Below are 256,064 nucleotides of genomic sequence, written 5' to 3' on the forward strand. Positions count from 1 at the left end.
GCTTAAAGATAACGAGCTAGCAGACTTGATTTAATCTTTATTTAAAAATACACATGGCTGCTGTCTTTTCTCCAGTTCAGCTAGGACGGGCTTCAATATCTCTATTAATTCTAATTACAATATGTGACAAAAATTAAGGGGGGAAAGCTTTATTTTTACAATGGTAAATACAGTTTAAATCGCAATTTGGGAAACAGATAAAGGGGTGTAGCAAGTGAGGCACAGACTCTCTTTGAGATGCGAAGAGACATTTAATACAAACTCAGGTTTGCATTTGAAACATCACGAACCTCTGTCCCTCATGTACCAATCCCGTATCAATCCCTGTCCCTGTTTATCAATCCCTGTCCCTGATGTACCAATCCCGTATCAATCCCTGTCCCTGATGTACCGATCCCGTATCAATCCCTGTCCCTGATGTCCCAATCCCGTATCAATCCCTCTGTCCCTGATGTACCGATCCCGTATCAATCCCTGTCCCTGATGTCCCAATCCCGTATCAATCCCTCTGTCCCTGATGTACCGATCCCATATCAATCCCTGTCCCTGATGTACCGATCCCGTATCAATCCCCCTGTCCCTGATGTACCAATCCCGTATCAATCCCTGTCCCTGATGTCCCAATCCCGTATCAATCCCTCTGTCCCTGATGTACCGATCCCGTATCAATCCCTGTCCCTGATGTACCAATCCCGTATCAATCCCTGTCCCTGATGTACCGATCCCGTATCAATCCCTCTGTCCCTGATGTACCGATCCCGTATCAATCCCTGTCCCTGATGTACCGATCCCGTATCAATCCCTGTCCCTGATGTACCAATCCCGTATCAATCCCTCTGTCCCTGATGGTTCACGTCCCACACAGTCCTTGCTGCTTGTGTTGTTCCACCAGCGCTTGTTCTCACGCTGTGACTCTTGCAGTTTCTCACAACTGATGTCACAACCCGGCCACATCTCCCCTTGTTCAACAACTGCAGCCACAGCAGCGTGTAACTGCACAGCCACTGCACCACTAAAGCTTTTGTCAACCATTCGTTGTGCACAAGAGAAGACACACGGCACACAATCAGTAAGTACCAGACTCCACACACAAACATTCTAAGCAGCGGGTTAAAGGGCCGTGTTTCGCAGTTTTTGTGGCACCCATAACTGTTACAGAATCGCTACTTAATATTCCCTGCACAGTGTTTAACACAGAATAATGAGCTCCCAGTCAACTAAGAATTCTGTTTCTCTGTTCTCCAGGTCAGGACCTATATTAATATATTTCTGAGCTGTCGGTTTAAGATGGTGTAAGAACTCAGTGGGAGACTCCTCACGATCCTGTTTAATCTCAGAAGGTTTTGGCGTATTTACAGCTTTAGGCACAGCGCGTCTAATCCCGTATGAAATGCACCGTCCATAGCAATGCAGCCTGTCCCCGATGTAAGGACATCAGGATGCCACCCTGGACCGACCGCGGGACAGTTCTGATCCCGTGTGCTCTGTGTACTCTACACCAATAGCTGCTCTTCAACAAACCTTTTACTGGTTTCAACTTCTGATTATCCTTTTTCAAAACAAATGGATCTGACGGGGATAAATACAATGCATATGTAACATTATGTATTGTGTAATACACATTATGTAATAAGCAATATGTGATTTAAAATATACATCTTATTATATATTACATGTAGTGCGGTACTATACTACACATCTCAAAGTATACCCACCTAGACCTGTGCAGCATGTTAACATTATTTACAGTGGCCACCATTAATTACAATATTCAATCAGATTCCCCTGGTTGCTGTTCCCCAGCGAGTCAAACGATCCTTTTCCAGTGTCACAAAATACAACCGGGGGGAATTTCTTCCAAATCCCTCCTGTCGATTGTACCACCACCTGTTTCACAATCACAGTAACAGACAATTGGAGAACCGTAAGTACTGGACTATAAAATCACCCAAGACACAAGTAACAACAACAACAGATCACTGAAGACACAATCCTACAATCGCTAAGGCAAAAACAGCAAAATCACTAAAGGTACCTTTACCAAATTACTGTTCCCTCGTGTTTTCTTTTATTTATAGTTTTCTCATTTTCCTCTTTAATTTTTTATTTCTTTTGAAGTTCCCCGGTTTACCCAAACGCGCAGACGCGAACGCGCAGACCCCACGCGCCGTGTCGCCCACGTCTCGCGCAGGCAGCGTGCCAGCCCAACCAGACAGTGAAAGCGCCTCATCTCACTGATGGGGCTTCACCCGCGTCCGAGCTGGTCCCAGGATCCGTGGTCCCTTCCGGGAACTCCCCGGTGCCGGCACAAGGTCCCAGAGACCCTGGGGACCACGGCAGGTCAGGCAGATCATCCCATCCTTGTCGCCAGAACATGATACCGGAAAGTCGGCAAACAGACTCGCTATCACTGTTTTGAAAGTGTTAAACAGCAGGCACTTCTATTACAGCGCACTGGGCACTCGGGGGATCGCTCCTCTAATCCAGCGTGCGTTCCGCTTTCCTCTGGTTTTACATATCGTGGAACTCCTCAAACAGTGAACATGTCAACCAACGTCACAGACGTCTCGTGCCCTTTCACCAGCGTGCAGCAGCAACGAGAAATCCGGAATGAGCGCGTACAGAAACACGTACGTATTTACCCCATTCAGAACAACGCGTCACCCCAGCTGGCCGTACTTCACTGGCAGCAATCCCTCCTGCATTCACACCCTCTGTGCACGGCACGGGTGCCGACTGCTGGCAGTCAGGGCAGGACATAAGAACGCTCCTGGCCTGATCCACTGTAATTTGAAATTGTCGTTTTAACGCCTTTGCACTCTGGTGAAAGGATTCATGTGATCATTTAGCTTGCTGCAAGGCTTCAGGCACAGTGAGCAGCACAGCTTGTGCATCGGCCCTCCTATTGCCTTCCGCAAGAGGTCCTGGAAGGGCCGTGCGAGAGCGGGTGTGCATTGCATAAAAACCATGATGTCTGTGATTGATTAGAAACCATAGCATTCTCAATTCAGCCATCGAAAGAGGATTGTCCTCTTCCTTAAGAAAAGAAGCTTCCAGGTGGTTAAGTACGCCAGCTGCATAATACGAGCCAGTTCCAACATTCAAAGGTTTGTCACAGAACACCTCACAGCGATCCCAACAGCTGTCAGCTCCAGAACTTGTTGGACCCTTGGTCTCTTTCTCTACCTTGTGTTTGCAGCACTGGGTATGTGAGTTCAGCCACGTCATTACAACTCACGTGAGCGACCAGAGCCATCAGTAATTACAGTCTTGTCGCTTACTGGTCGTTGCTGACAGCAGCGTTTGCTGCACAACGGTAAATTACCAGTTTCAGCCCACACTTTATGTTGAGGGTAATAAACTGATATGTTCCCTGCGTATGTTGCCAATGCAATCTGGAAATTCACATCCTCAGTTAATTACCATTGCGAATTCTCCTTTGTCGTAGGAATAAATACACCTTCAGGTCTATCCCATACATCGCATATAAACATTCTCTGCCTTTACTTATCGGTTTTGCATACATTTCTTTTATTATCCAAACTGTTTTCATTGGTGTGTGAGCTAGAAAAACCCATATGGCCACAGTCACCTTTCTCCCTCCTTGAGCTCTCCTGACCTGCGGTTCCACCACCGGTGTCTTCTTCCCTGATCCCTCCTGACCGGCAGGTGCGATCCAACCCTCTGTATCCATCACTCCGCCTCCTTCCTCGCTTTTCCTTTGCACGCTGCTCCACCTGAAGAGAAACACACAGAGGACTGAGCTACCCCAGCAGGGACAGATTATGATAGACAGAAGATGTGTTACTGGCAGTAACTTTGGTGGGAACACAAAATACATCGCTTATGTAATGTCTAACCTAGCTAATCAGCAAATGCTTGAGCGAGCTTCATAGCGAGTATAAACGCAAACCTGAGTTTGTAATTAATGTCTCTCACGGCACCTTACCGTGAGTCCACGCCAGACTCGCTACACTCTTCCTCGCAGGCTCACCGTCTTCCTCTGCTTCCTTTTTCCTTCGCACGCTGCTCCACCTGAAGAGAAACACACGAAGGACTGAGCTACAGCAGCCCATGGGCACTACAGTCAGACAGGGGACAAGTCTGGGGGCTGACACCCCCCCACACCCCACAGCGCGCCCACCTTGCCTTGGCACCAGCCCCTCGCACACGCCTTAGAGATGTCACAGCTCAGTACAAATGCCCACGGCCCTCACCTGCTCTTTGGTACTTGCTGGACCCCAATGTCACGGGTCAGAGATGTCACAGCTCAGTACAAATGCCCACGGTCCTCACCTGCTCTTTGGTACTTGCTGGACCCCAATGTCACGGGTTAGAGATGTCACAGCTCAGTACAAATGCCCACGGTCCTCACCTGCTCTTTGGTACTTGCTGGACCCCAATGTCACGGGTTAGAGATGTCACAGCTCAGTACAAATGCCCACGGTCCTCACCTGCTCTTTGGTACTTGCTGGACCCCAATGTCACAGGTTAGAGATGTCACAGCTCAGTACAAATGCCCACGGCCCTCACCTGCTCTTTGGTACTTGCTGGACCCCAATGTCACGGGTCAGAGATGTCACAGCTCAGTACAAACGCCCACGGTCCTCACCTGCTCTTTGGTACTTGCTGGACCCCAATGTCACGGGTTAGAGATGTCACAGCTCAGTACAAATGCCCACGGCCCTCACCTGCTCTTTGGTCCTTGCGGAGGTCACGTCGCTGTGCCCCAGGGCACTGGCCTGCACGGCCCTGCCCGGCAGCGGGAGCCTCTGGAGCTGCCGGCCGGTTCTCCAGCTTTAGGGTCACCCGCAGCAGCCCGCTCTCCTCAGCTCTGCACACCCAGCCAGTTGCGCCGCCCAGGCAAGGTCAGCTTCACCCTCTGCCCTACACCTCACCTGCAAACAGCCAACTCTTCAGCTGACAACCGCCCAAAACCACCCACAAACCCTCCAAATCTCAACCTTTCTCTTTCAGCTGCTGCCTCTGGTGCATCTCACAGACAAGCTCCAAAATCCCCTCATCCTGCAATAACACTCCAGCACTGATCGCCTGCGGGAACAACCGCCACAATACCATGCAAACACCAACCAGTTCTGGCACGGAAATATCACTTTCTCCTCCAGATTCCACCTACACCAACTGCTGACAAACACACGCTGTCCTCACCAAAGCCAAACGCTGCGACAACCAGCGACAACTCAAATCCGCGTGTGCGGCGCAAAATCGCAGGTGTGAGCTGACGCAGAGCTGGGCTTGACAGCTGCAGAGTGTGCACCCTGTGGCTCCACGTGGCCAGTCACTGCCATTCCGCCTTCTCCCTGGGAGAAGCGCATGAGCACAGGCTGCTTCAAGGCACCATGCGAACGGTTTGGGTCTCCGGGTCTCTGAGGGCGAGAGTAATAAATGTGATCTGTGTGTGGCGCAGGAGCTTCCCGTCCACTTGCTCCTCCATTCAGTCAGGTGCTGCAAGAGAGGGACAGAGAAAGAAACAGTCAGGACCGGATTAACAACCTCGTCATCCCTGTCCCCAAACCTGCAGGCGTCCTAGGAGGCCTGATCTAAGTTTGGCTCTTCTCCCTCTCTTTGCTGGAATCCTTCACTGCACAAATTTCCGTCATGAACACTCTTGAACCAATCTGATGTGTTCATAGTTCCCAGCCCAGCGTCCATTCCTCAAGGTACCTCAGCATTTCCCTTTGAAACCACACCTGAGTGCTGTCGGGGATTGGCTCAAGGAGCGTGGACATGAGTCCACCAAGCAGCTGTACGAGCAGAGCCCATTCTAGCTGACATAAGTAGGCCTTAGTTAGCTTGTCTATTAGGCCGTGGGAAAGGGGGGAACGGGAAAGTACTGACTAAGGCAGGGTCAGGATATCCTTGAAGAGATAAGAGTCAGAAGAATGCGGGATGCGCATAGCTAGCTAAACCCAAGTAGGTGGAGTAAGTAAATGTAACCTTTTAGTGCTTAGCCTATTAGATAGAGACAAGTATGCATAATTATGGTATTTGGTATAAATACACGCTATCTCGGGCAATAAAGTTGAATCATGCTTTATCACTCACAGAGTCGGCCTGCATGTTCCCCTCAGCCGCGTACTCGCAGGTGGCGCCCGAGCAGGGACTCTCGGAGGAGCGGCTGAGGCAGAGGGGCACCGGGAAGCAGCGACCGGGGGAACAGGAGCCACCCAACACTGCGTGCGTCGCCGTGTCGTCTCCGAGGACCCGAACTGAATTTAGGAGTTCGCCGTCTGCATGGGCTACAGGGCAAGGGCTGCAGGTGGTGCCAGGTTTACAAGGTACCAAGGACTATAGGGTAAGGCGCTTTTCTTTTGCCTAAGGGCAGGTATCAGGATATGGATAACGGAACTATGGATTTAAAAGTAGCCCTAAATTTATTGCAGTGCTTTTCAGAAAAGCGGGGAGTAGATTGTATCAAGCATTTAACGGGGTTAGTAACATTAGGTAAAGTTAAGGGTTGTTTTCGGAATCCGGATTCTCTTTTTGATGTTAGTGAATGGCGAAAACTAGAGGATGTGTTATGGGATACGGTTATAGATGATGATAAATCAGCGAAGAACCTCAAAAGACTATTAACTTGGTGCAGAGGCAATGGGTATCCTGCTGACCTGTCAGGAGTTTTTCAAATAGAGACTTGGAAAGAGATGGGAACTGTGTTGTGGAAGGCAATTAGTCACCGTGAAAAAGATATTCTTGGCATTGTGATCACCTGGGAACTGAAAACAGAACCGGACAACAGAACCGTGTGACAGATTAGATCAGCCAACAGCAAGTGAATCCGACAGTCGGCAATGTGGTGATGACAATCGTGACGGGAAAGGGGGTGCTCCTGGGGACTCAGGGTATAAAACTTAGAAGTTAAGGAAGCACTGGTGTTGAAATTAGCAGTGGAGAATGCTAAAGTTTGCTATCAACATGTTATTTGTGAGTTTTGCAGTGCATATTATGTGCTCCTGTTTATTGCCTCTCTGAAAGTCAAGCAGCTTGTCAGGAATGTGAGTTAATTGTTCCACTGGTGGTTGTTAGAATTGTTTCTTTCTGGTACAAGTGCACCGTAAAACTTTCTCTCCACTTTTCCCACTCACGCTGCAAGCAGCCCTGTCCTTTTCCGTGGGGTCAGAAATTACTGTTTTCAGTCGTGTTCATAAAAAATCGGTATTGGGAGGCGTTTCAAAACATGGGGAAGCACTTGGAAATATGAAGAAAAAAGATCTTGTAAAATATTGTAATTAATGGTGGCTGCTGTGTAAGTTAAATTATTGGGAAAAGTGTCCGGGGAACAGAATCTTGAAGTATAACACCTTGTTGCAATTAATGTCGTTTTTAGGGCGAGAAGAGTAAGACAAAATAAATCCTTACAAGAGATCATTAAATCATTTCGGACAGCTGAGAGAGAGTTAACTGATAACACGCAGGTCACAGTAAACTTGCCGAAGTCTGCACAATGTTTTCCTTATTAACCTGTTTTCTTTGTGGGTATCTGTTTAAGCGTGTTGCAATTTTGGTAGGTCTTTGTTATATGGTGCAGTAAGTTCACAGGCTGTTAAATCATGAGAATGGGTTGACTCAAAAGGTGCGTTTTGTGATAGTACAAAAGATCATGAGTAATTTAGTTCCTTACTGCGTGAACGTGATGTTAAGATTTTATGTGTAGTAGCTGTTATATTTTTTATTTATTTTTTTCCTAGCGTACTAGCTTTATTCCAATATCCAGACTTGCGCAACTCTGTGACAGGCTGTCTGTCACCTCGGTGCACTAAATTCGGCCTTTTTGTACGCACATCAAGTGAAGAATACTGGTTTCAGAGTAAGAGCTGTAGCGCCCCAGATGAGACACCGACAGGCGCCCTGCCCGGTGCAGCTCGCTGCGGGGATGCCCACGGCCCAGCCGCACTGACCCAGCCGTACCCCCGCCCGGCCGGGCAGCGAGCGGCCCGGAGGTGCAATGCAAAACATGCAGACACTGTCTTAAATTGGTGTAAGTGTGATCCATCTGCTTATTTGAACTGGTACATGGTTTTCACATCTGAGCTCAGTATTTTAGTTTGCATATTCATATTTGGTACCAAAAGAATCTTGTTTGGGGAGATAATTACAAAATGGGAACCGGTTCCACTGCTAAAATTCCACCTTGCTCCCCCTTAGGATGCATCCTTACACATTAGAGTAATCACTTATATTGTTAGAAAAGCATCTAAATTGCTAAAATACTATGATAGATGTGAACTTGGGGTATTGTATGAAGTTATGAAGTTGTATTTAAAGGTTGCTGGAATGTGAACTGATTTGGATCTAGGAAAACAGAATAGTGGATTTATGTTTATTATACTGGTTTATACTGGTTTTTGACATCTCTAAATTGTAAAAGGTAAATGGAGCTAAGGAATGTAACTATTTCTGAGCTACTTGAAATTGCATATAAAGTGTAGTTGGAATGAAATGGGAAAACAAAAGAGCAAAACATCCCAGGCCTGTGTGCAGCTCATTGTAACTGAGGAGTGTCCCAGAGCCTCCCACTTCACACCAGCCCGTGTGCCAGCTGCGTGACCCTGGTCGTGTCTGCACTGCACAGAAAGGAGAAACAACTGGGAAAACCTGCCTGCCCGCTCTTAAAGCGGTGACAGGGGGTCTCTCCCCCCGCAGCGGTGTGACACTGAACGGAGCCGTCCGAGGGCGAAGTTTAAAGGCATCCTGAGCAGACCTGTAGTTTAGTGAAACTGCACAATTAAACCAAAAATTTGTTAATAGACTTATTCTGTGGTAACTAGTTGTAAGAGACTTCTTAGTAAATTCACCATGCTAGTTTTTGAGGCCATGGGAGAGAACGAAAGAAAGGCCGTTTTTTGAGACCAAGAGAATGCCAAATTTGGAACAAAGTTTTAATACATGAATTCTTGTATTTGCCACAAAGTCCTATACCTCTCTTGAGTCAGGATTTGTTAAGTAAATTGAAGCTCAAATAACGTTTTCTGAGAATTCTGTTTAGCTGCATGTCCCACAAGAAGCTGCTGGGATGGCGCAGATCTGCTTGTGCAAGTGAGAAATCTCCAAGGAAATTTTGAACGCTGTGTTTCCACCAGTATTAACAGCCAATGTTTCGATAAAGCAAATACTACACTGATAGATCTGAAACAGGACCTCGATCTGGTAAGGGAAAACAATATCCAATGAATATGACAGCCAAAATGGAGTTGGAAACTTTGAGGAATGAATTTATGGCAACATTACAGGCTGACTGCATTCGACCGGACTTGCAGGTTTGTCTATGAAACAACCTGTGGCTATTGTGGGACAGTATGACGAGAATGCTAACAGACTGATATACCAATTGTCACTATAATCAAGAAAATGCAGGGAATTAATTTAAGTCTTAATAGGCCATGATCCTTTTGTCATATATGTACCATTTGTGAAATTTAATTCTGATATATTTGTTTTTCCTTATTTGTAATCTATGTCTCTGTAAATTGCACTAGCTGGTTTTCTTAACAGCACAGCTTTCGGCACGCATAAATGTAAATTGCTGCAGAACCTGCAAGTCTTTCACATCAGGCCATAGGCCATACTTGTCTTTGGTCTGATCCTACACACTTGCACAGCTCTTGTCGGTGGTTCTGGGCAGCCTCATGAAGCTGTAGTGGTTTGGTGTGGAGATACCAATTGGCATCATTCTGTAAAAATTATTGAAGGTTCACCCAATTAGCAGAACTTGGCACAGCTTTACATTACTTAGAGCCTTTTAAGGAGGAACCTCTAAATTTGATTTGTGATTCTGAGTACGTAGTCAAGGTCCAACGCACGTATCTGATTCTGAACTGTGTTTTTGTTTTGGTTTGGTTTGTGGTGGTTTTTTTTAAACAAAAAGGGGGGAGAAGTAGGGGAAACACCACAAAACCAATTGTCAAAAGCATTGTATGTGATGAAATACTTTGTAAGTGTGACCCAAAACCATGCTAAATCAGAAAGAACCTACATTAGTTATGGCCAAATCACTAGTCAATGGCCACATCCATTGATAAGCTGGGGGCGAGGCTCTGCTTGTGTCCTTACAGATCAAGGGCCGCAATGGTTGCCGGCACGGAAGGTGAAACCTGTGTGATCTTCCTGACAATGATTGCTGCAGCTGCTGCGGTTTGGATGCCTGTACAGACAAGACTGACATGTGGAGTACTTTAGCCAACGCGACTGACCATCTATATGCCTCACTACGATGTCTCTGGACAAAACGTTCCACACGTGCTTGGTTGGTGTCTCCCTTGATGACTACAGCAGCATCACACGACTGTTTCGAATAGTGGTCGATGCAGAGGCATTGCAACGAACTGTAATAACACCAACATGGCACTTTGGATTAATTGCCTCCCAGAAGCAGATATTGAGGCACAGGAACTGGGATTGCTGGCATCTGTGCCCATGGATGCTTGTATCCAGCCGGTTTGTGAACAGTGTCAGAACAGTATACAAGAACATGAACGGATAAACTGCAAAATGTTAATGGTGCCCTTGGTGACTATAGAAATGAAACTCAATGGTGTAATGCCTCACAGAAAATCCAAGGGGTGTCATTGATAATGTGGGAACAGCGACCCCAAAACCTCCTGTATGGTGTATCCTTGATCTGTGAAGATAGAGCCTGACCCGGAATTCCTTCTAATGCTGTTGGAGGACTGTGTATTTTGGGACTATTAACGCCCGATGCATCTATGTTAATAGATCACAGAAGAACAAGACGAGAAAAACACTTTTTGTGTGTATATGAGTCAAAATGTGATGATAATGTAGATTTTTAAGGATCAGAGTAAAGGGTTTTAGGATCTCTTGTATCTAGTGTTGGCACAACTAAAGCTTTAAATACTTTAGAAAAATTAGGATGCTGGCTAGTTAAGCAAACAAACAGAACTTCTAAGGCTTTAAGTGAACTTTTGTGAGATGTAGATTCTGTAAGACATGCTACACTGCAGAATACAGTCGCAGGAGACTTTTGTTATTAGCCCATGGCCATGGATGTGAGGAATTTGACGGAATGTGCTGTATGGATTTACAGGATAAGTCGAGATCCATCCACGAGGAGATTAAACAACTTACGGACCATTCACAGAAGATCAGAGAGGATGTGGGCCTCTTTGGCTTAGAGGGCCTCACAAACCGGTTTGGACTAGGAGGACGGGTAAAAGGGCTTTTGCAGAGTGCTCTGGCTCTCTTAATCATAGTAGTAGTTGTATTAATATGCTTGAGCTGTGCTATATCATGTATTAAGAAGATTTTAGAGCAGACACTTGGGCAGGCTCTGCTCGTAAAAAGAAAAGGGGGAAGATGTCGGGGATTGGCTCAAGGAGCACAGACATGAGTCCACCGAGCAGCTGTACGAGCAGAGCCCATTCTAGCTGACATAAGTAGGCCTTAGTTAGCTTGTCTATTAGGCCGTGGGAAAGGGGGGAACGGGAAAGTACTGACTAAGGCAGGGTCAGGATATCCTTGAAGAGATAAGAGTCAGAAGAATGCGGGATGCGCATAGCTAGCTAAACCCAAGTAGGTGGAGTAAGTAAATGTAACCTTTTAGTGCTTAGCCTATCAGATAGAGACAAGTATGCATAATTATGGTATTTGGTATAAATACACGCTATCTCGGGCAATAAAGTTGAATCATGCTTTAACACTCACACTGAGTCGGCCTGCATGTTCCCCTCAGCCGCGTACTCGCATAGTGCCAGCCCGTCCTGAGCTACCGCAGCATCGCCCACCGCAGCCTCCCCGACGCCATCTCCTCCCTGAGGCACCTCAGCCTTTCCCGCCAAAGCCTCCCCGATGTCACCCCTCCCTGAGGTCCCTCAGCCTTTCCCGCCAAAGCCTCCTCGATGTCACCCCCTCCCTGAGGTCCCTCAGCCTTTCCCGCCCAAGCTCCTTCCGCGCCGTCCCGCCCTCAGGCTCCTCCGCCGCTCCCCCCGTTCCCGGCCCCTCCCCGCGGCAGGGCCCCCCCCATCCCTGGCGCCCCCACGGCGGCCCCGGCCCCGCCCGCGCCGCTCTCGACCCGGCGCTGTCCCCTCCCGCTCGCTTTCCTCCCTCTGCCCTGTGGCACCGCGGGCTCCCCGCTCCGCCCCGCGGCCCCGCCCGAGCCCCGCGCAGCGCTCAGCCCGGGGCTCCCTTTCCTCACAGCCGCCCGCGTGTTTCCCCCTCGCCCCTTGCCCGGCCCGGGGCCGCGCTCTTGCGGCTGGCTGCCCCTCGCCTTCCTCCTGCCGAACCCAGCCCGTCCCTCCCCCTCCAGCCGGCCCCCTCAGCCGGGACCGGGGCGGCCCCGTCCAGTCTCCCCGCTGTCCGCCCGCCCCTCGCTCACCGCCGGCCCCGCCGCTCCTCGCGCGCTGCTCCCGCCGCCGCACCGGCGGCACGCGCTCCTCGGCCCGCGCGCTTCTGCAGCGTGGCCCCGCCCATCCCGCGCAGGAGCCAATCCCGTCCGCGCCCGCCACCGGGCCCCGCCCCCCCTCCCGGCCCGGAGCCGCCGGCGGCGCAGAGCGGCGCTGTCCGCCCGCAGCGCGGCCCCGGCCCCGGCGGGTCAGCGGCAGCGGGGCCGGGAGCGCTCGGGCTGCGCCCGCCCGGGACGGCCCGGGACCGAGGGCTCCGCCGCTGCAGCCCGTTTTGTGCCGTTTGCACCCCGGCTTACACGGCTGCAGCCTTCCTGCTGCTGCAGCTCACACATCTTTCTTCCTCCTAACCACACAGCAGGTCACACTCACAAACGTTCCGTGCTCGTTGGCATAAGAATATCTGCATAAGAAATTACACACATTACACAGATATACCACCGACCACAGCTTTCTGAGCTTTCAAGTTAAAGTTTCTGTAAATATCCATATTTAAATAAAACAGACAACAGCAGTAGAGATGCTACCTCTGTCGTCTTTGTTCAGAAAGAAGTGACAACACCAGAAAACACATTGGCAGCCGGTGCTTTGAACAGTGAAGGTGGGATGTACAAAAGTCTGATTAAACCAAACAGCCTGAGGTCTTTATCAAACTGCAGATCTGCCAGGAATGCTGAAATGCAATATTCCACAATGGAACAGCCACTTAATATCAAATATAATCTCAAAGTTCCAAACCAGTATATTAAAAAGCTACCACTAATTATTAGAAGGCCACTGCAAGATCTTATTGCTTTTTGAGTTAAATAATAATTTTTCAATAAACCAAAACCCAAACAGTTTCTGCAGTCTGTTGCTCATCCTCCCGTTCACTCACTAGCACTGCAGCGATCAGTTTTTATACAACGGGTCAACAAAGGCATTTAAAAAACCCCAAACAAAGCTTATTGAAGCCCACGCCCCCCCCCGCCCTCCCTGCCCCCCCTCACGCTGACCCCACGATCAGCACCTGGTGCGGGAGAGGAGCACAACTCGACAGACAGAACCAGAAACGCGACTGCGGGGAGAAGGAAACAGCAAAGTAGTTACAGCTTCCTTAACATCCCAAATCTGATGTCTTCCAAAACAAAGCACGTCATCCTCGCCATTTAAGAAGCAAAGCTGCTTTGTACGCGTCTGATCCTCACCCAGCTGAGCGGTTCTCAAGTCCGCTGAGCTCCACTGTGCAGCCGCCCCCGCGTCTGCGTCCCCTTGTCTGGAGTCCCCAGTCGCGGGACAGTGAGTGGGGTCGGGCTCCAGTGACAAAGAAAAACACAAAGAGTCAAATTGGAAAAGTAATTAAAACAGAAAACCTGAAAGCCAGTTTAATTTTAATAACTTATTTTTACACTGCTATATGCATATGAAGTACAGGGGTCACGAACTCTGTTACTACCACATATGTGCCTTATTACATAAGCACAAGAAACAAGGAAGTAGCATTCCTTCTATTTTTGATGTAATGATGAGCTAATCCATCTCCTGAGATGGCCTGCAGACCTGATTTAGTATCTACACCGTGTTGTACTGCAGATAAATACCTCAGGTCAGCATTAATCGAAGACAACGTGCAGAAGGAGCAATATGCAGGTACTGTTGTTCCTTGCTGCCGGGGATTCCCAAGCACACCTCAGCTCCCGGCAGAGCTCACACCCGTGCAGCCGCAGGGCTGCGGAATTCAGGAGCGTTCGGAGACTGGGGCAGTTCCCTTGCAGCGCAGCCTCCGTACCAACATCTCGCAACAACTGGTCGTTTTGTTTTCCTGGATATCCAGGGTTAGAAAACCAATGTTTCCACAGTGCTTCTCATCATCCTCGGTTAGGAAAGCCGTACCTTCCGTTACCTTTTCTAAGCACAAACGTTTCTGTTTTAATACACACCAAAGTGATTTGTGTCAAAGCCATAACAACATCTTTAGGCCATGACATTTGATGGAGGGCACACACTGAACCTATGGAATTATACGGAGAAAGCACAACCCTGACCTTTACAAGTGTTCAGATGCTTCTATGCCAAGGGTGTTTTTTGCAGGTTATATTCACCTTGTGTGAAAAAGTGACAATGCCCCACAAGCTTTGCTTTGGAGATACATCGCAGTGCACATCCGTTCCAGATGAGAACAGGTCTGTCATTAAAAAAGATTCTTACAAACACCAGCCCTGCCTGAAACCATTCAGATAAAAGCCGCGGGCCTATGTGGGCTGTACGTGTGTGTGCACGAGGAGCCAACGGGAAACCAGACACCCCAGGAGCCAGCCTGCAGCACTGGCCTTGGCAACTGCGAGCCTCTGGTCACTTCCCACGTGTTCTTCACCCCTTCCATGTCACAGAGAAGCTGTCAGGTACTCAGCAAGGAAACACGGACATCACTGGCACTGAGTTACTGCCATGACAGCCTCTGGCTTATTTTTATAGTTGCTCCACTGAAAAAAGTACAATTTGAGCCATTTTTCCTGCCTGAGGAGCCAGGCTTCGCGAGCAGGCGCAGGTCTGCCGAGCGGGCTGGAGCCCCGCTCGGGCACAGGAGCCGCTGAGGGGTCTCGAACTCGCGGAGCAGCTGCACGCACAGGGCGGCGCCTGCAGCTGCGGGGTCACAACGCCTCAACACGTCCCGGATAACGGCCCTGGAGGCCACTGCAAAGGGCAAGCCGAGAAAACCCAACACGTCCAAAACAACCAGCCAAAAAACAACCACAACACCAAAATCCCGCCGGCAGCGAGGCCTCCCCCGCAGGAGCCGCCCGGCCCGGCGCCGCGGCTGGAGTAGCCGCTGGAGCAGCCGCCGGTGCTGCCCCGTGCTGCGCGGCATCCGCAGCGGCCCCAGGGGCAGCGCGGCGCCCGCTCCGCTCCCCGCCCGCCCGGTGCGGAGCAGCCCCGGCGCGCGCCCGGCCCACCCGCCATGGCCGCCCCGCCCAGCGCCGGCCCCGCGCGCGGCTCCGCCCAACGGTCGCCCCGGCACCGCCCCCGAGACGCGGCCCCGCGCACGCGGAGTGCCAGCCCCGTGCCAGCCCCGCCCCGTGAGGGTTCGGACAGAAAGGCCGCGCGGGAGCGGCCGTGGCCGGGGCAGCGGAGCGGGGTGCGCAGCGCCGGTTTGCACGACGTGCAGTCACCGACCGCCGAGTGCGAATGGGCGCGCGCTGTGCTCTCCGAAACACGAGTGGAGCGTCTGAACGTGATCTGTCCCGCATTCATTCCGCCATACCCCGCGGCTGGTTTAGCAGGAGTTTCACACGTGTTTTCTCCCTGCTCAAGAATTTAGACACCAAAAGATCCCAATAAAAACAATAATGCTTGTTTACATCTAGAATGGTCTTAAATATACGTCCTATGCATGTTATAGAACACTGTAACCCTGCTTCGTATATTAACATGTAATACACGCCACTAAAACCGTTTCCATTAACTGACTAGACAAAGTTTCCTCTGGAATTTGACACGGGCACTAAACCCGCTCCAAACCAAGCCCAGCTCTGCCAGGCAGCCCCACGAGCGCGGGGCTTGGGCTCTGGTTTGAGCCGGTGCCGCGCTCCCCGCGCCGGGCTGCAGTACCGCGCTGCGGCCACCGGGCGGCAGCACCAGCGACGCCCGGCGGGCGGCGCACGGGGAGCACCGGGGCGCCACCGCGCATGCGCGGAGCCAGGGCTGACCGGGCGGGCGTGTGCGGGGGTGACCTGCACCGGGGCGACCACCCGGGAACACCCGCAGCAAACGAGTCACGCGGGACAACCCGCAACGGAGAATCCGCTCTGGAGAGCCACCCCACCCAGAGAACCCCCCTCGGCGGAACCTCCCGGTGGCCCGGTCGAGCTCTCCTGTGCGCTATTTGCGTAGCCGCGCCTCTGATTTGCATTTCTCCGCCCCATCCCCGCCCAAACCCCGGGGCGATTTGCGTGTTCGGCACGATACTTTGTTCTGTTTCTATTTCTATTATTTCTATTTCTATTTTTATATTACTTCTGTTTCGTTTTCCGGTTTTCTGTTTCTTTTTCCCGGCGGCCCGTTCGAGCACTGCTCTTCTGATTTGCATGTCCCCGCCCTCAGTGGCCGCACGGAGCACGTCCACAGAGCTCCACTGCGCATGCGCTACTTCCCAGCTGCAGTACCGAACCGTGGTCACCAGAGGGCAGCACAGAGCACGGCTGGGGCGCATCACTGCGCATGCGCGGATTCTGAGCTGCAGTACCGGATTCTTGCCACCCGGTGGCAGCGCCGCGCAGGGTTACAGAGCGACACCGCGCATGCGCGGCGCCCCGGTGCAGTACCGCAGTGCCGCCAGCAGGAGGCAGCAGCGAGCACCCGGCCGGGGGCACTTGGGTCGGTTTTCCAAACATTTCTGGTTTATTTATTTATTTATTTATTGCACGGCCCCCGCTGCAGACCCAGGTTCGGGGTGTTTAGGGTGTTCTTGTGCGATGGCAGCGGCTCCCACTCTGCGTGTGGGGCTCCACAGCAGAACGTCCCCATTCTGGGGAATCGGCCCCAAATCCACACCGGAAAAGGAGAAGGGGAAGAAGTAGCTTTTGAAAGTGTGTCTATATCCCTCTTTTCTTTCGGGAGACGGTGTTGCTGATGAGTGATTTCGGGCTCTGCCTCCCGCAGAACAATGTTTACTCGGTCACAGAAAAGTGACTGAACAACGTCCGGGGCAGGTTCACCCCGTTATTTATCTCCTCGGGGCAGGAGGAGACACGCCGGGCGGCCCCCCCGGCCCCCCCGCGGCGCTGGGGGCAGGGCGCTCCACAGGCGCAGCCGGGACTCGTGAACCAAACTCTCAGGCATCAGTGTTCCTATAAATCAATAACGTAATACAGCGGCAGAGCTGGGTCGGGCTGGTGTCTGCCCGGAGTCCCAGACAAGCGCCGAAATCCCCGGGGTTTTACACCTTTACGGGACATTCCCATTGTGATTCAGTTCAGTGGCAACAGCTGAGTCTGGGCTCTTGCTTCCCACTGGATCGTCTTCACTGCTCTCAGAGGGGCCCCTGCTCTGTTCAGCTGCAGACGCTGTTTACCGTCCACAGCCCGGAAGGTGCCGCTTTGACTGAGCGGATCCTTCTCTTCCCGGCGCAGTGCAGAACAGCCCCGTCTCGCTGATGTCCACGGTGTCTTCGTCCTGTTCTCCCCGGTCAATTCTGTTCTTCCCAGCAAAGTGCAAACCAGACCTTACCCCACAGATGTTCAATGTCAGCTGTAGCTGTTCTGGTAAATATGAGTAGAACTTTACAGCTTAAGATTTCAGCAAACTCAGCTTACATAGTAACATGAGCAGAGAACATGTCAAAAATCACACAACCTTCTAATTCTAGGTGATTAATTCTATTCAGTATGCTTTTCCTTAAACTACATGAGTGATATGCAACTTAAATTTGGCTCACGAGGTGACGTGTGAGCAGTGAAACCGTCGCCCCACAGCCAGTTACTCAGAGCTCGCGGCAGCTCCCCCAGGCCGTCACATTCGTGAACGAAGCGGCTGGCTCGCAGCCGAGTGGCACGCAGGGAAAGGTCTGCACGGGACCCCCGCGCCCCGCTGGTCGGGGTCCAGGTGCCGTTCTGCTTCCCTGGGGGTTTCTGAACAGGAAAGTTCTTGGCCTGGTGGCAGCTCAGGCCACTCCCTCCTGGCTCCTGCTTTTGGCCCCAAACCAGCTCCTTTAGTGCCCATTTCTGAGCCCCAAACCCGGCTTCCGAGCCTGCTCTCCAGTCCCAGAAATGCAGGATTTGACCTCTATTTCTGAGCCCCCAAACCAGCCATGCCACTCAATCTGTTCCTGAGCCCCAAAATCAGCTGCACAGGCCTGTTTTCAAGCCCCCGGAACAGAAAGCTTCGTCTCCATTTCTGCCCCCCCAAAACCTGACCCTGTTTTCAGCCCCTGTGTGCGATGCCGAGGGGCGGGGGGAGCTCAGCCCGCGACCCGCAGGGCCCCACGCGGCTTGGGGAGCGCTGGGGACCGTGGGGGCCCGGCCCGCCCTGCGGCAGCACCGGCACAGCGGGGCAGCGCCTCATCACCGCCGTTCAGGCTCCATTTCCGCGGCCCCGTGAGCCGCGCACCCACAGCCCCGGGCCGCAGGACCCCGCGGGGACCCGCCCGCAGCCCCTGCCCCCAGTGCAGCGCGGGTCCCGCCAAACCCCCCGCGGCAGCAGCCGGGGCTTCCCCGCCCGGGCGGGCACCGGGACCCGCCCGCCGCCGCGGGAGCCCCCGGGCCGCCGCTGCAGGGCCCAGCGAGGAGCAGCCGGGACGGGGTGAGGCCGCCCCTGCTCCCCGGGCCGGACAAGGGCTCGGCCCCCGAACCCCACAGCGGCGCCGGGACAGCGCTCGTCCCTGTGCCGCCTCCGCGCCCGCCGGCCGCTGGAGCGCAGCGCCCGGAACCCCCCGCGGAGGCTCCGCACGGCGGATCCCGCAGCGCGGCCGCGGCCCCACGGCCGCTCAGCTGCCCGGGGCGGCTCCCGCACGGCCGGGGCGGAACGAGGCTCCGCGGCCTCGCTGGTCCCGGCGCCCGGCCGCTGGTGTTAATGAAGTGATGGGGAACGGGAGAGAGGACTGGAAAGAGAAGAACGAGACAGAGGAGAGGAGATGGAGAGAGGGGAGATGGAGAGAGGGGAGGTGGATGGAGAGAGGGGAGATGATAGACGGAGAGAGGGGAGATAGACGGAGAGAGGGGAGATAGACGGAGAGAGGGGAGAGGTGGAGAAATCAAGAACTGGGACGAGGAGCTCTGCAGAGAGATGGAGCAAGAAAACGTAGGGTCAGGGAGCAGGACAGAGCGGGATGGGAGGAGAAGAACACGAAAGGAGGGATGAAGACGGTGACAGGGTGCAGGACACACAGACAGAAAAGACACAGAACAGGACAAACAGATGGAGAAACAAATAAAGGGTCAGATCTGTACAAAGAGACCAAGAAGGAAAAGTGTAAAAAGTGCAATGGGCTGGTGGACAGAGATGGAGGAAAAGGAAAAGGAAAAGGGGACAGGGAGCTGGACAGAGGAGGAGAGAAAGGGAGAAAGGAGAGGCAGCTGGACAGGGAGGTGTGGGCATGGACAAGCCACGAGGCAGCAGGAGAGAGAAACAAAGGCAGAAATGACAGGGACAGGGAGCAGGACAGAGGGACAGCGAGGGGAAACAGGAGCAGGAGACGTGGAGGAAGAAGCACTGGGGCAGAGGGAGAGAAAGAAAAGGTATGAGGAAGGGTGGGGATAAAGAGGGGAAAAGGAAGGACAAGGAGCAGGATCCAGATTGTCAGAGACAGGGAGCAAGACAAGGTGACACACAGACAAAGGGACAGGGAGCAAGAGAAGGTGACACACAGACAAAGGGACAGGGAGCAAGAGAAGGTGACACACAGACAAAGGGACAGGGAGCAAGACAAGGTGACACACAGACAAAGGGACAGGGAGCAAGACAAGGTGACACACAGACAAAGGGACAGGGAGCAAGAGAAGGTGACACACAGACAAAGGGGCAGGGCAGCAGGGCAAGGAAAAAGGCATAAAGGAGGCACAAAGAGCAGGTCTGATGTGCAGGGGAAAAGCCCCAGGACGGGCAGCGAGAGAGGCAGAGAGAGGGAAAAGGGCAGCGGGGCTGGAGGGAGGAGACACAGTGACAGGAGCTGGACAGACCGACAGAGAAACAAAACCAACGAGGGACCGGGACAGAGAAACAAGGGGAAAGACAAGGAGAAGGACAGAGAAACAGGAACGGGGTAGGCGGGGAGCAGGACCGAGAGAGCAGGACCGAGGAAGGGAAAAGAACGGGGGCAGAACGCAGGGACGGAAACAGGGACAGGGAGCGGGACAAACGGACGGGAGAGGAAAATATAGCCATGGGCTGCAGGACAGAGATGGAGGAATTACAAACACACAGACACAAGGAGCGCGACAGGATGACGGTGAGGGGAGAGAGGCACAGAGACAGCACCGGGGCAGACCAGAGCAAACCAGAGCAAACCAAACCAGAGCAAACCAAACCAAACCAAACCAAACCAAACCAAACCAAACCGGGGCTGGGCCGCTGGGGAGATACGGAGCAAGAAACCCCGAGGAAGAGGAAGAGGAAGAGGAAGAGGAAGAGGAAGAGGAAGAGGAAGAGGAAGAGGAAGAGGAGGGGGGATGGCCGGCTGGGGGAAACAGAAATGATGGGAGAGGGAATGGGACGGAGAGAGAAAGGGAAAATACAGTGAGAGGCAGCAGGACAGAGGGGCAGCAAGAGAGGAAGAAAACAGAGGGGACAGGAGTCTGCAGAGCTGGAGAAAAAGCAGCAGGGGCAGAGGAAAGAGAGCAAAGAGAGACAGGGAGCAGAGCAGAGAGAGAAAGGTAAGGGCAGTGGGAGGAGAGAGATGGAGAAAAAACAGGACTATGAACATGGGCAGGGAGCGAAACACAGGGATATGGAGAGAAACAACGGGATGGGAAGCGAGAGAGAACAACAGGAGAGAACAATGACAGAAACCGGGACAGCGAGAAGCACACGGCTGGGGAGGGAGAGGAACGAGGAGACCCGCAGAGAGATGGAGGACAAGAAAAGGGCCAGGGAGCAGCACAGGGGGCAGAGCGGAGAAGCACCAAGAAGCGGGCCCGCGGGGCTGTGGAGAAGCAGCGACGATGCGGGTGGGGGCGGTGCCCCCTCCCGGCAGCCCCGCCCCCTCCCGGCAGCCCCGCCCCCTCCCGGCAGCCCCGCCCCCCTGCTGCCCTGCGGAGCGGGGCCGCGCGACTCCTGCACCACCGCCCAGGGCCGGCGCCCAGCGCAGCCTCTTGGTGGCTACAACAGCAGCGACAACGACAAACGTGCTGCAAATGGCCGAGGCACCGACCTGGAAAGGATCCAGACCCCTCTGGCGGCTGGGATTGCCCACTTCATTTCAGTATAGAAATGGCTGAACGTGGAACCCAGGGCAGAAACGATTCACCCAAGAAAGATCTCACACGTGTCAGGTCCCATCAGCCCTCTACACGTTTGCCCCGTGTGTGCGCGTGGGCACAGGAGGGAACAGAGACCCAAACACGCAGCGACGTTACCAGGAGCAGAGAGGAGCCACCTGCACCTGCCTGTGCTTGGACACATAAGGTTAGTGCAAGACATACAAAGAAACAAAGTATTTATTGTTCAAAGCTTTTCTACGAACCACTCAGCATCACACAGTGAGAAACGGCAGAGGGAGGGGTTCTCTGCCCCTCTGCCCCCCCTGTTTGCTCGCTCACACAAACCCACAGCTGTGCTATTTTAATGGAGTTCCTTCCTTCAATGAGACTGGAAAAGGTGTTTATCATACAGGATCTGGAAGAACAGATACATCCTATTAAATAACAGAGCAGTTACAGAAAGGAGACCTCTTTTCTTCAGGAAAAAGACCTTTCTTTCCCCCCTTGTCTACCTGCATTGCCATAAGAGGGTTGTCAACACGAAAACAGGCCAAAAAAACCAACACCTGACTAGTGTTCTGGCAAAATTAGGAGCCCTAGGATATGCACCAATATGGATACATGCACAAATATTGGACTCAGCTGTCACAGGATAAATTCTAAACATGGTGTAAAAAACCACCAGCCGAAGCACTGTCTGCACTACAACAACCTGCACTACAACCAACCTGCGCAGTGCAACAACCGGACCCTGCGCACAGCAACCGAAACGCTGGGGCGCGTCTGGTTCTGCTCTGCCTGCCCGCGTCCCAGGCTGCAGGTACGGTGGGACGGGCTGTTCCACGTGCTCTGCACACACACAACATACGCCGACTCACGCGACCGTGCTGCTTCCAGCAGCGCTCTGCGCACCGTCCTGTGCTCGCACGGGCGCTCCTTACTTCATTTTCCTCTGCTGTGTTCTGCCCTCTGTTCCATAGTCAAACATTTGTTTTCCCCTTAACTTCTACGAAACACCTGAACCGAACCCCGACTCACGGCCAACACACAGAGCGTCAGTGTTTCGAACCTGCTGTGTCAACACCGCAGCTCCAAGGTTTATTTCCCTTTGTTGGTGCTCAGAATTCTGTTTTAACCCTTTCCTAGTTCGATGCTATGTTTGCTAACAATCTATATCATCATATATACATTAACTACTTTTATGCACAGAATGGGTCTTTTTGCAGGATGCACAGATTTGTATTGTACTATGGCGACAACTGAGGACCCAAACCATCTTCTTGTCACCGTTTATACACACAAAAAGACAACCAGCCTGAACTTGAACAACTTTATCACTCACAATCTGCCACAATTACACGCCTGTTCGGTACCGCTGCCTCTCGTCTTCGTACGCTCCAGCAGCATCTGGTCAGTTCCTGCCAGTGTTGTTCCACTGCTTCTCTTCAAAGGTGATTTACCTTTTCTGCGAACAAGCGAGCTCCCGACCGCGCTCTGGAACGCAGAACAGGATTCCTCTGTCTCTTCAGTAAAGCGCCTGAGCTGCTCCCGAGCACGGGAAAAGCACCGCAGTGCGCGCGGGAGCCTGCACGCGCACACGGGCGCCTCTGCTCCGCGTCGCCGCTCCCAGCGCTGACTCGCGTGTGCACAGACACGCCGTGCAGGACCGGAGCTCGACACGGCTCCACCGGCCAGTGACGCTGCTGAGAACGCCGGGCAGCAACAGCACAGCCGTTTCATTAATTTGCTCTGAAGGAGACTTTGAAACGCGCCCACCCAACTGGTTCCACAGAGACGTTCCACGAGCCGGCCGAAGCCCACGCTGTGGCACACACTGACAAACCCGTACACATCTGCCCCTTCGACGGGCAGGTGCTCACCAGCCGAATTCCCAGCAGACACCGTGCAGGTGTCCGTCCCAGCCCACGTCCTGCCCACACCCCCCCTTTCTTCTTCCTGGAGACTGAATGCACCCCTGAATGTAGCTGCTCTGTTTAGCACACACAGAAAAGTTTTACACACCGGACAGCATGCACACAACTGACACAGCAGCGGAATAAATACGGAAGCACGGCAGCAACGACCCCGCTGGCTCCCCTCAGAACGCTCGCGTGCAGCCCAGTTAGCGGAGTCCTAAACTAAATGAGCTTTCAAGTCGCTCACTGTCTGGCAGCCTCGCAGCCCCTCACTATACTCAGTCTAAGACTGCAGGATTTCACATTTTACCATAAAAAGAGTTTTTAACAGCAAGAAGTTCCAAATGAGGCCGTTCCTGGTGAAAGGTCTCAGAGAGAGGTGCAGCTTTGTCCTCACCGGCGGTTCTGCACGACAGCACTGCCATCGTGTGACCGCAATCAAAGCGGACACATTCGAGACATCTCCGAACACGCTGCACAGAGTAAGTCTGTGGCACTGTTAACGTGAGAGCACAGGCATTAAATGAAGGGGTGGAAGAGAAGGCTCTTCTGAGACTGGACGGCAGAAACTCTGAAGTTCAGTTAAGAAACCGGCAAAGACAGCGGAAGATGAAAGGACGATACTACAGCAAATGCACCGTTCAGAACGGCCTCCCTTCCACACCGCGTGGGAATTTGAGTCTCTTTGCGAGAACGTGAAAGACAGCAGATGAACAGGAGTAACCGAGGAGCGGGTTTTGAGTGCCGCATCACCTGCACAAAGAGTTGTAGTTTGGTAGCTGCGTTTTGGACTACAAATCATGATGGTCCATTACTTACAAACTAGTGTATGCACTACCAAAAGTGAGGGGGAACGGATTTAATGAAGATGTCCCTGCTTTCAAGTAAATATGGTATAAATTCCCATAGTCTGAATTTGTCATACATTTACAAAGATGATTTCCAAGGGATACGTTCTCTGTGCTATTTAAGGCTGATAGTGCTTTGTAACTCAACAGCATCCTATACACCCAGCGTGTACCATGTATGGGGGAACTACACAATTCATAGTAAGAGGCAGTTCGCCTCTGATCAAAATGTGAGACCGATCCGGGGACTCTGTTAACATCTTGGAGAAAAGAGAAAACTGCCGCACTATAACAAAATGAACAATTAGGGGGGTTCTTCTCAGTGCTGATCCCTACTGGCACACAGAGAAACATTGAAGAAATCTCATATTTTACATACACGCTTATTGTCAGCATGTGCCATGTTCAAGGCAGGTATCAGCAGAGCACCAGTAAGTTTCCCGGCTCACGCTCGGCTCTGCCAGCACCCCTGACGCTGAGGCCGCCCCAGGAGCTCTTACCGGGGACAGCTCTCTTCTCTCGGTCCAGCACACGGATCGCACCCATCTAGCGGCACCTGACTCATCTGCCTTTCAGTGCGGGGCAATGGAAAGAGGGAACAGCAGCGTCTGCAGAAGAGATGTCCTGACTTGACTTCTTCCTTCCCGAGGGGCTCTTCATTCCAGGAAGGGAAATCCCCTGGGTTGTTATTTCACACAGTGAGATGGCTTCCTGCGCTGCTGCAGCTGCAATAAAAACTCTGTTCAGGAATCCAAAGCATTCCACAGCCTTAAGAAAAACTCTCTTGCCTGTTTGCAGAGAAGTTACTATTTGAGACTCTCAGGTAACATCGGACGTGAACTGCGTTTATTTCTCTAAATCTGTTGTCTCCTACAACACCCATCTCAGCTGCCCCACCAATGCCACCCACGATTCTGTGCACAGCCCATTAGGATTTGCTGCGTGGTGTCTGAACTTTGCACTACAACTCAATGATGTGCGTCGATGAATGAACCTTCAATCTTCTTTAACACTGACACTTGTGTGGTGGTTTCCCTGGCCTGAAATGGTTTGAGACACCCCCCATTGGCAAGATTTTCAAGGGTCACTCTAAAGCTGGTGTTCTGACTGGTGTGTTGATGGTACATTCTCATCCAGCCAGGAAGCAGGTCCATGTGTAACAGTGAGCTAAGGAACACTGACGAGTCCACTGGTTTGGCGGTTGTGATGCCAGCGGGATCCTGTGAGCAGTACTTATGTGTTGCGCACTCCCAGAGACTGTTCCAGTTCCTGCCGGCGCTGCTGGATCTGAAAGGAAAGACAAACGGCGCAGTTCAGCAGATTCAGTTGTTCAGTGGCAGGAAGATTCATTTATAGCCAGCACTGTGGATAATTCCTTCGTACCTTGCAGTAAAAATATCTGCTCACAGCCTCTTGAGACCATGGCTCATGATAAAATTCAGCTCTGCGTTCTTCCTCTGGGTTTCCAACTACATCAGTCATCACCTGCGACAAGAATAAAAACTTCTTTCACTGTAGCTCCGTACCACACAGAAAACCATTCGGATTTACCTACAGTCAAAAGGTTTTAAAAAGTTCAGGATTGTTCTCTAGGCCCAAGGCAAAGGGCAATGAATGGCACGTGTGCTCAAGGTGTTTGCATACGAACTGTGAGCAGCTCCTCAGCTGTGCCAAGAACAACCCCGGACACCAGGAGCTGCCCGGGCCGAGCGCCCTGATCTCTGGCAGCGAGCAGCGTGGGCGGTTTAATTCCAGGAAGCCAATGGTACCTGGGGTGGGTTAGAAGGGGGTGGTCAGTAGGTCAGAGAGGTTCTCCTGCCCCTCTGCTCTGCCCTGGGGAGACCACACCTGGAATATTGTGTCCAGCTGTGGCCCCTCAGTTCCAGCAGGACAGGGAACTGCTGCAGAGAGTCCAGCGCAGCCACCAAGATGCTGGAGGGAGTGGAGCATCTCCCGTGTGAGGAAAGGCTGAGGGAGCTGGGGCTCTGGAGCTGGACAAGAGGAGACTGAGGGGGGACTCATTCCTGGGGATCAACATGGAAAGGGGCAGTGTCAGGAGGATGGAGCCAGGCTCTTCGGGTGACAACCAGTGACAGGACAAGGGGCAATGGGTGCAAACTGGAACACAGGAGGTTCCACTTAAATTTGAGAAGAAACTTCATCCCAGTGAGGGTGGCAGAGCCTGGCCCAGGCTGCCCAGGGGGTTGTGGAGTCTCCTTCTGTGCAGACATTCCAACCGCCTGGACACCTTCCTGTGTAACCTCATCTGGGTGTTCCTGCTCCATGGGGGATTGCACTGGATGAGCTTGCCAGGGCCCTTCAACCCCTCACACTCTGGGGTTCTGGGATTCTATGATACCATGTCATGGTTTAGACCCAACCAGCAAGTGAACATCTCAGAGCTACTCACTCACCACCCCGGTGGGATGGGGGAGGGAATCAGAAAAGTGAGAAACTCGCTGGCTGAAATAAAGACAGTTCAGTGAGAAAAGCAAAAGCCGTGCACACCAGCAGAGCAAAGCGCGGAGTTCATGCTCCACGTCCCACGGGCAGGCACGTGTTCAGCCGTCCCGGGACAGCAGGACTCCGTCACACGGGTGTTCAGCCGTCCCGGGACAGCAGGATCCGTCACGCGGGTGTTCAGCCGTCCCGGGACAGCAGGATCCGTCACACAACCAGCGACTTGGGCAGACAAATGCCGTGACTCCAGAAGTCTCCACTCGTTCTCCTTCCCCCCAACACGACTGAGTGTGACACCACAGGGTACGGAACAGCCCTCCGGCCGCTGGGGCCAGCCGCCTGGCTGTGCCCCCTCCAGCCTCCCGTGCACCTCGCACAGCCGGGGAGCTGAGAAGTCCTTGGCTGCTTAACAACAACTAAAACATCAGTGTGTTGTCAACATTTCTCTCATACTAAATCCAAAAGACAGCACCATACCAGGAAGAAAAATAACTACCCCAGCCAAAACCAGGTCACACTATCACTTCTGAGCTCACCTTAAGATCCCTACTTTGGGACCGGAGAAGGTCTTGGATGTATCCTTTGGGATCTTTGGAGAAACTCAGCATGAAATCACGTTGTATTTTTAACTGATTTATGGATTCAATTGTCTCATGAATCTGACAAAAACAAACAAAGCAGATGTTAGTTAATTCTTCCGTGCTCCGGTGACCCCGAGGTCAAACCCACAGCACCTCTGCTCTTGTGTAACGTACAAAGGTGACAACTCTGCGCCGCAGAGCTGCGCAGGACCCCGCGGCTTTTCCTTTCAGAGACGGAGTTAATCCTGCAATTACAGTCAAGTTTCACCTCTGCAACACAACCATGTACAGGATTTGTCTTCACTCACCGTGCTGATCTGCTGGATGGCACCTGGTAAACAATACTGAAGAGCTACCACGTCACTGGACAATGTAGCTATTTCCTGCCTATAATCACCCTTTCTGCCAAGTCTGGAGCTATATAAATCTGTCTTTAAACAGTGCCCAGTGCAAGAAAGCAGTTATTGCCCTGGTTAATCATCATCATATCTTCAATACTCTGCTGTGATCCTCAGAATTTCCAGTGATTGCCTGATCAAGTCCATGTTAAACAAATTCACGTAACACCCATGACTCGTAAACTTTTTCTTATAAGAAAGGCTGTTAAGTCACAATGGCTGCAAAACGAAGAGTGTGAACAATAAGAAATCAGAAGCTTGGAAGGTTTATAGAAAGTGAGTCATTATCTTCAGAAATATTAAGAAAGAAATGAGGTTTAACCAGCAGGGAGAATGGAGACTCCAAAGAGAAGTCAAGGTCCTACCATCATCCCGGATTCCAAAACCAAGTATGGTCAGTGGGAGGACACTTAATGAATCATTTGCACATACACATTTAGTAAAGCAAACTATTGCTACCCTGTTCCTCAAAAATTCTAGTTTGAGATTGGAAACCCATTATTTAGTATCACATATACATCTGTTTTGCCAAAGCAGCAGATGTGGCCAGGCACACGGGAGACAATAACCCTCGCCGGAGCTGGCTGTGCCACCAGGGCCGCGAGAACAGGCACAACTCCAGGTACGTGGACAGGGGGGAGCTGCTGCCGGCGCCGCCTTGTTCGGGAGACGATGCAGCCCTGCTGGCGAGAGATCTGCTGGCACGCACTGAGCTTCCAGCAGAGGACTCTGCGGCAGCGCCGCAATAAAGGGACAGATTACAACAATGCAGCAGGCAATGCCTGTTTACCCAGCGGTGATTTCAGCAGCGTCACTAGTCACAGCCCTCTGCTCTCATCACTGCTCTAAAAAGGGGATACGGACCTGGGAAAAGGTGAGCTGGACTAACCACAGTCCTGTGCAAGCTGCAAGCAAGCCTTTGTAGGCTGGGAACCAGCCAGCCAAGCAGCCGCCGTGCTCAAAAGGACCTTTCTCAAGAGCCATCAAACAAAAGATGCTGCAAGAGTTACCAGAATCCATAGGGTCGCCAGTGTCCAAACCCCTTTAAAGTCGCATGAAAAACAGAGTTTAACACATTAGTTTGTATTAGAGGCAAACAAACAGAAACTGGGCCGAACTGCATGTCACATGAATCCTAGCTGGCCCACTGTCAGGGATTGGCTCAAGGAGCACAGACATGAGTCCACCGAGCAGCTGTACGAGCAGAGCCCATTCTAGCTGACATAAGTAGGCCTTAGTTAGCTTGTCTATTAGGCCGTGGGAAAGGGGGAACGGAAGAGTACTGACTAAGGCAGGGTCAGGATATCCTTGAAGAGATAAGAGTCAGAAGAATGCGGGATGCGCATAGCTAGCTAAACCCAAGTAGGTGGAGTAAGTAAATGTAACCTTTTAGTGCTTAGCCTATTAGATAGAGACAAGTATGCATAATTATGGTATTTGGTATAAATGCACGCTATCTCGGGCAATAATGTTGAAGTATGCTTTATCACTCATATTGAGTCGGCTGCATTTCTTCCTCCGTCCGCTCGGGTCTGGAACTCTGATGGGACTTTTCTCCGCAGCCCACGATGTCACATCATCTTCCCTTGCTTGGAGAGGCCACCTCTGCTCACCCCTCAGCAAGACACGTCAGCCACTGAGCCCTGTGCCCCGCGCGGGGCGGCGTCCCAGGCGCGAGCCCCTCGAGCGCCCCGCAGAGCCCGCCGCTGCCCGAGGACGGGGCTGCGGCGTGAGCAGCGCGAGATCCTCCTCGGGAGCGCTGGAACGGGTCTGCCAGACTGCTCCAGGTGACTCTTCTGCCACGCATTTTCCACATTCACACCTGCTGCAGAGAGCTGCTCTGCAACCATGTGTGGAGTCATTACTGAGGGGGCTAATTATTGAAACTAATTACCAAGGATACACTTATTGAGAATGAAGTTATATCCACGTGTTCAGCACACAAGGCAGCTGCGTGGCGGGGAAATCCGCTCCCTGTGCTCCAGGCCCCCGGCCGGCACGCCCGGGCGGCAGCGCGTGGGGACGCCCCGTGTGCCGCCGGTGACGGGCCCGGGGAACGCGGCGGCGAGGAGACCGCGGCCACAGCCCGTGCAACCAGGCAGCTACGGAACCAGCTGGCAGAGCTGCTGCCGGGTTCAACAGATGAGGTTTAGCTGCTGTCAATCAAAAAGGATAGAAGTTCAATTCCATCCAAAATGGTAGTTACTGAGCCAGACATTTGTCCGGTGGATGAAATTTGCTCATTGTAATCTCATCAAAACACCAGAACACGCCTCCATCTCAAGAGATACCCAACTCCCGCGCCCTTTTGAGCCAGTGCAGTGAAGTTTTTACCTTAAAAACTGAAGCGAGAGTTTTGACACCAATCAATAACCAAGGTATGTATGACTAGAGTCACTCAAGCTCCACCTAAACATAGAAATTAGTATAAAATACCCTGACAATAGAGGAAGGTGTGGGAAGACACCGTCACTGAGAAGTCAAGGAAACAGCATCACAGGACTTCTGGGCCCAGTCAACAGGTTGAGCCTGGTATCACTTAGGCTGAGCCTATCTTCACCCAAAGGGATGCTCTTGGGTAAGATTTGCGCACCCAGTTATATCAAGTTTTCCCTGGACACTCAGACTTCAAGCTTGTTTTGTAATCACATTAATAGTGCTACATAGTCATGTTAGAATTTATACATATTGGGTACCAATACTTATTTCTTGCAGCTAACGTGTTTTTTATAACTAAAGTGTATTTTGCAAGTAAAGTGTGTTTTTTCAGACAGTGTATTGATCAACAGCATCTAAAGAAGAAGTACCTGTTGTACCATCTAAAAGAACTTTACCTCTTGCTTTAAAAAAACTCATTATTTGTGGATCTAGTCCTGAGAATTTCTCATTGAATGCACTCAGACATATATTATACTGTTCATGAATCTGGGCAAGTGTGTAAATTCAGTGGTCACAACTGCCCCGCACTATCAGTGAATCCAATTCTGTGAATCCAGTGTTATGGTGGAGCAGCTGTGGAGCACAATCAGACCCGTAGTGCTGACCTGAGGTTATCTGATGGAACTGGGCACAATCAGACCCGTAGTGCTGACCTGAGGTTATCTGATGGAACTGGGCACAATCAGACCCGTAGTGCTGACCTGAGGTTATCTGATGGAACTGGGCACAATCAGACCCGTAGTGCTGACCTGAGGTTATCTGATGGAACTGGGCACAATCAGACCCACAGTGCTGACCTGAGGTTATCTGATGGAACTGGGCACAATCAGACCCACAGTGCTGACCTGAGGTTATCTGATGGAACTGGGCACAATCAGACCCGTAGTGCTGACCTGAGGTTATCTGATGGAACTGGGCACAATCAGACCCGTAGTGCTGACCTGAGGTTATCTGATGGAACTGGGCACAATCAGACCCACAGTGCTGACCTGAGGTTATCTGATGGAACTGGGCACAATCAGATCCACAGTGCTGACCTGAGGTTATCTGATGGAACTGGGCACAATCAGACCCGTAGTGCTGACCTGAGGTTATCTGATGGAACTGGGCACCGCTCGGGGTTCAGCTCGGCCGCTCCCAGGGTCACAGAGCACACGCTGAGGACACGCTGGAATGCAAGGGAGCTTAACTGCCGCTAAACTAATCCTCTTCACACAACACCATGCATGCACAATACATCTGGATATTAGATTCTATTAGCTTTGCCTTACAGCAATTTAGCAAGAAACCATGACCTCTCAGTAAAAAGTTATAGTCGAGCAGTTCAGGTGATTCTGGAATGCCGGGGACTCATCATACTCCCTGTGAAACTGCTTCCATCACCTCGACAACCGCGCGAGGCCCTGGATCAAAACCTACGCAGAAGCAGCACTCACCCCTCTGTATTCCCACTGCACGTGGCCAGTTCACCTCTGAGCACACCTGACTGAGCGGTCCCTGTCTCACAACATGACTGTCCTCGACGTGTGACACCAAACCCACGTGCAGGCACACAGTGAGGATATATGCCATGTGATACTTTACTCCTGGGCTGGTACCTTGTTGTCCAATGCTGTAATCTCCTGTTGGTTAGCTGTTGAGAGAAGAAAACTACTCATCTGTCCCTTCAGTGGGTCTTCAACTTCTACATCTATGTCATAACAAGCCGTCTTCTTCTGATCGTTGGGGTCAACACTACAGGGAGTATAACAAAAGATCATGAGAGCTGCCAAAATGAACCAGAATAAATATCCATCCAGCCCAGAATACACTTTGATAAAGCATGTTGCAGGTGCTGTGGAAAGAGTTTAAGCACGGGGTACCTTTATATATTTGTATATCCTAGCATAGCCTCTCATCTTCCACTGGCCGGCATTCAGAGAATTTTGAGCTGGTGGTTTTGTCAACTTTAAGAGCTACTAACAGACACAGTGTTCATTAAATTGTCCAACATCTTCCGGAGACCCGTTATAACTCTGGTCTCCAAAGCAATGCCCAGCAGTAAATACCATTCTGGTGTGGTTTTTGCTTGACTGCATCTTTTTTGGCAAGTACAACTATACACTACCATTCTGGATGTGAGCACACAATGACATTTTATTTGGTTATCAGTTCCTTCTCTAATAATTCGTAGCACTGTTAATTGCTTTTTGCAGCTATGCAGCATTGTAACGATTCCCAGCTACTTCTCAGGAGGTAGCAGTGAACCTGGGCACCACCACTTGCTTTGCGAAGCTGCCTGCTTAATTCTTCAAAGAATACAGCCAGTCCCGCCTTCCTGTTACAGAAGCTCTTCCCAATGTACCACAGGTCTATTAACTCCATTCTCTACTACAGTTAGTACTGACTGGCTTCCAATATCCAGGACTGGTCCTGGTACATTTTTGGCACCACATTAACTATTTACCACCCTCTGGTACCGAAGGAGATTTCAGTAATAGGTAACACATTGTAGAACCATTTAGGTTGGAAAAGACCCTTAAGGTCATTGAGTCCAACTGTAAATGTAACACTGCCAAGTCCACCGCTAAACCACGTCCATAAGCACCATGTCTACACATGTTCTGAACCCCTCCAGGGCTGGTGACTCCAGCACTGCCCTGGGCAGCCTGTTCAATGCCCCACAGCCCTTGGGGGAAGAAATTGTTCCCACATCCAACCTCAACCTCCCCTGGTGCAACTTGAGGCCGTTTCTTTGTGTCCCTGTCTCCCCTCAGCTCCTGTTCTCCAGCTGAACCCCCAGGTCCCTCAGCCGCTCCATCACACTTGTGCTCCAGCCCCTCACCAGCTCCGTTCCCTTCTCTGCACTCGCTCCAGCACCTCAAGGCCTTTCCTGGTGTAGGGGCCCAGAGCTGCCCCGCGATCGGCGGTTTGGCCTCCCCAGGTCCCAGCACAGGGACGGTCACAGCCCTGGTCCCGCTGGCCATAGTGATTAATAGAGTCTCTGCAGTCTCAAGCTAAGCCAAAATAAATCTGGAAGTCTGGCACTGAATTGAAAGTAACTAATTTTTAGGTTCATAAAATCACAGAATAATGTACAGTTGAAGGGATTTCAGTTCCTTTTTTTCCCCTCGAAGTGGACTCAAACTCTTGTTCGTTTCCCCTTAGGAAAGAAACCTGAAGCACTTTCTCAATGGTATTCTAATAGGGATAAAAATGCTAAGAAGTTTTCCGTTCTCCTAGACAACTGGTGCCTCTCTACTGAAATTAATTCAGAATTATACAGACCAGAGTAACACAGAGAGCGACCACACAGCAAAGCCCAAGGTACTGACGTGGGAGTTACAAGAACTGCACCGCGGTCCCCGCTACTCCAGCTGCTCTGCACGTTGCGTTTGTGCCGCAGGCGCTGTGCGCACAGCGGCGCTGAGCTGACGACCCGCTTACCTGATGATGTGGTTTATCACGATGGGGTCTGGTGGCAGCAGCAGGTTAGTGAGTCTCTGAGGAATCTCAGAAAACTTTAGCCGTGGGCAGTCGAAGATCTGGAACACAAATCAACAGTTCAAAAGTCAAGTGATTTTGGAAGCCATTAATATAACCCCGGCTCCTTGCACAGAACAGAGTTTTGGTCACCTCTGTCCCCGCAAACTGTGGCTGTAGCTACAGCCCGGGCCGGCTGACGGATGTTTCCCGGCTGCGGCTGCGGGGCACGGGCCACGCGGGCGGGACTGCGGGGCAGCTGGGCGCTCCTGGCTCCCCAACAGCTCGCGGCAGCGCCCCACAAAGGAAACGCTCCTAATTATTAGTGTCAATCTTTTACCAGAGGAAATACAAAACCAGTTTGCTGCCTGTCCCCCCAGGCACGTCTCCTGCATTATCTTGTGCTGACGAAAACCACAAAAAGACACTTTTGGATTTGAAAACCATTCGCTTTTTTGTTTGTTTTGCTTTGGGGTTTTTCTTTCTTTCTTTTTTTTTTTTTTTTCCTTACATAAAGAAAAATAAGTCAGTATGGTTTTACTTATTTTGACCCAGAATGTAAACAGCCTCCTGAAAGGACCCCACTCCTCTCCAGCCAGCACCTCCTGGTTTCCTTCTCTTTTACCTTCTCTTTACTGTGGTTCAGAAGCTAAATACGTATTGAATTTAGAAAAAGAACCTTTCGAAAAGGATCAGAATCGGTAGTTTTTGGGACTGTCTGTGAGTAATTACGGTGTGTCACCACCAACCTCCAACACCCCTCACTCCGGGAGCTTTCAGAGTATAATTATTACAGCCCTTTTGTCCTACTGGGACGCTCTGAACAGATGAGCTTTTCCCTAAAGATGTTCAGTTAAACTGACTTTAAAAAAATGGGACCTACCTATATATTTGCCTAAGAACACGTCATTCTATGAAGGCAATTAGTACACACATTGAGCCTCCCACTGGTCAGAGAGGAGCTGCCTGCAGAGTCCTGTGTGTGACACGAGGACACGCTGCCTGCAGAGTCCTGTGTGTGACATGAGGACACGCTGTCCTGCAGAGTCCTGTGTGTGACACGAGGACACGCTGCCCTGCAGAGTCCTGTGTGTGACATGAGGACACGCTGCCTGCAGAGTCCTGTGTGTGACATGAGGACACGCTGCCTGCAGAGTCCTGTGTGTGACACGAGGACACGCTGCCTGCAGAGTCCTGTGTGTGACACGAGGACACGCTGCCTGCAGAGTCCTGTGTGTGACATGAGGACACGCTGCCTGCAGAGTCCTGTGTGTGACACGAGGACACGCTGCCCTGCAGAGTCCTGTGTGTGACATGAGGACACGCTGCCTGCAGAGTCCTGTGTGTGACATGAGGACACGCTGCCTGCAGAGTCCTGTGTGTGACACGAGGACACGCTGCCTGCAGAGTCCTGTGTGTGACACGAGGACACGCTGCCTGCAGAGTCCTGTGTGTGACATGAGGACACGCTGCCTGCAGAGTCCTGTCTGTGACACGAGGACACGCTGCCTGCAGCGCCGTGTCTGTGACATGAGGACACGCTGTCCTGCAGAGTCCTGTGTGTGACATGAGGACACACTGTCCTGCAGAGTCCTGTGTGTGACACGAGGACACGCTGTCCTGCAGAGTCCTGTGTGTGACACGAGGACACGCTGCCTGCAGCGCCGTGTCTGTGACATGAGGACACGCTGTCCTGCAGAGTCCTGTGTGTGACACGAGGACACGCTGCCTGCAGCGCCGTGTCTGTGACATGAGGACACGCTGTCCTGCAGAGTCCTGTGTGTGACATGAGGACACACTGTCCTGCAGAGTCCTGTGTGTGACATGAGGACACGCTGCCTGCAGAGTCCTGTGTGTGACACGAGGACACGCTGCCTGCAGAGTCCTGTGTGTGACATGAGGACACGCTGCCTGCAGAGTCCTGTCTGTGACATGAGGACACGCTGCCCTGCAGAGTCCTGTGTGTGACACGAGGACACGCTGCCTGCAGAGTCCTGTGTGTGACACGAGGACACGCTGCCTGCAGAGTCCTGTGTGTGACATGAGGACACGCTGCCCTGCAGAGTCCTGTGTGTGACACGAGGACACGCTGCCTGCAGAGTCCTGTCTGTGACATGAGGACACGCTGCCTGCAGAGTCCTGTGTGTGACATGAGGACACCCTGCCTGCAGAGTCCTGTGTGTGACATGAGGACACGCTGCCTGCAGAGTCCTGTGTGTGACATGAGGACACGCTGCCTGCAGAGTCCTGTGTGTGACACGAGGACACGCTGCCTGCAGAGTCCTGTGTGTGACACGAGGACACGCTGCCTGCAGAGTCCTGTGTGTGACATGAGGACACGCTGCCTGCAGAGTCCTGTGTGTGACATGAGGACACGCTGCCTGCAGAGTCCTGTGTGTGACACGAGGACACGCTGCCCTGCAGAGTCCTGTGTGTGACATGAGGACACGTTGCCTGCAGAGTCCTGTGTGTGACACGAGGACACGCTGCCCTGCAGAGTCCTGTGTGTGACACGAGGACACGCTGCCTGCAGAGTCCTGTGTGTGACACGAGGACACGCTGCCCTGCAGAGTCCTGTGTGTGACACGAGGACACGCTGCCTGCAGAGTCCTGTGTGTGACACGAGGACACGCTGCCTGCAGAGTCCTGTGTGTGACACGAGGACACGCTGCCTGCAGAGTCCTGTGTGTGACATGAGGACACGCTGCCTGCAGAGTCCTGTGTGTGACACGAGGACACGCTGCCTGCAGCGCCGTGTGTGTGACATGAGGACACGCTGTCCTGCAGAGTCCTGTGTGTGACATGAGGACACGCTGCCTGCAGAGTCCTGTGTGTGACATGAGGACACGCTGCCTGCAGAGTCCTGTGTGTGACATGAGGACACGCTGCCTGCAGAGTCCTGTGTGTGACACGAGGACACGCTGCCTGCAGAGTCCTGTGTGTGACATGAGGACACGCTGCCCTGCAGAGTCCTGTGTGTGACATGAGGACACGTTGCCTGCAGAGTCCTGTGTGTGACACGAGGACACGCTGCCCTGCAGAGTCCTGTGTGTGACACGAGGACACGCTGCCTGCAGAGTCCTGTGTGTGACACGAGGACACGCTGCCCTGCAGAGTCCTGTGTGTGACACGAGGACACGCTGCCTGCAGAGTCCTGTGTGTGACACGAGGACACGCTGCCTGCAGAGTCCTGTGTGTGACACGAGGACACGCTGCCTGCAGAGTCCTGTGTGTGACATGAGGACACGCTGCCTGCAGAGTCCTGTGTGTGACACGAGGACACGCTGCCTGCAGCGCCGTGTGTGTGACATGAGGACACGCTGTCCTGCAGAGTCCTGTGTGTGACATGAGGACACGCTGCCTGCAGAGTCCTGTGTGTGACATGAGGACACGCTGCCTGCAGAGTCCTGTGTGTGACATGAGGACACGCTGCCTGCAGCGCCGTGTCTGTGACATGAGGACACGCTGCCTGCAGAGTCCTGTGTGTGACACGAGGACACGCTGCCTGCAGAGTCCTGTGTGTGACACGAGGACACGCTGCCTGCAGAGTCCTGTGTGTGACACGAGGACACGCTGCCTGCAGAGTCCTGTGTGTGACATGAGGACACGCTGCCTGCAGAGTCCTGTGTGTGACATGAGGACACGCTGCCTGCAGAGTCCTGTGTGTGACATGAGGACACGCTGCCTGCAGCGCCGTGTCTGTGACATGAGGACACGCTGCCTGCAGCGCCGTGCGGGATTTGGAAAGCTGGCACGCCACGTGAGAAGACGGACACCCTTGCCCTGTCCCCGCTCGGGGGACGCTGGGGACCCTGCTGTGCTGCTCCGCTCTGCGCTCTCCAGCTACGGCTTCTCCTTTCCCAGGGGTTACAAACCCAAAACGACAGCCTACAGAAATACCGTCACACTGGAAGGCATTCCTCACCCAATTCATTTACCCTCCGTATGTCAATCCTAGAGTTCTAGGGTGAAAAACGGAAAACTCATCACAAAATGTTTCACTGGATTGAACGGGATTCATTGTCCTGAGTACCAACACCAGCTGTGAAAGCCAGATCAGCTGCTCAGGACAATTCTGCCGGAGACCCAAGGGAAATGGAAACACCCAAACACTCAGACCAATCCCCTTCATGGTTTAATCCTGTTCAAGCACTGCGTTGTTATGAAACCACTCCGGACCGCCCAGCTCCTGCGGGGAGCGGGGTTCGGTCTCCTGGAACAGGAACCTGCTCCTCTCAGCCCACTGCAATTACTTTGCATTTCTAACTGCACAACAGCTTTTTTCACTGGTTCGTCACTTTTGGAACCCACATACACTTTGAGCATTTGTCATGTCCTGTCGCAGAGCTCTGAAGTTTAACTGTGCTCAGTGCCTTCTGTTTGTTTTTGATTTGCTACCTGCCAGTTTCGGTTGATGGCCTCTGACTATTTAGCAAAATAAATGATAATCGCTCCAGTTCATCTTTTCCGTCCTGCAATGATTTCTCAGATCTCGCTCACATCCCCTTTCCATCTGGTCTCCAGGCTGGCACAAGGAAAACCGGCTAAAGAGGAACAGCGAATGGAAACCAAATCACCTCAGAAACACAGCAAACAGCTCTCTAATTCTGCCAGAAACTCTTATGTAGTTTTAAGATTGAATTTTCACTCTATATGAAAAAGACTTCATGCTGTAATTCTTAAAAAAACCCCAAACAATTACATGCCCATGACTACATAATACATTCCACTGCCCATGAATCTCAATTATTCTATATTTTCAAACGTGGGAAAACCCAGTGCTGCCTTTATTTCAAGCACTGGTCACTTCAAACAATGGAAGGGCAAATTAATAACAGAAAATCAAAGTTTAAGAAGAAAACCGGAACTCAACCTTCATTGCAACATTTCCGTCCAATGCTCATAAAGCACTGTGCATGTATTGTAAGTGCCAGTACCTTCCCAAACAGGGTTATGTCACAAACTACCTCCAGGTACTGCCAAAACAAATTCGGTAAGCCCGAAGCTACAGAAAACCAAAGCAAATTAGGATAGTGATAGCTCAGATCACATTGCCTTTACAAAATAAATAGAATAATATTTACGGAAAAGGTGGAGATGCCTTTACGCGGCATTCTTGTTTAACTCTAGAGGTCACTGTGGAAAACCTTTAGTGTTAACGTGCTACTTTCAAAACATCATGGGGATTGTTGAGGGTATTTTACAACATGGAGCAGACTTAGGGAAAAACAGCTTTTCTCATTCTATCTCCCATGTCTTCTGCCCTTCATGAACAGGGAAAGAGAAGGGAAGAGAACATGTCTACATATGCCTTGGCAATCAGAATCAGCAGATTATTCTACGTTTCTTAGTAGAGAATGATTCATTGGGTAAAAAAACAGTAAATCAGTACAGTGAAACAATTAAACAAAGTCGTCCATCCTGGACCGGCCACAACTCACGTGGCACTGAACCACTGGATGTGGTCTCTGACACCAGCACATACGAAGGCTGCTCAGTACATCGCTCGTAGTGACTGTCGAAAGCCATTCAGTACTGCAGATATCGAAAGTCAGTAACTTTCACTCACCCAAAATTCGCGAACGTATATCACAGTTCGCCTCCGAAGAGCTACCGCGTCCAAAAGGGAGTTACCTGCTGGAAGTACTTGTCGCAGTTGATGTATTCCTTGTCGTGGGAGTCCTGCAGCTTGTTCGTTTTGATGTACTGCCAGAGCGCCTGGATGATGGCGGATCGGGTCTGGGTGTGTATCCCCAGCAGCCGGGCTAATCGCGGGTCCAGTTTAAACTGCGGAGGCTGCAACAGAAAGAGGAGGAGATGGAGACGGCAACAGAGAGAAAAGCAGACACACAGGTGCGAAGTCTCCGCTCTGGTGCTCGGGGACTGTGCTCCTCGGAAGCGGCTCCTGCTCCTGGCAGAGACGGCAAATCACGGGTTGCTCGGCTGTGTAACGCTGCCGGTCTCTGCACGAACCACGCTGGGGTCTGAAGAGGAAGAGGGACACCCCCGTGTGCTGCCCACAGTCCGTCTGCTCACACGCTTCAGATAACAACAACGCGCATGCAGACTCGGGAAAGCGTTTTGCTTTTCAACACGGATGTATCGTTCGACTTTAGCAGTGTGACAAGGAAAAGGATGGTTGACTGCAGGCAGTGGTAATGAGGCCAGGATGAGGCCTCTGCTCTCGCTAGCAACTGCTCAGCTGCCTCACATCAGAAAAGTACCTTAGATCTGGTTTTCAGGCACGTTCCCACCATCCTGCTGCCTTCCAGAAAATTCACCCAACCACAACTGATCAATGGAATATATTTATTGTCCTGACCTTTGTGATACAACTCTTCAACTACCCTGTTCTGCATCCCTAGTAATACACATTCCTTAGATACCTCGGAATTTGGTGCCTCCTCAAGTGCGCACCCATAATCGAGTTTAATATTTGCCACAGCATTAGGCAAGGCTTACTCTGTTGGGTGCCACATCAGCCAAAGCCAGCTTTATAACAAGACTTAAGGATAACAGAACATCTGTTTTAAAGCATGAATTTATAACAATGGTGAGCACAACAAACATCATTATATTGTCTTAGCAATAAGAATCCTCACTGGTTATATCAGCATTTCAGTAAGCTCATACGCTCCCTAAAATAATACAATTTTCTCTCTGCTAACATAAAATGGAATATGTCTATCCTGGACAGACGCTATTTGCATGGAGGGGAAAGAGAACGGCACAGATTGAGTTCTTAAACAACCAAAATGTATCTGAGACTGAGCTGCACTGACGAGGGAGATCCCGTCTCCTCTCCGCAGTCCATTTCCATCCGTTTCCTTCAGACAACAATGTTTCTTTCAGGGATGGTTTCAGTCAGATTGGTGAGCTCCAGGACTGCAAATCTCCATCGCTTGTGCCATGAGAACAGAGACTGCGGCAGCGCATACCCGCAGCTGAAACCAGAGTGGGGTTTTGAAGCAACTTAGCCTTGCAACATCTTAAACCAGTGTGAAGCTGTGCCCAGGAACCTCTTCTATGTCGTATCCCAAGGCAGAATAACGTAATTTTGCCTATTGTTCAGGTTTGCGACCACCTGAGGAACCTGAACATACATAAAGCTATGACACGCAATGAGACGCAGCCCAGAGTCCCGAGGGAACTGGTTGGTGTGGCTGCCAAGCCACTGTCCCTGACACCCGGGAAGTCCTGGCAGCCCCTGGTGACTCACGTTGCCCCGGTAACCCCCGGCCCGTCAGCCTCGCCTCCGTGCCCGGGGAGATCACGGGACAGATCCTCCTGGACGCCGTGCTACGGACACGGAGGACAGGGCGCTGACTGCAGACAGCCAGCACAGCTTCACCCAGGGCAAGGCCTGCTTGAACAACCTAGGAACTGCGTCAGCAGACAACGGAAGGGCTACAGATGCTGTCTGTCTGGGCTTCCGTAAAGCCTTCGACATGGTCCCCCACAACATCTTGGACAGATATGGACGTGACGAGTGGACTGTTCAGTGGATGAGCAATTGGCTGGATGTTCACATCCAAGAGGGTAGTGGTCAATGGCACCATGTCAGGATGGACATCAGTGACACGTGGTATCCCTCAGAGTTCCGTACGGGGACCAGTACTGTTTAACATCTTCACCAGTGACAAAGACAGGGGGATCAAGTGCACCCTCACCGCGTTTGCAGGTGACACCAAGCTGAGTGGTGCAGTCCTGAGGGACGGGATGCCAACCAGAGCGACCTGGGCAGGCTGGAGCAGTGCGGCCATGTGGACCTCACGGGGTTCAACAAGGCCAAGTGCCGGGTCCTGCACCCCGGTCAGGGCAACCCCGGTACCGGTCCAGGCTGGGGATGGAGGGGCTGAGAGCAGCCCCAGGAGAAGGACTTGGGGTGCAGGGGTGACAGGTGGGACATGAGCCACCAGGTGTGCTGCAGCCCAGAAACCACCCGTGTCCTGGGCTGTGTCACCAGCAGGTTTGGGGGATCCTGCCCCTCTGCCCCGCTCTGTGAGACCCCCCTGCAGTGCTGCTCCAGCGCTGGGTCCCTGACAGGACACACATGGAGCTGCTGGAGAGGGGCCAGAGCAGCCCCAGGAATGACCCGAGGCTGGAACAGCTCTGCTGGGGACAGGGGAGAGAGCTGGGGGTGCAGCTGGAGAAGAGAAGCTCCGGGAGACCTGAGTGCGGCCTTTCTGTGCTTAAAAGGGGCCCATGAGAAAGATGGGACAGACTTTGAGCAGGGCCTGTTGTGACAGGACAAGGGTGATGGTTTAAACTAAAGGAGGGAGATTCAGGCCGGACATGAGGAAGGAATTGTTGCCCTGAGGGTGGTGAGAGCCTGGCCCAGGTACCCAGAGAGGTGGTGGATGAACCATCCCTGAGACATCCCAGGCCAGGCTGGACGGGCTCTGAGCACCCTGAGCTGGTGACGATGTCCCTGTCACGGCAGGGGGGCACTGGGGACTGGGAAGGTCCCTTCAACACAAACCAGCTGTGACTCTGTGATTGGGGTTTTTCTGTTTCCTGTGACTGGAGTGAGAGAACTGATGTGGCAGGAACTCTTGTTAGCTTTCAAATGGATCAGTTCCCTGACTTGTTTGTGCTCAATCCAGAAATACAACAGAACTAACAGTGACAAAAGACAGAAGCACGAATGCCTAACAAGGCCTAAGTGTAATAGCAAGTCTAACCCTTGCAGGGCAATGTTCTCTTATGCCAGATTAGGATGAGAAGGTGACTAAACAAACGAGGAAAGCTGTGTAGTTTGCTCTCAGAGGCTGCCACAGCTGCACAGGTAGTGCAGGTACCACTAGCAAGAGCCACTCCTTTGAATTTCTGTATGAAACCACACACGTAACTCACGTGCATCTTATCTGACTATTCTCTAAGAAGCCAGTAGTGGAGATGTATATTCTTTCTGCAGGTGGGTAGTGAAAATACTAATTATCATAGTGCCAAGAACAATATTCTGCTGGACTGTGATAGAAACTCACTTGATGCGCCCCTTCACGTTTCAAATAATCTGTCAGTTTGGTATCACTCTGACCTCAATGGATGAAGTGACATTCCGAGTCCAAGTACATTGGTTTCTGAGGTATGTGACAGGATGAACTCGTGTCCCAACAGCTGTGTTTCCCACGCCAGACGCAGAGCACTGACCTGGTAGTCCAACATGAGGAGCAACGTGCACCGCACGCTGACATCGCCAGGTCTTTTCACCTGGAAGCCGTCGGTCTCCTGGGTTGTGGGAGTTCTGTGCCACTGCCAGAGGCAAAACCGGGTATGGTGGTCAGCCGCTTCCTGACTGACGTCCGCCACGGTGCACCTCGAACAGTACACCGCGCGGAACAAGACAAGTACAAGCCTCATGAAGATTTTGCAATTAAACAAAACAAAACAAAACACAACCCCCCACCCCCAGTAATTTCTTGCTCTGCCCTTACAACTCAGCTTTCAACCTGTTCTGCTGTTGGTATGCTTTAATGATCTGGAAAAACGCACACATTTTTTCATTTCATGCACTCTGTTCTAAGATGTGCAGCGCACCACTACTATATTTATGGTTTTAGACCATACAGGTTTTGTCAGAAAACTTTCTTAAAAAGAATCGAATTTTGAAAACACTGAAAATAGCTTAAATGAGCAAATGAATGGAAGGTATCCTGAAGCAGGCGGGCAGCGGGCGCAGAGCTGTCTGCCAACGCCTCCTTACCTCCACGAGGTGGTTGTCAGGTCCATAAAGATCTTTGTCCAGTTCAATAACCAAACTCTTAAAAAAAGACGAAAACTTCCGTTTCTGCTTGCTGAGCTGTACGATCAGAACAGAAATCATTAGGCCTGCACACGTCAGCTTGTGTTCTCCGCTTCCTCCTCAGCCGCGCGCTTTCTCTGTTGTTAGTTCCCATACGGATCGCAAACGTGATCAATTACTTGAGCTCCCCCTCGGACAAACGCCTCTTCCCCCAGCAGGTGGGTTTGACGACGTGATCTCCGAGGGTCCCTTCAAGCCCAGACCATTCTGTGGTTCTAAGGCCGCTGTATACCTTCTATTTTAACAGCTTGGGTTTTTGATGAATGCCAATTTCTGTTTGATTTATCAGATGACAGCAAATTTCTCAGATTAATCACACACTAAGTGAAAGTATTTCCTTTAACATTCTGCCTTTCCATTTAATTATCCATATCCACTGATTATTACACAGCTCATACTGTCAATTAAACGCTGGGAGCTCTATAATCGTATAATCTGACTTTCCGTAGAATGCCGTACAGAGGATTTCAATGTCTTCTTTGTTAAACAGAGCATCTTTTAGAAATCACAGAATCACAGAACGGTCTGGGTTGGAAGGGACCCTCAACGACCACGCCGTCCCAAGCCCCGCCCAGGGCAGGGTCAGCCTCCACCAGACCGTGCTGCCCAGCGCCCGGCCGGCCCGGCCTCGGCGCCGCAGGGACGGCACCCGCAGCTTCTCCGGCAGCCGCTCCGGCGCCCCACCGCCCTCGTGGCGGAGCACTTCTTCCTTCCCCTAGCCTAAGCCCTCTTCCAGTTTAAAGGCATTACGCCTTTTCCCATCACTACATGCCCTTGTAAAAGTCTCTCTCCATCTTTCTCGTACGCCCCTTTAGGTACTGGAGGCTGCAATGGGGTCTCCCTGGAGCCTCCTCTTCCCCAGGCTGGACACCCCGGCTCTCTCAGCCCGTCTTCGGTTTAGAATTTGCCAATACTTGAGACACTATTTTGTTCCAACAAAGAATCTTTCTTTCTTAAAATATAGGCTCTAATTTCTAAAACGAATTTGTCTAACATCAGTGTCCGGACATCACACTTTGTCACGCTTCAGCAAGATGAGGATTCTGATTCATGTAGTTATCTCCAGACAGACAGACGCCTTGAAAGCTCTGCCCACTCCAGACACCCATGTTCTCCATCTGCTTATCGCACTTAGCTGGTGAAGCCTATTCAAATAGGTGACACCTCTATTGAGAAAGTCCAGCCTTCCCTGAGGAAAGTTAAATCCGTCACTGAGGTTTCTGAGGACTTCAGAGTAATGACATTTTTCTTCCACCCTTGCTCTGACCATCCATTCATCCTCTTGCCCTCCCTATGAATAAAAACTCACATCTGTATCGATGATCTGGATGAGGGGACCGAGTGCCCCGCAGTGAGTTTGCAGACAACACCCAGCAGGGCGGAGCGTTGACGTGCTGGAGGGCGGGAAGGCCGTACAGAGAGATCTGCCCGGCTGGATCGATGGCCGAGGCCAATCGTCTGAGGGTCACCAAGGCCACGGGCCGGGTCCCGCACGTGGGTCACAACAACCCCATGAACGCTGCAGCTGGGGAACAGCGGCTGGAAAAGGAGCTGGGGTGTTGGTGACAGCGGCTGAACATGAGCCAGAGGGTGCCCAGGTGGCCAAGAGGCCACAGCGTCCTGGCTGGTACCAGCACCGGTGTGGCCAGCGGGACCAGGGCTGTGACCGTCCCTGTGCTGGGACCTGGGGAGGCCAAACCGCAAATTCTGGGGGCAGTTTTGGGCCCCTACACCAGGAAAGGCCTTGAGGTGCTGGAGCGAGTGGAGAGAAGGGAACGGAGCTGGTGAGGGGCTGGAGCACAAGTGTGATGGAGCGGCTGAGGGACCTGGGGGTTCAGCTGGAGAACAGGAGCTGAGGGGAGACAGGGACACAAAGAAACAGCCTCAAGTTGCCCAGGGGAGGTTGAGGTTGATCTGGGAACAATTTCTTCCCCCAAGGGCTGTGGGGCATTGAACAGGCTGCCCAGGGCAGTGCTGGAGTCACCAGCGCTGGAGGGGTTCAGAACATGTGTAGACATGGTGCTTATGGACGTGGTTTAGCGGTGGACTTGGCAGTGTTACATTTACAGTTGGACTCAATGACCTTAAGGGTCTTTTCCAACGTAAATGACTCCATGATTCTATGAGCTACTCGCTTCTCCTTGTTATCCTGCTCCGCACAAGATGCAACGCCTGCTGTAGACCTGGTTTATCACACCTCCCGTGACCTGAACCTGGCCATATCTTTTAAGGGAATCATCTCAGGCCTGTTCTCTCCACCTCCTCCAGCCTGCCCTGTCCTTATGTCTGTGCCCCAGTTCCTGCTGTCCTTCCTGCCCCTCCACGACATGCCCATCGTGGCCTCGTCCGCCACTCTGGCTGGACACGGCACCTTCCCAGCAGCACCGAGCCAACGCTGCCGGTCAGGACGTCTTGTCTGAGCCGACGTCCCCAGTCAAGCCCACCACCCCCAGGACAACCCCTAGTCCTCGCCAGCCCCAGTGAAGCCCAGGTAAGTCATACGTCATCCAAAAGCTTCCCCTCCACTCGCAGCTCCCAGGAAGCAATGCTGCCATCAGAGTCGTCAGCATCGGACTTGGCGGGATTAAACGTGTTGGAGATGTAAAGTCTCAGTTTCCGCTTTTGCTGTTACACAAATAAAGAAAAGAAAAGAACAGATCCAGTTTAAGTCCAAGACCCAAGGAAGCCACGGGCAAGGTGACAGTTACACATTTATTAGAGAATCTGCATGTTTAGTACAGTTGTACCAGCTTATACTAGAATTTACGATTTGGTTATGTATAAGAAAATACACTGAAGACCTGAATCTGAAATTTCCTTTCAAAACTACCGGCTGTACCAATGCGCCAAGGTCCGCTCCGAGCGAGGAAAGGCAGGAGGCGGCAGGGCCAGGTCACGAGACCAAACGTCCTGTATTTCTGGATTAGCTGTTTGAGAAACCGCTGTGAGGAAAGCACGACGTGATGCCCTTCCTGAGCAGATCCCGGCCAGACTGCTAGGACTCAGCTGCAAACCTCCTGTGCAGGAACGTCTTTCATAGCTGCATCAGTTCAGATTTGTGAACGTCGGTCACAAGCACAACTAATTACACACCAGGCACATCTCTGCCCGTCTTCACCATCACACAGAGCCTCGTAACAGTGCTCCTGCACACACCCGAATATCTGCTCCGGAGGACCTGTGAGGGAATTCCCATTTCTAAATTCACAACTCTTCAAATTAACTTGCACATTATATGCACTGTTGCTAAATTTTATCCCCACCTAGATGATTTGAAAACCTGCATCCATATACATCAGCAGCTTTTCTTCTTTCATCGTGGATACTCTCCTGATATTCCAGGTTTATATCACCAACTCCATTCCCAAAGACACCTTCTCCACTCTCCCCTTTGCCCTGGAAACTCCTCTTCTCCTCCTATCTCCCCATACCACAAAGGAACCGAGTCTGTTTCCCCGAGGTCTGACATTTCGTCACTAAGATCACCCTCTGCAGTAACATCCTTACTCACATCTGAGTATTTCAGCTGCCCTCCTCTGTGCTGGCTTTCAGGCTCCAGCCTCCTGGACAGTCCTCCTACAACGCAGCAGGTGAGGACGCCTGACGGCGCCGCCGAACGCACAACACCCTCCCAGACACCGCGTTCTCCGCTGCAACCCCCCGCTGTTTCTCCCAGCCGCGCGCAAGCCGGACGCGGCTCCCCCGCGGCGCTCCTGGCGTGCGCCCCGCGCCCGCTGCTCCGGCACAGCCCGCGCGCCCGCTGCTCCGGCACAGCCCGCGCGCCCGCTGCTCCGGCACAGCCCGCGCGCCCGCTGCTTCGGCACAGCCCGTGCGCCCGCTGCTCCGGCACAGCCCGCGCCCGCTGCTCCGGCACAGCCCGCGCGCCCGCTGCTCCGGCACAGCCCGCGCGCCCGCTGCTCCGGCACAGCCCGCGCCCCGCTGCTCCGGCACAGCCCGTGCGCCCCGCTGCTCCGGCACAGCCCGTGCGCCCGCTGCTCCGGCACAGCCCGCGCCCGCTGCTCCGGCACAGCCCGCGCGCCCGCTGCTCCGGCACAGCCCGCGCGCCCGCTGCTCCGGCACAGCCCGCGCCCCGCTGCTCCGGCACAGCCCGCGTGCCCGCTGCTCCGGCACAGCCCGCGCGCCCGCTGCTCCGGCACAGCCCGCGCGCCCGCTGCTCCGGCACAGCCCGCGCGCCCCGCTGCTCCGGCACAGCCCGCGCCCCGCTGCTCCGGCACAGCCCGCGCGCCCGCTGCTCCGGCACAGCCCGCGCGCCCGCTGCTCCGGCACAGCCCGCGCGCCCGCTGCTCCGGCACAGCCCGCGCGCCCGCTGCTCCGGCACAGCCCGCGCGCCCGCTGCTCCGGCACAGCCCGCGCGCCCCGCTGCTCCGGCACAGCCCGCGCGCCCGCTGCTCCGGCACAGCCCGCGCGCCCCGCTGCTCCGGCACAGCCCGCGCGCCCCGCTGCTCCGGCACAGCCCGTGCGCCCCGCTGCTCCGGCACAGCCCGTGCGCCCCGCTGCTCCGGCACAGCCCGCATGCCGCTGCTCCGGCACAGCCTGCGCGCCCCGCTGCTCCGGCACAGCCTGCGCGCCCCGCTGCTCCGGCACAGCCCGCGTGCCCGCTGCTCCGGCACAGCCCGCGCGCCCGCTGCTCCGGCACAGCCCGCGCCCGCTGCTCCGGCACAGCCCGCGCCCGCTGCTCCGGCACAGCCCGTGCGCCCCGCTGCTCCGGCACAGCCCGCATGCCGCTGCTCCGGCACAGCCCGCGCCCCGCTGCTCCGGCACAGCCCGCGCCCGCTGCTCCGGCACAGCTCGCGTGCCCGCTGCTCCGGCACAGCCCGCGCCCGCTGCTCCGGCACAGCTCGCGTGCCCGCTGCTCCGGCACAGCCCGCGCCCGCTGCTCCGGCACAGCTCGCGTGCCCGCTGCTCCGGCACAGCCCGCGCCCCGCTGCTCCGGCACAGCTCGCGTGCCCGCTGCTCCGGCACAGCCCGCGCCCGCTGCTCCGGCACAGCCCGCTGCTTTGTTTCTCCCGCATCCCTCCCTCCAATTTAAACAGTTTTCTTCCACACAACAAATTTTCTTCCTCAAATTTAATCCATTCTTCACTGTAATGCCTATAAATCAGTCACTTCTTCCCCCACTGTCATTACAAAGGAACTTAGAATAATTATGAATAAAACTCCCTAAATAATGGCTCCCTCTGCAGTTATCTTTTGCCCTGCTTTCTACACAGCTCGATTTTAGATAAAAAACCATTTATCCCTTGCCTCGAACACGTCACAAACAGCACTGACAACCTGTAAGTACAGTGAGTGCTCGGCCCTCGGTCCCTGCTGCGCGGAGACGTTCTGTCCAGCAGGCAACACGCGGAGCCTGCACCCCGCGCCTGTCTGCGCGCTTTGGCCATAAAGGTACCGCAGATTTGCTACACTAGTAAGGCAATGATTATCTTCCCAATGTAACCACAGAGAGATCCTTGCTTCTGACTTACAAGAAATAGCCAGGAACTCCGTCAAACAGACCAACTGCACAGCAAGAGGACCCAACACCAAATGGGCTTTGAATCTATTAAAAATCTGTGTTAGAATATAAAGCAGAATAAGGGAACATAACAAAGAAAAAGTCACATTTTCTGGGTAAAATGGAGTAAATAAATCTAAACCAACAGCAGTCTAAAAAAACTGTGAGCAGGGCATTTGCCCGTGAACACAGCTGGAGCAGCCCAACGTGTCCCCTGGGCACAGACCCAGAGGCACTCCAGCCCGCACAACTGCCACCGGAAGCTGTTCCGACACGTCCACCTCCCGTCTGCTCCCTTATGGGCCGCTGCTCCATGCTTCCCTTCTTTCTGCTTCCCAGACCTCCCTCCACCACCTCCTCCTTACACGCGGTTCGTGTTCCAGCGCCATCGCTCCCGGTAAAAGGCACCGGGGAGCAGCTCTGCCCAGGGCACGCTGGCCAAGTGCAATGCCGAGCCAGACGATGGCACTCGAGCTTGCCCAGCGCACGCTTATCCCCCGCACTGGTAACACACTCTTTGAGCAGTGTTAACGAAAATACATTCAGACAACTCCAGCAAAACATCAGAACCGCAGCTCCACAAACGAACGTTCTCCTTGGACCAGAAGGCTCCTTCTCCTCTACCGTGACCTCCGCTGCCATCCCACCCGACCGAGAGACCCAAGAGCAGAGTCTGAATCCTCCTGCAGGGATCTACTCCAGCACCCACAGCTGTACTGCCGTCATAAGGATGTCCAGTCTTGAAGAAGTCAGCCCAGAGGTGACGCAGAGAGTCAAAACTGAGCTCAGGGAAGGACAAAACCAAAATGGCACTGGCTGGGTTTTACAGCCACCACACAGACCACGAAGTGTCCTTGTGTGAAGACACTCACCCAACCACTGCACTCAGTTCACACGAGCACCCCTGGGCTCCACGATAACGTCGGGTTCATTTCCAGAAGGCTCTGAGAGCAAGATCCTCCTCCTCCTCCAGCTGAGTGGCTCCACCTCACCCCAGCGGCACCGGCACAACAGCAGCCGCGTGCAGCTCGGGCACCTTGCATCCTAAATACAGCAGTGGACACGAAGCCATCGACCTTCAATAAATCTGCACATTTCTTAGCAACGCACATTATAGCACAGATCTAAAACCTATTCTCTCTGTATGGTAGCTTCTCAGAGAACAGGAGAGCAACCAACCAAACCTGTGCACTTGTGTTTTACTGGTAGGGTTCTCAGTAACTTGAGGAAAAACTAAAGAGGAAACTGACAGCTCCAGGGCAAGAAGAAAGCAGCACACTCCATCTCTTCAGACACACCGGGACTTGGCACCCACAAAGACAAAGCTCAACACAGGAACTGCACAGAGGCCCAATCAATGCTGTAAACCAAATAACCTCCTGTCCAAAAGATCAATAAACGCTTCATCTGCTTGTTCTCTTGTGTAAGATACACATCTTCAACAAGCATCTTTGACTTGTCTTCAGCAAAACGAACTTGAAATAGCAGTCATATTAAAAAGAAAGGCCTTCCCCTAAAAGCACTGTATTTCACTTACAACTTCTCCTTGAGGAAAAGAAAAGGAAGACAGAAGCGCGTGTGACAGAAGACGGGTCACGTCAGCGGCGACAGCAGCGCCGGGGCGGGAGCGCCCGTGTGGCTGCAGACGGGTCTGAGCAGCAGCTGCAGGAGCGCCGGGCAGCACAACTGCAGCTCCTGTTCTTCAGTGTCACCTTCACACACAGCAGTACGGCCCCGAGTGGCAGTAAACGGCTGGAATGCTGGAAATGCATCAAGTCCTTCAGAAAACTGACTCTGGTTTAGAGTGTCATATTTTTCTTTCAGTTTCTATTAGCATTAGATCCCTAAAAAGTCAAATCAGAAACGGAGCATCCGAAGAGACCGATCTGTGTGACACCCTCAGGACAACGTCCATGAACCTGAAGCTCAGGTGTCCCCCGGGGGACGCTCGGGCAGGACACGAAACCCCAGGAGCCGTGGCGGGGAGCGGCGCCCGGGGCTTCCGCCAAAGTCACCGAGCTGCGAGCGGACGGGCGGTGCCGGCCGGGCCAGGGAGCCAGGCTGCCGGTCGCGCACGGCACCGCGCTAACGGCTCTGTGCGCAGCCGAAGGACCACTTGCTGCGTCACCCGACGCTGCACAAAAGCCTCGTGCACAAAATCCGTTTGTCTTTGCACACACAGCAACTGTGTCACGGTCCCGCAAAAACCTTTTAGGAAGCAAAAAGAACAGTGGGAGATAAAGCAGCGTGGAGACTAGAAATCTGGAGACAAAAAGAACAATGACCAGCAGTAACAAGTATCCAAGTCTGACCATTCCAAGAGAATCAAATGAAACAGAGTGTCCATATCAGGACTGGAATACAGAGGTGTCGCTCAGCCGGGGCAGCAGCCACCAACATGTCAAAATCTGTAGATTAAACTAAATTAGTTGGGTAACTCACGACAACAGAAGATGGACAAGAACTTAAAATGGTCAAACCGAAGCAGGAAAATCAGTGATTTGGTAGAAGATGCAATTATCATGAAGACTGAAAAGAACTACCTAATATTTGCTGAGTTCAAATTTGCACCAACACATGAAAAACGCCTGTAGACAGTTCTATAAAAGCTTCAACAATAAAGAAAAAACCCTAAAAAATGCAGAACAGATGTTGCAGAGGAACGAAGCGGAGAACAGCGGCACAACAGTCTGCGCGTGAGCTGCAGCGGCTCTGGGCAGTCAGGAGCCGCACGCCGGCGCCGAGGACGGCGAGGGGCGCTGAGCAATTCCCGCCCTGCAGCGACCAGCGGGACCGAGACGCTACCGGTGAAAACAGAACGTCATAAAACCTGAAAGGCACATGTAAATATGGGCTGATCTGAAGAAGATCAGGTGTTGGCCTCTTCCTTATCCCACAATGCGAAAAAGGAAACCACATAGAATTATGTCACAAGACCATAAATTCAAACCTGATCGGTGGCAGCACAATGAACCGCAGTTTACCAGAGGACTGACTGTCACAGAACTCAGATTTAAAATCTGCAGTTTTTAAGCCAGAAGAGACTTTATCTTCCAGACCGATCTCCCGTGCAACACGTGCTCTAATCATTCATCAACAGCTCTTCTTAAAGGACGTCCAGTGTTGACTTAAAGACCCGACAACAAAAGATCTATTACATTTCTGACATCCTGCTCTAGTGGTCATAAATATGCACATTAATCAGTTTCAACTGATATATTTTTGAACTACCAGCTGTCGGACCAAAGCCAAAAGCTCTTTAAAAACAAGTAAAACAAAACCAGACAAACAAATGGAGAAGGGACTGGAGCAGCTGTATTAGGCACAGATCCCACAAATATCCAGTCAAATAAATTGTCCATTTTAAAACCCCTCTGCGTCTGAATACACACTGAACTCTGATTATTGGAATTTGTGTGGAACCGTTCCCTACAGCTGGAAGGGCTTCTGGCACCTTCCTATGAAAGATTCAGCATGGGAAGACACCGCGCAGAGGGGCTGTGGAGCGTCCACCGTGGGGACGTTCAAAGGCTGTCTGAGCGCGGTCCTGCGTGACCAGCGCCAGCTGGCCCTTCCTGAGCACGGTGACCTCCAGAGGTCCCTGCAGCATCAGCCCAGCTGCGGTCCTGTGCTGGTCCCTGTCAGTAAGGACACCGGCACACAGCAGCCTCCCCACTCCTGTTGCACGTGGGAGAGAGAGGGCGATCGTGCAAGACCAAACCACGTTCTCATCAAACGCTTGAGCGGGTTTGGGATGGGTTAAGATGCGCATGTGCTGGGCCTGTCTGTGTCCAGGCTGAGGAAGCCTGTGCCCGGCGGCTGGACCGAGCCGCAGGGGTGCCGTGGGTGAGGCCGCGGGCTCGCGGGACAGCGAGTGACCGTCCGGGCACCGAGCCGGCCAGGAACGTGGGAACGTGCTGGGCCGGGCCCACGGGACACCCGGTCCTCTCAACAACGCAATCACACGTGGAGAACCCCAGATCGGTGCAGACAGGACAGCCTGGGGACTCCTGGGGTTCAGGTGTCCAAAAGGAGGTGGACCCACCCAAGGCCCACTGATTCTGAGGGACCCTCAGAGACTGGGTGACTGAAGATCCATTTATGTGTTAAGGCCAAGACCAGCAAGAAAACCACAAGTCATGACCAACTCTCCCAATGTACAAGTGTTTCCTAATCAGGAGATATATCTGTTGCCAGGCTCTCTCTTCACACTAGACAAACTGTAAGCTATTTAGCGCTTTTTTATTTAAATTCTGTAAATGTTATGGCTGATGATTAAAGATAAGAAAATTCCTAATAATACTCACTCAATAAATTGTTTTGTTTAAATTGAATTGCCATAAATTCTGGTTTGTTTTCAACACATTTCTACTTCAAATGGCTGGTGCAGACATTCCACCTGGAGAGCTGTGACACACCTTATCAAACGCGCCGTGCTGCTCGATGGGTCTCACCTGCGAGTCCAGCTCGCAGGGCTGTATCCTGCAATGCTTTTCAGAACCCCTGAAATGCGATTTCAAAGATGAAATCTTTCTTTCCTCTCCTGGATTTGGAAGAATTTTGCTTCTCTGGCAATTCAAACCTCTTTCTAATTTCAAGCCTAATATTTGTACAGTCATCCTTTCCCCATTTGTTCTTGTGCCAGCATTGTCCTCCAGCTTAAATGTTGATCCTTTTCCTCCCCCTATCAAAAACGCAGCCACTCCCGGTCTCTCCCGGGTTTTTTTTGTGTTCAGACAGAAAAGCCAAGCGACACTGAATCTTCCTTTTGCTGGGTTGGTCCAGCAGCTCTTCTTCTGCATGATCATTATAGTTTGAACTGTTCATTTTGAGCATCAATGACACCATACTCCGGCTTTAACAATCCTATGAGATATCACCAGGGTCTGCTGCAGCAGCATGAGCTTTTCTGTTGCTACAAGGAATTCTAGTTACTGACCTATCCGAAGATCATTTATCTCAGCTGCATAATATTGTTATTATACAAAAATAACAAATCCCACCTTTAATGATGTTTCCAATCAATTTACAACCATTTTACAGCAGAAATTCCTCCAGCTAATCCCAGCCAGCACCGAGACCAACGTGACAACCACAGAGAAGGAAGCGTGCTGTCCCGGTGCCGCAGAGGGATCTGCACCAGCTGAAACGGGACAGGAATGTGCTTCAGCAATCCCCACCTCCTTCTCCATAACATCCTGTGAGGAATGATAAATGATAGCTATGGCATTTGTCGACTGGAGTGAGCGCAGGTTTGATTCCAGGAGCTCAGTAACAGTAGAGTTCAGAGCATGACAGAAAAATCTCAGTACATGGAAACGACGAGTCTCGTACAGCGACAGGTGTGCCAGGCACCCTGAGAAACAACCCAGTCCTGCCTGGGAGGGCAGGGGACCCGGCAGGACCCCAGGGATCAGAAACAACGGACATTCCGTTCTGCCAACAATCCCACAGCAACTGCTCGGTCAACTTAAAACCTGAAAGTGGGGAAGGAACCTCAGTTTACAAAACCAGGAGAGAGATGTGACTGTATTCAGATGCTACTACTCTCTTTTAACCTAAAAATGGAGCACCCGTGAGTATAGTTTAGTTTGAAAAACTGCAGCTACGCGGAGTTCCGGTGAACTCAGTGTCCCACCCCAGCTCCCCGTGAAACGTGACCGTCCTGGTGACAGCCCCTGGCCCGGGCGAGGCCGGGCTGCTCCCCGTGGCGACGGGGCCGGAGCGGGAGCCCTGCCTGTGGGACGGGTCACCAGACGCTCTCCTTCCAGCCACGCGAGCCACCGTGTGAGCCTCGGGATGAAAATCGCCTTAGGCTTAATATTATGCCTTCGTCCACAACTGACTAGTTATCTCAGGCTTAGACAACAGAGAGAAACAGGCACTTTTTAGAGCATGATTTATCTGTATTCTTTCAAGTATCTCCTTCTGTATGAGAAGAACTGTGCATTAAACTCCATTGCCTACACTGACCAAACCTCTCGACTATAAAGGGAGCCCAGGGTCACTGGCTTACCTATAAATAAATACAATGTAGGTGTCTATACTTAGCCAAATAAATCCCACTCCCAAAGTTCACCATAGCCCTAGCAGCGCAGAGTTTCAGTGATGCATTCTTCCTTAATGACATCTGCTCGTCTGGAGCTGAGCCACACGGCTCCTGTTTCCTCCAGGCTCTGTGTGTACCTCCAGCCACAGGTGGTCACACAGCCCCGTCCTCCTCACGGCCCCTCGATCCCGGTCCCACAGCCCCGTCCTCCTCACGGCCCCTCGATCCCGGTCCCACAGCCCCGTCCTCCTCACGGCCCCTCGATCCCGGTCCCACAGCCCCGTCCGCCTCACGGCCCCTCGATCCCGGTCACACAGCCCCGTCCTCCTCACGGCCCCTCGATCCCGGTCACACAGCCCCGTCCGCCTCACGGCCCCTCGATCCCGGTCACACAGCCCCGTGCGCCTCACGGCCCCTCGATCCCGGTCACACAGCCCCGTCCTCCTCACGGCCCCTCGATCCCGGTCACACAGCCCCGTCCTCCTCACGGCCCCTCGATCCCGGTCACACAGCCCCGTCCTCCTCACGGCCCCTCGATCCCGGTCACACAGCCCCGTCCTCCTCACGGCCCCTCGATCCCGGTCCCACAGCCCCGTCCTCCTCACGGCCCCTCGATCCCGGTCCCACAGCCCCGTCCTCCTCACGGCCCCTCGATCCCGGTCACACAGCCCCGTCCTCCTCACAGCCCCTCGATCCCGGTCCCACAGCCCCGTGCGCCTCACGGCCCCTCGATCCCGGTCACACAGCCCCGTCCTCCTCACGGCCCCTCGATCCCGGTCCCACAGCCCCGTGCGCCTCACGGCCCCTCGATCCCGGTCCCACAGCCCCGTCCTCCTCACGGCCCCTCGATCCCGGTCACACAGCCCCGTCCTCCTCACGGCCCCTCGATCCCGGTCCCACAGCCCCGTGCGCCTCACGGCCCCTCGATCCCGGTCCCACAGCCCCGTGCGCCTCACGGCCCCTCGATCCCGGTCACACAGCCCCGTCCTCCTCACGGCCCCTCGATCCCGGTCACACAGCCCCGTCCTCCTCACGGCCCCTCGATCCCGGTCCCACAGCCCCGTCCTCCTCACGGCCCCTCGAGGCTCCTGCGGGGATCCTGACAGAGCGCGCGGGGCTCCCACAGCCAGCCGAGGGCTCTCTCCACGCGTGGCAGCGAACGCCGCCCGCGGAGGAGCGATGCTGGGAGTCGAGACAGATCGGTCCGGGAGCGCAGAGGACACAGCGGCCCGGCAGGCAGAACGGGACCGGGCGGGGCCGGGGCCGGCGGCGCGACAGGCCGCTGGGCAGGCGGGCCGGGGCTGTCCCCTCCTCCCGGCGGACCGCGCTGGCGCCGGCCCGGCCCGCAGCACCGCGGCTGTGCACGGTCAGCGTGCCCGCGTACTTCATGCGCCGTCCTCAGTCGAAAGCGGTTAAAACATCTCCCCCTATGCTTCCTCCAGAATAATAACAGCCTGAGCAACACTAGACCATTATTAACTTGTGGTTTCTAGCTACAGCTCCATCACTGTGATCAGTATAACTGCAGCTACAACTGATAACTCTGAGCAGTCCTGCACATTCCCTACGTATTATCACATAACTCAGACAAAATCAACATTTTCCCACGATTACAATTTCGGTTTGGGAACCACTGCTTTAAGGATTTTAAAACTAAGAGAGTTTGATAAGAGATGGAAATGCAGAGAGAACTTTTATTGCTGTTACTAATACTCAGACTATAATAAAATGAAAATACTCCACATCAGAACAACCCAGATTTATCCAGGCTTAACTCTGTTGTGACAGGTCTTGGAAAAGCTGCTGCCTGGCCGTTCCTCAGACGCAACTAGCTGAGGAACGGGTGCTCCAGGTGTGTCTGCTGAGCCCCAGATGTACACCGAACGTTCTGCAGCGCGGCGCCCCCGGGTGCTCCCCAGCGCTGAGCTGGAGCCGCGGGGCTGTCACCTCCCTCGCCAGGGAGCTGGCCACGGAACCAACACGCTCCCGCAGGCACGGGAATGCCGGTCTAAGTCTGCAATTACGGTTAAACGTGGCCGGTTACTCCTTCTAACAGTCCAACCAGCTGTACACAACACTTTTTAACTGCAAGCTTGTGATTTAAATCATCCACACTTTGGCTTCTGATCTACAAAACAGGTATGTTAATGGAACTTAACATTTTCTATTTTTTTTCTGTTTCATATATACCGACTGGAAAAAACATCATAGGTAAAAGCCTTCCACATCTTACCAGGTACCTACAGCGACAAACAAAACGGAATCTCGATCGCAGTTCAGATGACACCCATTACTGCGGCACAAACGAGAGCGACAGCTGCGCTCCACGGGAGACACACAGCTGCAAAACTCCCCATACTACAGAATCCACCACATGAACGAGCACGAGCATTCGATACCGCCACAAGAACTTAAATACGACATGAAAAGAAACTCTTCACAATGAGAACGGCCACTCATCGGAACAGATTGCCTGTGAAACCTCCAGCCCTAGAGGCTTCCAGAACTCGACCAGAACTCGACAGCCCCGTGTGGAGCAGGAGACGGAACTAGCGACTTCCGCGGCTTCTTCCTACCAAAACCTTTCCATGACTCAGTCGAATAGACTCGGAAAACTTCGGAAAAGATAATTTCAGCAGGCTATTGTGAACAGTGAAGTTCTGGACTTAGTCCAATAGAAACTGCAGAAAATGTCCTCCATTATTTTCTTATAAGAATAATCCTTTTACAGACTATGTAAATGTGGACATTTCTGCAGGATCTTTAACAATTTTTCTGTAATTTTCCCATTACACGTTCTGTTATTCCACAAGTTTAGCTTTTGACTGAATTTAATACATCTCTTCAGCACATCCCTCTGGTGTCTTATTTTCTTCTTTTTAATCATCCTAATAGGAAGCTCCAAAACCAGTGTTTCTTCATCCAGAAACTATTATTGCCCTTCCTAAAGGCTTCCACAAGCTAGAGCTGTAATGTCAGGGCATTCTCTCCACCACATGCTGCTCCCCATCTGCTTATTCTTAGGAACTTTTTCTGACCCGTTTCAAAATACCTCTGTTAACAGGACCTTTACTGGAAGGATCATTCCACCATTTAACACAAGGATTATTTCCCCCCCAGCTCAACGCACAAACAGCCCATGACGTACCTTCATTGGCCTCTTCAGCGCCTCCTGAATATCCACACGCTTCCGCATGATGGTCTGGTCCAGCTTGCGTTCAAAGGCCAACAGGTCCATGTAGGCCTGGGACTCAGGAACCAGCTCCCGGATCTGAGGAGGAAACAAGAACGTCCCAGCACTGGGGACAAGGGACACCCTGGCACTGGGGACAAGGGACACCCCGGCACAGGGGACAGACAAGGGACACCCCGGCACTGGGGACAAGGGACACCCTGGCACTGGAGACAGACAAGGGACACCCCGGCACGGAAGACAAGGGACACCCTGGCACGGGAGACAAGGGACACGCCGGCACTGGAGACAGACAAGGGTCACCCCGGCACTGGAGACAGACAAGGGACACCCCAGCACTGGAGACAAGGGACACCCTGGCACGGGGGACAAGGGACATCCCGGCACTGGAGACGGACAAGGGACACCCTGGCACTGGGGACAAGGGACATCCCGGCACTGGAGACGGACAAGGGACACCCTGGCACTGGAGACAAGGGACACCCCGGCACTGGGGACAAGGGACACTCCGGCACTGGAGACGGACAATGGACACCCCAGCAATGGAGACAAGGGACACCCCGGCACTGGGGACAGACAAGGGACACCCCGGCACTGGAGACGGACAATGGACACCCCAGCAATGGAGACAAGGGACACCCTGGCACTGGGGACAGACAAGGGACACACCAGCACTGGAGACAAGGGACACCCTGGCACTGGAGACAGACAAGGGACACACCAGCACTGGAGACAAGGGACACCCTGGCACTGGAGACAGACAAGGGACACACCAGCACTGGAGACAAGGGACACCCTGGCACTGGAGACAGACAAGGGACACCCCAGCAATGGAGACAGACAAGGGACACACCAGCACTGGAGACAAGGGACACCCCAGCAATGGAGACAGACAAGGGACACACCAGCACTGGAGACAAGGGACACCCCAGCAATGGAGACAGACAAAGGACACACCAGCACTGGAGACAAGGGACACCCCGGCACGGGAGGGAAGAACCCGCCGCGCGCCAGCGCAGTGACACCGACCCTCCCCAGCCCCAGAGAGCGGCTCCCGACCGAGGGCAGGGCACGTGGTACGCGCGGGAGCGGGCGAGCGGGGCACGGAGCTGGCAGCTGGGCCCGCAGCCGGGCACCGCGCTCCTGTCTGTCAGTCCAGGCTCAGCTGTGAGCAGCCTGGGAGCCGCTGCTCTCGCAGCGCAAGAGCAAACTAAGAGTGCTGGGTCTCTTCAGACTAAAACTAAAGGGGGGGTGTTCATGTCATTTTTAAAGTGTTACCCACGGTAAGCAAAACCTGTCATTTAGGGAGTCAAGGTTTGTTGAAACAACTTCTCAGCTGAGGTGGAATTGACCTTCACATCAGACTTCAACGTGACCAGCTGTAAGGTGTCAACTTCTGATCTCATGTTCTAATATATTAGCTAAATTACATCAGTTCTATTGAGAAACACCCTTTTTATTTTCCCTTTTCCAGACAAGTTAGTAGGGGAGGTAACATGAAGTAGATTAGGAGGAAGGTCTAACAATCTGAGCTTGGAAATGGGCAAGTAAAGCCTTCTATGAAAAAGCTGGTTCTTGGAATAACTCATGCAGGCAAAATATAAAAGAAAGGAACTGTAAGTAATTACAGTAAATCTGCTGGACTGCCTTGTTTATTTCTACAATATCCACTCTAGCTTTCACCTGTATAACTAAAATATTTAATTATTATACTACTTCTTTTCTATAGGAATTAAAACTAGTTGGTATTCTTGTTTTGCTTTAGAACCACAAGTCTACAGTTTCCCTGTGGTGTAAGACACGCGCACCTGTGAGACCCCAGGCACAGCCCTGCCGCTGCGCCGTGCTGGGGCAGAACCGCTGCGGGGCTCGGCGCAAGGCGCCCTGTCCCAGGCCGCGCTGGCAGCACCGTACGGAGCAGCGGCGGCCCGGGCGCGTTCTGAACCTGCCGCCCGCCAGCGCCACTCGCCGCCTCCCTGCGCAGCTGGGGCCCTGGGGCGGGCGCTCCCTGCGGCCCTCTCCAAACTGCCGGTGCACAGGCTCTTGTCATCCTTCCCTCAATATTTTTATTTTCCAGGAACAATTCCTGCCTTCTGTATTTAGACTGATCAAACATCATAAAAAAAGTATCTTTAACCTTATTTGTTTTGACATGCTGGAACAGCTGCTGTATTCACAGCAGGACTGACACTTCGGAGAAGCAGAAACCACGGAGCCAAAATCTCCGTTCAGCTTCAGCTTGTGTTCTTTCCTGAAGTGTTAGCAGAAGAATAAAGGAATATGAACATTTTTAAGGGCGAAGCACGAAGAGCAAGCATTGCCCTGCAAACACCAATGAGCTTGGCAATGCTCTGCCCCACAGTGAATGCAAATCTTTGGACCCAACAAAATACCCCAATGCTTCTACCCCATCCTACACAGAAGATTCCTCAGTTCCTTCTACACAGAGGAAATTAATCATTTTGTACTGCAACTAATTAAAAATCCTGGACCCAGAACATAGTTGCAGTCTTTTAGCTCCAAGCTCAGGGCTCCTTGGCGGGTGACGGAGCAGGATGTGGCCCCCGAGACAAAGCACACACGCGGCTGTGGTACAAACTGTCCGGCTGGTGCGCACGGCACCGGACCCAGGGCCGGACGAAACTTCTAGCGAGTTTGTACAAACAGCAGTAACCTCCCATAAATATTTACATCCACACTTTACATCTCTTACCTCATGGAAGTGAAAGGGTATTTCCTATTCACTCCTATAATCACAGTGGACGTTAAACTTTGTAAGATGTTAAGAAAGCATAAACATTTTAAAAATAGCCAAAGATAACACTGTGTGTAAACCCTTGAACTGCAAATGGTGCAGGCTGGGAGAGTATTTGGGAGAAGAACTGTACCTGCCTGTGCTTTGTGCTCTTCTCTGGGCACGTGTTACGGTCACGGTGAAGACGGGACGCTGGGCTAGACCCAAGTGGGCTCAGACCGCTTCTGGCTGCTCCTGCGCTCTTCTGCGTTCTCACCCTACCACTGGAATAATCTTTTGGAGGCACGATAACGTTCCAACTTGATACTCTTTCCCAACTTCTCCTCAAGAGTGAAAGGAAAATTAAAGGGGAGCCCCAGCAATACCACATCATGATGAAGAATTTTATTTGTTTCTGGTACGTCTTAGCTCAAAACAATAAAGGTAGAACAGAATTTATTTTTCAGTTCTCTTCATAGGTAACGGAACGACAGTCACCGTGGTGTCCATGCGATAAGGACCCGTGCAGCCTGCCTAATTCTTTCCTCTTACATGGTGTGCCCTAAGAACTTGCAAGTCTCTTCTCTTCTGCAAAAGTTCTAACTATCAATGTGTAAAGAGTATTTCATGACTTGAATTCTCTGTTCAGGCCTTTATCTATCTCAGAAACCACAAAAAGTACCTAGCAGCAGCACGTCATCAACTGAGGTTTGAAAGCATGTATGTCAAACCTCATCTTAGAATCACACGGATAACTGGAACAGATTATTGCTAGCACTAGTAAGATAACGTCTTTCTAAAGGCTGGGGTTAACCTGCAGTGATCACAAGGTAATCCGGACCAGAAGGACCTTTGGAAGTCGTGCAGACCAATTGTTGCGCTAAACCAGTTCAGATCACACCAGGTCGCTCAGCACCTGGTCCCGTCGGGTTCTGAACACCTCCAGCCAAGGACGGACATCCCACGGCGTCACGTGGCAGCCTGTTCCAGTGTTCTGGTACCACCATGGTACCGTTACAAAATCAAAAACCCAAACGAGTTCCTGATACGGAGTCAATTGCCATGTTGCAGTGCGCTTGGGCTGCCTCCCACCCTGTTGTGCACCTCCGAGGGGAGTCTGGCCTTGCCCCTTCGTCACTGTCCCAACGGGACCTCCCTTTCCAGGTTCTCTTGGTGGGCCTGTGCTCCGGCCCTCGGACTCCGGTCCTGTGTGGGCCTCGCTCCACGATGCCACGTCTTTGTGCTCCTGTGCCCAGAGGCGCTTTCACAAGTGTGGTGTAGCAAGGAACACTCTCTTTCCTCGACTTCACGGCAACACCTGCACTAATACAGCCCATTTTGCAGCTGACCTTTGTCACGGCTGGCTTACCTCACAGACTTGTTCTCCGCTTGTTGTCCATGAGGATCCCCAGGTCTTCTTCTGCAAAAGTGCTTTCTACCCCATTGACATCCACCTGTACCACTGCACAGCGTCACTCTACCCCAGGAGCACACTTTGTATTTGCCTTTGTTGAACTTCACAACATTGAACTGCCGCCGTGTTCCTGCAGCTTGTCACGGTCCCTCTGAGCAGCCACGCGCCCCTGACTCTGACGTAGGGTCAGGGACCTGGGAGGCCTGGAGACAGGACTTAGCAGGAGAAACGGAGGCAAAGACAACCTGAGTGCCTCAGCCTTCTCCATGGCTTCTGACATGAGCGGCAGAACCAGACCCAGAAGACCCAGGTTGTCCTTACTCTTCCACTGCTGATCCACTTGCAGAAGGCTTCCTTGTTGCCCATCACATCCATTGCTAAGTTCAATTCCAATGGAGTTTTGACTTTCCTAATTCCACGCCTGCATGCTTGGGCACCACGGTGCTGCTCTGGCTGGACAGACCATCCCTCCACCCCCCTGTTCACACCTCCATGCTCTCCCGCTTTGTATTCGAGGCCAGGCAGGAATTCCCTGCTCAACCCTGCTGGCCTCCTGCAGGCGTGCTCAGCTTTCTGCACGCTGGTCTGATGGTTCCCCTTGTTTTGAAGAGGCTGTCCCTGAGTTCAGCCAGCCGCCCTGAGCCCCTTTGTCCTCCGGGGATCCTTCTGGGCACATCCCTGCACACGCCAAACCCTGCTCTCCTGAAGCCCAGGTCTTGCTTGCTTCTCTCGGGATGGCAAACTGCCATCTCACGGAGGCGGCAGCCAGGGCTGCTTCACCTTCACATCTTCAACCAGCTCTTCCTTCTCTGGGAGCGGCGGGTCCAGCAGAGCACCTCCCCTTGTTGGCTTGCTGGGCACCCGTGTCAAGAAGTGTCATCAGTGCACTCCGGGACTCTCCTGCAGCGCTTGTGCCAGGGCTCCTGCCCTCAGAGCAGACAGGGTGGTAAAGTCCCCCCAACACCGTGAGCGCCTGCAACCACGGCGCTTCCTCCAGATGTCCACGAAAGCCTTTGTCTGCCTGACCAGGCGGGTTGTTGTGGCAGACAGCCGCCACGCTGTCACCCGCACACCTTCGTTTAGTTTAAACTGAAGACAGGAAAACAAACAAACAAACAGACACAGAACAGCGTGCCTTCCAGACTGATGTCTCTTTCCAGGGGAAAGCTGGATATCACTAAAATTTCCAGGAAAAAATAATAAGTAGAATTTGATCAGTTTCAGGTAGGAAATAATGATTGAAGCTGCATTCTTCACCACCTCAGCAGGACAAACAAAGCAGTTTTAGCATTTACTTAAAAGAAAAATCATCAGACATCTATCAATAGAGGTTTGGCAACTTCCTTAGAATTAGGCCAGCCTATAATTTCCATCTTTGGGAGAGGTAACAAAAGCCTCTTGCTGTCCCAAGTCTGACAAGCTTGACTATATCCTGAGCCACACAGCCTACACATTTCAAAAATAGTGTTCAGAAGACAACATTTCTACATTATGAGTGACAACAACTGGAACCTGACTTACCCGCTACTGGGCAGTTTCCCTGATAAGAAGCTTTAGCCTATAGCTTATTGGCAAACGTTTACCGTTGAGGTGTCTATGGTGCTCAAAGGACAGCTGAGGGCTGGCGCTCGCCAGATGTCCCCTCTGTGCCGCCCGATGAGTCCCGGTCCCTAAGAGGCAATGTGTCCGGATTTCTGACTGCCTGCCAGAGCCGGCAACACCGTCCAGCAACGTGCAAAGCAACTGAAGACTGTGCCGTTCTGAACTGCACAGCACGTGCAGGGACCACTGAAAATGCAAGAGCCTGCAACAACACAAGCAACAGTTAAGCAAGGCTTTCACCAGCACAGACTGATGCGGGCAGATGGATTCAATACATACGCTACGCACTGTTTGTATGTGAATCTTTAATTACACAAAAAAAGTCATTCAGTCACATCTATGAATTAGGATTATGAGGAGTCCTGATGAGTTACTCTAAAAGTTCTAGCAAAAGCAATTCAGCAGCTCCTGTACGTTCATTGGCTGCGCAGCAACTCTGACCCAGCCAAACCTGAGACATATACAGTCCAAGGAAACGACTGGAGAGGTGACCACAAAGTAAATCAGCCCCTGCTCCAGCACTGCTCTATGGACACCCAGCCAGCCCCTGCTCCAGCACTGCTCTATGGACACCCAGCCAGCCCCTGCTCCAGCACTGCTCTATGGACACCCAGCCAGCCCCTGTTCCAGCACTGCTGTATGGACACCCAGCCAGCCCCTGCTCCAGCACTGCTCTATGGACACCCAGCCAGCCCCTGCTCCAGCACTGCTCTATGGACACCCAGCCAGCCCCTGCTCCAGCACTGCTCTATGGACACCCAGGCAGCCCCTGCTCCAGCACTGCTCTATGGACACCCAGCCAGCCCCTGCTCCAGCACTGCTCTATGGACACCCAGCCAGCCCCTGCTCCAGCACTGCTCTATGGACACCCAGCCAGCCCCTGCTCCAGCACCGCTCTATGGACACCCAGCCAGCCCCTGCTCCAGCACCGCTCTGTGAACACCCAGCCAGCCCCTGCAGCAGCACTGCTCTATGGACACCCAGCCAGCCCCTGCTCCAGCACTGCTCTATGGACACCCAGCCAGCCCCTGCTCCAGCACTGCTCTATGGACACCCAGCCAGCCCCTGCAGCAGCACTGCTCTATGGACACCCAGCCAGCCCCTGCTCCAGCACTGCTCTATGGACACCCAGCCAGCCCCTGCTCCAGCACTGCTGTATGGACACCGAGCCAGCCCCTGCTCCAGAACTGCTCTATGGACACCCAGCCAGCCCCTGCTCCAGCACCGCTCTATGGACACCCAGCCAGCCCCTGCTCCAGAACTGCTCTATGGACACCCAGCCAGCCCCTGCTCCAGAACTGCTCTATGGACACCCAGCCAGCCCCTGCTCCAGCACCGCTCTATGGACACCCAGCCAGCCCCTGCTCCAGCACTGCTGTAAGGACACCCAGCCAGCCCCTGCTCCAGAACTGCTCTATGGACACCCAGCCAGCCCCTGCTCCAGCACCGCTCTATGGAGACCCAGCCAGCCCCTGCTCCAGAACTGCTCTATGAACACCCAGCCAGCCCCTGCTCCAGCACTGCTGTATGGACACCCAGCCAGCCCCTGCTCCAGCACTGCTCTATGGACACCCAGCCAGCCCCTGCTCCAGCACTGCTCTATGGACACCCAGCCAGCCCCTGCTCCAGAACCGCTCTATGGACACCCAGCCAACCCCTGCTCCAGCACCGCTCTATGGACACCCAGCCAGCCCCTGCTCCAGCACTGCTCTATGGACACCCAGCCAGCCCCTGCTCCAGCACTGCTGTATGGACACCCAGCCAGCCCCTGCTCCAGCACTGCTCTATGGACACCCAGCCAGCCCCTGCTCCAGCACTGCTCTATGGACACCCAGCCAGCCCCTGGTCCAGCACTGCTCTATGGACACCCAGCCAGCCCCTGCTCCAGCATTGCTGTATGGACACCCAGCCAGCCCCTGCTCCAGCACTGCTCTATGGACACCCAGCCAGCCCCTGCTCCAGCACTGCTCTATGGACACCCAGCCAGCCCCTGCTCCAGCACTGCTCTATGGACACCCAGCCAGCGCCTGCTCCAGCACTGCTCTATGGACACCCAGCCAGCCCTTGCTCCAGCACTGCTCTATGGACACCCAGCCAGCCCCTGCTCCAGCCCCGCTCTATGGACACCCAGCCAGCCCCTGCTCCAGAACTGCTCTATGGACACCCAGCCAGCCCCTGCTCCAGCACTGCTCTATGGACACCCAGCCAGCCCCTGCTCCAGCACTGCTGTATGGACACCCAGCCAGCCCCTGCTCCAGCACTGCTGTATGGACACGCAGCCAACCCCTGCTCCAGCACTGCTGTATGGACACCCAGCCAGCCCCTGCTCCAGCACTGCTCTACGGACACCCAGCCAACCCCTGCTCCAGTACTGCTCTATGGACACCCAGGCAGCCCCTGCTCCAGCACCGCTCTATGGACACCCGGCCAGCCCCTGCTCCAGCACTGCTGCACAGATACCCAGCCAGCCCCTGCTCCAGCACTGCTCTATGGACACCCAGCCAGCCCCTGCTCCAGCACTGCTCTATGGACACCCAGCCAGCGCCTGCTCCAGCACTGGTCTATGGACACCAGGCCAGTCCCTGCTCCAGCACTGCTCTATGGACACCCAGCCAGCCCCTGCTCCAGCACTGCTCTATGGACACCCAGCCAGCCCCTGCTCCAGCACTGCTGTATAGACACCCAGCCAGCTCCTGCTCCAGCACTGCTGTATGGACACCCAGCCAGCCCCTGCTCCAGCACTGCTCTATGGACACCCAGCCAGTCCCTGCTCCAGCACTGCTCTATGGACACCCAGCCAGCCCCTGCTCCAGCACTGCTCTATGGACACCCAGCCAGCCCCTGCTCCAGAACTGCTCTATGGACACCCAGCCAGCCCCTGCTCCAGAACTGCTCTATGGACACCCAGCCAGCCCCTGCTCCAGCACTGCTGTATGGACACCCAGCCAGCCCCTGCTCCAGCACTGCTCTATGGACACCCAGCCAGCCCCTGCTCCAGCACTGCTCTATGGACACCCAGCCAGCCCCTGCTCCAGCACCGCTGTATGGACACCCAGCCGGCCCCTGCTCCAGCACTTCTGTATGGACACCCAGCCAGCCCTTGCTCCAGCACTGCTGCACAGACACCCAGCCAGCCCCTGCTCCAGCACTGCTCTATGGACACCCAGCCAGCCCCTGCTCCAGCACTGCTCTATGGACACCCTGCCAGCCCCTGCTCCAGCACTGCTCTATGGACACCCAGCCAGCCCCTGCTCCAGCACTGCTCTATGGACACCCAGCCAGCCCCTGCTCCAGCACCGCTCTATGGACACCCAGCCAGCCCCTGCTCCAGCAATGCTCTACAGACATCCAGCCAGCCCCTGCTCCAGCACTGCTCTATGGACACGAGGCCAGCCCCTGCTCCAGCACTACTCTATGGACACCCAGCCAGCCCCTGCTCCAGCACTGCTCTATGGACACCCAGCCAGCCCCTGCTCCAGCACTGCTCTATGGACACCCAGCCAGCCCCTGCTCCAGCACTGCTCTACGGACACCCAGCCAGCCCCTGCTCCAGCACCGCTCTACAGACATCCCGCCAGCCCCTGCTCCAGCACTGCTCTATGGACACCCAGCCAGCCCCTGCTGCAGCACTGCTGTATGGACACCCAGCCAGCCCCTGCTCCAGCACTGCTCTATGGACACGAGGCCAGCCCCTGCTGCAGCACTGCTCTATGGACACCCAGCCAGCCCCTGCTCCAGCACTGCTCTATGGACACCCAGCCAGCCCCTGCTCCAGCACTGCTCTATGGACACCCAGGCAGCCCCTGCTCCAGCACTGCTCTATGGACACCCAGCCAGCCCCTGCTCCACCACTGCTCTATGGACACCCAGCCAGCCCCTGCTCCAGCAATGCTCTATGGACACCCAGCTAGCCCCTGCTCCAGCACTGCTCTATGGACACCCAGCCAGCCCCTGCTCCAGCACTGCTGCACAGACACCCAGCCAGCCCCTGCTCCAGCACTGCTCTATGGACACCCAGCCAGCCCCTGCTCCAGCACTGCTCTATGGACACCCAGCCAGCCCCTGCTCCAGCACTGCTCTATGGACACCCAGCCAGCCCCTGCTCCAGCACTGCTCTATGGACACCCAGCCAGCCCCTGCTCCAGCACTGCTCTATGGACACCCAGCCAGCCCCTGCTCCAGCACTGCTGTATGGACACGCAGCCAACCCCTGCTCCAGCACTGCTCTATGGACACCCAGCCAGCCCCTGCTCCAGCACTGCTCTACGGACACCCAGCCAACCCCTGCTCCAGTACTGCTCTATGGACACCCAGGCAGCCCCTGCTCCAGCACTGCTCTATGGACACCCAGCCAGCGCCTGCTCCAGCACTGGTCTATGGACACCAGGCCAGTCCCTGCTCCAGCACTGCTCTATGGACACCCAGCCAGCGCCTGCTCCAGCACTGCTCTATGGACACCCAGCCAGCCCCTGCTCCAGCACTGCTGTATGGACACCCAGCCAGCTCCTGCTCCAGCACTGCTGTATGGACACCCAGCCAGCCCCTGCTCCAGCACTGCTCTATGGACACCCAGCCAGTCCCTGCTCCAGCACTGCTCTATGGACACCCAGCCAGCCCCTGCTCCAGCACTGCTGCACAGACACCCAGCCAGCCCCTGCTCCAGCACTGCTGCACAGACACCCAGCCAGCCCCTGCTCCAGAACTGCTCTATGGACACCCAGCCAGCCCCTGCTCCAGAACTGCTGTATGGACACCCAGCCAGCCCCTGCTCCAGCACTGCTCTATGGACACCCAGCCAGCCCCTGCTCCAGCACTGCTCTATGGACACCCAGCCAGCCCTTGCTCCAGCACTGCTGCACAGACACCCAGCCAGCCCCTGCTCCAGCACTGCTCTATGGACACCCAGCCAGCCCCTGCTCCAGCACTGCTCTATGGACACCCAGCCAGCCCCTGCTCCAGCACTGCTGTATGGACACCCAGCCAGCCCCTGCTCCAGCACTGCTCTATGGACACCCAGCCAGCCCCTGCTCCAGCACTGCTCTATGGACACCCAGCCAGCCCCTGCTCCAGCACTGCTCTATGGACACCCAGCCAGCCCCTGCTCCAGCACTGCTCTATGGACACCCAGCCAGCCCCTGCTCCAGCACTGCTCTATGGACACCCAGCCAGCCCCTGCTCCAGCACCGCTGTATGGACACCCAGCCAGCCCCTGCTCCAGCATTGCTGTATGGACACCCAGCCAGCCCCTGCTCCAGCACCGCTCTATGGACACGAGGCCAGCCCCTGCTCCAGCACTGCTCTATGGACACCCAGCCAGCCCCTGCTCCAGCACTGCTGTATGGACACCCAGCCAGCCCCTGCTCCAGCACTGCTGTATGGACACGCAGCCAACCCCTGCTCCAGCACTGCTCTATGGACACCCAGCCAGCCCCTGCTCCAGCACTGCTCTATGGACACCCAGCCAGCCCCTGCTCCAGCACTGCTGTATGGACACGCAGCCAGCCCCTGCTCCAGCACTGCTCTATGGACACCCAGCCAGCCCCTGCTCCAGCACTGCTCTATGGACACCCAGCCAGCCCCTGCTCCAGCACTGCTCTATGGACACCCAGCCAGCCCCTGCTCCAGCACTGCTCTATGGACACCCAGCCAGCCCCTGCTCCAGCACTGCTCTATGGACACCCAGCCAGCCCCTGCTCCAGCACTGCTCTACGGACACCCAGCCAACCCCTGCTCCAGTACTGCTCTATGGACACCCAGGCAGCCCCTGCTCCAGCACCGCTCTATGGACACCCGGCCAGCCCCTGCTCCAGCACTGCTGCACAGACACCCAGCCAGCCCCTGCTCCAGCACTGCTCTATGGACACCCAGCCAGCCCCTGCTCCAGCACCGCTCTATGGACACCCAGCCAGCGCCTGCTCCAGCACTGGTCTATGGACACCAGGCCAGTCCCTGCTCCAGCACTGCTCTATGGACACCCAGCCAGCGCCTGCTCCAGCACTGCTCTATGGACACCCAGCCAGCCCCTGCTCCAGCACTGCTCTATGGACACCCAGCCAGTCCCTGCTCCAGCACTGCTCTATGGACACCCAGCCAGCCCCTGCTCCAGCACTGCTGCACAGACACCCAGCCAGCCCCTGCTCCAGCACTGCTCTATGGACACCCAGCCAGCCCCTGCTCCAGCACTGCTCTATGGACACCCTGCCAGCCCCTGCTCCAGCACTGCTCTATGGACACCCAGCCAGCCCCTGCTCCAGCACTGCTCTATGGACACCCAGCCAGCCCCTGCTCCAGCACCGCTCTACAGACATCCCGCCAGCCCCTGCTCCAGCACTGCTCTATGGACACCCAGCCAGCCCCTGCTCCAGCACTGCTCTATGGACACCCAGCCAGCCCCTGCTCCAGCACTGCTCTATGGACACCCAGCCAGCCCCTGCTCCAGCACCGCTGTATGGACACCCAGCCAGCCCCTGCTCCAGAACTGCTCTATGGACACCCAGCCAGCCCCTGATCCAGAACTGCTCTATGGACACCCAGCCAGCCCCTGCTCCAGCACTGCTGTATGGACACCCAGCCAGCCCCTGCTCCAGCACTGCTCTATGGACACCCAGACAGCCCCTGCTCCAGCACTGCTCTATGGACACCCAGCCAGCCCCTGCTCCAGCACCGCTGTATGGACACCCAGCCAGCCCCTGCTCCAGCACTTCTGTATGGACACCCAGCCAGCCCCTGCTCCAGCACTGCTCTATGGACACCCAGCCAGCCCTTGCTCCAGCACTGCTGCACAGACACCCAGCCAGCCCCTGCTCCAGCACTGCTCTATGGACACCCAGCCAGCCCCTGCTCCAGCACTGCTCTATGGACACCCTGCCAGCCCCTGCTCCAGCACTGCTCTATGGACACCCAGCCAGCCCCTGCTCCAGCACTGCTCTATGGACACCCAGCCAGCCCCTGCTCCAGCACCGCTCTACAGACATCCCGCCAGCCCCTGCTCCAGCACTGCTCTATGGACACCCAGCCAGCCCCTGCTCCAGCACTGCTCTATGGACACCCAGCCAGCCCCTGCTCCAGCACTGCTCTATGGACACGAGGCCAGCCCCTGCTCCAGCACTGCTCTATGGACACCCAGCCAGCCCCTGCTCCAGCACTGCTCTATGGACACCCAGCCAGCCCCTGCTCCAGCACTGCTCTATGGACACCCAGCCAGCCCCTGCTCCAGCACTGCTCTATGGACACCCAGACAGCCCCTGCTCCAGCACCGCTGTATGGACACCCAGCCAGCCCTTGCTCCAGCACTGCTCTATGGACACCCAGCCAGCCCCTGCTCCAGCACTGCTCTATGGACACGAGGCCAGCCCCTGCTCCAGCACTGCTCTATGGACACCCAGCCAGCCCCTGCTCCAGCACTGCTCTATGGACACCCAGCCAGCCCCTGCTCCAGCACTGCTCTATGGACACCCAGCCAGCCCCTGCTCCAGCACTGCTCTATGGACACCCAGCCAGCCCCTGCTCCAGCACTGCTCTATGGACACCCAGCCAGCCCCTGCTCCAGCACTGCTCTATGGACACCCAGCCAGCCCCTGCTCCAGCACCGCTCTACAGACATCCCGCCAGCCCCTGCTCCAGCACTGCTCTATGGACACCCAGCCAGCCCCTGCTCCAGCATTGCTGTATGGACACCCAGCCAGCCCCTGCTCCAGCACTGCTCTATGGACACCCAGCCAGCCCCTGCTCCAGCACTGCTCTATGGACACCCAGGCAGCCCCTGCTCCAGCACTGCTCTATGGACACCCAGCCAGCCCCTGCTCCAGAACTGCTCTATGGACACCCAGCCAGTCCCTGCTCCAGCACTGCTCTATGGACACCCAGCCAGCCCCTGCTCCAGCACTGCTCTATGGACACGAGGCCAGCCCCTGCTCCAGCACTGCTCTATGGACACCCAGCCAGCCCCTGCTCCAGCACTGCTCTATGGACACCCAGCCAGCCCCTGCTCCAGCACTGCTCTATGGACACCCAGCCAGCCCCTGCTCCAGCACTGCTCTATGGACACCCAGCCAGCCCCTGCTCCAGCACTGCTCTATGGACACCCAGCCAGCCCCTGCTCCAGCACTGCTCTATGGACACCCAGCCAGCCCCTGCTCCAGCACCGCTCTACAGACATCCCGCCAGCCCCTGCTCCAGCACTGCTCTATGGACACCCAGCCAGCCCCTGCTCCAGCATTGCTGTATGGACACCCAGCCAGCCCCTGCTCCAGCACTGCTCTATGGACACCCAGCCAGCCCCTGCTCCAGCACTGCTCTATGGACACCCAGGCAGCCCCTGCTCCAGCACTGCTCTATGGACACCCAGCCAGCCCCTGCTCCAGAACTGCTCTATGGACACCCAGCCAGTCCCTGCTCCAGCACTGCTGTATGGACACCCAGCCAGCCCCTGCTCCAGCACTGCTCTATGGACACCCAGCCAGCCCCTGCTCCAGCACCGCTCTATGGACACCCAGCCAGCCCCTGCTCCAGCACTGCTCTATGGACACCCAGCCAGCCCTTGCTCCAGCACTGCTCTATGGACACCCAGCCAGCCCCTGCTCCAGCACTGCTGTGTGGACACCCAGCCAGCTCTTGCTCCAGCACCGCTCTATGGACACCCAGCCAGCCCCTGCTCCAGCACTGCTGTATGGACACCCAGCCAGCCCCTGCTCCAGCACTGCTCTATGGACACCCAGCCAGCCCCTGCTCCAGCACCGCTCTATGGACACCCAGCCAGCCCCTGCTCCAGCACTGCTCTATGGACACCCAGCCAGCCCCTGCTCCAGCACTGCTCTATGGACACCCAGCCAGCCCCTGCTCCAGCAATGCTCTACAGACATCCAGCCAGCCCCTGCTCCAGCACTGCTCTATGGACACGAGGCCAGCCCCTGCTCCAGCACTGCTCTATGGACACCCAGCCAGCCCCTGCTCCAGCACTGCTCTATGGACACCCAGCCAGCCCCTGCTCCAGCACTGCTCTATGGACACCCAGCCAGCCCCTGCTCCAGCACTGCTCTATGGACACCCAGCCAGCCCCTGCTCCAGCACTGCTCTATGGACACGAGGCCAGCCCCTGCTCCAGCACTGCTGTATGGACACCCAGCCAGCCCCTGCTCTAGCACTGCTCTATGGACACCCAGCCAGCCCCTGCTGCAGCACTGCTCTATGGACACCCAGCCAGCCCCTGCTCCAGCACTGCTGTATGGACACCCAGCCAGCCCCTGCTCCAGCACTGCTCTATGGACACGAGGCCAGCCCCTGCTCCAGCACTGCTCTATGGACACCCAGCCAGCCCCTGCTCCAGCACTGCTCTATGGACACCCAGGCAGCCCCTGCTCCAGCACTGCTCTATGGACACCCAGCCAGCCCCTGCTCCAGCACTGCTCTATGGACACCCAGCCAGCCCCTGCTCCAGCAATGCTCTATGGACACCCAGCCAGCCCCTGCTCCAGCACTGCTCTATGGACACCCAGCCAGCCCCTGCTCCAGCACTGCTGCACAGACACCCAGCCCGCCCCTGCTCCAGCACTGCTCTATGGACACCCAGCCCGCCCCTGCTCCAGCACTGCTCTATGGACACCCAGCCAGCCCCTGCTCCAGCACTGCTCTATGGACACCCAGCCAGCCCCTGCTCCAGCACTGCTCTATGGACACCCAGCCAGCCCCTGCTCCAGCACTGCTCTATGGACACCCAGCCAGCCCCTGCTCCAGCACTGCTCTATGGACACCCAGCCCGCCCCTGCTCCAGCACTGCTCTATGGACACCCAGCCAGCCCCTGCTCCAGCACCGCTGTATGGACACCCAGGCAGCCCCTGCTCCAGCATTGCTGTATGGACACCCAGCCAGCCCCTGCTCCAGCACTGCTCTATGGACACCCAGCCAGCCCCTGCTCCAGCACTGCTCTATGGACACCCAGCCAGCCCCTGCTCCAGCACTGCTCTATGGACACCCAGCCAGCCCCTGCTCCAGCACTGCTCTATGGACACCCAGCCAGCCCCTGCTCCAGCACTGCTCTATGGACACCCAGCCAGCCCCTGCTCCAGCACTGCTCTATGGACACCCAGCCAGCCCCTGCTCCAGCACTGCTGTATGGACACCCAGCCAGCCCCTGCTCCAGCACTGCTCTATGGACACCGAGCCAGCCCCTGCTCCAGCACTGCTCTATGGACACCCAGCCAGCCCCTGCTCCAGCACTGCTCTATGGACACCCAGCCAGCCCCTGCTCCAGCACTGCTCTATGGACACCCAGCCAGCCCCTGCTCCAGCAGTGCCACCCAGCCTGAGCAGCACAGGCTCCCTGCGCCAACTGCTTCACCACAACAACAACCACGCTGGGAACCCTCCGCCTTTTACACTATTAGATAAGACGTTTTTCAAGAGTAACATGTATTTAGTAGGTTCTCCTGTGCCCCCCAGTTTCCAGAAAACACAAGCTGAAGTCTGCAGGTAACAGATGCTAACTGGCTGGAAAAGGCTCCAGAAGCGGCTCTGGAAGGTGGAGCTTTCACCCCGTGTTTCACATGCATTCCACAGCCACCGGAGCAAATCCTCCCTTGGCAGGACACGGATGCACACAGCATCCTCCCTCCATGACCGGTGAAGCGTGAGGAGGTTCTGACACACGGACTGCAGCCTCGTGGAGACCCTGATCCCGACACAACGTTGTACCACCAGCTCCACCAGCTGCCACTGCTCCGACAGAAACGCCATTGCAGACAGAACTCCGGCAGTTTGTGGTGCCTTATCGTCCATCAGTTAAAATTACTGGCTGACAGCAAGAAAGATACCGAAAGGCAAGAAGACTTGGTGACAGCACTGTTCTGAAAGTATGTGTAAGCTTTTTACATACTTGAATAAGGCTCCGTCTATTAAGGAATCATCATGGATTTGATAAACAGAGGCTCAAGTCTGCTGCTGCCAAACAAGTTTGGTTACCTCTGTTCTGAGACCTCCTTATCTTATAAAGGCACCAGACAAAAAGAAAACAACAAAGGCAGCCTTGAAATGAACACATATTTAAAGCAACAGCCTTGCCATCCAGAATGTGCAATTGTCTCCAAAAACAGTTTCTGTGGGACAGACAGAGGCGAAAGCACAAGAAATGTAGTTTTCATTCTAAGAAAGTACAGATTCCAAGCAGAGCAGGAATGAGGGTTTAAGATAAACACCATGGAGGCTGCAAGTCATTCAAAGGTCTGGATTTAAGGGCAGCTTAGTCCTTTCAAGAGAGCAGCATGAGAGAACTAACGGCTCACCTGCGAGAGGCTCTGCTTTCACAACGTGGTAGGAATTACAAGAAAATAAGTGATAATACGGCATCAGGAGCGCCAAGGCGGGCTCCGCTCCTCGGGTGGCTGGCGCTGGGTGCCTGTGGGCGTCACGGAACAGAAGCCGGGGGCTGCCCGCACGGCCGGGTTTACACTAGCGGCAGACAGGAGACCTGGACACCCCTGTCAAAGAGGCCCTGAGCTCCGAGAAAGCGCCAGGAGCCAAAGAGCCCGGGACCAGGACGTGACGAGGGGGCGCGTTTTGAAGACGAAGGAAGCTCTGGGACTGAGCGGGTTTCGGGGAACTGTACTGAAGAGGGCACGAGAAAGGGAAAGTCTGAGAATAATGAAAGAGAAGGGGAGCAGAGAGAAATTCCCACGTTTAGAAAGCAAGCAGAAGATTTAAGCTCTGATGACCAAGGACAGGCAGACACCAAAAGCTAGACGTATCTCCAGAGATAAGAGAACTAACAACTCTCCGCACAGTACAGGCCCCTAAACTCTGTTGTTTACACGGGTTCCCTGCGGTCCCGCCAGGACACAACCAGCAGCAGCACAAGCGGCAGCGGCTGGGCCGCGGCGCCCCGCCAACAGCCCGTCTCTGGCAGGCACGGCTCTGGCCAGCCTCGCGCGCTGCCGCTGCCGCTGCCGCAGCCGCGGGGAGGCCGCGGCGGGCCCGGCGTGCGCCAGCGCGGGGCTGCGGCGCTGACCCTGGCCGGGCCGCGCTCCCGCCCAGCCCCCCCCGCCGGCCGGCTCAGCGCACTGTCACCCGCTGCCCACTTACTTTTTAATTAGATTTTTAAACAAAAAGTGAAACTATTTTCTAAAGCCCCTTTAATTACACTAAGATGCTGAACTGATTGTGAAGGGAATAGGAAATGAAAGCGACTCACCCTCTGAGGGAGAATTTTGTCAGCCATCTTCCTCCTCTTGGCACTGTACATTTTTTAAAGAAAAAAACACGTTACCATGGTGACAGATCTAGGAGTAACGAGGCCACCTGCTAAATTATCCTGACATCTCCACATGCTGGTGCACAGCTGTGCGTGCATCCGCAGAAGGGTCTCCCCCATGCCCAGGACCCAGGCCCTGCTCTCCGCAGCCCGAGAGCCAGTTTGCCAAGCACAACCCGGGCTGTCTGTTATGCATCTCGGAAAGAAGTGTGCAAGTCCTGTGGTCACGGCACCTTCCGTGGTGCAGGGCAGCACTCAATGCGAGCGCACGTGCCTCCTGTGTCCACAGACACAAGAAAGCACGTGGGAGGGCAGCGCGCACGCGTGAAGCGTGCACGACAGACCCGTGCACGTGCGAGCGGCCGAGCGCCCGTGAGCAGAACGGGACCTGTTCAAACGGACGACACGCATTCATCCACTCACGCCTCAAACTGAGTGCTGAGGAAAACACACACGTATGCGTACTCCATATGATGTACAAAAACACACAGACGTACACTCCCTTCCCTACGCACATACACTTGTTTCATTGTCACGTATTTGCATCACTGATATGCAAAAGCAAGCGTGCTTGCATTTCCATATTTGTTCATCTTTATGAACGCACATGTGGGAACGCACAGGTGTGCCTGTAGCGTATATACATAATGTGTTCATACCCCTACATAAGCACATTTATGTACCTATGCTTCTAAAAACATACTTGTTCTCCTGTACATACGCACCGATGTGTATGTGCCTAAGAACCGGTTCTGTCAGGAAGATTGCCAAACACGCTGTCTTCTGAATTCCTGCATTCTCAGAACCGTTTGTGCCCGCCAAACCCGCTACCTGGCTTTCGCTGACGGGGCCAAGAGGGAGCTCAGGCCCTCCCGGCACGTGCCGGTAACACGCCTGGCCCGACGCCGCAGCTTCCCGCACAAGCCGGGCCCGAGGAACTCTTTGCTGCGAAGGGCAAACCACACCCTTCCTCGGGGCAGAAAATCCATCCACACAGTCACAACCAGCGTCGTGGAACAATGTCCCTTTTTGAAGTGCAGGAATAACGGGACTGGAATGTTACACAGTGGGAACCTCCAACACCTTCCACAAACTTGCACTGAAATAGTTCACAGAACCTGGGAGTAATGCCTGGGCAAGCTCCACCATCCCGGGGGAAACGGGACATACACGCACCTGCAACAACCCCAAAGGCTTGCAATTAAAAAGCAAGTAACAAACAAACAAAAAGCACCAAAAAACTTGGGTCTCAACCAGTTCTCTAAGACTCTATTACAGAAGTGAGATTTTTGTCTCCACCAAACCTGCCAAGAAACAACAACATAAACCGTGGGACTCAATTACTCCCGGATTTGGACCCAAGGTGCCAAAACGCTTGCCTGAAAAAACAGAAAAAATGCAATGGGAAACGACAAGGAGGTGGAAACGAACGAGGAGAAAACACTCAGCACATCATGCAGAGGAGGGTGTGGGAGAAGAATCAGAGGAGCCCTCCTGAGCACCGGAGGCGCTGGCCGAGCTGCGCTGGCGGTGGCCGGGCTGCAGCGCTGAGGGGCTCTGGGAGGGGGGCGCTTCCTCCGGTGAGCTGCTGTCAGCTCCTAGAAACGACCCCTGCAAGCCAGGCAGCAGCAGTGTTCCAGCCGACATCTGCTCTGCGTGTCGGAAGGCCGGGGTTACTTTGAGCGGCGTCCAGAGCGCCTCCGGGTGCTGTGGAAGGGCACGGCCTCCAGGACACACATGCGTCTCTTGTGCACACATGCTGCACTCACACACACTCCTGCTGTATTCAATCTTATTCACTCACAGTGTATTAATATTCTCAGTCCTTTCCAGATGCATCCCAGACATAAGTGCCCCCAAGTTTGGCTTGCTGATCCAAGGCATTTAAGCTGAGCAGAGCAGGGTTCCTGGAGCACTGAGCTTAGGGACATGTTTTACCTACAACTAGACCCGATGACACCACCTGAACACCATCTGAATCTAGATACACACCTACAGCGATTGTGTAAAAGGCAGAACACCCAGATGAGTGCGCCCACATATCAACACCGCTGAGGTCCAATCGGTTGCAAAATTAGTGAACCATTATTTAATGAAGAATGATTCGGCACTGTCTGAAGTGGGCACGATTCAAAAAGAAAGTTCCTTTAGAAAAATCCCTCTGATTCTATTCAATTATTTCCTACCACACCTCTTCATTTTACCTCTAGGAAAGCCTGTGACAGTTGTGAGCTTCATGACCCTCCTGAGTGACCACGCTGTAAGTATTGACATGAACAACGAAAACATTTCTTCCACTTGTCTCATTCATAGATCATTTTGTTAGCTAGTCAGAAATCAGAGAGACTATATGGAACAGATAGCAAACAATACAATAATTGTGGTATGCTAGAAGGTAACTGTTGATTAACTTAAAAGGCTGAACATAATGGCCAGAATTATAGCCAGATAAGCCCACAAACTGCAAAACCAGACATGAGTAAAGGTCAGTTTGTTCCAGAGCATTCGCAAACAAAGAGTAAAACTTAATGTTTTTCCCGCTTTAAGAAACTAACAACATATAACTCTTCCATGCTGTCTCATTCCATTTTTAAGGTATTACCTGTCGCTAAAAAGACATTTTTTCTTCCTGAAACCGTGCTCCCGTGTTTCCTGTCTGCAGCACTCACCTCCTGGTGCGGTTCTGCGTCGCCTGCTGCTGCTGCTGCACCTGCTGCTGCACCTGCTGCTGCTGCACCTGCTGCGGGGCCGCGCGCTTCCTCGTGGGCTCCATCACGGCCTGGGGCAGCCCCGGCCGCACTGACGGGCTCCCGACGTACGGGGGGCCCGGGGGACCCATGGGAGCCCCTTGGTGGGGCATTCGGGCTCCTGATGGCATCCCAGGTCGCTAGGAAAGAAGCGGAACAGAAAGAAGAGTCAGTTTGGTCCCTGTTTCTTCAGCTGCAGATACATTAGTGCATAACCAGACAGCAACTGCGGCAAGTTCCCCCTTCTGACCATCCTGAGAAGCGCTAAGCACGGACACAGAGCACATGAACTCTGGACCGTATCTCCTGGACACCCCAACAGGCACTCGGTGATGGGCAGGAGGCAGGGATGAGAAGCACTGGCTGCAGGAAACCCCCCGTGGTGGGAAACACAGCAGACCGGCCTGGGGCACCACGTCCCACCTCCAGACCGGAGGACAGGGCCCGTGGCAGCGGAGCCGTCCACCCGCACAGCTCACACCTCTGGACCCGAGAACAGGGCTGTGGCAGCGGGACCGTCCACCCGCACAGCTCACACCTCCGGACCCGAGAACAGGGCTGTGGCAGCGGGACCGTCCACCCGCACAGCTCACACCTCCGGACCCGAGAACAGGGCTGTGGCAGCGGGACCGTCCACCCGCACAGCTCACACACCAGTCACAGCTACGGGACGCTCACAGCTCCAGCGACTCCGACTGTGCGTGGACCAGCGGGGAGACGAAGAGGCAAAACGAACCACGGGAACACTGACAGGGCATTTTCCGTCAAGAGCCCGCTCCTTCACCTACACCGGGAGCAGTGTAAGCTCATAAACGACACGAACCCCTCAGGAAATCGTCATGTCTCCGATCAAGCCCCTCAAGTTAAATAAAGGGATGTGGTAGTTCGCAAGCTGCCCCTGCAGACGTTCCGACGTCCTGACATTCGTGTTCACTTCAGCGTGCTCTGAGAAACCCTTTGGGTCAAACCACGAGCTCAATGCCACACAAGACACGCACTAAACTGAATTCTACATCCCAAAGTTTATAGTCATCAAGGAAAAAACACCAGTAAAATAACTACCACCCGTAAAATGCAATTTAAACCAGAGAAGAGACGAGTTCCGTTCTAAGAGTTAACAAGACGTTTGTTTTATGTCTACGTACATGTGAAAACACAGACAAATACACAACCTATAGGCATTTGAGCCAGTATGTGAATAAGAATAACCATACACAAGATTATTTTGAAAGTCAAGTCCCTCTGCAAAGTCTGTTAAGGAAACCAAGGTGCAGCAGCATCTATCATGGGTAAATAATTGGTTAAAGGACAGAAATGAGACAACAGCCGTTGGTTTAGAAAACAACGGAAGGCACCCAGAGTTTGCTGGGACGTGCTTTTCAGCACAGCCACGAGCAGCCTGGGACAAGAGACAAGGAGCGGGGAAGTGAAAAAGCTACCCAAGCTGGCAAAGGTGAAGGCCAGCTCCAAAGAACCGCAGAAGCGCTTCGTGAGACAGAACGGACACTTAAAAGGAACATGAACATGGATTTCAATACGGGTTGAAGGGAACTACATGGGGAAATCAAATCCAGCCATCAACAAAACGACGGGCTCGGAGCTGACCGCTGCCCTTCAGAAACAACATCCTGGAGCTCAAACAGTCACTTCAGGAAAGGACAAAAGTTCACTGCTTACTAGAGGTCAAAGAAAGCCATTAAACCTAATAAATGCCAAGGAGGGGAACCGAACACAGCTGTGCGCTGCCCACGGCTTGGCCCCGCGCTGAATGCCTGTGCAGCTCTGTTCTGCAGCTCAGTGCGGTGGAGCAGATCCCTAAAACCACAAAGAATGGCATGGAAATTGTTAAGATATGGAACTGCATCTGCATAAGTAAAAGTAAATACACGATGGTTTTCCATCTGGAAAGAGGTGACCCAAGGTAACCCAAGGGGGCATTTCTGGAGCTCTGCACGGTCCAGAGTGGCCTGGAGAGGGCAGCGGGGCACCGGCTGCTCCGTGCCCCTTCCAGACGATAAACCATGAGCCAGACCCACACACACAGACACACGAAGGGGTTTGCACACCGGGAGCTGTCAGCCTGAGCAAGCCCTCCCAAAGGGGTGCTAACGGCCCGGAAAACAGCTCCGCAGCGGTACAGTCGCGGCACGCGTACCCGGCGGCCTGCAGGGTGAGGTGTGTGCACCCACAGGGTGTGCGACAGTCCACGCGGGTGGGCAGAAAACGGGGTTTGCACCGTTAATGAACAGAATAACAATTTTAAACATGGTTTAGTTCATATTTATCTCATCCTTTTATAATTTCTAAATATATAATTATAATATATATTATAATAGTACATAATTCTAAATATAATTTGGACCTGCATCTCCGAATTAACCACCCGAGCCCACTGTAGCCCCCAAAGCCCCAGCTCGGTGCCCTCCCTGACCACACAGGTCTCAGACATTCCTTGTGCGCAAAGGAAACCTGAGGAAGAACGAACGGGAGTGGATGGGCAGCAAAGGCCCAGTGGCTGCACTTGGTAAGGACAGAGCAAGGCTGACGTAGCAGGGAGCCCAGCACGGGAGCCAAGCAGGAGAATTCAGCAAGTGTCCATGTAGAAACCGGCTGAGAGAACAGTCCTGAGCAGAGAACAGCAAACAGGCCGAACCGAGGCTCTGCCGGAGCTGGAAACCCCTTCCATAAACACGGAGCTCTGAGAGCTGCTGGAGCAGAGCAGCTGCCCACGCAGCCACCCCCACCCGGGCAGAGCCGGCACAAACGGCCCAGAAAATGCTCTCACTTGAGCCTGTGTTTGAGATCTCCGTGTCTGTCAGCCTGCACGCCGTGGCCTCCTTCCAGCAACGAGCAGGCCTGCTGTTCCCTGTCAGTCACTGGGGACATCTGACATTCCGGAGAGACAAGGTCCTGAGCGCGGCCATCTCGCGTCCGTGCCCCCGGGGACAGGCCGGACTGCGGCGCCGCCGCTCCGCTCCACAGAGGGCACCTCTGGAACAACGGCAGCAAGCCGGAGCTACTCGATTTAGATCTGACATCTTCCAACCTCCTTCAGTGCCCTTTGTTAAGCATCGAAACAGAGAAATACAGAGAAAGCACCAAACTGAGAAAAGGAGACATCTCCAGCAAAACCACATTCGATGCCGCCCCCGCCCCGCCCCAGCCCTTCCCTCCACCTCAGGCTCCTGCCGCCAGGATCGCCCGCCCACAGCACGGTGCTGAGCACGCTGTGCCCCGCTGCCAGCCCACCAGGCTCCCGGACACGCGGACGCTTTTGCCATCTCAGCTGTTACAGGAGAACACACAAGCAGCACTTTATCTAAATGCTTATTTTGCTCTCAAACACATGTACAAGAGAAGACAGAGACAGACAATACATTGAATTTCTCACAGCCTCGATACTAAAGAGCATTACAATACCATCAGATCTTCTGAGGGGGATCTTGGGGCCCACCTGCCTACAGATTCACATCCATCTCTCCCCTGTTCCTCAGGGGGCTGAACCTGCCCTGGACAAGTTCCACGTGTGCTGAAGGCCGCAGTCCAAGCCAGCACCGCCACACACCGTCCCGCGACACCGCCTGTCCCGGGCCACGCTGCTCCCCGGCTCTGTCCCCAACCGCTGACCACCCCGCTTTGCCCCCTCCATCCCATATTACACGGATTACTCCGCACTACTTCAAACACGTCACAGGCCAGAGGACAAACCCGGAGCGGGCTGCAGGCCCTGAGGAAGAGCACGGCGTGTGCCCAGCTCAGGGACCGCTCTCACGGCTCCGACATGAAGGAGCGGAGCTGCCCGCAGAGCAGCGGGACAAGGCCGGGCAGTGCACGGGGGCACACAGCAGCGTCTCCAGAGCTGTCACAGAGCAGGGGGACAAGGCCAGGCAGTGCACGGGGGCACACAGCAGCACCTCCAGAGCTGTCACAGAGCAGGGGGACAAGGCCGGGCAGTGCACGGGGGCACACAGCAGCACCTCCAGAGCTGTCACAGAGCAGGGGGACAAGGCCGGGCAGTGCACAGGGGCACACAGCAGCACCTCCAGAGCTGTCACAGAGCAGGGGGACAAGGCCGGGCAGTGCACAGGGGCACACAGCAGCATCTCCAGAGCTGTCACAGAGCAGGGGGACAAGGCCGGGCAGTGCACAGGGGCACACAGCAGCACCTCCAGAGCTGTCACAGAGCAGGGGGACAAGGCCGGGCAGTGCACGGGGGCACACAGCAGCACCTCCAGAGCTGTCACAGAGCAGGGGGACAAGGCCGGGCAGTGCACAGGGGCACACAGCAGCACCTCCAGAGCTGTCACAGAGCAGGGGGACAAGGCCGGGCAGTGCACATGGGCACACAGCAGCATCTCCAGAGCTGTCACAGAGCAGGGGGACAAGGCCGGGCAGTGCACAGGGGCACACAGCAGCATCTCCAGAGCTGTCACAGAGCAGGGGGACAAGGCCGGGCAGTGCAGGGGGGCACACAGCAGCACCTCCAGAGCTGTCACAGAGCAGGGGGACAAGGCCGGGCAGTGCAGGGGGGCACACAGCAGCACCTCCAGAGCTGTCACAGAGCAGGGGGACAAGGCCGGGCAGTGCACAGGGGCACACAGCAGCATCTCCAGAGCTGTCACAGAGCAGGGGGACAAGGCCGGGCAGTGCACAGGGGCACACAGCAGCATCTCCTGCATGCATCCCGGTCCCAGTGCTCCACTGGTGGCTGCGTTCCCGCACGCTGTCCATCGCCGCTCACCGTCCGTGTGGCGAGCGCTGCGCCTCCCGCACGCCGCCCGCGCCCCGCACCCCTGTCCCTGCTCCCAAACACGCACACCCGCCTTTCCACCTCTGCCCCGTCTGAACCTCCTCTGAACCACCTCTGTCCTCCTCCCCTTTGTCATTTCTTCATGCGAACTTCTCAGAAATGAAACAACATTGGACTGCTGCTTTTCTGTGTATTTCTACTGCAGAGGCTTTTCTCAAGGGACATCAACACCATAGCAGCCAAGTGCTAAAGCAGAAAAAAGAAGAGTTCCTGTCTGGACTCACCAGAGAGAGGAAAACAACCCAGAGAGCTGACAGGTAAAAGTAAAAGAAAGCGTCAAGAAAATAAAAACCAAAAATGCCCATAAGAGCCTTACAGAAAGGGACTGAGCAGGGAGTCACTGCAACGCAGCCCAGCAGCGAGCGGCACCCACGGCGTCCTGTTCTGAGGGACACAGCGTCCGTCTCGGCACCACTGGCACCCCCATGGCAACAGTGAGCAGCCACCAGCCCACGGACACAGGGACCCACGGGGATCGGGAACGCAGGGACCCGCGGGGTCTGAGAACACGGGAACCTGCGGGGATCGGGAACACAGGAACCCATGGGGTATGAGAACACAGGAACCCACGGGGATCGGGAACAACAGTTACCAAGAATACGAACAGCATGTTTTAAAACTGAAAACAGAGCTACCTTGGCTAGACAACATATCGTGTTAGTGCATTACAGCAGCTACCGATTTCTATAAGGCACCAACATAAGGCAGAGGAGACGCCAGATGCTGTCTGAGGGTAAGAACGTGCCACTGGAAGTACCTGGAACAGTTAAGAAATCGAGAGCAGACTGATATTGTCTGATGGCAACGGGTTTCTGACCGCACAAACAGTGTCCCACTGCATGTGCTGCTTCAAAATGGACTCCTAGAAGTACAAGAAAGCTGCAGACAGCTCCTCTGCTCTCGCTACAGACGTCACCTCATACGAGTTCATTTTCTAACGTCTATTAATCTTCTAGATTTAGTAAGCAGAAACATCAGCCTTGCAATTCTTCGTGCTCGTCTGCCATATTCACCTTCCTCCACTTCCCAAAAGCTCTCGCCCATTTTCATATAATGTCCATGACCATCCAAAAATCTTCAATTTAGAAAACATCCATTTCCTGAACTGGGAACTGTAACTTGAGACAAAGTGCAGTGATCACTTTTCTGTGTCATGCATGTCCATTCACGGCTCAGAAAATCAGACAAACCTCAAACGAGCACTTGGATGCACCCAAGGAAGATAAAAAATCTTTGGGGTTGAAACCACCAGACCCTATAGACTAAAACATAAATCTTTGGGACTGAAGCCACCAAACCCTATAGACTAAAACATAAATCTTTGGGACTGAAGCCACCAAACCCTATAGACTGCCTTTGAGCTCACAGACCCGATCACATCCACCGCTGAGCTCCAGCGCACGGAATGGAGTCGGTGTGAAGAACTCGGTGTCTGGGTGAAGCAGCGCCAGGTGCTGCCTTGTCCCTGTACGGCGCGTGTCCTGCCGCTCCGTCACTGCAGACACTGCGTTAAATTGTTCACTGTCACTCTTTTTGTATTCCTACAGTATTTCTTTTTTAGAAAACAGAAGAGCAACTCAAACATCTCACATCAGTTACATCTGTGCCACGATATTCATCTGCAAATCCGAATTTTCTCAACAGGCAACTCAAATTTGTTCAACAAGCCCACATTGCATAAAACCACGACAACTAAGGGCAAGGCACTGATCTCTGTTAAAGGCCTCTATAGAATTAGTATGATTTTCTTGCCTTAATTACCTGTGAACTTTTCTACACTTGTCAGCCTGCAATGAGTCCGGGGCTGGGAAAGGACAAACCTCGGGTCTCCGTGGGCAGCTCACGCAGCCCAACACCGTGCAGTGTTCCCCCCCAGGCTTCCGCAGGCACGGTCCCAGCCAAAGCCCTTCCCGTGGGGAGGTCCCGGTTCCTCCCGGCTGCCCCGAACCCGCTGGGCACAGCAGGGCCCGCGCGGCACACGGCGCCACCGGACCCGACACGGCCACGCCGCGGCAGCTGCAAACCTGCGCAGGAACGGGGACACGCTGCCCATCACGGTCCTGAGGCTCCTCTCCAGCCCTTCCAGTGCCGGCTGACCTGTGCTCTGACCAGACCGTGTGTAGAGCCGTGATCATATAAAAATTAGTAGGATACTTTTCATTAGCTCGCCTGTTCTAGTGGTGATCTCTGCAAACTGACGACTGTCTGGAAGAAACAGCCACCTTTATCCACTTACAACAGATCACTGTTCTATTTGGGGAGCATATATTTAGTTCTTCCCATTCTAATGAAACAAATATAATTTTTATATCCTACTGAAATGTGAGTCCTTGAGGTCATCCAGTCCTTGCTTGTCTCTAAGTAGTATCACGGGTATCTCCATTATCTTTGATAGGTGTTCACTTCTTCAACCAGTGCCTAAAGGCCTCTAGTGACAGAGATCTTACAACTCGCCTAATCAGCTCCCATCCTTACGTATTATAAATAATCTTTTAAAAAAAATTCTCTTCTAGATTAAGTCTTCACGGGCTTCCCACCACCACTGACCCCCGAGTTGTTCCTGCCTTGCTTGCTGGTCACGCAGGTGACCAAGATCAGGAAAACACTCCTGTAAGTATGCCCTGGATCTGCGGTCACTTCTGCGTTATCCTCTGCCCCATCTCCTGACCAGTTTAGCTGCTTCCCCAGCGGCGGCTGCTCACGGTACACCCAAACCTTCCTTAACACTTCATTTAAAACCCAGCGATGCATGAGGACATGCAAAACCTGCTTACGAAATCAACTGCTTACTCCCTTTTCCAAATCACCGATAAATCTGTTAGACACTCCACACGTATCTTTGGGGCATCACACCTGTCTTTCTGTCTGTTTTAACGCTGGCAACGAGTTATCTACCACTGCCTGACACACCCATCGCCACGATGGCACGCGCTGAGCCCGCCTTCCGCCGCGACAAACGCCGCCTCACAGAACAGCGTCTGTACCCACGCAGAATTCTCGGGATCCGAGACGCAGATAACTGGACAAAACGGCGACTAAGGACAAGCAAAGAAGCCACGTAAGTGATACGGAGGTTCGTATAAATTAGCAATCTCAATGTGTAACTAATATTAAGCTGTAGAGATTAGCAGGAACTATGAAAAAAACATATATTAGCAGAAAATAAATATGGATAAGGACTTATATTAACGGGAAGAGCTTCCTGAGCACAGCACAGAGGACAAAGAACAAGATCGCTATGGGAAAAAGAAAGTAATCTGAAGTGACAGCAAGTATATTGTAAATACAGATATGACTTGATGGTTGAGAAAGGGACACAGACCTTTATAGGTGTATCTTGTGTACAAAAGGCAGGAAGATTGGTTTTGGAAGGGAGATAAAGTGGGAATGGAAAGAGGACGCAGAAGCAGATTAAAGAGGTCAAAACAGCACAAGAAAACGAACCTCTCAGCAGCTTCTTGTGCGGGGACGACACCGGCAAGGTCGACGGCACGAGGCGCCGGAAAAGACGGAGCCACGAGAGGACAGATGTTGGACAAGAGCCGTGGCAACATCTGCACACGCGCCTGCCCGGAGACGGGGGGACCTGACGGGGTATGGGCGCAGGGGGAACGAGGGAACGAGGGAACTGTAACAGGCGTTTCAGGGCTCCAGCCCGCGGGGAGGCCGGTGACAGAGGACAGAAGAAACAGAAGATCACCAACGTGGTTTGGTCAACACAATCTACGGCAACAGCTGGACACTCGGAGGGAGGCGTCATAAAGACTGCCTGAAATGTACTGCTGGACAGTAGAAAACGCATCAATAAAGAGACAAATCAACACAAATGTGGTGATTAAAGCTATATTTATCCATAAAAGTGCCAGAAATAGAGCAGAGAGGAACACACACACACAAAAAAAGAAGAGAGGACAAAATAAAGGATGGAGCCTTTGGGGAAAAGATTTTCTCTCTTCCCACAAGAACAATGTGCAAGGCCCTGACGGAACAGAACAGCAGCAAAGAATCGTAAAAACAAACAACCGACAGAAATGTAACCCCTGTGAAAGAGCCGCTGACCACAGGTGTGACAACCCGTCAGGAACTCAGGCAGGAGGAGAATGAAGCGTCACACCTGAGATTTCTACCCATAACGAGGTGTCACCGTTCAGGGTGTCGGGACAAACAAGGCAGAACAAGGAGAACAAGCGCAGACCCAGGTGCGCAGGAGCACAGGGCGAAGCGACCTTAGCGCAGGAACGTGTGTTTCCAGAAAGATCAAGTGAACCCAAAAGGACCTGCCCCTAGGAACCCTGCGATTCATCCTGTTCACCCAGCGTTCACAGAGCAAAAACCATCTCTCTGTCTACTATTCACCTCTATTTACCTCTTCTTCTTCTAGGGAAGAGGGGAAAAGAGAAAAAAGAAAGGCGCATCCTGCCATAAGAAAATCGAATAATAAATAAGTAACTTGAAGAGGACACTTTTCCCTGAAATTAGAGCAGAATCAGACTCCAAGAAATGGAAATAAAACTCAATAGCTAGCAACACATAAACTCAAGGTAACGGCTGTGACGGCACATTCTTATTTGGTAGGATACAGGACCAGGGGTGTTAAAATGAAGTTATAACTCCTATTATCTCTTTTAAGCAACAGAAGACTGAGTACCCCAAGCTGCGCTTTGATCAAAATGAACCCCAGCCAAGGAAGAACCTGGGAGGGCAAGCAGAACTGCAGGAGATGGTCAGGAGGAGAGGCGAGGGCACCAGCCACGGCCACACCAGGACGAGAGCCGGGGAGCCCGGCGCCACCGGCACACGGCGGGAAGGCGGCCAGCGAGCGCACACGTTCCAGGTGAAGCGGATAGCCAGGTAAGATGCCACTAGCGGCAAAACTCCCAGGGCAGAAAAGACAGAGTTCTCCAGCATCCAAACAAGTAATGGAAATGAGCTCTGCTAAATGTATTCTGGTATAGATCAAAAATTCCCACGTTTCAGCAGCCAGCATGCTGCTTTCACGTGAAGGCCGTCTACATGGGGAAGAAGCACATCCACAGAACTGTTTTTGCCACTCCTCTTGATAGTAAAGGAAGACGACTGGTGCGCAAATGCCAACAGAAACCATGGGAAAGGCAAAAGCATCCCCTACATCCACCGCTCCCAACCCACCCATGGTTCTGCCCAGATACAGCCATCAGGAGCAAGTCACCCCAATACCCCCAGCCCCACACTGAACCCGTTACAGACCCGCGCATCGGCTCTCCCGTCACCCCAATAACCCACAGTCCCACACTGAACCTGTTACAGACCCGCACACTGGCTCTCCCGTCACCCCAATAACCCACAGTCCCACACTGAACCCGTTACAGACCCACGCACCGGCTCTCCCGTCACCCCAATAACCCACAGCCCCACACTGAACCCGTTACAGACCCGCGCACCGGCTCTCCCGTCACCCCAATAACCCACAGCCCCACACTGAACCCGTTACAGACCCGCGCACCGGCTCTCCCGTCACCCCAATAACCCACAGCCCCACACTGAACCCGTTACAGACCCGCGCACCGGCTCTCCCGTCACCCCGCGCCCGCAATCTCCAGCTCCTGCACTCTGCGCCACATCCCTGCTCGCCGCTTCAGAAATACAGAATGCCACCACAAGGTCCTTCGTCTTGTGAGTCCCACCATATCAGGATTTGCAGGACACACTATGGATCCTACACATCTGGAGAAAGATGGAACTATGGAGACAACTTAGGAGCTTCACAGATTTCTGTGATCTGTGCACAAAAGCCACCACCTGATGTCTTCAAAAAGGTGTCGCAGGAGGTGCCAGAATCCTCAAGAGAGAAAGCACTCAAGACTGTCAGTATCCAAATAATATCTGCATTCCTTGGCGCTCTTTAACAGTCTTATTTTTGTTAAATATGTATCAATACAATTAATCCAAATGTTATAAATGGTGACTGCTTCCAACCACTAGAGAGTCATTTAAAGAGCATCGTTTCCAATGCAGCAAAACAGGGTTGGCATTTCCCCTTAAATGGAGATCGAAGACCTGATTCTTAAACAAAAGCTGGAACATTTTTAAGGACCTGAAGGATGGCTTTAATGACGCATGGCACCCTGAAACTCTCCTGTGGGTGCGTGCCCATAGACTGCCACAGATCTGCAGAGCTAATCTCTTCAAGCCCCTGAAAGTCACCTGTTAAGTAGCCAGAGGATACACGAGAGCCAAGACTGGAGACAAGAACCAGAGGCAGCACCGCAGGCTTCATCAGGCTTTCATCAGAATTGTTTTCCAAAACACAAGTTTGATTACAGAACAAAGTGTCCTACAAGCCCATTTGGGTCAGATCCAGTGCAGATTCTGCACCGTGACCAGGCTCAAAAGCACGCTATTCACCATTCATGGAGAATCAAAGCAGAAATCACAGCACACACCCCCCAGACGCCAGCCTGTACCACCGAGGAACCGGCGCCTGCCCTGGGGGCTCCGCGGCCGCGCTGCCCGGCGAGGCAGAGCAGCGCCGGGGAGCACCGCAGAGCTCCCGCCCGGCGCGGAGCCGCCGCTCCACTCATCCCTCTATTCAGAGCCAGCCAGCTCACTAACTTTCCCGACTCACCACCCCATGGACCAGAAACTCAAAAAGTTTGCTTTTCGTAGCTTTGCGAGCCCCTCCTGTAACTTCATCTGTAGCCATCGGGGTCTGCTCAGCCTCTCTCACTCTCTCTCTTCCTCTTTCTTTCCCTTTTCTGCCTTTTTCTCCAACTCTCCCCTCTGAGTCCTGCTGGGCTCTCACACTTCTAATAGCGCGGAGTGGGGAGGGGGCCCCTTCAGGGCCTTGCTGACGGCCCACTCGCGCGAAGCCTCAGCTGCTGCATTCCTCCACTGATAAGCCAGAAATAGTTTGTGCTGCCGGGTTCTGTGTGTTTACTCTGCAGGGACAGAAAATCCAGCTTTTTAAACCTCTGTCCAAACAGCAGAGATAAGCAGGAGGCAAATTGAAAACACGTCTCAGCTTTTCCGTGGCAGCGCTGCAGCCTCTCCTCCTCTGCACCGGGATGGTAAATTCTGGGGCAGGGGGAAGGGGGAGGGGGCAACTTCAGCAGCAACACGCAACTCGGTGCCTCACAGAGCGTGTTTTCCCACTAGAAAATGCAGCAGGCGAGCAGTGAGAAACAATGGTTTTCCCTCGCTCCCACTGCTCCTCCCGCGCTGCGTTTCCAGGCCCTTTCCCCGGGGACCTGGCAGGCAGCACACAGAAACATTCGCTGGCAGCGTTTCCAGCCTGCGAGACTGAGAACTAACCCCTCTGGACAAGGGAGAAACAGCGGGAGGCAGCGAGCTGGGAACAGGGAGGGACAGCGCGGGAGCGCGGGAGCAAGGAGCGGGGCAGCATGGCGACCGCGCGGCGCCCGGCTCGCGCAGCGCCCGGCTCGCCTCCCCGCTCCCGGCGGCGGGACGCCTCGGTGCCACCGTGACGGATCCATTAGAGACCCCGGTGACTGACAGATGCAGACAAATTATAACACCGCAGCTGCCGTGAGACATCAGCCGCTCGCTGCTCATCACACAAAGCCCTGCGTGACAACACGTGCCAGCCCAGGACGCTGCTGGGAACACGGCGCCCACCTGCCACCCGGGGCAAGGGGCACACAGCAGCACCGTCCCCTCCGCCCGCAGCACGGCGGCCATTCCAGGAGCAGCGGCGCTGGCTGCTCCATCATGGCAGCCAGGCGGCGCGGCCTGGGGCACCGATTGCTCACCCGCGGCTCCCTGTGCGTCTGCCGCTGGCGAGGCTGACGTTTCCCAGTCTGCCTAACACCGCAAGAGATGAGAGGTTGCCAGGTTACGAGAGGGGTTTATTCTATTCCTCTGCTTGAAATTCTTGTCTAGGGGCTGTGAATTTTCTGGCAAACAGAAGAGAATCAGATCTGAAACAAATAAATAAATTTATGCCCTCAACCAGTAACAAAAACAAGCACAGGAGAGACACTGCATTAGGCAGCAGTAAAGAGCAAGCCGCAAAGATCACGCCGTCATTTGCACATGGGGATGAAGGCAGCAACCTCCACTGACATTCAGGATGACTCCAATCCAGGTGCTACTGTACAGCAACACCCCTGGGAATCACAGAAATTCAGAGGGTGGGCACTGTTACCAGTTCCCCCGCTGGTCCCTGGGAAGGAACAGCATGGCCACATTCAGCGCCTGAACTGCTCCAGCTTTTAGCTGAGCTGGCCTAAGGGCATGTGTAATCTGGAACCAAACTGCTACGTGCCTGGCGGGCTTGGTAGCGTTTGATTAACAGTTGGACTAGGTCTTAAGGGTCCTTTCCCACCTACATGATTCTATGATTTCACGTGTCAGCGTGCCCGGCCAGGTGGCACTGGGCCTCCCGTGCTTTTCCAGACCCCGCAGCAGGGAGAACGCCGGCTCCCATGTCGTGAGCCCTTTCCCGGGTTCCCGGCGAGACAACACGTTTTCTCTGGAACTGCACTATGGCTCCCGCCCCGGCCGCAGCAGCGCCAGCGGCCCCCGCGGTGGCGACCCCGACACCGGCGCTGCTCCCGCTCCTCGCGGCGAACCGCGCAACCACCTCCGCTCCAGGACACGCGCGAGGGAGCCGCTCGCGGGCAGCGGCTCCGGGCGAGCGGCCGGGCGGCCCCGGCCCGGGCGGCGGCGGCACCGGGCGCGGCTGCAGGCTGCGCGCGGCGCGCGGGCCCCCCTCGCGTCCCCCCGCGCTCCTCCGCCAGCACCATCGGCACCGAATGGCAACGGCGCGCCCGGCACGGGCAGGGCGTGCGCCAGCCGCGGGCCCGGCTGCGCCGCCGGCGGGCGGGGGCGGAGGGCCGGGCCGCTCGCCCCGGGCCGGGCCGGGCGAACCGAAGCGCGGCGGCCGCGCCGGGCCGGCCGCACGTCCCCGCGGGCCCGGGCGCGGCGGCGCGCATGCCCGGCGCGGCTCCGTGAAGGTCAGCCGTGGCCTAGCGGGGACGCGCGGGCGGGGACGGCCGGACGCGGGGAGGGAGCGGCCTTAACCCTTCCCGCGCCGGGCCCGGGCCCGGCCCCGCCCGCTGCGCGGGCCGAGCTGCGGGGCTCGGGGGGAGCCGGGGCCGCGGCGGGGCCGTTCCGGGGCTGCTCGGGCCGGGGCGGCTCCGCCCGCCTGCGCCCCGCGGGGACGGCGCTCGGTGCCGCGGCGCTGCCCGGGCTGGAGGCGCAAGACAAAGCGAATCGGGCGCTTCGCAGGCGTTTTGCGAGTGCCGTGACAAACTGGCTTGTCGGGGGCACCGAGGACGCGGCGAGCGGCCGCAGACCGGGCCCGGCCCGGGGCGGGCGGGACGCGCCTGGCCCGCGGCTCTTTGTCCGCAGCCGGGGCCGCAGCGCGCGTCGGGAGGCTGCGGGCTTCTCGGTTTTCTGAGCGGGTAAAGCAACGAGCTGCAGTTGCTCCCGTCTCCGTCACTAGCGGGCTTATCACGTTCTGGAGCAGGAGGATACGTTGAGTGTTACCGAATTTCAATTTAATACCATACGACATGTGTTGTATTCTATCTGGCTGCTCTTAACAGGCATTACATGAAGAGATTTCCTGAAAAGAACATCAAATTACAAGGTCAGCCACTTGAAAATTAAGGAATGGCAGACTCACTGTAGCCATACAGGGAGTCAAAGTCAAAAAAACCCAAAATCATGCAATAATAAAATTCATCTTATTTAGTATTATTGTAGTTCTTTACCATCATTAGAAATAGCTCTTTTGTTTTGAAAATGGAAAAGAAGGTGCAAGTGGATGGAGGTGACTTGCCCACATCCCCTGGTTGAGAATGAAACCCTTTTCCCGTGACTCTTCCACTCCCCGCAACACGGCCAAGGAAAAGCAGCGCACAATGCGCCTGCACAGGAGGGGAGGACGGTGCAGGAACGTCTTCTCCCAAGCCACGAGAGAAATAATATCGTTTTCTTTTGTTTCTTCTTCTATTTTCCATAAAGTTTAGGAGAAAAGCGTGTTAAGCTGCCTGGTTCAGCCCAGGTCCTGCCCAACAAGCATCGCGGCAGCTCCCGGCCGACCCAGGTCTGGGAGGTGCCGGTGCCACGGGACCCCAGCGGGTTCCTTCAGAGCTCGGGGCTGCGCAGACGCTGGGGCTCCTGGCGCCGCACGCGCACCCCGAGTCAGCTCGTGCTGTTCCTGCCCGGCTGAACAAGGACAGGCTGACACTTCCTCCTCGCCCAGGGACCGAGGCACCTTTTCTGTCCCCAGCCTGGGTGTTTTTCCAGCTTTTAAGATTCTTAAACTAGGATGGCCAGGTTAGAAAAGATGTGAACCAAGCTGTTGCTTCAGGAAAATATTTTTGCAGCTGCTTTCGTTCTTTGATCCGCAGGTGAGTAAAGACGTACATGGAGGTGCTATTTGCCTTCAAGAGCCCTGGTTTCCCTTACCAAGTTTTCACTGAAGTCAGCAGCGCTCTGCTCACAGAAACTTAAAATATCCTCCATGGTTTTGGAATTGATGGAATATGGGATTGAAAACATACTGAAAAATGGACAGAAAATATCCCGAGATTGAGGGTCTGCTTGTTGTAAAGAAATGACCACTTGTTCCTGCGTTCAGAATCATTCAATGTTCTCATTAACAATATGGACAAGGAACTAGAGAACGTGCCTATCAGACTTCCTAGCAAACAGGGTTTGGAGGGTTACAGGTCTGCTAGGAGAGAATTAAAATCCTGACAGGCTGCAGATGTGATTTGGAAAAACAAGACATCATTCAATCAGAAATAGGGTGAGATTCCACATCAAGATAGAGATCAACAACTACACAAATACAAGACGGAGAACGACTGGCTGAAGAGTACTTTTTTCCAGAAGAAACATTTGGGGCTATGACAGATGATGGAGTTACCGGTGCTGCGCTGGCACAGAACACGCAGAGCCGAGCGCTGCCCCGCGGCCCCTCCCCGTCCACGCTTTGTCACCCCGGGGCAGGCCCGGCTGGCGCGCCCTGGGGCTGCGGAGCTGCACTCTGCCAGCCTTGCTGAGGAGCCGCTCCGCAGCAACCCCTCTGTCCTACAAACCGTGAACGGCTCCGCCGCGCCGTCCCTTGCCGCGTGGGGCTCTGCGCTTCAGCCGAGGCGTGTGGGACACACAGCGTGGGTCAGGGACAACAGCGGGCGTGGCGGGGACTGCAAAGCCCCAAAAGAGAAAATAACACTGTCCAGCTGTCCAAGGGCGGCTGCAAATACAGGCCGCAAATACAGTCCCCACACATGGAGGACCAGAAATCATGGACTGAAACGTCTGCCAGGAAGATTTGCGTTGGGTATTACGGAAGAAAGTCGAGGTGTTCTGTACGGCAAGGGTGGGAACCTCCATCCCGAAGGTCTTCCAGGAGCGGGTCAGGCAAGCAGAGCGATGGATGCTGACCGGGCGGGACAAGGGACGGGCTGGTCCCCAGAGGCTCCTTTCCCTTCCTTCCCTATGGAAGCTGTATGGCATTTCAGAAGGCAAAGATAAGGCTTTCTTCAATCCAGAGAGTTTTCCCTGGCAGGTTTCACAGATCTTATGCAAACAAATTAAAAAGGTCCCTTATTTTTTTTTTTTGAAAAAATACCTATCCGATTGCTACAACAAAGCGAGAGTACGGAATCGCACACACAGATGGCTGCCAGTTGCATCTGAGACCTCCAAGTATCGCACCGCTTTTATACCGTGGCTTCTCTCTCCGTGACTTACGTATCCTCAGCTACCGTCTCGCATCACTGCTTTGTGGACATACCTTTTGAGGTCAGGCCTTTCCACTAACGGCTTTTAAAATCTATCTGCAATGAAGAAATACCATGGGCAACTTGTAGCAAGCATAAAGAAAACTTGAAACAAAGGCAAAAAAAGAATAAATGAAGGCAAGGAAAAGCATTTGTGTCTGTCTCCAGAGCTTCCAAACATTATTCTGCAGAAGCAGTAAAATCTACCGCCCCCCAGTCCGAAGAGCGTATGGTGATGCTGCCGGGTGATCAGAGCGATGGCGCTGGGGCGTGCTGGGTAAGGGGATGCACCTGCTGTTAGTGACGGACAGAACGCGGACGGGGACAGCTGGGTTAGCGAGTCCAGTCCTGTATGATCAACAGCAAACATGTCACGTGACCCTTCCAGACACAAATTTATTGCACAGCACTTCAAACTTTGGTGTTCCTGTGGGACAGCTGCTAAAACCAGAGTTCTTTGAATGACCGTCTTATTTTAGTACATGGGTCTCTTCCAACCAAAATGATTCTGTGATTCTATATCTTGCTGTTCCCATTTACTCTTTTACCAACATTGCCCTTAATGGTTTTTCTTTGTGTCTGATGTTTCTGCTTCGGAGCACTTATACATCGCAGTCATACCCGCACTCACTCCTTTGTCAGGTCAAACAATCAAAACCTGCTGCTCGGTCTCTTTAAAGCTGATTGCCCAGTTCTCATCGTTTCCTCGGCCCTTCCCGAGTCCGCCCCAGTCAACCGGCCCAGAACAGGGCAGACAGAACCCAGCCCCGGTCCCCCGGAGGCCACGTCCTGTGTGGCGCTGATCCTCCTCCCGCCGGCAGAAACCCCAACAGCCGCGCGTTTCTCCACGCCCGCACAGCGGCAGCGACAGCCCCACGTTCTGCGCGTGGGCGACGTCCGTCGCTCAGCCGCCGCCACCGCAGCAGCCGCGGCGTACGGGGCCGGTTCCCGCGACGCGTCACGCCCGCGCGCGGCGCCGTCCTCACAGGTCGCCCCCGTCCTGCTCGTGGGGGCTTCGGAACCTCCCAGTTCTTGCCACGTACCTCATCTCTTCTGCTTCAAATCTACTCACTACACTTGCTATTTTTGTGCCGTGGGCATTACTGAAAATACTAAATGACACAAATCTCATGGCAAATTGTGAGGAAACCGCAAAGTTCTTGTGTCGTCTTTGCTGAGCTCCTCACCTACCTCGCAATTCTTCTGCTACCTGAATTTTCAGACAGCATTGAATCAAAGGCGTCACTGACGTCTACATGAAGACGACACACGCTGTTTCCTTTAAGTAGAAAATCAGCTGAGGAAGACAACGGGTTAGCAAACTGACGCTGCTTTTTTATACCACCTGCACCCTCCTCATGCTCCGTTATCTTCTCCTTTAAAAATCATTCTTGAGCCTTGCCTGTACTCAGAATCAGACTAATACAACTGCCTGCAGTATTCCTGCCCCTTCGTATTATAGGAAAAGCAGCAAGATGTCCTGTTTCTTTATCAGGAAAAAAGAAAATAAGCCCTTTTTGATGAATAATGCTAGGGATTACATCCCGCTCTCACTGAAAATCACTTCAAAAGTATCTGTAGTTAAGCAGATCAACAATAAGTAAATACTAACCGAAAGACGTGCTAACAGGCAAAGCTGCATAAGAACCGAGACACAGCCTCAGAAAGCACCGGCGGCCGGGACGAAGCCCGTAACCAAGGAAGGAAACAGAGCGGTGTTGGCACGGCTGTGCAATGGACCCACCTCCCGTCCCACCGAACCGGGGCACAATCCGCGGCTGAATAAAGGCCCATCAGACTCGGAGCACTTGAACCGAGCAACCGGTAACGCCGGTGGTCACGAACCGGCACCGCCAGGCCGGCCCCAGCGCCCTCCAGGTTCCTTCGTTTTTATTTGGCAGCATAATCACAACAATTACAAACTAATTACCCTCCCAAAAGTCAAAGTTAATCGCAAACAGTATATAATCACAGCAAACATCATGATCTTGGAAAACGGCAGCCAACTGGGAAACGGCAAATGTAATTAAATGCAATGTAGTAAAACATAATTATATGCCTGAAATTCTTACCGTGAGCACGAGTTGTATGTAACTGCCAGGAAAATAAAAATTACTGAAAGGTTATAAACAAAGGTTGTAAACAAATGACAAAAATAAGTGGAAGGGAAGTGGCTACTAAGGACACCCAGCGCCACGGGCCCGCTGGTCCTGAGCCGCCACACCCAGCGCCACGGGCCCGCTGGTCCTGAGCCGCCACACCCAGCGCCACGGGCCCGCTGGTCCTGAGCCACCACACCCAGCGCCACGGGCCCGCTGGTCCTGAGCCGCCACACCCAGCACCACGGGCCCGCTGGTCCTGAGCCGCCACACCCAGCGCCACGGGCCCGCTGGTCCTGAGCCGCCACACCCAGCACCACGGGCCCACTGATCCTGAGCCGCCACACCCAGCGCCACGGGCCCGCTGGTCCTGAGCCGCCACACCCAGCACCACGGGCCCGCTGGTCCTGAGCCGCCCAGCCCGCGCTGCGCACACCCGGTGCTGCGCACACCCGGCACCGCGTCAGCCCACCCCCAGCACCGAAGCGCAGGAACAGCCGCCGGGGCTCACCGCCCTGGTCTCTCCTGCGAACGAGGATGCTTCATTCTGCAAGGAGGTTCCCTGGTGCTCAGCCATGCTGGTACGGGCACCTCTGATACGGACACACTGAATGTATCAATACGATGCCAAATAATGAGACATAAATCTCCTCTAAGGTTATAGAGAGAAAGGCTTTCTAAATTGTTCCTTATAAACCTAAATAAAGATATCAAGAAAATGATAAAGTTATTTCATTAAATTCCTTTAGTTAAGATCTTGGCTATTAACCTGGAGCAGGATTTTTGCCCATCTAAACAAGCATAAAACAAACTCTAAAAATTAGTGAGTTTATGTAATGGAAGGTCAGTCACTAATATTCCAACCATAAGAAATACAGGAAAGACATTCCAACACGCACAAAAAGCCTCGTCCTGTTTCTGCTCCTGAGAAAGGCTGTTTTGTCCGTAACATACCTGACTTTTCCTACTGCACGCGATCTCTGACAGCTCCTCACCTGGCTGCTTCTGCCTCAACAGCCACCCCCACCCGTCCTTACCTCCCCCTCTGACTGAGGCGCTTCTTCCTTTCTGCAGTCACACTGCACAGCTCCCCACTGCACTGCAGTCCCAGTGACACTGCAGCCACTGCACAGCTCCCCACTGCACTGCAGTCCCAGTGACACTGCAGCCACTGCACAGCTCCCCACTGCACTGCAGTCCCAGTGACACTGCAGCCACTGCACAGCTCCCCACTGCACTGCAGTCCCAGTGACACTGCAGCCACTGCACAGCTCCCCACTGCACTGCAGTCCCAGTGACACTGCAGCCACTGCACAGCTCCCCACTGCACTGCAGTCCCAGTGACACTGCAGCCACTGCACAGCTCCCCACTGCACTGCAGTCCCAGTGACACTGCAGCCACTGCACAGCTCCCCACTGCACTGCAGTCCCAGTGACACTGCAGCCACTGCACAGCTCCCCACTGCACTGCAGTCCCAGTGACACTGCAGCCACTGCAGAGCTCCCCACTGCACTGCAGTCCCAGTGACACTGCAGCCACTGCACAGCTCACCGCTGCACTGCAATCCCAGTGACACTGCAGCCACTGCAGAGCTCACCGCTGCACTGCAGTCCCAGTGACACTGCAGCCACTGCAGAGCTCCCCACTGCACTGCAGTCCCAGTGACACTGCAGCCACTGCACAGCTCCCCACTGCACTGCAGTCCCAGTGACACTGCAGCCACTGCACAGCTCCCCACTGCACTGCAGTCCCAGTGACACTGCTGCCACTGCAGAGCTCACCACTGCACTGCAGTCCCAGTGACACTGCAGCCACTGCAGAGCTCCCCACTGCACTGCAGTCCCAGTGACACTGCAGCCACTGCAGAGCTCCCCACTGACTGCAGTCCCAGTGACACTGCAGCCACTGCAGAGCTCCCCACTGCACTGCAGTCCCAGTGACACTGCAGCCACTGCAGAGCTCCCCACTGCACTGCAGTCCCAGTGACACTGCAGCCACTGCAGAGCTCCCCACTGCACTGCAGTCCCAGTGACACTGCAGCCACTGCAGAGCTCACCACTGCACTGCAGTCCCAGTGACACTGCAGCCACTGCACAGCTCACCACTGCACTGCAGTCCCAGTGACACTGCAGCCACTGCACAGCTCCCCACTGCACTGCAGTCCCAGTGACACTGCAGCCACTGCACAGCTCACCACTGCAATTCTGTCTGTTCTGAACTGGGCAAATACTTTTTTACTCTGATTAAATCCACTTGGAACGCTGCTGGCAAAATGCTCCGAAACTAAAATGCCAAATAGAGGGGTATGAAAATGCCCACCTGTTCTGCAGCCTCTGTCTAATCCATCTGCTGCTTTACCCACGTGAGGACACCCTTGCCCAGCATCAATCACGGCACTCAGCTGCAGGATGCCTCGTCTCTTCCACAGCGCTGCAAGGAGCCAACAAGCACAGTTCCTCACGAGAAATAATTTGATCAAGCATCAGTTACAGTTACCCCTCTCCTTGTTATGGCCTTACTTGAAGGTTTAGCATTGTTCTTCCCTATTCCCCCCTTCATACATTAACGGGGGGAACGGGGGTCACTCCACAGCCTGGGGGGAACGGGGGTCACTCCACAGCCTGGGGGGAACGGGGGTCACTCCACAGCCCGGGGGGAACGGGGGTCACTCTGCCGCCAAGGGGGAACAGGGGTCACTCTGCCGCCAGGGGGGAACAGGGGTCACTCTGCAGCCCGGGGGGAACGGGGGTCACTCTGCCGCCAGGGGGGAACGGGGGTCACTCTGCCACCAGGGGGGAACAGGGGTCACTCTGCAGCCTGGGGGGAACAGGGGTCACTCTGCCGCCAGGGGGGAACGGGGGTCACTCTGCAGCCTGGGGGGAACAGGGGTCACTCTGCCGCCAGGGGGGAAGGGGGGTCACTCTGCAGCCTGGGGGGAACAGGGGTCACTCTGCAGCCCGGGGGGAACAGGGGTCACTCTGCCGCCAGGGGGGAACGGGGGTCACTCTGCAGCCCGGGGGGAACGGGGGTCACTCTGCCGCCAGGGGGGAACAGGGGTCACTCTGCAGCCCGGGGGGAACGGGGGTCACTCTGCAGCCTGGGGGGAACAGGGGTCACTCTGCAGCCCGGGGGGAACGGGGGTCACTCTGCAGCCCGGGGGGAACGGGGGTCACTCTGCCGCCAAGGGGGAACGGGGGTCACTCTGCCGCCAGGGGGGAACGGGGGTCACTCTGCCGCCAAGGGGGAACGGGGGTCACTCTGCCGCCAAGGGGGAACGGGGGTCACTCTGCCGCCAGGGGGGAACGGGGGTCACTCCGCAGCCCGGGGGCAGCCGGGGACACGCAGCTCCACTGGGCATGAGCGCTGAACCGTCTGAGCGCGGGGGCAGGACCGGCAGGCGCACCAACAGGGGCACGTTGTGTGGGTTGGCTGCTACAGCCCACCTGCTGAGGAAGAACTGGACGAGACCTCAGACAGCAGGAAAACCCTCGTGTTCACAGGCTCTGGTCCTCACGGGAGACTTCAACCGCCCCAATATCTGCTGAAGGGATAACAGAGCAGGCGCCAGCAACCAAGAGGTTTCTGGGCACACTGAAGGTGAATTGCTAACACCGGTCAGACAAGGAGAGCTGCTCTGCTGGACCTGGCTCTTATGAACAAGGAGGAGCTGGTCAGGAGCGTGAAGGTCGGGGCAGCCTTGGCTGGAGCAGGACATAAAGGAGTTGAGGAACATGACGGGATGGAGCAGGGCTGAAAATGGGATCACAGCTCTGGACTTTGGAAGGGCAGACTCCAGCCTGCTCAGGATCTGCCTGCAAGAATTGTCATGGCCTTGGAAATAAGAGGTTCCAGGAGAGCTGGTTGGTTTTCAAAGATTGCCTCCTCCAAATCAAGACTGGTCCCTCCCAACAGGCAGGAAATGAAGCAAAGCAGCAGGAGGGCTGCAGGCACCAACAAAGAGCTCAGACGTCACAAGGACGCATAGCAGAGGCAGAATCTGGGACAGGTGATCCAGGAGGAACATAGAGACGCTGTTCAAGCACGCAGGGATGTGATTGGGATAACAGAAGCCCGCCTGGAGTTGGATCTGGCAAGGAACACGAAGGACAGACAAAAAGCCTTTTATGAGTATATGAGCCGCAAAACATGGGGAAATGTGGGGAAGCAGACTTGCTGAGAAAGAACATAGAAAAGGCTGAAGCACTGAATGGCGCCTTTGCCTCCTTCACCGGCAAGGCTGGGTGTTGGGAATCTCCTGAGCCCAGCAAAGAGGTCTGGAGCAAGGAAGACTTGCCCTTGGTGGAGGAAGAGAACGTTAAGGAACATTTAAACAAACTGGACACGCAGCAGTCTGTGGGACCCGACAGGATGCGCCCAAGGGTGCTACGGGAGCCAGTGCCACAGTGAGACACCTCTCCAGTGCCTCTGAAAACTCCAGAGACTGGGAGTTCTCGAGGACTGGAGGAAAGCAAACGTCACTTCTGTCTGCAACAGGAGGGAGGAGGAGGAACGGGGAAAAGCAGGTCATTCAGGGAGGGTAATGAAGCATCTCCTCCCGGAAACCACGGAGCACAAGAAGGTGACTGAGAGCAGTCAGCACGGATTTGTGCAGGAGAAGTTGTGGTCGTGCAGCAGGACAGGCCAGGGGACGACTGGCTGGGAATCCGCTTTGCAGAAAAAGACCAGAGGATTCCGGTGAGCGACCAACCGAGGATCTGCCAGCAGCGCTCCCTGGCAGCACAGAAAGCTCACAGCACCCTGAGCTGCAGTGGGCGGACACCACCAGCAGGTCAAGGGACATGACCCTCCTCCTCCTCCTCCACCGGTGAGACCACGTCTGGAGAGCTGCGTCCAGCCCGGGGCTCCCTGTACAAGACACACACAGACATACCGGAGACGGTGCAGGGACTGGAGCAGCCATCACCAAGGCAAGGCTGGGAGAGCCGGGACGTTTCCAGCACGGAGGAGGCTCAGGGGGTATCTTACCAATGTGTGTAAACACCCGATGGCAGGGGGTGAGGAAGACGGAGCCAGACTGTCCTCAGCGGCACCCAGGACAGTACCACAGGCAATACAGAAAAGTTCCTTCACACACAAGAAAAAAGCTTTTTTACTCAGAACCGCTTTTTTCCTTAGAACAGGCTGCCCGAAGAGCAACTTCACTCCGTCCCTGAAGATATCCCAAACGTCACTGGACCTGGTGCTCAGGCCGTTGCTCTGGCTGGCCCAGATTTGGAGGGGGAGGTTGGACCAGGGGAGCTCCAGGGGCCCCTTTCAACCTCGGCCATTCTGTGGCTTTATGATTCTACCCAGGAACCTGAGCATTACAGGTAACTCAAACACACGCCAAATCAACATGCAGCAGATTCATGTGCGGAACCACAGAACGGAGACTGACGGCAGAAACAAGGCAGTGGCAGAACAGCTGGAACCAGATGTGCAGAGCCAGCCGCTGTCTGTGCAAGCACGGAAAATCACGGAGTGCAGAGCTGCAAAGAATCCTCAACGCTGGCTAGTGACTGAGGACGGAACTCCTCGGACGGCACCACCAGTGTCCGATCCGCCTGCTCCAGGCAGGGCGCCGGGACAGCGGGAGCGGCGCGGGCCGGCTCTGCTCCAGGAGAGGCGCGGACCCGCAGCCGGCGCCGCGTGCGGCCCGGCCCGTCTCCATGGGAACAGCACATGCCTTTCCTGTTGCCGAGGAGACAGCAGCTTTTTGAACATTGTGCCCACAGCATTTCAGCATCTCTGAGATCATAAGGAGCTTTACACAGGCGTAATCACCCCCTACTCCATTTAAACACGTCAATCATTCTCTTATTTTTCAGAACCCGTTTTAAGCATTTTTATCTAACATGTCAGATAATTCCTAATATCTGGGTTTGATATCAACATTTAAAATGACATTGTCAACCTAACACCTCTGTATGCCTGTAAGTCTTTTCCTCTATTGTTCTGTGACTCTTCAGCTCTCACTGACCTAACTTGCAGTGAAAAGAATTCTCCGTGGGTTTCCGTGGTGTGGACCTGGACTTAGAAAACCCTGTTGGGCAAAGCCAGCGTCCATCTCTGCTCTGACTTCTCGCGCTCGCTTTAAAGAGCAGTCGTGTTTGTGAAACCGAGGGCTCTGTGCGCTGGAGGCCCCACACGGGGCACGGTGAAGGACGCGCACCCCGGTAACCCTCCTGGCCCGGCGGGTGCGGGACGGGCTCGGGTAGGAGCAGGTTCATCTGCAAGTGAACAGCTGCCTGGGACTGTGTCTCGCACAGAGCTCTGGCCGCGTGGCCACGGCTGCCTCTGGCGACTGAGAGCGGAGGAGACAGGGCCCGTTTGGCAACGTGGCGCAGGAGCCCCTCTGGCCGCCGGCTGGGAGAGGAAGGAGAACAGCCCCGTGTGTCGGGGTGACAACAGCCTGGGGAGGGAAGTTCACGGTGCAGATCAATGGGAGCAAGAGTGCCCTTGGGGAGGACGCAGGGACCCACTTCCAGTGCTGCACACAAACACACACAGGCTGGGAAACGTGAAGTCAGATAAGTTGTTCCAAGCACACATTTACATTTTTGTACTCAGAAACTCCGGGAGATGTCTGAAGAAAACGCTTACACAGACGCCGAGGCCAGAGGGCCTCTGACAACAAGGGCACGGTTTCCCTGCTGTGCCCCTGGCTCATTCCAGGAGAGCACCCAAGTACCATCATATTCCTCCCGTTTTCGTACTCGTCCTTACAGTTACCCTCAGCCACTGTCGAAGCTTTGTGTTATACCCATGATGTGAGCCAGGACAGCTCCTCCCACAGCACAACCAGTAATCCCTCACTCAGCAGATTCCTCACACCATTTAACTTACAAGCTATAAAGATGCTGAAAAGTCATGCAATCCTGATTAAAGAACGCAAGTGATCTAGGATCTGTGTCTTGACTTCTGCTCTTCCACGGTTTAATTACCCTCACTGTAAAACTATGCCTCACTTCATGTTGGAGTTTCATTATGTGGAGCTCCCATTTGTTTTCCACCCTACCCAGACCTCCCGGGGTCTGTGTAGCCACACAAACTAATGGCAGCAGCAGCAATAATTCCTAAATTAACACACAGCAAGAGGCAACGATCATCTGTGCTATGCATATCAGACTAGAAATCTGTGTCTTCATACGAAATGGCCTTGTGAACTATCTTCCCCGTTTAGATTCTTTAAAATTAAAGCAAAATCCCCGTCAGCCTCTCCTGAGTGAACAAAATACACATCCTTGTGGTTGCTCACTATGCGACAGTGTTAACTACAGCTTTAAACTTTGTATATGTCTCTTCTGAACACCTTTTCATATTCCATCAGCCTTCTCGAGGTACAGGTACTTTAAACGGAGCCGGTTACAGTAATATGCAGTAACGTCCCCAGAAGGGCATCGCTCTAGGACCTTGGGTTTTCCTTTACTACCGCAATCCCAAAGCCCATTGACAACTACTCTTTCTATACAAATTAATCTATGTTTGTTTCTCAATACATGATCCTTGTGTATTACACCACCAAAAATAAGGGTGTGTTAAAAGGAACCTACCATATAAATCAACTTACAAACAGTTGAAATTGGTCAATACGTAACGTTCCCCGCTACTCATCACTGCACTAATTGTCTCTGCCCACCCGCTTCCTCCTGCCCCCCGGGACGGGGATGGCGGTGACCCCAGTGCCAGCTCCGCTGCCCACCGGGGGGGTCGCCTGTCACGGGCCTGGGCGGCTCCAGGGACCGTCCTGGCCACCCCCGCCGCTGGGCTCCGCAGCTCCTCGGTGGCTGTACACGAGCAGCTTTTCCCCGCGGAGAGCTGCGAGCCCCAGGAAAGCACCCACGTCCGTGATGTCTAAGAAATCTCACCATTGCCACTGGTTTTATATGGAAAGACAAATAATACAGAAGCGGTAGTAAAATAATTGAAAGCTACGAGAATGTGCAAATCGTGGTGTCACTAGCTGCTACATACATACAACACTGTAAGTAAATGTTGGGCTTAACTATCTCTACTTCATCTGACTTGGATCTAAAAAAACCCCAAAAACTTACTATGAAGATCAAAGCTGATGCCAGAGCCGCGCTGCCTCTGAACGATGTGTCCACAGCCAAAATCAAGAAATACAACATGACTCTCAGCCCATTCCTGGGCACCCAAACATCTCTGCTCTCCAAGGGAAGATAATATTATTTACCTCCAGTGTGCAGAGCAGAGGTGAAGGGAGGGACGTCTTCTCCTGGCCAGCGGGACTGTGCTTATCACCGCGAACCCCCGGGCTCCTCACGCCACGTCTGCGCGATGTGAGCCGCGTTGTGCACGTCTGCACGTCTAATCACTGACCTGTCCCGATGAGGTGCAAAGTGAGGGAACGTTTTGTGGGGCAGCTGGTGTCAGGAGATGGTGGGGAAACGCCTTGAGAACAGAATCCAGCAGCAGAACCAAGCCCTGTGCTGCACGGTGTCAGGGACGAGGTGGAGCTGACCCGGGGGCACCTGCCCAGAAACACCGTGGGCAGCGAGTGGCCCCTCGTCCACGAGTGGGTCTGCCCAGGAACACCGCCGTGTGTCTGTCCAGGAACACCGCCGTGTGTCTGTCCAGAAACACCGCCGTGTGTCTGTCCAGGAACACCGCCGTGTGTCTGTCCAGGAACACCGCCGTGTGTCTGCCCAGGAACACCGCCGTGTGTCTGCCCAGGAACACCGCCGTGTGTCTGTCCAGAGACACCGCCGTGTGTCTGTCCAGAGACACCGCCGTGTGTCTGTCCAGAAACACCGCCGTGTGTCTGTCCAGGAACACCGCCGTGTGTCTGTCCAGGAACACCGCCGTGTGTCTGTCCAGGAACACCGCCGTGTGTCTGCCCAGGGACACCGCCGTGTGTCTGTCCAGGAACACCGCCGTGTGTCTGCCCAGGAACACCGCCGTGTGTCTGCCCAGGAACACCGCCGTGTGTCTGTCCAGAGACACCGCCGTGTGTCTGCCCAGGAACACCGCCGTGTGTCTGCCCAGGAACACCGCCGTGTGTCTGTCCAGAGACACCGCCGTGTGTCTGCCCAGGAACACCGCCGTGTGTCTGCCCAGGAACACCGCCGTGTGTCTGTCCAGGAACACCGCCGTGTGTCTGTCCAGGAACACCGCCGTGTGTCTGTCCAGGAACACCGCCGTGTGTCTGTCCAGGAACACCGCCGTGTGTCTGCCCAGGAACACCGCCGTGTGTCTGCCCAGGAACACCGCCGTGTGTCTGTCCAGAGACACCGCCGTGTGTCTGCCCAGGAACACCGCCGTGTGTCTGCCCAGGGACACCGCCGTGTGTCTGTCCAGAGACACCGCCGTGTGTCTGTCCAGGAACACCGCCGTGTGTCTGTCCAGGAACACCGCCGTGTGTCTGCCCAGGAACACCGCCGTGTGTCTGCCCAGAGACACCGCCGTGTGTCTGCCCAGAGACACCGCCGTGTGTCTGTCCAGAGACACCGCCGTGTGTCTGTCCAGAGACACCGCCGTGTGTCTGCCCAGGAACACCGCCGTGTGTCTGCCCAGGAACACCGCCGTGTGTCTGTCCAGAGACACCGCCGTGTGTCTGTCCAGAGACACCGCCGTGTGTCTGTCCAGAGACACCGCCGTGTGTCTGTCCAGAGACACCGCCGTGTGTCTGTCCAGGAACACCGCCGTGTGTCTGCCCAGGAACACCGCCGTGTGTCTGCCCAGGAACACCGCCGTGTGTCTGTCCAGAGACACCGCCGTGTGTCTGTCCAGAGACACCGCCGTGTGTCTGTCCAGGAACACCGCCGTGTGTCTGTCCAGAGACACCGCCGTGTGTCTGTCCAGGAACACCGCCGTGTGTCTGTCCAGAGACACCGCCGTGTGTCTGTCCAGAGACACCGCCGTGTGTCTGTCCAGGAACACCGCCGTGTGTCTGTCCAGGAACACCGCCGTGTGTCTGTCCAGAGACACCGCCGTGTGTCTGCCCAGGAACACCGCCGTGTGTCTGCCCAGGAACACCGCCGTGTGTCTGCCCAGGAACACCGCCGTGTGTCTGTCCAGGAACACCGCCGTGTGTCTGTCCAGAGACACCGCCGTGTGTCTGTCCAGGAACACCGCCGTGTGTCTGTCCAGGAACACCGCCGTGTGTGAGCAGACGTGTCCTGAGCGCGGGCAGCGAGCGGCCCCTCCCCCACCAGCGGGTGTGGGCCGGCGCAGCGCCCGCGTGTGCCCTGTGACTGCGCGCAGCAACAGGCCCTGCATGCACGTCCCAAAAATATGAACAATCGCCATGAAAACATGTGCACAGAAAATACTGAATAGTGAGCATTAAAAAACTCTGAATTTCAGTACTTGTGTTGAAGAAAATCAGAGCGATATGGGGGGGGCTCTTCATTTAAGAGCACTTCATTGGAAACTCAAAACCCATAATCTAAAACAATAACAACGTAATTAAAAGGACTGTCCTTTAGATGAGAGAGTAACAATGTAATAAATAAGGGGCAACAAACAGTACAAGTGATACTGACAATTTTTACATTGTGGTCTCTACATTAAGTTCTGTAACAGAATGTTACAGCCATTGATTCAAAACTCCACGATGATACAAAGTCAAAACCAAGACGCAAATACTTTAAAGTAATATTTCGGTAACAAAAATGTCCTCCTATGAATAATATATGTTTGATGCACTTTCAAGAGAGTTTACAAAATCGTTGACAATAAGCATTCTGTTAAGTGTCGACGAAGAGGTCAGAGGGGGTGCTCATCTTTATGTTGGTGATAAATAACGAGGTGCTTATTACTACAACCATTCTACACAAGAGCGCTCAAGTCAGACGCTTTACCGTTATTAGCTGGATACTGCCATGCAGCAGCTCTACGAGAAATAACTCGTGCGTTCCTTGGACTGCTGTTGTTACCTTCAGAAACCTCGAAACACTGAAGAAGAAAGAGGGGAAGCGAATGCGGTGTCAGATACTCAGTAGTGAACTGGGTGGCAGGACCGGTAATACACCAGTAAGCCCGACAGTCTAACGGTATTGCTGCCGTAGTGCTCAGGAAATATTAATTAACACTAATCAAATTGGGTTTATGGAAAACATATGAAAATATACCAACTTAGTTTGACAAGATATTTCCATAAGGCTATTAATAAAAAACTGTTCTTTGTTCATATAGCCCTCCATAAAGCACCGACCCCGTCAGTATGTTCGTTTGACCGAGGTGGGACCTGAGGCTCTAGCCCAGCACGACACCCGCTGACACGACACGCAGTGACACGGCACATGGTGACACCGAACGCCCGGTGACATGACACCCGGTGACACCGGACGCCCGGCAGACGTCACCTCGGCACAGGCAGGTGTGTGAAACATTGCTGAGCTGACCGCCCTGGGCAGTCAATGGAGAGAAACAGGCACCGTCAGGGACAGTTCAGGTGATTACAGTGGGATCTAATTAGCTGTTTGAACTACAGAGCGGTGAGTCAAACCCTCTGCTCACTGCAAAAGGAACTAGAACAACTAGTTCAGTTCTAGATGCCTACAGTCAAACAAATAAACATCTCCTTTATGCACTTGCAATCAATGTGGCAGAACTTACACCAAGAAATCACAGAATAGTATATCAAAAGTGCTTTGAATAGCGTAACTATCTTCACAAGTACTGAGATGCACAGTTGCAAAGTCACTGTGTTTATAAACTGCTACTCTTCAGTTAGGTGCTGTAATTAAGACACTGCCAAGCAAACTCCAGAGCAGTGGTTATGCCCAGAGCACCAGCTGACGAACGCTGTCCAGGTGTCCCCAGCTGGGACCAGGCCTGGCTGTCCTCATGTCCCCACAATTGCTTCCCAATCAGAGCAACAGAAATCCTGTGAGAGCAGAACACCGTTCGGGTCAGGAACCCGCCTTAACTCCGTTTGCAGGGCCCACAAGTCGCTACAGCAAAACCATGCAGGGAGAATCAAAGTGCCGCAAGAAGCAGCAAGAAGCAGCCGGGACAGAGTGAGAACTTCAATCAGCTTTATCGATACATTCCGGTTTTTTAGATGAGAAGCAAGAAAGGTGAAGAAAATTCACAATGACATTCACTTGTAAATAGCTGTTTGTAAGCATTTGAAATAAACTAGTCCAGAGTAATGTGGTGTAATCAGAAAAAGAATGAAGGCAAGATTGCCACACGTTGCTGGGTTTGGAGAACAGGAGATCAGGAACGCCCAGGGACATCTCAGGATGTCAACAGCCTGGGTGCTGGTCAGGTTCACAGAAACCCTGCACTGTGACTCGTGTCACACTGTGGAGCATCTGCTGTACCCGAGAGCACTGTGAATGAAACACTCAGCCCTCCACAAACACCAATACAGCACATACTTCAGCTATGCCAAAAGAGAACAAATCCTAAATAGTAACAGCTAAATGAAGAATCACCATCAGATAGGAACCTGTTGTCTGCTTAAGCTCATTTGTCAGTGATTCAGGAGAAAGTACGAAATAAAAATGAATACCAATTAAGATTGCATAAGTCACAAGGAGACAGGACAAGTCATTTATAATCTTACTCCAGTAGTATTGTGAACTTGGAACAAAAACTACATATAAATAGAAGTGTATTCAGAGAGCCTGGAGGAGCAGGCAGAGCACTTGGTGCACGGGATGTGTGCTCTTGGGAAGCAAGGAGCCGAAGGAGAGCGTCAGAAACGTGAAAGACACAACACAGGCGAGCTGCCCAGGCGAAGCGAGGGCTGAGGCGGGTGCGCGAGCCAGGACAGCCCGGCACGAGCGGCCGGGGGACCCCGCGGCACCGAGGTCAACCTGGCACCTGGAACAGAGCCGAAACACAGCGTAAGGGGCCCAACGGGGAAGGAAACAGCAACAGAAACCTTAGAAAAAATCCTACAAAACATGAAGATGGGGAGAAAAGCACAGTAACACCAGATAAGGAAAAGAGCTCAAGGAAGGATTTATAGGTGTACAGAAAGTGACGTAGGAGGCCCACAAAGAAGGTGCCAGGAAGTTACTGGGACAAGGAAGAAGTTAGGGTGAAGCAAGACAAAAGCCAACGTCTAGGACAGCACTGCCAGTGGCTCGGGAGAAGGAAAAACGGCTGCAGCACAGGGAGGTGAGAGACAAGATGTACGAGATGGGACCGACGCCATGTGATGAGGTGAGAGGACACACGGTCAGACCCTCCTGTGTCCCGTGTGAGAGGACACACGGTCAGACCCGCCTGTGTCCCGTGTGAGAGGTGCAGGAGCTGCTCCCCAAATCAACACACACCCCGGGGCAACAACCTCAGGAGCCACCATCCCCGCAGGGTCTGACAGACACGGGTAGAGGTGCACTTGGCATGCCAGGCTGGGGGTTGGACTCGAACTAAAAGATCTTTTCCAACCACAACTCTTTGAGTCTCTTCCACATCCACACGAGTGCTGCCACGCAGGCTGAGCGCTCAGAGCAGGAGGTGCTGAGCGCTCAGAGCAGGAGGTGCTGAGCGTTCAGAGCGGGAGGCGCCGAGCGTTCAGAGCGGGAGGCGCCGAGCGTTCAGAGCGGGAGGTGCCGAGCGTTCAGAGCGGGAGGCGCCGAGCGTTCAGAGCGGGAGGCGCCGAGCGTTCAGAGCAGGAGGCGCCGAGCGTTCAGAGCAGGAGGTGCCGAGCGTTCAGAGCAGGAGGTGCCGAGCGTTCAGAGCAGGAGGTACTGAGCGTTCAGAGCAGGAGGTGCTGAGCGCTCAGAGCAGGAGGTGCTGAGCGTTCAGAGCGGGAGGTGCTGAGCGTTCAGAGCGGGAGGCGCTGAGCACGCGTGGCCAAGCGCAGCGCAGCGGGACGCGGAAGGCACGTCCCTCGCACGGTGCTGCCCCAGGCCCAGCCGTGTCAGCACACAGCAGCTGCTGCCGCTTCTGGAGCGCTGCCCCCCCCCGTTCTGTTCACACCTGGAGAGCTGGGTAGAATCAGCAGAAACCCACAGGTGCTTGGAGGAACTAGGCTGGAAGTTCGTAAGTAAGAAGTGACCTGAAGCACTTACAGAGCAAATAGGCAAGTACTTCTAATATAACCATAAGATCATTACCCACCATAACTAGTGATACTTTTTCTGAGGGACTAAATGTCTTTTGTAAAGACAACGTATTATATTAATGCGTGTTCTAATTTGCGTAACACTACTTCTCTCCACAATTGCCAGTTATGGTACCGTGACAATAAAGAAAGTAAGGATGTCCGAAAGCCAGGTTCTCAGGTTGCGCCAGGCTCTCCCCACCAGCCATCACACGCAGCTCCATTTCTGAAGCCAAAAGGTTCCCCCAAACAAACTGAAACTACTCCCCACCATTTCCTCTTCCTGCTTTTTTCCCCCAAGAGGAGCAAGAGCAGCTGGCAGGGAAAAGAGGGCAAGCTGTCCTGGATGAGGAGAGCTCTCCATATCCACAGCTCTTTTCCCCAACACTTTTTGCACTCTCCGCACGGCTGCTGTTTTCGTTTCCTAATTCACATTTCATCTCAAAACAGCCCCTCCGGCATCTCTAAACGAGCCCAGCTCCAGAGCTCTGGTCGTTCACCAGAGTCCCTGCCCTTCCTGCGTCATCTGTTCTCTTCCTCGCTCCCAGGGCACCGTTTCCCAGCCCCGCGCCGCTCCGCTGCCTCCTGACTTCCTTCAACACGCGCTCCATGTCTTTACCGTACTGATGCAAACAGGTATTTAGCTCCCGGCTGTGCCAAGAGGCAGCGGTGCACAGAACAACCCTGAGCAGCGCAAACAGTGCAGGGGAGTCCAGACGGGACGTGCAGATCGGCCTCCACAGAGCCGGGGAAGCAGAGCAAAGCAAAGCCAAGAGCAGCCACCTGTGGCCGTGCCATCCAAACAGCCGGTAACCGGGCAGAGCAGCTTCAAGTGCAGACAGATCCTTCCTGAAGCATCTGAGAATCTCCCACTCTTTACACCTGGATTGAGCAGCAGATTTCAGAGGGTTCATTTTAATTTTCTAAATGGTGCTTTGTTTGGTACTCGCTAGGTTTGTTTTTCAAATTAAAGTGGAGGACTCTGCCACGAACACCACTCACCACACAGCGGCACAGCTGCTGTTGAGCTGCAAATCCAGCCGGGGGACGCTCCCACCCCCTATCGCACAGCCCTGCTGCTGGGACCACCCGGCACAGCCGCTTCTGCGTCCCTGCGAGGTACCGTCGTCCTCACGCAGCACGAGAGCAAACCCGCGCCGGCGCCTGCTCACGGGGAGCACGTCCCACGCCACGCGGAACGCCCGCCGCGTCGCCACGAGAAACGTAACTGGGCTTGGGAAGTTCTGCTGCCGTTTGGGGAAAACTGATTCTCAACAAAAGTTCTCCTGCCTTCGCTTTTATTCCCATCCGAAGCACACGCTATAAATAGAAACGAAGCATTTTCATATTCAGTTTTATATCAGTGCAAAAGACTGACATAGGCATGGGAAGCCTGTAGAGTTCAGAGGGCTGACACATGAAAAACAAAGTCAAAGATGGGGAATGGGGTTTCAGATAAACTGCTTAACCTCTGTGGCTTTTTTCCTTTAAAGTTGCTTAACAACAAGGACTGACATCTGCAGTGAAAGAAGCCATTATAGTTCACTTTGCTCAGACTGCTAACGAAGATTCTGGAAGAAATCACATTTCTGACACCGTCAGACCTCAGACCATGGCCCACTCAGCCAACACCTAGAGCCAGGTGCTCAAAGACAGACTATGACAAAAATAAATACATCTTGTTTGGTTTGTTGGCTGTTTTGGTTTATTTGGGTTTGGTATTGATGGGTTTGGTTTGGTCTTTTTTCTTTACAACTGTATCAGGTTTTCTAGTAAACACACTCCTATATTGAAAACTTTTTTACTATAAGGGTAGAGCATGATAACCACAGCGCGTCACTGTGAGAAACAGGACACGCTTGTTCCCCCGGTACGATCGCCCTGTTTCCAGCATCCCCGGCTCACCGACAGCCTGCGCCCGGACCACCGTGTCTGCTGGCCAGCGATGGACCCAAAGCCGTGTTTGAGCCACCTGAACCGCAGACACCCCTTCGAGTACAAAACGCTACAATCTGGTCTGGTGTGAGCTTAAAACAAACAATCCAACCACGCACACACACACACCAACAGCCCTTTGTGTTTGTTTTAAGGCTATTGCCTGATCCTTTCATCACGTGTCCATATGTTCTACCGATCTAAGTCCCCATGCTCTGTAAACAGCTGCTGCCTTTCCCCGTGGTGGCCGGCGCCCTCCAGCACGGTGACCGATGCTCTCCAGCACCGTCACCTCTGTCCACCACTTCTCCACAGAACCCCCGCGCACCTCCTGTGGTACAGATCTCTGCGCCTCTCACAGCCCCCAGCACCTTTTCTAGAACTGTTCTAGTTCTGCAGTCGCTGCATCCGAAGCGACACAGAACTGCGCTCGCGCTGCGGGACATTGCAACAACTCCCGTTTCGTTAATTCTCTTCCTGTAATATCTAACATTGACTTTTCCATTGTAATTGCCACTATCTTATAGGTGCTAAGATTCCCCTCCTGAGGCAAAAGAGATAATTTTGACAACAATGTGGCTACGTTAGTAGGATTGTTTCTCTACACATTTTACATATTAATTCACAAACCTTAAATTTATTCTGCCATATTATCACCCAGTTTTGAAGCACCCTTCCCCAATCTTAACAGACAGGTTTAGTTCTGCTACAATGAATAACATCACATTATTCCTGGAGGAGTCCAGCAGAGGGCTGCAAAGATAATCGGGGGTCTGGAGCACCTTTCTGATGAGGAAAGAGTGACAGAAACGGGTCTGTTCAGCCTGGAGGAGATGAGCCGGGACCTTATTGATGCTGATCAACATCTCAGGGGGGGTGTCAGAGGATGGACCAGACTCTGTTCAGTGGTGCCCAACGCCAGGGTGAGGGGCAGCGGGCACAGACTGGAACACAGGAGGCTCCATGTGAACACGAGGAGGAGCTTCTCTGCTGGGAGGTGCCAGAGCCTGGCCCAGGCTGCCCAGAGCGGGTGTGGAGTCTCCTGCTCTGAGACATTCAAACCCGCCTGGGATCCCACATGATCTGCTCTGTGACCCTGTGTGATCTGCTCTGTGACCCTGTGTGATCTGCTCTGTGACCCTGTGTGATCTGCTCTGTGACCCCGTGTGATCTGCTCTGTGACCCTGCATGATCTGCTCTGTGACCCCGTGTGATCTGCTCTGTGACCCCGTGTGATCTGCTCTGTGACCCTGCGTGATCTGCTCTGTGACCCTGTGTGATCTGCTCTGGCGACCCTGTGTGATCTGCTCTGTGACCCTGTGTGATCTGCTCTGTGACCCTGTGTGATCTGCTCTGGTGACCCTGCGTGATCTGCTCTGGTGACCCTGCGTGATCTGCTCTGGTGACCCTGTGTGATCTGCTCTGGTGACCCTGCGTGATCTGCCCTGTGACCCTGTGTGATCTGCCCTGTGACCCTGCGTGATCTGCTCTGGTGACCCTGCGTGATCTGCCCTGTGACCCTGCGTGATCTGCTCTGGTGACCCTGTGTGATCTGCTCTGGTGACCCTGCGTGATCTGCTCTGGTGACCCTGTGTGATCTGCTCTGTGACCCCGTGTGATCTGCTCTGGTGACCCTGCGTGATCTGCCCTGTGACCCTGTGTGATCTGCCCTGTGACCCTGCGTGATCTGCTCTGTGACCCTGCGTGATCTGCCCTGTGACCCTGTGTGATCTGCCCTGTGACCCTGTGTGATCTGCTCTGGTGACCCTGCGTGATCTGCCCTGTGACCCTGTGTGAGCAGGTGGGCTGGGGATCTACAGAGCTCCTGCAGCCCCAGCCAACCTGTGGTTCTGTATTATCAGCTAATTCTTTTTCTTCCTTACCTGCCTCGTCAGAAATTACTCACCGTACGCTGAACACCAACGGGTAACCAAAAGGGCACTCCTTCCGTTACAGAAACTGAACATTTGTCCACCGCGTTCACAGCTCCAACCCAGAGATTCCACTAGTTCAGGTTAGTCCCCTCCAAAGCCAGGCCTGTAGTTTCTTAACGGACCGTCAATTAGTGAAAGTGTATTTTGGTCTTTGTCCTCATTACCCCTCCACTAGCAGGTCTGTGTCTGTGCGGTTTTGAGCACTTCTCCCATTTACTTATTGTCCCTTTTGCACTGAAAACGTCCTCGCCTGCATGCGCTTCCTGAAGAAGAGGAGTACTCCCAGCTTCCACAAACCCTTACACCTGCTCATGAAGTTCACAGAGCACGTGCGGAGGAACAGGCCCAGGCACCAGTATGTGCTGGGGCCACTCAGCCGGGAAGCAGCTTGTCAGAAAGGACACGAGGGCCCTGGGGACAGCGGGCTGAACAGGAGCCATCGGTCCCTTTGCTGCGAAGGAGACGCACGGTACGCGGGGCTGCGCCAGGCAGAGCGTCGCCAGCAGGTGGAGAGGAGGCCCCTCTGCTCGGTACCCAGCACCGGCGCGGCTGCGGCACCGCGTCCAGCGCTGCGCCCGTCCGGCACGGCAGACACGGACGTTCTGGTCAGTGCCACGAAGGGCCTGGTGCATCCCTGCGGTGAGGAAGGGCTGAGGGAGCGGGGGCTGTTTGGCCCGGAGGAGACAAGGCTCAGAGGGGATGTTACTGATCTATATAAATACCCGAAGGCAGAGTGCAAAGCAGACGGAGCCAGGCGGTGCCCAGGGACGGGCCCGGGGCAGTGGGCACACGCTGGCACACGGGAGGTTCCCGGGAACGACAGACACGGTTTTCCCGCCAGGGTGACCGAGCTCTAGAACAGCCCGTGGCGTCTCCCACGCCGAGGCACTGCAGGGCTGTCGGGACACGGTCCTGGGCAGGCAGCTCTGCTCGAGCAGGGCAGCGGAACGAGACGAGCTCCAGAGCACCCTTCCCACCTCAGCCATTCTGGGATGCAGTGATTTCCTGCCCTTCCTTACTGCTTAGGAGGAATCGTCCCTATGGACTATATACTCCCCTTATTAGCTTTTACATTCCTCAGACACCTTGCTGAGAGCATTTTCAAAACACTCAAGTACAACACGCTGACAGGCCCACTTTTGTTCGCATGACCCATCAAAGAATCCTAATCCTGATAAAATGGGGACACAACTGGTAACAGAATAGGAACATAACAGCTGCGGCCGGTCTGCGCACACCCCTGGGCCCCGGGAGGGCTGGTGGTGGCGTTCTTGGCAGCACCACTGGCTCACTGCCCTCCAAAGACAGATCTGGACTACCAAGCACAAAAATGGCACCAGAATTAGGTACAAACCATGTACAGTTACCCCTGGGCTAGACATTTACACTCAGACAAGAACATCCAGAGCTGTAACGTCAAATGTTGGGAGAACAGTCAGAAACTTTGTAAGGAACCAAGTCCACAGCACTAAACCCAGGCTCCACCACCAGGATCCTCCCGTGCGGGGCGGCTTATTGCCAGCGTTAATCGCGTGGGATTTGAAAGACCATTCTAGAGAGATGATTTATTTCTGATTCTATTTATCTCTAATTACAAATAAGCACTATGAAATACCAATAATGTCCCCCGTTTGCTGGCACAAGTTAAACAGTAAATGCAGTTAAGAGTGAAGGTTCCTTTGCAGGGAGCGTTAGTGGCCAGACGAGACTCTCCAGCGTCACTCTGCACAACACAAACTCAGCTCGAATGAAGCAGAGTGCAGGACAGGACTAAGATGGACCCATCCACAGTGCGTGTTTAAAGGCAAAGAATGATCTAAGAACAAGAATGGAAAACACCCCCTAAAGCAGAACATCATGTCTTGAAAAGGGGAAAGTCTGAAAAGAAAGTAGGGACCACAGTGGGAGAACAACCCAAACTGAACTAATTACCTGTGCCACACTGTGGCAACGAGCCAAAGGAGCCCTTGGATTTGCGGGGAGGAGGAGGCAAGGACAGGCCATTTTCTCTGTATACTCCAGTCACCAGAGAAGCCCATGTTGGAACACGAATATAGTGCCAAGCACAATCCAGAAGTCTGAAATATGTCCTGGAAGCAGGTTTTGTCAGAGAAAAATGACTGGGTTTAATATGCAAAAATAATGAATTTATAAATTCTCAATGTTAGGCCTTGCGATTTCACCAGAATAAGACCAATTCCTCTCACACCATCAAAAGAACATTTCCAAATCAAAGGCCACGTGCTTATCAACAGTTCATACAACTTCCCACTTCAGTGCAATAGCTGTGCCTATACATTTGAAAATATAGGACTGGCAAAGCATATTTTCTTCTCTGCGATTTAGGATCTTGAAAGGACCTGGACTGTCTCTAAACAAATTATTTAAAAATTCATGAATGGGCAGAAAACGTGGCAGATTTCAGGGTGAGCGGCAGAAGCCACAGCGCTGGCTCGGGTCCTGAGCAGCCGGGCTGCTCCGGGAGGGACAGGGACGCCCCCGGGGAAACGCGGCTGTCGCTGCCAGGGGACAACCGGCGAACACAGGCACCCCGTGATCGTGAGAACACAAACCAGTAAAGGCCGCTGGACTGTCAAAGGCTATAAAGGAAAAGACAGGAGTTTGTTGTTCAAACACTGGAACTAATGAATAGCTTTTAAAGAAATGGAAGGAAGATCAAAACAGCTCAAAAATTCCTGGGATCCCTGTCCAGCGTTAAGGTGCCAGTGCTGTCCATATATCCAGGTACAAGAACGACCATATCCCTGTGACTTTCATGTTTACTCAGTGAACACCAGAAACATTTGACAAGGGCATCTCAGGCTGTGGATTCACGGAAATCAGACGCACATCACTTGGCGAGCCCCGAGCAACATTTCCCGGACAGGAGCTGCTGGCCACTGTCTACACCGCGAACGCGTTGCAGAGAACACGGCACCAGCTCTGTGAGCTGGGATGAAGCCCGTACAGGTTGTGCTCATTTGCTTGCTTCCGTGCGCTTAGGACACTGCTGTGCAAATGAAAAACCTAGATAGCTCCCATGGCATCACACCGGAACTCTTGATCGTTGACATTTTAGATTAAGAATCGCCACATTCCTGCAGGTGGTTGAAGTGAACACCTCGCCTTCCATCAGGAACCTAAAGGGGTCTAATACATCAGCTCCTCTGATTCCGGCGAGGGCTGTGGACTTTCTGCAGGAATATACGTTACCAGGTACATTCTGCCTTAATTTAACATCAATGGGTTCTTAACAAGTTCGTCAGCACAGAGAACACGGCGTGTGATAGTCACAGAAACGGCAAGAAATGGAGCGGGTATCAAACAGAAAAGGAGAGGATCCTTCCAGATGTCTCCTAGAAAGGGCCTTTTGCCACATCTGCTGCCTGGTGTTCAGCGGTTGTCTTGAACCCACCACCACCCATAAACACAAACTAAAACATAACAAACGCGTCTCCTGGTTAGGACGTTACTGTTCTCACGGGGTTTGCGTCCAGCCTGTCTCCCCAAGCACTGCAGCCGCCCTTTTGCCTGCGCTCTCCCTCTCCCGGCAGCTCCATCCACACCTCAGTTTCCTGTCACCGGGAACCCGAGCCAGAACAACTACCAGACTGTCTAAGAGACACCCGGACTCAGCAACAGCTGCCAACTGGACACAGGCACCCACGGCCTCTGGGAAAGCGTCCAAGCGAACGGTCCGACAATGGTCCCTCAGTCCCTGGACTCGGGATCCCAGAGAACACGCAGCTGAGCACAAAGGCAGAGCAGGGACAGAAACGTAACCACAGAAGAGTCAGTCCCAGAACACCGGAACAACTCCTTCCGATGGGGAGGACAGCGGAACGGCAGGCCCAAGAATGTGGTGGATTTTCTAACACTGTTTGCTCCAAACTGCTGACTCCATCACTGGATCACCGCAAAACTTACAAGGTATGGGGAAGAGCAAAAATGATTCCGCATGTGCCTCATTTCCCGTTCTCTGTCCACACGTCCATCACCACCCCGTTGCCCTGAAAACAAGACCTACCCTGAACACAAGCCCTAGCACGATTTTTCAGGATTTTTGAGGAAGCTTGAGAAATAAGCCCTACTCCAAAAACAAGCCCTAGTTACAGTTCATTAAAAAAGTGAATTTAAATAGCATACAGGCAGCTATACATGTAAAAAAGTAAATATCGTTGGGAGCAAAACTTAACACGAGAGCCTGTCCTGCTCTCAGGGAACAGCGTGGCCGGGGCAGGACGGCTCCCGGGTCACGCGCGGGACGACTGTCGAGCGGTGCTGACTGACCAGCCCCGGGCGGCACCGCGCGGCGAACCCGCGACCGCGCTGCGGCACCGAGCACGACGGCCGCGAAAGGGCCAAGCCGGAGACAGGAACAACCCCAGCGTGTCTTCAAACTTAAAAAAGTTATAACCTAGCCTATCTATTTCCAATGCAAAACAGAACGCATTGTTCTACCAGAGAGTTTACAGTGCCAGTTCAGTGATCTGTGCAGGTGAAAAGGCAGCGATCCGCTTGCGGGAGAAGCGAAGTCCCTCAGAGGCACACTGTGTACTGACCGCGAAAAGAGAGGGACTCGGGCACATATTACCAGGGGGAGCAACAAGGAGAACGGAGCCAGCGGCAGACTCAAGTACCTCATCATGGAGATGGTCACTGCGTATTCAACAACAGCAACCACTGGAGAAGTCCACCAGCCGGGAAGAGCCAACCATGCTAATTTAACCCTGCGAATCAATAACCATCTGACGAGAACTAATCACATTCACTTGTAGCTAATGGAGTGATGAATTATCACAAGGAATACCTGCTACTACTCCTGCTGGCCATTCTGCCCGCTCGCAGGCCTGCTCGTGCAGCTGCGTTCTCTAACGTTGCTGGCTCTGAGCCCGCCTGGCCCGCCCCAGCAGACACCGCCACAGCAGCTGGCGAGGACCCGCTCAGGCCAGCATCAGCAAGCAGGCAGTTCCGGACTTATTTCACAGAATAACACTTCTCGTCAGTCCAAAGGCAACATTTTCCAGTCCCAGTACAAGCCACAGACACGTTCTTCCCACCTAGAACAGGTCGCATTTCAAAGGGCTAGAACCTACCTGTACCGGCCTGGGCAGCTGGTGGACATCCGAGTCACATGCGTGCGGACCAGGGGGAGCAGGACACGTATCCAACAGGATGGGGCAGGGGACCAGGTATTATGTCATGATGAATTAGCAGCAGATAGTCTCGTTGACGTGAGGCAGGAACAGCTCTAGGACAGCAGGCCAAGGACGCATTTGGATCCAGCTCTGAAAAGAGAAAGTACAGCCTGAGTGCGAAGGAAGCAATACACAGTATAAATAAAACTTCCTAGAACAGCACCAGCCCACGTAACACTTCATAAGCAGCACAAATGCAAAGAGGGACGAGCAAGATGGAACTGACGCAGGCTTGGGGACCTCTCTCCAGAGAGCTGCACGCAGACGTGTCCGTGATACGCGGTGGTGCTCCTGCCCACCCCAACAGACCGTTCGGCTCTCGCGCTGGAGCCAGCTCGGGGAAAAGGAAGAAAACATGAAGAAAGCACATCTGCCTGTAACCCATCGGCATGTTGGGGCGTGCTCAGATGAGGACTAGAGGACGGCCAGCCTGGAAGCGACCCCCGCAATTTGCCTGGCCTAACCAAGAAGGAAGGGTGTTTTCCTACACGTTCTCAATTATACTTCTGCCATCAGACACCTCTGGCCACCCTTGGGACAGCGGGCCAGGTCAGGAACTTTCATCAAGTCAACTGGCTTTCATTCTTAAAAGATCAGATCCCCAGAGGATATCAGAACAGTGTTTCAGCAGGTGTTGTTAGCTGCCCCGGTAAGGGGGTGAGAATGTTGCAATGATCCCACAGATTTAGGATCTAGTCAGGCAGCTTCAGTGTCTTCACATTCGTGATCGTTCCCAGAGAAGACGAGCCAGGGTAAGAAGGAAAAGGGAGCTGCTCCTTGGGAGGCGCGAGCAGCTGCACCCGTGTATACAGCACTGCAGCTCCTGACTGCTCTCGAGTGCAGCTCCTGACAGCTCATCCACTGCAGCTCCTGACTGCTCATCCACTGCAGCTCCTGACAGCTCATCCACTGCAGCTCCTGACAGCCCATCCACTGCAGCTCCTGACAGCCCATCCACTGCAGCTCCTGACAGCTCTCCACTGCAGCTCCTGACAGCTCATCCACTGCAGCTCCTGACAGCTCATCCACTGCAGCTCCTGACAGCTCATCCACTGCAGCTCCTGACTGCTCTCCAGTGCAGCTCCTGACAGCTCATCCACTGCAGCTCCTGACTGCTCATCCACTGCAGCTCCTGACAGCTCATCCAGTGCACCTCCTGACAGCTCATCCACTGCAGCTCCTGACAGCTCATCCACTGCACCTCCTGACAGCCCATCCACTGCAGCTCCTGACAGCTCATCCACTGCAGCTCCTGACAGCTCATCCAGTGCAGCTCCTGACAGCTCATCCACTGCAGCTCCTGACAGCTCATCCACTGCAGCTCCTGACTGCTCTCCAGTGCAGCTCCTGACAGCTCTCCAGTGCAGCTCCTGACAGCTCTCCAGTGCAGCTCCTGACAGCTCTCCAGTGCAGCTCCTGACAGCTCTCCAGTGCAGCTCCTGACAGCTCTCCAGTGCAGCTCCTGACAGCTCATCCACTGCAGCTCCTGACAGCTCATCCACTGCAGCTCCTGACTGCTCATCCAGTGCAGCTCCTGACTGCTCATCCACTGCAGCTCCTGACTGCTCATCCACTGCAGCTCCTGACTGCTCATCCAGTGCAGCTCCTGACAGCTCATCCAGTGCAGCTCCTGACTGCTCTCCACTGCAGCTCCTGACTGCTCATCCACTGCAGCTCCTGACAGCTCATCCACTGCAGCTCCTGACTGCTCATACACTGCAGCTCCTGACTGCTCATCCACTGCAGCTCCTGACTGCTCTCCAGTGCAGCTCCTGACTGCTCATCCAGTGCAGCTCCTGACAGCTCATCCACTGCAGCTCCTGACAGCTCATCCACTGCAGCTCCTGACAGCTCATCCACTGCAGCTCCTGACAGCTCATACACTGCACCTCCTGACAGCTCATACACTGCAGCTCCTGACAGCTCATCCACTGCAGCTCCTGACAGCTCATCCACTGCAGCTCCTGACTGCTCATCCACTGCAGCTCCTGACAGCCCATCCACTGCAGCTCCTGACAGCTCATCCACTGCAGCTCCTGACAGCTCATCCACTGCAGCTCCTGACTGCTCTCCACTGCAGCTCCTGACAGCTCATCCAGTGCAGCTCCTGACAGCTCATCCACTGCAGCTCCTGACAGCTCATCCACTGCAGCTCCTGACAGCTCATCCAGTGCAGCTCCTGACAGCTCATCCACTGCAGCTCCTGACTGCTCATCCACTGCAGCTCCTGACAGCTCATCCACTGCAGCTCCTGACAGCTCATCCACTGCAGCTCCTGACTGCTCTCCACTGCAGCTCCTGACAGCTCATCCACTGCAGCTCCTGACAGCTCATCCAGTGCAGCTCCTGACTGCTCTCCACTGCAGCTCCTGACAGCTCATCCAGTGCAGCTCCTGACAGCTCATCCACTGCAGCTCCTGACAGCTCATCCAGTGCAGCTCCTGACAGCTCATCCACTGCACCTCCTGACAGCTCATCCACTGCAGCTCCTGACAGCTCATCCACTGCACCTCCTGACTGCTCTCCACTGCAGCTCCTGACAGCTCATCCAGTGCAGCTCCTGACAGCTCATCCACTGCACCTCCTGACAGCTCATCCACTGCAGCTCCTGACAGCTCATCCAGTGCAGCTCCTGACAGCTCATCCACTGCAGCTCCTGACTGCTCATCCACTGCAGCTCCTGACAGCTCATCCACTGCAGCTCCTGAGTGCTCTCCACTGCAGCTCCTGACAGCTCATCCACTGCAGCTCCTGACAGCTCATCCACTGCAGCTCCTGACTGCTCATCCACTGCAGCTCCTGACTGCTCATCCACTGCAGCTCCTGACTGCTCATCCAGTGCAGCTCCTGACAGCTCATCCACTGCAGCTCCTGACAGCTCATCCACTGCAGCTCCTGACAGCTCATCCACTGCAGCTCCTGACTGCTCATCCACTGCAGCTCCTGACAGCCCATCCACTGCAGCTCCTGACAGCTCATCCACTGCAGCTCCTGACAGCTCATCCACTGCAGCTCCTGACTGCTCTCCACTGCAGCTCCTGACAGCTCATCCAGTGCAGCTCCTGACAGCTCATCCACTGCAGCTCCTGACAGCTCATCCACTGCAGCTCCTGACAGCTCATCCAGTGCAGCTCCTGACAGCTCATCCACTGCAGCTCCTGACTGCTCATCCACTGCAGCTCCTGACAGCTCATCCACTGCAGCTCCTGACAGCTCATCCACTGCAGCTCCTGACTGCTCTCCACTGCAGCTCCTGACAGCTCATCCACTGCAGCTCCTGACAGCTCATCCACTGCAGCTCCTGACTGCTCTCCAGTGCAGCTCCTGACAGCTCATCCACTGCAGCTCCTGACAGCCCATCCACTGCAGCTCCTGACAGCTCATCCACTGCAGCTCCTGACAGCTCATCCACTGCAGCTCCTGACTGCTCTCCACTGCAGCTCCTGACAGCTCATCCACTGCAGCTCCTGACAGCTCATCCAGTGCAGCTCCTGACAGCTCATCCACTGCAGCTCCTGACAGCTCATCCAGTGCAGCTCCTGACAGCTCATCCACTGCACCTCCTGACAGCTCATCCACTGCAGCTCCTGACAGCTCATCCACTGCACCTCCTGACTGCTCTCCACTGCAGCTCCTGACAGCTCATCCAGTGCAGCTCCTGACAGCTCATCCACTGCACCTCCTGACAGCTCATCCACTGCAGCTCCTGACAGCTCATCCAGTGCAGCTCCTGACAGCTCATCCACTGCAGCTCCTGACTGCTCATCCACTGCAGCTCCTGAGTGCTCTCCACTGCAGCTCCTGACAGCTCTCCAGTGCAGCTCCTGACTGCTCTCCAGTGCAGCTCCTGACTGCTCTCCAGTGCAGCTGCCGAGGAGAAGCAGCATTACAGCAGAACAGATGTGAACACGCACAGCTCTCACAGGTGCCAGCTCACACCTGGGCAGGCAGTTAGAAGCAACTGCTCACAGAACGGACAGGCGAGAGGGAAACACGAGCACCACGGTGCCAGTTGAGGCAGTGCTGGTCAGCACCAGAGCAGACAACTCCATCAGAAGCAGGACAAGGATCTCGGTCCAGCAGGGTCAAAATAAGGTGAGAACCAAGAGCAGGAAGAAGATCACGCTGAATTGTGCTAAAACAGAGCTGAAGTCACGGGAGACAGAGCCGGAAGAGCAGTGGCTGAGGCAGAACACGGCAACGGAGGCAGCGCAGGTGCAGCTGGGCTGGGCCAGGAGAGCGCACGGGCGCAGACGGAACATCACTGCAGCACTGCGGAGGAGCCACCAAAGCTGGAAACGGGGACTCTCGCCCTGGCGCAGGGGCGAGGCCAGGCTGGGAGTTCCCTCCTCGCGGACAGAGGATTCTGCCAGGGAAGTGCCTGGTTTCTCACGGCGGTGACCCCACGGTGGCCAGTCAGCTATTGATTGCTCCCGAGGCAGCACAGAGGAACCAGTTCTTTTCAGAAGCTACAGGAATCCCCTGGCTGGGCAGCAGTACGAAACCGGACTGCAAGAAGGGCAGTGCTGACAGCGCCAGGCATGGACACTGCGCCAACACCCCTGATCATGCTGACCAGTGAGGGGCCTTGCTTCCTCCCCAGTCTCCTATTGAATTCTACCTGTCTTTCCCAGCTCCAGCTTGCACGCAGGGTCTCTCCGGCAGCCGCGCTGACAGAGGAGCAGCCCAGGAACAGGAGGGAGCAGCAATCTCCAGCAGCAAGCTCATGGTGCACAAGTGAGATGGTTTGCCCTGTGCGAAGTCAAGATCTTCTGGAAGGCCATACAGAACATCAGTCACCTACTGATACGGGTCGGTTTGTCCTGCAGGAGTATCCAGGACTACGTATCACCCTCTGAAAACAGTGCTGGGGAGCAGCTTAGAGGCAGCAAAATGAATTCTGTCTCTCAAAAGGTGTGACCTCCCGAATGAGGGTTGGTTGTTCCCAGAGCACTGGAGACGGCTGTCAGTGCCAGGACAGCACCGGGTGCGGGTTGTCTCCAGGGACAAAGCGTTAAGGAGATGACCCTCCTCTACAGAGGACCACGCCAGGGCAGGCTGGACAAGTCCCGCTGCCTCCCCCAGGAAAGCCGGTCGCTGCTGAGGGAAAGCGTCCCGCGGGCTGCAGCCCGCATTCGGGAGCGGTAATGAGAACGGGGCTTCCCCTCTCCGCCTGCCCCGCCCCGCCAGGTGGGTCCCTGCGCGCGGCAAAGCCACCGCAGTCGGGACGGGAACGCGAGGGCACGGCTGGGGCAGCCGGGGCCGGGCAGGCGGCTGCCCCGGAGCACCGCGGACCCGCGGGAAGCGCGGAGCGAGCGGCGCGCCCGCCGCCGGGCTGCCGCACCGGGCCCGCGGGAGCCGCGGGAGGGGGCACCGCCGGGCGGCGCGGGGGCCGCCGCCCGCCCCCTGCCAGGCTGCCGGTCCGGAGCGCCGCGCACGCAGCGCCGGTGCCGGGGGCGCCGCTGGCGGGGGCAGTGCCCGGGCGGGGCGTCCCGCAGCCAGCGCTCCCGCAGGTGCCCGGGGCGCAGCCACGGCCGGTGCCGCGGCGGGGCGGGCGGCGGACCCGTGCGAGGCTCACCGTCCCGTCCATGCTGCTCCCGCCGCTCTCCCGCTCGCACCGCGGCCGCCGGCCCGGCGCGCGGCGCGTGCGCACAGCGGCGCGGGGACCGTCCGCACAGCGCGGCCTGCGCGGGAGCGGCAGCGCGAGGCCGGACGCGCCGCCCGCAGCGCCGGGGACGCGGTCCCGGTGCGAGAGCGGCCGCTGCCGCAGCCCGGCCGCGCTCCGCCGCTGCTCCGGCGGCGGGAGGGCGGTGCAGCCGCGGTCCCTGTGCCGCGGCCCAGCCCTGCGGGGGCGGTGCGGCGCGGGGCTCCTCCCGTGGACGGGCGGGGGCAGCCCCTACACCTTTCCAGCCCCTCGGGCCGGCGCAGCCCCGCCGCCCGTGGTCCGCTCCCTCCCGGCCGCCGGCGGCGTCCACAGCAGCCGCGGGAAAGCCGGACAGGCTGCGGGTCCGCCGCTACAGACCGCTCCCGGCGGCACGGCCCACCGCCCCCGCCACCACTGAGCCCTCCACCCGCCGGCACAGACCCGCACCACCACAGCCCCTCACTCGCCAGAGCCCCCGCATCGCCACAGCCCCCGCACCGCCACAGCCCCTCACTCACCAGAGCCCCCGCACCGCCACAGCCCCTCACTCACCAGAGCCCCGCACCGCCGCACTCCCCGCCGCCAGAGCCCCTGTTACCGCCCCGGCTCCGCTGACCCGCGCGCACCGCGGCGCCGCCGCCCCCGGCCCGGTACCGGCAGAGCGCACGCCCAGGCCGCCGCGGGGCCGTAGCGACCGCCCGCGGACCCACCTGGAGCCGGGGCCGCCGCCGCAGCGGGGAGCGGGAGCGGGGCGGGTTCACCGAGACCCCGTGAGAATCCGCGGGGATGGGAACCCCGACAAACCGCGTGCGGGGAGTGAGCGGGGGGAGCTGTGGGGCACGTGGGATATTTCACACTCGAAACCGGCCTGTACTCTGAGTCGCTACCCTGTATTCGCACACTTGTTTTGCACACCCTTCTCTAAGGAGCTTGTAAGTCCCAGGAGGCTGAGGTTGGGTGGTGCGTTGTACTGTGCCATTGTAACGGGAAAGGAAAAGGAAAATGATTTTGTGAATATGCAGCGGGAGGTATGTACAAAGTACGTTTTTGAAGAGTAATTTGAAGAAGTATCAAAGAGAGTCCGACATAAATTGAAGCAGCACTGCAAACAATGAGGGATTAACAGGGGAGTTTTATAGGACAGGCACTGAAAGTGAATAATTTTGCGTGATGCTCTAAGGATCTGTGAGAAAGGGGTGGAAGGAAACAACTCAGTCTAAGAGGAGTATCGGAGGAGCAGAAGCCAAGCGATTCTGCCGACTCCAAGTGTTCAGAAACGCTCTAAATCTGAAAGCTGGAAAAAAGTCTTGTAAAGATTATGAGGTGGATCTGAGCAAGAATACTTTGCTTTTGCTGGGGCAATGTGCACCCCGTATCCTTCTCTGTGTCTGGTCATCCCGTCTGACCACCAGCAGCTCCAAATCCGGCCTGTGGAAGCCCAGCCTGGGCCACCCGCACGCGATGGGCTCGCGCTCCGGGGCGCCCGCGGCGGCTGAGACCTGCGCTGGAGTGAGGAAACAGAGCGTCGGGGCAGCGGCGCCGCGCTGGGGCCAGACAGACAACCGGGCAGACAGACAACCGGGCAGCTCAGGCCAGCGAGGGAGGGGAAACCACAGCAGTTATAGCCCAGTCTGGGACACTGATGGACACCACGAGCAGGCACAATACCTGAGTTCACAACATCTGTATTTATTTTATTTTATTTTATTTTATTTTTTTTAAGGATACCTTTAGCTGGGGACACAGTGGCAGGTCCTTCACAAGTGAGAAGATGGTGAGTCTACTTTAATCTGTTTCTTGAAGTTAAAAATGCAGCTGGGACAAGAGCCTCCTGTGGTTGTAACATACATGGTACATTTATTTCACCGGGATCAGCAAAGTCTGTTCCAACAGGGTAAGCTGCCTGTCTGGGACACCCAAGGGAGCACGTTACCTGAACCAAGGAAGAAAAACCTCCAAGGAGATGGAGCCCAAAGAGAGCGAAGTCGACACAGAAGTACAGGCAGCAGAGCAGGACAGGCAAAGAGCAGCTGGGGCACAACAGGCAGCCGGCCAGGGCGTGCGCTTTCTCTGTCTTGCGAGGTCAAAGACGACAGTCACGGTAATTTGTCTTCCTGGCCAATCCCTGACCCCGTCATAGTCTATTAATTCTGTATCATGATCCTCATGCAGTTTATAACGTGTGGCTGAACTAAAGTGTGTCCTTGAAAAAGATGCAGTCCTTTTTTGCAGATAATAACACAGAAACGGTGATACAGAGTCAAATCGTAAGTACCCTGACTCACTCACCCTGTTCCTGACAGCGCCAGCACTCGGCGCCCACAGAAGACCACGACAATAGCGAGACACACGGGCACGGGCCCCGGACGCTCCCCCGGTGATCTGTGGTTCAGAGCTGCTGTGACAGAGGCGTGGGCTTCGCGTGTCACAGCCTTTGATGGATTGCTCTTCTGCGACTTTCATCCACTATATATCCACAGTCGCGACATCTGAGGCCATGCAGGACCATTAATTCTGCCCACTTACACGTGGCAAGTAATTCCACACGGGCCTCCAATGATTTCTGTTACACACACCAAGTAACTGGTGACATACTGGAAAAGCTACCACTCCGTTTCACTAATCCCCTGCAGAACTAAAAGCATATGTGTGTTTTCAGTTGGAATTATTGTTGCAGTTTAAAGCTGTTAGTTTTGCTGTTGTTGTCCCTTACCCCTGGACAATCAAAAATGTCTCTGATATCCAGCCTTTCTCCTCAGTGAATGTACCTGCACTCCCATCAGATCACCTCGCAACCCTCTAACTGACCAGAGTCCACCACTCACAGCTGGTTTGTGTGGGAGGGACCTCCCCAGCCCCCAGTGCCCCCCCTGCCGTGACAGGGACATCGTCACCAGCTCAGGGTGCTCAGACCCCGTCCAGCCTGGCCTGGGATGTCTCAGGGATGGTTCATCCACCACCTCTGGGTACCTGGGCCAGGCTCTCACCACCCTCAGGGCAAAAGGCCCTTCCTTACACCAAGTCTGAATCTACGCTCTTTTAGTTTAAAACAACTAAACCCAGATTAAAGCCATTACCCGTTACCTTATTGCTACACAAGCTCTGTATCACTGTAAAATACTCCTTCCAACCTTCAGATAAATTCCGTGAACCTCTCACACGTTTTCTTTTCCCCTCTGTTCCCTGCAGGCCTTACACAACTGGCTGCGCCACCCGGGCCCCCTGCTGTCCCGCCGTCGACACGACCTGCTTCCCCTACACCGTCCACCTGTATAAAGCGCTTCTATCGTGTCTTAATCCTAAAATGTGAACTTTACAGCATGGGGATAGCTCTGTATTTTAGTGTCTAAAATAGCGGGTCCTGGGCAAATTAAGCTGCTTGTGCATTAATGCAGTCCGGACTCACCTTTTCTGTTTGCGTGGGGTTTTGTGGGTACTCCTCTTTGGGGAGCGATGTGCCCTCACTTCCCCAAGCACAGCAGTTTGCACTTGACGGCTTTAAGACAAAATCTGTTGGAATAGCCTTACTCTGCTTCACCCTCTTCTTCATTGTTATCCTTTGTTTATGATGGGGTCTCGCTGTACATATTTTTTACATAACCGCAGATTTTATTGGTGCAGATCTTACCTTTGTTTCCAAATCACCCATGAAGCGTCAAACGACCCTGGCTGGGAACTGTCCCCAGGACCCAAACGCCAGAGCTGGCTCCGGTTTGGCACCCAGTCCTTCACTCACACGATTCGCTCGCTGCTCTGTCAGTTTCTGTTCAATAGCTAAACCGCTCTATTAAATCAAAAGGATTTCCAGGGCTGTCTGATCATCTTTAACCCAGCATGTAACTTCAAAGGCTTAAGTCGTTTGCCTGGTCTCACTCACTGTGTAACTTGACTAGTACTAGTAATGCAGTAATGCCAAATACAGCGATTTTCTTATCGGTTAGCGTTTCTGGTTTCAGTCACTTATAGTCTCAGGTTAGGTATTTGTAAAGAGCAATTAACATTCTTCTTGTTTGATGTAACACTGAGTCACTTCGTTCAACACGATGTTTTTCTTTCCTCGTCACAGCATTTCCTTGTTGCGTTTTCAGTTTCCTGTCCCCAGGCCATTCCAGCTCGAGCGTAACTGTGCACACTGACCTGTGCGCCTGTAAGCCGCGAGTCGTTCCTTTCATCCAGCCCAACCTCACCCTGGGACGCAGAGTTACCATCAGTAAGCCAGAATCCTCGGCCATGGGCTCGGCCGTTTGCTGGCAGCATTTCCTGCCTTCCAGACAACAAAGGCAGCTTCCCGCTTCCCTCGGTGTTCTCCCCACACACCAGATACCTTTAGGAGTTTCGTGTTCTGCGTAGCTTCACATCACTGCTTCACGTGCATGACGGGGCGGTGACTCACCAAACAACAACCCATGTTTGTTTTGTGTACATAACAGCACATCAAATCTCACTATCCCATTTCCCATCATTCTCTTTCTTCTCTAATGAGGACTCACTGATAATTCCAGCTTGCCCTATGTCATTTCACAACCTTCTCTGCAGCAGATTGTTCTACATCGGATCTGCCCAAGCGCTACATCCCTTGCAGTTCCACCACCACAGAGGGAGCTTTCCTGACCGTCCACTTACGCGTCTTTATCGGCGTTTATTCTCTGGACCTGGCTGCGTCACGGACTGCTCACTGAGTTTTCCACAGCACCCCACGCCCACTGCCAGCCCTTGCACTTGTGTGATCTGGATCAATGATTCGGGGAATTCTGCTTGGGAATTACACCACATTAAAACCTGGTTTACAAACTCCGCATCCTCTCTGGCACCAGGAGGTTGTAGTTCACGCATCAGCCTCTTCTGTCTTCAAGACGACAAACTCCCCAACAGCCAGGCAAGCAGCAGCAGCTCCTGCATCGTCCTCTCTGCCACTGTGAGCCTGCCTGTGCAGCGGCTGTGCACAGAGGAGCCAGTGACCACAGCACGGGCGACACTGCACGGGGCGACCCCAGGGCACGGGGCGACCCCAGGGCACGGGGCGACCCCAGGGCACGGGGCGACCCCAGGGCACGGGGCGACCCCAGGGCACGGGCAACACTGCACAGGGCGACCCCAGGGCACGGGCAACACTGCACAGGGCGACACCGCACGGGGCGACCCCAGGGCATGGGGTGACACTGCACGACACTGCACGGGGCGACCCCAGGGCATGGGGTGACACTGCATGGGGCGACCCCAGGGCACGGGCGACACTGCACGGGGTGACACTGCACGGGGCGACCCCAGGGCACGGGCGACACTGCACGGGGCGACCCCAGGGCATGGGGTGACACTGCACGACACTGCACGGGGCGACCCCAGGGCATGGGGTGACACTGCACGGGGCGACCCCAGGGCATGGGGTGACACTGCACGGGGCGACCCCAGGGCATGGGGTGACACTGCACGGGGCAACCCGGGTGACACTCGGGCCCATGTTTCTGCACAAACCCTCTGCCAGCGCGGTGTCCCAGTCCTGCTGTGGTTCTGCCGCTGCTGTGGCTTCACCTTCATCTGAAAGTGAGGCAGGAAGTTCCATGAAACGTCCGTTCTGCCTGACGGCAGGAACAGTGAACAGAGCTGTTTTCCTGTGATCCTGTAACAGCTCCAATGGCCAAACGGGAGGCTCTGCTCCAGAGGGGTTCTGCGTGGCCTGCGCGTCAGCGGCCCATTCAACACTACGCCACCTGGGCTCCCTGCATCTCAGGGATGTAAGATGCGTCCCTTCTCTCTTTATAGTGTTAGCTCTAATAAATCGTACCCTAAACGACACCTTACACAGTCACAGTGTCTTTCCTGCTGGGATCACAGCAGATCAACACCTCCTCATATAAAACAACCACTCAGAACAAGAATTTCCTAGCCAGCTTCTCTTTTTCTCACTCTTTGAAGGTTTTCTTAGCAACAAACACGCATCCCAGCAAGACACCCAGCAGAGATTTGACCTCTTCCTATGTAAATATAGTCAAGACACCCATTTCAAAATAAAGACATCTGAGATTTCTATCCAATTTGAAGCAATGCTCCCAACCTAGAATACTTCTTTTGAAGCCTTTCTAATCTTCCAGCATCTCTTCTGCTGACACCAGACCTCACGAGTACAGCAGACACAATCTCTTTCCTCAAACAGCGCTCGTGCCGCGTTGGACGGGGTGAGTCACGCTCACCGCTAATCACGCTGAACCCCCAGGTCCACCTCGGGGCCCGGGACTTCCAAGGTACTGGCTGGGAAGATGCTGGGAGGCTGAAAGCTTTGCAATAAAAACACAGTGGGGCCCTGGTGGACAGGTTAAACGTGAGCCAGCGGCGGCCTGGGAGCGCTGGCACCGCCTGGGCTGCAGAGCAGCGCTGCAGCAGCGACCGGCCCCCCGTGCAGCACCGGGCTCACGGGGACAGACCGAGCCAGTCCAGCTGTGACAACGGCTCAGAAATCGCAGTGTCTGCCACAACAGGGGACGCTGAGAGCTGGGACGGGTCAGCTGGAGAACAGGCTCCGTGTGGCTCTTACCCAGGCACGTCAGTCACTGCTGTGTCAGAAGACAAACAGATGCTCCTCACTGGTGTCCAGTGACATAACAAGAGGCAATGGGTACAGACTGAAATGCAAGAAATTCCACTTAAACACGAGAAAGAGCTTTTTAACTGTAAACGTTAAAAAAAAAAAAGGCATGAATTGAAACACCCAGGGGGTGCAACAACAGCACAGAGAGCAGCGCAGCTGAGCTAACTCCGTTCCAGTACACAGCTCACACTCTGCACCGCAGAACCGCATGGCTTAAAGGTCAACTCTACAGCTTGTTTTACATCCCTTATCCCAGACGCTATGAAGTTTACAAGCAACCACGTGAATCTGCCTGGAAAGAAACCTTTATTTACTTAAAAAACAAACAAACCAGACCCGCGAACCCCACAGAAACAGCCTCTCTCCGCAGCCCAGCCCGGGCCTCGGCCGGGCCAGAAGGTTTTCTCCCCGTGACCTCACGCCCCGGCCCGTGGCAGCGCTGGGAAGGGGATGGAAAGTGCCAAGTGTTAAGGTGCTGAGAAGCTCCTGATGGTTCTGGTCTCTCAGGTGCTGTTGGCCTGTTCCTGCTCGAAGAGGGCCATGGCTAAATGCGAGCGGGACGCGAGCCCCTCCAGGTTGCTGAGCACGCAGCGGTGGTACAGCTCCTCGCTAAGCCGGGGGTTGCAGCTCCTCAGTGCGTATTTCTGCACTAACCCGGGCTCCACGGCCCTGAACAGATGCAGACCCGAGTAGTGCAGGAAGACATCGAACACCTCCATGCTCTCCAGCACCTCATCTCGGTCCAGGATATCAGCTGCTAGCTTGGTACGCGCCGTCATGTAGTCCGAGTTATAAAAGCAGGCCTCGGCAAAGGAATGTCTGTCGAAATGGCCGTCCCTCAGGAAGTCGGTGCCGGAGGAAGCCGTCTGCTCCCCGCGGTACACCAGCGCAGGGTTGAACTCCTGGAAATGCACTGGGAAGAACACCTGCCAGTTGCTGATGGTATTCATACGGCAGCGGTTCAGGAACTCCATGTTGATTTCTGTCCACACGCTGGCCAAGAAGAACAGTGTATCCACAGGGTGCTTCTTGGAGACTATATCCATGAGTTTCACTTGCGATGGCACCTCCGTTTTAACGCTAATCCAAGGGATTTTAACTTCTGCATAGCGTTTCTCCAGCTCTCCTACCATGGCTTTGACTCCAGCGAAAACATCCACCTGACTGACTCGCTGGGCGTCATAGGGATGGTAGATGAACAGCAAGGTCAGCAAGGCATTATCGTGTGTGTCCAGCGTGTTCATAGCAAACATATCCAGGAAGTTCCCCACAAAATCCAGCTCCTGCACTGTCAGGGGAAGCACCAGTTGCACCTGCGTGGCCTCTGTCACATATGGCATGGGAATAATTTCCACCTTACTTAGGGGCCGCACCAAGCTCACTCGTTTTGCCAGGACGTGACTGTGTCCCTTCTGGGTCACAGCCTCCAGCAGCAGGTCCAGCGTGTACTCCATGCCCCGCGTGGGGTCGAAACGCCGATAGCCGTTCAGCAGCTGCCGCTTGCTGAAGCGCAGCAGAGGCTGGTAGCGACTGTTAAGCTGCTCAAGTGCAGACTCAATGATTTCGCTGACATCTGCCTTGCTGGCTCCAGAGAGCTCGCACTTGGGGGAGCCGTCAGGGCAGGAGAAGAGGTGCTGCTCAGTGAAGTAGTCCCAGCTGATTACCTCAAAACGCGATTTTGGAAGGAATGGGGCATTAATGCCCACAGGCCACGTCAAGCCTGCCTCACCTGCAGGGGTCAATGCCGTCAGGTTCCTGATCTGCATCTGCGCAAGGAGAGAAGGCACACTGATCCCCAGCGCCTTCTCCAAGAGGTCCGGTCCTTCTCCCACCCCGCCTGCCTCACCACCCAGAACCGCATCACAGCGGCGGTTTTGGGTAACGCAGTGCCAGAAGTGCTGCTTCTGAGACACAGGACTATATCCTGCGTCTGGCCGAGAGTCACCTACTAACAGCAGCAATAGCCTTCCTTCACTCTGCTGAAGGAAAAGGAAACCTGCTTGGCCAAGGAGCTTTTGCGGACACCCCTCCCCACATACCTGGAGGTCCCGGATCTCCTGGTAGGTTCTGTCCAGCTGGATCCTGCTGAAGTGCTTGTGCAGCCGGTACATCAGGGTCACGTCAGAAACAGGGTGCACAGCAAGAGCTGCTTGGAACTCCTCCTCTTCTTCCTTCTCCGGCTCAGTATTTTTGGCCAGTTCGTAGGTGTGATAATGCTGGCCCTGAAGTGGACAAGAGCCAGAAAGACTGGTCACAGAGCAGCCTTCCCTCAGCCCAGACACATCTTTGCCCCTCCTTCCACGCTGCCTGTGGCCCCCACAGACAAAATATAAGAGTTGCCCCTCCAACCCTACTCCCTGTACCATGTGCCCACTCGCTTCTTGGTACCAGTGTGCCCTTCATCCGACCTGCAAAAGCCCGTGAATCAGCATCTGCCAGTAGGCTGAAAGTTAAATACTGCATGTGCTCTCTCCCCCAACATCTCCCCCATGCTGTCACACAGCCCTTTCTCCCTCTGTAACTCAGGGAGGCTTACGGAACAGCCCCTCTGGTATGCAGCAGGGAACTGGTAAGGACACAGGTTCAGTCAGGCTCCGCTAACACCAAACCCCGAGGCGGGAGCAGTACCTGGAGCTGGGAGACACACGTGATGCCAAGGAAGTCGATGATGCAACGTCCCAGCCACTCATCTGGCCGCACGCTGAGGATCTCGTTGCGGCAGCTGTCCAGGTGCGGGTGCAGCTTCAGCAGCAGGCTGCGCGAGATCAGGTACCCAAAGCCGCCGTGGCAATAGCGGGCCTGCTCGTCCCCCCCGATAAACTCCTCCGCCCGTCCCAGGTACACGTCTTGGTTAATACTGAGGTGCGTCACCAGAGCCTTGACCTGTTCAGCCTGGGCGTAGGTGTCATCCTGCATGATGTAGAACCAGTCATAGTCGGAGCCGAAGTGCTGATGGATGTAGCGCACGGTCTGGTACATGAGCCAGATGGGCCGCTCGTCGCCGTGCGCCACCAGCACCATGCCGTGGGGCACCTTGGCGCCGCGCAGCCCCGCGAAGTACAGCAGGCGCGGGAAGTGATGGGCCACGGTCTTGTTCACGGCCACTGCCAGCGTGTTCAGCGTGGCCTTGGAGGTCAGCACGGCCACAAACAGCCTCTCGTGGAACCCCAGCTCCGTCTGGATGTAGCGGGTTCTGTCGAGGAAAGACACGCGCACATGGCAGACAGCTGGACGACAAAAATCGAAGGATTATGGCAACGTGGGACAAGCCTTTTTCTGCTAGTCTACCAACGGTGAACAGTCAAGCCTAGAAGCAGAGCTTTAAGAAAAGACTCTTGAGCAAGAGTCGCATCTCGTAAAAACACTTCAAGGAACCTACAACCTCGCACCATTTGTGTGAGCTAGGAAACTGTGCTAGTGCAAGTAAACAAAAACACAGAGCCAACCACTTGCAAATTACATACAGTGTCATCACCTGCTCGAAGTTTTCCTAATGGAATGCTTAAAAGGTTTTGAGGAATAATTTAATACATAACTCAACAAGCTATAAAAGAACAAATATTCTCAGTCTTCCTGGACGTTTTTGTTGCCTTTTCTTCTTAAATCAACAGGTTAGACACTTCTCTCGCACCCCTTTAGGGCGGCACGTTCAGCCACTCCCCGCTGCCTCCTGCTGCCCCTACAAAGAACTTCAAACAGCACGTTCCACTTCAACCTGCTGGTCTCCTGTAAGGCTGAAACCCCAAACGCGCCGCGCGCGGTCGCTGCCCTCGAGGAACAGCCCTTACCTGAGCACCTTCTTGTACGGCTTGTTGGGGTCCCGGTAGTACGGGACGATCCTGGGCCTGAACTCCTCGGGCCCCGGGCCCGGCCCCGCCGCCTCGGGCCGCGCCCCGCCGGGAAGCGCCCCGGGCCGGGCCCCCGCGCACGGCTCCGCGCCGGGCCGGCCCCAGGCGGCGCGCAGGAGGCTGAGGCTGCAGCCCAGGGACAGGCCCAGCACCAGCGGCAGCACGGGCCGCAGCGCGGCCAGCAGCGCGGCCGCCCGCATGGCGGGACGGGCTCACGGGGCCGCTCCGCGGGACATCGCCAGCGCGGGGCCCTGCGGGGCGCTCAGAACGCGGAGGCTCAGCGGGCCCCTCAGCTGCGGACGGGCCGGCCCGGAGCTGCGAGCCCGGCGGAGGCCGCGGGTCCCGCCCGGCCGCGCTCCCGCCGCTGCCACCTCAGCCGCCGCATCGCGACCCCGGCGCTTCCGCTTCCCCTTCTGTCTCTGTGGTGCGCCGGCAGCCGCTCTGCCTGCTGGCGCCGGCGCCTCTATGGTACCGCGAGCCGCCGTCCCCCACGCCCTCACGTCTGCCCTCGCGGGAGCGGGGGGCGGGGCCTGGGGCCGGGCCTGACGCGGGCCGCGCGGTGCATGCCGGGACGCGCAGTGCTCGGGCGCTGGCGACGCGCGCTGGCCCAGCCGGCCTCGCGAGCGCGGACTCCGCTTCCCAGGGCCGCGCGGCCGCCCGGCGCGGGTGACGCTCCGCGCTGCGATTGGCCGCTGCGCCGGGGGGGCGGGGCGTGCGCACGCGGTAGCAGCTGTCCCGTTGCGACAGAAGGAAAGCGCGGAGCGGCCGGTGCGGGCGGAGCGGCCGGTGCGGGCGGCGCGGCCGGGCCCGGCGGGGCGGGGGACGAGGGGCGGCCGCGCGGGGTCGGGCAGCGCGGCGCGGGCAGCCCGGCGGGCGGGCGGGCAGCCCAGGGCCGGGCCCGGGCCCGGCAGCGCCGCGTGCTCTGGGCCGGGCGGTTCGCGGGGCCGCCGGGGCGGGGGACTGGGGCGGGGCGGCCCGTTGCGGGCCGGATCGGCGCGGCCTAACGGCGCCTGTCGCTTCTCCGCCGCAGCCCCAGCGCCGCGCCATGCCCTCGGACCTGGCTAAGAAGAAGGCGGCCAAGAAGAAGGAGGCGGCCAAGGCCCGGCAGCGCCCGCGCCGGGCCCCGGAGGAGAACGGCGATGCCGGACCCGAGCCGCAGGAGCCCCGGCCCCCGGAGGCCAACGGAACGGCCCTACCAGGTGAGAGCGGCCCCGCGAAATGCCGGTCCCGCTGCGCCAGCGGGTGGCTGACCGGCATCCGTGCCCCGGCAGAGCCCCCGGGGCCGTCCCGGCAGCCCTGTCCGTGAACGTCCCGCGGGCTGGACCCGCTCGGTGTCACCCGCGGCTCGGTGCACCGGGACGGCTGTTCCCCGCCAGCTGGAACACCTCGCGGGCAGCGCTGGCTCTGCGCTGGACCCGCTGCAGCGTTTGCCATCGCGGCCGCGGTCCTTAGAGCTGGCGGCGCACCCGGGGCGGCGTGTGCGGCTCTCCACAAAACGCGGGTGAGGGTTTCCCCACTTGGGGCTTGCACGGTGAAAACAGAGGGTGCTGGTGGGGTCCTTTTCCTCTCAAAGATACTGTTCCGATCTTCTGGCACTTCATACCCAGGCCCATTTGGTTTTTTGTTTTGTTTTGTATGTGTTGGTTTGGTTTGTTCTTTTGTTTGGATGTTTTGTTGCGTGTGTTCTTGGTTTTTTTCTTCCTGCTGCTGCAGAAGCCACTGCAATGTCGGAGTTCTTACTGTTGTTACCCTCTGTTTGGGTGTTTCTCTGGGACGTACCTTGTTTGCAGAAACGAAGAGCCTGCCTATCTTAATGACTGAGACTCTGTCAGCAAAGAGCTGCTGACCTCCCTAAAGGAAACAGGCAGGCTAAAGCTCACAGAGAGAGGGTTGATTTTTGGTCCTCGTTTCCGCCCGCCTGGTAACCCAGAGGCTGTTGAGCACACAAGCGTTTTCCAGGCTGCGCACAGTGCATTGTGTTAAGAGGCACTCGGTGCGTGGCACAGCCCGGGACCCTGCTCGTCCCCCGCCGCGCCCGGGAGCGCTGGTGCTGGTGCTGGTGCTGGTGCTGGTGCTGGTCTGGCGGCTTGCGGGGCGCGAACCGCGGTCCAGGGCTCCGGCCCCGCCGGCGCCCAGCGCGGGTCAGCCGGTCCCCGCGGGCGGCCCGCGCTCCGGGCGGGCCAATCGCCGTCCCCTCCCGTGGCTCATTTGCATGCTGCCTTGTTATTGGTGGATCCGGGGGAGCCGCGGCGGGGCCGGGGCGCTCGGCGTTCCCGCGCGCTCTCCCCGGACCGGCCGTGCTGGGCCCTAGCGCCGACTCGGCTGGAGCGGCACCGGGACCTCGGGCCGTGAGGGGCAGTGGCGGCGGCGGTGGGTTCAGAGGAGGCTGGCGGGCTGGTGCACACGTCAGAGGGCAGGTGATGTGGGTCGGGACCTGCGTATTTCTATCGGCAGTTCCCTGATAAATCGTTGCGTGTCCAGGATAAAACTGCCTTGCCACTCCGTTCACTGGTCTGACTGCTCGTTCGTGTAACTGGTCTGTTTGGGCTGCCTGTGCTTTTGAAGGGGCCTCTGTCACTGCAGGTGGTGCTTTTTGCTCCTTCTTGGCTAGGACGCATTGCCTTGGTGGCACTAGTGACTGTACCAGGAGCGCTGGGGGTGACAGGGGGGTGACATCCCCCAGGAGTCGTGGGGTGACAGGCAGTGTGACACCCTGCAGGAGTGCTGGGGGTGACAGGGGGGTGACATCCCCCAGGAGTCGTGGGGTGACAGGCAGTGTGACACCCTGCAGGAGTGCTGGGGATGACAGGCGGGGTGACATCCCCCAGGAGTTCTGGGGTGACAGGCAGTGTGACACCTTCCAGGAGTCGTGGGGTGACAGGCAGGGCGACACCCTCCAGGAGTGCTTGGGGGTGACAGGCGGGGTGACATCCCCCAGGAGTTCTGGGGGTGGCAGGGGGGGTGACACCCTCCAGGAGCGCTGGGAGTGACAGGTGGGGTAACATCCCCCAGGAGTGCTGGGGGTGACAGGGGGGTGACATCTCCCAGGAGCGCTGGGGGTGACAGGGGGGTGACATCTCCCAGGAGCGCTGGGGGTGACAGGGGGGTGACATCTCCCAGGAGCACTGGGGGTGACAGGGGGGTGACATCTCCCAGGAGCGCTGGGGTGACAGGGGGGTGACATCTCCCAGGAGCGCTGGGGTGACAGGGGGGTGACATCCCCCAGGAGCGCTGGGGTGACAGGGGGGTGACATCCCCCAGGAGCGCTGGGGTGACAGGGGGGTGACATCCCCCAGGAGTGCTGGGGGTGACAGGGGGGTGACATCTCCCAGGAGCACTGGGGGTGACAGGGGGGTGACATCTCCCAGGAGCACTGGGGGTGACAGGGGGGTGACATCTCCCAGGAGCACTGGGGGTGACAGGGGGGTGACATCTCCCAGGAGCACTGGGGGTGGCAGGGGGGTGACATCTCCCAGGAGCACTGGGGGTGACAGGGGGGTGACATCTCCCAGGAGCGCTGGGGTGACAGGGGGGTGACATCTCCCAGGAGCGCTGGGGTGGCAGGGGGGTGACATCTCCCAGGAGCACTGGGGGTGGCAGGGGGGTGACATCTCCCAGGAGCGCTGGGGTGACAGGGGGGTGACATCTCCCAGGAGCGCTGGGGTGGCAGGGGGGTGACACCCTCGCTGCCCTGAACGCGGACAGCCTGAGCGCCCGGGCCGTGCTCTGAGCTGCTGCGCGTTGCTGGGATCCTCAGTGCGCTCTTCCAGCGGCCGTGTCTCACCGAGAAGGGAAAGCTGGGCTGTAACTCGGGGCTGCAACAGCAGGTCAGCGTGGCGGGAAAGGTTCGCTTGTCCTGTAGGAGCAAGGGAAGAGGCCCGCATGTGTGTGGACGTGTTAGCTCCTCGGAAAGTTGTTAGTGTCTATTCCAATGCTGCTTCTTTCCTCCTCTCAGCTTTCCCTTCATTTATTTTGTAGCCAAGTTCTCCTTTGGCCAGCCCTTTCCTTAAGCTTGCAAGCAATACCTTAAGTTCTCTTCCCCAGTTCTTCCTGCGGTGTTAGTCCCATCATGCTGGGATAACGCAATAGCTGTTCTGGCTGCTCACTTAGTTCTAGTGGTCCGATTTTATTTAGACAGCAGGTGAAGTTCTTGTTAGAGCACGTATATCCATCTGCTAAGCTGAAAAGCTGAGTGTCATTGCGTCTGGGTTTCCTCAGCATTTCTGTAGGAATGGGGACATGGGAGCTGTTCCTGTGGTCCTGGGCCTGTTGGTACAGGGGCTCGCGGCTCCCTTGTGTTTGTAGATCGGTAACGCTCCTGGTCTGTCTTTGCGTACAGAGGTGGATGCTCTTACAAAGGAGCTGGAGGACTTTGAGTTAAAGAAAGCTGCTGCCCGAGCTGTGACAGGAGTGCTGGCCTCCCACCCCAACAGTACCGACGTGCACATCATTAACCTCTCGCTGACCTTCCACGGCCAGGAGCTGCTGAGCGACACCAAACTGGAGCTGAACTCCGGGCGGCGTTACGGCCTCATTGGGCTCAATGGCATCGGTAAGCGGTGGTGGCGTCTGGGACGCGGTGATTCGGTGTTGCCGAGGAGCTGGGCAGAGCGGGTGGTAAATGCTGCAGACTGGAGGCTGTTAGACTGACGCGGCAGCTCCCGTTCTCCCATCTCCTCACCGAGGAAGAGGAACTGCTAACATTGCTGCCAGAAGTATGAAGTTGCGTTCTGGCTTTGGACTGTGCATTTGAACTTGTTTCTGTGACGAGCTGGGTGAGATGTCTGGGATCTGAATCTGTCTGAGTCCTGTTTGCAGGATTTGTTTAGCAGCATCAATAAACCCAGTGCTGGTGCTATTGGTCAAAGAACTTGCACGGTATGGAGGAGCAGGGGGTGTGTGGTTTGTCCTGAAGGGGCAAACAGCTGTGCAGTCCCTGGAGAAGGTGATGCTCCACATGGAGAGGTGCAGAATGTGCGTGTAATTGAAGTAGAGTGAGTAAGAGCAACCAGCTGGTTTAACACTCAGGTTCTCTAGCGATGGGTGCGTTACTTTCCTTCTTGTTAGAAGTCTTTAAAGCCCGGGGTCCTGGTAGCAGAGGTCAGAGCTGGTTAGACAGCAGGAAGAAAACAGCAGAGTTCCCTGAATCCCGGCGAGGGCTGGACCGCGGTGGTTTCCAAGAGCTTCTTCGTGTCTCAGCGCCGTGCTCGGTGTGGTGCGGAGCTGGGGCGGCCTGGCGCGCTGCGGCCCTGCGCTCTGCCGCGCCGCCGGTTCTGGCCGCTGGGGCGCAGGTTCCCGAGGATTTTCTGGGGCTGGTGTCGAGGGTTTAGATTGCGGGGTGACAGTAAAACCCTGGCAGATGTATTGTTAACCCCCTCCCCCCCACTTCCCCCTTTTGCCCCTCCCTCTCCCCCCTTCCCACTCAGGACAGGCGATCCGGAGGGAAAGAAGGACAGAGAGAAGAGAGTTGGAAAAATTAACAATGTTTTACTAATGCTACTAATAAGAATAGAGAAAATAATACAAAACATACAAAACCAATCTTGAAAGTCTCAGCAACTGCAGAGCCAGCACCTGAAGTCCTGGACTGGACTCTGCAGCCAGCCGGAGCTGGATTCAGTCTCTCACTAGGCCTCAGTTCGCAGGGACGACTAGCAAGGTCCTCTCCTAATGTCACCATAAGCAGAAGGGACGAAAAAGGGAAAAAGGGAAGAGGACGAGATCCTCGTGATCTCCCACTTTTATAGGAAGTATCCACGTGAATGGGATGTTATACACAGTTGGTCAGTTTCTTGGTCACCAGTTCCTCATTGCCCCCCTCGCCAGATGTGAATCTGTCCTTATCAATAGGTTTGCATTCCATTGCTATGTTTACCAAAACATGTATCTGGTTCTCCAGGAAAATGCAGTTAATATGAAGCTTTAGCTGACAGGCAAATTCACTGAAAGAGAAACTTGTTTTTAACAAAACCGGGACAGCTGGAAAGGGAGGGGACCAAGGGGATCTGACTGCATGTCGTTTGTTTCTTTGTGATGTTGTATGTCACTGAATCTAGCCGTTAATTGTGGAGTGTCTGTGTGCACACAGGGAAATCCATGCTTCTGTCAGCTATTGGGAAACGAGAAGTTCCCATCCCAGAGCATATCGACATCTATCACCTGACCCGAGAGATGCCTCCCAGTGACAAGACCCCTCTCCAGTGTGTGATGGAGGTGGATACAGAGAGGGCCATGTTAGAACGAGAGGCGGAGCGTCTGGCTCACGAGGATGGTAAAGCCTGGAGTCCCTGCGCACAAGGGACATTTCCTCCGTTTCCCTTCCCGCCAAACAAAAGCTCTTATTTGGGTTTCTTGGCAGAGTTATTATGTGTTGTGGTACCTATTTCCCCCAGCTGCGCTGTACTAGTTGAAAAGTCCTGTGGGATTACACTTATTTGGATGAAATTATTCCACGCAGCTTTGGAAGAAGTGTCTCGGGCTTGGGGATGGAGGGTCTGAGTGGTGGTAAAGCAGATGGACCGTGAGCTTTCCCAGCTGTACAGATGTGCAGCCGAGAGCCTTCTGTTGGCACAACTGCTGACAGGCAGGCTCTCTTTCAGCGGAGTGCGAGAAACTCTTGGAGTTATACGAACGCCTGGAGGAGCTGGACGCTGACAAGGCAGAAGCGCGGGCCTCGCGTATCCTTCACGGCTTGGGTTTCACGCCGGCCATGCAGAGGAAGAAGCTGAAGGACTTCAGCGGAGGCTGGCGCATGAGGGTGGCCCTGGCTCGGTGAGCGGTGTGCTGCCTGCTCCGCGCCCTGCACAGCCACGCTCAGCCCGGCGGCTCGGAGCAGAGCTGAGGCGCTGTGCGCTTACCTGTCCCGTCATCTCCCTCTCCTTTCAGAGCGCTCTTCATTCGGCCGTTCATGCTGCTGCTAGATGAGCCCACCAACCACCTGGACTTGGATGCCTGTGTGTGGCTGGAGGAGGAGCTGAAAACGTAAGCGGGAAGGAGTTTGCTGCTTCTATGGGTTACGCTTTTCTGCAGGGGCATCTTGGCAGCACATGAGCAAGCACTACAGGAATAGCTGTCTGTGGTTCCTGTGGCTACATGACTATCCCAGTACCAGTGACACCTCATGCTCCTGCCGCGTGTGTCTGCAGAAGGGTTCTTGATGCAAGGGTGAGGAGTTCAAGACAGGCGCCCGTCTGTCCCTCACTGAAGAAACGAGGAACTGTGGTTAAAGCTGCTTCCTGAGAGCCGGGAGCAGCCCTGGCAGCGCGGGCGCTGGCACTGGCTGCTGCGCCAGCTGCGTGAACGTCCCAGGCCTGGCTTCCAGCTGCCCTTCCCCGACTGGGTCCTCTGCTTTCACACAACTAGGGTGTCTCCGGGTGTCGGTTTGGACTGATGACTGTTTTTCATAAACAAAGGCAAAATGTTAAGGCTTAAGGCAAAAAAGCTTAGGAATAGTAATGAAGCTTAGATTATCTGGGTTGCGCATTAAAAGGGCTGTATGATGAGAAGGGCTTTTCACTTGCAGAGGTTTTTCTGTCAGCATGTCTGTGGAACGTTTTGCATGCTTGCCTTAGAAGTCAGGTGTCTGGGAGAGTGATCTGAATCTCTCTTTGGGAGGGTTGAAGCGGTCGCTTCCCGGGTCTGGGGCGGAAGGCAGAGTGCCCGCCGCCGGTGCTGTGCGCCGAGGCGGCAGCGAGCGGGAAAGGTTGGAGCTTCTCAGCAGTGCGATGCCAGCGCACTCAGTTTCATCAGCAGCCCTGGTCTTCTCCCGCACGGGCAGCCAGCTCTTGGCTCTGTGAAGAGTGTCCTAACACAACGAAATGTTTGCAGTATCTGTTTACTGCCGCTGATTGGAGCTGCTTTAATCTGAATTTCCCTAAGCGTCTCCAAGGCTGTTATCTTTTTGTTCTTAATCTGATGGCAGGCAAGAGAGATCTGGTGCGTGTAAATCCTTTGGCACCATCAGGGCCAAGGAGTAAGAGTTCTTTTCCTAGCTTAGTCTCTGATAACTTTTGCGGTGCCACAGGTTCAAGCGGATCCTTGTGCTCATATCCCACTCCCAGGACTTCTTGAACGGTGTCTGCACCAACATAATTCACATGCACAACCGCAAACTGAAATACTACACGGTGAGTAAATGGTGCCCTGCACAGCAGGCTGAAAAACAGAGGAGCTGTTCTCTGCAGCACGGCTGACGTTGTCTGGTCTCTTTCTAGGGGAATTATGATCAGTATGTAAAGACTCGCTTGGAACTAGAAGAAAATCAAATGAAGCGATTCCACTGGGAGCAAGACCAGATTGCCCATATGAAGGTATCTGCCTAGCTGCATGAACGTCCTCCTGCCCGTGCACGTGGGCATCCCTGCGCCTCCCCGGCCTCGTTAGTCTGGCTTTTGGCTAGCTCTGTGTTCCGTTGCAGAATTACATTGCACGATTTGGCCACGGCAGCGCGAAGCTGGCCAGGCAAGCGCAGAGCAAGGAGAAGACCCTTCAAAAGATGATGGCGTCTGGCTTGACAGAGAGAGTTGTGAATGACAAGGTAGGATCAGACATGGGGTTGCATCTAGAGACCAGTGTTGGAAACAGGGGCTAGATAAGCAGAGTGGTCTTTGGCTGGCAGCAGCTTGGACCAAGGATAGGACACCCTTCCTGATGGCAAGGGTGGCGGTGCTGAGGACGGAGTGTTGCTCAGGAGTGGCAAGAAAAGGAGTCGTTCTCTAGGGGAGAGAAGGGGATTTGTCATATCAATACGGCTGTTTTGCAGACACAGAAATCAGGAATGGATGTCTGCTGAGGGTTGGAGAAGATGGGGGAGGGTGCTCAGAGCAACTCCTCCTCGTTTGAAGAGTATAAACCCACATTTGCTTCAAGGGGAAAGAAATAGCACTCATTAGCCAGCAGATGAACCTGCAAACATCTAATCAGGATAAATCTGTGGTTTATAAAAGTCGCAGTCTGGCGCCTTGGTCTGCAGATGATGTCTGTAGTGGACCGTGACTCTACCAGAATAACGGGGTGTCTTGCAATCCAGGGTGTCTAACCAGTGCATATTCTCTGTTAACAGACTTTGTCGTTCTATTTCCCGCCCTGTGGGAAAATCCCCCCTCCTGTCATCATGGTGCAGAATGTCAGCTTCAAATACACCAAGGACGGGGTGAGTGTGGGGTGCGCGCTGAGTCGTGTGGAGGTCTCTGGTATCGTGCCGTGTTCGTGAGCGCGAGGTGTTTGGCGAAGCTGTCCGATGGGGCTGCGGCACGTGACCAGCGTATCAAACTTCTTGGCAGCGTTGAGGCTGCTGAGGACGCAGCATTGCGGGTGCAGCATGGAGAGTCTGCACGGTAGTGGAAAGGCATAATTTGTGTCGTGATTTTTGTGGTTTGCAGCCATGGATCTATAATAACCTGGAGTTTGGGATTGACCTGGATACCCGTGTAGCTCTTGTTGGACCCAATGGAGCCGGAAAGTCAACGCTGCTGAAGCTGCTCACAGGAGAGGTAGGCTGCCCGCGCTGTCTGCCCTGCTCTGCACCTTTATTCATGGGGCAGTCTTCAACGAGGCTGCGCTTACTTGCCTGAGCACCCCAATCGGACCTTGGAAATGCTAAGGTCTTGCTGCAGGATAGGCCCTTTTCTCTCGTATTGTCTTCAGGCTCCTTCTCTGTGCCAGAGCGGAGATGGCTGGATTCTGTATCTCTGGCACAGAGCAAAAGGAGGGATTTCCTGCTGAAATGCTTTATGTTCCCTTTCCAGCTCCTGCCCACAGATGGGATGATCCGCAAGCACTCACACGTGAAGATCGGTAGATACCACCAGGTACTTTGTGCAGCAGCCGCTGGGGAGGTGAAATGCTGAGGAAAAGGGCTGTCAGGAGCGAGGAATCTCGCCCCTCTAGTTGTGCTTCTGAGGCCTCTCCCGCTGCTGCCCTCTGTGCCCGAGGATGGGGAAGGAGCGGAGCCGACGGCCGAACGGGCTCGGGCACATCCTCACCCCGAGAAGAGAAGAGAAGAGAAGAGAAGAGGCGTGCTGCGGCGCTGCCGCGCAGCTCTCGGCTTCCACGGCGAGGCGCTTGCCCTGCGCGGGCGGGTGGGCCAGGCTGCTGCGGAGCAGCGCTGCTGCTGGGCGGCGCTTCCTTCCGTAGCAGCCCAGCGCCGCCGCGGCGCGCGTTATCGGCTCTGGCGTTTGCTGCTCGGCTGGCGCCGGGGGCGCGAGGGGGGCGTTCTGGCCGTGCAGCGTGTGGCCTGCACAGCCTGAAGGTCACTTTCCTTCTCTGTCAGCACTTGCAAGAGCAGTTGGACTTAGACCTCTCACCCCTGGAGTACATGATGAAGTGCTACCCGGAGATCAAGGAGAAGGAGGAGATGAGAAAAATCATTGGCAGATACGGTCTGACGGGGAAGCAGCAGGTGAGTGTGAGCTGTTGAGCTTGCTGGAGCTGCTGGTTTTCCTGTTGCTCTCCTGACGTCTGGCAGCGTGGTGCAGTCTGCAGCGTGGCGCACCGCAGCATCAAAATGCCTTTTCCGTCTCTGCCTTTGAATTTGGAGAAAAAAACCTGATGGCTCATAGGAACTTCCTTTGCATTGCAGCAATATAAGGGTTGGAATGGATGACCAGACAAGTTGTGTCGTAGTGCTAGACTCAAGGACATTTCAATTGTAACCTGAACTAATTTGCTTATGTCTTATTTCTGAGACGAATACCAGGCAGAAATGCTAAACTCATTCTTAACTGGGAGTCAGATCCACTTGATTCAAATGAGAGGGTAGAATATATTCATCAGTGACTTGGATGAGGGAATAGAGTGACTGTCACCCAGTTTGCTGGTGACACCAAGCTGGGAGCAGTGGTGACACTGGAGGCTGTGCTGCCATCAGAGACCTGGACAGGCTGGAGAGCTGGGCAGGGAAATTTAATGAAATAGAACAAGGGAAGTGTAGAGTCTTGAATCTGGGCAGGAACAGCCCCAGGTTCCAGTGTAAGTTGGGGAATGACCTATTAGAGAGCAGTGTAGGGGAAAGGGAGCTGGGGGTCCTGGGGACAGCAGGGTGACCATGAGCCAGCACTGGGCCCTTGTGGCCAGGAAGCCAATGGGACCTGGGGTGGGTTAGAAGGGGGTGGTCAGTAGGTCAGAGAGGTTCTCCTGCCCCTCTGCTCTGCCCTGGGGAGACCACACCTGGAATATTGTGTCCAGCTGTGGCCCCTCAGTTCCAGCAGGACAGGGAACTGCTGGAGAGAGTCCAGCGCAGCCACCAAGATGCTGAAGGGAGTGGAGCATCTCCTGTGTGAGGAAAGGCTGAGGGAGCTGGGGCTCTGGAGCTGGACAAGAGGAGACTGAGGGGGGACTCATTCCTGGGGATCAATATGGAAAGGGGGAGTGTCAGGAGGATGGAGCCAGGCTCTTCTGGTGACAACCAGGGACAGGACAAGGGGCAATGGGTGCAAACTGGGACACAGGAGGTTCCACTTGAATATGAGAAGCAACTTGTTTGGGGTGAGGGTGTCAGAGCCTGGCCCAGGCTGCCCAGGGGGTTGTGGAGTCTCCTTCTGTGCAGACATTCCAACCCGCGGTGCTATAAATCTAAACTTGGCATGCTGCTGTATGTCAAATGTCACAGGTGTGACAGGAGTTGTCATCACTGCAGTTCAACATTGATTTTTACATTGTTCTTCCCCATTTGTCCTGCCAGAAGCTGAGAGTAGTTTTATGGCTGTGTCAGGACTCAATGAGCAGTGGTCAGACCGCGATTAACTGTCCTTTGGAACCTCTAGCACGCTGGGTCTTGCTGGGGACAGTCCTGCAGAAGCGGATTCTGTGGGTCTGCTGGTGAGAGCAGCTTAGTCTGGGTATGGCTGACCGGACTTTTCGTCCTGTGCCGTGGCTGCTGGAGGCAGTGCGGGTGTGACACGCTGTGGTGAGGGAGGCGGTCTGTCCCTGCAGAGCTGCAGATGTCTGTGTTTGCCAGGTGAGCCCCATCAGGAACCTCTCGGACGGGCAGAAGTGCCGCGTGTGCTTCGCCTGGCTGGCCTGGCAGAACCCTCACATGCTCTTCCTGGACGAGCCCACCAACCACCTGGACATAGAGACCATCGACGCGCTGGCAGATGCTATTAACGAATTCGAAGGAGGAATGATGCTCGTCAGCCATGACTTCAGACTCATCCAACAGGTAAGAAGGGAGGTGAGTTCTGTCAGAGCAGCTTCTGGCAGCTGAAGTAATCAAAACAGGGCGTTTTCAGCTGGCTGGCTCTTACGCATCCCAAAAAGATGTGAGTGAAAACATCACTGGACATGACTCTCTTGGCACACTAATGCAAAACAATTAGTGAGCTAGCCAAAGCCCTAGAAATGAAGAATAATCTAATGGAAACCATGACACTCTCTGGAGCTCTTCACTAGACTTTTTAAAAAGAATACGGGAGTAGTTCCAGCACAGTTTATCTGCACAAGTGAAGGAAACTGCACCATGTACACAGAAATGTCACGTGCTGATTTATCAGCTAGAGCTTTGTAAATTCAGGTATAATTCTGTTTTTCAGAGTGTTATATCCAAGTAGTTCATTTCAAGAACTACTGTTTGTTTCAATTCCCAGTTTAGCAGGAAAGGCTTTCCTTCTTAGTCCATGAACAAAAAAGGAAATGTTGACGGGCCAAGAACTTTTAGTTCTGAAATCTTGTATAAATAATGCAGAAAACATCAGGAAGATATTTCACTGCAGATACTTTTATTTGGTAGTTGACGTGTGAAACTTATTAAACTGTCTTCTTACCAGACTTCAGAGAGTAGAATCACAGAATCATTTTGGTTGGAAGAGCCCCTCAGGATCATGGAGTCCAACCATAACCCACCCCAGCACTGCCCCATGTCCTGAGAACCTCATGTCCGTCTGTCCAGCCCTCCAGCGCTGGTGACTCCAGCACTGCCCTGGGCAGCCTGTTCAATGCCCCACAGCCCTTGGGGGAAGAAATTGTTCCCACATCCAACCTCAACCTCCCCTGGGCAACTTGAGGCCGTTTCTTTGTGTCCCTGTCTCCCCTCAGCTCCTGTTCTCCAGCTGAACCCCCCAGGTCCCTCAGCCGCCCCATCACACTTGTGCTCCAGCCCCTCACCAGCTCCGTTCCCTTCTCTCCACTCGCTCCAGCACCTCAAGGCCTTTCCTGGTGTAGGGGCCCAAAACTGCCCCCAGAATTCGCGGTTTGGCCTCCCCAGGTCCCAGCACAGGGACGGTCACAGCCCTGGTCCCGCTGGCCACACCGGTGCTGGTACCAGCCAGGACGCTGTGGCCTCTTGGCCACCTGGGCACCCTCTGGCTCATGTTCAGCCGCTGGCACCAACACCCCAGCTCCTTTTCCAGCCGCTGTTCCCCAGCTGCAGCGTTCATGGGGTTGTTGTGACCCACGTGCGGGACCCGGCCCGTGGCCTTGGTGACCCTCAGACGATTGGCCTCGGCCATCGATCCAGCCGGGCAGATCTCTCTGTACGGCCTTCCCGCCCTCCAGCACGTCAACGCTCCGCCCTGCTGGGTGTTGTCTGCAAACTCACTGCGGGGCACTCGGTCCCCTCGTTGTGATCACTGATAGATTTTGGTTAATTTTGTAACTTTGGTGAAATGATAAAATGCTGCACTGTAAACCTCTCCTTGTGCGCTTGCTTTCAGGTTGCACAGGAGATCTGGGTCTGTGAGAAGCAGACAATCACCAAGTGGCAAGGCGACATCCTCGCCTACAAGGAGCATCTCAAGTCCAAGCTGGTGGATGAGGACCCGCAGCTCACCAAGAAGACCCACAACGTGTGAGCGCGGGAGCCGCGGGCGGGCGCTCTGCTCACTGAGACTGCTGCTACCCCGGCTGTGTCCTAGGATCGCTGCAACGCTGCTTCCCCGAGACTTGCCTTGCACCTCTGTCTCCGGACAGATCTCTCCTGATCTGCCTACGTTTGGGCAACCGTTTCCATACTTAGATGATGTCCCATCTGAGCCAGGCCTTGGAATCTGACGGTCTGGGGTCACGGCAGCGGCAGTGAGGGTGTCTGAGCTGCAGTGACACGGAAATGGAGACCCCAGCCCAGCTTCTCCCACCTCTTCCTCCCAATTTCTGCTTCAGTTTAGATACTTCACGTCAAACTCCTCTGGCCTTGGTTTGTTTTTAACTATTATTTAACAGTGTAATTAACAGATCTGCCTGAGAATCCATCAGTCAATAAAGAGGGAAGAACAGTCTGTGTTGTTTGTGAGCTGCAGCGTTATTGGGGCGCGGGGGGCAGGTCAGCTCGCGGAGCTCCGGGTGGGGACACGGCCCTTTCTCCTGGGAGGAGGGTCGGTCCTTCGGAGCCACCGACGCCGCGACCGGCACCGTGGGGAACGCGGTGAGGTCTGGGCTGGGTCGCAGAGCCGTGAGGGGGATCCTCGCCCCGGAAAGCCCCGGCAACCCGGAGCCAGCAGAGGGGAGCGACGCACTCGTGCAGATACGTGATACACAGATACAAAGCCAACAGGAGGCTGGACGTTAGAGACAGGACGCAGATCTGTAGAATACCAGCGTGTGTTCTCCGCCGCAGAATGGCTTAGCTGTGCGCTCTTCATTCACCTCGAATTGTGTGGGTCTAACAATGTGACTCTAATTTAGGACTTTTGGACTATGAACTAGTTACTTGCTCCTCACAGGTTTAACTAAACAAGACTAATCAACTAAAGATAGTTCAACTTTTTTTCCTTAACAAATTGTAAACAACTAAAGGGTACTAAAGGAAAAGGTAGCAAGTCAAACCAAAGAGCTTCTTATGATCACGAGTTATCATTTCAATCACTTGTGACACGTGAGAACGGCTGCACCGGTCGCGTGAAGGGTTCGTGTCGCCCGGTAACCGTTCCCGCAGCGCGGGTCCACGCGCAGGCTGAAGAGCACCACAGGCCCGTAGCGTTTTCCTCCCTGGAGCGCTTTCCCAGGTGCCGACTGCAGCTCTGACTTCTTGAGTATTTCCTTGTTCTGGTTCTTCCAAAGGGACTGTGCGTCGTACCGCTGCTGTGGCAGCACCACGTGTCTCCAGGACAAACGTCACGACGAGAGGGGCTCCCGGCACAGCGCAGAACGCGCGGATTTCCCGGTGGTTCATGATCTGAGAGGAAACAAAACCAAAAATACTGTATGGGGATATAGCGGAAGATTTGGCGAGCAGGTTCGTTAAATGGAAATACACTCAAGTGACTTGTACCTGTCTGTAGAAAAAGCACATACATCGCACTGATTGTTTTAGTGCCTTGTGTGCTTGATGAGTAGAACCTCTGCGTTAGAGAACAGAGGCCTGTGAGAAGCTGCAGGCACCCTGTCACTATGGCTGAGACTCCCGCTTTGCTGTGAGAGAGAGCGGGAGGCGGCGCCCGCCTGAAGCCGTGAAACACAGGCGAGCCCAGCGGCCGGCGACGTGCCAGCGGGGCTGAAGTGGCCAGCGCCGCGTCCCCGCCGGCGCCACCTCTGCCGGGAGCGCGGGTGCGGCCTCGGAGATCCCCGGGGGAGAGGGAGCTGAGAGAGAACTCGCTCTTTGCCACGCGCTCCCGGCCTCTGGCGCTTCTCGCGACGTGCCTGCGGATGTGCACACACATACCTTCTGAGAAAATAATGCAGTTTGGTATGAATGCTGGCCAAGTTAGTTCTGCGGAAACATCTCGATTGCATTGAGAAGTCACTTAAATGCATATCTCCTTGTGTAGCACTTAGAAGTTAACAGACGGACAGCGACGGAGTGAAGGGAGCCCACAGGTGAATAATTCCCGTGAAGGCTGGTTGGTGTCGCGGCAGTGCAGGTCTGCTCGTGCTGCTCTCGGCTGTAAGGCGCTGTTGCTGGGTCGGGAAGGGCTGCAGAACTGCAGAAGTGGCGAGGTCAGGAGTCAGCCTGGGGCTGGGGCCGGTCATCCTGCTCTTGAGAAAACGGGCAGCAGCTCCGACCACCACGTTTCAGATCTGTGAGCCCAGAGCCACGGCCGCAGCAACTGCAGGGTGTCACCTTACACGGAGCTCTTTGGGAATGGCGAGTCCTGAGAAGGGCACGGGGCTGCTGGGCTGGCGGCCAGGACGGGGAGCAGCGGCTGCGGGATCCCAGCGGCTGCAGCGCGGGAGAGCTGCGCCCTGGCTGCCGCAGGTCTCTGCCTTGGCACACAGGTACACGCTCAAAGCGAACAGCTGTAACTGCACTAGAGGTCACAGCTACTGGGCCACGCCTTGTAAAATGGAATATACACACGTGCTTTACCGCTCCGGCATTTCGGCCTCGATCGGAGCTGCTCTGCGGGGACGGCTCGTTCCAGTGCATGAAGCAGCCGCGGCAGGAGCGCGTCCGGCGGCGCTGGGGACAGACACAGCAGCCGGAGCCGGCAGCAGCAGCTCGGCTGTGGTCTGGGGCTGGTCTGGTCACACAGAAAGGAAAACTCTGTCAAGAGAACTTATGAGAGTTGCTCCTTAGTTGCTAAGGTGGTCGTTTCTGTGAAAGAAGTGGCCTAGAGCCTCAACACTGTTACTCATAGTAAAAGCGAGGCTGGATCTGACACAGCCACAGCCAGACGTGTCGATGTTACGCCAAGCGCAGGGCTGGGGATACCCGTCTGCATTGCGAGTCAGTCCACACACCGCAAAACCAGCGTGAGGATGAGTCGGGCCGTGCACACCGCTTCCCGAATGGGCAGCCTGGAGCACAGCGCGGGGTAAGTGCCCATCTGGGAGTTCAAAGTTGACTGCACTGCTGGGTGGAGGAGCCTCTGCCCTTGCTCCATCACTGCTCCCTGTGCTTAATGCTGAGTGACCCATCGCTGCTCTTTGCCATTCCAGCTCAACGCTGTCAGAAAACGAGCCGTGTGTCAGCGCGGCAGCGCCGCCGCTCTGCAGAACACGGGCCGACGGCTCCTTCACCGCGAGAGCCGCTCCGCGCCGCGCTGGCGGAGAAGGCCACCCGCTCCAGCGCCGTGGAGGCTCCCCAGCACAAAGCTCGCGGCTCTCGGGGGGTGGAATGTCCATCCGAGGGGAGCCCCGTGCTGTTCCTCATCAACACACGGCCTCACAGAACAGAAGCGGTTGTGTCACCTGTTCCTTACTCGTGATTTGAGTCGTCCACCGACACCTCTCGGCGCTGTTTGTGTCACGGAACGTGCCACTCCTGTTCCCAGGAAGATCCACTGCCCGTGTGTTCAATGCCCGAGCCCGTTCCCTTTCACCAGTGTGCTGACGTGACCGTTCCAGCCTGCCCCACCTGATCGCTGATGTTTCAGGTCTCAGGTGCCTTTCTGGGGTACTCAGACCCTGCTTGTCACCATGAGGTTTATGTGCAGTAGGGGTGGGTGGGCAGGTGCCTCCCCGTAAAGACAGGCCTGGAATAAACCCAGTTTGGTGAAATGCCGCTGGCTGTACAAGCACCGGCAGTGACGGGCGAGTGGGTCTGCTAACTCGGTCCTGGGAAGGTGTGATGTGCTGGGGATGTGCCAGGGTAACACGTGCCCCGCAGCAGGAGACTGTGCACGGCAGCGCAGACGCCAGCGTCCCCGGCCCAAAGGCACATGCCAGTATTACCATCTTCACAGGATCCCAGAACCCCAGAGTGTCAGGGGTTGGAGGGCCCTGGAAAGCTCACCCAGTGCAATCCCCCCATGGAGCAGGAACACCCAGATGAGGTTACACAGGAAGGTGTCCAGGCGGGTTGGAATGTCTGCACAGAAGGAGACTCCACAACCCCCTGGGCAGCCTGGGCCAGGCTCTGCCACCCTCACCCCAAACAAGTTGCTTCTCATATTCAAGTGGAACCTCCTGTGTTCCAGTTTGCACCCATTGCCCCTTGTCCTGTCACTGGTTGTCACCAGAAGAGCCTGGCTCCATCCTCCTGACACTGCCCCTTTCCATATTGATCCCCAGGAATGAGTCCCCCCTCAGTGTCCTCTTGTCCAGCTCCAGAGCCCCAGCTCCCTCAGCCTTTCCTCACACGGGAGATGCTCCACTCCCTCCAGCATCTTGGTGGCTGCGCTGGACTCTCTCCAGCAGTTCCCTGTCCTGCTGGAACTGAGGGGCCCCTGTTATGAAATATCGTTGTGGTGCCTGCTGAGGGAAAACCCTCCTTTTCTGTCAAAGGGACAGAAAACTTTCTCTGTTTTGTTCACTTCTCTACCATGTTGCTGCTCGTTTTTTTTCCTGGCTTAGCATAATTCCTGCACCATAATCACCATCACTAGTGTGATCGCTGGTTTCCAGGACAGACTGAACACACACTCAGGGTGTTGGCCACCCGTCCCGTCACCTCTCCTGTCCTTGGGGCCCTGTTGTGTGCAGCAAGCAGGACCCCCAGGAGCAGGTGAGCTGGGACAGTGGGGGGACACTGCCTGTTGGGACGTGTCCAATGCTCGGTCACCAGACCAATGCTCTCCCCGGTTACTGAGCCTCCCCGGGCCGCATTATCTCCTCCATAGCACAGACTGGTTCCGCCATTTGATTCTAGATATAACAGCTCAAGTGTGCTGGTTCCCTTCCTTCTAGCGAAGCAGGAGCCTTCCTGGGTGGGCCTGGGAACAGCTCTTCCCTGGCACTTCTGCCCCATGTGAACGAGATGCTGCTGCTCCTGCCCACCCCTTTGCTCATGTCACCCTCAGCTGTAACTGAATCAGTGACTCCAGGCTGCTCTTGGGCCAGCTGCCCCTCACTCAGCATGAAGTGGAATCACCTGCCACAGGTGTGTGTCCCGTCCTGGGGCCGCTGTCCTGCTATATAAGCAGCCCTGGCCCTGCCTGTGTGCTGTGCTGGGGCTGGCTCTGCAGGGGCTGGGATGAGTGTGGATGCTGGGAAGAAGCGTGGCTGTGGTCCTGTCCCTGCCGCTGGGGATGGGAAGCCTAAGAAGAAGCCCAAGAGAAAGGAAACCTACTCAATCTATATCTACAAAGTACTGAAGCAGGCGAGTAAACGTTTCTGTTCTGCTAGAAGCTGCATCATGTGTAGAGTTACTTCTGCCTATCGCATCTTAACCTTATAAAGGAAGGAAAACTGCTTTTCAGTGAGATAAAGAAGTGGGTGGGTACAGAGGGCTGAGAGTCAGAGGTGTCTGTGTGGGGAGCTTGGGGCAGGAGGGAAGAGGAGGATCTACATCAGAAATGGTTTCCTAGGTAGAACAAGCTCCAGTGTGTGATTCTGCCTAAACAGCTGCTCTTGGCCCTAAGACTTTCTGGAGATTGCAGAGAGATAACTGGGGCCCGTTCTCCCCCTGGGGTGGCTGGCATGTGAGATGGTGCTTGGTTCTCCTCTGGCAGGTGCATCCGGACATTGGCATCTCCTCGAAGGCCATGAGCATCATGAACTCCTTCATCAACGACATCTTTGAGCGGCTGGCGCTGGAGGCCTCGCACCTGGCCCAGTACAGCCAGCGCTCCACCATCACCAGCCGCGAGGTGCAGACGGCGGTGCGGCTGCTGCTGCCCGGCGAGCTGGCCAAGCACGCGGTGTCCGAGGGCACCAAGGCTGTCACCAAGTACACCAGCAGCAAGTGACCGCCCGGGCCCCAATAAAGTCCTACAGCAGCGCCCGCGCCCCGTCTGTCCTGGCGCCGCGGGGAGGGGGCGCGGTTGCCGTGGGAAAGGGCCGGGCCGGTGGGGGAGCGCTCCGCCGGCTCCGCGCCCGCTGCCCACGGGGCGGCCCCGCGGGGCTGCGCTTCGCCCCGGCGGGAGCTGCCGCCAGCCCCGCTCCGCTGGGACCGCTCCGCACGGCCCGCGACGCGGGGTGAGGGGACGGGCGCTCAGCTCCTGGGGCAGCCGCCGCCTCTACCGGGGCAGCCCCGCGGCGGGCGCCTGGGCCGGGCGGGGAGCGGGGGCCGGGCGGTGCGGGGCGGCTCCGCTCCGCTCCATCCTGCCCGTCCCTCCCGCTGCGGAGCGGCCGCCCCGGCTGCTGCTGCAGCGCAGGGAGAGAGCGGCCGGGCTCCCTCCCGCTCCCCTCCCGCCGGGCCCGGCTCCAGCGGCTCGGCCTGAGCAAGGGGCGGGAGGAGACAGCGCTCCGGCGCCGCGGAGCCGGCCGGGGGAGCGGTGTGTGAATTGCCGTCTGAGCTGGAGCGGGGAGGACGCCGGGGGTCCGGGGGAGCGGTGTAAGTGAATTGCTGTCTGAGCTGGAGCGGGGAGGACGCCGGGGGTCTGGAGGTGAGGGTGGGTGCTCTCCCCATGCTGCTGCGCGGAGTGCTGCCTGGGGCCTGGCCCACCCAGTGTGTTCTGGAGATCCAGAACAGGGTTGAGCACGAATCCGTTAGATTTATCATAGAGTGCTGGTCAAATTACCTTTCACGTGCTCGACTTTAGGAAAGTTACGGGGGAACCTCAGTGTGGGACGCACAGCTTGGCACCCAAATATTCTGCAGTTTTCCAGCACAGCCCTTTGCAGCTTGAATCTGCAGTTTTGCCCCTTTACAATGAATAAGGGTGACCCAGCCACTGGACTTGTGAGTTGGTTGCTGTTGAGGTCTTGTCCTTATCATAAATATGATGAGCAGATGGAAAACCTCTGTGTTTGTCACACTTCAAAGGAAGTAAACTGAAGTTTTCTGTCCAAGTAACTTCAAGAAGGTGAGGGGCACTGTAAGATGTTATGTGTTCTTAACACTTCTCAGATGTTCTTAGGTTAGGACCTGTTGATGAAGTGAGCTCAAAGCTGGACTGAAAGTCAAACCTGGTTCTTAGAAAGCTGCAGCGGGGTGTTGGAGGGTGGTGTGATGAAGATCTAGCGTAGGTGGTACGTGGAAAACACTTGGCTGCAAGCGTTAAGGGAAATTAAAAGCATCTGTCGATAGTAGAGATAATACAAGATTCCACATGGAAAGAACAGCAACAACAAAATCTTGGAATGATGAAGGACACAGTAAGTACAGAAATACAATCTGTTTCTAATAAACTTTTCTTCTGTTTGATTAAAAAATATTATTAAAACAAACAAAAAGCCACTTTGTTAGTTTATAGGTAAAAACCAAGACAAAACAAAATAAACCCTGTTAAGTAGCAGCTAACTGGGACAACTGCTTCAGCATCAGTACAGCTGTAACTCTTACCAGGGCTGGAGTTCTCTGGTCTGCCGGTGTTTATTACAATAAAAACCAAAAAAGAGGAAGTAAAGCAGCAGGACGTGGCCGCGGATGGGGAGGAAGCGTCTCACTGTGAGGAAGGACGGGAGGAGGACGGCTCGGTTAGCTGTGGGTCTGGGCAAGGTGAAGGAAACCTGCTCTGAGACCTGATAACAAACTAAGGGGTTGGAACGTCGGTAACTGAAGTGGTTTGTGTAGAGTATTCCTTATTTGACTAAATAACAGGTTTGACTGATAGTGCCACAGACTTGCCATTTGTAATTTTTAGAAAGATTCACTTTGGCTGTGATGAGCTCTATGTGTGGGCTATAGAGCACCCAGCAGGTTGATTTCTCTGGGCTGTTCAGCGCTCAGGAAGCTGTGAACAGGCCGCAGTGGGGACTGTGCTGTGCTGTGCGGTGCTGTGCGCCTGGAGAGGCAACACCCTGCTGGCGGCTGCAGAGAGTGCAGAATGGCTTCAGCCTTCACGTCAGGAGTTGTGAGGCAGGTTGGGCTGCAGCCAGCCGGGCTGTTTGGCAGGACCGGCGGCACGGCTGCACCAAACGCAACCAGGAGCGAAGGCTGCGGGGCATGCTTGTGGAGAGCTGGGGTCGCCCTGGGAAGGAGGGCGGGTTCTCCTGCAGGTCTCCAGGCTCCTCGTTTCAGGTTCCCGGTTGCTAAAAGCTGCTGCTGACTTTGGATGTCCCGCTGTTCTTCCCCAGGCGCTTCTCCCCTGTGCTCCGCACCGGCGCGGGTTAATCGGCGCTGGTTGCCAGTTTGTACCAGTTGGAGCAGAGACTGAATCCCCGTGTCCGTGTGGCACAGTTGGCAGCGGGTAGAGGGGTTTTCTTCCTTACGTTTATAAACTGTTTTCAATTATGGTTTTTCTGGTGGGTTGTGGGGTTTGTTTTTTTTTTTTTGGAGTTTCTGTTTCAGGTGCGGGAGGAAGAAACAGCTCAAAAGGAGCTGGACTGACAGGGGGAACAAAGGGAGTTTTTTTAGGACTGGTGGACCTCATCTCTTCTTTCTTCCAGTGGCTTTGAAGAGACACCTTTGTCCTGCGGGGCTGTAAACAGCTGGGACTGAGCGTCCCATGCTCTGGACCATCGAGCAGAGTCCGTCTGTCCCACGGAGCCTGTGCAGCCGGAGGCCCGAGCTCTGTGACGGCGGTGACAGCAGGTGTGACCCCGCGGGCGCTGGCGGCTCAGCCTGGCTGCCCGGGTGCAGGGCTGCTCCCGCCAGGGCTGCCCCCTCGGGTCTATGGTGGGGAGGAGGGAAGATGAGGGTGGTGTTCTGTGTGGACATGGGGCAAACATGCTTTGCCAGCTTCACATCGGGACTGGGTGCCTGATTCTGAGGTCTTGTGACAGCGCAGATTGGGGTGGGAGTGCTGCATGGAACCAGAGCTGTGGTAGGTCCCAGGTGACAGTATGTGGGGTGATCTGGACTCCACAAGGCTTGTGAGGTGACGTGGGGTCTCTGGAGCTATGGAGCTGTGACAGGGCCTTGTCTCTGGTCCGGCTCAGCCTGGGTCGGTGGGGTGGGCTGGACAAGACGTACGTGGTGCTCCTGGAGAAGCAGCGGAGGCAGCAGAGCTGGGGCTGAGTGTCACCCGCGGTGCCAGCCCTGCTGCTCCGGTGGGGGGAGGATGAGGTTGTACCGGGTGCTCTGTTTCCTTTGGACCGCAGGACACTGAATTCTGCTCTCTTCTTTGTAGTGCCTGCCTGCCAGCTGGACCTGGTCCTGAGCGCAGGTGTTGGAGCAGCAGCTCGCCCAACAGGGCTGTGCTTCCATTTGCTGTGGCCCTCGCAGCCGGCTGTGCCGTGGGGAGCGGCTGCAGCTGGTGCTGAGCAGCTGTGTCAGCACCGCCGGTGAGCCAGGTCCATCCGGAGACCTGGCTGGATGTGGAACATGGGAGAAAAGCCTGGGGGAGTCAGGCAAAGAGCGGGGCTGTGAGCAGGCTGCCGCTTGCCTCTCCCGGGCGAGCTGTCCACCTCCTGCCAGGTCTGTCCCATTGCTCCCTGGGCCGCAGTGCCTGCCTTCGCTCCCCCTTTCCAGCAGCGCCGCCGTGTCCCCAGTCCCGGGATACGCGGTGGTGCTGTTTGTGGATGGAGTGCTGGCCAAGAGCTTGGCCCTGCAGTTCTGCTCGTGCCCTGCAGGTGGTTCTCTCTGACTGCCTGATGTCGAGCGTGTTCGTGCTGTGTGCCGGAGCCGCGCAGCGCCAGCAGGCCGCCTGCGGACCCCGCTCCCTCCCCCGGCGGCAGCCGCTTCTCTGGGCAGGTGGCCCGTCCGCGCCGCAGAGGCGCTGGCCCGCGGTGCGGTGCGCGGCTGGCTCCTGAGGGCGTCTGGCGGAGCGTCCAGCTCTGGCTGAGCCCGAGAGCAGCAAGGCTCGAGTCTGCAGCGCAGCTTTTTGTGCATCCTGCCTCACGTCTGCCCCATCCCCACACAGTATTTTCCCCTCACTTTAGAGGCTGGAAGGATGAAGTTAGTCACTGGCCTCATCCCTCTTACCACCTCCCTGTGTCTGCCCACGGAGCTGCCCTGGTAGAGCTGCACAGGCGGTCACACGCAGTTGAACTTTCCTGCGCGCTGGTCTCGGGCTGTGTTTTGAGTGGGCTGCCCCACAGCCCAGCTTCCTCCAGCCCGGGCCCGGATCTGTGCCAGCGTGTGCCGCGCTGCTCCGGTGGCTCGGGCGGGATCTGAGTGGCGCCCCTGTGGGAGGAGGGGCAGAGCGTGCCAGCCGGCAGGGACTCACAAGACATGGGGCGCTGTGAGAATGACCCAAAAGGACTCGGGTCATAGTAAAAAGCCAGTCTGAACTCGGCCCATGCAGGCGCTCTTCCTAAGTGTCTTGGGACAGCTTTGGTCCGTGTGAGGCTTTTTCTAGGTCTGTGTCCTCGTGAGTCTCCCAGTGAGTTCTCAGTACTGCAGCACTGTCATGTTACGTGTCCCTCACCCCGTCTCTGTGTCCATAGACGTGTTCTTACCAAGTCATACATGCACATCGGCTAGAAGCAATCTCTTTTTTTATCTTTGTCTGCATCAGTCTGCTCTTCAGACCCCTCACAATGAACACTATAGTGTGACAAAGTGAAGTGTTCATAAAAAATACCAGTAGAGGCTGTGTTCTGTTTCCTTCTGAATTAAGGGGATGTGCTGTTTTCTCTCTCAGGGCAGGGGACCGTGTGCCAGAGCATCTCTGGTGTGCGAGTGGCGCAGGTTCGAGGGGAGGAGGCTTCTGGGAGGTGGTGCTGGCACCGCTGCGCAGCCCTGTGCGTGTCTGCGCCCCGGGCCGTGTCCCTCGGCAGCGGTGCTGCCAGGTGGCTGCCCTGGCGCATCGTTAGACACGGTTCCAAATAGTGTGGGCAGGAACGGTTCAGCACTCAGAGGTAAATGAGCTGCTGATGGATGGCTCTGGTGATGCCAAAGCTGTTAACATGTGAACCTCTGAAGTGCAGCCCAGGTTCCATCGAGGGACTCTCATCATCTGCGCTCGGCTGCTGCTGCGTGGGGCAGCGCTGCTCCGTCCCTGTTCTGGTTTGCTCCGGGTGGGCTCTGCTGTTGTCTCTGCGCAGTGGTAGCAATGGTAGCTCTGGGTGTGTAACTCACGGTGGACCGGAGTCCCTGCCTGCAGGACGGGACTGGTGATGATAAAGGCTGTGCAGACGCTCCCTGTGAGCACACACGTCGCGTCTGGGGCTCTGTTCTCGCTGACAGCTCTGTGATGGGACCGAGGAGCTGCTCTCCATCTCTGTTTTTGCCAGCAAGGACTGTTGCAAATAGTTTGTTTCCTTGTTTGTTCTCTCTTCATACTCTGTTCTGAGTCTGGAGTGTAGCCAAAAATAATGCTGTTCACTTAATCTCCCTCCTTGTGATTGTGTGGTAGGGGTGGGGGAGATATTCACAAGTTAATTGGGTGAAAAAGCACGTCTTATTTGATATCTGTAGTTTTCAGGGCCATATAACAATGGGGGTCAGAAGCCATCCTTGTTCCAGTGCCCTCTCCTTGTGTTACCCACTGCTAAACGTGTGGGGAGACTGAGAGACCTGCCTGGTAAGCTCCTCTCTGATCCCTGTGCCCAGAGGTGCAGCCGGGGAGCCCCGGTGACCGACTCGTGGTGTCACCAGTGCCGACGAGCTTGGGACAGGACGGAGTGCTTCCCTGGGGCCCGGGGACAGAATTGGGGTGGGGACAAAGTGTGTTCTCACCTGAGCGCTATGTGTTGGGCGGGGCTCGGGACAGTTACCCGGTGGTACCCTGTGTGGTCCCCGTCGGGAGGAGGATGCTTCCGTGTGGCCCCATGCAGGGCGTGGGCTGGAGAAGAGGATGACATGGGCAGAGTGGCCCCATGAGGAATGGCTGCTGCAGGCCACACGCCGTTTTCCCATTAGCGAGTGTTTAGTTCAGCGTTTTAAATAATTGTGTCCTCAGAATGATATTTAAAATCCATTTGGGAGGCAATGAGGCGGGAAAGTGCCTGTGCCATTGTGATGACGCTGCGCGGGCCGCGCCACACATGCATATTACAAACTCGTTACAGGCTCGTTTACACGCGCACTGCTACTCCCCACACAACCTCTTTCTGATGCTCCTAATGTTTCTTCCCCACCATGGTTGCTTCTGCGTGGTACTCAGGAGAAATGTACTCGATAAGGCAGGCCTGGTGTCACTGAGGAGCAGCGGGCATGGCCACAGCACTTGGGTGCTGCCCTTCGAATGGGATGTGTGGGGCGTGCTTGGCGATGGGACTGTCTCAGATGTCCCGTCCTTCACCTGAGCTCCATGCTCAGTGCAGGACTGTGCTCATTGCTGACCAGCCCGTGCACTTGTGTCATCGCAGGCTCCAGAGCCTGCAGCCCCGAGGCTTCCGGAGAAGAGCTGCGGCTCCTGCGCCGGGCTGACTGTGGAGCTGAGCACCAGCGCCTGCTCCTGAGTGTCCCCAGCAAGCTGCACGAGCTGGAGGACGAGGCGATGGAGCAGATGGAGCAGCTCAGCAGCGGTTCCCCAGGTGCTGGTTAGTGGCTGAAGGGCAGGGTGGCCTTGTTGCTGTCCCTCTGTCCCCAGCCCTTCTGCTGCATGGGCACCCACCACTGTCCTCCCAGCCTGTGCAGAACAGAGAACTGTGTGTACAAAGCTCCTGATACTGCTTCATCATCGTCCTGTTGGCCTTGGTGGTGCGAGCAGAGTTCCATGTTCTCCCCTTGTCCTCTCCCTCCTGATCATGCTCAGCCCCTTCTAGCCAGAGTCCCAGCTGTGGTTTTGCTTGGTGCCACCTGTGACCAGCTGTTGGTGGGCTGAGGATCAAGCCCCCAGGGGTACTTAATGGCACGCTGGGTTCTGATGTCTGTTCCCCTTGTAGTGACCTTGCTGCCTGCTTTCCTCAGCAGGAAATGGATGGCTCTAGCATCCTTGTCTCAGAAAAGACTGAGCAATACGAGGGCAAAAGCGAGCCTGGAGTAGGGGCAGAGTGTGAAACCAGGGGAGGAAGGGCAGGGTGTGAAACATGAGGCCCACCTGTGATTGTGGCGCAGATGTTCTCAGAGGTGAAGTTCTCCCCCGTCGCGCCCGAGGGCTGGCGAGCCGGGACGGCCGGCGAGCCTGGGAAATGCATGGGCTGGAATGGCTCAGGATGGGGGGTCGGGTCCCACAGCCTTACACCGAGGGGTGCTGTGTAATCTGGGCAAGGAGGCGCTTTGTGCTGAGCTGGGATGTGCTGCTGTCATCTGTGTTCCTGCCAGCGACCGATGGAGCATCCGTGATGTGCTGCCCAAGCCAGGGGGCTGCACGCTGCGGTGGGGAAGGGACTGGAGCTGCTGTAAATGCAACACAGGTCCAGGAAACAAACCGATTCTTAATCTCTGGAACTTTGCAGGACTTACATGTGTGTGTCTGTAGATGGTTTATGTGGCATGTTGCCCTGATTGTTCCCTCCCTCTGCACACACCTGTGAGTGTCACAGGATCACGGAATGTCAGGGGTTGGAAGGGCCCTGGAAAGCTCATCCAGTGCAATCCCCCCATGGAGCAGGAACACCCAGATGAGGTTACACAGGAGCAGCAAGGCTTCAGCTGAAACCTTGACCTTGCTTGCAGAGAAAAGGACTGTCTGTGGTGGGTTTCACAGAACCATAGAATAGTTTGTGTTGAAGGGACATCCCCAGCCCCCCTGCCATGACAGGGACATCGTCACCAGCTCAGGGTGCTCAGAGCCCGTCCAGCCTGGCCTGGGATGTCTCAGGGATGGTTCATCTACCACCTCTGGGTACCTGGGCCAGGCTCTCACCACCCTCAGGGCAACAATTCCTTCCTCGTGTCCGGCTGAATCTCCCTCCTTTAGTTTAAGACTATTACTCCTTGTCCTGTTTGTTTTGTTTAATTTCACAGGACGCTACGTTTCACCTTCTATACAAAGGCTTTGGGTATCTGCTCTCCACTTGCTGCTGCTTGTGGCTACAGCTGCAGTACAAGAGATGTGAGCACGCCTCGGGTTTCCAGTTGCTCGCTTATTAACACGTCTTGCTGTGGGTGGGGGGCAGTGCCAAATGCAGGCGTTTGGGTTTGCACATGCATAGTTGTTTGGCTTTCCAGCAGGCTTACCAGTGAAACACAACCAGGGTTTATTAATGCTTAAGGTAACAAATGAAGAGCTGGTAGTCCAAGACTTGAAAACAAAATGCACAGTATTGGCTCCAGTACCTTTCTATGTGTCATCAGGACCTTTTGAAGTTGGCAGGGTTTAATACAACATGTTAGTGAATATGACCAGCTAATAGCTGCGTAAAATTGTGTTTTTGTGGGTAGTCTCTGGCCTGGTAGGGCTATACACTACATCTTTAGGCTTGTAGTTCATACAGATGATGCTGCCAGTAACGAGGTACTCTCCCTAAATCTGTTTTTTGGGGGCAATGTATTTTATCTTGTACTTGCAAGTGTGTCCATTTACACGTGTTCCTTACCGTTGGGCTAAGGATTCCGTTTTCAATGCTTTCGCTCTGTCCCGTGTCATGGGTAGGTTCCCACCGTGCCTCTTCACGCCAGTCTGGGTCGCTGCTGTGTTCTGAAGCCTCGTGGGGAGGTAGATGGAGCGATGCCCTCAGCTGCGCTGGCCGCGCTGTGTCCGCGGCTGCCGCTGCCCGTGGGAGCGCGTGCCGGCCGGGGTGTCGCAGCGGCGGGTGGCGCCCGCGCCCGGGGGGCGGCCGCACGCTCCGGGCGCGCCTTCCCAGAGCAGCGGCTCGGCCTCTGAGCCCGCAGGCAGGACCGGACCCCTGGGCTCCTCCGACGCCTCTAGGCATGAGACGTGCCGACATCTCTCGTGCTCTGTTATACAAGAAACACGCTGTAACCTTTCTGATTCAACTCGTTCATCTTGGCCCCCCATAAGGCAAGTGTAAATGTAAAACAAACAGGTGATTTAGTAGGAGATAAAAGTAAATCTCTTGCAATGTTTAGAAGCGGACAGATTGCAGCACTGTTATTTTTTCTTTTCCTCAAGGATGTGCGTCTTTTTCCCTCTGGTCAACACTGAGTCGTGTGATTGCATGTGATCCCCTTCTGCTTTGAGGACCCTCTTCTTCCTCACAAACAGATCCAAAGAGTTTGAGAAAGGACTTGTTAAAGGCCTAAAATCGCTGGGGCTGGAAGACTTGGGGCTGCTGATCTGTCCGTCAGACAGGCCCTGTGCCCCGGCAGGGAGGTGTTCTGCAGCACCCGTGGGGAGCAGCCTGCCCGCTCCCACCCGGACTGTGCAGCCCGCGGTGCTGTGTGCAGTGACGGGGCTCAGTACGCTGGTGTTGAAGGTGAAACCCTGTGCCCGCGGCTGGACAAGTCCTGGCAGGTGACAGCGCTGAGGGGACAGATGGTCCCTGCTCCCTCCTGCGAGCTGCCAGAGCCAGCAGAGCCGCTCTGTGCGGCGGGGCCAGGGCAGGTGCCAGAGCTGCCGAACGCGAGGGAGGGCTCTGCTGCGAGGGGGCTGTGCTGCCTGTGTCTTGTGTGGATTTGGTGGTTGGTGTGTGGTGGGGTGATTTGGTGTGTGGTGGCGTTGGCCATGGGAATGGCAGCGAATCTCCAGGGTAGCTGGTGTAGAGGCAGAACTGCAGCCCCGCTCAGCCCAGGGTCTGTGAGACAGTGTGACAGCAGTGCCTGTCCCTGTGTCCCGGGTGATGCCTGGGGACATGGCCGTTCCTCCTGGGTGGCCGTGGGGGGTGTGGATAGTGCTGTGCATGAAGGACTAGGCTCGGATTCGGTGCCCGAGCCCAGGGCTGGGGAACATGGAGCCATCGGTTCCAGTGGCAGGAGCAGCGGGAGGTGGAAAGACCAACTGGGAGTTCTTCTTTTCCTCATCTCAAAGAGCGTCCAGCCTTCTCTATACTCCAGCAACACCCTGCCTCCCCCTCCCCCCCAAAAAAAGCCCCCGAACAACCCTCCTAACCCCAAAAAGCCTTTTAGTCCCGTACGTATTTAATATTAAGAAGTGACACAACTTGCCTGTTTTGCAGGACAGATGGTGCAGTCCAGGAGATAAGTCACGTGGGCCGACATGGTGGCTTCTGAACCTCTTTGTCCCGTGGGACAGTGTGCTCCAGGAGAAAGCCCACGGTGGGCGCAGCAGCTGCAGGTAGCGGTGTGCGGTCTGGGTGCACGGCCACCCCCGTTGCCCTCGGGCACTCTCGCAGGTCTGTGCCCAGTCACCCCTGTGACCCCAGACACTCCTGGCTACGGCACTGGGGAGGGAACACCAGCTGAAACTCCCACAGCAGCCGCTGAGTCCCCGTTGTTGCTGGCACGCACAGCCTCCCAGCTGGGAGGTTCTCATGCTGGCAGGGACACAGCAATTAACAGGTAAGTTACAGGAGAGCCATCCGAGGGTAAACGAAGCTTAGCAGGTCCCAAGCCTGTGCTGAGCTACCACAATGTTCTAGCTGGTGGGACCCACTCTGTGTCCTGCAGAGTGAGCTGTGGTCACTGCGGCAGGGGCTTCAGCGTCTTGCCCCTCCAGATGTGACCTGCTGGGGCGGAGGGGCCTGGCAGAGCTGGGCACACCCCTCAGAAGACTGAAGACGCTTGTCAGGTTCTTGAGGTTTGCACGGGAGACCGTCTTCCTCGTTGCCAGGAATCGTGGTTCACGCTGCGCAGTTGCTGTTCCAGGGCTCTGCCCACCTGTGCCGGGCACTGGCCCCACTGAACGTGCCCAGAGCAGCGTGGGCTTTGGATGTGCTGGTCCCCGTGGGGACACCTCTGTGCTCAGTCCCTTGTGGCTCTGACACCTCCTCTGGGGGCCTTTCCCTGCCCGCCCTCCCGCCATCGTCCCCGCCTCGCTCGGCCTTTCCCAGCGGGCGCGCAGAGCAGAGGCTCTGCAGAGCAAGCCAGCAAGGGCACAGAGGTGCTGCAGGGCTGCCTGCTGCCCGAATCGGTGCTGGTGCTTGCATCCAGCAGCTGAAAATAAGCTCTGGGAAGGAGGGGAGGTGAAGGGGAGCTGCCAAGCAGGACTATTTATACTTGGTGAGTCAGGTTGTGCTTGAATCCAGCCGGACGCTGGGCAGCTGGAACCCAGGCGCAACCTGCAGAGGACACAGCCTTGGATAGGAGACCCTTGCCTGCAGCAGCTCGTTTGCTGCGACGTTCAGGCTCGTGCTGCTTGTTCCCCGTGATGGACTGCAGCTTTCCCTTCAGCTCCACCACACAACGCTTGCTGCAGCTGGATGAGGAGCAGCTGGATCCGCAGAAGGACTCTCGGCGTCCAAGGTCCCAGTACCACCGCAGCGAGCACAACCTGTGCCCGGTTCGCCAGGGATGCCGGGACAGCCGCTTGGAGCCACTGGAGTGCCGGGACCTGCTGGTCCAGAACGCGCTGTTCACCGGGGACCTGGAGATGGTGCAGAAGTACTTCACCAGAAGCGCAGCCATCAACCTCATCATTGAGATCAGAGGTGACGAGCTGCACTGGATCAGCAGGAAACGTGGTGGGTATGCAGGGCTGGGACATGGCGCGGTGGGAAGTGCCCAGGATGGGGACCAGAGCAAGAGCGCAGACACCTGAGAACAGTGTTGAGAGGAATCCCCAGTGCTGGAGACAGGGTGGTGGGAGAAGCAGTTGGGGAGAAAGGCTTTTGGGTGAGGAAGGAGGATCCCAAGGCTGTAGAACGAATGGCAGCGGGCTTGTTGAAGGTGGCCAGAGGCAGATTGGCTGCGAAATGGTGAAAACAGGGAGCTTGGAAGGGGTGGTGCAGAGGAACACCATCAGGACTGTCCTGTTAGAGGCTGCTGGGATAGATATGAAGTACGTGTGAGGTGGAGGCAGTGCTTGAGTGAGGAAGTATCGGGTGGCATAAGGATGCTTTTCCTGCCTCGTGTCTTAAGTTGGGTCTGTCACTTCAGTTCGTTATAAACCGGAGGCTGTGACGTGCTTTGGGAACAACAGGGAGGACTTAGCGGAGCCCTTAGGGCAGAGGTCGTGTCCTGAGGAAGAGCCGTGGCTGTGCTTCAGCCTCATGTGCAGCTGCCTGGGGCCCAAGCCGCAGCTGCTCCGTATCTCCCTACTCCTGCCGCCATGGTGAGACCCAGAGCTGCTGCGATCCCTGCTCCAAACAGGGACCTTGAGAGCTGGGGGCGCTGATGTGGGAGGTTAACGGTGATCAGATGGGGGGGCACTGTGCTGCAGAACAAAAGCAGTTGCTGTTTTGCTTTCCTTCACGTGTGGGGTACGCGCCCCGTGAGCTCTTCTGTTCCGTGGGGTGGGCTGGGAGCCGACGTCTGGTCTGCCGAACAGCTGGTAGAAGCAAGCGTGTGCTGCGGGGCGGGAGGTGGGAGCTGGTCCGTGGGGTTTCCTCCCATCCCTGCACCTCGCTGTACCCGGCCCAGGTACAACCTGTGGCTACCGCACGTGCTCTTCTGCACTCTCTGGTCCTTGTTGCTGACCTTCTCATCAGTGTCATCTATGAGCGTTTCAGTAAGCGACACAGCTTACATGTGGTGAAGGGAGATGCGCTCAGCAACCTGGATGTGCCTTTGTCTGTGCTGCTGTCTGTCAGTCGTGTGGCGTGGACAGACTGCCGGAGTTTCAGATGGGGAGTATCAGACAGGGAGGGGCCATAACTGCCCCGCTCGTTCCTGCAGAGGTCGGTGACAAAGGCCCCCGTGCCAGCTGGAAGAGCCGTTGGTGAGGGCTGCTTTCCCGGGGGGCGGCTTCTTTTCGAGTGGCCTGGCACAAAGCTCTGGAGCACACCAATGAGCCTCGACCCTGACTGAGTGGTTTCGGGGATCCACACTTGTGAGAGACAAACGGGGTGGGCTTGCAGATGCAAGTGCTGCTGCTTGGGGGTGGTCAAGGTTGGTTACTGAGTTCCAAGGTCTTGAATTGTTACAGTCTACTTAGGAATAAAAGTACAAAAGGTACTACCCTTTGTGTAACTGAAAAATGTCAAGTGCACGTTTTGACTGTCTTGTGCTGGGCTGACAGGCACTCAACAGCAAGTCGGTCTGCTTGTGGAGATCTGTGTCCTGAAGAGAACAGGACAGCTGCCGTAAGACAACTTCACACAGAAATTGCTCTGATCAGAGTTTCCAGATGTGAAAAACCCAACCAAATGAGATCATTCATCAGCACAAACTGAAAATGTACTGTGAAATTTATCATATAAGGGTACAGAACAAAAACCAAACGCAAACTTTTGTGCTACCAGAGGCTCTGGTCTGTATCTCACTGTCCAGCAGAACAGCTGCTTAGAACTTCCCCAGCCAGCAGCCGCAACAGTGGATTCTAGTGACCTGGTCTTTCCCAAGTCCCCCCGTTGGTATTTCAGGAAGCCCAGAGGAGATGTAGGTTGGTGCCACTGACACTAACACGGCCTGTTGCCTGCCTGGTGACGCTGTTGTGGCTGGGGACCTCAGGCTCCCATGGGGTCCCTGCTTGTGTCCTTGGGGAAACAGAGGATGCTGTCAGGTGAGAGTCTGCCGGTGCTTCCCTCTCGCCGCCCTTTCAAGCACTCCATTTGCTAGACAAGGTGGTGAAGTCTGCATGGAGGACGCTGGACACCATCAGTGTAAAACTTGGTCATTTATTTTCATTACCGAGAAGAGTCAGGTTCCCTATCTTACACTCTTCTCTGGTCGCCCAGGCAGTTGTTGCTTGGTGGTCCATTGGGGTCACTTAACATGTTTTTAGCTGCATGATGTGCATAGTTCCACAACAAAATGAAACTAACTGCTCCTAGTCTGCCATGCGGTTTGATGCGTGTAGAACACGTGGTCTGAACAAGACGCACACAGTGCTGCTGAACTGTGAGCGAAGCGTGCTGTGCTGTGCTGTGAGCGGAGCCGGGGATGTGGGTTTGTACCGCGGGGGACGGGAAAGCGCCGCCCCCGTGAAAGGACGCGGGGAGGAACCCCGAGAGAGGGGCTGTTGGGGTGCAAAGGGGGGACTAAAGCCGTGCGGGAGCAACCTGCAAAGCGGCATTTCAACGAACAGCAGGAAGGAGTCTAAAGAATAATTACCTTTTGTGGTTTTACATAACTTATAATGCACTGTTTCCTATCCTAACACCTCCTTCTACCTGTCCTTTGGCTTTAAGCTTTGATTAAAAAGGACTTTCCCGTGCATTGTTTAAAAGGCCGTCTTGCAGCCAGGTCTCGGGTGGAGCTGCCGGACGGGGGAGCGGTGCCGGAGGTGTGCGGGGGTCCGGGCGCGCGGGCGCTGCTGGGCTGTGTCTGTATCAGCCTCTTGGCCCGGGCCGTTGGTCACAAGGTTTCCCAGAATAGAGCAGCTGAGACCTGAGCTGTGCCCAGCCCGGGCCAAGCGGCGATGTGACATGTCCCCGCTCCCTGCGGAGCGCTGGTGGGGCTGCTCCCGCGGGCTCGCAGCCTGGCCGGGGGGCAGCAGCAGGTCCTGGTTCCTGCGGCGGGTCTGGGTGCTGCATCATGGGCAGCATCACGGGCAGAGGAGCCGGGAGCCGGGGCCCCATCTGCACGCGGAAGGCAGACGGCCCTGCCCAGGTCTACTGGCAGGCCCTGCTGACGGGGGACCGGGCGGTTGTGGCCGAGATCCTCAGCGACACTCAGAACAACCTGGGTCCCAACGCTGTATTTGACACCAGTGACCTGGAAGAGTGGAAAAACTACCGCTTCAACATCCGCCGGCTGAGTATGTGGGGGCAGCGGGCGGGCAGCCGTGCGGGGCTCCGAGCCTTGTGCTGCCGGGCACGCCTGTCATTGGGATCAGGTCTTACGGTGCTGTTGGGTTACAGAGCACTGACGTGTGGGTGGGTTCCCCTGCCTGTGTCTGGGGTACCTGCCCCTTCTCGCAGGACTCGTGCAAGCGCTTGGGAACTGCTGGGGTTCCCCGCCAGGCAAACAGGACTCGAGCTCCAGGTCATGCTCCTCGGCCAGCTGGGCTCTGTGTGCCGGCTCTGCCTGCGTGCCGCCCGCGCCGCTGGTGCTCTGTGCCGCCCGCGCCGCTGGTGCTCGCTCTGTGCCGCCCACGCCGCTGGAGCTCTGTGCCGCCTGCGCTGGGCAGGGAACTGTCACAGCCCTGCAGTTCAGTTTGAACCTGGCCCTGGGAAACACAGTTGACCACACGCTGCTTCTGTGAGGAAGGGGTGAGAGGGATGTAGTGCTGAACGTGTCACCCAGTCTGGGATGTGGTTCCCCAGCCTAGAAGGGCAGCGAGAAGCACGATTTAAGGAATCCTTTTCCTGTAACAGCTGCAGGCTGTTTGCCAGCACGCTGCACCAGCTCAGCAATGGCTCCAGCTGGGTCAGCACCTTTGAGAGATGGCAGGTTTCAGCCCCTTGCTCTCTGCTAAATGTCCATCTCCACTGAGGCTTCCTCATCTGCCCCGTGCCCAGGCCTTGCCTGAGTCTCCTGTGTGCATGGCAGCCTGCTCCAGCACCTGCGTTTCGCTGCCAGGTTCTGTCTATTTGTGCTTCGTGCACAGTGCCCTTCCAGCCACTTGCTGCTCCCAGCCTGTGCCCCGGGCCCTTCGTCCTCTGCATCCTGTCGGCAGAGCCCTGCAGGGACGAGCCATGCGGCTGTGGGCAGCGTCTGCCCCGCGGCTCCTGCTCTCTGCGCCCCGGCTCAGCGCCCCGTGCAGCATCCCAGAGCTTCACTTTGACCGGCCCCCGCAGAGCAGGGCTGGCGGGGGGAGCCAGACCCCCGTGTGGAAACACACGTGTCTCGGGGGAGGTGTGCATCAGGAACCTGGGGGAAAAGGGCAGGTCTGGGCCCAGTGCTGGACGTGGCTCCCTGACCTCTCTGTCTCTGCAGGACTGTGGTCTCTGAGCTACGAGGAGGAGCTCACGGCGCCGCTGCACATCACAGCCAGCCGGGGCTACACGGACTGCCTGCGGCTGCTGCTGCTCCGCGGCGCCGCCGTCAACTTCGCCCCGGGGGGCAAGACCGCCCTGCACGAGGCCTGCGCGGCGGCCCGGGCAGACTGCGTGCGCCTGCTGCTCGGCTTCGGCGCCGACCCCGAGGCTGTCTCTGAGGACGGCTACAGGCCCCTGCACCTCTGCAAGAGCCCGGACTCCGTCCAGTGAGTTCTGCCCCGCAGCACAGCGGGTTCCCTCCCCTCCAGCCTCAGCCTCTGCTGAAGGGGCTCCTGCTCGTCCCCGGGGTGGGCTGGTGGCTGCAGCAATGGCTGCACTGGTGGCCTCGCTGCCTGTTCCTGGGCCAGGACGACCTCTGAGGTCCAACAAATGACTGCAGGCTCCAGGCTCAGCTCACGCTGAGCTTCGTGCTGCTGTCTTGCTGCCCACCAGCACTGCAGAGCCGATGGTTCGCACCGTGACGCTCAGGGCTGTGCAGACAGGCCCCCGGGGGGGTGTGGGAGCCATCTCTGGGTGTGACAACGCTTCAGTAAAGAGCTGTGGACAGTTCGCTGGAATCAGGATGACAGTGTCTCTGCTGACCAGTCAGCCTGACTTAAAACCACTGCTCCGGGCCACGAGGAGCAGGAGTTTTTGAACTCTTGGGAAAAGTGAAAGAGGTGGGACAGGACAGACATGGGGGGTGGGAAGCAGGCTAGGAGCTGGACAGGGGCCCTGTCGCTGTCATCCTGTCCCACACAGGTGTGCCCAGCAGCTGCTGCAGCACGGTGCCAGTGTCAACAGTCGGACAGAGGAGGAAGAGGACACAGCGCTGCACGTAGCAGCACGGCATGGCCTGACAGACCACGTCCAGCTGCTGCTGCGCCACGGGGCAGAGCTGGAGGCGAAGAACGAGGAGGGGCAGACGCCGCTGAACGCAGCCTGTGCCCAGCCCCATCAGCCCCAGGACACGGACCGCTACTACCGGGTCTGCCAGCTGCTGGTGGAGAGCGGGGCCAGCATCAACGCTGCAGACAGGGACCGCCAGCACCCGCTTCACCTGGCCTGCAAGAACGCCAACGCTCGAGTGGCAGAGCTGCTGCTGGCCCGGGGTGCAAACGTCAACATCATGAACTACAGCGGCAACACGGCGCTGCACAATATCCTGCAAGCGGCTGCCTACAAGCTGGAGCATCACCCGGAGCTCGTGGTGCGAACGCTTCTCAACTACGGTGCCGTCCGCATCTGGCCTGGCTCTCTGCTCAAGGTGCGGAGCTCCCCGCAGTGCTGGCGGCGTGCGGGGAGGGAAGGCTGCGAGCATCGGGACAAGACAGTGGGACCGGCTGGGTCAGCGCAGAGCGGGGCCGGCTGGGTCAGAGCAGAGCGGGGCCGGTTGGGTCAGAGCAGAGCGGGGCCGGTTGGGTCAGAGCAGAGCGGGGCCGGCTGGGTCGGCGCAGAGCGGGGCCGGCTGGGTCGGCGCAGAGCGGGGCCGGCTGGGTCGGCGCAGAGCGGGGCCGGTTGGGTCAGCGCAGAGCGGGGCCGGCTGGGTCAGCGCAGAGCGGGGCCGGCTGGGTCAGCGCAGAGCGGGGCCGGCTGGGTCGGCGCAGAGCGGGGCCGGCTGGGTCAGCGCAGAGCGGGGCCGGCTGGGTCAGCGCAGAGCGGGGCCGGCTGGGTCAGCGCAGAGCGGGGCCGGCTGGGTCAGCGCAGAGCGGGGCCGGCTGGGTCAGCGCAGAGCGGGGCCGGCTGGGTCAGCGCAGGGCTGGTCCACACCAGCCCGCTCACTGTCCTGCCCATCTCTTCCCGGGGGCTGTGGGAGGGGAACTGCCATTACCGGCAAGGGATTCCTTGAAGTGTTCTCCTGGGGTATGTTCTCCCGTAGGGCTCTCGTGCTTCTGTCCGCTAGGCTGGGTGGACAGTACTTATGCAGTTTCCATATCCCCTTGCCCCGGGAAGCGTTGGCCCGTTTCTTCTCAGGGGCTGTGTTTCCTCTTTGGGACATACCCTCCAGCTCTTGCTGTCTTTGCCAGACACTGGCAAATGAAGGGTTAATTTTCTGTCTTAATTCCTGAGCAGTGCAATAATTACCCAGCCCGGAGATCAGCAGATTGCTCTCCCCTTTGGGAAAATACAGGAAAATCAACAATTAACACTAATTAATCTCCTATTAACGCCAGATAATGAGGATCACTGGTACAGCCGGAATAGACTCTGACAGCTACTGCTGGCCTGGGCCGCGGGGATGGGAGCCGAGCGCCGGGGGATCTGCCCGTGGCGCTGGGACGGGTGGGAGGGCTCCAGAGGCCGTGCTGGTGTAAGGGGCACACGCCAGTGCCACACTTGCACCTGCGGGCTGTGGTGCACACCAGCGCTGTGTTGCACTGAGTACGTGTGGTGTCTTCCTGGGGCTCTGCGTAGCGGCTGCCACGGGGACCACACTTGTAAGGACAGCTGCTGCACACAGCACAGGCACAGGGGCTCTGCAGCCCCATGCCCAACAGGCTCGTGTGCTGAGACCCTTGTGCAGCCCTCACCAGAGCCGTGGCGTCCCTAGTGCTGCTCATGCAAAACGGGGGTTGGCACCTGTCCCAGAATGGCTTATGCTCCAACTAGAAACCATGAGGAAAGAAGCCTGGTGTGGAGCAGAGTGTGGGTTGCTCATGAGGTACTTGCAGCCCTGAGGCAGGTGAAGATCTGCACCCCAGCCGTGCAGTCCCTGAGGAGGGGCTGTGGGGACCCAGCTGCATGCTCAGCCGCCCTCTGTGCTGGAGTGATGCCCTGCCATTTCCCAGCATCAGGGGGTTTGACGTCCCGGGACAGCGCAAGGGAAGGACGTGAGCTCTGTGGCTTTACCAAGGCCGGTTTTGAGGATGCGCAGCCCTTGGGAAGCAAAGGTGGGGCTTGCAGGACCTCACCTGAGGTGTGTCCTCTCCCCACGCAGGTGCTGCGGTACTGCCACGCGTGCCCGCGGGCCGTCGAGGCCCTGATCAACAGCTACGCACACGTGCGCGTCTCCGAGGACTGGGCGGACGCGGTTCCTGCGGCGGTTGTGCAGGTGAGGGAACGCGCCGCAGCCGGAGCGGCTGCCGGGGCCCGGGGGGGCTGAGCGGGCTGGGGCCGGGCTGGGCGCAGGTTTGCAGGGCGCAGGGGTGGTGCTGCTGGGGGACAGGGAGGGTGCACCGTAGTGACCAAGGTAAAGGGATGTCTGGTTCTGCCTCTGCTCCCAGCGCGATATCAGCGTTATCTGCCTCTGGTCTTCTCTCCTCTCTCTGTAGAAATACCCGCGTTTCTACCAGTCACTTTTCTCTCTGGGGCAAAGACCTCGCTCCCTGCAGCACCTGGCTCGCCACACGCTCAGGACCTTCCTGGAGGGCCGGTTGCTCCTGGTCCTGTCTCAGCTGCACCTGCCAAGCGCCTTGCACCGTTTTCTGCTGCTCAACTTCGAGGATGTTCTCTACTAGGGATGCAGTTCGGTCCTGCTGTGCCTTTCTGTGCAGATGTTCCGTCCCTGCCTGCGCCTTCCTCACTAACCCTTCCCGTCACACATCTCCTGCCAGGCCACGTCAGCCCCGTGCCCAGCCTCCCTGTGTCCCTGTCCAGCCAGCTGTGTGCTCTGCCTTGTGCACATGTTTTGGAGCCTTCTCTTTACCCATACTAGTCAGGACTAACGCCAGAGTCACTAGGAAAAGCAAGATATATGGACTAGGGTATTTTGTGGCACATGGGGCAAATACACTGCACCGATCACAGATTTAGTTGTACAATATCAATCTCTGCATCCCAAATCTGCAAACTAATCTGAACCAGACAGCTCTGGTGCCCTCGCATCTGTTGGGATCCTGCGTTTAGTCAGGTTGTTTACAGTTTGTACCCAAAGGTGTTCAGAGTAAGCCCTAGTCTTTGTCTGTACAAACCAGAACGCAGCTCCCGGCTCGCCTGGAGGACTGTCCCGGCAGAGCTCGTCCCCGTGACGTGCCACACGTTGTAGCATATGCGCTCTCAGAGCTGTGCACCCGTTTGCTTCTCAGAGGACACAGGGAAGTGTGGTGGGTGCACCCGTCCCACACAGGGCCAGCGTCCGGGGTGCCTGGAGCTGCAGCTTGGGGCAGGGCAGCAGAGCGTGCCAGCGCTGGACTTGGGTGTGGGGGGAGGAGGCAGCGTGTCCCCGGGGTCCCGGCGGCAGCGGGGGCGCTCAGAGGGACAGACCATCCCCGGGCACCGCTCTTCATGGGCTGGATTTCACCTGTGCTCCCGCTGAAATCAAAAGGGCGATTTCATTGTGAATAAGGATACCACTGAGTAACCATTTCCAAGGAATGTGGGGCTAGCAGGAAAAGGGGAGTGTCTTTTACAGGCTGGAGGGAAGCAAACCAAACCCATCCACCAGAAAAGCTTTGGGGCACTCAAGCCCTTTTCCAGAGCAGAAACAGTCAGAAACTTTCAAACTAAGTACAGGCTGAGGACAAATGCTCGGAGCTTAGCTCAGTTGTGCTAATTGATTAGTAACTGATCTTTCTAATTCTGTTATTGTAAATGTTTTTAAAGGTTTTATGTTCCAGAGCACATTTTGGCAATATAACAAGCTACGCTGCTCTTTCTCGGGTTTCCGAAGGGCAGTATTTAATGCAGCACTGCATGCATTGCTGGGACGGGAGTTACGCCGGGCACCGGCTGTTGTTCCTGCTTCAACAGCCCCCGGGGTTTTTGGCAGAGCGGTGAGCAGGAGGCACCCTCACCCTCTGTCGCAGTAACACGACTCCGCTGCCACGTGTCAGTGCAGCTGCCCGAGTGACACTCAGGGATAGGAAACGTCCCACTTCTAGACAGACATTTCCATCCCCGGTGCAGCCACCAGCTCTCACTGAGCCTCCCTGTGCGGTCGAAGCGTTTGCTGTTCCCAGTCGCCCCTTCCTTGAACGGCACCAGCACCTCCTGCGGGCTGCCCGGCTCAAACATCTGCCCCGCTTCTGCCGGCTCTCTCTCGTTCCTCAGTCAGAGCGCGATGTGACACAGCGCGTGGACTAGGAAACCGCAGTGGAACTTATCGAAGGGCACAAGAACAAAGCAAGAGTAGCAAAGCCCTTTCCTGTGATGTCCATCCCCACCCCGGAGCTCTGCAAGTCGCACTTGAGACATTTTTGAGTCAAAAGGGCATCTTTGTATTTAGCAGTCATAGAGAGAATTTATTTTTCTTCCATCAATATGATGTCACTTTTTGGCTCCACGTATGTTTGAGCATCCTGATAACTTCACGGCAAGGATAACTTAATTGCGTGTTGTGTGGATCACCTCCTTTTATTTGCTTTAACACGGTCACCTTCTTGTTTCATTTGATGCTCTTTAACTCTTGTATTCTAAGAATATGCAGGCAACTCCAGTCTGTTCCTCTTCATCGTATTATTCAAAACTGTGTACATCGTTTGTCTCCATACTCAGGCTGGAGCTGTATTCAACTGTGTCGTTCCCCGCGTGGGATCTGTCACCCAGCCCTTAACCACGAGCACGAGCTTCCCCGTCTCTCCGGTGACCCCAGCGCATCACTTTGGGATGAGGGACTAGAACACGACATTCCACGTGTGATTGTGATTCTGTGGGAGTTACTCTCAGCCATGCGGACGTGGGATCTGCGCCAATGCCCCGGAACCCTCAGGCTCGTGTTCCCCTTGCCTGAGCGTGTACAGGGCCCGGGAGGGCGGCCCCGCCAGCGCTGCGCTTCCACCCAGCGGCTTTGCTGCTCAGATGGCGCGTGTTGCAATGTTTAAATGTTTTTCAGACTCATTACTGTCCAGAATGCCACCCCTGTTTTAAAGTTAAGCCCACATGCTCCTTTCCGATATGTTGCGCCTTATACTGGGCTGTAACAAACCGGTTTTCTCACTGAAGTGGTGTTTCGAGCAATCCAGATCAGGTTGTCCTGTGCAAGTGCCAGCTGTTACTTTCACCCTCCCAGCAGTTAATTGTTACCCACCTCAGCAATTTTACCAGCAAGTGGTTTTTCTTTTCTCTCTGGTTGCTAACGTATAGCATTGATATGTGACTATGATACTATGATCTGTCAAATGGCTATATAGAATAAGTCTTTCAGTTACCCAGTTCTTTCCAATCTGTTACCACTGATCACACCGTAGAATCCAGCTCATTGTTCTTATTAGAACACAGAACTAAGTCAACTGAGCTGGAGGCATGCCATGTCTATCCAGTTAGCTCTCTCAAACTTGTCGCCTTACCAACATTTACATAAAATTAGTTGAAAGTACCTTTTCCAAATGACATGAATTTGAACGACATGAATGTGGGTTCCGGCTTTTACTAATGTACCCTGGACATCCTCTGGCTCTTGTGTGTGGTTGTGAGATGTGTGTTGATCTAACGGCTCTGCAGTGCCTTGTGAACACGTTTAAACAGTAGCAAGACATCGGAGGATTTTTCTCCCGGTTGAGTTCCCAGCATGCCGTGATTCATTAGAAATAAAACAATCGATGGTTCCGTGAACTCACTAGTTGACTAAATACTCTTGGGTGTAAGTTGTGCTCCTGAAGATTATAGAAAAGGTGACTTAAACAGTTTCCTTCAGCATCTTCCTTAGTTACTGATGGAACAGTAAGTATGTCATCACCACTATAAAATATTCATATTATCCATTGTTGTTTCAAACACAGAGCAGGAATATTTATTGAGCTCTTGGTTTTCACAGAATCACAGGATCATTTGTGCTGGAAGAGGCCTTTAGGATCCCCAAGTCCAGCCGTTAAGCCAGCGCTGCCATCACACAGACACCGGGCACGTGCCCCTGCAGTTCTCCGGGTTTCTGCTCTGCGGATCCTGCTCTGGGGCCGGTGTTTCAAAACCACAGACAACTTGCGAGGGTTCGGAGAGGAGCCGCGAGTGGGCTGTGGACGGCCAGTGGCTCCTGGGAACGCTGGCGGGCGGGCGGACACACGGCCGGTCCTGGAGCCTGGGCAGTCCTGGCCGCCTGTTCTTCTCTCCCGGGATACAGGCGGGACGGGTTGATGGCTCCTTCCCGCTGCCGGGGCCCGGGGTGAACCCCAAATCCCCGGTGTCAGTTGTACCTGCGGCAGCTGTGGCACCGGGTGAACCCCAAACCCCCGGTGTCAGTTGTACCTGCAGCAGCTGTGGCACCGGGTGAACCCCAAATCCCTGGTGTCAGTTGTACCTGCGGCAGCTGTGGCACCGGGTGAACCCCAAATCCCTGGTGTCAGTTGCACCTGCGGCAGCTGTGGCACCGGGTGAACCCCAAACCCCCGGTGTCAGTTGTACCTGCGGCAGCTGTGGCACCGGGTGAACCCCAAACCCCGGTGTCAGTTGTACCTGCGGCAGCTGTGGCACCGGGTGAACCCCAAATCCCTGGTGTCAGTTGTACCTGCGGCAGCTGTGGCACCGAGTGAACCCCAAATCCCTGGTGTCAGTTGTACCTGCGGCAGCTGTGGCACCGGGTGAACCCCAAAGCCCCGGTGTCAGTTGTACCTGCGGCAGCTGTGGCACCGGGTGAACCCCAAAGCCCCGGTGTCAGTTGTACCTGCGGCAGCTGTGGCACCGGGTGAACCCCAAAGCCCCGGTGTCAGTTGTACCTGCGGCAGCTGTGGCACCGGGTGAACCCCAAAGCCCCGGTGTCAGTTGTACCTGCAGCAGCTGTGGCACTGGGTGAACCCCAAATCCCTGGTGTCAGTTGTACCTGCGGCAGCTGTGGCACCGGGTGAACCCCAAATCCCTGGTGTCAGTTGTACCTGCGGCAGCTGTGGCACCGGGTGAACCCCAAAGCCCCGGTGTCAGTTGTACCTGCGGCAGCTGTGGCACCGGGTGAACCCCAAACCCCCCGTGTCAGTTGTACCTGCGGCAGCTGTGGCACCGGGTGAACCCCAAAGCCCCGGTGTCAGTTGTACCTGCGGCAGCTGTGGCACCGGGTGAACCCCAAATCCCTGGTGTCAGTTGTACCTGCGGCAGCTGTGGCACCGGGTGAACCCCAAACCCCCGGTGTCAGTTGTACCTGCGGCAGCTGTGGCACTGGGTGAACCCCAAAGCCCCGGTGTCAGTTGTACCTGCGGCAGCTGTGGCACCGGGTGAACCCCAAAGCCCCGGTGTCAGTTGTACCTGCGGCAGCTGTGGCACCGGGTGAACCCCAAATCCCTGGTGTCAGTTGTACCTGCGGCAGCTGTGGCACCGGGTGAACCCCAAACCCCCCGTGTCAGTTGTACCTGCGGCAGCTGTGGCACCGGGTGAACCCCAAAGCCCCGGTGTCAGTTGTACCTGCGGCAGCTGTGGCACCGGGTGAACCCCAAATCCCTGGTGTCAGTTGTACCTGCGGCAGCTGTGGCACCGGGTGAACCCCAAACCCCGGTGTCAGTTGTACCTGCGGCAGCTGTGGCACCGGGTGAACCCCAAACCCCGGGTGTCAGTTGTACCTGCGGCAGCTGTGGCACCGGGTGAACCCCAAATCCCTGGTGTCAGTTGTACCTGCGGCAGCTGTGGCACCAGCTGAACCCCAAACCCCGGGTGTCAGTTGTACCTGCGGCAGCTGTGGCACCAGGTGAACCCCAAACCCCGGTGTCAGTTGTACCTGCGGCAGCTGTGGCACCGGGTGAACCGCAAACCCCGGGTGTCAGTTGTACCTGCGGCAGCTGTGGCACCGGGTGAACCCCAAATCCCTGGTGTCAGTTGTACCTGCGGCAGCTGTGGCACTGGGTGAACCCCAAACCCCTGGTGTCAGTTGTACCTGCGGCAGCTGTGGCACCGGGTGAACCCCAAATCCGTGGTGTCAGTTGTACCTGCGGCAGCTGTGGCACCGGGTGAACCCCAAACCCCGGTGTCAGTTGTACCTGCGGCAGCTCCAGAGCTTGTTCAGCAGCCCCAGTTCTTCTGGGTGGCACCGAGAGGCAAAAGTGGATCCAGTGGCTGGAAACTGGAGCTGGGCAAACACATATTGGAAAAGAGACTTATTTTTAATAGCAAGGGTAAATAATCTGCTAGTTAGTTGCATCTCAGGTGAGTTTGTCACCTGCAGTGACAGAAAGTGGATGCATATTTCTCGTCTCTGGCTTTTTTAAGATCGCTGGGAGACCTGCCCTGCCCCAGACCGGGATTCATCCTGCACGGTGCTTGGCCCAGTCCCAGAGAGATGGGAGCGTTTAACTACAGCTCTCTGACCCATCCTCCTGTCACTGTCCCCACTGTGCGCTGCGGCCTCTGTCACTGCTGGGCTGTTTGGCCTCGGGGTAATGAAACACTTTGTGTTTCCCTGGACAGTGCTGCTCATCTCACTGATGTCCCGACTTCCCCTTGGTTCCCGTCGTTTTGAAACGAGTGGTTTGCGTGGCGCTATCAGCTTCCTTGCCCTGAATCTGCTGCCTGGGCTGGTTTCTGAAAAAGACATTCTGAAATAAACGGTGATGCTGCTTTATAATTGCGTTTAAATATTTGCTCTTACTGAGTTTCTGTCACAAGCTTTAGCTCTGAACCTTCAGCCCCGGGAAGCACCAGGCGGGTTTCAGCTGGAGGGGCTGGGCGTGCTGGGGGTTCCCGAAGGAGCTCAGGGCTGGCCAGCCCGTGGGACCTCGGCCGCTGGTGCTTCGCGGGTGGGAGCAGCGCTCCGAACGCTCCCGCGCTCCCGTGTCCGCCCAGCCGCTCTGCAGCAGCTGCCGAGGCTCCTGCGGTGCCTGGCTCTGCGGGCGGCGCGGGGCGCGCCCGCCCCGGCGTGCACAGGCGCCCTGGGGCCGCCGCCCCGCTCCGCTGCCCTGGCTCCTCTCCAGCTGTCAGCACCACTGCTCACACCTGTACCGTCCCGAGCTCCCGGCTGCGCGGCTGCCCCCTGGGCTCCCGGGCCACTCGGACCACACACAAGCACGTGTTTGAGGGTGGGCTGTGACTTCTTCAATCCAGCCCTGTGCCTGGTCGGCCTTACTGCGACTCCTGGAAAATACTACAGCAAGTACCTGAACGATTGGTAAGTGCTGGGACACGCAAAGCTGGTCAGACCAAACCTACTTCATTCTGTATCAGACCAAGGGGCCTGTGGGAGAGGGACAGAAGGAACAGATGTTATGTGTCTTAAATATCTTCATTTCATGCTCTTTCACAAAAGTTCATCTGAATGAAATTAAGAAAAGACAATGTGAGACCATAACTATTCAGAAAATCTTATTCAGAGTCAGTTATCAGTAACGAAACTGCAGTGATAGATAAAGGCTGTAACCTGGAGGTCTGTCCTGCCTCTGGCACTCTTCCAGAGTTGTTAAAGACAAGGCTTCTTTAATCTGCAGAAGACACTGTGCTGGTTGGGGTTGCGGCCCCAGCTTAGGCAGTAGGACCAGTACCAAGTTCTCCCCTAGAACCAGTGCAGCCCAGCCGCAAGAGCCTCAGTAAAGCCTGACCTGCCAGAGACGGTGCAAGCTGAGCTGTGCAGGAGCGAACAAGCCACACGCTGCCCATGAGCAGCCACGTGCTGCACGGAAAAGGCGCAGCTGTCACGGCACACAGGAAACCCTGCCTTGGGACAAATAGCCCTTCTTCTGCTCCGAGGTCTTGTCAGCAGCAAAGCTGCACCTGGGAACGCTGTTAACCGGGATCCTGAATTCCTATTGCTCCAGCTGGATCTGCAGCGTGTTCCCCGGACACGAGAGGCTGCTGCTGCGGGCAGGTTTTGCTGAAGACAGGAGTGCGTGGGGCAGCGGGCAGTGGGTGAAAGCCGTGAGGCCGTGTTTGCGGAGCGCAGCGGGGTCCAGCTGGGGGCCCTGTGTGGGGCAGGACCTGCACACGGGCTGCTGCCCGGGCTGGGTGGGCCTGCAGGGCCCCACAGCTCACGCCGGTTTGTCTGTCTGGAGCTCTTCGTGGGCCTGGGCCAACAGCAGAGTACGTGCCTGATACAAACACGGTTTCTATTAGCACAACATTGCAGCCAGCCCATTCTCTAGACTTTCCCAACTTTGAGTAAATAATTTGGCAACATTACCCTTGCTTGTAATATGTTTAGTAGCGATATTGCAGGAATACCTAGAGGCCGTGACTAGATTTAGTCCTGTTGTGCTAGATTCCGTGTAGAGATTGTAAGTGGAGCAGGTAGAGGCATAAAGTTAAGATTGCATAGCAGTTTCCATTAGAAAGACCTGTTTTCATTTGCCAGTCGGTTATTAAACTCTAACTGTTGCAGTTGTGGTTTGCCATGCTCTGTGCTTGTCTCAGACCGAACTTCTCCCATTACAGCTGCAGCAAAAATTAATTGGCCTCTACTTAGCCAGGAGTCTGTGTACCGGGAGTCCGCTCTCGACTCCTCACCTTGGGGCGGCAGTTACGGTGCAGGAAGGAGACCTGGCCTGGCTCCTGCTTCTGTCCAGTAGCTTGGGATCAGCTTTTCCCAAACCACCCCTGAGGACTCTGCTTTGCATGGACCAAGCAAGGACAGTTTTAGAGGCCACCAGTTCTCTTCCAGGACGCCTCCACCTATGGCGAGCAGTTTGAAGTCATGGCAGATGGTCAGTGCGGAGCAGACAGGTCGTGTATCACCTTCAGCACTGACACTGTCCAGGGTCGAGTACGGAGCAGGACACTTCCCAGTCTTGTCCACTGGCTCCAGAGATCAGGCAAACTGACTTTCCTGTGCTCATGTGTCGGCAGCAAGGGACAGAGAAGAGGAGGAGGAGGAAGCTCCAGCAGTTCCAGCGCAGCAAACAGCCAAAAAGAGCGGTGGGAAGGCAGGGCAGGCTGAGGAAGGGCAGCTCAGGCAGGGACATGCTGGAGATGGCACCGGCTGGGCTGGGGTGCTTGAGGGCTCGGCTCACAGAGACTGGACTTGAGGGCTCGGCTCACAGGGCCTGGACATGAGTTCAGCACATGGGGCCCAGCCTGGAGACTCGGGGCTGATGAACATGGAGCTGTGACCCAGCAAGCCCAAAACAAGGGCAGAGAGCCTTTGGTCTCCTCCCAAGATTCTTTTTTAGCTCCATGTCTGATAATGGGTCCTGCAAGGTCCCGAGAGGTCTCTGTCAACAGCTGAGACTGCTGTGAGGCCAGGGGCTTCCCAAACTGCACACACAATTAACATTTCTCATGTGTCTGGTGTGCTGGATGGTGTGTAATGGGCGTGCAACGGGAACACACCAGCTACTGGCGCAGGGATGGAGCCCGAAGAAAGGAATGGAGGGGCTCCCCGCGGGATGGCGAGTGGGAGGAGGAAGCGCCCGGGAGCGCGGAGCACGGCGGTCTGAGCCTCAAGTGGAAGCCATGGAAACTGCATTTCCACCAGACAGCGAGAAACGGTGGGAGAGGAAACTGGGAAAGGCCCCGGAGGTCTGGGGGTGGTGGAGGTACTGTGGGCAACCTGGACCCTCACCCTTCCAATCTGGCTCGCCCTGCAGGGATGATGGGTGTGGGAACTCTCACCTGCGTCTCGTTCAGTGTGCACACTGGAGTACAAGAGTACAGTATTGGCTTTATTTTGCTTGCAACCTTTTCTTTCTTTTTACCAGTCCTTCAACATTTTCTTCTCTGGATCTTTGCTTTAAAATTTGGCAAATGAATTTCTACCTTGTTTTACTGCAAAGTCTTATGAGACAAAGTAAACTTGAATGGAGCAAGTTGTCAGGGCCCTGAGTACGTTCCCCTCCTCTCTGTTGTCGGGGCCAGCTCTGATGATGCAGCTGGCTGTCCTCGGGGAACCTCAGCAAGAACCTTCCCCTTTTAAGCTCAGGCTCTCACCCTTAGTCTCTGGCTGACCTAAGCTGGAGATGCTCCCTGCTGCTGACAATGATCCCAACCCACTGACCTGACTTTCTGACTTGGCCTTGTACCTGCCTCACCACTTGGAGAGTGGGACTTACTGGGTGATCGCTGGACTACTGGTGACCCTGGTTACCGCCACCAGATCTGCTCTGCTCACGTTGCTGGAGTCCCGTGGGACTGCACCCCAGTCAGGGCGGTCCCTGCCCCCGCCCCGCTGCAGCTCTCGCTTCCCGGCTCCCCCGCCCGAGCCGCCCCTGCTGCTCCTGGCGCTGAACCGAGACTGGGCCGCACGCGGTGCACGGGTCTGATCAGGCGAGCAGAACCTTCATCTTGGAGGCATCTGCAGGGACTTGCAGGGCACAAGCTGTTGGTTTGCAAGGTCAGTGTGTGAGCTTGTGTTGTTGGCTTCAGGGGGGACCTGCTGCTCTGGGCACGGGCATCATCCCTCCTCATGGGAGCTGGAGAACATTCCCCAGCTTCCTCAGTTTCCCCAGCAAGGTCACTGAAGACAGCAGTTTCCTGTTGCTCTCAAGTATCTTGCTAACTTACGTGAGGGTGTGAGGTGTGGCTTGAAGGTTCATTGAACAACTGCTCAGGATTTAGGAAGTTGCTCCCATACCCTTGATTTGGACCCTTTTGTGTACAGACCTTGAGACCCAGTAACTTACACATGGATGTGCTTTCATTTTCTCCATGGTCTAATGTGCTTTGATAGCAGCGGAATGAACTCAAGAACTGTGAAGAAGGTGACGCCAGCCTGAAGGTTGCGTTCCCACAGAGACATTTGTTGGATGAGGCAGAAAAACGGGGACAAGCATGGACAGAACAGGGATGCTGACCTACAGACCTTGACTGTGTCACTTACCACATCACAACTGATTCCTGAGGTGGGATTCACCCAAATGCTGTCACTGCCAACCTCCTTCCCAGCCTGAAGTCTGAGCCCTGGTCCCAGCCCAGTGGCCGGATGGCTTCTGCCCTGCAATCACACAAACCCCTGCCCTGCAGCCTCACAAATCTCTTCCCCAGCCACCCCAGGGCCATTGTTTGGTGTGGGGCGTTTGCATCAGCGTGGTGAGAGGGATTCTTCTAGCAAGGCCTCAGTTGTACGATTCAATATTTGTGTCTAGATGATTATTTTGACATTGAGTTCTCCACTCCTGTTTCCTTGGCTGGGAGTGGGGCACCCTCCTCCACAGAGGGATATTTCCTCGGGACTGCAAGGATGTACCACAGAGAAAGGCAAAAAACACACAAAAGAAGGAGACTGCTCTGTGCAGGCCCTTGGTACAGATCTCTTGGCTGGCCCCCGGGGATTCAGGTTGTGCCTGTTTAGTGCAGAAAGGCTGCGTACCACACCGTCAGCCTGTGGACGCATTCGGCCTCATTTACATGCCCTGCGTGGGATTCAAGTGTCCAGCTCCACGGCTGAACCGTCAGGTCCCACACAAGACATGATTCAAGGCTGCGGCAAAGTGGTGCTCAAACCTGCTTGGGGACAAAGTGGGAGAGGATGGTGGTGCAGAAATCCACATATTCACGTAGGTATCGGTGCCAGCAGAAGCCGGGGTAGCTAAGCAGCCAGAGATACTGCATCCCTGGTAAAAGCGTGGTCGCAGACAGGAACATGCAGGAGTCCTGAGAGCAGGACTACCCTAGGAGAGAGCTGGAGGTCTCGTGTGCAGCTGTGCCGCTGAAATTGCAGTCAGAGTGAGTTTAAACACGACTTCAGATCTGGCATTTCTCAGCTTCCGAGCGTCTTACATGGAAATCCTGATGCTGATGCTTTTCTGAAGCAGAGCTCTGGCTTGCTCTGTGTTCAGCACATTACAGCTCCAGCGAGCATCTCTGTAAGTGCCGAGCTGTGGGGATCAGAACCCCGTCTTAGCGTGGGGACTCCGCGCGGGGCCGGGCCACGCTCTCCGGGACGCGCAGGGCGAGGCAGAGCCGCGGAGCCATCCCGCAGCTCAGCGCCGTTCGGCTGGCCCTGGTGCCACTCGTGCGGCGGGCTGAGCGCTGTGCGGAGGGGCCCATCGACAGCCAGCCCGGGTGCGTGCGTGACACACGAGTGCGCGGGTGGGAGGGGCAGAGCCCGGGGCTTTGTGCCGCTGAGCGCAGCGCGGGCAGGTTCGCCAGCCCCGGCACGGCCGGCCTGGGGACGGAGGGAGCGGGCGGGTCCGGCCGGGCAGGGGGCGGCGGCCTGGGCAGGACCCCCCGGGCTGCGGGCCCGCTCAGACGGGGAGCCGCACTGCCTGCCCGATCCTGCCCCGACGGAGCCGGGCAACGGGAGACCCCCGCGGTGCCCGGGGCCGGGGAGGCGCAGCCAGGGAGCCGGCGGAGCCTCATTCCGCTCCCGGGCTCCAGCCCCCCGTTCCCGCTCCGGCCCCAGCACGTCTCCGGGCAACCCCGGCCCCGCGGCGCCCACGCCCGCCCGTCCCGCGGAGACCCCGCTCCGATCCCGTCCCCGGGCCGGGAGCGGACGGTCTTCGGCTCAGCGCGGCAGCCCCGGAGCGGCCGGGGCGCGCCCGGCTGCTGGACCTGGCCGGTGCCCGCCGAGGGCCGGTCCGTCGGGGCACTCGAGCCCACCCGGAGCCAGCGTTCCCGGGCGGCTGCCCGCCGGGCTCAGCCCTCAGGAGCCGTCAGGACCGCCGACCCCCGCCGGCTCCAGGAGGCGGTGGGACCGGGGCGGAGCGCTCTCGGCTCGCCCCCACCGTTGTCCCGGGCTCGGGGGCAGACCGAGGAAGGATGTGCCGAGTGGCACAGCCCCGTCCTGTCCCCACAAAAGCGCCCTTGTGCTGGCCCCATAATTGCTAATCATCAATCACCATTAATAACAGCTGATGAGGCGGGAGGGGGAGGCGCCTTCCCAGGGGCCGGCAGCGCCGGGGGGAGCGGGGAGCCTTGCCCCGCCGGAGCGGGCGCTGAAGGAGGAACTCGACCGTGATGTGCAGAAGATGGATGAGAGCAGAGGGCGACACCCCCGCCCGCCTCCCCACCCCTCCCCTCCGCGGCCCGGCCCGGCCCCCCCGCGGCGGGGCGGGCGGGCGGCTCCGAGCGCGCCTCCACTCCGCCGCGCCGAGCCAGCGAGCGGGCGGGCGGGCGGCAGCTCTCGCCGGGCGCCGGAGCCCACGGGAGGCGGCGGGCGCGGGCCGGGGCCGCGGCGGGGCCCGGCGGCGGCGGAGGAGGCGCGGCGAGTTGGCGGCGGCCCAAGCTCGCCGGAAAGTTGGTGCCGGCTGAGCCAGCGGCGCCCGCTCGCCATGCAGAGACCCAGCGGCCAGGGGACCGCCTTCTCCATCGACTCGCTCATCGGGACTCCGCCGCCGCGCTCCGGGCACCTGCTCTACACCGGGTACCCCATGTTCATGCCGTACCGGCCGCTGGTGCTGCCGCAGGCGCTGTCCCACGCGCCGCTGCAGTCGGGGCTGCCGCCGCTGGCCCCGCTCGCCTCCTTCGCCGGCCGCCTCACCAACACCTTCTGCGCCAGCCTGGGCCAGGCCGTGCCCTCCATGGTGGCCCTCACCACGGCCCTGCCCAGCTTCTCCGAGCCCCCCGACGGCTTCTACCCGCCGCAGGAGCTGCCCCCACCGCGCGCCACCCCCGACGCCGGCTGCCGGCGGGGCGCCGAGGGCCTGGAGGCGGAGGAGCTGCCCCCGGGGCGCGACAAGGGGCCGCCCGAGCCGCCGCTGCACTTCCCGGACCCCTTCCCCGGCCTGGCAGGTAAGAGCAGCGCGGGCCAGCCCGCGGAGAGCAACTCTTCTGCGGCGAGAGCCGGCCCGCCTCGCCCGGCACTCCCGCAGCCCCGGGGGGCCCCGCGGCGGGCAGCCCCGCTCACCCGGCCCCTGTCCGGGCTCTCCCCGCCGCCCCAGTGGTGGCTGTGGGCGGCACCGCGGGCTCCCGAGCTCTCCAGGACCGGAGCTGGGGATGCTGGGGCGGCCAGGACGGCGGGACCGCCACGGGCCGTGGCGGCGGGACCTGCTCGCGGTTGAGCTCCCGGTCTGTGCCGTCGGGCCGAGCCGGGGGGACCGAGCCGGTTCCCCTCTGTTCCGACCCGGCTCCGCAGCACCCGCAACTTTCGCGCGTGGGAGACCAACTCCGGGCCGCCGGTCGGAGCGACCGCCTCGGCGGGACACCGGCTGCCCGGCGTTACCGGAGCGCCGCGGATCCCGGAGCCGAGGTTGGCCCGGCGACACGGAGCTCTCCTTGGTCCTGGCACCCGGCCCGGGGCGAGCGAGGCGGAGGGCAGCGGGACGCCACCGGATTGCGCGCAGCCCTCCCGTTCCCGCCCGGTCCCGCCCCGGTCGGTGCAGCAGCGGCGCGGGGCTGCTCCTTGTCCCCGGCGCGATGCCGCGTCCCGCGCGGACCGGACCGCGGAGCTGGGGGCTCTTGTTCGCCCGCAGCCCGCTCCGGGCTGGGCTCCGCTGCCCTCTCGGGGTCGCCGTGCTGCGGACACCGGTGCTCCGGGCCCGCGCCGCGGGGACACCGCGCGGGGCCGCTCCTGTCCCAGGCGGCCGCCCCGCTCGCCGCGCCGCCGGAGCCCCGCTCGCCTTCGTCTGTGTCCGCCACCCGCGCTGCTGCCCCGCTGCGCCCGCGGGCTCGGCACCGGCTTTGCCCGACGGCGCGGGCAGCGGCGGCTCCGCTCCCGGGACCCCGCTCGGCGCTGCCGGGGGCGGCTCCGGCTGCCCTGGTGGGGCACTCGCCTTTGTGAGCCGTAGCCGCTCCCGAGCCTCGCTGACTTGTTGCTCTGTGTTTCCCGGTCAGCCCCGATCTTGCTCTCTTACACCCCAGCTCCCGCGGCATGAGGCTTGGGGTGTCTCTTCTTCGGCGAGATGGAGCCAAACCAGCCGCTAGCTTTCTCTGACACGACCTGTCCTGCAGCTGCCTTCCCTGGTCACCCGTGAGATCCACCTTTGTCTCACAGGCTTCCTGGCATGGATGCATGTGGAGAAGTCTCTGCTGCTTCTCGCAGTGCCTTGCTGTTTGTTCTCTATTCTCCTGTTAGCCTCTCCTGGTTAAGCCTGGGTCTTTTTCTTGCCCTGCCTTGTTCTTCCCTCGGAAGACTGTTTCCCTCACTCAGGTACCCCTTGAACCTCACCCCTCACCAGGACAACCAAGGCATTTTGCCTCCCCACTGCCTTTGTGGGCTATTGGAGCCCGGTGCTCCTCCGGTGCTCCCAGGCCTCCGTGTCCAGTGAAAAGCACAGTGCAACCTCACTTCTGTTGTGCAAATCTTCTTAGGGACAGATCTGCCCTGGCCAAAGCCAGCTGTCTGCACGGCCACGTCTTCCCAGCCCACGTGAGAGTGACCTGCATTGTGCTTGATCTCCCCCCGTGGCTCCTCCACAGCGAACCCACAGTCTCTCCTCCTGAGGTGCTCAGATGTACTGTCCCAGACTGTGGCCATTTCTGATATGGAGAAATTGTATCTCTAAGACTTGCCCTGTTGTGACAGGCTCGTATGATGGAAGGAAACGTATCGTACTGCCTCTGTTCATTCACGGCTGTCTCTTAGCACTGTGCTTGCTCTGGAGCCAGAAAGGATGCTCGTACTTCTGCCCATGTGCACCTGACTCTGGGCTGCTCTGCCTGGGTCCAAGAGGATTTGTTAGGCCAAATGTACCCACCTTCTGCTTTACCTAATGGTTCTCCTGACTGTACCAGCCAGGGCCCCTGCAGATGGACAGCAGGGGTTTTGATCAACCATCCTAGATGAAAGCCAGGATGGTTCCACAATTAAGGAAGAGAAAGATGATTTGTGTCAAAAGGAGGCATCAAAAATTGACTGTAATGCAGTCTGTGCTGGCATCCTACCTGTGGCCCCGGCCAAAAGCAACTGTCTAGTGAAGAGAAAGAGAGCACAACCTGTGCAACACTTCCTAAAATGACCCTTCCTTAACACCCAACCACCTGCACTTCAGGGGCTACCTGAGCCAGGTGTTGGTTTTCTATATTTAGTGACCTTTGACCAGCTCCTCTTCTGCGGTTCTATCTACCCTCTTTTGGAGATCTACCCTCTTTTGGAGATCTACCCTCTTTTGGAGATCTACCCTCTTTTGGAGTCCACCAGAAGGGAGAAAGAAACCTGGCATCGGCCACATCCTGGGGCAAGGTATTCCAGAGACCTCTTACGTGTAGAAGAACCATGTGAAGAGGAAATGTCTCCTCATGTCTGTTTTGCTGACATCAAGTGAATTATACCCTAAAGTGACTATTTCTGTCCCTGGGCTTCATTAGTATCTCCATCATGCAGGTGTCTATGGAGACGAGATCAGTTGCTTGCTGGATCAGCCAAGGGACTCAGTGCTCTATTTTAGGGTGTCTCTCTCCATCTAATATGTTTTAAACTTGCTTCCAGCTGTTGTCACACTTCTTGAGAGGGGAGAAACGTAGGAAACTGGTTGTAAGAAGCAGCAAAGCTTGGAGTCTGGTTTGTTACTCCAGCTGCAACAAAGAGTATGACCCCAGGACAGAGACGCTCAACATCCCCATCTCCCCACAGCTCTTGGAGGCCCCACCAAGATGCAGTTGGTGCCCTGAGACCCTCCTGGGCAGATGCAGTAACTGCACATTCCATCAGGGACGGGGGGAGTTTTGTGTTGTTCCCTACGAGCATAGGAGAGGACTTGTGTGCTGGGGGTCTTCTGGCTGTCACAGCACCCACTCGTGGTCTGAGTCTCCCAGTCCTGCTTGAATAACCCTGTCACCTTGACACCCAGTTCTCCTCACCATGCTCGCCACATCCATAGTAAGATCCATGAACAGCTGAGACTGTGAAGAGCAAAGCAACGGGTCAATCCTCTTCTTCATCTACTGATCGATTTTTCAAAGTCACAGAGACTTCGTGGCAGTTCCCCTCCCTGCTCAAAGGCCTCTGGAGCTCTCAGAACGCTCTTCCACCGAATGGACGGTTCCCCTGCTGCCGTCACTTCCTCACTGGGGACTAACAGACCAGTACATCAATTTTCTTTGCAAAAATCTCTGGTTTACACTCTATACTTGTATAGTTCTGAGTTCTTTACTGCAAACACAGCCCTTTTATAAGACACAAAAGCGAGACGTTAGTCTGCTGGAGACCATTTAAAATTCGGGGTCTGTGTGAGAAGGGTGTTTCCAGGTGGTACCTGTTTCACAGAGTGACAGGTTGCAGGTGGAGGCTCAGCCTTCTTCCAGTCCTTTGGGCACAGTCTGAGCCTACAAGGCCGAGCTGCCCGCTCAGCGCCGCGCGGTGTGTTTGATGGTGAGGCTGTGGCGCGAGTCCTCCGGCGCGGGGGAAGGCAAGGCCGGGCAGGACCAGCAGGGCTCGTGGTGAAGACACCAACATCCTCGTCACAGCTCTGTTGTCTTTCCAGACCTGTGCTCTGATGGACAGGGGTGGTGCACAGAAATGAAGGCTCTCCTTTTCTTCAGCAAGTGCTTGATGAGACTGCATTGGCAGCCAAAGTGCTCCATGGCACCTGCTGCTAATCCTCAGCCCCATGAGCAAGATTTTCTGGGTCTTTACCTCCTGTGCATATGGGAGATTTCTTCTACCAACCCTGGCCCTCAAGGAGAAAAGCGTTACTGTCTATTCTTCTGCAGCAGAATAGAGAGGAAGGTGTTTCTTTCGTGCTGTATGAAGCAGGATGAGCAGGGAGATGATCTCCAAACCACCCACGCCCTCCCAGGAAGCCATAGACTTGCTGCAGGTCTGGCAAGGCTTGTGGGAGCTCCACAGCAGCCAGGTGCCCAAGAATGTCTTCTGGGCTTAAGCGGTTTCTTGCAGCTGCTGCTCGTGTATTTGCACCCCTGCACTTTCAGGCGCCTGAGGGCTGTTGTGCCTTCCCCGCTGAGGGGAGCTGAGCTGCCCGGGGACGCAGGCGCCGTGGCTGCACGTGCAGGTACCTGGACGCTGCCTGGAAGCTTGGAGACCTGCTGCTTCTCCTGCATGTGGGGTTACATTGTGAGCGGCAGTGGTACGCAGCCAGCTCCTGCCAGCAGCGGTTCCTGTCTCTTCTAGTCTCGGCATGACAGAAAAGCCTCTTCATCTGCTTGTGCATAGCGGCGGGCCTCTCTCTCCATGGCCCCTGGCTGTGGTGGGGAGCATCTTATCACTGTGAGGTCTTTGTTGGAGTCCTTCTACCAACAAAGCGACTGGCTTCCCGGCCTCTTGCCTCTCCACTGTCTCCCACCCATATTCTCCCTCGCTCCATGTCTGTGTAATCATTCAGGCAGCAGTTGGGGACACAAGAAGCTGGCAAGAAGAAGATTCATACCCTTATACCTTATCAATATCCTTGCAGGCAACGTAACGGAGGTGTCTGCAGTGGTCCAAGACCTGCTTCCTCTCTGGGTGGGCTACGATGGGCTCCTGTGAAGCGGTGACATCAGCTGCCTGAGCACCTTGTTCCCTGGCTGCACAACTCCGCTGCTGTGCACCCCCGGGTTAGGGAGGGAGAGCTGACAGCAGACACCCCATGTGCTGTAGAGGTTTGCTGGGCTGGAACTGGCTCAGGCTGCTGTTTCCAGGGTGGCCCTTCAGCTCTGCTGGGTGAACAGCATCGATGGTCTGGTGCACTGGGATGGAACAGAGTGGGGCCTGAATGGAGGGGCATCTGGATGTAGAGAAGCAGACAAGCCCTAGAAGGGCTGCAGTCTGCTTTGCCGGAATGAAGCAGAGATGCTGCTACAGCTGGGTTGTGCGATGGGGCGGTGGCAGCTGCCATGGCTCACAGGCCAGGGTGCCCGCGGGTGCAGCGGGGTTGTGGGTGCTGCCCCACGGAGCCGGCCGGGCTGGGTGCAGCGGGGTTGTGGGTGCTGCCCCACGGAGCCGGCCGGGCTGGGTGCAGCGGGGTTGTGGGTGCTGCCCCACGGAGCCGGCCGGGCTGGGTGCAGCGCAGAGCGGACTGTGCTGGCGCCTCCGCAGCGGGGCCGAGCGCCGGAGAAGCTGCTTCTCCTGTGGGAGGCGGCGGGGGGGCCGGCGGGGCTGCGGGAGGCGGCGGTGGCGGGACCGGCCGCCGCGGGGGGGCGGCCGGGGGACCTCCCTCGGTGTGGGGCTCGGGGGACCCTCGGGGGCGGGGGCGGCGGGCCGCGCCGGTGGGCGCTGACGCTGTTTCCCCGCAGATGGGAAGGCGTACAGCTCGGACGAGGAGAAGCTGGAGGTGAAGTCGGCGGCGACGCCGTGCAGCGAGCGGGAGGAGGAGAGCTCGGCGGGGGACAGCGAGGAGGAGCCTTTCCTGGACGGGACGGCCGCGGCCGCGCTGGGCGCCAAGGCCAAGGGCAAGGGCGGCCCCTCGGCCGAGCAGGCCCCGCCGGGCTCGGGGGCGGGCAAGAGCCGGCGGCGGCGCACGGCCTTCACCAGCGAGCAGCTGCTGGAGCTGGAGAAGGAATTCCACTGCAAGAAGTACCTGAGCCTCACGGAGCGCTCGCAGATCGCGCACGCCCTGAAGCTGAGCGAGGTGCAGGTGAAGATCTGGTTCCAGAACCGCCGCGCCAAGTGGAAACGCATCAAGGCGGGCAACGTGAGCAACCGCTCGGGCGAGCCCGTCCGCAACCCCAAGATCGTGGTGCCCATCCCGGTGCACGTCAATCGCTTCGCCGTGCGCAGCCAGCACCAGCAGATCGAGCAGGGCGCCCGGCCCTGAGCGCCGTCGGGGCTCTCGGACCCTGGGGCGGGCAGGCGGCCGGCGGCGGGGGGGGCCGGCGCGGCCCGAGCGCCCGCTCGCACTCCTCTGTACATGTCCCTTATTTATTCCGTGTAAACTCTGTACATAGGGCAGCATGTCCGTCTGTCCGTGCCGCGGGGAGCGCGGGCTGCCTGGCCCCCGCGGGTCCCGCCGTCCAGCCGCGCCGGGCCTGGGCCGCGCTGCCCGCGGCGCCCACCCGTGTATAGCCGTGATTTCAATAAATTATTTTCTATGGAGCGAGGGGACGTTCTTCCGCGGTGCTGCCCCCGCGGCCATGCTGCGGGGACGAGCGGCCGCGGCCAGCAGCGCCCTGCGGCCCCCGGCCTGGCAGGGACAGGGACGAGGGCAGGGACAGAGACAGGGACGGGACAGGGACGGGACAGGGACAGGGACGGAACAGGGGCAGAGACAGGGACAGCGGGCGGCGCCGCCGACTCCGAGGGGCGGCCGGGGAGGGCGCGCAGCGGGGGACAGCGGGAGGCTCCGGGGCCCGCCCGCCTCTCGGCCGATGCCGGTACCGGGTTCCGCGGATCCGCTGGCTGTGCGGAGAGCAGCGGTGGCCTTGCGGGCTCCATCGGACCCGGTCAGGTGCCGCTGCTGAGACGCGGAAGGCGGCAGAGAAGGGAAGGGGCTGGGAAGCGCCCGGGAGCATCCCCGGGTCTGTCCTCCCGCCGGCGGGGGGAGGTTCACGGGCAGGGGCCGGGACCGGGTGTGGGGCTGGGGCCGGGGCTGTCTGACACCGTCCCCGCAGCCCCCGAGGCCAGCAGCGCTCCCCGGGTGGGTGGGACGTGAGCGCTGGCCCCGCATTCCCACCACGGCTGCGTCCCCCGCTCCCCGGGACAGCTGGCACCCCCCGTGCCCCAGGCCTGGGGCAGGAGCCAGCCTCCCGAGATCGGATCCGCACGGTGGCAGACCTCTCCCTGCGGGCAAAGCCCTGCCCGCCCCACGGGCCTTGCGCCAGGACCCGGCCGGTTTGGCCGCGGTGGGAGGAAGGTCCGTGCCCGCAGCCCCTTGGCGCCTGCCCTGCCCAGGGCTGCCCGGTGCCCTGAGCCAGCTCTGTGCACGCTCAGCCCCACACGCCAGCGACGCCTCTGAGGGGATACGCAATGCCCTCACTCCTCAGGGCTGCTCTGCTCTGGAAGGGTCCCACCTTGGAGCCTTTCCGCCTCCTCGGAGCACACCCGAGCCCATTCCTGCATGGGCAGTGAACAGGGAAATCCTCCCTCAGTTCATGTGCCTTATTGCCACTGAATCCCGGGACAGCGCCAGCTGCCAGGGCTGCCTGTCCCACAGCTGGGCTGAGGGGAAGGTGAGGGTCTTGCCCTTTTTGGAAACCTCAGCCTGCCTCACCAGAAGCTGCTGCTGTTCCCTCGTTGCTGCAGCGGTGAGCAGGGCCACGGTGCAGCGGGCACCGCTGGCACTGACACCGTGTCTCCTCGCCTCAGCCTGGAGCTGCAGCTGGGTCTTGCTGCACTGATGCAGCAGAGGGGGTCTCAGTCTCCCTGAACAGGGGTTCCCACATCTAGGCCAGCCGAGTGGCATAGTTTGCCCGTGAGAGCTATCGTATGGGATGCTGCTTCTGAAGCCAGGGGGTATCTCAGATGACCGAGAACCTGATGAAGATCCAGTTTTGCATGGGGCACAGCTGCATACATGGTCCTCAATCAACAGTGCAGAGGACCATGAGGTTTCACTGCTAATTGGGTGTCCAGCCATAAAAGCCTCTTGCTGGACTGATGAACACCAGCCAGCCCAGCCCACAGAGCAAGGGAGCTCACCCAGTTGTGCAACACCCATTGCAATTCCAGCAGAGGTGCCTGGACAAGGAGAAGCTCTCTCCCGTGATGTGGGACATGCTGCTGCTAGGTCACCCGTTGCTCCGAGGTTTCATGTGGAGTCTGGGTCTCACAGGGTCCTGTTGGCCCTTGGCACTGCTCCCTGGGACACACAGCTTGTGAGAGTGGGCAACATCGCTGAGCCCAGAGCCGGGTTCAGCCCCCTGGGTGCCCTCCCTGATGCCGCAGCACGGCTGGCCCATCGCCATGCGGGGCTCTGCTCCCTCCCATCACCCGCCCCGGCAGGTGCACTCTCTTCATCTGGAGTGTGGGTCTGAGCTCACCCTGCACAGCTGAGTCCCCTGCAGCCTCAGAACACGGGTGGGTGGCTCTCCCTGCCCCACGGCCGCCGGCTCTGCCTGGCCTGTGCGTGGACATCCACAGCTCAGCACGGAGCAACTGTGGGGACAAAGCTGCTCTCCTGGGTGTCCCAGGTGAGGGCTTCTTTCCATGGAGGCGTGTGCTGCAGGTCCTGAGCCAGTTCTGCAGGATCCTTCCATGGCCTGGGCTCTGGAGCAGGCGCTGGGGCAGCAGAGCACCGCTGGTGTCCTGCAGCATGACAGTCTCTGTCCCTGTCCCCTGCACCACGCTGCCTGCCCGCAAAGGATGCCATTTGCAGTGTCTGCAATAGCTCCTGCACGAGTTGATCCACATCCATGTGAGCCAGCGGGGGGAGGGCAGGGGCAGGCAGGATAACGCAGTTGTGCAGCAATAGGCAGTGTCTGGCACTATACGTGTCCAAATGACAGGGCTGTGCCGCTGCCACCTGGCACGGCGCAGCAGTGCAAGACCAAGCACAGCGCTCTGGAAAACGTCCCCAGCCCCAGGGTTGGGGCAGCAGCACTGAAAGAAGTGAAAATTTGTTTTAGGGTCCAAGAACCCGTTTATTCTCACTTGACTTTCTAGCTGACACCGTGGTTTGTTTGACATGTCCTCTCTCAGCGACAGCATCGGTTTGTTGTGCTCTTAACCCACCACCCCGCCACGCATGCTGAGCCAGCCTGAGCTCTCGTGCAAAGCACCGCCGGCTCCGGCTGCCCGCTGGTCCATCCGCTGCCTGCGGGCTGGACTGGAGAGCTGGAGCCTTCAGCTTCTTAAAAGTTATTTGGATTTTGGCCTTTTTGTTGTTGAGTTAGATCAATCCCGGTGCCAGTGCCCAATGCAACCCTGCAAACAGTCGTGTCAATGTAACTGCAAGTGCAGCCGGTGCCGAGGGAGGTGGCAGCCTCGCTGCTGGCCCCAGCGCTGCGGGACTGCAGCGCGCCTGGCGCTGTGCAGAACACGGCTCCCCGGCAGCCCCGTGCGCTGCGGTCCGTCTGCCGCCTCCTGCACAGCACGGAGCGCAGCGCTGCAGCGCAGCAGGGCGCGCAGAGAACCGCGCTGCCTGCGCGGCACAGAGGGGCTGCGGCGCCTCCCCAAACACAGGAGCTGCAGGGGCGGAGGGTGCAGCACGCCCCACGCTCTGGACATGCTGCATCATTTAGGCTGCAGTGCGCGGGAGGAGAGCAACGATGAAAAATGGAGCAGTGGAGACAGACCCTGGGATAACAGAGCCATGCAGACGGGAAGGGACCTGGTCCCGCTCCAACGCCTGCTCAGAGCTGCTCCCATCGGACCAGGGTGCTGAGGAACTTGTCCAGCTGACTACAGGTACCTCCCAGGATGCTGGTCCCACCTCTTCCAGTGTCTGACCACCTTCCTAGTACTTTTTTTCCTTTTTATCTGTTTGGAATTCCCCATGTACCAATTCCTGCCTGTTGTGTCCTGGAATAGGAACTGGGGGGGAAGGACTCTTCCGTGGGTACCCAAATGCACACAGATACCCAAATCCACACAGGTACATATGTATGCAGGCACACACAGAATAAAAGGTAGAAACAGGTGGAGACAGAGTTATGCATATACATGGCCATGCATTTATTTATACATGTGTTTGTACATATATATACACACATACCTACAAACAAGACTGATTTTGCCCTGAGGAAGACAGTGTCATCATTTACAAGGGAATTCTCTCTACCCAGACCCGCCCACTCATTTACCTGGACAATGGTTCTTAAAGAAGCAGGAAAGGAGCAGTGATTGAACCCGTGGGGTGTTTATTCATGCAGTGGTCCCCTCGTGGGAACAGGCCTTCGGTGCAACAAAGCTGGCTCATGGCTTTCTCTAACAAGGGGCTTGTGTGACGATTTGACGAGCCACGACACGGTGCTGGTGCTGCTGCTGTTCACCAGCCGGTGTCGGGGACGCGGCGCTCAGCTCGGCCGTGGCTCACGGAGCGGTGCCCCAGGAGGGCACACACGGCTCTTTCCAAGGCTGGTGCTCAGCGGTGGCTGCGGTGGGCCCTGGGCCCCGCAGGAGCAGGGGCTGTGCCGTGCTGCCCTGCAGGGACCCTGCTGCTGCGGTTGCCTTAGGGAGCGGCTCACCGGCTCCTGGCCAAGGGCTGGGGATGTGGGTGGTGCTGCCTGTGCCCACTCTGAAACAAGGGTGCCCAGCCCTGTCTGAGGGTCTGCGCTTGAGGGAGCAGACCCTTTGAGGCCAGTTGCCCTGTGCAATGTGGGTGTCATCACCGCAGGAATCCTGCAGTGCAAGGAGCCTGTACCGGGTGGGTAGAAATCAGGTCCGGCTGCTCATGGGCAGGAGGGAGACGCTCTCCCTCCCCACGGGCCTGGCACCCGAGAAGGGTCGTGAGCACCCCCAGCCACCCCTCCTGGCTTGGCTGCAGCTCCGCAGCAGCACAGAGCTCAGGTGCAGCTGCAAAGGGATTTGGGAGCCGCTCTGGTCGCAATGGCGGCAGCAGCAGAGCACACACTCGGGGGCTTCTCCAGGGGCTCTGGTTCAGTGGGAACCCCTTCCCGCTGGGGACAGCGCAGGGGACAGCATGGGGGACAGCGCAGGGACAGTGCCACAGCCAGGGCTGCCCATGGCGAGCACAGGTTCTGCACTGGGGCACTGCAGTGGTGTGGGGGACAGTGCACTGGTGGGCAGGACAGTGCACTGGTGTGGGGGGGCAGCACTGGTTGGGGGGCAGCACACTGGTGTTGGGGACAGTGCAGTGGTGGGGGGGCAGCACACTGTTGTGGGGGACAGTGCACTGGTGTGGGGGGCAGCACTGGTTGGGGGGGAGCACCCTGGTGTGGGGGGGCACTGCAGCCTCCCTTGAGGACACCACGGCCACCGCGGTGCCAGCAGCCCGGAATGGCCTCGCCTGCCTGCGCATGGGCTGGAGAAAAGAGCTTTTGTTTTGGCTCTTGGGGACCACGGCAGCGCTCCCGGGAAGCTGCTGGCGCTGCTCTCCCCGGACACAAACCGAGGGGCAGCCCCCGGAGCCCCTGCCCCCTCTGCACGACGCGGGCAGCAGCAGCAGACGGGCTCTGTCCCCGTGGGCTCCGTCCCCACGGCGCTGTGTGCTGGCAGCGGTGCCACCAGCGGCAGGGCCCGGCCGTGGCCGTGGGTGCCCCAAGGGCTGCTCAGGGGTTGCTCCCGCACGGCTCCCACGGGCACAGCGGCTGCTCCCGGCCCCGAAGGTGAAGCGGGGGCGGGCGAGGGGTTTGAGTGGGGACCCCGGCCCAGGGTGGCTCTGGCGTGGGTTCCAGGGACAGCCCGAGGGTCGGGGCAGGGCTGGGATGGGAAGGGAGGTGCCGGGGCTGGGCCGGGCGGGATCCCGCGTGGGAGATGATGTATGGGCAGATGTATCAGATCGCACAAGATAAACAAGCAGTGAATTTCATCAGGGCCCATCATGGCTTTAATTTGGCTGCCTAATGAGTCAGATCCAGCCGCGCAGATAAAAGTTGTCAGAGCCGCAGCCCTAATGAATTTCTTGCCACTTGTAATCAAGGCAGCTTGTCTGAGGGGGATGATTAATGGGCCCCAGAGGAGCTGCCGTCCCTCGGCTTCCATTCCCACTAATGCAGTCGCCAGGAAATTACCCAAACCCGGCACTGGGCTGGTGCAGGGGCACCGATGTCACCGCGAGGGAGAGGGGATGGGGAACGAGGGGCAGACACGGGCACAGGGCTGGGACGGGGGCTGTGGCACCAGCACACGCAGCCGGCACAGGGATGAGAGGAGGGGCTGGGGCCGCCGTCTGCAGCCCCAGAGCGGCAGCCTCCGCTCTGCCATGGCGGGGTACCGGGGCTGCCGGGGGCTCCTGTGGCAGGTGGGGTGCCGGGGGACAGCGGGGTGTCTCATCATGTCCCTTCCCCTGGCACCACCCAGGGTCCGACACCCAGAGCCATGCCCAGCTGCAGCGCAGGGCAGAGCCTGGACCCCCCCAGCACGAGGGGACACTGGAGCCCCAGACTGTCACTTGTGGTGTGGCCTTGCGTTCAGCCAGAGGAACCAGCAGCACTGGGGCCGAAAGCCGGGAGAAGCGTGTGGGGTCCAGACGGGCAGCGCAGAGACCCACGGCTCCCTCCAGCGCCTGGGGAGCTGCGCCGCGGGACTCCATGGCACCCAGCCTTTGCAGCCATCTTTTGGCCACGGCAAACCACCCCGGCTCCTTGCCTGCGGGGACAGCCAACCATTCCTTCTGCCCCCTCCTCCAGCGCCAAACCCGCAGTGTCGTGCACAGGAACCAGCTGGCACCAGCACTTCTGACCCGCGTGTCCCTGCCCAGCGCACCCTGTGCCGTGCCCGCGTCCGCGCCGTGCCGCCCTCCGAGGCCACGTCCCTGCGCTGGGTGCCGGGATGACACCCCGCCCTGCCCGTGCCGGCGCTCTGCCGTGTCCCCGTTCAGCACAGGACGGCCGCCACCAGCTCCTGACTGGAGGAGAAGGGGCGAGCGGCTGTGCGTCCGGGAGGAAGCGCAGCCCAGCCTGCTGCGCGGCGGGAGGCGCACGGGGCTGCGCTGGGGCCAACGGCAGCACACAGAAAAAGCGCCTGGCAGAAGGTGGGTTGCTTTATTGGCCTTTATCTCCTTGGCTGCAGGTAACACACACAGGGCAACTCATGGCAAAGAACCAGTATATACAGAGTGTCCATATAAATATTTCCAATGTACATTTTATACACGAGTGACAGAGACATTCCACAGCAGCGCCCAAAGCCTCGGGGTTCCAGCGCTCAGCTGCAGGCTTGGCCCAAAACCCAGGGGAGCCGCTCAGCTCCCCTCCCCTCTCCTCTCCTCTCCTCTTGCTCAGCCGGAGACCAGCCCCGCCTGGGCAGCAGCCGGAGCCAGCGGGGATGCTCTGGTGGAGACACTGTGTATGGCTTTGGGGCTTGAACCTGGAAGGACAGTGACTCTACAGACACACAGACACAGCTGGGGGTCCCCGGGTGACCATCCTCTTCCCCTCTAGGTCACCAGGGAGGCTGGAGGGACCTTTGTCCAGGGGCTGCGTGGGACAAAAGCTCCCTGTGCATCAGTGCTGGGGAGCCGTAGCCACAGCGGGTCCCTCCCTGCACTGGCCAGAAGCAGAGGGGAGCACGGGGGGGAAATGCACCTCCCTGCAGCGGGGCTGAGCCGGGGGAGGCCGGGAGGGAAGGGCCCAACCTGCCCTGGCTGGGGGGCAGGTGCAGCCACCGCCCTCCCCAGTACCAGCTGTGCAGGGAGGGCCGCACGCCCGGGCTGCCTCAGCCCCTCCGTTATCTACACGTGTGCTGGGGGCACAGAGGAACCGCCTCTCCTCCCCCGTACCGGCCATGGGGACTGGAGCCCCTGTCCCCGGGACTGCGGGAACCGCTCCGCAAGCACGGCTCCCACAGCCGGTGGGGAGAGCCCGCGGGGACCGGTGCGGGGAGCTCATGGTCCCAGGCCTTCCCCAGCCAGAGCAGGGGTCCGGGGGGGCGAGCGCAGCGGGTGGCCTGGCCGTGCTGCCTTAAGACCCGCTCCCGCAGCCCCGGTCCCCTGTCCGGGCTGGCCGGGGCTGTGCTGAGCGCAGGGCCGGGAGGAGCTAGACGGCGCTGGGGCTGGAGCCCGGCTCGGCCGGCACCGCGGCGCAGGCGTTGTTGTTGGCGTTGGTGTTGCGGCGCGGCAGGCTGGGGGTCAGCGTGGTGCCGGCGCTGTCGCTGGGGCAGCCGTGCTGCAGCAGGATGTCGATGCACTCCTGGCTGCCGGCTCGCCGGGCGTAGGCCAGCGGGGTCAGGCCCCGAGCGTCGCGGCTCTTCACGTCCACCCCGTACTGCGCAGGAGAGAGAGCAGCCGGTGAGCAGCGCCGGGCGCCGCGGGGCCACGGGCACAGGGCTGGCGTGGCAAGAGCTGCGGCAGAGGCAGAGCAGCTCCGTGGCGCTGGGGCGGGCAGGGAGAGAGAGGTGGGAGGGTAGGCAGGGCAGGACCAGTGGGCATGTGGGGAAACCCGTGGGAGGAGGATGTCCCAGGACCTGGGGTGGGGGTGCTGCAGTGGGGAAGCGCCGGGACAGGACCAGAAGTGCCGCGGTGGAGGCTGTGGCGTCCCATCTTACCCAGATGAGCAGCTGTGTGAAGACGACGTTGGCCATGGCGCAGGACAGATGCAGAGCTGTGCGCCCATCTCCATCCCCGTAGGTCTCATTCACCTCCTCCTTGGTGCCGTGGGCCAGGAGTGTCACCACGAGGCGCAGGTCATCCTCCACCACGGCCCGCAGCAGCTGCTGCCCCAGCGGGATGTCCGACTGCGGCAGCGGCGCCAGGAACAGCTTCTGCTCGTACTTGGCCCGGATCCAGCGCTCCTTCTCCTCCCTGCAGATGGGACACTGTCACTGTCACAGGTGGGACAACCCGCCTGGGCTTCATGTACAGAGGGACAGCACGGCCACCCTGACCGCCCGCTGTGTTAGCAGGGAGTGGTTGCCACACACCGGCACAGCCCCGGCCGCAGACACCCGCCCCATGTGCCCCTTGTGCACGTGGCTGTCACCAGAGCTCTGTCACCAGGGCTCTGTCACCAGGGCTCTGTCACCAGGGCTCTGTCACCTGCTCCAGACACACGCCCGACACAAATTGTCTCACGGCACCTCCTTGGAGCCCACTGTGCACACTATGTGCTCACGTCCATGCACGTAGAGCAGCAGTGTCCCACACCTGTCACTGCGCAAAGGGACGCCAGCACCTCCGTGCTAGTGCCCCTACACACTGTCCCGCGTGCCCGTTACCTGGCGGCACAGGGACCAGCTCTGTTCCGTGCTCGTGTGCGGGCCATGGCCAGCGGCAAGAAAAGGTTCGCTGCTGCAGGCGACAGCGGTGCCAGGGGAGGCACGTTATCACTGCTGCCGTCTCGCCTGGCGCAAACAAAGGCTGCGGCAGCGTCCGTCCCGCCTGGGGCTGCGGGGCCGGGCGGATCGATGCGTGCCGTGCTGCCGCTATCTGCTGCCATTCTATCCATCTGCATCTGGCGGGCGGCCATCAATGCCCCGCGCGGAGCATGCTCACTGCCGCCGCCCCCTGACCTGCTCTTATCCGTTGATAAGCTGCAGAATGGGCTCTTGTTGGGATGAGTGACAGGAGAGTCACTCCGATAGGGACAGACAAGGGCCTGAAAGGGACGCACCCTTGAGACCCGCGGGACGCTGCCACGCCATCTCTGTTAACCCCTTCTGCTGTGCAGCCAGCCCTGGCTCCAGCAGTGGCCGCGTGGCTGTGGCCACCAGGAAGGCTCGCTGGCCCATGGGGCGGTGGGAGAGACCTCTGGAGCCCCACGGCGGGCAGGACCGCGCACCGCAGCACATCCAGGGCTCCTGCCCACCTCCGTTTGACCGGACACCGCTCCCAGCCTCCTGTGGTGCCCTCAAGCCCCACAGTGTGGTTGTCTGAGAAGCATCTCTGCAGTTCCCCGTCCTCCTTACCGACTGCTCTCTGGGGTGGGCTTGGGGTAGCCTTCCACGGCTCCTTCCCAGACAGCGTTGGCCAGGGCGTTGCCGATGGCCGTCATGACCATGAGCAGCTCGCTCGGCCAGTCGTCCAGGTCCAGGGAGCGCACGCGGGACAGGTGGGTGCCCAGGTTGCGATGGATCCCGGAGCACTCAATGCACATGAGGGAACCCAGGTTCAGACTCGCCCAGTCTGGATCTGCGGGCAGCAAGATCAAAGGGGGAGAGTTAACACCAGGACGGACCCACCAGCCCGTCTCCTGTGATCCAGGAGGCCACATCCGCAGACACCTGCCCCACAGATGTCCCCAAGCCGGTGGCCAGCAGCACAGGGAGCTGGTCCGTGTGGGGCCGTGGACCAGAGTGGCCGGCGGGTCAGTCCCGGCCCTGAAGAACAGGTCCAGTGTAGGAGGGGATGGGACAGCCCCACAGAGGAGGCTCTTTGGGGTAGGAGAAGCAGTGGCTGGGGAGGGGTCCCCAGCGCAGCGTTTCTTACTGGGTGCATCGCAGTCCACGCAGAAGCTGTTCCCCCGCGCGGTGCGGACGGCCTGCATGGCCTGCGCGTCGCTCTGGCTGCCCAGTCGAGCCTGAACAAAAATGCACGGGAACCCTGTTTACTCACGGCCAACCGGCCCACCACGTGTCCTCAAAAGCCCGTCAGGGCCCCCCCAGCACCCCACTCCATCGGGCACCCCGCAGCCCCTGCTGCAGGAGGGGTGTCTGGCACGGGGGTCAGAGAACAGGGCACGGGGAGGATCCGCAGCCGGAGGGTGCTGGGAGGGTCAGGGGGAGCGAAGGGGCAGAGCTGCCCAAGGAGGGAGCGGACAGGGCAGGACGCAGCTCTGGGGGATGCAGAGAGCTCTGGGGGCCGGAGCCGGGCCGGGGAGGGGCCGGGGCGCTCCAAGAAGTGACGGGAAACCCGGGGTAAGCAGCACAGTCCCCGGGATGGGATTAAACCTGCTGGGAGCAGAGGGATCAGGACGGGATCCAACCCAGACAGAGGGAAGCCCAGGACAGGGATGGACACAGCAAAGCAGATGCCAGAGAGGAGGGAACAAAGCAGAACTCAGTCAAAGCCTCTTACCTTATTTTTGCTGCTCTCACAGCCCTGCAGGCTGGCCAGGATCTGGCTCTCGATAGCCTGGACCCAAAGTTCTCGCTCCTCTGACGTTGAGGCCTCAAAGAGCCATGTCTGACCCGTCAGGGACACGATAATGAACTCAAACGGTTCGTCTGGCTCTGGAAAAGAGAGGTGTGCCATGGCGTGGCTGAGCGGAGGGGATCCCAGCCCGAACGGCCCACCCTGGGAAAGCTGCTGACCCTGAGCAGGGAAACCAGCTCCTCGGCAGAGCCGGCGCCCCCAAGCAGCCCCATCACGCCCCAAACGCCCACAGAGCGGGACAGAGCCCCGCACACTGAACCGGGAGACGCACGGAAGGGCCGTGTGAGGGCTCAACGGCAGCTCCTCGCAGTCTGAGCGGGGGGAAGGGGCCGCGGCCGCGAGGAGCAGGGTCCGCCCGGCAGCCCGGGGAGCTCCGCGGACACACAGGACGGCACAGCCGCGGCTTCCTCATAGAGAAACACCGAGTCAGGAGGACCTGGGCAGCAGCCGTGGAGAGGCAGCACTGACGCCATTCTCGGCTCTGGCACCTCTCAGTGCCCTGCTGGTTGGGCCATCTCTGGCTCCCAGACTCGGGCAGCTGGTGGCCACAGGGGTCCTTGAACCGGCTGAGTGGAGCAGAGCGCCCGGGAGGGCAGGGCCGGGTGCTCCAGCACCAGCACCTGTGCCCCAAAGCAGCCCCACCAGATACAGCCTCCGTGTTAAAGCACATCTGTGGCTGCCAAACAGCTGGGGACAAGTTCCTGACCTTCTGTCTTGAGGGAAGGTCTTTCCGGTGAGGTCCGAGGGTTGCTGCGGCCGCCAGGCGCTCGGAGGCTGGGTGTGAACGGCAGCGTCGGCATCCCCAGCAGTGCAGGCTGCTGGCGGGTGTCAGTCCTGGCACCGTGTGCCAGGCGGCAAAGCCAGCAGCAGGGACGGCCCAAACAACCAAGAGCCTGCTGAAAAGCGAGGCTTAGAACGTGGTGTTCCGCTCTGGCTGCCGCTCTGTTGCTGTGACACTCGCAGTTGGGCTGTGGGGCCAGGCTGTGCCGCGCTATGCCGTGCTGCCATGGGCTGTGCCAGGCTGTGCCAGGCTGCCATGGGCTGTGCTGTACTGCCATGGGCTGTGCCGGGCTGTGCCAGGCTGTGCCAGGCTGTGCTGTACTGCCATGGGCTGTGCTGTACTGCCATGGGCTGTGCCAGGCTGTGCTGTACTGCCATGGGCTGTGCTGTACTGCCATGGGCTGTGCCAGGCTGTGCCAGGCTGTGCTGTACTGCCATGGGCTGTGCTGTACTGCCATGGGCTGTGCCGGGCTGTGCCAGGCTGTGCTGTACTGCCATGGGCTGTGCTGTACTGCCATGGGCTGTGCTGTACTGCCATGGGCTGTGCCAGGCTGTGCTGTACTGCCATGGGCTGTGCTGTACTGCCATGGGCTGTGCCAGGCTGTGCCGGGCTGTGCTGTACTGCCATGGGCTGTGCTGTACTGCCATGGGCTGTGCCGGGCTGTGCCAGGCTGTGCTGTACTGCCATGGGCTGTGCTGGGCTGTGCCAGGCTGTGCTGTACTGCCATGGGCTGTGCTGTACTGCCATGGGCTGTGCCAGGCTGTGCCAGGCTGTGCCAGGCTGTGCTGTACTGCCATGGGCTGTGCTGTACTGCCATGGGCTGTGCTGGGCTGCCATGGGCTGTGCTGTACTGCCATGGGCTGTGCCGGGCTGTGCCAGGCTGTGCTGTACTGCCATGGGCTGTGCCAGGCTGTGCTGGGCTGTGCTGTACTGCCATGGGTGTGCCAGGCTGTGCCAGGCTGTGCTGTACTGCCATGGGTGTGCCAGGCTGTGCTAGGCTGTGCCAGGCTGTGCTGTATTGCCATGGGCTGTGCCAGGCTGTGCCGGGCTGTGCTGTACTGCCATGGGCTGTGCTGTATTGCCATGGGCTGTGCCAGGCTGTGCTAGGCTGTGCTGTACTGCCATGGGTGTGCCAGGCTGTGCTAGGCTGTGCCAGGCTGTGCTGTATTGCCATGGGCTGTGCCAGGCTGTGCTGTACTGCCATGGGCTGTGCTGTACTGCCATGGGCTGTGCCAGGCTGTGCTGGGCTGTGCTGTACTGCCATGGGTGTGCCAGGCTGTGCTGTACTGCCATGGGCTGTGCCAGGCTGTGCCAGGCTGTGCCAGGCTGTGCTGTACTGCCATGGGCTGTGCCAGGCTGTGCCGGGCTGTGCCGGGCTGTGCTGTACTGCCATGGGCTGTGCTGTATTGCCATGGGCTGTGCCAGGCTGTGCTAGGCTGTGCTGTATTGCCATGGGCTGTGCCAGGCTGTGCCGGGCTGTGCCAGGCTGTGCTGTACTGCCATGGGCTGTGCCGGGCGGGCGCATGGGCCGCACGTCTGCCCTGCCTCGGCTCTGCACCCAAGTACCAGCATTTACCTTTTATTGCCAACTTCAGTAGTTAGTGCAGTAAATGACTTAACTAAGCGGGGCCTGAATGGAATGACTAATAAACGTTATGTCACAGCACACGCTTCAGCTCATAGCAAAATGATTTGTAATTACCTAATTAGCGTTATGCAAATAACACCCTCATCTCCATAATGTGCCTTCCCAGCTCTCTATTAAAAGCAGGGAGTCAGCGGCGCAGCTCCAGAGGCACCGGGAGGCCGCGGGCCCGGCCGGGCCCGGCAGAGCCGCGCTGGCCCAGCCTGGCAGGGTCTGTGTCTGCGGGCGGACACGGCAGAGCGGGGGGTGCTCTGTGCCCTGTCCCCTCCTCTGCCCAAACCCCGCAGGCTGAGCCCGAGAGTCTCGGTGTGGGAAAGCAGCGGGAGGGCAGCGAGTGGGGAGCCGCCGCAGGCCGCGGCACCCAGCGGGGCACGGAACGGGTGCAGGGGCCACCAGCAGGTCCCACCAAGGGCATGGCCACCCTTGGCAGCCCCTGGCACCGGCTGAGCGGGGTTGTGTCCACACACATAACGTGTGCAGGCACGGGGAGTCTCTAAGGGAAGGCAGCCCTGGTGTGGGGTGACACTGCACACCACGGCCCTTCCCCTTCCCAAGTGCTCTTCCAGACCCTCGCTGACTTCACAAGCACCGGCACCCGCATTGGCCAGCACTGGCCACGGTACCCGGCTCTCTCACATCACTCACACCCACTTGGTGCAGAACAACCTGCGGGCAAAGCGCCGCTCCTGCAGCTGTGCCGTGCTGGAGTCTCACGCTCCGCACGAGGCTCAGAGCCTCGCACTTCATGGGCCTTAAAAGCGTGCGTGACGTGGGGCTGGCAGGACGCCTGCTCTTTGCTGAGAGCCCTCCACGGTGTGTCCCGCACAGACTCTGGCAGCAGCCAGGGCCTGGAGGCCATCCGCGCTGGTGAACCGGGCTGGGGCAGAACGCAAGGCTGGGTGTGCACACCAGCAGAGCCCTGGGAAGATGGAACGACCCCGGCACCAAGGGGTCTCAGCTGAATGCCAAATGACCTGCCTTTCCCACACAGGAAGGGGAGGCTGTTTCACTCATTTCACCCTAGAATCAGCTAGGGAGTCTTCCTCTGGGGAAGGACATCTGCAACGGCCTTTCTCCTGCCGGGAGCGAGAAACGCCGGGGCGGCGGCAGGACGAGGCCGCGGTGCTGGCAGGCAGCCGCTGCCGGGCTCTTCCCCGCTCTGTGACACACTTGCCTGAGCGGGACATCACGCCTGCCCAGCACCTGGCCCGTTCCTGCAGCGCCCAGCACAGAAGGGACACCACAGTCCCTGCTCCCGCAGAGAACCGGCCTCCTCCCTACGGAAACTGTCATGGAGGCTCCAGAGACACCAAATGCCAGCTCAGAACCAGAGTCTCGGAAGACACAGAGCTGGTAACTTCTGAATACTGGGAGGAGAAATAAGCGGGTAACAGACAGGCTGACAGCCACTGCCTCCTCGGCAGTGACATCCCCGGTGACGCCGGCGTGCCCGGGGCACGGGCAGGGAGCGCCCAGGCCGTGCAGGAACCCCCGCCCGGCGCCCGGCCGGTCCCCCAGCCCCGCTCAGCCAGTCCCCCAGTTCCACTCAGCCAGTCCCCCAGTTCCACTCAGCCGGTCCCCCAGCCCCACTCGGCCGGTCCCCCAGCCCCGTTCAGCCGGTCCCCAGCCCCACTCGGCCGGTCCCCAGCCCCGTTCAGCCGGTCCCCCAGCCCCGTTCAGCCGGTCCCCAGCCCCACTCGGCCGGTCCCCCAGCCCCGTTCAGCCGGTCCCCAGCCCCACTCGGCCGGTCCCCAGCCCCGCTCAGTTGGTTCCCCAGTCCGACTTGGCCGGTCCCCCAGCCCCGCTTGGTCACAGCTGCCCCAGGGCCAGCAGCTGCCCCACCGCCCCACCTGGGACCGGGACCTGCAGCCGGGGACCCGAGGGCTCCAGCTGCTCTGGGAGACAGCTCCTGCTGCCCTGCGGGAAGCGACACAGCGTGGGGACCAGGACGGACTGCTGCCCAGGGACAAGCAGCAACTGCCGGGAAGGACAGGGTGACATTTCTTGCCTTTCTTCCCGGGGGCAGTGCCTGCTCGGGTGCCTGAGGGAGCATCTGCAGGTCTCAGGCTGGGGATCAGGCCACGCTGTTGGAGCAGCGATCAACAAAGTCACTCCCAGGACACCCCGATTTATCAGAACGGGCCTCATTCTCCTTAAATCTGTCCCATTCTTGGTCTGAGCCGCCTGTGGCTGCTGTCAGCACGTTGCAGAGCCCAAGTCCTGCACTGGCTGATGCACGTGAAGCTACTGAGCCACCACGGACACAGCAACCAGCAGGTCGGTGCCGCCCCAGGACGCGGGGAGGGACCCTCCACGGGCCCGCACGGCTCCACCGCCCCGTTCCCTCCTCTCGCCAACTCGGTGCCCGCCCAGCACACACGTGGGGACCCGTGCCCAGAGCCTGGCCTCCAGCAGAGCCAGGCCCCGCACCAGCTGCCCCAGGCTCCCAGCGGGCTCGCCCTGCTCCAGCGCGGCCCTGCCGCCGCCGCTGCGTGCGTGGGGACACTGCTGTCCCCATCCTCTGCTCGGGACGCAGGGGAGGGACGGACGGCTCCGTCCCGCTGGTCCTGACCACGGGCAAGCAGTGAGATCCCTGGGGCCCCAGCCACACTCAGACAGACCTTCCCCCGCCACATCGCGAGACACCCCGGAGCCCACGCTGCCCGGTCCAGCCTGGCAGAGCCCCGGCCAGGGCAGAGCCCCAGTGCTGGCCGCGAGACCACTGTCCCCTTCCTCCTTTGTGCCTCACGGATTCCAGCTTCCCTTGGAACAAAGGGCCTGCTGCTCTCAGCAGCACCCGGGGAGAGCTAACAAAGGCCGGCAGCTTTTCTGCCACACTAAGGCTCTTTTCAGCAGCAAAGCCAGCACCTCTCCTTCCTTGCAGCCAGGCAGGGCGGCCGTGCAGGGGACGGGCAGCTGTGGGATCGCACCCCTGGCTGCGCACACAGGGCGCGTCAGAGCTGGGGCAGACGCGAGGACCCAGAGCAGCCTCAAACAGTGTGCAGACCCCGCGCCTGGGAGAGCCTGGGACAACGGCCTGCGCTCCCTGGTGGGTCCGCGCGAGCTGCAGCAGACTCGAGCCACAGCTTCAGGGCAAGTATGGGGCTTTCTCAGATTTCGTGGGGACACGCAGAGTGTCTGGCGTGGCACAGGCATTTGTGGCCAGACGAGCAGGCGGCACAGAGCAGCCGACCCGGGCGGAAGGGCTGGGGGGCCTGTGCCGGCGGAGCTGGCAGAGCGCCCGTCCCTGCCCGGCGCCGGGCACAGGTCCATCCCGGGGCCCAGAACAGCCCCGGCGCTCGGCAGCTCTGGCCGGGCAGGGCCACGGGCCAGCGGAGGCCGCTCCGGCAGGACTGGAGCCCGTTCCAGCTCCTCGGGGCACAGGGGCTGTCCCGGGCCCATCTCCCCGGCTCCGCAGCCACCGGCAGGCATGCTGGTGGGAGTCCATTACGCCAGCTCCATTAGAATTAGTGGGCAGTGGAAACGAACATGCTTGTCTCGCTCTCTCTTGATGATATTTTGATGATGTTTTAAAGACTGAGCTCCGTGAAGAGCAGCTGAGCAGAGTTCGGTGCGAGCCGGCTCTGCTAATGGGCGTTAACCCCGTGACCCAGCTCCAACACCGCCCCGCCGTGAGAGCTCCAAACGAGAGCAGAATTAGCGAGGGCGGCGCAGCACGGCCGGCCGGGCAGCACCCAGACCGGCCGGCAGCCGAGGCACTGCCGGAGTGCGCGCGAGGGCTCCCGCGCCACCGCGGCGAGGTGACGGCCCCGCCGAGCCACCACCGTCCCCCTGCTGCGCTGGAGGGGCCGCCAGCAGCCCCGGAGACAGCCCTGGAGGACGCGGGTCCTCAGGACCAGCAGATGAGCACCACGGGACTGGGAAGAAACGGGGACATAGATCCTGCGTGTCCTGGCAGGAACCGGCCCAGGGCGAAGGGAGGAGGGGAAGGGGAGGCCTGACCAAGGAGCCCAGGGGGGACAGCGCTCCGCTGCCCAGAGGTGGCCGCAGCCAGACGCCCAGCAGAGCGGCGAGGGTGTCACTGTCCCCTGCAGAGGCGAGAGGGGATGCTGGGGTGGAGAAGCAGCACAGGGAGGACGGGCAGCAGCGGTGACCCAGGAGTGCTGCCCCTGCGGCTCCTGCCAGGACCTTCTCCCTGCTCCAGCGGGAGGGAGCACAGCTTGGAGCAGAACTGGGATGCCTGGGTGGCTAAAAGCACCTCAGGTCCAGCACAGGCTGGGCACAGGAACCTGTCCTGCTCCGTGAAGGGCTCAGACACCACATCACAGCCCACAGAGACCCCACCGCGAGGATCTCGACCCGGAGCCAAGGGCCTGGCACGTCCCACGTCCATCCCACCGACACGCTGCTTCTCCCGGCTGTGGGTGACAGCGCAGGCTGCGGTGTCCCCGGGGAGCTGCAGAGGGACAGGACGGCCACACTACTCACCCTGTGCCCCACACGGGCTGGGCAGCACCCCCAGCACAAGCTGCAGTCCGGGGCGTGCTGCTCCACTGTCCCTCAGCACCAGGACACAAGGCGGCTCTGGGGGAGGACACAGATGGAGCAACGCTCCTCTGGCCGCTGTGGGGACGTGGCGCGATGCTCCTCACCCCGCGCGGCAGGGTGGTGGTTCTCCCGGCACTCACACAGGGCTGTGATCCTCTCCACACACCAGGCACTGGACAGAGCTGCCCCACACCAGCCCACGCGTCACAGGACAGTGGGTGGACAGGAGGGAGCTCAGCACGGGTGGGCAGGGAGCGCCCTCCCAGCTGTCCCCGGCACAGGGCTGCAGCCCGGCCCCGCAGGCAGGACAGCGCAGACGCTGCCCCGCGCCCGGCAGGCCCAGGGCGGGGAGCGGGGCTCCTGCAGAGCTCCCACCAGCCATGCCCCATCTCCTCTTCCACCCCGGAGCCCAGTCCCAGCACACCAGTCTGCCCCATCGCACTGCTCTCTGGGCTCCCGTCCCCGCTCCCCGCGGCAGAGGTGCCCCTGGACGCCCCACTGAGGGGGGCTCACGCGGGGAGGGTCCAGGGGACACCCCCGGCATCAGGGTGCATGGCAGGGAACCGAGGGCTGGTCCTGCCTCTGGAGCGGGGGTGCCCTGGCCCACAGCTCCGCTCCCCCGCCGAGCCCGAGCGGGGGTCCAGGAGCAGGGCAGCCAGCAGCCCCCAGCCTCGGGACGCTTGTTTGCAAGCTGCCACTGTACCACATCATTACGAGGTGTTTGGGATATCAACAAATTAGCAGGCGTCTGGGAAGGGAAGGATGCAGCACCATTCGTAAATGTCAGCTCGCTGCCTCCTCATTTTGCAGATCATTAAACCCAATATTCCTAACCTGTATTAGTGCAACGGGGACAGGCCCCCTCTGCAGCGACACGGGGCGCCAGGAGAGCTGCAGCAAGAACACTGCTCTGGAGACCCCACAGTGCCTTCTGTCCCCGTGTCCCCTGTCCCCAGAGCGCCCCAAGCTGAGCTGCGTGTCCCCTCCACCCGTGGGGCCTGCGCTGCCCACAGGGACACGCGGGGCCAGGGCCGGGGCGGGCAGGGCCCTGCTGGTGACACCAGCTGAGTGGGCAGGTGGGCAGTGCGGAGCACGGTGTGGGGCACGACATCACGCGTGTGACCATGCACATGGGGGGCAGGACGGCAAAGGAGCTCAGCCGGCGCGTCAGGAAGGGAAGGCGCTGCTGCGGGACGCACCGGGGGCTGCGATGTACAGAGGGGTCACCGTGAGGGACCAGAGTGTCATTTCTTGGGCAGGGGCAGATGCCACACAGGGTGCCGTGTGTGCAGTGGGGCTGGGAAGCGGCAGAAGGGCCGTGTGGGGCAAGTGGGACTGGGCTGGGGTCCTGCTGCGGGCTGGGAGGGAGCGCACGGGCTGCAAGACACGGGTGGGCACGAGGGGCTCTCGGAGGGGCGGCCCGGAACTGTGCAGGGACCCCAGGAACCACAGCACGGGGGGAACCGCGGGGACGGGGGCCCAGCCGCGGTGGGGATGCTGGGGCACAGGCTGCTCTGCCCGGCCAGGACGGAGCAGGGAGCTCCTGGGGCCGGTAACGAGCAGGAGGGACTCGTTAGCACTGAATGAAGAGGCTGGCGGAGGGAGTGCCCGGTGACACACGCTGCGTGGGGCAGGCGGGCGCTGAGCAATAGCAGCTGGAATCCCTGGCAATCTGGTAAGCGCGGCTCAGCGCCGCACTCCCGGCTCACCGAGATCGGCCTCCGACAGCCCCTGACAGTTGGCATTAATCACGCACATCGCCCCAACACAACTCTTTACTGGCCATCAATTTCCCGTGGGTTTTAAAACTAAAAAACAAAGACAAAACCGCGTCGTTTGGCCGCCACTGAGAAGCACATTAAGGGGCTGTCAGCTTCTCGCCATGCACCCTGCATCACTCTTTAAGCACATGAGAAGTTCATTATCCCCGGAGCTCTGGCAGCCATGGGGATGCTGGCGCAGGGAGCGTCGCGAAGGTGCTGCTGCCGTCAGCCGTGCCTGGCGGCTCCGGGGACCCCGAACCGGGAGCCAGAGCCCTGGCGGGGAGCAGGGCTGCGCCGGACTTGCGCTCGGCAGGACGGGCACTCCTGCCCGCCGCGCTCTGCTGGGCTGTGCTCTCCAGCACGCTGTCCCCGTGGCCCCCGCAGGCTGACGCTGCAGCCCCACCGCGGTGATGAGCCCTTCCCGGGGCTGCTGCGACGTCCCCTGACAGTGACACCAGGTCTGCCAGCCGGCGGGTGCTCCCTGACAAGCTGAGCCGCACTCGGGTTTGGTGACATCCCCGGCAGCCCAATCCCACGCTTGCCATAGTTTGCTGATGCTCCCTAGCAGCCTGACACCCGCTCTCTTTAACATGCGACCATGTAAAAAAGCAACAGCTCGTTTGATTTATGATACTTCAGAACAACTAAGATTCAATTGCTCCGCACGTCCCTGGCTCTGATTACCTCCTAAATGAGATAAACTGATGGCAATTTATCCCCAGACCTCACCAACTTTCCCAGGATGCTACCTGAGCCGCTCGTGCCCTGTGCACGGCGGGTGCCCCTGCGGGCCCGGCACAGCCCCGGCTGCCCCGCGTCCCCCCGGCCCAGAGCGCGGCTGCGCCCGTCCCAGCCAGCGCGGCTGCGGGGTGTCCGGGCCGCAGGGTCTGGGGTCCCGTCACGTCCCCACGTGAGCCCACGGGGAGCCCAGCGGGTGCTGGTTGTCCCTGCGGTCCCCAGGCCGGGCGGGCTCCACGGGGACGGCAGCTCTGCCGCGCGCGCAGCCCGGCTCTGCACCGCCGTTCCTGCGCCTTCGCCGCGTTCACTGCGCAAAGGCAAAAAGCTCGGGTTGCCCTGCTGTGAAAAAAGCTGCTGGAACTGTTCAAATACGGCTAAAAAAGATCCAAAGAAGAATGAGACACACTTAGGGACACGAGCCCAGGACAGTGCCATCAGTCATGCCCACGATGTGGGCGATGCTCAGCCCCAGGTCCACACTGGGACCAGGCGCTGACCCTTCAGACACCAGGATGGACCCTCATCATCTCTTACTGCTCGCCAACAACCCCCACCTGTGACGCGGCTGCCAGGCAGGACGGACCCGCTGGGACTCCAGCCCGGTGGCGCTCCGAGCGCCCGGGACACCGGCGGCTCCAGCACCAGCCCCGGTGTCTCCCCGGCCCCGGCACTGTGCCGGCCCTGGGGGAGCAGTCCCGGTGCTGGGGCAGGGCAGGGACAACACGGGTCACCCAGGGAAGGTGACACAGGCCCTGGGGGGCATTTTCCTGCTCCCGGTTCTGGTGTCAGAGGCTGTTGGCAGCAGGAGGAGCAGCCACGTGCGAGGTCGGTGCGGTGACAAATGACGTTGGGTAACTGACACTTCACTGGCAAGTGAAGCTCCACGTTGATAAATGCGAAGTAATGCACTTTGTAGGAAAAAATTACATTAGTCCAACAGCTGACAGGGCTCTAAATTAACTGTACGAACTCCAGGCGGGGTCGGGCATCCCTGCGGCCAGGGCCCGGGCATCCCCGCGGCCAGCACAGGAGCCCTGCCCGCACCCACGCGGTCCGGCACCGGGGCGGCGCTATCAGAACACGCTGCTGCCCCCGTAGCACCGTGTGGCACCACATCCTCACAACGCGCGTCCTCGGCCACCCCACCTCCCTCGGGAAAACAGCCAGAGCGAGCATGTGTCTGAAAAACACCCTCCAGGAAACCAGAGCAGAACTGGGATGGCTCAAAGGGTCAGGGACGGGGACTCCTCGGAGGGCGACAGTCACTTGGTGTGCCCAGCTGGGTGCAGAGGGGCCGCATCACACACGTCTTGTGGAAAAGTAACTTACTTAACACTTTGAGCAGTGGTTAGTCCACTACTTCATAAAGCGTTCCCATGTTTAAACACCTTTTCCACTAAGAAATTGTACTCAACTTTGTGCAACTTGAGATCGCGGCCCCTGCGCCCTCTCTCACCCCGTCTGCTCCGCAGAACCGCCTACCGGCCTTCGTGAGCACTGAAACATCGGCCCTTTGCTTCCCAGTCTCCATCCTGGCCAGCTGAACACCTTAACGTCCACATCCTAAGTACGTTCATCAGACCCAGGTCAGTTTTGAGGTAACGTACCCCTCTCCCCAGTACTCCCAGCTCTCCTGGAGTGTTATTTACAGGGTGGTACTTCAGCACGTACTTTCTTTGTCTCACGTGTAGGTGCCAAGCTGTTCTACCCTCTGGTCTCCCACCTTCCAGACACACAAACAATACGTCTCCCTTTTTCCAGAGCGCTGGCCTGAGAGCTGCAGACTGCGAGCTGATGTGGGGAAGGGCAGTAACGTCTGAAGAGCCAACACGAGCCCGCGGCTCAGAACGCACCAGTCTAACGACGTCGTGCACATAGTGCCGCTCGCTTTCCACGAGACAGCCGGGGTACAGTACAGACTTAAAAGATGCTCGAGCTCCCTGAACCAACCACCACAAAGGCAAAGCCTTTCCTGAGCTCAGCGGTGCTGAGGTGAAGACAACCACAACCGAAGAATCTGAACAGAAAAGAGCTCCCGACAGAGCTGCGGAGCTGCCATGCGGATCATCAGCACGGCACGCGTGAGACGCCTCCGGAAGGGACGTTCTGCCCCGGGAAAGCGGAGCTGCTGCTCGGCAGGCTGAGCTGGGGTGCGTGAGATGCTGCAGCCCCCGCAGGTTTGTCAGGTACAGGCTGACAAATATACGGGCTAAAAATCTCCTGGGTTGTCTTACAGCAGCCACTAGTTTCAAACAGCTGTACTTCTCTCCTCTCCTCTCAGCTGTCCGAATGAAACCTTTATTTTGGTTTACCACGAAAGTGTATTGAGCGCTGTGGGGTGGGATGATCTAGGATAAAGCCAGCTCTCAAACACCGAGGATCACCTTCCCGGGCGCTGAGCACAGGCACGGGCCCTGGAGGACGCGGCTGCCCAGCCCGTGTCTGCCTGGACAAACCGGGATGTTTTCCACAGCCAACGCATGTCCCCGTGCCTCCCTGCCCGGCCCCGGGAGCCGCGTCAGACCCTGCACAGACACCAGGATTTCTCAACAGAAAAGCCATCAGTACTTTTAGAACAGGTAAAGTTATGTATAGGCCTTCAACTGGTTTCCTGAAGCAGATAAACTCCTCCGAAAAGCCCTCACCTTGAGGCAGACGGCCCGGATAGCCTTTTAAATGATGGAACTTTGGCAAACTTACAAGCAAACAGAAACATGTTCTGTCCTGTGGCAGAAGGTGTCTGCACACCTTAGGCATAGTTCAGCGTGCGCTAACTGCGCGGCGTGCTGCAGCTCTGCTAATCCAGTCGGTAATCACTACCACTAACAGTAGGTGCAGTGACGGGGAGGACGGCCGTGCTGCTCCCAGGCGGCTCAGAGGCGCAGGGCACAGCGGGGCACGCGGCGCTTCGGGCGAGGAGCAGCCGAGCCCCGAGGAGCCGCGGCAGAGCCCCGCGCCGGTGCCGGTGCTGGTGCCGGCAGAGCTGCCCAGGCCGCAGAACTGTCCTACCTTCTGCAGCTGCACTGGGGCCGTCGGGCCGGGTCGTCCCCGTGCTCTTTTTCCTGCGATGCTTCTTCCTATTCGCATGTGGCGATGGAGGCGGCTCCAGCTTCGGGCTGGCAGCACTGGAAATGTTCGGGCTGGAGCTGAGAGAATCGGCAGTACCGTTAGCTGGGAACAAAGATAAAGAAAGTAATGTATGGCAGCAGTGACAGTCTGCTTTCAGAGACACCCGAGCGTCCTGGAGACACCCGGTGCTCTGCTGGGCTCAAAAGGCAGAACCCAGGAGACAGGAGAGCGCCCGCGCTGGGTCCCATTGCACAGGGCAGCTCCGGCCCTTGGGCAGGGCTGGCAGGACGTGCTCGGCACTGAGATTCCCCTGGGATGTTCACGGCCTGTGCCGGCGTCTGCATGGCCGGGACAAGTACAGCGGCACCACCGGGGCAGCCAGACCTGCCAAGCCCTCAGCATACGTCCCCATGCATGCTGCTCGTGTCCCTGTGTGTGCTGCTCGTGTCCCTGTGCATGCTGCTCGTGTCCCCATGCCTGCTGCTCGTGTCCCCATGCCTGCTGCTCGTGTCCCCGTGTGTTGCTCGGTGGCGACGCATGCATTTTGGGAAGGGACAGTCCCGGGAGGTGCTGTGGGCCCCCGGGCGCAGACCCGGTCCCGGGACCGGCACGGCGCTGTGGCAGCACCGGTCCCGCGGCACCGCTCTGCCAGACGGGGTGACGGGGGCTGCCGTGCTCAGGAACCTGAGCATGATGGTCTCAATAGGCTTCCGATACGGAGCTGAAGAAGCTGCATCCCCAGCAGCAACGCACCAAATTTATCCTCAATCATACTGTTCCTTACAATTAATAGCAGAATTAGAAACAATCAGGGAGCTGCCTAATTACTGTCAATTAGAGCGCGCTAATCAAGCTCCGATCACACACACACACGCTGCCGCTGCACTCACCATTAAATGTCAAATTTCATTAGAGACCAGCAACAAAATCAAAAGCCTGACATTCAATTTCAGCAGCACACACAGCGCAGGCTTCCAATCAGCATAAAAATGCAGACTCCGGGGAAGGCAGCGAGGCGCAGGAGCCCTCGCTGCAGGGTTAACCCTCTCCGAAATGCACCCCTGCCTCTCCTGCGCCCCGGCACGGGCGGCAGCTCCCGAGCCCTCCGCAACAGCCCTGTCTCCAGCAGGTCCCAGCCCCCATCGCCGGGCTCCGAGCCGCCTGGAATTAAGAGAGCGATCGGGGCTCTACCGAGGGCGGCCCCCCCGGCAGCGGGGACTGCGGGCGCGCGTGTGCTCTGCTCCCCCGTTTCACCCGGGTCGGTCAGACTGGCTCTTGGGGCTCGGGCTGTGTCTGGGGGGCAGGACAAACGTGCCACAGAGGACGGACGGAGCCGGGCGGCGACCGGGGTGCCCCGTGCAGGGTCCCGTGCAGCCGCGGCCCCGCGCTGGGCTGGAGAGGGTGCCGCACCGGGCTCTGCCACCTCTGCTCTCTACCGCGTTTGACACACACCAGTAGGGTGTTTCTGCTGCTATTTATCCACAGGGAAATAGTTCACTCTTGACAATTAAGAGAGATAAAGCTAATAAAATCAGACTCCGTTTTTATAAATATAAATTACTGATACTATTCACCAGGCCTGCGCCAGAGCAGGTGTGAGGCACGCTCGTCTCCCAGCCGGGGTGTCGCAGGGGACATGAACTTTCTGAGCTGCATGTGGTGCTGCCCACCTGCTCCGCAGGGCGTCCCCGGGGCCGCCGGCACTGCGGGCCGTCCCGCCGCTCCGGCGCAGGGCGAGGGGCCGTGTCCTGCGGATCCTGCGGCGCTGAGCCGACCAGCTCCGTGGAGCAGAGATCAGCGTGTCCGGCTCTTCGTAGCGCCGGCAGCTAAAGCCTCGGAGCTGGGGCTCCCGGGCAGCAGAGGGACGGGGATGGGGCTGCAGCGGGGCAGGGGCAGCCGTGAACCGCGCTCCCTCTACGAGACCATGTACTGCTGGTTCTTCCTCTTTCTTCCCCAGCAGCACAGAAGTGACCCCCCTGACCCAGTGTGAAGGGCGCTTCTTTTCCCGAGGTTTCCCAACGCAGAGACTCTGTCCCCAACACCCACCCAGGAGCTTCCAGGTCCCTGCCTTACCATGGGACCTCACGTGGGACCTCCTGGCTCCTCCTCAGCCCTGGGTCCCCACAGGGGGACTGCAGAGGTCTATAAAGGCCAAGCACAAGATGTGCTGAAGCACGTTTGCACGACCTGCACAGCCCACGCCACCCCTCTGTGCGCTCTCCAGCGCAGCAGCCCGGGGTCAGCCCGTGCTGGGACCCAAGGGCACTCCTGCAGTGCCTGCGGGTCCGCTCCAGGCAGAGGGACATCCCCACCCTGCCCCGCCACCCGCACCTGCACACAGCACCGAACTGGGCCGGGGCTGCAGGCAGCGGCACGGCGAGGTGCTGAGGGCTGAGCTCAGCCCCGCACCGCAGGGCCGGCCATGCCACCCAGTCCGGCACACTGGTGACATGGCAGGAGCTGCCTGTCCCCTCTCCTGGCTGACACTGTCAGCCCCTGGCTGTGTGGGTGCCTGGCCTGGGGTGCTCCAGCCTCAGGGACAGGAGCCCAGGGGGCTGCTCACCACCCCTGGACCAGAGCTGTGCTCTGGGGCCTCCACCTGTCCCAGCCCCTTCTCAACAGCCCCGAGCGGTTCTGAGACGTGAGACAAGACCTGCAGGTACGAAACCGCCGCTTTCCGCTCCGGCACAGCGGTGACAGCGCGGCGAGCCCCGAGCTGGGTCACGGGCTGTTGCGCTGCTCCAGGAAGCGCACAGGGCATCTGGGCTGGTCGCCCCTCGTACACCACAGACCCCTCAGCACAGAGGGGCCAGTGACACGTCTCTGGGGCACTAAGACGGGGCAGGACTGACCCCAGGGCTCGGGGTCCAGCACAGAGCAGCGGGAGCCCGGCAGAGCGGACGAGCAGCCATCAGCGCCCAGGCACAATTAGCACCGGACTGACATCTCGGCTCTCCCTGTCACACGGAGAAGCAGCAGCATCTCAGCTCCTGTTTGTGTCAGTCTCCAGGTTACTTTGCATGGAAGAGGGAGATTGTTTCGGTGGCCGCAGCACAGCTCCACGTGGGCAGGGAGCCGCGGCCGGCCCGTTCTCCCGCGGCAGCCCGGCCGGACCGGGGCTGGACAAGCGCACATCACGGCCACGCCAGACCCGGGCTGGACAAACACACATCGCGGCCACGCCAGGCCCGGGCTGGACAAACACACATCGCGGCCACGCCAGGCCCGGGCTGGACAAACACACATCGCGGCCACGCCAGACCCGGGCTGGACAAACACACATCGCGGCCACACCAGGCCCGGGCTGGACAAACACACATCGCGGCCACACCAGGCCCGGGCTGGACAAACACACATCGCGGCCACGCCAGACCCGGGCTGGACAAAAACACATCGCGGCCACGCCAGACCCGCGCTGTGCAGCAGGACAGAACCTGCCACCACGGCCCCGAGCTGGGAGCCCATCCAGGCCCGCAGCTGCTGTCCGGCACGGCCAGGACACAAAACCCACCTGTGCAAAGCAACAGGGGTGCCAACCGCAGCCGTCGGCTCCCTGCACCGGGGCACCGGACACTCCTGCTGCTGCGCCCGGCTCCTGTGACTGGGCATAGTGCTGCCTGTGATGGGGACACCCCTGCCCAGTGCAGCGACACCCCTCTCAGTGCAGGGACACCCTCTCAGTGCAGGGACACCCCCTCAGTGCAGGGACACCCCCTCAGTGCAGGGACACCCTCTCAGTGCAGGGACACCCCCTCAGTGCAGGGACACCCCCTCAGTGCAGGGACACCCTCTCAGTGCAGGGACACCCTCTCTGGCACAGGGACACCCTCTCCAGTGCAAGGACACCGTCACAGGGCAGGGACAGCCCTCTCTGGTGCAGGGACACCCTCTCTGGTTCAGGGACACCCCTCTCAGTGCAGGGACACCCTCTCTGGTGCAGGGACACCCTCTCTGGCTCAGGGACACCGTTTCAGTGCAGGGACACCCCCTCTGGCTCAGGGACACCCCCTCTGGCTCAGGGACACGGCGCGGTTGCCCCGCAGCCCAGCCCTGCGTCGGTGCCGAAGCGGGTGCGGGGCCGCGGTCGCCCTCGCAGCCGGTGCTGGCGGTGCAGGCCGCCGCGCTGCAGCCGCGTCCGCGGTGGGGAGCGGGGGGGCTGCGCACATTAATGCTCAGAGCTGCGCCCTTCCGCTCCCGTCGCCTGCGCTGCCCCATCAGCAGTAACAGTCTGATTAATTCGCTTCCAGCAGGGAGCTGATGGGGCCAATGATGGAGCCGCTGCATCAGGCGCGCTGAAATTGATAGTTTTTCACAGTTACAAATGAGGAGCCTCCTCAGCTGCAAATGGCGCCCGCACAGTCGGACTCCGGTAATGATCATAAAGAGGCTCTCTTTAAACTGTGAAAGCCCCTGGGACCGAGCGGGGGGGCGGCTGCCGCGCTAATGAGAACTACAAGGGGCGAGCAGGCATGGAAATGGCTCCTCCACTCTTGATGTGCATTTAACTGCTTTTTTAGTGCGGCGGCAGAGCCAGGAACGAAGGAGTGATGAATGCAGCACAAAAGCATTTATTTTCCAATTCGGCAAAGTGGCTACGTTGGGAAATGTATGAATTATTTTAATTCACTCAACTGTCCTGAAACATCACAGAGAATGAGTGAGCGTGGGGGGAGGGGGCCGCCGCGCTCAGTGTGCGCTCCAGAGACAGGAATCACTCCTGTTCCTTCAACCGCCCCGAAATCGGGGAGCGGGGGTGCCGAGGAGGAGCAGGGACAGGGCGAAGCAACGGCCGCCGCTCGCGCGGTGCACGGAGAGCAGCGTCCCTGGGCCGCGGCGTGCCCGGGAAGAGCTCGTCCCCCGCTGTGGCCACCGCCAGCTGACCCTCGCAACGGTGATGGCCCCGGCCAGGCCCCAAGGGCCGCGTCGCACACCCGTGAGCAAACTCGGGCCGGCAGAGCTCAGGGCTGCCCCAGCACCGAAATCCTCCCCCGTGCCCGCGCAGCCGAGGGGAGCGGCTCCAGGTGGCACTTACCGGGGTTGGGGCAGCTGCTGGGGATGGCCACGGCTTCGTTCCACTGGTCCGCGCTGGAGACGGAGTAGGAGCGCTGGTGCATGCCGTCGGGCTTCGAGCTGAAGCCCACCAGGTTGATGCCGCTGATGGAGCGCTCCGAGTGCAGGGACGTGCTGCTGGTGGAGTGCGGAGCCCCTGCAAGAGAGACGTGGCCTCAGCGCGGACCCGCTGCTGCCCCGAGCGCCGCGGGAGGAGGAGAAGTCCCTGTCCCCGATGCGACGTGTCCCCGGGGCCCTGCGTGAGGACAGGCTCTGCTTGGCTCTGCCCTCCCACGGGGTGCCAGCCAAAGGTGCTGAGAAAAGAGTCCTGCCCGGCGCACACCCCAGTTCCCAGAGGAACACGAGCGGGGGTCCTGGCGCAGAACCGTGTCCATGCCCAGAACCTTCACCATGGCCCCAGGCACCTGGACAAACACGATCCGGCCCTCGCCAGCGCCGACCCGCACTCCAACTTCACTCCACGTGTGGTCCCAGCGAGAGACACGGCCACGCTGTGCACTGGAGAGAGCGGAACATCACACGGGGGATGTCCAGGGGACAAACACGGAAACCCGTCTGTAAGGTGGGGTTGTGGGTGGAAAAGCCTCTTCCCACCAGCTGGAAACCCCCTGAGCTGAGCCCAGACCTTGAACCCCAAATGAAAGGAGCATTTTTTGGGACCAGAGACCATCATAGAAGACAAGGTCACTCCCGAGATTCAAAATGGGTCAAGTGTTTGTGGATTACAAGAACATCCAGAATTTCCAGAACAGTAAACAGAGCAACTCTGACAGGGAGCGAAGGTCTTGCTGCTCGGGGCTGCAATCTGTTGATGGTGACACTGTCCAGAGGGACGGTCCCGCACATCTACCACCACAGGCACCTGCGCTCCCCCAGGGCTTCCAGCGCCAGCCACCGCACCACAGCTGGAGCCAGGGAGCAAAGGACACGCGGGTCCTCCTCCCACGGCCAGAGGCAAAGCCGCGGAGCTGGGACACCCACAGAGGGCAGGGCCTGTGGAACAGCGCGGCAGCAGCGTGTCCAGCTGGGGGACACGGCCACACCTGTCCCGGCTGGGGACACATCCAGAGCTGACCCGGCTGGGGACACATCCAGAGCTGACCCGGCTGGGGGGACACATCCACACCTGTCCCGGCTGGGGACACATCCAGAGCTGATCCGGCTGGTGGGACACATCCACACCTGACCTGGCTGGGGGGACACGTCCACAGCTGACCTGGCTGGGGGGACACGTCCACACCTGACCTGTCTGGGGGACACATCCACACCTGACCTGGCTGGGGACACATCCAGAGCTGACCCGGCTGGGGGGACACGTCCACAGCCGACCTGTTCAGTGGGACACGTCCACAGCAGACTCGGCTGGTGCCGGCACGGCCCAGGATGGGCTGCAGCGGGTCCGTGTCGGAGCAGCAGGCTGGAGCGCAGATGGACGCTGGCAGGTCCCCAGCCCGATGTGCTCCAGCCAGCCCAGCGCACCTGACCCGGTCCGCAGCGTGCGAAACAGACTCAGGTCACCCGCAGAGACCCAGCGCGGCTGAGGCCGCGGGGACCCTGGGGACGGCGCTGGCCAAGCCCCGCTGGCAGGGCCCAGAGCCAGCTGCCCCAGCCGTGTCTGCAGGGACACAGGCTGCGCAGCCTTGCGGGGAACCACCAGCACCCAGCCGCCCCCCAGAGAGCCGAGTTCTGCAAAACCCCCGCGTGGAGCCCCAGGTTCTGCACCCAAAGGGACCGTTCTGCCCCTGCTGTTTCTGAAAACCGGAGAAGCGTGACTGGAACGCCGCTGGTGCCGGGCACTGCCCAGGCTGCAGCACCCAGACCCCCCTGCGACCCCGGACCCAGCGGGTGCGGATGGAGGGTGATGGAGGCACGCTGTCCGTCTGTCCCAGCTTTCTGTCCATCCCAGTGCCTCCTGTTCACTGCCAGCACAGCAGCTGCCTCCCACCCTCCTCCCCAGCACACCCAGCCCGGGCCAGACCCCCTTCCCAGCGCCCGGAGTGTGGGTGATCCCCACGGCAGGCCCTGCGGCAATGCCGGTGCCGAGCTGGCAGCCCCGCGGTGCCCGCAGCCCGGCACAGCACCAGCCCCGCTGCTCCAGCACCGCTGCCGCACTCCCCCTCCCTCCCTTGCTGAGCGCCACAGAAACACGTGTAAAACCATGACACTGACTTTGCCTCTAATTAGCCCTTAATTTACAAGACACACTCGGAAGGGTAATTAGCTGGCGCTCTGCTCCTGACTGCCGCATCCATCTCCTCTCGCCTCCTTGAGGGAGGGAGACTGCTGCCGGAGCAGCGCCCGGCGGAACCTGGGGCTGAACCCGGGGCTGAACCTGGGGCTGACCCTGGGGCTGAACCCGGGGCTGAACCCGGGGCTGAACCTTGGGCTGAACCCGGGGCTGAACCTGGGGCTGAACCCGGGGCTGAACCTTGGGCTGAACCCGGGGCTGACCCTGGGGCTGAACCTGGGGCTGAACCCGGGGCTGAACCTGGGGCTGAACCCGGGGCTGACCCTGGGGCTGAACCCGGGGCTGAACCCGGGGCTGAACCTGGGGCTGACCCTGGGGCTGAACCTTGGGCTGAACCTGGGGCTGAACCCGGGGCTGAACCCGGAGCTGAACCTGGGGCTGAACCTTGGGCTGAACCCGGGGCTGAACCTTGGGCTGAACCCGGGGCTGAACCCGGAGCTGAACCTGGGGCTGAACCCGGGGCTGAACCCGGGGCTGAACCTGGGGCTGAACCTTGGGCTGAACCCGGGGCTGAACCTTGGGCTGAACCCGGGGCTGACCCTGGGGCTGAACCTTGGGCTGAACCTTGGGCTGAACCCGGGGCTGAACCTTGGGCTGAACCCGGGGCTGACCCTGGGGCTGAACCTTGGGCTGAACCTGGGGCTGAACCCGGGGCTGGGGACGGGAACCATGCGGATGGGATGGGACGGGATGGCATGGGATGGGACAGGCCAGGCCAGGCCAGGCTGCCCCGAGCTCAGGCAGCGCCCGCTGCCCGTGCCAGGCTGCGCACCCAGAGTGCGTCCATCGCCACGGCCCAGGAGCTCCCGGGCAGAGGGAAGGTGCTGCAGAGCCCGGGCTGCCCAGATCTGCCCCCTGCACCCCCAGCCTGTGGGCACAGTGCCCCTGCCCTGACCAGAGCCAGGGACTGGCCACCCTCCAAACCTGCCCAGGGACCGACCGCGGCTCCGCAGCACCGGCAGGGGTGCGGCCAGGCCGTGGGAATGGTGCTGGCTGCAGGACAGGCAGGACAGACAGCAGGACAGACAGCAGGACAAACAGGACAGGCAGCAGACAGTCAGCCACACAGGCAGGAGGATGGACAGCAGGACAGGCAGCAGGACAGGCAGCAGGACAAACAGCAGGACAGGCAGCAGGACAGACAGCAGGACAGACAGCAGGACACAGAGCAGGACAGGCAGCAGGACAGACAGCAGGACAGACAGCAGGACACAGAGCAGGACAGGCAGCAGGACAGACAGCAGGACAGGCAGGCTGCTGAGCTCAGGTGTGCCCAGCAGCAGCCCCAGATGCCCCAAGCCCCCCGCTCAGCCCAGGCTGCCACGGCTGCGGTGACCTGTGCCGGCTCGGCAGGACGCCCAGCGAGTGCAGGACACGACGCTCAGGAAGCCACCGGCACGCTCAGAGCCCCCACCACACACCACATTAACCCCGTGCACCAACACCACCATGAGCCTCCCCAGTCGACCTCTGCTTTGCCACGGGGAAGCGGTGCCATGTGAGAACTCCATTCTGAGATGAAATGGTGCTGCCACGTTTCCAGCGCAGCTTCTGCTGCCTCCCGGTCTCCCCAGGAGGAGCCCCCGCCGCAGGGACACGGCCCCGTGGGGACCCCTGGGCTGCACAGCTCCGGCTCGTCCCGGGGGCTGCAAGGTGGTCCAAGCCGGGCTGGAGCCCTGGGGAATCGCGGCGCTCTGGAAGTGGCAGCACCGCCACTTGCTGGATGTGGTCTCTCTAAACGAGGCGAGCAAAGAGCCAGGAGAATAAAAGGCTACGTGTGAAATGGAGTGCTGCTCTGAGCCAGAGCCCCCAGAACCGAACAGTCCCCGACCCTGCCCACAGCCCCTCCAGCAAAGCTCTCCCGTCACTGTTTCCTCAGCGCCCCAAAAAGAGATCCAGTGTGGCCCCAGCAGCAGGCAAGGCCTCGAGATGCCTTCTTAAGCAAAGGCCCACTCGTGACAGCAAATGGGAAGTGACCTAAAACCAGAAGGTGATTGTGGCTGTCGGGCCACTTCAGTGAGACACCTGAACCAAAGCAAAATGGAGAGTGCATCCGTGTGTGGGTGCCCAGGGACCCCAGAAACGTGATGAGCACTGTCGGCTGGAAGGAGATGGCTCGTGGAGTCACCCCAGGATCCTTGTCAGATCTTTGGACAAACTATTTTCAACAGACACTGCCCCGCGCTGTGGCACAGGCAGAGGACACTGTTCTGCAGTGTGGCACAGGCAGAGGACACTGTTCTGCAATGTGGCACAGGCAGAGGACACTGTCCCACGCTGTGGCACAGTCAGAGGACACTGTTCTGCAGTGTGGCACAGGCAGAGGACACTGTCCCACGCTGTGGCACAGGCAGAGGACACTGTTCTGCAGTGTGGCACAGCCAGAGGACACTGCCCCGCAGTGTGGCACAGGCAGAGGACACTGTTCTGCAGTGTGGCACAGCCAGAGGACACTGTTCTGCAGTGTGGCACAGGCAGAGGACACTGTTCTGCAATGTGGCACAGCCAGAGGACACTGTCCCGCGCTGTGGCACAGCCAGAGGACACTGTCCCGCGCTGTGGCACAGCCAGAGGACACTGTCCCGCGCTGTGGCACTGGCTGCCAGCCCAGCGGTGTGGACCACGCTAGAGACCAGTCCTCATCCCCCGTGGGGACACCCGGCACAAAGCAAACCCTGTTTTCTCCCGCACTGTGGCAGCCAATGGCGCACTGCAGACTAACGCTATTCACCGCCTGCCAAACCACTGCCAAAGAGCCGGCAGCTACCACTGCCCCGTAACCAAACTCAGAGGTGCTTGCTGCCAACTGGCCATCCTTCATTCCAAACAAAAACGGGAATGACTGCTCGTCAGCTTGGTGTGCTGGCTCCCAAGTACCCCGCAGTTTGGCAGCCGGAGCAGGTCCCACAGCGTCCCCAAAAGCCACGTACGTGGGGCAGCCGCTCCGGTCCCACGGCGTGCCCGGGGCTGGATGGTACCCAGCTCCAGCTGGTGGGAACTCCTCAGCTCCAGAAACCAGCTGGTTCTCGCGGGCGCTGGGAGCCGGGGAGCCTGCTGCAGCTCCTGCCGGCGGCATCCCTGCTGGCACGGCCATAACTCACCGCGGCCCGCCAACAGGGCCCCGCTGCTGCGCAGGAATGCAGCTGCCCCGGCAGCACCGCGGCGCCGCTCCCAGAGCTCCCACACCACGAGCGGGGCCGGAGCCAGCAGACTGCCGCGCTGGTTTTCTGAACCAAGTACCACACGCGGTTTTGCTGGTCACACTCGGTTCCTTCCTCTTGAACAATCCCTACCAGCAATGAGGCCAGAAAATGTAGGCTAGGACTCAGCAGAAGACGCGCCATTTGAAAGACATGGGCTCCCAAGTTCTCCCCGGAGATGGCGCAGCCCCGCGAGCACGGCGGGCGGTGATCCGGGGCGACAGGCGTCCTTCCCAGCCTGCCGGCAGCCAACGGCTCTGAAACCGCGCTCCAAACCGCGGGCGGCTGAGATTCCCAGCCCCGCTCCTTCGCAGGGCCACCGGGACCTGCCAGCTGCGCGCGGTGGGAGCCGCGCTCCGACACGGGGACTCTCCCCCTTTCCCAGCACGGCGTTCCAAGAGCACCGTTTTGGACACACACACGTGGTGAGGATGTAACACCACAGCTCCTGCCAAGGCTAATCATGGTGGGTATGACCCACCAGGACAAACAGCTCCGCGCCGTCTGGACATCTCTGCGAGGACCGAAAAACCAAGCTGCCTGCAGCAGGACGGAAAGAGCTACCATGACACCGTCCTACACCCCCACCTCCCGGCCAAAACTCAGAGACAAGCCAAGGCACCCCAAGGCAACACGCCAGACTCGCCGCTGGTGCAGACGGTGGCTGATCCTATGTCAGAGCCAGCGGGACCCCAGCAAACCGGAGGAACTTGCGAACAGGTTCTGCAGATACAGCCGCTCCACAGCCCGGGTTGCCGGCCTGGGAGGTGCAGGAGCCGCAGTTCCCCTGTCCCGCAGCCCCAGCCCCGCAGCCCCAGCTCCCCCATCCTGCAGCCCCAGCCCCGCAGCCCCAGCTCTCCCCATCCTGCAGCCCCAGCTCCCCCGTCCTGCAGCCCCAGCTCCCCCATCCTGCAGCCCCAGCCCCGCAGCCCCAGCTCCCCCCATCCTGCAGCCCCAGCTCCCCCCATCCTGCAGCCCCAGCTCCCCCTGTCCTGCAGCCCCAGCTCCCCCTGTCCTGCAGCCCCAGCTCCCCAGTTCCGCAGCCCCAGCCCCCCCCATCCTGCAGCCCCAGCCCCGCAGCCCCAGCTCCCCAATCCTGCAGCCCCAGCTCCCCAGTTCTGCAGCCCCAGCTCCCCCGTCCTGCAGCCCCAGCTCCCCGGCCCCACAGAGCTCGGGTGCCCAGGTCGTGGGGCCCAGGGGGATTCACGAGGACAGCAGGGGACAGCGCCCCGGGACAGGGAGCCAGGAGAGGCAGAAGGAGCCCTCTGACTGTCTGAGCTTTTCTGTGTGGCATAAAATTACACCATAGGTCTTCCACTAATTTACTCCTGCCTGAACTACAACGTATCTTTCAGAAAATCTTCTAATCCTGATTAGAATATTGTCAGTGACAGAGAAATCACAGCAACTCTTGATAAGTAGTTCCAGTGGTTAATTACTCTCACTGTCAAAATTTGCACCTTATTTCTAGGCTGAATTGTCTTGCTCCAGAAACCCATCATTGGAGCTCGGTATATTTTTATCTGATAAAGAGCTCTCTATTACCAAATTTTTGTTGCTCTACAGGTATTTACAGATGGTGTTGAAATAATGTCTTAACCTTCTATTTGATAAACTAAACAGAGCCCCTTGAATTTTTCGCTACAAGACGCATTTTGCCAGCACCTCACAGTTTCCACAGCTATTCCCTGAGCCTCCAGTGCATGGGAATGAGCCACCTCATTCTGCGGCCCATGGAACCCGCGCCCTCCAGCCCAGCAGTCCCGTCCCTCCCAGGACCGACAGCCACCTCCAGCCCAGCAGTCCCGTCCCTCCCAGGACCGACAGGCACCTCCAGCCCAGCAGTCCTGTCCCTCCCAGGACCGACAGGCACCTCCAGCCCAGCAGTCCTGTCCCTCCCAGGACCGACAGCCACCTCCAGCCCAGCAGTCCTGTCCCTCCCAGGACCGACAGCCACCTCCAGCCCAGCAGTCCTGTCCCTCCCAGGACCGACAGCCACCTCCAGCCCAGCAGTCCTGTCCCTCCCAGGACCGACAGCCACCTCCAGCCCAGCAGTCCCGTCCCTCCCAGGACCGACAGCCACCTCCAGCCCAGCAGTCCTGTCCCTCCCAGGACCGACAGCCACCTCCAGCCCACCAGTCCTGTCCAGCCCAGGACCGACAGCCACCTCCAGCCCAGCAGTCCTGTCCCTCCCAGGACCGACAGCCACCTCCAGCCCACCAGTCCTGTCCAGCCCAGGACCGACAGCCACCTCCAGCCCAGCAGTCCTGTCCCTCCCAGGACCGACAGCCACCTCCAGCCCAGCAGTGCTGTCCCTCCCAGGACCGACAGCCACCTCCAGCCCAGCAGTCCTGTCCCTCCCAGGACCGACAGCCACCTCCAGCCCAGCAGTCCTGTCCCTCCCAGGACCGACAGCCACCTCCAGCCCAGCAGTCCTGTCCCTCCCAGGACTGACAGCCACCTCCAGCCCAGCAGTCCTGTCCCTCCCAGGACCGACAGCCACCTCCAGCCCAGCAGTCCTGTCCCTCCCAGGACCAACAGTCACCTCCAGCCCAGCAGTCCTGTCCAGCCCAGGACCGACAGGCACCTCCAGCCCAGCAGTCCTGTCCCTCCCAGGACCGACAGGCACCTCCAGCCCAGCAGTGCTGTCCCTCCCAGGACCGACAGTCACCTCCAGCCCAGCAGTCCTGTCCCTCCCAGGACCGACAGGCACCTCCAGCCCAGCAGTCCTGTCCAGCCCAGGACCGACAGCCACCATCAGCCCTTCCCAAAGGCCACAGCCACAGCTTCTAAACTGCTGAGCTACATCAGACTCGCTGATTCCCACACGTCTGCATCTCCCGCTTGCTGCTCATTTATCCGTCGTTCTGCCTCTTTCCAGACACCGCACAAAGTGCCCACTGAACACTTTTCTTCTTTATTCACCATTGTACTATTGACACCCCGTAGTGAACAAATGCTGGTTTGGGTTCCTAATAAACTCGAAGAAACCTTGTCACTGTCTTTAACTCTGCTGGTCACCTCTTCTGCATCCCTTGTGCAAGCACGGTACGTGGAACGAGCCGAGAGCGGGCGCTGAGCTGGGAAATGAGCTGCAGACACTAACCCAGCACCGTCATCGGCCTGTGATGGGGAGTGTCCTGAACACGAGATGAGGCACTTGGTAGGATGTATGAGCAGTGACTGTTCTCATGATGCACGGGTCAAAAGTACCCGTTACAGTGACCAAGATGCCGTAGCCAAGGCGGGTGCTGCGGCAGCTCCGCAGGGACAGGGCGCGGGGACGGGTACCGGGATGGGTAGCGGGATGGGTACTGGGACTGGTACCGGGGACGGGTACCAGGGATGGGTACTGGGACTGGTACCAGGGACGGGTACCGGGCATGGGTACTGGGACTGGTACCATGGATGGGTACTGGGGGATGGGTACCGGGACAGGTACCGGGGATGGGTACTGGGGGATGGGTACCGGGACAGGTACCGGGGATGGGTATCGGGATGGGCTGTGTCCCACGCGGACACACGCCGGGGGCACGGGACCTGCTCCGAGCCCACACGCAGGACGGGTCTGTTTTTGAGGAACGAGGTTTCCCGCAGGAGTGCGGCTGCGGGGGCGCCGGGCTGGGGCAGACGCCCGCGGCAGCTCTGGCTGTGCCGGCAGCCCCCGTGTGCCACCGGTGCCGCTGGGTGGCTGTGCCAGCAGCTGTGGGTGCCTGGGCTCTTATCCCGTCCGTGACTTTGCTTCTAAGTTCCTGAATCACCAGCATAATTAGCTAACAGCACTTCACTTCTTCCCTGACCTGGCGGGTCCGCAGCGCGGCCTGGGACGCCGGGGCACACGGTGTGTGACTTGGTGGCAGCGCCGGACCCAGATAAGCGGGGAAACGAGCCCTTTGTGCGAGCCTGGGAACGCCGGGAGCGGGAGCGCTTCCAGAGGCATCGGGGTCACCGCGAGGGCTGCTCGCCGGCGGACGCTGGACTGGCCCGGGCTGCTGGCCGCGGCTGGCCCGGCAGCACCGTGCCGGGGTCACACCGTCCACCTGCCGCAGCCTTGTGCGCCATTCCCGTCCATCGCTTCGGAGTGTTGCTGTGGCCTTATTGCTTCTTACATACCCACAGACACACACGACACAAAACACACCCCACGATTCCGCTCCTGTGCATCCCCCGCCACCTGGACAGAGAGGGCACGAGTAGCTCACGTCTCCTCTTTACCCACGTTAGTACCTCTTTAAGCAGTGCAATCTTCCTTCTGATCTTAACTTTTTGGTATCCAGTAAAATGTTCTTTAAAAACTCCTAATTATGCCTCACATCTTCTTTCTGTTCAAGTTCTTTCTCCCAAATGATCTGGCTCATAATTGCTTTCAGCTTTGTGAAATTGGCTCGGATATATTTTTGTGTGCAGGCGTCCGTGTGTGTTTAATACTCTCCGACACACTGCAGAGCAGCACCAGGACACACCAGGACACACCAGGACACACCAGGACACACTGTGGACACACTGCGGAGCAGCACCAGGACACACTATGGAGCAGCACCAGGACACACTGCGGAGCAGCACCAGGACACACTATGGAGCAGCACCAGGACACACTGCAGAGCAGCACCAGGACACACTGCAGAGCAGCACCAGGACACACTGTGGAGCAGCACCAGGACACACTGCAGAGCAGCACCAGGACACACTGCGGAGCAGCACCAGGACACACTGTGGAGCAGCACCAGGACACACTATGGAGCAGCACCAGGACACACTGCAGAGCAGCACCAGGACACACTGCAGAGCAGCACCAGGACACACTGCGGAGCAGCACCAGGACACACTATGGAGCAGCACCAGGACACACTGCAGAGCAGCACCAGGACACACTGCAGAGCAGCACCAGGACACACTGCAGAGCAGCACCAGGACACACTATGGAGCAGCACCAGGACACACTATGGAGCAGCACCAGGACACACTATGGAGCAGCACCAGGACACACTGCAGAGCAGCACCAGGACACACTGCGGAGCAGCACCAGGACACACTATGGAGCAGCACCAGGACACACTGCAGAGCAGCACCAGGACACACTGCAGAGCAGCACCAGGACACACTATGGAGCAGCACCAGGACACACTATGGAGCAGCACCAGGACACACTGCAGAGCAGCACCAGGACACACTGTGGAGCAGCACCAGGACACACTGCAGAGCAGCACCAGGACACACTGCAGAGCAGCACCAGGACACACTGCGGAGCAGCACCAGGACACACTATGGAGCAGCACCAGGACACACTGCAGAGCAGCACCAGGACACACTGCAGAGCAGCACCAGGACACACTATGGAGCAGCACCAGGACACACTATGGAGCAGCACCAGGACACACTGCAGAGCAGCACCAGGACACACTGTGGAGCAGCACCAGGACACACTGCAGAGCAGCACCAGGACACACTGCAGAGCAGCACCAGGACACACTGCGGAGCAGCACCAGGACACACTATGGAGCAGCACCAGGACACACTGCAGAGCAGCACCAGGACACACTGCAGAGCAGCACCAGGACACACTATGGAGCAGCACCAGGACACACTATGGAGCAGCACCAGGACACACTGCAGAGCAGCACCAGGACACACTGTGGAGCAGCACCAGGACACACTGCAGAGCAGCACCAGGACACACTGCAGAGCAGCACCAGGACACACTGCGGAGCAGCACCAGGTCTGCAGGGTCCCGGGAGGGGACAGAGTGATCAGGGTTTGGCTCTGGCAGCCAGAGCACACCCGTGTCTCTGGGCAGGCCCTGACAACAGCCAGAATACCCGGTACACAACACCCGGTGTGCGGCGAGGCTGTGATGGGGCGAGTCCCTCCCTGGGACAGCAGAGCCGCGTGTGCCGGCGGCGCGGGCGGCAGCGCCGGAGAGCGGAGCAAACACGGGGGCTCCGGAAGGGCGAGCTGGCAGGGGCGCGGGTGACAGCAAAGGACGCGAGCGTGTCCTGTACAAGCGCTCTCCCTGCCCCTCTCCTTGTGTGGCACAAGCGCTGTCTGTATGGCAGACAGCACGGTTTCTGGAAGAGGTGCTCAGTCCAGCCCAGAACACCAGCCTCCCTGTCCCCACGGCCTCCCTGGCAACACGGGGCAAGTTCTTTACACAGATATTGTCACAGGTGGCTACTAATTATCCTCTCTCTGTTCTTCCAGGTGCCCTGTGCAAGACACCCGGAGCCAGATGTTCGGAGATGCAGGATGCTCAGGGGCAGCCGATGGCTCCGGCTCGCTGCCCTGCTGACAGCGCCGCGTCCCCAGGCCGGGCTTGGATCACACAGCGGCTCGTCTGCCCTGCTCTTCCCTCTCCTCTCCTCTCTTCTCCCTCTCCTCCCTCGCTGAGGCCTTTATCCCTGTTCAGCCCTGCAGTGCACAGCTCCTTTAGTGTTCTAGCAAGTAATAAGTGTATCAAGTCCCAGTAATTATCTCTAATTAGGGTTAGTGATTATACTGTTGGGTTGGGAAAAATCAATCTCTGGTTTCCCATCAGGGAGGGCAGAGAGAGTCGGGTGGGGAGGGGAGCGGGCGCTGGCAGCTCCCCCCTGTGCTGTGACCCTGTGCTGTGACCCTGCACTGTGACCCCCCTGTGCTGTGACCCTGTGCTGTGACCCTGTGCTGTGATCCTGTGCTGTGACCCTGTGATCCTGTGCTGTGACCCTGTGCTGTGACCCTGTGCTGTGATCCTGTGCTGTGACCCTGTGCTGTGATCCTGTGCTGCGACCCTGTGCTGTGATCCTGTGCTGCGACCCTGTGCTGTGATCCTGTGCTGTGACCCTGTGCTGTGATCCTGTGCTGCGACCCTCCTGTGCTGTGACCCTGTGCTGTGATCCTGCGCTGCGACCCTGTGCTGTGATCCTGTGCTGTGACCCTGTGCTGTGATCCTGTGCTGCGACCCTCCTGTGCTGTGATCCTGTGCTGTGATCCTGCGCTGCGATCCTGTGCTGTGATCCTGTGCTGTGACCCTGTGCTGTGACCCTGTGCTGTGATCCTGTGCTGTGACCCTGTGCTGTGATCCTGTGCTGCGACCCTGTGCTGTGATCCTGTGCTGCGACCCTGTGCTGTGATCCTGTGCTGTGACCCTGTGCTGTGATCCTGTGCTGCGACCCTCCTGTGCTGTGACCCTGTGCTGTGATCCTGCGCTGCGACCCTGTGCTGTGATCCTGTGCTGTGACCCTGTGCTGTGATCCTGTGCTGCGACCCTCCTGTGCTGTGATCCTGTGCTGTGATCCTGCGCTGCGATCCTGTGCTGTGATCCTGTGCTGTGACCCTGTGCTGTGACCCTGTGCTGTGATCCTGTGCTGTGACCCTGTGCTGTGATCCTGTGCTGTGATCCTGTGCTGCGACCCTCCTGTGCTGTGATCCTGCGTGGTGGCCGCTGGGCATGGCCTGGCTCTGCGTGGTGGCCATTGGGCACGGCATGGCTCTGTGCGGTGGCCATTGGGCACGGCATGGCTCTGTGCGGGGGCCGCTGGGCATGGCCTGGCTCTGCGCGGTGGCTGCTGGTCAGGGGCAGCTGGAGGAGGAGCCGCCGGGGCAGCGTGTCAGAGCAGCTGCCTTTGGAGAGCTCTGGATATCGTGTCCGTGACGCCGGCGTTGGGGTCTGTGCGCTGGGGCCCCGGGAGCACACACAGCGCCGGGCAGCGAGCAGCTCTGCAACGCGCGCCGAGACAGAGCAGGCGTGCACGGAACCCTCGGGCACTCGGCAGCTCGGCACGGAGAGCGGCAGTCAGATCTCGGGCAAAGGATGCGGCAAGGAGCAGAGCGGGTCCGAACCAAGAAGGTGCTGCCGCTCCCCCGTGCCTGCAGAGAGCCCCGGCCCCCACCCCCATTGCCAGGGCTGGGCGGCAGGCTCTGCGGCTCCCGGGCGCGGGGCAGCCCCCGCTCTGCCCGGCACAGGTCCTGCCCGCCGGCCCCGCGGCACAGCGGCTGGGAGGGAGCACCAGCCCTCTGCAGGCCAGCGAGAGGTGAAGCCAGCGCGCTCAAGGCAGTGGGATCACCAGCTCCCCGAGAACGGCAGCGTCTCCGCAAACACCCGCCGAGTGACCAGTGGCGCTGGAAAATGAGGCGTCAGAAAGAGCTCTTCTGTTCGACCGACGGGTGACCCGTACTTCCACACGACAGCTCCAGCGCAGATCAAACGGCCCTGCAGCCGGAGCGAGGACAGACCCGAGGAACGCGGGCTGCGGGCAGGAGCTGCTGCAGGCTGTACACAGGCTGTACGCACTGTACACAGACCATACACACAATGTACACACACTATACAGACCCTACACAGGCTGTACACAGGCTGTACAGACCATACACAGGCTGTACAGAGATCGTACACAGACCATACACAAGCTGTACACGGGCTGTACACAGACCAGACAAAGACCGTACACAGGCCGTACACAGACTGTACACAGGCTGTACACAGACCATACACAGACCATACACGGACTGTACACAGGCCGTACACAGACTGTACACAGGCTGTACACAGACCATACACAGACCATACACAGACCATACACAGACTGTACACAGGCTGTACACAGACTGTACACAGACCATACACAGACCATACACAGACTGTACGCAGGCTGTACACAGGCTGTACACAGGTCGCGCACAGACTGTACACAGACCATGCACAGGCTGTACACAGGACGCACACATACTGTACACAGGCCGTACACCGGCTGTACACAGGCTGTACACAGACCATACACAGACCATACACAGACTGTACACAGGCTGTACACAGACTGTACACAGGACGTACACCGGCTGTACACAGGGTTTCGTACGGGATTCCATCTGAGCTGCTCCTGGCTGCTGTGCCTCACAGATACCCCCGTCCCTCCTCTCTTGGCTGGTGCAAACACGACCCAAACGGCACAAGTCGGTACCGCCCCGCGTGCTCCCGCAGAGCCCGGGACCGCGGCCGAGCTGCCCGCGCGCCCCCGCTGCAGCGCAGGCGCTCGGCAGTTCCAGCCGGCGTGCCGCAGCGTGCGCGGTGCAGACCCGCGGGGCTGGAAACGCCTTCGCCGCTCCAGATAAGCCTCAAACACCTCCGTGCCTCGGATTTCACCCTGGCAGGAAGCGTCTCCTTCCTCCCACAAGGGCAGACTCATCCCGGAACAGCCATTGCGCTGCCTGCCCGCAGTGACTCAGCTGGACGCCTGCGGGGACGTAAAACCACAGGAGCGCCTAAGGACGCCATGGGTTGCGATGCCATAAATACTAATGCCACCATGACACGGCATGTCCTGATCGAGGCTGTGACAGTGGCCTTGCTCAGCAGTTCAGGAAGCACGACGCAGGGCTGTCCCTGTCCCGGGGACCCGCGGTGCCAGGGCTGCCGTGCCGCGGGGAAGCAGAACGCTGCACCGCCACTCCTGCTCGGGACACGGGAAACAGAGATGCCAGCAGCCAGTCACCCCGAGCCCCCGGCAAACCCAGGGGACACCCGAGTCCCCGCTGCCAGGGCCCTGGGGGTGGCAGGACCTGTGTGGTGGTCCCTGTGCTGGCACCTGCCAGCACAGCCAGAGACACCGAGGCCTCTACGAGAGCTGGGGAGGAGCCCAAGTTCATGGACACTCTGAAACGTTCAGAAAATTAACCCTTTCATGAGTACGGAAAGTCGTAAACCACCAAAGACGTTACACATAACCGAGTCTCCCGAGCAGCGAGAGGACGCGCATCCCGAATGTCCGACCCAGGGTTGTGCAGGAACAGCCGCGGTGCCGACCCACAGGTGACCCCTCCAAACCCGTGTCACCCTCCATCAGCCACAGCGTCCCGGGGGGCCCTGCGCTCAGAGGGGGCCACGAGTGATGTGTGGGGGCAGGAGGACAGGGACCAGGCAGGCAGCGCCACTCCTGCCCTGCCCGGCACGCAGCGGGGAGCGCTGGCACTGGCGGCACCGGCAGCTCCGGCTCCAGCCACAGCGGCCTCGGCTCAGGACAGGACAGCCCGGCAGTTCACTCGTCTGAGCAGCCTCCGAGCACACGAACGGGTGAGACCGAACACAACCCTGACGTGCCGCAGCCACCACGGGCTGCCCGGTTCCCCGCACCAGGCTGGGGCTGCGGTTCGCTCGGGCACCGCTGGCACCTCTCATGTTCAGCAACCGCGGCTCGGAAGAGCCCATCCCTGTGGTGTGTGGGGACAACGCGCAGCACGGGCTGTGGTGCCATCCCATGAGTGTCACCTCGTGCAGGCTCAAAGGGGACGGCCGCAGGCAGTGCGGCGTGTGTCCTGCCACACTGAGGACAGCGGCCCGAGAGACCGGGCAGCGCGTGTCCTGCCACAGCGAGGACAGCGGCCCAGGGACCGGGCAGCGTGTGTCCTGCCACACTGAGGACAGCGGCCCGAGGGACCGGGCAGCGTGTGTCCTGCCACACTGAGGACAGCGGCCCAGGGACCGGGCAGCGTGTGTCCTGCCACACTGAGGACAGCGGCCCGAGAGACCGGGCAGCGTGTGTCCTGCCACACTGAGGACAGCGGCCCAGGGACCGGGCAGCGTGTGTCCTGCCACACTGAGGACAGCGGCCCGAGGGACCGGGCAGCGCGTGTCCTGCCACACTGAGGACAGCGGCCCGAGGGACCGGGCAGCGCAGGGCCGGCCCGGGCGATGAGCGCGGTGCTCCGGTGCCTGCAGGAGCCCTGACGGATTCCCTGCAGGGTCAGGGTCCCCAGAAGAACAAGGCAGCAGGGGAAGCAGGGGCAGCCCAAGGTTAAGGAGCCGAATATTTCCTTTGGGGACCCGGGATCTCATCCAGGCGCTGCTGCGAATCTCCCAGAACTACCGTTCGAGTCACTTATACCAACACTTGTCAGAACCAGCCACTAATAGCGTGTTCCGCCTGCTCTGAGTGCGCAGGTGGAGGCTGAGGGCTGGTAAACAGGAGCTCGGTGCTCACAGCTACACTGCAAGGGGCTAAAAAAGGCAAAGTTCTTGGGAAAGAAAAAGCAATTGTTGGGCTCTGAACTGGCGGCACAGAGCAGAGGCTTTTGACAATTCTGGCTTTATCTTCTTTGCCTGTTTCCCTCCTTTAGAAAAAAATAATACTGGCTGAGAGACCAGAGCTACAACGCTTGGAACGACGACACGCAGTGTGACTCTGGTGTGCCCTGGAGAAACACAACCCCTGCACACGCACCTCCAGGATCAGTGTAACCCCTGCACACACGGCTCCAGGATCAGTGTAACCCCTGCACACGCACCTCCAGGCTCAGTGTAACCCCTGCACACGCGGCTCCAGAATCAGTGTAACCCCTGCACACACAGCTCCAGGATCAGTGCAACCCCTGCACACGCGGCTCCAGGATCAGTGTAACCCCTGCACACGTGGCTCCAGGATCAGTGCAACCCCTGCACACACAGCTCCAGGATCAGTGTAACCCCTGCACACACGGCTCCAGGATCAGTGTAACCCCTGCACACACGGCTCCAGGATCAGTGTAACCCCTGCACACACGGCTCCAGGCTCAGTGTAACCCCTGCACACACGGCTCCAGGATCAGTGTAACCCCTGCACACACGGCTCCAGGCTCAGTGTAACCCCTGCACACACGGCTCCAGGCTCAGTGTAACCCCTGCACACACGGCTCCAGGCTCAGTGTAACCCCTGCACACGCGGCTCCAGGCTCAGTGTAACCCCTGCACACGCGGCTCCAGGATCAGTGTAACCCCTGCACACGCGGCTCCAGGATCAGTGTAACCCCTGCACACACGGCTCCAGGCTCAGTGTAACCCCTGCACACGCGGCTCCAGGATCAGTGTAACCCCTGCACACGCGGCTCCAGGATCAGTGTAACCCCTGCACACGCGGCTCCAGGATCAGTGTAACCCCTGCACACGCGGCTCCAGGATCAGTGTAACCCCTGCACACACGGCTCCAGGATCAGTGTAACCCCTGCACACGCGGCTCCAGGATCAGTGTAACCCCTGCACACGCGGCTCCAGGATCAGTGTAACCCCTGCACACGCGGCTCCAGGATCAGTGTAACCCCTGCACACACGGCTCCAGGCTCAGTGTAACCCCTGCACACGCGGCTCCAGGATCAGTGTAACCCCTGCACACGCGGCTCCAGGATCAGTGTAACCCCTGCACACACGGCTCCAGGATCAGTGTAACCCCTGCACACACAGCTCCAGGATCAGTGTAACCCCTGCACACACGGCTCCAGGATCAGTGTAACCCCTGCACACGCGGCTCCAGGATCAGTGTAACCCCTGCACACACGGCTCCAGGCTCAGTGTAACCCCTGCACACACAGCTCCAGGATCAGTGCAACCCCTGCACACACGGCTCCAGGCTCAGTGTAACCCCTGCACACATGGCTCCAGGATCAGTGTAACCCCTGCACACACGGCTCCAGGATCAGTGCAACCCCTGCACACACGGCTCCAGGCTCAGTGTAACCCCTGCACACACGGCTCCAGGATCAGTGTAACCCCTGCACACACGGCTCCAGGCTCAGTGTAACCCCTGCACACGCGGCTCCAGGATCAGTGTAACCCCTGCACACGCGGCTCCAGGATCAGTGTAACCCCTGCACACACGGCTCCAGGCTCAGTGTAACCCCTGCACACACGGCTCCAGGATCAGTGTAACCCCTGCACACACAGCTCCAGGATCAGTGCAACCCCTGCACACACGGCTCCAGGATCAGTGTAACCCCTGCACACACAGCTCCAGGTCAGTGCAACCCCTGCACACGCGGCTCCAGGATCAGTGTAACCCCTGCACACGCGGCTCCAGGATCAGTGTAACCCCTGCACACACGGCTCCAGGATCAGTGTAACCCCTGCACACACAGCTCCAGGTCAGTGCAACCCCTGCACACGCGGCTCCAGGATCAGTGTAACCCCTGCACACGCGGCTCCAGGATCAGTGTAACCCCTGCACACACGGCTCCAGGATCAGTGTAACCCCTGCACACGCGGCTCCAGGATCAGTGTAACCCCTGCACACACAGCTCCAGGATCAGTGCAACCCCTGCACACGCGGCTTCAGGATCAGTGTAACCCCTGCACACACGGCTCCAGGCTCAGTGTAACCCCTGCACACACGGCTCCAGGATCAGTGTAACCCCTGCGCACGCGGCTCCAGGCTCAGTCGGATCTGTCCTCCTACTTCAGGCAGCCAGATAAACATTCCTAGGATGTCACCACATGAATGTTACACGGAATTTGTAATATTTATAATATACATACGAATTTGCAGTATTTTATACATGATTCATGATGCAAAGTATTAATTACAGATAAATTTTACTAAATCCCTGATCTTGGCTTCATCTCCAGACTGCAAACAACCCCTGAACGTATGACTGGGAAGGACGAAGGTCCCAGGCTGACAAGCGCAGACGGACCCTCATTGTCTCTTCAGCTCTAGCGTCCCCACGTCCCAAGGGCCCTGAGCAGGGACCCCTGGCGCAGCACGTCCAGAGGGGGAAGGAGCGTGTCCACCCGGGCGACAGCACTGCACAGCCCTGGGACACTGCACAGCCCTGGGACACTGCACAGCCCTGGGACACTGCACAGCCCTGGGACAGCACTGCACAGCCCTGGAACAGCACTGCACAGCCCTGGGACACTGCACAGCCCTGGGACAGCACTGCACAGCCCTGGGACAGCACTGCACAGCCCTGGGACACTGCACAGCCCTGGGACACTGCATAGCCCTGGGACACTGCACAGCCCTGGGACACTGCATAGCCCTGGGACAGCACTGCACAGCCCTGGGACACTGCACAGCCCTGGGACACTGCATAGCCCTGGGACAGCACTGCACAGCCCTGGGACACTGCACAGCCCTGGGACACTGCATAGCCCTGGGACACTGCATAGCCCTGGGACACTGCACAGCCCTGGGACACTGCATAGCCCTGGGACAGCACTGCACAGCCCTGGGACACTGCACAGCCCTGGGACACTGCATAGCCCTGGGACAGCACTGCACAGCCCTGGGACACTGCACAGCCCTGGGACACTGCATAGCCCTGGGACACTGCATAGCCCTGGGACAGCACTGCACAGCCCTGGGACACTGCATAGCCCTGGGACACTGCACAGCCCTGGGACAGCACTGCACAGCCCTGGGACACTGCACAGCCCTGGGACACTGCATAGCCCTGGGACACTGCACAGCCCTGGGACACTGCACAGCCCTGGGACAGCACTGCACAGCCCTGGGACACTGCACAGCCCTGGGACACTGCACAGCCCTGGGACAGCACTGCACAGCCCTGGGACACTGCACAGCCCTGGGACACTGCATAGCCCTGGGACAGCACTGCACAGCCCTGGGACACTGCACAGCCCTGGGACACTGCACAGCCCTGGAACACTGCACAGCCCTGGGACACTGCATAGCCCTGGGACAGCACTGCACAGCCCTGGAACACTGCATAGCCCTGGGACACTGCATAGCCCTGGGACACTGCACAGCCCTGGGACAGCACTGCACAGCCCTGGGACACTGCACAGCCCTGGGACACTGCATAGCCCTGGGACAGCACTGCACAGCCCTGGGACACTGCATAGCCCTGGGACAGCACTGCACAGCCCTGGGACAGCACTGCACAGCCCTGGGACACTGCATAGCCCTGGGACAGCACTGCACAGCCCTGGGACAGCACTGCACAGCCCTGGGACACTGCATAGCCCTGGGACAGCACTGCACAGCCCTGGGACAGCACTGCACAGCCCTGGGACACTGCACAGCCCTGGGACACCGCACAGCCCTGGGACACCGCACAGCCCTGGGACACCACTGCACAGCCCTGGGACAGCACTGCACAGCCCTGGGACACTGCATAGCCCTGGGACACTGCACAGCCCTGGGACACTGCATAGCCCTGGGACACTGCACAGCCCTGGGACACTGCACAGCCCTGGGACACCACTGCACAGCCCTGGGACACCGCATAGCCCTGGGACACCGCACAGCCCTGGGACACTGCACAGCCCTGGGACACTGCACAGCCCTGGGACACTGCACAGCCCTGGGACACTGCATAGCCCTGGGACACTGCACAGCCCTGGGACACCGCACAGCCCTGGGACAGCACTGCACAGCCCTGGGACACTGCACAGCCCTGGGACACTGCACAGCCCTGGGACACCACTGCACAGCCCTGGGACACTGCACAGCCCTGGGACACCGCACAGCCCTGGGACACCACTGCACAGCCCTGGGACAGCACTGCACAGCCCTGGGACACTGCATAGCCCTGGGACACTGCACAGCCCTGGGACACTGCACAGCCCTGGGACACCACTGCACAGCCCTGGGACAGCACTGCACAGCCCTGGGACACTGCACAGCCCTGGGACACTGCACAGCCCTGGGACAGCACTGCACAGCCCTGGGACACTGCACAGCCCTGGGACACTGCATAGCCCTGGGACACTGCACAGCCCTGGGACACTGCACAGCCCTGGGACAGCACTGCACAGCCCTGGGACACTGCACAGCCCTGGGACACCACTGCACAGCCCTGGGACACTGCATAGCCCTGGGACACCGCACAGCCCTGGGACACTGCACAGCCCTGGGACACTGCACAGCCCTGGGACACTGCACAGCCCTGGGACACTGCATAGCCCTGGGACACTGCACAGCCCTGGGACACTGCACAGCCCTGGGACACTGCACAGCCCTGGGACAGCACTGCACAGCCCTGGAACAGCACTACACAGCCCTGGGACACTGCACAGCCCTGGGACAGCACTGCACAGCCCTGGAACAGCACTGCATAGCCCTGGGACAGCACTGCACAGCCCTGGAACAGCACTGCACAGCCCTGGGACACTGCATAGCCCTGGGACACTGCACAGCCCTGGGACACTGCACAGCCCTGGGACACTGCACAGCCCTGGGACACCACTGTATAGCCCTGGGACACTGTATGAGACATGGGACACTGTGCCAGGCATGGGACACTGCACCAGATACGTGGCACTGCACAGCCCCGGTCCCCCGGCGGCAGAGCCAGCGCTGGGCGGGCAGCGCTGGACCGGCTGCTCTGGCTCGTTCGCTGCCGCCCCGCGCTCGGGCACCAAACAAGAACGGTGCGCCGGGACTCCTGCCCAGAGCGCGAGAAACCGAAAGGACGGGAGGTGGCCGCGGGTTTTCTGAGCAGGTCCCACGCGCCGCGCGGGGAACGGAGCGGGCGCAGGGCTACGGGCAGGCCCTGGGGACAGCGAGCTCGTGTTGGGGACACCCTGCGCAGCCAGCAGAGCGTGTGAGCACACGTGGAACGCTCCCGCTGTCCCTGGACACGGCGGGGCGAGCCGTGCTGCTCCTGCACCGCGGGCTGCGTGCGGGGTGGACGCAGCTGCTCGGGGAGAGCTGAGCACCCCAGCGCTCCGCACTGTGCAGTAACGGCCCTGCTCTGCCCTGACGGCCCACGCTGTGCAGACACCGAGGGGCAGGAGGTGCTGCCACCAGCCTCCCGCCTGCGTGACCCGCGCCACCCTGCTCTCTGCTGCCTCTTCTTCCCTCAATGTCATTGTCCCCCACGGCGAGCAGCGGTATGCCAGGGAAACAGGTTTTCCCTTTTCTTTGTTAATTCTTCCCTCATTACATTTGAAATTCCACAATCAGTGTGCACTGTAATTGTCGAATTTGATGCTAATGATTAATGAATTAAACATGGATCCATCAATTAGTCCTCGGAGAATAATTCTGCATAAAGCAGCGGATAATGTAATTACAGTAACAAAGATAATGAGATGTTAACATCGACGGAGCCCGACGTGACATGATCACAGCAGGCTCAGCAGCCCTGGCCTGGGGGAGCCAATCCCTCCCTCTGCAGAGGCAGAGCGGGGGGGCACGGGCACGGGCTGGGGGCGGGCCCCAACCCCCGCGCCCCCCAGCCAGCAGCCCGGCCGGCAATGGCGACGGTGACTGCAATGGTGACAGCAACGGTGAGGGCAGCGGTGAGGCGATGGCAATGGCGATGGCAATGGCAATGGCAATGGCGATGGCAATGGCGATGGTGATGGGCTCCCCTTCCTCCAGCCTGTGCAAATGTGTCCCCAGGCTCCCTGCTCTGGCAGTGACACCGGAGCTGCTGCCGGGTGTCAGCAGGAACACGGCAAAAGGCGGCAGCTGCTGGAACCCGGCCCCACCTCCAGCGGCTCGGCTCCCCGGCGCTGTGCGGAGCGGCCGAGACACGCACAGGCTCCCGTCACCATCCCGGCACAGTGGCCGGGGAGGCGGCACCGGGGGCACAGCGAGCGCTGGCACCGCGGATCCACGGCAGCACCCACGGCTCAGAGGGACGGCTGCAGGCAAACCCGTGTCAGCCGGGACAGCGCAGCCCCGCAGCGCCGCCCACCATGCACACTGCAGCGCGCCCCCTCGGCTGCAGCAGCGACCTGCAGTAGTGACCCTGCAGCAGCAACCTGCAGGAGAAATCCTGCAGCAGCAACCCTGCAGCAGCGACCTGCAGCAGACAAACCTGCAGCAGCGACCTGCAGCAGCAACCCTGCAGCAGCAACCTGCAGTAGTGACCCTGCAGCAGACAAACCTGCAGCAGCAACCCTGCAGCAGCAGCAACCTGCAGCAGACAAACCTGCAGCAGCAACCCTGCAGCAGCAGCAACCTGCAGCAGCAACCTGCAGGAGAAATCCTGCAGCAGCAACCTGCAGCAGACAAACCTGCAGCAGCAACCCTGCAGCAGCAACCTGCAGCAGCAACCTGCAGGAGAAATCCTGCAGCAGCAACCTGCAGCAGACAAACCTGCAGCAGCAACCCTGCAGCAGCAACCAGCAGCAGCAACAGCTGCAGGAGGAGGAGGAGGAGGAGGAGGAAGGGGCTCATCCACAGCCTGCCCGGACACGTCAGACCCTGCGGCCTGTTCCTCAGGGCGCAGGCGGCCGAGCAGCATCAGCCCTTCCAGCCCTGCCCGAGCCGGGGACTCCAGGGCCTGAGCTCCCGCACAGAGACCACACTGGGTCCTCCTCAGTGCTGGTGACACTGGTGACACCTTTGCTGTCCCGCAGTGTGTGGCAGCAAACCCCATGGGAGGCTGGTGGTCCCGGCGGGCTGGAGAGCCCCACGGCGAGCCCCGCCGAAGGGCAGAGCTTTCTCCTTTCAACTCCCAACACACGCTCTGGCTGTGCCATGTTTTGTTGCTCTGGTCCCCTCTCCAGGACACCCAGTGCAGTGCCCGGGCCACGCTGGCCAGGACCCCTCGGCACGGCCTGCGGCACCAGCTCCGCGTCCCCACGGCCGCGCTGCTGCTGCTCCAGGGGTCCAGCCCGCCGCCGTGCCGCTGCTCGCAACCACCAGCTCAGCAGCTCTGCCCACGGCTCCTCACGCTTCGGCTTCTCCTCTGAAGGTTCTCCCAGGTTCAGCCGCGTGGTTTTACACTGCCCGGCTGCAACGCAGTGCCAAGGGACGGGCTCGCGGCTCCGCGTGCCCCGTACGAGTGCATGAAGCGCGTGCGCGGGCAGCACACACCGCGGTTTCGAGCAGTGTCCTCCGTGCCCCTTCCCCTGCGCCCGCTGCTTTGGAGCAAGTCCCTGCAAACCTCGGCAAAGCGAGAGCTCAGGCTGCGGCTGTGCCGAGACCCGCGTCGCACCGACTGACACGGGCTCTGTTTGGCTGGTGCTGCCATCTTCCCTTCCCCACTGAAACATTCCTTTTCATCGAGTCTGCACTTTCAATAACAGCTGCTGCCCTCGTTCTCCACGCCAGAAACACACACGGGATGAGATACAGATGCAGTGAAGAAACAGAAAGGGTGAGCTTGCTGAACTGCATCTGGGATCCCTGAAGAAGGGAAAGAGCAGCGGCGCTCCAGCAGCAAGAGGACCCGCGGGACGGGCAGGGGACGCTGGAACCAGCACTGCCATGCGTGCAGCAGCACGGGCTGCCGGCCGCAGCTCCCAGCCGGTTCATACCCACAGCACGGCACGCCGGGCCCCGGCAGCGAGAGCCACATGGCCCTCTGGCCCCTCCGAACCAGCCACTGTGCAGGCTGGTGGCACCAGGGATGCTGCTGGGTGTCCCCATCACCCCACAATGCCCCGTGCCCAGCAGGGATGCTGCTGGGTGTCCCCATCACCCCACAATGCCCCGTGCCCAGCAGGGACGCTGCCAGGTGTCCCCATCACCCTGCAATGCCCCGTGCCCAGCGCTCCCCAGGGACGCTGCCGGGTGTCCCCGTCACCCTGTGATGCCCCATGCCGAGCAGGGACACTGCTGGGTGTCCCCATCACCCCACGATGCCCCGTGCCCAGCGCTCATGGGACAGGACAGCCTGGGTTGGGGGACGGGACAGGACAGGACAGGATGGGACAGGACAGGACAGGACAGAACAGGACGGGACAGGACAGGATGGGACAGCCCGGGCTGGGGGACGAGACAGGACAGCCTGGTTTGGGGGATGGGACAGGACAGGACAGAACAGGACAGGACAGCCCGGGCTGGGGGAAGGGACAGGACAGGACAGGACAGGATGGGACAGACCAGGATGGGACAGCCCGGGCTGGGTGACGGGGTTTGAGCCGGCAGGACAGGGATGGCAGCGAGTGCCCCGCAGGCCCGGTCTCCGCCAGGTGCCGCTGTCATGACGACACCTCCCGAGCGCCCACGGCCCCATGTGCCCCTTGGCCCCTGCAGCCCCCCAGGGACACGGGGACAGAGCAGCCGGCGGTGCCGGGCACGGGCAGAGCTGGGCAGGACAGGGCCGTGGCCGGGCTCGCTCTGCTGAACCCAGCGGCACCGCAACGCGGGCGTCCCCGGCCCTCGGCTGCATCTGGAAGGCTCCACCGGAGGGTCCCTCCCGCACGGACACCAGGCGGTGCCCGTTCCACGGAGGCCTGCGGACCCCGCCAGGAACCGGCGCCGCTCCGGGTTCCGTCCACACACCTCAGGGCACCAGCGGTGCCAGTGCTTCCCGCTCTGCTTCGACCAGTCACCTCGGTGCAACGCACCCAAGCACGCTCCGGCCTCCCTCTGCCTCTGCAAGGAAGACGTCACCGTAGAATGTTCACCAAGCTGTGCTAAAATATCCGACTTCTCACTGCAAATTCAGAAAGGAATTTTTACACAGACTGAAAGCCCGTAATGCTGTCTGAGGATCCATGGGCAGGAGCGCTTCATGTCCGCACACCTGCCCAGCTCCAAGCTGGGGTTCGCCACGCACAGGACCACCCGCTCCAGCACTGAGCAACTGATTCCGCACTGAGGAACTGGTGCCTTCGCTACACAAAGCACTTCTTGGACTGTTTTTGTATTAGGAGTAACACTTTAAAAATTGTAAGAGGCATTTACTCTCTTTAAATCTATATCCGTGTACTGCTGAAGCCTTTACCATACTCTCAGCCTTCACGCACATCAGTCACAATATGTTCTCCTCCAAGTGACGAGATGCTTTGTTCTGGCGAGTTCCTGCTCCCGCACGTGCGGATCTCCAGGAACCCAGTGGAACAGCCTCCGCCCCGCGGGCGGCTCCGACCAGGCTGCTCCCTGTCCCTGTCCCTACCAGGCTGCTCCCTGTCCCTGTCCTGACCAGAGCTCGCTGTCCCCATCCCGACCAGGCTGCTCCCTGTCCCTGTCCCGACCAGTGCTCGCTGTCCCCGTCCCGACCAGTGCTCGCTGTCCCTGTCCCGACCAGGCTGCTCCCTGTCCCTGTCCCGACCAGGCTGCTCCCTGTCCATGTCCCCGTCCCGACCAGAGCTCGCTGTCCCTGTCCCGACCAGTGCTCGCTGTCCCTGTCCCGACCAGGCTGCTCCCTGTCCCTGTCCCGACCAGTGCTCGCTGTCCCTGTCCCGACCAGGCTGCTCCCTGTCCATGTCCCGACCAGTGCTCGCTGTCCCTGTCCCGACCAGGCTGCTCCCTGTCCATGTCCCTGTCCCGACCAGAGCTCGCTGTCCCTGTCCCGACCAGTGCTCGCTGTCCCTGTCCCGACCAGTGCTCCCTGTCCATGTCCCCGTCCCGACCAGAGCTCGCTGTCCCTGTCCCGACCAGTGCTCGCTGTCCCTGTCCCGACCAGGCTGCTCCCTGTCCATGTCCCTGTCCCGACCAGTGCTCGCTGTCCCTGTCCCGACCAGTGCTCGCTGTCCCTGTCCCGACCAGGCTGCTCCCTGTCCATGTCCCTGTCCCGACCAGAGCTCGCTGTCCCTGTCCCGACCAGTGCTCGCTGTCCCTGTCCCGACCAGAGCTCGCTGTCCCTGTCCCGACCAGTGCTCGCTGTCCCTGTCCCGACCAGTGCTCCCTGTCCATGTCCCTGTCCCGACCAGTGCTCGCTGTCCCTGTCCCGACCAGGCTGCTCCCTGTCCATGTCCCTGTCCCGACCAGAGCTCGCTGTCCCTGTCCTGACCAGGCTGCTCCCTGTCCCTGTCCCGACCAGAGCTCGCTGTCCCCGTCCCAACCAGGCTGCTCCCTGTTCCTGTCCCTGTCCCTGTCCCTGTCCCTGTCCCTGTCCCTGTCCCGACCAGAGCTCGCTGTCCCTGTCCCGACCAGTGCTCCCTGTCCCCGTCCCGACCAGAGCTCGCTGTCCCCGTGCTGACCAGGCTGCTCCCTGTCCCGACCGAGGCTGCTCAGCCCATGGCTTGTGATCACGACTGCAGAAGGTGGAGTGTGTGTGTCAGACCCTGACCAGTGCCAGCCCAGCACCCACTGGACCCCGGCCAGTGCCAGCCCCGGTGCTGCTGCAGCGCGGGACGCTCGGCCTGCAGCACCGGCCTGGCCACCACCAGCCCCAGGGAGGTCCCTGTGGGACCCGCACACAGGCAATGCCATCCTTGGGCCTCAGCTCCCATGGCACAACCAAGCTTTTGCCTACACAGTAACTCTCTCCCAGCCCATGTGCCGCCGGTGCTGCTCAGAGCCAGACCCGCGCCAGGAGCACACCAGGGCTCGGCACCCGGCGTGGTGGAACCGCAACGTCGCAGGATGAAGCGGTCCAGTGTTCTGCAACAGGCCAACAAAGACACCAGGGGACAAGGCGGTGGCAGGAAAGTGCCAGGGACTTCTGAGCAGGGCCTGTGACAGGACAAGGGTGATGGTTTAAACTAAAGGAGGGAGATTCAGGCTGGACATGAGGAAGGAATTGTTGCCCTGAGGGTGGTGAGAGCCTGGCCCAGGTACCCAGAGAGGTGGTGGATGAACCATCCCTGAGACATCCCAGGCCAGGCTGGACGGGGTCTGAGCACCCTGAGCTGGTGACGATGTCCCTGTCATGGCAGGGGGCACTGGGGGCTGGGGAGGTCCCTTCAACACAAACCAGCTGTGACTCCAGGCTCAGGGACAGCGGGCGGGGGACACGGTGACACCTGCGCTTCAGCATCTCTGAGGCTGAAGGGCTGGATTTAAGGCTCAGCCACAGATGTTGTACTGATGCTGGCGATTTGCATTTAGACACCTCTAAAACTGCTAAGAGAAGCTACGCTTGATCTCAGCCGCTCTTCTGTCTCTGGACAGGCTCAACAAGTGACATTTCATACAAGAATAACCATTGGGAGGACATTACAGTTCGAAGGTGAGGAAAACTCTCACAGAAAAGCAGGACCACTGTGCCAGGAGCTCTCGGCAGCCCGGGAGGAGGGTCGGTGCTGCAGAGCTCTCAGTCACCAGCTTCCAAAACCTCGAGCAAATCCCAATATATTTTCCAGGAGACAAAAAAAAAGTTGTTAATTGGGGACAAAAGTTGTGCTTGCAGGCAATCTTTGCACCCGATCGCTGAAATTTACAGCTCTGGGAGAAGAATTTTTCATCTTGCTAAAAAGAAGGCAGACCCCAGCGCGGCAGAGGCCGCAGGGACCTGGGGACGGCGCTGGCCAAGCCCCGAGCCAGCCGCCCCAGAGCCAGCCACCCCAGAGCCAGCCACCCCAGAGCCAGCTACCCCAGAGCCAGCTACCCCAGAGCCAGCTACTCCAGAGCCAGCTACTCCAGAGCCATCCGCCCCAGAGCCAGCCGCCCCAGAGCCAGCTACCCCAGAGCCAGCCACCCCAGAGCCAGCCACCCCAGAGCCAGCCACCCCAGAGCCAGCTACCCCAGAGCCAGCTACTCCAGAGCCAGCTACTCCAGAGCCATCCGCCCCAGAGCCAGCCACCCCAGAGCCAGCTACCCCAGAGCCAGCTACCCCAGAGCCATCCGCCCCAGAGCCAGCTACCCCAGAGCCAGCTATCCCAGAGCCAGCCGCCCCAGAGCCAGCCACCCCAGAGCCAGCTATCCCAGAGCCAGCCGCCCCAGAGCCAGCCGCCCCAGAGCCAGCTACCCCAGAGCCAGCCACCCCAGAGCCAGCTACCCCAGAGCCAGCTACCCCAGAGCCAGCTACTCCAGAGCCAGCTACTCCAGAGCCATCCGCCCCAGAGCCAGCCGCCCCAGAGCCAGCTACCCCAGAGCCAGCTACCCCAGAGCCAGCTACTCCAGAGCCATCCGCCCCAGAGCCAGCTACCCCAGAGCCAGCTATCCCAGAGCCAGCCACCCCAGAGCCAGCCACCCCAGAGCCAGCTACCCCAGAGCCAGCCACCCCAGAGCCAGCTACTCCAGAGCCAGCTACCCCAGAGCCATCCGCCCCAGAGCCAGCTACCCCAGAGCCAGCTACCCCAGAGCCAGCCACCCCAGAGCCAGCCACCCCAGAGCCAGCTACTCCAGAGCCAGCTACCCCAGAGCCATCCGCCCCAGAGCCAGCTACTCCAGAGCCAGCTACCCCAGAGCCAGCCACCCCAGAGCCAGCCACCCCAGAGCCAGCCGCCCCAGAGCCAGCCGCCCCAGAGCCATCCGCCCCAGAGCCAGCCACCCCAGAGCCAGCTACCCCAGAGCCAGCTACCCCAGAGCCAGCCGCCCCAGAGCCAGCCACCCCAGAGCCAGCCACCCCAGAGCCAACTACCCCAGAGCCAGCCACCCCAGAGCCAGCTACCCCAGAGCCAGCCGCCCCAGAGCCATCCGCCCCAGAGCCAGCCACCCCAGAGCCATCCGCCCCAGAGCCATCCGCCCCAGAGCCAGCCACCCCAGAGCCAACTACCCCAGAGCCAGCCACCCCAGAGCCAGCTACCCCAGAGCCAGCCGCCCCAGAGCCAGCCACCCCAGAGCCAGCTACCCCAGAGCCAGCTACCCCAGAGCCAGCTACCCCAGAGCCAGCCGCCCCAGAGCCATCCGCCCCAGAGCCAGCCACCCCAGAGCCAACTACCCCAGAGCCAGCCACCCCAGAGCCAGCTACCCCAGAGCCAGCCGCCCCAGAGCCAGCCACCCCAGAGCCAGCTACCCCAGAGCCAGCTACCCCAGAGCCAGCTACCCCAGAGCCAGCCGCCCCAGAGCCAGCCACCCCAGAGCCAGCCACCCCAGAGCCAGCTACCCCAGAGCCAGCCGCCCCAGAGCCAGCCGCCCCAGAGCCAGCCACCCCAGAGCCAGCCGCCCCAGAGCCAGCCGCCCCAGAGCCAGCCACCCCAGAGCCAGCTACCCCAGAGCCAGCGCCCTGTGTCACACCGGCACACGAGCCAGTCCCCTCAGACGATCTTCATCACGTCAGCGCACTCACCGTGGCGACCGCATCGCCAGCTGCAACCAGTCCTGGAGCATCAGGGCTGAAAGGACTCCTGAGGATCGTCTTCCCATTTGTGCACCAGGAGAAGAAACCTTTCTGAGCAACGCGGACGCGCGCCCCGTGCCGAGGCAGCCGGTGTGGTGCAGCTGCTGTCCCAGCACCCAGCCCCTGCCGCGGGGCCGCAGCGAACAGCGACCCCACGGGCTCCCACAGCACGAGACACCACGTCCCCGTCCAGCCTGGTCCCCCGCACACACGCACAGCGACACGCACACGGATTAAAGCACATCTTGCAGAAAGATGACTGATCTCATTTTACAGGCTTCAAGCAGTGCTAAGGCCACCAGCTCTCCAGATAAACTATTCCAACATTTAATTGCCCTCCCCCCAGGACACTGCATCTCCTCTCCAGTTTGAATGGCTCCAGCTCCCACCCCGCGCTGCATTTCGGCTGCGCCGGCCCTAGCGAGCGCCCCGCACAGCAGTGCCCGGCACGGGGTCTCCCAGCCGCCACCAGTAACCAAGGCACATCTCAACCCGCCCTGCGAGCCCGACAGGCATAAGCTTTTCTGCGGTTCACCTCCGAATTCTTCCTACAGCTTCGACAACCTTCTCCAAGCAGGAGCTCAAAGTGCCCTGGAAATGCCCGCCCGAGAGGTGCCTGTGCGCACCAGAACTGTCCCCACGCCGGGGCACGCTGCGGGTGTGCCGAGCACGGCGGGACAGAGGCACAGCTGCGTGGCCTTGCTCAAAACATACCGTAGTTGCAACCACTCATTGGCAGTTTACCTGGCTAATTGTGACTGCAGAACAGCTGTCTGGGTTCAGAAGGGCTTGTCGTTTCACACTGGACAGCCCCGAGCACGGCAAGGGAGCACGGCCCGCTCCCTGTCCCGCGTGCGCTGCCGGCCCCGTGCGGCTCCCGTGCTCACCGCCGCCGCCCCATCCCGCGAGTCCCGCGCTGCAGAGCGCTGCCAAGCGAGTGCCGACAGCGCCGGCACCGCAGGACGTGCCGGGGAGCGGGCAGGACCGCGCAGGACGAGGACGTGCTCGCGGGGTCCGCTCCCTGCAGCGCCGGCTGTGAGGACTCCTGTTGCCAGCAGCGAGGTTCTGTCCCGCTGTGCCACACTGCAGCAGGAACCGGCGTGCGCGCTGCCCGTCCTGGCCATGGGCACCAACCCCAGGACAAGGAACAGTCACGTCGGTGCCCTGGGAAACGCGGAGGGAAAGGTCCGGCTGCACAGCTGCCCTGGGCGGGGTGAGACACGTCCCGGGCAGGAGCAGCAGTGAGCGGGCGGCACAGCCTCCAGGAGAGCCAGAGCCGGGGCCTCCAGCCTCCCCCGCGCCCCCCGAGCGTGCATGGAGCAGCAACGACAAACAGGCCCCTTGCATTACTATTTCTGCAGGAGAAAGTGAGGAGGAGAAAGGGTCCACACAACAGGAAAGAAACAGAAGAGAAGTCAGCAGGGATCGCGAGCTGTCCCCGGCTGAGATTCCACTTGTTTCAGGGAGCAGCAGCTTCCCAGGCACAGCAGCTCCACGGCCTCGGCTGTTTCCTCTCAGGGACTTCACAGCACCAGCTGAAGCCCTCCTGCTCTCCCCTCTGTCCTGACACCACCCGGCATAAAGCCGCACCAGGCCCCCGGGACCCCCGCAGCGCAGGGGGAGCAGGGCTGCGGAACAGCGTTCGGCCCGCTCAGCGCGGCGGGTGCTGCAGGCGCGGCGGACGGACAGACGGACAGACCGATGGCACGTGGCACCCCCGACTCACCTGTGCCCCCCGCCAGCTGCGAGCTGCTCCGCTCCTTCGCCAGCCCGTTGGCCTTGGGGCTGGCGCCGGGCGCTGCCGCCGTCGTCGCCCGGGGAAGCCGCTTGCCCGGGACCTTCACGGTGGTTCTCAGCAGGTCGATCTCCTTGCCGTGGACGTTCTGCATGTAATCCTGCAGCAGAGAGGCAGAGCGGCTCCGGTCAGCCTGCCTGGCCCACCCTCGCCGCTCCCTCCCCACAGCTCAACCGCACGCCCGCCCCGCCCCTCCCCACGCAGCTGGTTCACGGGTGGGGCAGCCCCTCGGGGGCCAGCGGGGAGCTCATCGGGCGCTGGCTCCCCCTGCCCTGCACTGCAGTCCCGAGTCAGGACAGAGGTGCGAGCCCGTGACCGTCCCCGCCCGCGGCCAGCGCGGACGCACAGCCCGGGCTGGCCCCCTCGCCCCGCGGCCCTGGCACCGCTCTGGACCAGGGCCGGGTCTCGCCCGCAGTGCCCAGAACCAGTCGGCTCTGATGGGAACGACGCCGGGCTGCGGCCACGGGCAGTCAGAGGCCAGGACAAGCGTCTGTGAGAGCCCGGCTGGGATCAGAGACTGCACGGGGCAAGAGAGCACACCGGTGCCAGCAATTCTTCCCTTGGCTTTCCAGTCACAGCACCCAGCTGTAACGGCTAACAATGTCATACAGTGCAGTGTACAGGATACCTGGAATTCCCTCCTGGGTCACAGCTGGCATGATCTGAGCCCAAACCAACACAGCTCAGGATAACTCCCTCGTACGTTCCCCTGCATTGCTTTACATCGCTCCACACTCGGTGCTTCCGCCATTTCTTCTGACAGACTATTGACTACACAACCAAAGCCTCCACGTGCAGACTGTCCCTGCCACTCTGCCCTTTCTCCCAACAGCACCTCATCATCCCCGGTGAAACGAGGCTGCCGAGCTCCGGCCTGTCCTGAGAGCTGCGGCCCCCACGGCCCCCCGGCCCTTCCCTGCGCTCACAGACAGACAGGGCAGCCCCGCCGAGGGGACCTGCGGGGGGATCTGCGGGGGCACAGCCCGGGGCAGCGGGGACTGCGGGGGGACAGCCCAGGGCAGCGGGGACTGCGGGGGGACAGCCCCAGCACAGGGGATCTGCGGGGGGATCTGTGGGGGGACAGCCCCAGCACAGGGGATCTGCGGGGGGATCTGCAGGGGGACAGCCCCAGCACAGGGGATCTGCGGGGGGATCTGAGGGGGGACAGCCCCAGCACAGGGGATCTGCGGGGGGATCTGTGGGGGGACAGCCCCAGCACAGGGGATCTGCGGGGGGATCTGTGGGGGGACAGCCCCAGCACAGGGGATCTGCGGGGGGATCTGAGGGGGGACAGCCCCAGCACAGGGGATCTGCGGGGGCACAGCCCGGGGCAGCGGGGACCGCGGGACGGTGCCGCGGTGCAGCCGCCCGGCCGTGCAGCAGGACGCTCGGTGCAGCAGCCGCCGCAGGCCGCCTCGGGCTTGCTCCAGTTCACAAGGAGGTCACCAGGCAGATTAACTCAGAGCTGGTCCCTGTCTGCTCCCGAATCCAACAAGATAAAGACACGAACGAGACCCGTTTAGGAGCAGCCCTCCTGCCAGCCCTGGCCCCAGCGGCAGCTGAACGGGGCTGTACGGCCAACGCTCCGTGGCCTCTGTGACCACCTGCCGGGCCACAAGCTCAGCAGCACCTCAGCAC

At 58.0% G+C, this 256,064-nt stretch overlaps 9 protein-coding genes and 1 long non-coding RNA gene across 33 annotated transcripts in view; 6 read left to right on the forward strand and 4 right to left on the reverse strand.

Annotated features, from left to right (window-relative positions):
• Nucleotides 1–24,856: 24,856 nt before the first annotated feature.
• Nucleotides 24,857–126,762, reverse strand: SMARCD3 (SWI/SNF related, matrix associated, actin dependent regulator of chromatin, subfamily d, member 3). Of its 11 annotated transcripts, none has more exons than XM_065054978.1 (14): nt 126,620–126,762; nt 120,322–120,513; nt 78,599–78,816; nt 75,870–75,912; nt 57,893–58,015; nt 45,680–45,802; nt 43,079–43,174; nt 42,526–42,627; nt 39,007–39,168; nt 33,337–33,434; nt 31,509–31,644; nt 27,029–27,151; nt 25,416–25,517; nt 24,857–25,319 (listed from the first exon to the last, which is right to left on the reverse strand). In XM_065054978.1, the coding sequence occupies exons 3-14, from the start codon at nt 78,805–78,807 to the stop codon at nt 25,266–25,268; spliced, it is 1,371 nt and encodes a 456-aa protein (XP_064911050.1). In that variant the 5' UTR covers nt 78,808–78,816; nt 120,322–120,513; nt 126,620–126,762; the 3' UTR covers nt 24,857–25,265. The 11 variants fall into 11 exon arrangements, with proteins under 11 accessions (XP_064911050.1, XP_064911048.1, XP_064911051.1 ...); XM_065054976.1 differs by lacking the exon at nt 126,620–126,762 and adding an exon at nt 126,002–126,190; XM_065054979.1 differs by lacking the exon at nt 126,620–126,762 and adding an exon at nt 125,045–125,183.
• On the forward strand, nt 91,822–97,507 carry LOC110355679 (collagen, type I, alpha 1b-like). The gene is made up of 2 exons (XM_065055055.1): nt 91,822–93,078; nt 93,845–97,507. Exon 1 carries the CDS (start codon nt 91,822–91,824, stop codon nt 92,884–92,886), a length of 1,065 nt encoding a protein of 354 aa, XP_064911127.1. The 3' UTR covers nt 92,887–93,078; nt 93,845–97,507.
• LOC135578780 (uncharacterized) lies at nt 125,189–129,903 on the forward strand. The gene is made up of 4 exons (XR_010470865.1): nt 125,189–125,613; nt 127,791–127,841; nt 127,961–128,168; nt 129,257–129,903. It is a non-coding gene; the product is annotated as an uncharacterized LOC135578780 (long non-coding RNA).
• A 3,034-nt stretch (nt 129,904–132,937) lies between these two features.
• Nucleotides 132,938–136,972, reverse strand: CHPF2 (chondroitin polymerizing factor 2). Its single transcript, XM_005510965.3, has 4 exons — nt 136,439–136,972; nt 135,279–135,843; nt 134,690–134,872; nt 132,938–134,416 (listed from the first exon to the last, which is right to left on the reverse strand). The coding sequence occupies exons 1-4, from the start codon at nt 136,696–136,698 to the stop codon at nt 133,154–133,156; spliced, it is 2,271 nt and encodes a 756-aa protein (XP_005511022.2). The 5' UTR covers nt 136,699–136,972; the 3' UTR covers nt 132,938–133,153.
• A 144-nt stretch (nt 136,973–137,116) lies between these two features.
• Nucleotides 137,117–150,708, forward strand: ABCF2 (ATP binding cassette subfamily F member 2). Of its 2 annotated transcripts, none has more exons than XM_065055006.1 (15): nt 137,117–137,284; nt 137,529–137,697; nt 140,838–141,050; nt 142,587–142,769; nt 143,098–143,269; nt 143,384–143,479; nt 144,522–144,624; nt 144,712–144,807; nt 144,915–145,034; nt 145,560–145,649; nt 145,879–145,989; nt 146,245–146,307; nt 146,769–146,897; nt 148,455–148,658; nt 150,148–150,708. In XM_065055006.1, the coding sequence occupies exons 2-15, from the start codon at nt 137,544–137,546 to the stop codon at nt 150,283–150,285; spliced, it is 1,872 nt and encodes a 623-aa protein (XP_064911078.1). In that variant the 5' UTR covers nt 137,117–137,284; nt 137,529–137,543; the 3' UTR covers nt 150,286–150,708. The 2 variants fall into 2 exon arrangements, with proteins under 2 accessions (XP_064911078.1, XP_064911079.1); XM_065055007.1 differs by having other exon boundaries at nt 137,120–137,266.
• A 4,574-nt stretch (nt 150,709–155,282) lies between these two features.
• On the forward strand, nt 155,283–155,997 carry LOC102085342 (late histone H2B.L4). The gene is made up of 2 exons (XM_021299072.2): nt 155,283–155,408; nt 155,761–155,997. Exons 1-2 carry the CDS (start codon nt 155,283–155,285, stop codon nt 155,995–155,997), a joined length of 363 nt encoding a protein of 120 aa, XP_021154747.2.
• Nucleotides 155,998–156,101: 104 nt separating this feature from the next.
• On the forward strand, nt 156,102–178,333 carry ASB10 (ankyrin repeat and SOCS box containing 10). 10 transcript variants are annotated; one of them, XM_065055022.1, is made up of 8 exons: nt 156,104–156,584; nt 158,582–158,726; nt 166,048–166,161; nt 167,217–167,506; nt 171,804–172,071; nt 172,607–173,111; nt 174,783–174,896; nt 175,117–178,333. In XM_065055022.1, exons 2-8 carry the CDS (start codon nt 158,641–158,643, stop codon nt 175,300–175,302), a joined length of 1,563 nt encoding a protein of 520 aa, XP_064911094.1. In that variant the 5' UTR covers nt 156,104–156,584; nt 158,582–158,640; the 3' UTR covers nt 175,303–178,333. The 10 variants fall into 10 exon arrangements, with proteins under 10 accessions (XP_064911090.1, XP_064911091.1, XP_064911094.1 ...); XM_065055018.1 differs by lacking the exon at nt 158,582–158,726 and having other exon boundaries at nt 156,102–156,584; nt 166,043–166,385; XM_065055019.1 differs by lacking the exon at nt 158,582–158,726 and having other exon boundaries at nt 156,102–156,584; nt 166,048–166,385.
• A 9,297-nt stretch (nt 178,334–187,630) lies between these two features.
• On the forward strand, nt 187,631–194,465 carry GBX1 (gastrulation brain homeobox 1). Its single transcript, XM_065050211.1, has 2 exons — nt 187,631–188,287; nt 193,667–194,465. Exons 1-2 carry the CDS (start codon nt 187,828–187,830, stop codon nt 194,185–194,187), a joined length of 981 nt encoding a protein of 326 aa, XP_064906283.1. The 5' UTR covers nt 187,631–187,827; the 3' UTR covers nt 194,188–194,465.
• A 6,487-nt stretch (nt 194,466–200,952) lies between these two features.
• AGAP3 (ArfGAP with GTPase domain, ankyrin repeat and PH domain 3) overlaps nt 200,953–256,064 on the reverse strand; it is a 144,977-nt gene continuing 89,865 nt past the window's right edge. For all 4 annotated transcript variants that reach the window (XM_065054915.1, XM_065054916.1, XM_065054912.1 and 1 more), the window contains exons 11-18: nt 254,358–254,526; nt 222,555–222,728; nt 217,463–217,624; nt 204,940–205,094; nt 204,352–204,442; nt 203,832–204,054; nt 202,473–202,728; nt 200,953–202,192 (exon numbers count right to left, since the gene is read on the reverse strand). In XM_065054915.1, the coding sequence (XP_064910987.1) occupies nt 201,965–202,192; nt 202,473–202,728; nt 203,832–204,054; nt 204,352–204,442; nt 204,940–205,094; nt 217,463–217,624; nt 222,555–222,728; nt 254,358–254,526 (1,458 nt within the window). In that variant the 3' untranslated portion in view covers nt 200,953–201,964. The remainder of the gene's footprint in view (nt 202,193–202,472; nt 202,729–203,831; nt 204,055–204,351; nt 204,443–204,939; nt 205,095–217,462; nt 217,625–222,554; nt 222,729–254,357; nt 254,527–256,064) is intronic.
• Nucleotides 222,735–227,934, reverse strand: LOC135578764 (skin secretory protein xP2-like). Its single transcript, XM_065054870.1, has 2 exons — nt 227,532–227,934; nt 222,735–226,102 (listed from the first exon to the last, which is right to left on the reverse strand). The coding sequence occupies exons 1-2, from the start codon at nt 227,932–227,934 to the stop codon at nt 224,769–224,771; spliced, it is 1,737 nt and encodes a 578-aa protein (XP_064910942.1). The 3' UTR covers nt 222,735–224,768.

This window comes from Columba livia, chromosome 2, assembly GCF_036013475.1.
Source record: "Columba livia isolate bColLiv1 breed racing homer chromosome 2, bColLiv1.pat.W.v2, whole genome shotgun sequence".
In the NCBI taxonomy this organism is placed as follows: Eukaryota; Metazoa; Chordata; class Aves; order Columbiformes; family Columbidae; genus Columba; species Columba livia.

Bases quoted from the DNA above. Each gene is read 5' to 3' on its own strand.
- SMARCD3 (XM_065054969.1), bottom strand. From the start codon at position 47,918: ATGCGGGCTGTGCCGGAGCAGCGGGGCGCACGGGCTGTGCCGGAGCAG. The intron at 45,803-46,688 runs GTGAGTAAGGAT...TTTGTGTAACAG, and splicing joins GGCAGCTGAAATACTCAGAT to CAAAAGCGGAAACTGAGACT. The intron at 25,320-25,415 runs GTACGAAGGAAT...CTTTCCTTTCAG, and splicing joins GCAGATATTTTTACTGCAAG to ATCCAGCAGCGCCGGCAGGA.
- LOC110355679 (XM_065055055.1), top strand. From the start codon at position 91,822: ATGATTTCACGTGTCAGCGTGCCCGGCCAGGTGGCACTGGGCCTCCCG.
- CHPF2 (XM_005510965.3), bottom strand. From the start codon at position 136,698: ATGCGGGCGGCCGCGCTGCTGGCCGCGCTGCGGCCCGTGCTGCCGCTG. The intron at 134,873-135,278 runs GTACTGCTCCCG...TGTCCACTTCAG, and splicing joins CGTGTGTCTCCCAGCTCCAG to GGCCAGCATTATCACACCTA. The intron at 134,417-134,689 runs GTATGTGGGGAG...CTCCTTGCGCAG, and splicing joins AGGAGATCCGGGACCTCCAG to ATGCAGATCAGGAACCTGAC.
- ABCF2 (XM_065055006.1), top strand. From the start codon at position 137,544: ATGCCCTCGGACCTGGCTAAGAAGAAGGCGGCCAAGAAGAAGGAGGCG. The intron at 137,698-140,837 runs GTGAGAGCGGCC...CTTTGCGTACAG, and splicing joins CAACGGAACGGCCCTACCAG to AGGTGGATGCTCTTACAAAG. The intron at 145,650-145,878 runs GTGAGTGTGGGG...TGTGGTTTGCAG, and splicing joins TCAAATACACCAAGGACGGG to CCATGGATCTATAATAACCT.
- LOC102085342 (XM_021299072.2), top strand. From the start codon at position 155,283: ATGAGTGTGGATGCTGGGAAGAAGCGTGGCTGTGGTCCTGTCCCTGCC. The intron at 155,409-155,760 runs GCGAGTAAACGT...CTCCTCTGGCAG, and splicing joins TCTACAAAGTACTGAAGCAG to GTGCATCCGGACATTGGCAT.
- ASB10 (XM_065055018.1), top strand. From the start codon at position 166,084: ATGGTGGCTTCTGAACCTCTTTGTCCCGTGGGACAGTGTGCTCCAGGA. The intron at 166,386-167,216 runs GTAAGTTACAGG...CTTTCCCTTCAG, and splicing joins AGGGACACAGCAATTAACAG to CTCCACCACACAACGCTTGC. The intron at 173,112-174,782 runs GTGCGGAGCTCC...CTCCCCACGCAG, and splicing joins GGCCTGGCTCTCTGCTCAAG to GTGCTGCGGTACTGCCACGC.
- GBX1 (XM_065050211.1), top strand. From the start codon at position 187,828: ATGCAGAGACCCAGCGGCCAGGGGACCGCCTTCTCCATCGACTCGCTC. The intron at 188,288-193,666 runs GTAAGAGCAGCG...GTTTCCCCGCAG, and splicing joins CCCCTTCCCCGGCCTGGCAG to ATGGGAAGGCGTACAGCTCG.
- LOC135578764 (XM_065054870.1), bottom strand. From the start codon at position 227,934: ATGGCCGTGCCAGCAGGGATGCCGCCGGCAGGAGCTGCAGCAGGCTCC. The intron at 226,103-227,531 runs GTGCGGGAGAAA...GGCACACCTGAG, and splicing joins GTGCGCCATTGGCTGCCACA to CTCAGCAGCCTGCCTGTCCT.